The sequence below is a fragment of the Balearica regulorum genome, chromosome 6 (genome assembly GCF_011004875.1).
Source record: "Balearica regulorum gibbericeps isolate bBalReg1 chromosome 6, bBalReg1.pri, whole genome shotgun sequence".
Lineage (NCBI taxonomy): Eukaryota > Metazoa > Chordata > Aves > Gruiformes > Gruidae > Balearica > Balearica regulorum.
The window spans coordinates 41,107,290-41,365,702 of NC_046189.1; the positions used below are offsets into that span (position 1 = coordinate 41,107,290).

At 40.6% G+C, this 258,413-nt stretch overlaps 5 protein-coding genes and 1 long non-coding RNA gene across 52 annotated transcripts; 2 read left to right on the forward strand and 4 right to left on the reverse strand.

Annotated features, from left to right (window-relative positions):
• Positions 1-22,245: 22,245 nt before the first annotated feature.
• Positions 22,246-111,099, reverse strand: RBM43 (RNA binding motif protein 43). 2 transcript variants are annotated; one of them, XM_075757351.1, is made up of 5 exons: positions 111,089-111,099; positions 27,306-27,464; positions 25,230-25,428; positions 24,634-24,728; positions 22,246-24,552 (listed from the first exon to the last, which is right to left on the reverse strand). In XM_075757351.1, exons 2-5 carry the CDS (start codon positions 27,306-27,308, stop codon positions 23,812-23,814), a joined length of 1,038 nt encoding a protein of 345 aa, XP_075613466.1. In that variant the 5' UTR covers positions 27,309-27,464; positions 111,089-111,099; the 3' UTR covers positions 22,246-23,811. The 2 variants fall into 2 exon arrangements, with proteins under 2 accessions (XP_075613466.1, XP_075613465.1); XM_075757350.1 differs by lacking the exon at positions 111,089-111,099 and having other exon boundaries at positions 27,306-27,736.
• NMI (N-myc and STAT interactor) lies at positions 28,085-40,102 on the reverse strand. Of its 2 annotated transcripts, none has more exons than XM_075757297.1 (10): positions 39,970-40,102; positions 38,549-38,599; positions 36,897-36,974; positions 36,437-36,595; positions 34,855-34,962; positions 33,067-33,229; positions 32,356-32,462; positions 32,045-32,240; positions 31,286-31,392; positions 28,085-30,316 (listed from the first exon to the last, which is right to left on the reverse strand). In XM_075757297.1, the coding sequence occupies exons 2-10, from the start codon at positions 38,591-38,593 to the stop codon at positions 30,128-30,130; spliced, it is 1,152 nt and encodes a 383-aa protein (XP_075613412.1). In that variant the 5' UTR covers positions 38,594-38,599; positions 39,970-40,102; the 3' UTR covers positions 28,085-30,127. The 2 variants fall into 2 exon arrangements, with proteins under 2 accessions (XP_075613412.1, XP_075613411.1); XM_075757296.1 differs by lacking the exon at positions 39,970-40,102 and adding an exon at positions 39,766-39,874.
• On the forward strand, positions 39,688-69,367 carry TNFAIP6 (TNF alpha induced protein 6). Of its 5 annotated transcripts, none has more exons than XM_075757303.1 (8): positions 39,706-39,816; positions 41,337-41,448; positions 55,061-57,155; positions 62,825-62,962; positions 64,294-64,455; positions 66,593-66,821; positions 67,903-67,943; positions 69,069-69,367. In XM_075757303.1, the coding sequence occupies exons 3-8, from the start codon at positions 57,062-57,064 to the stop codon at positions 69,230-69,232; spliced, it is 828 nt and encodes a 275-aa protein (XP_075613418.1). In that variant the 5' UTR covers positions 39,706-39,816; positions 41,337-41,448; positions 55,061-57,061; the 3' UTR covers positions 69,233-69,367. The 5 variants fall into 5 exon arrangements, with proteins under 5 accessions (XP_075613417.1, XP_075613418.1, XP_075613415.1 ...); XM_075757300.1 differs by having other exon boundaries at positions 39,714-39,816; positions 55,061-55,232; XM_075757301.1 differs by lacking the exon at positions 39,706-39,816 and adding an exon at positions 40,357-40,456 and having other exon boundaries at positions 55,061-55,232.
• LOC142602404 (uncharacterized) lies at positions 66,817-71,884 on the reverse strand. Its single transcript, XR_012836207.1, has 3 exons — positions 71,742-71,884; positions 68,432-68,569; positions 66,817-68,118 (listed from the first exon to the last, which is right to left on the reverse strand). It is a non-coding gene; the product is annotated as an uncharacterized LOC142602404 (long non-coding RNA).
• Positions 72,123-106,822, forward strand: RIF1 (replication timing regulatory factor 1). 2 transcript variants are annotated; one of them, XM_075757348.1, is made up of 35 exons: positions 72,123-72,363; positions 73,787-73,865; positions 74,555-74,651; positions 77,025-77,155; positions 77,584-77,678; positions 79,593-79,782; positions 82,141-82,233; positions 82,318-82,456; positions 83,794-83,945; positions 84,744-84,864; positions 85,801-85,974; positions 86,226-86,336; positions 86,577-86,639; positions 87,581-87,681; positions 88,088-88,174; positions 89,802-89,875; positions 90,001-90,181; positions 91,200-91,307; positions 91,547-91,696; positions 93,128-93,227; positions 94,272-94,536; positions 96,196-96,238; positions 96,559-96,761; positions 96,948-97,047; positions 97,402-97,545; positions 98,187-98,329; positions 99,130-99,219; positions 99,301-99,355; positions 100,661-103,444; positions 103,964-104,104; positions 104,384-104,461; positions 104,561-104,676; positions 104,997-105,150; positions 105,439-105,547; positions 106,468-106,822. In XM_075757348.1, exons 1-35 carry the CDS (start codon positions 72,257-72,259, stop codon positions 106,686-106,688), a joined length of 6,999 nt encoding a protein of 2,332 aa, XP_075613463.1. In that variant the 5' UTR covers positions 72,123-72,256; the 3' UTR covers positions 106,689-106,822. The 2 variants fall into 2 exon arrangements, with proteins under 2 accessions (XP_075613463.1, XP_075613464.1); XM_075757349.1 differs by lacking the exon at positions 104,384-104,461.
• On the reverse strand, positions 108,474-233,120 carry NEB (nebulin). Of its 40 annotated transcripts, none has more exons than XM_075757305.1 (163): positions 232,996-233,120; positions 232,167-232,271; positions 231,557-231,622; positions 227,188-227,232; positions 224,340-224,543; positions 223,289-223,396; positions 222,164-222,268; positions 221,751-221,855; positions 221,544-221,648; positions 221,148-221,252; positions 219,260-219,364; positions 218,961-219,068; positions 218,082-218,198; positions 217,304-217,405; positions 217,114-217,221; positions 216,915-217,019; positions 216,111-216,209; positions 215,542-215,646; positions 215,337-215,444; positions 214,427-214,738; positions 214,095-214,301; positions 213,343-213,447; positions 212,867-212,974; positions 211,732-212,043; positions 210,332-210,538; positions 209,990-210,094; positions 208,844-208,951; positions 207,645-207,956; positions 205,944-206,150; positions 205,123-205,227; positions 204,851-204,958; positions 204,164-204,475; positions 203,209-203,415; positions 201,570-201,674; positions 200,655-200,762; positions 198,796-199,107; positions 198,449-198,655; positions 197,887-197,991; positions 196,877-196,984; positions 195,753-196,064; positions 195,356-195,559; positions 194,792-194,896; positions 193,888-193,995; positions 193,196-193,507; positions 192,335-192,538; positions 191,880-191,984; positions 191,677-191,784; positions 190,158-190,469; positions 189,296-189,499; positions 188,841-188,945; positions 188,638-188,745; positions 187,119-187,430; positions 186,258-186,461; positions 185,803-185,907; positions 185,600-185,707; positions 184,081-184,392; positions 183,219-183,422; positions 182,764-182,868; positions 182,561-182,668; positions 181,461-181,772; positions 180,817-181,020; positions 180,239-180,343; positions 179,641-179,748; positions 178,403-178,714; positions 177,797-178,000; positions 176,608-176,712; positions 176,322-176,429; positions 175,628-175,939; positions 174,886-175,089; positions 174,597-174,701; positions 174,345-174,452; positions 173,856-174,167; positions 173,123-173,326; positions 172,834-172,938; positions 172,582-172,689; positions 172,093-172,404; positions 171,360-171,563; positions 171,070-171,174; positions 170,818-170,925; positions 169,835-170,146; positions 169,102-169,305; positions 168,813-168,917; positions 168,561-168,668; positions 168,072-168,383; positions 166,934-167,137; positions 166,606-166,710; positions 165,977-166,081; positions 165,573-165,884; positions 165,162-165,266; positions 164,815-164,913; positions 163,568-163,669; positions 163,273-163,380; positions 162,125-162,436; positions 161,886-161,990; positions 161,676-161,780; positions 160,998-161,102; positions 159,903-160,010; positions 159,702-159,815; positions 158,739-158,936; positions 158,329-158,433; positions 157,829-157,933; positions 157,633-157,737; positions 157,050-157,157; positions 156,248-156,361; positions 155,562-155,759; positions 154,925-155,029; positions 154,116-154,220; positions 153,698-153,805; positions 153,309-153,416; positions 152,526-152,633; positions 151,770-151,874; positions 151,574-151,678; positions 151,278-151,376; positions 150,938-151,048; positions 150,662-150,766; positions 149,851-149,955; positions 149,356-149,460; positions 148,127-148,231; positions 147,713-147,817; positions 147,080-147,184; positions 146,489-146,593; positions 144,130-144,234; positions 142,214-142,318; positions 141,947-142,054; positions 140,605-140,709; positions 139,845-139,949; positions 139,619-139,723; positions 138,942-139,046; positions 138,711-138,821; positions 138,114-138,224; positions 137,545-137,646; positions 137,319-137,417; positions 136,582-136,680; positions 133,380-133,490; positions 133,127-133,231; positions 132,230-132,334; positions 130,826-130,930; positions 129,903-130,013; positions 129,331-129,441; positions 127,766-127,879; positions 127,522-127,626; positions 126,964-127,068; positions 126,237-126,341; positions 125,287-125,379; positions 122,832-122,924; positions 121,283-121,375; positions 120,730-120,822; positions 119,373-119,465; positions 118,742-118,834; positions 117,444-117,536; positions 116,545-116,637; positions 115,789-115,881; positions 115,102-115,194; positions 114,516-114,608; positions 113,462-113,554; positions 113,072-113,164; positions 112,699-112,791; positions 112,047-112,154; positions 111,561-111,744; positions 110,996-111,088; positions 110,314-110,463; positions 109,909-110,018; positions 108,474-109,307 (listed from the first exon to the last, which is right to left on the reverse strand). In XM_075757305.1, exons 3-163 carry the CDS (start codon positions 231,587-231,589, stop codon positions 109,134-109,136), a joined length of 22,827 nt encoding a protein of 7,608 aa, XP_075613420.1. In that variant the 5' UTR covers positions 231,590-231,622; positions 232,167-232,271; positions 232,996-233,120; the 3' UTR covers positions 108,474-109,133. The 40 variants fall into 40 exon arrangements, with proteins under 40 accessions (XP_075613420.1, XP_075613419.1, XP_075613430.1 ...); XM_075757304.1 differs by lacking the exon at positions 144,130-144,234 and adding an exon at positions 144,885-144,989; XM_075757315.1 differs by lacking the exon at positions 136,582-136,680.
• Between the last annotated feature and the right edge of the window lie 25,293 nt (positions 233,121-258,413).

Genomic DNA, 258,413 nt, shown 5'->3' on the forward strand with positions numbered 1-258,413 from the left:
CTCCGTGCGGCACAAGAGAGATTTCAAAATTGTAACCATTGAGTTCATAGAAATGGCGGGTTTTAGCCACATGCAAATTGCACTGAAAACCGTAGTGAATTGCGGGTTTCTTTCTTCCCCGAGTCTTCCACCTGTAGATGGCAAATGTCTACTGATACGAGAGCTGCCTGCTCTGCTGGCAAAGCAAACTCTTTGGCATTCAAGCCCGTTAAGAGGGGCTACAGCTTCAGGGCTTCTTTCCTTCCTCCGTATGCTTCTGTGCTCCCCAAGCAATTCGTGCACCCGGAGCCACGTGGCTTTGGAGACACGGCTGCACCCAAGAGGCACTGTGGCACTTCCCTGGGACGCTGCCAGCCGGGACAGGTGGCTGCTCTGACCTACCGTTCGCCGTGGCATCTCCTCCTCAGAAATAAACCAGCAACGCTAGAAGAAACCCCGAAGCGTTGCCACAGTGCACAGCCACCCCGCACCTGCGGTCCCAGGAGCAGCTCGGGCTCCGGGTTTCACCCTCATCTGCAGACCCTCAAATCTGTAACCCCAAACACAGCAAACCCGGTGCCCACGCAAACAGCACTCCCAAATATTCAGATAGTTCATATTCCTATAGCACAAAAGCATTAATTTTTTTAATTTTTTTTTTTTTTTTTTGTGCGACAGCTCGTTTAATCTTTCTTCTTGTCACATCATGTAACTTGTCACCTGAGGGGAACCGCTCTTCTCACTGTATCATGTTCACAGGGAGCAACACCCTTGTGGCACGCCATGCTCTCAGCAGTCAAAAGCTTTGCTTTCGCTCTGGTTTATATCCCCAAAAGCCATTTAATAGTTTGCACATTCCTGCCCATAAAGTTTACCCTTTCGGTAATTTACGGCTTGGCTGGGGCAAGGGCGTTCCAAGTGCCGGAGCTGAACTCGTCGCCGTGCAGAGCCGCAGATGGGAGCGCGCACCGACCTCCCTACCCGCCTGGCATGTGCGCGCTCGGCTGCACGGACAACGTCTCTGCTTCTTCTTGAGCGGAGGAACTCAGGACCTAACCCCCGTTCGAGGGCTATCATCCCAGAAGGAGCTGGGCAGACCACGGTCAAGCCCTGGGTTGGGCTCCCCAATGTCCACTCGTGCTACGACCTCCTGCCACACGTGCTACGCAACCGGGCAGTTGGTTATCTGCCTTTCCAAAGGCATCCCTGTTTCACGCAAATCGCAGCTTATGTGCCAAAATTGTGCGGTAGGGAGGTTGCCTCGTTACTCAGCAACTGCATTTGTACTGAGCAGAGCTTGGGGTGGCAGGCAGCTGCCTGCAAATGCCCGCCGGAAAGGGAACGAGGTCAAGATTTGGAGGAAGCTACTTAAATGGAGAAGCAAGCACCGCTTACCAAGACTAGGTAAACTCCGGCTTATTTGAGTCAAGAAAAATCAGCAGTAAAGTGTTGCAAGAGGAGGAAAATACACTGAAGTTTGCCAGCAGCAAAGCTTTGGGTGGAAACGTGTCGTTTTGGTTTCCCTGTTCTTCGTTGCTCCGACTAGTAGTGAAAGGGAGGGGAATCAATAGCACGGGACACAAGCGGCTGTCGCACGAGTGCCTGGCCCACGCCAGCCAGGGAAGCGTGGAACGGGGCACGGTCCCTGCTCCCCCCCCCCGAGAGCTGCTGACACCACGAGCAGATCTTCTGCTTCATCCTACAAGTAAGAGTGGCATGTTCAAGAGAAAAAAACCCGCTTTTGCAGATTCAGGAATTCAGCTTGCTTTTGCATGTGAAATAAATAAAAAGGCCTTTGAGTGGAGGAAGATCCTGGCCAGGATTTGCTGTTGATTTGCTTTCCCTTTGCAAGCCTTGCTGCTGGTGGCCCCTGTAAATCACATCTCCTGCTCACCGAGCTTACCCCTCCAGGTTACCGCTCTGGAATCACTGGCATCACTTTACAGTTTACAGAATGTTCCCCTTAATTATTAACTACAATATTTACAACCCATCGCTCCAGATTCCCTTTAAAGCTGTTGCTGAGCTCCGAGCCCCTTCCGTGGCTGCCTCATCCTGCTGCCTCCCTCCGCCGAGCAGCTCCCGCGGGCCAACATCTGCAGCAACGTGCTCTGTGCACCCATCACATCAGAGCTAAATTCTTCTCTTTCCCACCTGCTCTTAGCTTTCCAACCCAACCCTGGTCATTTTATGGTTCCTGTTTCTCGCTTTTAAGTAGAAATTACACGCAGTGCCAGCTGCTGCTATTCCTTATGTGGTGATGGACGTGCAAAAACATGAAGGAAGCGCTCTTGATACTGTGGGATTTTTACTCTTAAAGTGCGCTTTTTGAAGTCATAATATTTCAAAGCACATTTATAATATGTTTGCAATATGGGTAAAAAGATTACTTTAGTCTCCTGGAAAATGTAATTTTCCAGTAATTGGTGTTCTCCTACGGTATCTCATATACATGCACTAATCCCTCTCCTCCAGCCTTGCACATATTTTTATCCTATGTTTATGCTGAACTTCCCCAGTAGCTCTGATTTTTAAAATCCCAGCAACTCCTTGTAAAATCAGATTTCCAGAAGGGCAGAGAGCTTCTAATTATCTATAACATGCTCTGAGATTCGGTTCTATGCCCATAGCACAATTTTCAGCTTTTCTACGACTTGCAAAACCGCCAGCTCCCCGCTCCTCAGGTGCAGCAGATTTTCTGAAAACAAGCTAATATTTTCCTAAAAGGTTCCACCTTTGCAATAACAATGGTTTTGGCGGTATTACGTGCGTATACTTGAAAACGATTTTTATTGTAATCGCTATACATCTATTACCTGCGAGGGCAGAAAATCAGAGTAACGTCGTCAGACCTGATGAGATTTCGCTCGTACTTCCAGCGCGGACGCTTGCGACTAATGCATCTCTGCCATCTCCACGCTGAGGAAGAGGCTTTTCTGCTGCTGCTTGAGGTTTTGGTGGGATGTGAGCGATTCCCTGGTCAAACTTCAGTCCTGTCGGGGCCTTTTTCTCCAAGTCTGCGGCAGGAAATGGTAAGCGTCTGCTGAAAATTTAATCGGTTCATCAAGACCTTTGGGTATTGTATTAATAATTAATTCAACATGAGTCAACGTAACTCAGTGTAGTCATGTTTCATGGAATAATAAAATACAGAGATGGTAAAAATCTATTAGCATACCTATATCCTCCCGATGTCTATGCAGGATTGCTCCATACAGGGTATATTTTTCTCCGCTGCATGTTTAATACTCATTTTCCAATACAATGGCTGATCATCATTCTCTGTATGCTATTTTTGACATAAATGAGCAGTTTAATTTCTCTTGCATAAACAAATCTCGGACCTCCTGTATTGTAATATCCGTGTTTTCCCCAGCAGTAAAAACTTCAACGTTAAGCCAAGTTTCTTCTCCTCTCAGCACGGAGCCGGCACACAGCACCCTCACCTCCACGGCACCTGACAGTAAGCACTGCAACACGTTAACACGCTCTGGCAAGAAACTTGGGGACGAAAGAAAGAAGAAGAAGAAAAAAAAAAAAAAAAGACAGCTCAAGGAAATTAGAAGGTTCTGCATCCTATCATGATGGAAAACCATATCAGAAAATATTCCGAAACTCACTGGTGCATCTTCACCCATAGACGAGCTGCCCATCCACCTCGATACTTTAATTTCATACACCACCAGTTTCTAAGTGAACAAATATGAGGATGTTCTGGAGTCCAAACATCCAAGTATATTTTCTTCATATAAATGCTTCACCCCAGCATTGCCATAATATACTGCCGTGCTGAGAGTTAGGGCTGAAAGAGTTTTCTTTTGTTTAAAAGACACTTTCACTCATCCCTGCTCCTCAGCTCCTGCTGTGGGGCTGGGAAGCCAGCGCCGGTGGAGGAATCCCATCCATACACGTCGCCCAGCTATTGCTCCAAAGCAAAGTCTTCAAAGACAATTATCTTCTGCTTTAACCTCCAACAACCTCGGTTCAGGGGGCAGTGCCCAATAAATGAGATTTCCGCTCAATTGTGTAATCACCGTTAATCTTGTTAGAGTGATCCTCAGTTCCATCTGTTCCCTTCCTCTCTTACTTGCACTTTTCCCATTCCTTCCATCTTTCTTCTTCCTTTTAATTTCCTAGGACTTCTCCAAGCACATTTACATTATCTTTTCCTTTTGCTATATTCAGAATTCTCAACACTTTTATTTATTTAAACAAAACTACACTTCAAATGCTTCCAATTTCTGAATCTCTCTCATTTAAGGTCCAACAAAATTGCATTGAAAATGCTGGTTTTTTCCCAAGGTGGCTTCCTATATGTCCATCCTAAATCTCTGCTAAATTTGCAAGAGCTATCTTTTCCTCTGTCCTTTGAACGACTCATTCTTTAGGCTCTAACCCAACAGAGTCCAGATACAGAAACTTTTCCACCCTCTCGAGACCTGTCCTCTCCATTACATTTCCCTCACGTTATGGTTTTCTCTTGGTTTGGCCACTGTTTTGATCTCAGATATATTGAGAGTCTCTATTCATGCTCTTTTTTTCTTTTTTTTTTCTTCCCCCACCTCTCCTGATCTTATGCTAGCATCGATGCTTATGAACAACTCCTTAACAAAAATAGGAAACTCTTCTCAAAAAGAAAAAAAGGGAGCAGAGTTATGCTATGAGCGCTCTTTCGGTTTCAATAGTGTTGATTCAATCGTCTACTGGGATTTTCTCAACTCCAAGAGAAAAAGATGCTTGAAAGGTTAAAAAAAAAAAAAAGACATCTTTAGAGCAGTGTGTGGAACAAAACTGGAAGTTTTGAATCCTCAGATATGTCATTTTTGTGTCAAATCGTAAAAATCCCAGGCATCATCATCTGACAGTATACATGCACATGATTCTATATTTAGCAGCTGGGAGATAAGCTTAATAGCTAGCTTGCGTTTGGCATCAGTAGGTCACGTGGCAGGCGTATGCATGGGACAATGCTCTGCTGCTACACCGTGAACTTCTGTTCCCTGCTTCATTTGTTTTAAAAAAGAAAAAAAAAAAAAACCCAATCATAACTCAGATCTTAACTCCTTCCTTTGAATGCCTATCCTGCAAGTGTTCGAATTCAAGATATTTGGGGTTTTTCTGCTGGCAGCTTTAGGGTTATTCTGTACGAGGGAGCTGGGAGAAAGAGCCTGAGTTACCCTGAAACGCCGTATAAAATATTAACAACTAGCAATATCCTTCTGTCACGAAGACACTGGTACCCAGTTCTCTTATTATTACATTCAGTTCAAAGGATTGCTGGTGAGATCGAAATTGAAATCCCTGTAATGCTTTTCCCTCCTGCTTTTCACGCGGGCAGGAGCAGGAGCCTTGGTCCCTGCGTGTGAGCTTCTCCCCTCGAGGTCAGACCCTTCGGGCGGCTCTTCCACTCCCCGCTCCATCGCTCACTGCGGAGACTCCATTAGATACGGGGAGTAATAAAGCACAATCCCAGAGACATTTTCCTTCCCGTTCTTTTCCTTCCCTCTGTTCTCTTACTTGAATACTAATTTTCCTCAAAATTTTAAAGATATGTTGTTTGTATCTTTCTAGTTTTCTCACACAATGATTTTCCTGGGGAAAAGAAAAAATTAGTGAAGCCTCAGCCGCACGCTCCTGAGACACGCTGATCTGCACGCGTACACTTTCTGCACTGGTTTGTTTCTCACCCAGGCTGTTTCCGTACGATGCGATGATTAGACGTGCCGTCGAGCCGGGCAGGCTTGGGCAGTCGTTGGCTCAACAGTGGACTGGGAAGACGAGAAGTGGGATTTGCTGCTTAAAGCCCTCGTCCTGCCAAGAGCTGAGCAGGAGCTTGTCGTTTGGTTTTGTGCAAGCAGAATACCAACCACAACCAGATAAAAACCCCGGGGAGATGCTGAGGCTGCTGCGTACGTCATCCCCGACCCGCATCCACGCCGGGGTGTATGGGTGCGGGCATACGAGACTGCTCTGCTCTCCGTCTTCTTTGCATCCGCTTTCCCCTTTCCCAGTCCTTGTTACAGGGAGAGGAAAAGCCGCTAACATCCGTGCTACCAAAACAGCATTGCATCCTCCCGACGTACTGCTCTGCACTACACAGATGTGCCGGCTGGCTCATCGCTCTCATTAGGAAGAACACATCGTTAATACCCCCAGAGCTGGCAGGGACAGGATTTCACCCGTAACGCTTCTTGCGTTGAACTCAAGCCATCCAGCAGTGACATATACTATCTTGCAATACAAATTCCTTTTCATTAACTAGGAAGTGGAGGAAAGCCTTAATTAGGATAGCAAATTTCAGAAAAAAGCTTCCACGCAATTCTTCTGTCTCCTGCAAATGTGGATTTAACAAAACCATATAAAACGTACCTCCGCTTTTCATGTGAGGTCCCTTTTGGCAAGAAAACCAAAGGGGGGGAATAAATCTATCTGCGAGGCCGTGTGTGTACCTTGTGTGCTTGGAGCTGGAAGCACACCAGAGCCCTCGGATGGCACAAAATAAGGACAACCGAGGTCGCGGAGAAAAGCCAGGCTGGCACTCCTGGGCACGGTTACGCGCTCCTTGGACCAAGCCAGACGGGGAAACGCCGTGTGCTCCAATTAAGTTTTTTCTCTGTCCCCAAACTGTAAGTCAGAGCATGCCCAGGGTTTTACTTTCTTGCTCCCAATGGTGCATAAACATTGTATTTTGAAGCGTTTTTGGCTTTAACCTTTTTGTTCAGGGGCCTCATAAAGGGAACAAGGTGCAGCGGGGACAAAGACCTGGGTTTGTGCTTTTTCACTCTTCTCTCTCACTTTTAAAGTACATTCCGCTAATGTTTACAACTATTTAGAGAAAAATACTCCATTTGCCCTAAAAGCTGCTTATGGGCTTGTAATGATGAAATAAAAAGCAGAATGATTTCATCCTGGCTATTGATGATGGGCTCAGCCAGGCAGTAAAAAGGTCCCTGCGGTGCACGGGGGGTTGTGCTGAGTTGCAAGCCCACAACGTGTCTGCTGCAGGAGCGGAGGCAACGGTTAAGGCAGCCCTGGAAAAGAAAAGGACCATTTAAACAAGGGATAGATGCGGAAACTTTTGGAGAAGGGGAAGATGAGAGACCCTGAGGTTTAGAAACTGCAGGTGAAATCTGGACCCGAGCATAGGAGCAGCTGGGTGCGGGGCTGGGAAAGGACAATTCCCATCGCTGCCAGTGCTATTGCAAGGGGAAGGGGCAGGGGAGGGAAAATGAGATATAATCCGATGAGAGATGTGATTACATAGATTGCTGAGTTCGCTGACAAATTGGGAAACCCACATGGCCTGATCACTGTATGGCAAAAAAGTAGGACGAATGCGAGCATTGATGCTTTGGAAGGAATTAGAAGATGTGTGGATGAGCATATTATTAAATCTTAAGCAGATACTGGGCTGATTGGAGCAATCCATCTATGTCACAACTGAGCTGGAACACAAGTTCTTGGGACACATTGCCGCAGACACCTTCAAGGACAGCTGGGCAGAGGGACCAGCCGGCTCCGGAAAGCTGCAGAGCAGAAAGTGGTCCCCAAAGACGCTGTGTCCTGACCTCTCATCTCGACGGTTCCCACGGGCTTACGCCACCCTGGGTGTGCCCGCTGAGGCTTCAGCCCCCGAAGGAGCAGCTGTCCCTTGTCCCTAAGGCTCCCTCACGGACAGCACGTGTATTATTTACCCGTTAAATCCACCCGTGTCACACCTCAGAGCAGTTTCTCACAGCACGCAGAGACACCGGCACCCCTGAGAAGTGGGCCTGAGGCACATCCACCACCCCGAGCCGAACCACCAGGACCCCCCCAGACCGTCCTTCGCCCTTTTCCCCCTTCTCTGTTCCTGGCTCGGCTTGTGCGGCCCAGCCAGCGCTAAGGAGAGGCAGGAGCCTTGCCCCAAACCTCCTGCGAGGCTTTGGGGTGCAAGACCTGGCCTCACCATCCCCAGCGGTGTGTGTCCCCCCCTCCCCGATCCCTGTCCCCTCCAAGCCTTTGGGACAGGGCACTCAAAAACTACTCCAAAAATAGACATTTCACCCCATCCCTTCTTAAAACAGCGAGACAAGCTTTTGGAGATGATGAAGCATCTATTTTTGTGTTTGAAGTGAAATGTGGGGCTCAGAGGGACCCTTGCAAAGCCCACATCGTTCAACAGCTGGACTTTAAAAGGCCATCAGCTTCTGAAAAACCCACGCCCAGTCAAAATAAAGGGTTTTTTGAAGGCCACAATGGCAGCCAAACGGCTCTCAGGTCGGCTCATTGTCTGGTTTAAAAGTCGATACTGATAAGGCCCCAATCCCGCAAAGTCCTTAAGCAACGTGCTTTGGGTTAAGCCCTGTTTTGTCAGGGCTGAGTCAGCATTACCGGGAAATTACGTTTTTCTGTCTTCCTAAACTGAGCACTAATGACTATTTCCCATGCCTGCCTCCACAAGCCATAACAAGACCTGAGAGCGCTGAAATTTTGATTTTTTTTTTTTTTTCTTCTTTTCTTCTGTAGATACAAAAGGGTTCAGCCCTTCTTCCGCAAGGCTCCATGGCCAACCGGATCGGGCGGGTTTGAGGGATTACCGCACAGGTCCCACCGATAACTCTTACCTTCAAAACGCAGCGTTGGGAGCGCTCCGTGCTACCTGTCTGGGACCATCTCGGGCAGGGATTTCAGCTCCTTGCTGCCACACCTCCGCAAGAAAAAAAAACTAAAAAAATCTAGCATTTAACAGAATTTATCTGCCTCACAATGCCCCAGGTGGCCTCAGCTCTCGGCCCCACATGTTCGGACCTGAATATCAATCTTAAATCTACCCCAGTCTGAACTGGGAGGACCACCATCTCCAGCAGCGTACTGCTAAGGACGGCCCAAAAAATACCTTCTCAGCAAAATGTCAAGCTTCACCTCTCTCCGATAATACCTGCATACAAAGAAATTACATCAGAAATGACTTCCCTCAATCTCAGTAAAAGCACATTAGGAAAAACTTCCATTTCTAGGAAAAAGGCTTGACAGCTGTGTTGAAATTACCTCTGGTAATTTTAACTGAGTGGAAGCTTTTATATTCGATTGCACCAAAAATGTAAAGCATGTCACTTATTAAGCTTTTATGTCTGATGTTCAGTCTGGTACCTGACGACATCTTTCTAGCAATCTGGAGATCAAGCAGCTAATGTACTTGGAAATGGTAGAATTAGGTATGGTGGAAAGTCATTAAATTTGAAATTAAACCAGCTCTCTTGATTCTTGAGGGTAATCTTAAAAAAAAAAAACACACCTGCCTCTGCAGAAGTCAAAAACCATCTCCCATACTAACTGCCTGAGCTTTCTTGTTCTTCCTTTAATAGCGACAATTAGTTGACTTGAGTATCGCAGCGGCTTCGCTGTGATTAAGGGGGGGAACCTGCAGGCTCCCACAAAAATGAAGCATCAAGTCCTTCTCACCGTTGGCACCAGCCATGGCCCCTGTCTTAGTCTGACCTTTTTTAAGCCTGATTTCAAAGGTTAAAAAAAAAAAATGCCATGCAAGCGGTCTGACGCTCTGGCGAGCCAAGCTATTTTCTACCCAAGGCTTTTTAGCGAGGAAAGTCTAACAGTACATCGTAAGGCCGCTTTTAAGGGGCAATTGCAGGGAGGGACAAACTCTCACTTAGACTAGTCTATTAAAATCCACATAAAAATATACAAAAATAGCTGAAGGGAAAATTCCTGTATAATATTTAGGCCAAATTAAACAGCCTAGAAATCCTTAAAACAGTGTTGCCATGGTTTCGCACACCAGCAGGATGCTCTGCCATCTATACTCCGCGATTCCTCCCTGGCATCTGGGAATCCCAGCCCCAAAAAGGGCAACGGGAGGGACACGGCGAGGCTGGCTCCTGGCCCCGTGGCTCGGCAGAGCGTTCCCCTAGCACACCCGGGCATATCTCTGTGCGTGGCAGCACCAAGCTACCCGTGGAGACTCTGCAGGAGTCTGATGGGTGACCGTACGGCGTTATGGGTGTGGGTGCCACCAGCTCAACCCCCCCCCAGATGCCTCCACCCACCATATGCGCTGGGATCGGCCGTGCTCTGGCATCAGCAAGCGGCGCCTGTGACTTGTAGAGCTCTCAGAAATTGGGGTTCCCACCTTACGGCCGAGCTGAGGCCGCGCTTAGCCGAGCATACGCGTCTCGCGATTCATTAACGTGGTAGTGATCTCTGGGTGAACGTTAGTGGTCTTTGTGCGAGTATAAAACAATGCATCGCTGCCAAACGTCTGGCTGCGGTTAACAGCTTCAACTCTAAAGGTAAGCACCGCAGAGGAAAATATAAATGCGTTATTAAAAAAAAAAAAAAAAACCCTCTCAAAATAAACCTTAAAGAACAATAAAAACAAAACAGTTACAATATAAACACACCCTTTTGTGCCTCTGCTGCAGCACATACCGCAGAACATATGGCGTATAAGATCACCCACGGACCAGCGCTTCCTGTACGAGCTAACGGGAACTGGAGATGGGGAACAGCACGGCGTGCGTCCCTTTACTGCCGCTACCAGGGACCCCTTCTGCGCTTCACGGGGCTCCCGCCCCGATGAGGAGGGCTCTTCTTCTCGTTAGCGGCGCAGGCAATCAGAAGAGATACAACCTGACAAACAGAGGGAAAACAGGCGAGCTGGTTGTATCTGAGCATAACCATGGGACCTGCTGGAAACCCCACTCCTCTGCTGAGGGATGCGATGCCGGCAGCGCACTCCTGTCTTGACGCTGCTGCAGCTGCAGGGGAAATAGCATCTCCCCAGCCCGAGCCATCGCTTGAACCCAAAATGGACATTAACCTTCTGCAGTTATTCAGCACAAAGCCTGCGGCCCCGGTCCGGGTGCCAGCCCTGAGTCTGCAGGGCGTCTGCAGTGCCTTGGTGGGGACGTGCCGCACGCGCATCGGGGTGAGGTGCGGCTGACGGGGTGAAGGCAGTCTCATAAAACCTGCTTTGGTTTGTTTAATGAGCTGCTTGTTGCCAAAGATGAAAGAAAGGAGCTCCAGACCTGGGAAATGCTATTAATGTTGTTTTCTAGCACTTCTTGATGGAAAAAGAGACAGGTTTCTTGGCTTTACACACGAGGTCATGATCACCAGGCTCTGTAAGGCTGTGTATAGGGGGTCCCAAAGCCGTGGGATATCGTGTTGGGAAGCGCACCAGGAACGATACCCAGAGGACAGGGTGTCCCAGGGGTATCCATCCTCCTGCCTCCCACCTGCAAAGTCCTATAGCATCACCGTCCCTGGCGGGGAAGGGGCCGAGAGTCAGAGCCTACTGCCTACATCCTCAGCTGCCATCTAATCCATCAAAAGAATAGTTTTAAAAATGACATTATGGAGCCGAGATGGGCCATCCCCAATGTCCCCACTATTGCCCCAGACCCTACGATGCAGTTCAAACATAAATATCCAAACGTACGACCCCCTACCCTTGCCGAGGGCAGGTGTCCCCCCCTTTATAACCTCAGAACCCCCACGTCCCATTCACAAGGCGAGCAGCAGCTGAAATCCGCACTTAAAAAAGGGCCCCGTACCAGAGCTGTGATGCTCCGGGTCCCCGGGGCTCCAGCCGCTCACCCCAAAATGCCAGGGGGTCTCATGAGCGCCCAGGCAGCCCTTTTCTGCGCGCTCTGGGAGATGAATGAATCCCCCGGACTCCGTGGTACGAGGCGCCGATGCAACGAGCTCTGCGCGGCTTCCACGGGCGCCGCGGAACCGCCGACGGCTGCAGAGGTAATTTAAACGGTGTACATCCGAAGGGTGGTTCGCAGCGAGTACCAGTGGGTAGTAAAATGCTTCTAATTATTCCCACGTCCCTAAGTTTTCACACCTCCATTTTTTTATACTCAATTCCCTTGTTTTCTTTCTGGAGTTCTGTGCTCTTCTTTTTTTTTTTTCAGGCAAAGAAGAGCACAAATATGGCTTGTTACAGAAAAACCGTCACGCGCTGCAATTTGCCTACAAAATCTGCAGATTTTGGGATAGTATATACAGCATACTGGATAAAAACACATTTTCACGAGTGACCATGTCAGACACAGCAGTTCCTTTCCCTAAAAAAAAACCAAGTCTGGTTTGCGAAGTCAGTTTTACTTCTTTGGCTGTAATAGCTCGGGAAAAGTTTTCAAAATCTTTCACTTCTTTTCAATTAATACAATTTTCGCAAAGGATTTTCCAGCTCCGCGAAGTGCCCAAAGCAGAGGCTGCAAGCACGGAGCTGCCCGTGGCCGGGGAACGCTCACGAGCAGGAAAAGTCTGAATGCAAACGTGCAAATTCAGCATTTGGTGAATTTGTCCCCAAATGTCCCCGCGCAGCCGCTCCTGCTCACGCCCAGCCGGCTTCAACACCAGCGAAACACCGTGTCCTGGCTCTCACAACGTTATCGTGAGCCACAACACATCTTCTGCTCTATTAAGGCACCGACTTCGATTCCTGCAAATACCTGAGATTCTCAGCAGTCGTTATTTTCACAATTTTTTTAATCTGCTTCTCGGTGAAAGGGCTGGAAACACGCACCTTCAAAACTCAGCCGGCGGCGAGCTCAGCGCGGAGGGCTCCCACAATCTCAGCGTGGCGTGGGGGGTCTCGCGTCCCGAGCCTCCGGGATGCTTTGGGCTGGCAAAGCGTTAATATTTCTCTGGCCTGAGCTTAGCGCGATATTGTCAATTTTTATTCCGCTATTGAATGCGTAGCCTCAGGCGAGCATTTACCCTCTTTGCCTCAATTTTTCAATCCATAAAATAACAAAGAAATTACAGCACTTTGACAGTTATGAAAACGCATGACATTTATACTCATTTTACGTAATGCTTACTTTTCCAAAAAAAAACGGATGCATTGCCTCAAATTTCATGTTACTGCGCTGGACTATCGCGGAAAGTATCTCCAGAGGCAAAAAAGCAATCGTATAAAGTTCGTGGCAGGTGGGACCAAAACTTCAGAGCGCGAGGCTGCAGCAAACCCCCTGCATCTGAGGGAAACGAAATCCTATTAGACCAGGAACCCAAATGAACGTTATCGCTTCAGCTATTCAAAATTTCCTAAGCCTAAGGTGCCACAAACACATTTGTATGAATGATTTTAGACTAGATAGATGTCTTAATATTTAAGATGTCAGACGGAGTAATATGTAAGTAATTACGTTTTGCCTTTCATTCAGTCTTTGTCAGGGGTACAGACTGATGGCCCTGGAGATTGAAGGCTTCTGTCTAGATAGTGAAAATACTCATTTTTAACACGACGAGCACAGGCTTTCCCTGCCACGCTTTCCCAAAGGGGCCAAAAGTGGGAATGATCTATCCAGCTGTGGCTGAACCTTGTCCAGGAGAACAGCCTCCTCCCTAGGGTAGTCTATACGTTGATGTATGGAGCGTGTACGGCTGGTTTCCTGAGTGGCAGTGAACCGGTGCTGGTACGGAGCAGCCTCGGTGCGTGCCTGATGAGTGCTGTCCATACTAAGAGGAGTTAATATAAAACCTGCCATCACTTAGTGTCTCTGCGTTTGCAAATCTGCCACAAACAGGCAGCCCCGGGTCATATCTCCCCCCAGCCTGGGACACGCAGGGCAGCAAAGCTCAGCGTCTCCCGAACGCCCCCCGGGCAGCAGATTTGCTTGAGCCGAGGGAATTTGGGTCCTCCAGCGTGAAGGCGGTGGGAAAGCAGAGCAGTGGGGAACTACTGATAAACGGACCACGAAACAGAGGCGACGAAGATGATTTTCAGAGAAGTCTCCCAGGGGAGTGAGGCAGGTGGAGGTGCCAGATCAATCCACATCTGAGAAAAATGAAAGCGCAAGAGGTTTCCTGCTTGCCCGAACGTGGCCGAGCCCCGAGGATTCACACAGACCACCTTGCTTTTGGGAAGCCATCTGCACCCCCTTGGGAGGCACATCATTGCACGGCCCGGACCGGCACAAGCCAGCAGCAAGCCGCTGGCCCACGAGACGGGGACACCTTTTCCAAACCCATCTGCCGATCTTCCCTGTGTTTGATACAGCCCTGCGTGGCCTCGCGGGCGGTGCTGGGTGCCCACCGAAGCCCACAGGTCCTGAAAGAGGGGATGAAGTCCCAGCTCCTTTCAGGGTGATGGGAAACGCGGGCTGACCTCAGCAGCAGTCGAGAGTCAGGCGGGAGGGACTTTTGCTCCCACCCTGCTGCTGTCGCCACGCTCCAGTCGTGCCTGTATTTATTGCCTGTTCGCACAACAGCACAAACTCGAGCATCAGTTGGGTGCGGAACGCGAGTCAGCAGCTAGCCGTCAGCAGCGTTACACGGGGACGTGCAAACCAGGTTTACACAGCCCAACGGCAGGACGACCAATACCTGCTCACCGACGCAACCATGAGATGAATGAACGCCACGGGTTTATCTGTTCCCTTTTAGCTGTTGCCAGCCTTGTACGGTTGCGAAGAATCTGCAAAGGCCACTTAGCAGCAATATTTGACAATTCTGCTTTATTTTGCCCTATTAAAGCATGCCAGTTGTTTGCAAAGTAATTTGTGATGTGATGCCACGTGAAGGCAATGAAACCATTTCTCAAACTCCCATGCCCACTCTAGACCTGCAAAAATTAATTCGTCCTGTGAAAAAAAAAAATAAATATGTGTTTCATTGAACTACATGATATAAAAACGTGTTTCTTCCAGAAACTCAGAACCACGCTGCCCTGCTTTGGTTAATTTGCCCCAATTTGCCCTCTCGTGACAGAGCCCATGCCACGTGCCACCGTTACCCGACTGAATTAGCAACAGCTCACAGGAAACATTTAAAAGGAAAAACTTCACAGCGTGATGAGCAGACTTTTGCAAGTTGGCATAATAACAGTAGGAGAAACAAAAACCTCTAAGAAATAATCTAAGCATTATCAAACGTCTTCGGGTCTCACATGCCAGAGCTGCAGCTACAACTGCGCGCAGGCATCGCGTTTTGCTGATCTTGAGGCTCATTAGTGGAAATACAGCTGTTTTCTCCAGGAAATTGTCAGCCTCTTGATGTAACGCTGACTTGGTGGGGGGAAACTGTTTTAATTACCACCTGGAAAGAGACAGCAAGTGTTTACAAGTTGCAATAGGCTCTCCCTTGGGGAAGAACACAGAGCTTTCTTAACTCTTTAGTGCCGTGACCCAGGTATTTATTTAGTTCTGTTTGTATTTGCACAAAGCCCGGGAGCGGTGATGGATGAGCCTTGGGACCGGCTGATCCAGGAGAGGCACAAACGTCGGTTGACGCGAAGCTGAGAACTCAAGAGCTGATGGGCTCATGCCGAGGCGCCGAGCAAACCAAGCGCGGCTCGCTTGCAAGGCCTCTCTCCGGCACGCTCGTTTGTGGCGCTTCAGCTTGGCGGCACTCTCGGCACGCAGCATCGGTCACCCAGCGCAACAGGTCAGGAGCACGGGCACAAACGCCAGGGCAATTGCAGGCTCCAGGCACCTGAAACGCTCAGGAAGCTAAATCGTGTTTCACCTACGGTTGTACATCTGGGATACTTGCCCGGGAGCTGGAAGAGATCTCGCTAGACGTGCAAGGGGTTTTGCTTTATGTCTAAGTCCTGGGAAACTTGGGGGAACGCTAAGCAAGGACACGTGTAAAGCAGCCCATGATCCCAGCACACACACTGTGGGGAGGCTGGACACACCAGGACAGCCTCACGCGCTGACCTCAGTGACGCTGGGTGCGCGTCACGAGCAAGGGCTGGTGCAGGAGAGGCACCGCCAGCCCTTTGGGGCCTTCCTCTGCGTTCCCAACCGGACAGCAGCGCAGGCAGGCAAGCAGGGGCAAAAGACTTGCCTGAAAATAAACAGCAAGAGTTCAGAACTATCTCAAATTTGTCATCGTTGTTCATCGAGAGACTGTGCAGCGAGGGAGGCTGCGGACGCTATCTGCAGAGAGTACGGCACGTCACCTGTTCCACAGTGGGGCACGTCATCCTTCAGAGCAGGCTGCCCGTCCCCAACAGCCGGAAAGTTAGTTCCAGCAACTGACTTAATACTGGGCATCTAAGTCCTGGTAAGATAAATATCATTCTCGAGGATCTCTTGTTTGATTAGGTATTCAAAATGTGATTCCTATGGCAGCACCGCAAGTCTGGAGGCTCTTCAAGGTTACCCACATTAAAAAAACTGAGAACATAACACAAAAAAGCTAAAAATGTAACACAGGCCCCAAATCAGCAAGACTTTAAGTACCTTCTGCGGCTCTGAGGCCGATGACATCGCACACTGAGTTCACCACTGCGAACGTCTGGTACCCAAACAGCTACAGCCCCCGAAGAGGAGGGGGGGTGTGAAAGCTGGCCTGGCTTCTGCGGCATCGCCGCTGCGCGCTCGGGAGAGCCAAGCACGGCTCTGGGGCGGCGCGTGTGCTTTCACAGGAATGCGAAGCGGTGTGGGAAGAAGGAGAGGGAGCCAAGCAGCTGGCTTCAATTAATCATCAGCTCGCTCGGAGGCTGGGAGGATGACTCCGGGGTGGTGAAGATCAGACCTCATTGGCTGCGGAGAGGGACGGAGGGGAGGTGGGTGGCGTGGGCAGGCTGCGATGGGTAGGTACGGTGGGGAGCAGCCATGGGAGGTGCGGGGATAGCTCTGCAATTAGCACCAAGCCGACGACTAGATAGATACAGTTATTTTGGGTTTGACTTCAGGAGAGTTCAGGCGGAGGGTTGACAACTGCGGTTGTTATAAATGCTGTTGTTTTGTGGGTTTTCTTAATCTTTCCATCTTCGAGTTCTCTCTTCTCTTTCTTTCCTTTGTAGCCAATTCACCCTCGTTTGCTTTCGGAGGCTCCGCTAGCAGCGGGATAGCTGATGTAGCCGAACTCTAACAGCTCCACGTCTGAGAAAAATACTCCAGCTGCTACCCAGAACAGCATTTATGCCCCTGTTTTTAAGTGTGGTTTTGGAAGCATAGGTAAAACCGCGTCTGTTTAAGACTGTGCTGCCAGCTCTTGTCCCTTTGGCATCAAAATGAGACCCCAGCCCTGAAGGAAGATCCCTTCTCTATGTAAGTAACACCGCACTGAGAGACTTTACCTACTTTAGAGACTTCCCTAAAGGCCTGTCTCTACCCTATGTAAATAAAATCGCAGCCCCTCCAGGCCTGTCAGTGCTAGGCATTAATGAGCCTGCAAAATCGTTTCTTCTCTCATTTGCTTTGGCAGTGCAGATGCTTAAGTCTCTCAATGTGTTATTCAGAAAGTTTGGAAAATGTAAAGTATGCCTGAGAGAAATGCCAAATCCCTTAACTCGTGGGGGAAGCGCTCATATGACTTGGAGGGGGGAAAAGCGCTCTCGGTGGTGTTTACTGTGTGCATTAAAACTTTCCAGTTGTTAAGAACTGGCTGTATCTGCACAAGAGCTATCTGCTAATAAACAGAAGCACCCAGACGATGGTAAAAATGGTGAGTTTCTGCAAAGCCAGTCCCCACGTGCAGGCCAGGCAGGACACGTCTACTGGCAAGAGCAAGGAGAGATGTTGCTTTTATTACAGTGCTAGGAAAGACTTGACAGAATCCATGCCAAAATGGAAGGGTTTGGGGTTTTGGGTTTGGTTCAGTTTGAAAGCGTGTCCTAACTGAACGTCAAACCCATGGATATGTACCAGCACCACCCACTGTGGTCCTCACCTCCGCAGGATGGGGGTCAGCACGGAGCATCACCCCCAGAGAGCAGAACTGGTGGCTTTCACCTGGTCTTCCTTCCGGTAACTCCCTTCTGTCCCAAGGTAGCGGTAACGGGGCGGGCATCCCCCACGGCTCACGTGCGCACCACGGTGACCTGCCCTGCGTGGTGCCACGCTGTGCTCACCTGGTTCAGAGCTCTGCGGGCTGAAGTAATGATGGTTAACTAGGGATTAACTACAGCGCTGCTCGGGCTTCTGGTCATCTTGGCCATCCGTAATTTCAGTGTGAAATCAGTAGGTGCTCGATTTCTTTACCCATTTATATATAACCTTGACAGAAGGTGATGTAAGAGCACCTCATCTGAGCGATGAAAGGCTGGAAGGGACCGCTCCCAACATCTGCTCCAGGCAAACGTGACCTGAGCTCCGCTTCCACCAGCGAAGGGACAGAGCAGGTCCTGCTCCCGGCATCTCCCCCTTCGCCGGGTGCAGTTGGGCAGGACCCCAGCAGAGACACTGGGATTTCAGCTGCAAAGCATCTGGCTCCCTCTTGTGCTCCCCCTGTTTATGGCAGGAGAAGTCGGATGGGACAAAGTCTGGCTGGGGAGGTGGCCTCTGCTCATCTCCTCCTGTCCAGCCCGAGGAGCAGATCACATCAGTAGCTGTTGGCCAAGACCTGACCTGATGTGGACCATCTCCATGTTCTGGTACCCTGGAGCTTGCCAGGAAATACCAAGCTGTTCCTGGAGCACGGCTAGGGAATAGGGTGTGCGGCTCCATATGCACTACGTGCAGCCTGCTGCTTATAGCTCGATTGGGGATGGGTTGTGACTGTCAGCCGTGGCTTCTACCTTGGAGAAAATCCCCCCTTCTTCTGCGCAATTCAGTCCAAGTGACAGCACTGCCATCTGTACGCACCGCACTCAGCATGCGATGCGTTTCCTCCTCCACGATGTCAGAAATCTAAGGAGTACGAAATGATTTCACCTGTACAAAGACAAGAGAACTTTGTTTTCCCAGTATTTTCTACAGCTTTCTTTTCGGTGAAGCGCTCGGTGTCCCTGATCCTGACCTGCACTGCTCCTGTGACAAAGGTCGTAGCAGTGACGAGTGGGGAAATCCACCTGAGAAACGGCTTTCAAGCAATGCTCCAGCAGCAGCGGCTGCTGCCTTTGGAGGTAGTATTTCTTCTTAACTGAGTCACTTTTAGGAGATTTCTTTGAAGGTCATTAATGGGTGTCAGGAGACAAAGGAAAGCTGTGTCAGGCGAAGCAGAAAAAGGGACTTGTTTTCCAGCAGATGTTCTGCGAATCTCTATAGTTAAGGAAAAACTAAGTACAATCAGACGGGGCTCTGACAATTATGAATTGTTGTGCAGTTTTGACTCAATTTTTCGGTTGTTTGGAGGGTTTTTTAACTCATAATTAAAATTAATGTGGGTTTTTTTTTTTTCTTCTGGCCATGTTGTCAGGTTTTCTTCAGGCAGCCTGCTGCAGAAATCAGGGAGGAGTTCCATCCTCAAATGGTAGGTGAAAATGGTAAAGTACCTACATGTGATTTCACTATGCTCTTAGTTTAAAAGAGAGGGATGGAAAAAGTCCTTTCATCAGTAACTGCAGCAGATCGAAGGGTAGAAGCCTGAAGTACAAGCAATTAGTTGTTTTGAATTAAATCGGATAGAAGCCACGTATCCCGTAAACACCCACCAGCCACACTAAATGCGAGGGAAGAAGTCACCACAGAAATAACGTGCGTTGGAGAAGGAATTTCCCCAGCGTTAGCAGGTCCCTGCTCTACAGCTGCTTTTCTCTTGCACAAGATGTGCAACAAAACGGGAACGTGTGTGTTTGTTTCCGGGAGCCTCCTGAGAGCCGAACCGGAGCCAAGCGAGAGCCGCGGCTCCTCCGGATACACAGACTGCTAAATTCATCTCCTCTCTCCCGGTGGGAGTACGTCCCCATCCGACCCCAGGTACTGAGTCACCGACCACCCTGAGCTCCCCCGCGGCTGATGACTGTTGTTTTCATCTGGGGTTTATGCTTCTGAGTCTCCAGTGTGGCTGGATGAAGACATATGCCTAAAAGTTGTCTTAAAGAATGAGCTTGGTGCTAGTAATGCTATTTATTTTTCCTACACATCACTTTGTGGGGGTTTTTTGGTGGTGGGTTTTTTTTTTTTTTTTAAACAAGACACTTGGCTCCCAAAAGTAGCAAGTACTTCTTCCTTCAGGAAATGTCACTCTGGCATTGCAATCTTTCAGGCGACGTGACAGGTCTTTTGTAGTACGTGCTTTTTTAACAAATGCACAGAGAAAGTTTCAATGCAACTCAAAGGCGGCAGAGGCAGTTTTGATGACAACAGTTAAACCTGCAGGAAGGGCTTTTTTTTCCTAATTTTTTTCCTAATGGAACCTCCTTCCCATAGGAATTGAATAAATCTTTTACATTGCATAATTAGAGGCACAGGTACAATGGGGAGAAAGGAGGCTTTGTCCTCCCTTTGCCACGCCGGCACAGCGCTTTGTGTCAGTGATGGCGAAAGGACTCCAGTAAATCATTAATCCTCCATCTCCAGTCAACAAAGAGATTGCTTTTGCCTCCAAATTGTATATTTTTCTGCTAAGGGGTGTCAAATTGTCCCTCAAATCCTCAGGTTTTCCCCACTGACTGTGGTGGGGTACTGCCAGGGACTGGGCTCAGATTCTCCTGCTAATTGTGACCTTTTATTTTATTTTTTAGGATTCGTCAGTAGGAGTTGTGCCTTAAGTAAAAATTAGGCTTTGTATTTTTACAACGTGAACTGTTATGTATTCCCTTCTGATGAAGGGCAGCAAGCGTTGGCACAGCAGTAAGGACAAATATTTTATTGAGGCCCCGTGAGCAAATTGTCTATTCAAATTAAAAGTGCAAACCTGCCGCTGAGAACACTGAGTCAGCACCACTGGGTGAGATCTAGGAACAACATCTGATACGGTTTCCCAGCTATTTTCCAATATACACAAATACTAAATGCCTTTGTCAAGTGGAGTTTAATAGAGACAGCAGTGCTTTGCTTGCCATAAAAATAACTGTGAGAATGAGAGCTGGCAAGTCTCCTACCAGACCTAGTACTGATTTGTTTTGTTGTACTTGTTTAAGAATTCATGGTAATGACAAAGTCGGACTTTCTTTTTTTTGCTAAACGTCTATTGTTTCCCATGGTATCTGCATCATGAAGGAAGGAACAAATACATGCTTCACTTTTGATGTTATTCTGCTGAAATGCAGTTTGTATTTTTACAGCAAATGCTAATCTGTCCTGCGGATCACAGCTTTTTTCCTGCAACAGAAAGCAGGTTCCTCTGTGGGGTTAAATCTTGGAGTAGCTCAGTCAGTCGCAGGCCGTACATGTCACAGCCTCTCTACTACCACTAGTAAAGACCCTGTGCAGCCCTGCCCTGGCACAGCTACAAGGAACCATCAACGGTGACAAAGGTGGGGTGCTCCTGGCCAATGCTGCTGCAAATCCCCCGCAAAAAAACTAACCCCAGAACGCCTGGAGAGTAACAACAGCTACTATTTACTAATAGTAATTACTAGGCACTCCATAAACACGAAACAACCAAGGCAAAGCTCTTTTTGTCTAAAGAAATGACGTCCTCGGTGTGAGACCAGCGACAGCAGATGGGAGAGCCCCGGGAAACAATGAGACAATGCTGGCTGGCGGGGGGGAACCGGCCCCAGCACTCCTGGCAAAGGGGCGTTTGGCGAGTGAATCCGAAGAGGAGCCGTTACAATCCTGAACCAGGATTCAACAATAAAATTTTATTCAACTGTTAAGTTTTTGAGATTTTCAGGTTTCAACTGAAAATCGTTCAGTTAAAAACGACTTGCTTGCCAGGCGGAGAGACGTGAATGACACCCGTACCAGTGCTGCAGACTGTTCTGTTGTCAAACGTGACTCAAAAAGCGACGCTCAGCCAGCAGTAACCAGTCAGGATTCAAAGTAACACCAGCACCCCAGTCAGGATTCAAACTAACACCGGCACCACCAGTGCTGGTGGTTTACCAGCCTAGCCCTCAACATTTATCAAAGTGAATAGGAAACACTAATGCTATGAATCAGAAAAAAACGAGGCTCTTCAGAAAAGAGAAGGAAACGCCAATCTGGACATTAGAAAAGAGCACTAATTTCATTAAGGGATTATCCTTCGGAGAGGATTTTCTCTTTTACAAGGTTGATAAACTTCCCATCTTTGCTTCAGCTCTGTGGGGAGCACCCAAACCAGCCCAGCGCTGGAGGGCTGGCTGTGCTTCGCGGGGAGCAGAAGCTCTTCCAGGGCCGGACTTGGGGCATCCATGTTCAGCCCCATCTCTGACCCCCTGGGGAACCTGGAACTTGGGAAAGATAAAGCCTTTAAATACTGCACCCCCTCCAACTCAGCAAAGTACTTAAGCTCATAATTTTCCCGCTTTGACAGTGTATTTTAATACACAGCATTGACGCTAGTTTAACGACTTTATCTTTCATTGGCATAACTGCAATGGATAATCAGTCGTGACAAGAAAATGCCTAAAGCATTTCTTAGGCTTTAGGTTTGGGCTTCCGACCAAAAGCCTGGGGGTTGATTTAAAGAACATGGACACAATTATTTTGTATAACTAGTTTCTTTAATGGCATAAAAACGTAAAACTTTTCCTGCACATAAGGCAAGAGAGCCCACACCCTGTATGTTTTGTCAAAGCACTGTGAACACACTGGTAACACAAAATAAAAGCTCTTTTCTAAATTGATCTTATAAAAAGCATATATTAGGATGGGCATTTGGACCTTTGTAATGGATACAGAAAATGTCTACCTTTAGAAAAAAACAAGAAAAAAACCTAAATCATTGTGTTTGTGTGGACTAGCTTTGTCCCTAATTTTACTGAGATGGAATTCCGTAACAAGCCTTCAGTTTTAACTGTAAGCATTTAGCCCCAGGAAGGAAAGTGAAGGGCAAGACAGACATAAACAGCTATCATTCTGATAACTCTTTACAGTTAAAACAATATAGATAAGGATTTTTATTTTTTTAACTATACACATATCAAAATCTGACTATCTCTGGGCATCTGTGCAGTTCCTAACAAAAGGGAAATGTGTCCCAAGGCATTCAACTTAGAACTAAGGTTGACTAAGCCTTCTTTAGATTGTCCAGCTCTTACGAAGGTGGCAGAAACCCCACTGTCTGAACCTCTAGTGCGGGTCTGAAAAACACAACTGGGATGTATTAATAAGGCATAAGGGTGTTTCTGTTCTTAATTACAGCAACTGATCAGTTTTGCACAGAAAAAAAGATTGTTCCTGTTCAGAGTATCTACAACAGGAGATGACTTGGATCAGAAATACTACTCTATGACTGCACCAGGCACAAGGATTGCATAAACAGATTCTGATTCAAAAGTCTAAATGCCCCACGATTTTCATATCAAAACGTTGTGTATCTTTTCATGTCTAAATTACATTCTGTCAAGGATGCTGCGGATGCCGTTACAGCTGGAAAAAAACACATTATCAGTCCTATGAAAACAAACTCGCTTATTTTCTACTGTCAAGAACTTCCAATGCCATCTTCTAAGGACTTTCTCAGGACATGACAAGCCTGTAAATTTAATAAGTACTTCTTCCCCTCAAGTGACAAAGCTCTACCTTCTTCGTGCATCTCAATGACAAGAACTTCCTTCTGCAAATAAAGGCAACAGAAAAAGGCCACCATTCCTGTTCTGAGTGGTCAGCTCCTGGCACGAAGAAACATAACTCAACACAGTATTTCATTTCAGGGTGGCTTGCCCAGCTTTGTCAGTCTGACTTCTTATGCTAATGAGAACTCTTTCAAAAATCCTCTTTTCTCATTGTGTGCCCCCTGACACCAAGACAGAATAAGCATGCATATGCCCAGAATGCAGCCAACAAAAGGAAAAAGGTAGCTGTATCCGGACAAAAAAGGCCTAATTTCTACTGTCTCTAAGCTCACGAGGGATACTGAGATCATGTTTCCTGTTCTGAACTAAATTTGGTATTTGTGGGGAATGGGCTTGTTCACCCTCACGTGCAGACTTCCCAGCCTGTGAACGGGAGAAACGTGACAGATCTCCAGCGACACAGAGGTGCACAGGTTGCACCAGCACAGGCTGTATGAGAAGCACAACGTGTAAAAAGCACGAACACGAACTATCTACGTGGTTCGAAACAGGCTCTGAATCTTATTGCTCACCTCCTTTGTAAATTCAAAAACCTCAGAAGGATTTCCTATAACATCAATGTGAGTATCATAATGAGTGATCAAAACAGAAGGGTAGTGGGGTTTTAGACTTTTACACACACGTTCATATCTCCACTTTTCATCTCCGGTGCGCTCTTCAAAGTAAATCCTTTCTTTACGTAAAGTGTTATGGAGTTTTATAGACTGATTTTCAATTTTCTCTTTGACTCTTAATACCTGTCCAGCATCAGACCTACTTCCAGCATTCTCAATATATACTGTAGTTACATCACCATCAGTGACATCAGAAATTACAACATCACCATTTACTAGGAACATGCTGGGAAAAAAGTACTTCATGTAGTGATACATATCAGTGTCAAGAACAATCACTTGTTTTTCCACATCTGCATTACGAACAAAATTACTCGTCTCCGTGGTAAGTTTGTGTTGCTGTAGCCTCTTCTTTGGTCTCTGATGGGACTTATCTTCTCTTTCGTCCTTCTCTGAAAGGGATTTTGCTTTCAGTAAGAGAAAGTCTCTTAGCAGTGTGATCGCTGGAAACGACCCTTGAACAGAAATATGCCCATTGGATTGCAAAGGACCAAAGCTCAAAGCTACGCTCTTCTTTTTAAGTTCTTGTATCAGATCTTCTAAAACAAATTGATCTTTGAAAATAGACATGTTGAGGACAGATGTGACAGAGCTGAAGACCTAGAATTTTGAATTAGAGAAGTTAAGTAATGGTTAACATAGCAATGGAAGTACAACTAGGTAAATTATGAATGAGCTTACGTTTTCACAGTAACGGGTTACTTTCAGCGGATAGTATCTGGACAACCTCTTGTCTTCTAGTCGATGGTCATCCTTCTTTAGAACACTCTCTACAACTGAAGAGAAAGCCAGATTCACTTGTTGTGCAGTAAGATAATACACCATTGCCAGTCTGATGGCAGAACACTTCACAACTGTTTTTCTCTCGATGCTTCCCCTAACAATTTCCCATACATACACACAGGCGATTCAATATGCTTGCCTAATATTTTATGTATTAGTCAAAATTGTTCTGAGAGAGACAGAAGCTTGTCTTCTTACAACATTAATTGGCAGAGATTTATTCTCAAAGGCCTGACTACAAATAACCTGTTATGCATGGTATAAAGTTATTCCTAAAAACCAACACAAAAAACGCTTTGCACAAAGACTGTTCAGAGCCATGTGTTCACTGAACAGAAATAAAATCCTAAAACTTTGACTAAAAGAGAGGTGTTAGTGTCCCATTTCTATAAAATCCTAGTACCAGTAAACAATTTAAAATCATGTGGTTTAGGGTTGACATTCTAGGGCTAATTCTTTGGGGACAGCTGTATTTAGTATATTAATCTACATACCTTCTTCATCTTCAAAAGTTACGTACGCAACTCCTTTTTTCATTGTTGGATACATTACTTCTTCCACATCTCCCCCATTATTCTTCGACATTTGGAAATGAATCATCAGTATGTCCGTCATGACATCATCGTGCAGAAGGCCATCTGGAATACCAGCGATGACAACCGTCCTTGCCGATTTAGCAGCTTGTCCTGTTGCCTGCGCACAGAGACATGGCACACTGTAAATGCAAGGAGCACTGGTGACCTCTCGTAGAGGTTACCCAGCTTCACCCTGATCGAATGAAAAATTTTAATTGCACATATTGTTCAGTAAGGATTGTCTTTTCTGAGCGGAAGGGTCAGATTCAGACTGTCCTTACTTGCTAAATTCATGAGAGCCAGGATCCAGGGCTGTGCTATGACTCATCCCTCTCCACTGCCTGAATGGATAACCTTGTTAAATTGGAAGAACATAATCCCAGTCATTTGAGACTCGCTGTGCATAAAACAACTAACTACACACATGATTTTCATCAGAGCCAAACCTCCCAATGCTGCAAACATGAAACCCATCCTAAATAGGATTTGCATCCATGTCTGGTTAAGAAAAGCATATTTTCTTTCTATTCCTATGACACAGTGTGTAACATTTCACTCTATCACAGCAAAATTACTGTAGATGGTGGAACACTGAGTAAATTTTGTAACAGTTCATTGACTTTTTGGAAGAAAGAAAATAATTTAGCATGTCTGCACGGCAGCAGCATTCACGGGAACAAACTGTCAGTAACTTCAGAGCGACTGTACTCAAGGTCAGTTACTCCCATCTAAATTCTTTAGACTTCTCTTACAAAGTTTCTTCTGGGCCTGGGGCGCATAAAACATTAGGGCTGGCGCAGAGTTACAAAAGCCTGCAGAATGTGCCGCCGGGGGCGAATGCTTCGTTGACATAGATCCAAAGCCTTGTGGACCACCACCGCAGTGTTTCTGAAGGGAGCGAGGAGACAGATTCAATGCGACTGTGCAACCATGCAAGCTTTTAATTCATAAAGACATGAGGCCTTTTTTTTATCACCCATCAAATTTAAAGAGCCAGGAGCTTTAATTGTATTAGGCAATTATGTTGGTGGTAATGTTCGTGCGAAAGCAAGTTTCTGCACTAATGAGACAACATGAAGAGAATATAAACAAGGTGCTTCCAAGATTGACGAAGTTTTATGTAGGATTTTCTCACGCTTCACACAGCCGATGCAGCCCGTGCACGAGCGGGAGCACTCAGCTGCCAGGCACCATCTCGTACCTTGCCAGCTGGTATTTTGGAGCAAATACTCGTGCATACTACTGGGGTTAGGAAAAAACCCAACAACAAACCACCCATGAACATACAGTTCGCTTGTGCTGAATCACTCCTAAGACAAGCCTGCGTTCAGTGCCGTGCTAGACAGAAATGCGGAGCTGTGGAAGGTGCCGCGGGGACGGGTGGGAAAGGCAGAGGAGTGGCATCGCCGGTCACTGGTGACTGCAGGGCCCTGCGCGTGGCTGGGCCATTTCTTGGCAAACCTGTTACATGGATCTGCGCTGACAAGAGATCGGATAGGAAGACTTACCCATAGACCTCATCGGTTCTCACCGTTATTAAAATAACTAGAATATTAGTACTAGTGAGAGGGAAATCAGACCTGTTGCTACCACTAAGTACCCAGAGGGCGAAGCCAGCAGGCTGCTGGCTGAGCACCGAGTATTTCTTCGGTGCGGGGACCAAGCGAGGGACGGACACGATTCACTCGTTTCCTTCACCTCGCAGTTACTTTCAGCCCCCCGTAGACCTTTAGCAAGCGGCGCAGCAGAAGGCCGCTCTTCCCACCCAACCCGCAGGCCCGGGACGCGCCGCTGTGAGGTGGCTCCGGAGGCGGGAGCGGCCCGTGGGAAGGCCCGGGCACTCCGCCGGCCCCAGCCCTTCCCCGAAACCTCCCGGCGGGCGCCGGCCCTTCCCCTCGGAGGGCCGCTACTTTCCGGGTCCCCGGCCGCACACGGGACGGCGACACTCCCCTCACGGCCCCCCCCCCCCCCCCCCCGCCCGCCGCAGGCACTTGCCATGGCCGCCGTTCCGCCGAGGTGGGGCTTCCGCCGACGTCCGGGTGAGCGGGCAGAGGGCGACTGTCTCCCGAGCACCGCCCGTCCCGGCGCCTTCCCCGCGGCGGGGCACTCGGCGGGGAGCGGTTGGGCTCGGCCTGCCCCGGCCCGGCGGTGAAACTGAAACAGCGGGCCCTGCGTTCCGGAGCCCGGTGAGGGGTGTGGGGGGGGGCTCCTCCGCGCCGCCTCCCGCCCCGCCGCGGTGGGGAAGCTGGAGGAGAAGCAATACCCTGATGTTCCCAATAAGGGGCAGGAGCGCCCCGGCATCCAGCGGCACCCTCGCAAGGCAACGAGCCCTGAGCTGGCGTATCTGGCCTTGCTCGCCCTTATCCCACCTCGCGGTACTCCCTCACGGCGTCCCCTCAGCAGAGGGCTGTACGAGCCAGCTCCCGCCTGGCAAGGCACGGACACGGACACGGCAACCTGAAGGCTGCACTGAACTTGTACAGCTACAGCAGCACCCAAAGGGTCTCAGGCCGGGGCTGACTGACTTGTCCCGGGCCATGGCTGTCTGACTGACTGATCCCACACCGGGGCTGTCTCACTGACTTGTCCCGGGTCATGGCTGGCTGACTTGACTGTTCCCACATCGGGCCTGACTGACTTGTCCCGGGCCATGGCTTGTCCCACCCCAGGGCTGTCCGACTGACTCGACATTCAGGTTTGGAAGCTGCATCTATGGAAATGTAAAGTACTCCTATGTAGTTACAGGTCTAAAAAAGTCACTGCTCTTCTTCCAGCTTCCAAAGATAACTTCAGTACATAGAAAAAAGTGTATTGCCATTTATAGAAACATCACATAAATTCCTTATTCTTGTTTTTCATCATTAAAACTGTTTTTCCAGCCTTTATGTGGCACCACTATTGCTTTAAAATTTAAACAATATAATCAATTAATCAGAGAGAAAACCGAGACATTTACAAATACTGATTGTCTTAAAATGTTACTTAAAATATCATCTTGATTTTATGTACTTAAAACCTGTAGCTTCTCACTACTCCCCCACACTCTGGTACCTTATGAGAATTTTATTTTTTTTCCTTTTTTTAAAGATTTACTTGACAACATTTATCAGCAAGGTACAGTTAAAATTCATGACTTTTTTTTTACCTTCATCAGGTTTTTCCTCTCTTTCTTTTTAAGGTATCTGATCTTAGCAACATTTCAAGACATTTTGTACATGCATAAGTACACAATCTCCATAAATACTCCAATACGACTTTTTTTTTTCTTAGTATTTCATAATAGTCAAGTAATCGATCCATGCCTTTGCATGCACTAAACAGTAAGAGGTGCTACAATCACATGTATCTCACTCAACAGTAAATTCAAAATCAACTGTGGTGCTGACAGCCTTTTAGTTTCCCATATTCAACCATATATTCAACTGCCTATTAACAGTTTCTCTAGAATAATAATACCTGAGATGTATCTCTAGTGCTCCTCTTGCACTAGTTTGGTGCATTGTCCTTTTTCTGCATACTAAGATGTCAAATACCATGAAAACAAGTTATTTTCAATGTTAGACCCAAGCGACTTTGAAGTTCAGATTATTGTTGCCAAACCATTTCAGCCCCCAAGGGCAGCAAATAAAAAGGACCACAGCAGAAAAGGAAAAACATTCCTCCTTGGAAAATAAATTCTTCTCTGACTTTGCACTTCCATTTTATTTCAAAGATCTTTTAGAATGAGAACTGGAAGGATGAACTGGATACAAAAGGGGGACTTTACACGCTGAAAAATTAATTTGCCCTAAGCTCTTAGTTACCTTTTTCCAAGTGACCCCCCTTTGCACACCCTCCCAGAACCAGCAGCCTGGCCACTCACACACAACACAGATACCTCAGACACAGCGTGTACTGTCGGGACTGTTTCCCCAGCATTGTTACAAAGCAATCTGTTCTACATAAAGAATCATCTCAATTCTTACCTGTAATCATAGAATCATTGAATGGTTTGGGTTGGAAGGGACCTCAAAGATCTAGTCATCTATAATATTTTAAAGTAAGCAAAATCATGAACAAAAATGAGGAAAAAAGGTAATTGTAGAAGCAAATATTAAAGCCAAACAATAAACCAGGCTATTAACTGATCAGAAGCTCAGTAGAATTTGCAGCAGATCCTAGAAGTAACAGTCTTTGGACAGCTAAAAGCAGTATTAGTGCTATGGCATTTCTTACAATGTGCAATTTCTTGAGTAAATCTGCGGTGTTTTGCACTCTCCCTTTTCCTATTTTAATGTTATCACTGATTTGATGATACGGATTTTATGAAAGTACAGGATAATTGCTTTTAGGTATTTGCATTACGGTGGCACTCAGCAACCTCAGCAGGCCTGGAGTTCTGTCAGAGCTACCTTCTGAAGCTACGGCACTTTACAAAAGCAGGTCTGTGAAGACACTTTTGATTGGGATTACATATGGCTTTTGTAACAAAAATGTAAGAAGGGATAGATTGATCCCAGTTTGGAGTATGTGACCTATCTAAAATTGGCAAGATACAAAATCTGCAAATTTGCAGAGAGCAATCTGAGATTAAGTTTCAAGTGCTGGTAAAGGCTTTTTCTGTGACTTTGATCAGGAACCTCTGGAATGCCAAGCAGCGAGTTTTACTGAGTTTCTATGCAAAGTCTGTGTTGTTACAGAAATCAGAAAGACAGGTAGTTCCTCTTTTTTCAAGTATAGATTTCAGAACATTAAAGCACAATGTCTGCATAACTTCCTCTGATGAAACAGAAACTCAGAACTTCATGAGTTCAATCTACAATTTCCTATATGGCATTCTAAATGTCCTCCTCAAAACAAACCCATGTTACTCCTTTTGATACATATTTGATTTTCTCTATTTCCCCGCCACTATTACTAGGCTTTTGAAAATGAATTTCAATCATGTCCTGTACACTTTCCTCATCTTCATCCGTCTCTTGAATTCCTTTCAACAGAATGGTCTTCTTAGAAATCCCACAATAGAGCTACGGAGGAAAGAGAAACAAACTTGTGTTAGACATCAGCTATTGCATGTACACCTAAAGGAGCTGACAGATACTGGAAATAAACATATCCTCCATCAGACAGGGCTAGGATCTTTGATTACGTTTTAAGACTTTGGACAGTGTGGTATATTTCTGACACTGGAAACAGCAGGAGTTCCAAACTCTATCCTACACTACTGAGTTCAACAGGCAACGCACCCAGCCTCCTCAACTCGTGCGTCCCACACTCCTTAGTGCACAGGCACACTGGATTTGGGGATCTCCAATGGCTCTAGACAGCATCACTCCATAAAAATCCATGCCAACACATGATACACACCTACAACGAATGCTGCTGTATCTCATAAATGCACACTCTAGTCAATGCTTTAATTATAAAGGCCTGATTATATACACAATACTGACTTGATTACAATCTGTTCACACAAAGTTACAGACAGTTTCAGTGAGAATATGATGAGCAAGCAGACTAGTGTTACAGGAAAAGAAGTCATTATTTGGGTTGAATGAATGAACGAAAAAATTGAATGACCAAATATTTCATAGAACAACAAAGGTCTCTGCTGAGACTATCAACAAGGCCTCTCATTAGGGATGAATATCACAGTGCTTTGTGACTCAGAAAAACGTTGTTGTGGCTACTATTAACCTACTTCACAAACAATTCAGTATTTGCCTCCTGTCTAGCACAGACATTATGGTAAGTAATGATATAATTTGATGAAGGAAAGGCACACATACCCTTTTAAAATAAATTATAGCTTTCCCACTGCAAAACATAAGATCATCAGCAAGGCAGCATATTGCAGACTCAAATTTGCTATTAAGTTTCACAAAGTGCATGACACAAAAGCTTCTGCACTCCTCAGAACTGAAAATTCTGCCCATATCTCGTATTTCCCACATATTTGTTCTATTTATGGCTTAGCCTGGACTAGATTCCTTTACCTGAAACTTTTCCAAGTGTACATCAGTGTGCGGGGACACAGAAACTCTATAGGACCTTCCATTCACAACAAAAGGATATTGAGCACATCTCACAAAGCCATTAGCTGCTGTAATAGAGAATGAGAAAAAGAGGAGTAAGAGTAATATAATCTAAAATACATTTTGTAAGCATATCAAAGAACAGACTAATCTTTCTTGAATGGATTTAGACTCTAATATATGATAGCACACTTGTAGATTTTTCGTATCCATCTTGTAAAAAGTTTATTTGGCATTTCCAAAAAAGCAAAATCGTCAAATACCCACAAAAGCTTCTGAAATAAATCTAAAGCAGCTGCTCTAAATGGATGTGGCTCCACTGATCTTCATAGAATTTCATACAGTTGGGCAATCTGAATGCCTGTCTAACTTCATTGTCATGAAACAAGAGCTAAAATCAAACACATTTTCCTAATTTTCTTTTTGTAATGTGTCTAGCAATGCAAAGAAAAATAGGTTTTTGACAAAGTTAAGAAAGAAAGAAAGCTCACGAACTGTGTATCAGGTCATGTTTGATCATAAAGGAATATGATGAAATACGGCTTTATTTACAGATGTGTGGGTGAACCCACATCTTTTCCTGATCTACTTAACTCTCCATGGGAAGAATTTGCTGCATTCGGTGGTTAAGTTAACACAGAATGCAATATGGAATGGAATGTAACGCGGAATGGACAATATGGCCTGCACATCTAGCTAACAAAATATTACATACTATACCTCCAGGCCTGAGGAACGTAATAACAGCTGTTCTAGACTGCTTGTCATAGTTCACATTTTCTACTTCTCCTCCTCCTCCTTGCTGTTCAGATTTGTAGAAATTCAGCTCTAATTTGTCTCTCATCCAGTCTTCAGGAATGGATAGCTCAGGTATGTCTGAAACGTTGATCTTCTTTCCAGAAATAGTGACACGGAGCTAAAAATAATTTTTTTGTGCACTTTGTGACTGAAAACACCCAAAAAACTGAACCTAAAGCTTTTTAAGTACTGTAAGTTCATATGGTTCATAGTTTCATATTTCAGTTGATTACCTCAAATTTGATTCCCATTTCAAGCGCAAAAGGCTTCACTCTCACATCTGCTATTTTGTTGTCCAGGTTCACAGAATGCTTACCCATTTTTACCAGCCTCTGGGCAACTAAGGAAAATCACAGGTTTTCAGATATGAAAAGCCTTGTTTAATCATTATAAAACCAAAACTATTCCCTTAAGCAAGATCTCCTTTTACATCAAGAAAGGAGAAATAACTAACAGTTAGGCAACCAGATCCCACTATCCATGTCTTAAGGCACATCTACGTCCATAAAATCTCACTCGTTATAGGCAACAGGTAAAATATTATACTATATTTAGAGTAGCATAGAATCTTTATGCTGCCAAATCTTTATGCGTACCCTTAACCAACAGAACTGTTGTCAGAGTGAGGAAAATAATCAGATTCTGCTGTCAAAACATTTTGAATAATCCTTGACAATACTCTGCAAGGTAGAAACATTCCCAATTTCAAACACCAAGTATTGTTTGTGTTAGCTGAGAGCAGTAATCTGGTAATCCAACAAAACCATGCAACATGCTTGCAAGAATTGTTTTCTCCCGATTGGTATCATAATAGTGAAAGGTTCTCTGTGTACTCTTTCTTTGGCTGTTGATTTTGTTTCCCTAAAATATTTATGTAAATCTTTTCCCTTTGGCAATAAAATACATCAGAGATATTAATTTTATATTTAAAATATGCATCATACCTTCTTCATCTTCAAAAGTAAGCAGTGCCTGGTTTTGATTCAGTCTGAATGGGATTTTTGTAGCTGCACTCAAAATACAGTGAGTATTCACATCTGGATAATCATCCTCCGGGTCTTCCATGTGAGTGAACTTCATTTTCACTTCTGCTACCTTTTTTTTAATCTAATATTTTAGAATCAAGATAGGAAAAAAAATATTCCCGTAATTTATTACAGAACAGAAAAATGAACAGCAGTCTTTCCTTGAAGTGCTACATATATTTGGGGGTTTTAAAGTCTAACAGTCAAGCAGATTGAAGTCATGGCTGATAAAACAGGTATAATGCTTCTAGCTAAACTGACTAGTTGTACTTGTCTATTCCTGGGATTTTTGTCAATGAGGTGTTTTGGGTTTTTTTCCCTGTTTTTCCCTTTGATTAACTTTGAACTTAAGCTTGACCTTATACAGTAAAAATTCAACTGAAGTCCACGAGGATTTCCACCTGCAGAAGTAAAATACTTTTGGTATCTAAAATTTGCAAAATGCAAGTATCAGTGTCATTTGCGTTGCCATTTATTTTTGCCTCACTGCATCGCTGCTCTACGGCAATGGGAAGTCTGCTAATAAACAGCTTTGTGTGTTGCCATCTTAGTAAAATGGATATGAATATCCAAGTATTTTATAACTAACTGTTCATGAAAATGTTGGTTAGGAAAGGCTGCTATGATAGACTTGAGGGAGTTTCAGATAACTCTTTCTCCCCCCTTCTGTAACTATTTCCAAAGAAAACCCCGTGTAGAAGAAAACTACTGTTTGTGTCAAGATAAAATAACCAGAGCAATTAAAGCATTCCTGCCACTTATCTTCAAAACTAGCACCTTATCTACGAGCCTGCTTTCTCTCCTGTCCCTCTACTGCCAACGGAAAGAGACACACTCTTCCTAAAGATAATTCGGACACGGGGCGTATGCCCTTGTTCACACTGAATCTCCTCTGTGAGGCGCCTTGCCTTCTCCAATGACTGCATGGGAGGCTGCACTTAATTGATACCTCCTAAAATTAGAAACGCAATTTAGAAAGCTAAAGCTAATATTGTAATATTGTTAACATTAAACAAGGCAATGCTCGGATAAAGTTTCAATCTCTGTATAAACAAAAAATGATCACAATTTTCATTTTACTGTAAGTTCCCCAAGATACTTGGTTTTGTCCCAGTTCAGAATGAAAACAGTTTTTTAAAAGCTGAAATTTCCACAAGGGAAATTCCAATTTCTGAGCACCTCAGAATCTGCAGCAGTTTCACCAAAAGACACTTTAGATCCTGAGTTTATATGTATTTAGCATCATTAATATTTATCTGGCTGCAAATTGAGTTATTTCTGATTTGGAGTAACATGAGAGAGACTATAATCAAGTCAAGCTCAATATAGGCAAAAATAAATGCTACATTTGCCATATAACGGACATACTTCCTTTCTTCCATCCTCTTGCCCAAGAAATAGAAAATTAGAGTACTTGAAAATTACTAATGCTATGTGTATTTTTATTCCAGTGTCTTCCATTTGATAATTTTCTGCTTTTCTTCATTCCTCTCATGTTTTCAGTATCTCACATACTTTTATTTGTTTCCATATCCTTAGCCTTCCTCACACTATCTTGCCAGACAAAATAAGAAAATAAAATGTCAAGCTATATTTTATATTGAAATCAATAGAGGTTCAAATGCTGAACTGGCCCCAGTGGTCTAGAATTGACAAAATAAAAATGTGCCCTTCCAAAGGACAAATTGCAAAGTATTTCAAATTTACCTGACCATCCTGCAAAAGCACTGAACTACCTTCTGCAAGCTCTTCTTTGATCTTTTCAATCTCTCTCTTCAGGTCAGCATTTTCTTGGTTTAGTATGTAGAATTCTCTCTACAGCCCAAAAATTATTAAATGCAAAATTAAACACATAGAAGACAAAAATATATTTCAGCGAAATCTGTAGACTTTAGAACCTGTTTCGACTTTTAATTATTCTACATGGCAGCCATGCACGATACATTTTTTGTAATGCTTTAACTATTCACAAGGTAAATTCACTCATCAAGGAGCAGTTTCAAAGTAAATTACAGTAAGAGGGTTTTTGAAATGAGGCATTAGTGTTTCCAAGCACATACAGTGTACCACAAATTGCACAGCGCTTTCCATAGTTATGTCAGTTCCTTATACATGCAATGTCAGAGCCTATGTCAACACACAAACATTTTATTTTTTGTACCACGTGTGATCTTAGCAACTGTTATTCCCTTTTCTGAAAAGTTTACCAGAGGAGGACAGTTTCTCACACACTGTTACTCTCCCCTCTTTGTACTTCTTCAGCAAGGAAGAGGGAACACCTCTTCTACCTCCCATCCGCTACATTCTTCCTCCACACCAATGAATCCTACGTGGGCATAAAGCCCGTGTAACTAAATCCAGTATTTCCTGGACAGGCAACAGAACAGAGTGAGAAGGAAACACAGCAAATGTAGTCAGCTCCAGTCATCCATAATTAGAAGATGGCTCCTTTATGAGAATAATGAGAATAACAGCTTTTTGAGAATATGAGAATAATGGCTCCTCATTAACCACTCAAGACATTTTGACCAGTTCCCATCAGCTGAAGATAATGTAAAACAAAAGCCAGATGATGATAATGACCTCTTCTGGCTATAAAATCCAAACATTTATGATTGGAGAACCAAACCCAACTTTCAGAAAATCTCACGCCAGCCTGAATATACTTAACCTATTCATTGTATTTTAATAGCTTGTAATATGGAAGCTGTAATTTCTCATCAGTGATTTACAGGCCAAATTAAACTTCACTGAAACTTATCCTATTACTGTATCAACGACTGCACGTGGCACACTGAGGTAATGAAGTTAGTTCTAGAGCCAATTAGTTCTAAAAAGAAGAGCCCTCTTCAAACAGGTTCTGCCTCTTGCCCAGCTCACTGTCACTTAAGAAATACTAATCCCATGGGTGCTGTAATGTCTTATAAGACAGGCTGGGAGTTGACAAAGCAGTGGAATCAACTAATTCAATTTTATCTGCATCACACAAACCTGAAACTCATCTGTTAATGGAGAATCTTGGAAGAGAGAGACTGGTTTTGTCAGCCTTCATCTTCTATACAAAATAGGTAGCAGTTTTGCCTTCACTCTTCCAACATTACCACAAGACTTATTTTATTGCACTGATTCTTAATCTGCCACCGAAAAACTATGTGTAGAACATTCTAGTCATACAGTCGGCAAACTGGTAAAGCCATTTAAACTGAAAAGGAAATATTACTCTTCTCTAATCAATGCCTCCTTCACAATTCCCCAAATACTAACAGCTATGAGTAAGTCTTCTCCGTACCTCATGGGTGTCCCTAAACTTAATCAGGTTCTTATACTGTTTCTCTTGAAAGTCCTTCAGCTTCACCAGCTCCTCCTCTGCTTTAACATACTCTTCATCAGCACTAGATTTACAGAGAAGAAGGTCAGCTTTTGCTTTTTCAGCTTTTTCAACTCTTTCCTGGATAGTAAAAAAGAAAAATATTTTTAATTTTTTTTTCTTTCACAGGAACAAACAAAACCTTAAGTAAGCCCTTTATATTCATTTATTTTTAACACTTTGGATAAATATTTCTCTTAGACTTACAAGTGTAGTTACCACTGAGATCAACACAAGCATGGACCATTGAAGAATAGAAAGCAAGTTAGACAAACATGTTAGAACTGGAGGACAGTTGATTTGGTTATAGAAGGATTGACTAAAGATCTTCCAAGTATCTTTCAGCTAATTTCCACGATTCTATGTGCTTTGTAGAACTTGCCTTCCATTTCTTCAGTTCTTCTTTAAGTCTTTCCATCTCATATTTTGCTGCGTCACGAGAGTCATGGGTTATTAAATTCTAGAGAGAAAAGAAAAGGCACATACAGGTTTTCCCCTCCATTAGGCAGTAACTGAGATACACCAAACAATTCAAATGAGTCTTCAAAATAAAAATAAATAAACCTTCAGCAGCTGGATGAAGAATTTTGCTTTGGTAGCTTTCAATGTATGCCCATTGATGAAAGTCCAATGTATTTTGCCTGTGCGCCCATTTGCTGTTTTTCTCCAATTATGCAGGCAAGATGTGTGGCGAGTCAAACATTTTGAGAGACTGATTATATTTCGTAATTAAATCTTCCTAGAATCTGCATGCCAGAGGACAGCATATGCCAGGTAATTTTTTTTTAAATGCATTTAGACACTTAGGCTAAATAATTGAACTACTTTAATGGCTGGACAGGACAAAAATCTAAGAAATTGGATACTGGTCAGTAATCATTATTTGCTAACTATCGAACTGAAAATATTCACAGGCTAATATTTTGATAAATAATAAAAGCAAGTTCTATGTTCTTCCACAGGGAACTTAGCCCCTCAAACCACAAATGTTTATCTATATGCTCTCTCAGCACTTCCTCTAAGAGAATGTACAGACAATATACAGGCTTAATGAGAAAAAAAAATTTAAAATGGGATGCTTCCAAGCTTAGGGAGATTAGACAATAAAAGTAACATCAAGCAGGAGGAAGGTGAGAAGAGCGCCATTGAATTTAAGTACTTCAGGGCAGAAGTTCACAAGCACGGGGTAAACTACAACTGGAAAAAGACCAAGAAGACAGAAAATCTCTGTTCTGTTTTGTTTCTATGGCTGCAATATTCTGCAGAAAAGAAAAAAAAAATCCAAAGAGACCTGCTGAAACAATCCCTCCCTTTTACTTAAGATTACATAAAACTTGAATGCGAACCATGAAATTTAGGCATGGAAAGGTCTAAATTAGATAATCTTGTCAATTCTCATGGTAATGCTAGGTATTTCCTAAAAACAATAAAATAGAAAATAATTTTTTCCACCACTTGGTCCAGTTTCAAATGCCTATTAAGCAACAGGGAAATCCCCATCTGAGTATAACTTAAAAGTGGAAAAAAATTCCTTTGCTCAAGAGATTGAGTGCAGGAAAGCAGAAGGATGCATGTGCCACAGCTGGAAGCTGATAAGAAAGGATGCCTGGTTTTTACTGAAAAATGATCTAAGACAAGAGTTTTCAACCTGAAAGGAAGAAAAAAATAACAAGGAAAAGACAAGAAATCCCAGGGAAAGTCCCATCCAAACTACCTGCCACACTGCGAGAACTGAATCAAGGGAAGCGCCAAGAGAAAGGAAATTCCCCTAAGAAACCTCCTCAGAGACAGATGTGCAAGCAAGGTAGGACAGGAAGATTCTAACAGAATCTGTAATGCGGACACTTTGGAATGGGACTCGCCCTGTGGAAACAGAAGGCAGGAATGAGGAACGTCCAAAGTATTAAAGGCTGGAAGAAGGTGAGACAAGAAGTTTCAGAAGCACTGTCCTAGCAGTCCAAGCACAAACCTTCATCCAGAGATACTATTGTTAAAAACCAGATTTTTCCAGGCAGCACATCAGGAAATACTTACAAAGCCATTATCTTTTAAAGATAGCGGGAGACTTCTTGAATCCATTGAAATCTGAGGGAACAGGAAAAAAAAAATTACAACATTGTTTGTATTAGGTTTTTCTTTGCAGCAGAATAGAATATCAGAATGGAATCGCAGAAGCTGTGTTGGGCTAAAAGAATTTTTAAATGTAAATGTTGTATCTTTTTATAAGCAAAAGTGGTATATATTGGGTAACTGAAGTCTCCTTCCTTACTAAGCATGAAAGCCAGAGACATATGTGAAGAATTCTACATTGTACAACTTAATTTTTCAGTCCTGCAACTTGGGTACTTACCTTTACATTATTTTTGTACCGTTACACACGTGCTTAACATCCTGTATGCTCTATGCTTAAGAGATATAACCCTTAAACCTGCTTAACACAAACAAAACCACTTCCTTTAGACAGCAGATAATGTACAATCTGGAATCTGTTGCCACAACATTTAGTGCAGACAGATTAAAAGGAATTTAGACAAGTCCATGGGCCACTGCTCCACATACAGGTTCCCAAGCAAATCTCGCCTGTGGACGCTGGGACAGCGCAAGGGTTTTGCACCACGGGCGAGACACTCTCAGCTGTGTCATCTTAACGGTGTCAAGACCCGGGTTGCAGGCAGTCCAGCGTCCTGACCCGGGTGGATGTTTCTGAGGCTCTCACCTGGAAATTCTGAGCTCGGTTTTAACCCAACACCACCATACCTGCTGCATTCAACAAGGAGGCTTGAAACTGAGGCCCGTCTTTGGTTAACGATCCAGGCACCCCTTTCTGGTTTAGCGTTAAGTAACCAAAATTTACCGACTTCTGTACCAATTCCTGATTTAGGAAAGTGAAAGCAGAACTAAAAAACATCGTGACTTGGCTTCTGGACAGGACAGCCCACCCAGCAGCTGAGGCCTGTCTCCTCTGAGCCGCCATGGTCTGGGGCTCCGAGAAGCCGGCGCACGGCCGCGCTCGAAGCTCCTAGCCGCCCGACGACCCGCGCTAGCCCCTCGCCTTCCCGGGCGAGGCCAGGGAGCGCGGCCCCGCCGGCCCCTCCCGTGCGGGGAGGCCGGCCCCAGCCCGGGGTCGCGGGGAAGGCAGCACCCTCTGAGCGCCAGGAAGAGCCCGACGCTCGCTGCCCCGCCAGGGCGAGCACCGGCAGACACCGGCGACCCCCCCCCCGGGCTGAGGACGCGAGCCGGGGCTCACATACCTTAGAGCAGCCGCGGGTTCCTGCGGAGGAACGCTCCTCGCACAGTGACAGGTCCTGCCGGGCTCCCCACAGCCCCTCCGGCCCCCGCCGAGACAACCCCCAGCCGCGACCGAGGCCGCCCGCTTTCGCTTTCGCTTTGCCGCTGGCGGAGGACGGGCTGGCGGGCCTTCCCCCGGCACCACCGCCCGGCCCTGTCACACTTACAGGGTGCCCGGCCCCGGGTCCCCGCGGGCGATGCCGCTTTCTCTTTCTCGAAATTAGGTTGAGGAAGGTGGCACCGTCTTCCGCCTCCTCCTCAGCGGAGGACAGCGCGGCCGGACCTCCCCGCGGCGGCAAGGCGCCCCCCCCGGTCTCCCTTCACCCCCGGGGAGGCGTATGAGCCGGGCGGCGGGGTTACGCGTCCCACCGCCCGTCAGCTCACGCCCTGAGGCATCCCTGGTAAACAGCCCCTGGGCAGCACCTTCAGAAAATGGGAAAATCCCAGAAAAGGTAGGGAGCGGGTGGGCTGGGAAAGGCCGCTCGGTGCTGCACCCTCAGGGAGGGCACGAAGGCCTCAAGGTCAGCCATCACCTCCCCGCCATGTCACCTCCTTTTCACCCATCGCTTAACGTGGCTGGAAGCTTCTGGTTTGGCCTCTGGATTTTTCTGTGAAGTAAAGTGACTGAGACTTGGTGTCCTCAAGCTAATTTTGGTGAATTTGTTTTATGTATTTGCTTGTTATAAACCACATTCTCTGGGATTATGTGTTTGTATTTTAAGGTCATCCTCCTTTGCTGGGCTGTGGAAAAAAGCATAAAACATTAAGTGACTGAAAGACCCTTTGCTGATGGAGATGCCGCATTCAAAAAAAAAAAAAAATTCTGGAAAAAGTCTGGAAAACCAAGCGGCAGGCGGTGGCCACGCAGTCCTTCCCCACCACCTCGGGTCAGGGGATGGGGTGGGGCCCTGGGGCAGGGGGTGGCAGCCATCTGTCATCAAGCAGAGGGCTTCATCCTCCGTCCTGGAGGAACATGGTTGATTTATAAACCCTTCAATATATAGATTAATTAAAATGATCCATGCCAGAATCATCTAGAATTGGGCAACAAAGTCATTGATGGGCAGTCTATGGGCAATGCCAATGTCATTCTCGGGGTAAGTATTTCAGGTCTCTGAGGTTTTTTCAAGTCCTTTGGCTGGCCACAGCACGTGCTTGGTGAGTTGGATTGGAGCACCAATCTGACAACTACCTCCTATCCCCCTCCTCACAAAAAAGCCCCATCTTTGGCCAGATCAGTTCCCAGATCTGTGACCACAACTGCTACTGCCAGCACAGGGAAAGAAGGGGAGGAGAGCTCAGCATGCATGCAAGTCATGAAATGTGGACTGGTGTGAGGTGACTTATGGTTGCAAATATTTGTTGTGTTAGCCAGTGGGCATTCATTTTCTAAAGAGAGTTCTGGGAAGAGCTTCTTTGGGGAATGAAAAGCTTAGATTTCCAGGATGATCAGTTTGAGGAAGAGAAAGCACTGGCTCCTCCTTGAAAGGGAGGGTAAAAGACTTTGGTTACTGAATGATCTTTCTTCATGTAGGTAACTAAAAAGGCTCATGGATCTTGAGAGAGCTGGCATGACTCACTTCGTCGTGCAGAGTACGTTGCTAGGACAGACTGGGCTTCTCGTGATGGGAGCTGTCAGGTGGCAGGTACACTGTGTGTGCGTGCTTAAGCGTGGGTGGACGAAAGAAAAGTACCACACGCATCTTTCACTAATAGCTCTTGGATTCAGGAGCAGACAATGCATGCAAGATTGTAGCCAAGCAGTCGGACACAGCTGATTGAATTCAAGACTTACTATCTGTTTAGATACTCAGGTGCATTGCAGTCGTGAACAAAATTTGGACAGTGTCCGTGTCCTAGGCCAAGAAGAAAGCATATTGCTTGCAGGTTTCCTTTAAAACTAAGCTGACTAATGTTTTAAATGTTACCCTCAAAACTGCAAACAGACTTGTACTCATTGGCCAAAGTATTTTGTATGGCTAGCAGTCAGTCAGCATTGACTGTTAAAGAAATTAATCCTCAAAAATTCAAAATATGCCAAATAGTTGGAGAAAGAATAGAAACTGACTTTGTCACTAAGCAGATGTGGACTTCTACTTTCAGAGAAAAGCAGGAGGAGCTGTATAGCAGCGAAGCACTGCAGTGAAATTGGTCGGGCTCTGCGCATGCACTTGAGGAGGCCTGTGCAAGAGCAGCCAGATCAAAGTTTTCAGAAATTGTGCTTCATTCGCTATACAAAGGGAATCTTGGATTGCACCTTGCTTGGATAGCAATCACCTTGTGCCACTGAATTCAGTGGGAGTTTCACCCATGGGGTAATTATTATGGCAGTTTGAAATATCTGTTTTTTAAGATAAGTGGATGAAACTATGACCTTGTATTTGAGATTTTTTTTATTATTATTTTCTGCCTTGACAATGGATAACTATGTTTACTATTGCTTTATAAACACAAAGTTGGTTACTAATGAGATGAGTAAAAGGGAGAGGTTTAGCTGGAATAGCCAGGGAGGAGGAGGTGATTATGTTATGACCTAAGTACATCAGATTTCAGATTTAAATGTCAGAGTGGCAGGCTGTTCTCCAGTAACCGTGGTCATGTTGGGAAGTCACTGCTGATCTGAAAGAGCCATATTTCTCTAAACTCCAGGGAATGTAGCAACGCCAATCTGTTTACATGGCCTGCTTTGGGATTTTTGCTGAACAGTGTGTTTCTGCTTGTTTGGTGAAGGAAATTTCTTGGAGATACTGAACTGGGCCAAGTTCCTTAACTGAAATGGAGTTGACTTGGAGCTGATATGTTAATTGATTTCTATGTGTTCTGAATTTAAAGTGTTAACTGCATATGAATCAGACTAAAGGGAAAAGCATTGATTTCTCTGAAGAATCTAGTTAAGGGGAAAATCAAGGAGTAAAATATAGCATAGAGTAAAAGAAGCTTTAAAACTCTCAGGATTTTCTCTGAGCAGTCTGCATTGATACCAAACTTGTTCTTCAGGAGTCTGAAAACTCTTGATAAGCCTAGAAATCTAAACTGGGAACTTCAAAAGAAAACTATGACCCTCCTGACAGCATAGGATTAGGACTCATCTACAGCAGGAAGTACTCTGATTAAGCTGGAAGAAGGTTTACAGCTGTAAACTTACCTTTTATTGGTACCAAAACAATTTGACCATACCTCAGCTTCTGGACAGTAACTGTTAAGAATCTCATGGCATTACCTTCAGAGGGAGTGTATTTTGGTTCTTTTACAGTTAGAACAGATCCAAAGAGGGAAGTAAATGGAATGTAGGTGCTTAGATCGTAACTGTTATCATGAAAACCCTGCTCAGTGCCTGTCTGATCCTTGAGGTACTCTGGCTGCAAAGGAGCCTTGTTCTGAATGTTGTCAGTTCTGGGTGCTTTACCTTGATAATGCTCAGAAGCCAGATTCAACCACTGAGGTGTTCTGATGGCACATATGGTATTTTCAGACTCCAACAGAATCGTGTTCCACGACTATCCAGTTTATTTTTTGCTTTCTTTCAAAACCTGGCCAACGGAGGCATAGTAATGCCTTCCCTGCTTATCTTCAAGATTTGCAGAGCCTGGAAAATGGTGCATGCTTTTGTAGACTATTAGTGCCTGGAAAAAATGAAATAAAATTTCAGTTTCTTCTTTAAGGACCTGCTTATACATTCTGCCCACACATTATCACACAAATACATTAATAAATAAGCAGGGTACAATTATGATTCCTGTTTATGAGTGTTTTTTTTCCTGTGTTCTTTGAGAAGTTTTCACATATTCCAAAAGAGAGAACAGAGACTCCATGTTCCAGACCAACCAGTGTCTCATGGTCATAGCACTGTTCCAGAAACTGGGCGAAATTAGTTTGACCGCTCTTCAGTGAACACCGGTGTCCCAGTCCTTTGCACTTTGCCCAGCAGCTAGCCTGCCTAAAGGGAAAGATGATTGCTGTACCACCTCCCATCCCTAGTGATCTCTACTCAGTTATTAGAAAAAAAAACCCTACACACCCCAGGCAAACAGAAATTTCTCCTTTCTATCCTTGGTGCAATGCCAGGCCATGGAGAGGAGAAGATCTGAATCTTACATTTACTGTATTCTTAGTAACTGTAGGTGATATCTTACACAGTGCGCAGACTTCAAAGCAGCATCGAAAATCGCCGTGATGATAGTTCTGGATCTCACTGCTGAGATACCAAAGTCTGTAGTTCATCAAACCTTGATGTCAAAGAGACACCAAGAACGCATGGACGGTGGTGTTGCCAAAGAAGCTGTCCTACCTACCCCTCATTCCCCTATTTCTCCAGTATCCTCAGTGCTTGTGCAGCCACGTGGCAATCTAGACTGGGAAATGAACCAGCTTAAAAGCTAACCCTGAACAAAGTTGGGTTTAGCTGGCTCATTTCTCTAATCCAGTTCATCCAGTGCTCAAAAAACAGCATGCTGTTCCGAGGTGGTGGCATGCAGCAGGGTCAGTGGGCTCAGCGGGAGTGAATAACAACTTATTTCAGTGGTGCTGCCAGCGTTAACATGGCTTAAAGCACTTGCCAAAATACAGCCTCATTGTCTGGTGTGGTACAGGGTGCCTCAGTGCCATGGAGGAGGTTCCAGGTTTTGTTTCAAGGGGCCTGCGTTTTAGGCATCACAAAACTTAGTCCTTTTTTCCAGCAAGGCAAGAGAGAAAAATACACCTGAGAGTAAACATCCAGCACCTTTAGATTTCAAATACCGGCCTCTTATAAATGTACAAGTCCATTTCCAACACAAGCAGAATTATGAAATAAGTACTCTATATCAATCTACATTCTTTACAGGAAGGATTCTGAAATGTGTCCAGCAAGACTTGGAAATGTTTCGGCTTCCCCAAGATGTGTGTCCCAGAACACAGCACTATGAGGCAATGCAGTGATTTAGTAAATAGTCCCAGCACGACCCGCTAGTAAGCAAACAATGAAGAAGAAATCATCTAAGACGCATGTTGTTAGGCTTGAATCACAGTCCAGTTCTTTGGCTATAAATCACTGCATGTTAATGAAACACCGCTTTCAGATAATATTGTTACTCTTTCAGTGAGGATTATTTGTTTATATAGGCAGAATACATGCAGGTCATTTTACACTGAGAAGACCTAAATGAGAGGGAGGGGAGAGTAGGAGAGGGGGTAGAGGAGATGTGCCTGTCAATACTGTTAGTCTGTGCTCTTATTTTATTTGATGAATGAATAGAAATTGTTTGTTTATATTCGATAGGAATAAAAAACGTAGCCTCTGAAAATTCCAAGTGTGTCCCAGGCTATCACATAGACTGTAAGGGAGGGCAAAATGTTTCTTTGGTCTGTCTCTGGCCTGAATGACAGATTCTATAATTGTCCATATGAAAAAAAGATCTTTTCTGTTTCTTGCCAAACTTTGTAGTCAGCAGTATTTCTGAACAAATATTCTGTCGAGATCATCTTTTGGGAAATGTTTAAATAAGTGCCTTAGTCTCTGGAAATGTTTTTTTGAAAGAGATTGCGAGGTTTCCCCCTTTTTTTAATTTCCAAAAATTATTTAATACATACCATGCTTCATGAAAGAAGTGTAAAGCATGTAAGGTGCTTATTGAGTGTAAAGCACAAAAGGCCCTGTCTTGAATAGAAAGCCATGGTACAGCTGAGATAAATTAAAAAGTAAATACATGTAAGTTAAAACATGGTAATTCTTACGTAGAGGATACCTCTGTGAAGTAAAGTAATCCCAGTATTATATAGCTTTCACCTTGACATATTACTGGAAAAACTCAGAAATCTAAATGGAAGGAAGGATCAGAAGGAAGGTCACTTTGCCTGAAAAGCTGTTAATGAGAATTGAATGTATTAGGTTTAGTTTATTAACACCACTGGTTCGGTCAGTTCATCTCAATGTCCAATTCAGACAAATGCTAGGATTTAAGAAATTACGTACTGATATTCCAAGTCTTATCTTCTGTAAGCTTTAACAAGCCTAACCTAACTGGGAAAATTATTAAGTACATAAAAATGAAAAGCTCACATTTTTAGAGAATGCAGCTTCTCTTTCCAACTTCTGCCCCCATCCTTAAGTCTTTTGGCAGAGCCTAAGTTGCAGAATGCTGGATAGACTGCCTGCAGACATTTGCATGTAATTAATTTTCTTTTACCCTTTTTTTATTGAAAGGCCCAATGTGAAGCCAAGGATTGACTAATGGCTATCTCTTACTCTTCTGTGGAAATCCCGCTTCCTTCTCCACAGAGATATCTCCACAGACAAGCCCTCAAGGGCATATATATAAGATTTCATGTTCATGGGTAGGGGGCTTTTCTTCTTTTTCTCCCCCCTCCCCCCCAATAACCCAGGGTTTAATTGTTTTGGATGAACTTCTGTTTCAATTTCTTCCTGTGCTCGTGCACATAAAGCACTCTTTTGAAGATAAAGACGCAACAGCTATTAGCCCAGCTCATTTCCAAATGAAGTGTTACTAACTCTAAGAGCTCTGTTTAGTTTTTGCAGGGTTTTTTTTTAGACACTGTTTTTTATGCCACCGATTCTGACTGAAGATATTTTGCTGTGTCCAGCTTTTAAATAAATGGCTCATATTCCCTGATACTCTGTTTTAGATCTGACAAGTCATCATGGTTACATATTAAATCAACATTAAAAATGTCCAGTGTGATGTTATTCACAGCAGAAGGCAGCCTTCGAATACAGTGTATGAATTTGTATTTTTATTATTTCACCACAGAAAACTCACTAACAGTTTTAGGGAGGAGAAACTGTTCATAAATTTGGGTAAAAAACAGTCATGGCAAGAAAGAAAATGTATTGAAGGAGCTCAAATATTTGTTTTAACTCTTTCAAAATGAAAACATTTGATTTTTCATTTCAGACATTTTGGAAAACAGCCTGTGGTGGTTTAACCTTGTCTGGATGCCGTATTTCATAACTAAATTTTTTTAAAACCTAATGAAAATTAAGTACTTTAAATCAAAGAAAGTAAAAAAAACTTGGCCCAGTCTGTTTCACTAAGAAATCACTTTCTATTTTGAAATGACAACTTTATTCCTTTCTATCTTCTTTGTGTTTGGCCAGCAAATAGAAAATTCATGGGGTTTATTTCTTTACTTGGACTTCTGCACAAAGGTTTCCCAGAAATTACCTTTCCCAGTATGAGTATGCAGGCAGCAACAGTCTTGCATCAAAGCATAGGGTGTTCAACATGCAGCAAAGTTTCGGTAAGATTTGTATCACCCTAGCTTTTGGGGAAAGATGATTCATTCGGCTCTACAGCTTCACTACAGTGCTCTAAATTTGGGATATTAATTTTTTTACTTGATGCAGCTGTTAATATTCAGAGAGGACACGGCATACAGTTTCTGAAATGACAGCCAGCAGTCCTTCTGCTTATACTGCCAGCTTGATAGCTTTTAAAATACTCTGCTAGAGCTGGGCTGGGATTCCTGTAAGATAGCTGGAGCAGTTCTGCAAACAGTTTTCAGTAGGGTAATCCATTGTGGCCATGCTATCAAGGACAGACTTTGATTATTTTTTTTTTTTTCCTGCATGCTGAATTTGTATACTTAAAGATAGTGGATTCTAGACTGAAGATTCATCTCGCTTTTGGCCCAGACACAGATCACAGATTTGTCACTTGAATCAGCTACACTGGTTTGTGATGATAGTGCAAAGTTTTTCTAAAATTATATACTTATGTATATCCATTGTTAAATGCAGAAATTCATATGCCGGTAAGGCACTTTCTGTAGTACTATTTAAAGACTCCTTACACTGAGAAAAGGAATCTTTCTGACTTATTTATTCATTGAAGAACTCCCTTTTTACCTTTTCATGTGCAAGTGGCAAGAAATTCTAATTTTCCATTTCTATTCCCATTTTGATATTTTTTCTGCAGTGCCTGGAGTGCTATTTAGTAATATTGACTGTTGGTTCTTTCTTAGCAAGATAAATATCAAATGAATAACAATCAATCAATTGTATTGTAAATAACAGGGAAATGCAGCAGCAGTTATAATGCTGCTGAAGCTTCAGAATGACTAAGAAAGTTTAACAGCAATTAGCTGCGTTATTTTTACTCATTTTTGACACATTGTATATAATGTTGATTTAAAAGAACTATAGTTCACAGACTTGTTTGTACAATTGAATTAATCTCTCCTGAAAGGGTTTGCCTTGCCTATTTGAATTGTTATTTAGGAGTGAAGTATTCTAATGGCATGCTAGATGGCCCAAGACTGGGAGCTGGCAGAGTAAGATAAGCACAGTCAGAGCATGAAAAACAAGGGCAAATAAATACTGTAAAAATAAAATTTGATAAGTCACAGTCTGCCAAGTATGCGAACAAAGCATAAGGGCACTTTCATAAACACTTAAAGAGGAGGAGGTTGAGACCATAATCATATAAAAATGACTTAATGGAGAGATGTTACTATGGGATAGGATAGTCCAGGTTTTTTTATAATGAAAAAGATGACAAAGAAAATACACCTTAAAAGAAAGAAGTAAAGCAAGAATACCGACTTTATAAAAACACATGTACATCAAAATAATCTGGGAAGGAGACAGTAGCTCACAGCTACGGGAAATAAATAAATATGTAAACCACAGAATGATTAGGAGAGGAAAGTGTGATGTTATCTACAGCAAATAACTTAGTAGTATTGTACGTCAGACTGCAAAAGCTGGGGATTGCCTCTTTTATAAGTCTAGACTGCTAGCAGGTCATTCCGTTAATGAAGAAGCTGATGGTGATTGACAGTGACTACCCAGAGGACAGACTCCAAGCGTTGTCGTTTCAAAAGCAGTAGGAGTAATCCATACCATTATAAAACCATTTCCAGCCAACTTGTGCAACTGGGCATTTCCAGGATTATGACATAATGCCAAGAATATTCGTTAGCACCATACTGAACGCTGTGGCAATGATCAGAGACACCAGCTTGTTACTCTTGAGCTCACAGGATGTGGAGTATGCCCACACATATAAGCAAATCCATAGCCTAACTCTTCCCAGAAGATTAGAAAATGGATGACAGAGATCTAATACGTCATACTAAACAAAATAAAATAAAACACAAAAAAGCTGGTAAAATACTGAGTCACTGTGGCAGTAGGAAAAGGCAGAACAGTGATTTCCTCAGAAGATGAAGCAGACAGCAGGAGGGAGGAAAGAAAATGAATGTGCAGTGGGGTAGGAAATGAGTGTTGCAGACATAAAGGCACATCTTAAGCAATGGCTGCTGAGACTAATCCACTCAGTATGTTATCACCATATTCATCTCTTTGCGTTTCAGGAAGGAATTTAGCATAATATTGCAAAGCAGATTAATGTGTGTGGTTAGCTTTTATGGGACTGGAGGTATTGCTCTTGAGCTAAGGCGGTGACTCTGAGACCAAGGACAGATTCCACCACTCCTGTGCCAGTGCCTGGGATGGTAAGCTAACACTTGGTTTACCAAAGGACATCCCTGTGGAACATGGGGCACGGGTATCCGTGCTTCTGAAGAGGAAAGCAGACCTTAGCCTGTTCTTTGTAAAAAGAGCTGCTGGCGGTGGGGTAATGCTGGAACCCGGGGCCGCAGGAAGGCATTAGACTCAAGGAGTCTGAAGGAAATAGTGGGAGAAAGAGCCTGAAGGGGTAGCACCTAGTGATTCAGGGATTTTCCCTTTGCCCTGGATTCTAGGACCTGCCCCAGACTCTTTATGCCTTTTACACAGCTGTATTTCTGTAGCCACTGGATAAAACGCATGACGCGTTCGGTGGCCTCCAGGTTTTCCAAAGTGCTGAATTTAAGGAGGAGTGATGCAATGCTGGGCTAACACTTCAGTTCCACCCTGGGTCTAATAAATTCCTTTTTTAATCTATCTACCAGGAATATCGATCAGAAACAATGCATTAAGAACGCAGAGCAGGAGACATTTTGATGACCGCTTATAAGGCCAATTTTTCCACTGTATTTAGGTACCTGGCAAGATTTTCGCAAGTATTTGTGCACAAACTCATAGAATTATTTTGCTGCTTGTGAGAATTCACTACCTGCCTGTGTACATCTTAGGGTTTGAAAATAATTTTTAAAATCTAAGATGTTATGAGATGTGCAAAAGAATGGGATTTAAAGTAAAACAGGTGAAAAATAGTGGTCAGATATTCAGCGTGTATGTGCTCTGAATGCCCATTGGAGGCTTACTTAATACAAAGGCTTTTAATTCACACACTTACATTAGATGCTTGGAGTTAGCTAGTGTGAATAGCTGTGCTACGTTGTATGCCAATAAAATAATCATAAACACAGGAGATTAAAACAAGCCCTTATGAATGCTTAGTTATGTTAATTATAAAGAAAAACAATTAAAATAGTAAAGATAAGTGTTTACTTTGTAGGCAATATTCTGTCAATTTTGCAACAACTTATGCAATATCTCCCTGAAAATGTAATGTGAGTAATACAAATTTTTACCATCCTCTTTAATTTAGTTATTAGTTCATTCTGTCCACTTGGTATATTTTAACTGTTGCCAGGACAGGGATCATTCTCACAGTGCCACAAAACTGAGTAGTCAAATAATTAGTGTAGATACATAAACCATCAGAGAGGAAAAACTTTTTTTTTTTTTTCCTTTCTGCAGAAGTAATTATTCACTGCAGCTTATTAACTGTCCTTTGTAGGCATAAATAATTGTCTCTACTATTTCACACATGGGAGGATTTCTTAGAATTATCCATTTTTTAAAGCATATAAGCTTACAGGAATGCCTATTTCCCCAAGCTGCTTGAACACAAAGTCTTTCTTGCAAAAATTGTTTCCATGTGGCTGAATGGTCACCAGTGATTTGACTCTAATCTTACTTTTGCCGATGTAAAAATAGTTAATATACAATGTTTTTTTAAAATTATTGTAATGTAAATACTAGAAGCAAGTTCAATTTCCCAGCAGAGAGGAAAGCTTTTCTGTTTGGCACCGCTGGATAACAGCTTCCAAAACATAGGTTCAATGGTTTCATCTGCTTGAGGATATTTGAACCTACGTAGCTTAGCCACAAAGGGCATGTGCCAGTCAGCAGTCCATAGCTATTCTGGGGTAACTCTCTCAGCGTTTCCCTTTAAAGCTGCTCCACTTTGGATAGAAAACGAAATACTCCTTGTATTCGAGAGGAGGAGAAAAGCATTCTTCTAAGGGTGCTGGAAGAACAAGGCCTGGGTCATGTTTTTTACTACAATGGCTTTTTGATATCAAATATTCAGTGGACAAACCTCAAGTGTCTAAAGTATGGTCCTGAGGAACTAAATTCTGTACATCTGACTGTGCATATATTAATTTTGAAATTGAATATGAATATTTTCACATACACACACACACCCCCAAAAGTGTGACCGTTTGCTTTGCAATGGCTGGAGTTGCAAGTTATTTTTTCTTTTAGGAGTTTCTTGGCAATCTTTGGAGCCTGTTTGTCTTGGCATCCCCCTACCATATTACCCATTCTTCAGTATCGTGTTCTAAAAACTGTGTTTACAACATTTGGTGATGTCTTTATATATCTACGTAGTTTTAAATGTAAACATAGATGAACATCCATGAGACATTTGCAAATTTTATATCTGTATATATTTTTAATTTTGATTGGTTCAACTTTTATTTAGAATTACTGTCACTATAGGACTTCAACAGACAAATATTTTAACTTGGCAAATGTTCAGATTTTTTATAAGTGAATGCATTATACTCTCCTAACATCTGCTCTTAATAATCCCAAATGTTTTTGGTTTGTTCTACTTTCACATGAAGTTTTTTATTTGTTTTTTCTTTAACTAAAGCACATTACACAGAATGGTTAATTCTTATCTCATTGATGTTGCTGATCAAAATGGGCATTGATTTCAATGAGAATTAGACTATAAGACAAAGGAGAGTAAGTTTTAAAATATTTAGTTATAAGACAAAATACTCTCTGAAAGATTAACTTAACATTGACAATAAATAGTAAAATCATTAGCCAAAAAAGTTCTCACGTTATAAAATTCTTCTAAAATTACATCAACTGAAGCATACAGGGGACAGAAAAAGTTAGGAAATTTGATCAGAAATTCCTTCTGTCTTTCCTTTAAGTCCAACAAATGTGTGACAATTTAGAAAAACTGGTTTGTAAATTCATTGGGAAGTGAGTTCCTCGCTAGTTCAAAACATAAATGTAACAGTTTCATCAACTCTTTTCCACAACACACCATTTCTGTAACAGTTTTCAGCTTTAAACAGAAACTTTCAGCTCTAAACCAGAAAGCATACAAGGAAAGAGAGACTAGAAAAGCAAAGTATGTATTCAGGTAGGCCTACCAAATCTCATTGGTGTCTTTTATTTTGGATGCATCTCATACTTAAAACATCTTCTTGTCAATGGCATTTAAAACAAAATAGGTATTTTAAAAACTTGATTTGTTATTTTAAAAGGAAATCTCAGTAATAGCAACTGTCAAACTCAGATTTTGAATAAACCGAAATGTCAGCTGGAAAATATATGACACAATTCTGCGCTGTCTGACACTGCAGAGTCTTTTGTTGGAGTACTATGTTTAGTCTTGGCATGACACTTCAAGAAGGATGCAGGCCACCTGGAAAGAGTACGGGGGAGAGGAACAAGAATGATCAAGAGTCTAGAAAATGTGACCTACAGGACAGATGAAAAGAACAGCCTGTTTATTTTTCAGGAGAGACCTGAAGCAAGATAAAGTAAGAGTTGTAACAGAACTTTCCTGTTACAAAGAGGCAATAAAAAATCTGTTACTTTACTCTGCTGAAGCAAAAAGAAGAAATAGGCTAAAGTTGCAGCAGGAAAGATTTTAGTTAATACAAGATGTTTTGGTTAAAGAAGGTATTTAAAATGTTAGGAAGAGTTAAGCACCAGGAAGCTGTGGAATTGCCACCACTGCAGGTTCATAAGAACAAGCTACACAAGTTCTGCCAGGAATAATTCAGGTGCAATTAATTTCTGCCATGTGGCATATGATTGGGATCTGGTGGTTCTTAAGGTCTCCATGGAGGTCCTGGAGCATGGAACAATCATTCAACTTGTACCTTGACAGCTCAGTTCATGAAAAAAAAAGAGAAGTTTAAAATAAGATTTATTTAAAATGAGGTAAAAATAAGATAGCACTGGAAGGGGCCTTCTTTCAAAGAACATCAAATCCGGGCTCCTGCTCAAATGTCATCTCAAAATAAGTTAGGTTGTCTGTTTGGCTGTTCTAAAACTTCTCTGCCTTTATGGTTTGAAATTGTCTTCTGCTTTTCAGCCTAAATTTAACTCTGTATGGATGGGATGGGATTCTTGTTGGGCTAACTTTTTCCTTTCTTTAGGTTAAATAGCTCTTCTTCCATTCTCAGGCTTCCCACGATGTAAATTCAGTCAGTGTAGTCATATTCCCCCCTTTCACATCACCTATTTTAGTTTTTTATCGTAAGAAAAACTTAGCTTTAGTTGTTTTGCTATCTCTTTCCCAGCACTCCTGTTTCCTACACTTCCCACCAAGTAATTTTTTCTGAATGAGATTGCAGTTTCTTGCAAAAAACCTCCCAATGAAAGGCCTTTCACTGCACGCCTTTCCCTTTAAATACATCATTCTTGGTATCATCCTCAAAGCTATGAACAATATAATTGTAATATATTCTATGTCACCAATAGCAATATATGAATCTTAGAATACAAAAGCCATAAATATTTTCACCGTTTTCATTCATTTATAAATATAAAATGAAAAGTTTAGCTGCTTAGTATTTAAATTAATGCAAAAGAGATTCATGACCCACATACATGGCTGGGGTTTTTTTGTTAAATTCCTTCATCCTCAGTGGTTCATCCATTAAGCTACTGGCTTCTTTTTTCTCTCTATCATTGCAATTAGTCTTATATCGCTGTGAGCTTCACACCACAGTTTGAGAACTACCAAATTAGGTGTTCACTTTGAATGCTAGTCAAAACCACAGAATAACTTTCACACAGTATTTCACAATGTATGTATGGAAAGAGTTAAGGAAAGCCCTCCTTTCCCCCCCAATTTATATAAGATTTGTCTACGATATATTTAAATGTGGAAAACTTGGAAGAAAACTTAAGAAAACACTGTCAGATGAATGTCTCGAAATGCCCATGTGCAGCTGTGGAATATCTTCTTGTTGGTGAGAGGTTCTGCTCAGATCTGCAGATGAAATCCTTCCTTTCCCACTCACTTGGGAGGCAGATGTATAAGACTGAATGTGTTACTTTAGTGACACTGCAAGTCGCACAGACTGACGCCCAGGCTGAATCTGGAGCATATGGCTAATGTTAGTGCAGCACAATAGTGAACATTAAGTTGTTTCCTCAGGTGTCAAAATATTCACCATACCCAATTACTCTTCACTATAAAATATGCGGCGAACCCTGCAGAGCTTTTGTCACTGTCCAACAAAGACGAAGTTTGTTCATTTGAGGGATTAGTCAGGGGATATTATAATAGACACCTGAATCCTGACTTCAGGACTGGATGACCTCTCGTGATCCCTTACAGCCTCAGTTATTCTGTGATTCTGTGGTTCATAAGCCATTGTATTTCTTTGGACTCATTAACAGAGAGCCTTGTTCCTCCCGGGAGGTATACATTCGTTCAAACATTAGACCTTGTATAAATCAAGAGATGCTGTCAGATACTGCCATTATTAGAACTGTGCGCTACTTTATGTCCTTTATTTAAGTTGCTTTTTCTAACTGCGGCCTTTCACCATTAACAGTTAACATCAGTAAAAAATAATAAATTTTTAATTCATTGTTGTATGAGTGTCTTTCTCAAGAATTTCAGCATGGTAGTCTATTATAAATCATCTCCAAGTTGGTATGCACTCTTTGCTTTTATGAGTTAGTCACTATTAACACATTTTTGTGATCTTGTGGGGTTGGCACTTGCCTACCACAGAACAATTCCCTGTGGTGTAGACATCTGGCTCTGATAGAAGATCATTAAGCTATCAACTCACATTGCAATGTCATCCAGAGGAATTTGCACGGAACAGCAGACAGAAAAGGTGCCCTGTGCAGAGAAAGAGACCCACATCATACTTCTTTCAGAAAGAGAAATCTTTATGTCAGTCTAAGAGGATTCTCTTCATCTGAATCAGTAAGTTGTCTTTTTAGACTACCAGTGAATTATATTGCTGTTGAATTTTCAGTTTTCGTTGGTATCCATTGCTCCCCTCATGCCTCTTTATTGTTTCTAGGTTCCCAGAAGATACCATGAATATGTCACAGCTCCCAACCAGCAAACGCTAAGTGCCAGTCCCCTTCAGCTAATGAGAAATGAATGCTCCAGAGCCATGCACTCAGCACTGTCTCCTCCGTTCACCACCATCCCAAAAGTTTACACTGCCATCTTCACGACTCATATCCCAGGTAACCTCGGATACACGTCTTGAATATTAATGTTTAGAAAGGATCAGACTTCTACCAATATGCTTTCACAGAATAATGTTGAATTAGGTCTCGTTCAAAAAGCTTGGACACTTATCTATTGGGCAGTAGAGTAGAAAACAAGTACAAATTAAGCACCAATCCTCAAATCTCGAAAGAAGAAACAGAGTAGGGCTCCTACCTCTATGCAATGAGAGAAGTCTCTAGAGTGCTTTCTTGTTTTGCTGACAGAGGAGCTGTAAAGTGTGGTGGGACAAGCAGTGTGGTGGGACAATCAGTGTGGTAGAGCTGGTGAACAAAGTGCATCCCGCTCTGTGGTAGCTCCCTAGCATGGCACGGAAGAGGACAACAAGCCCCAAATGTCCCAGGCTGGTCAGAGGGAGCCAGCGGGCTGTCAGCAGCTTTCTGGGATACCAGAGTGGAAAGTCCCAGTGCCAGGCCTTAACTGACATCAGAGTGCACGTCAGCTTTGTCAGGAGCAAGAAGACTGTATGTATACATTGTACACCTCGGGCTGCACACCAAAGGTTCACACTCAAGTGGGTAAGGCGTGGGTGTGCACAACAGGAATGTACCTGGAGGTGAACTTTATTGGAAGAACGGGTTTGCTCTCATCAGTGAGTGCTGAAAAGGGAAAGGTGAAAACACTGGTATTTTGGTGGAAGGTGCCTTGCTGCTCTGATGCAGGGCAAAGGCTTGCTCTCCACTCCGAATCCTCACAGCTCTCCCCTTCAGTATCTGCCTGCATTGTAGGTGGGAGGAATGCATGTGTCTGTCTGTGTATACAACGTAGCTAGGCATTCATCACTTTATGTTACGAACATCTTCCTCATCGATACAACAGTCATCTATGTAAAATATTTTTGAGTCCTCCACCCTTTCCTTTTCATTTATTTTAATTCAATTGTGTTCATGGTCATGAACACATCTTTTTCTATAGCTCCTGACTCAGAAGTTACGAATGTTATCAGAACTGGAGAGCAGATCCAATGGCTGCTCAGGAGTGTGCCGCACCAGACCATTTTCCATACTCTCATCTTTCCCCCCTCTACTCTCCCACTCATCCACAAGGAGCAGCTGCAGTATTCACTTTCAGCCAGAAGGGAAGACAAGCAGACAGCTGTCACGCTATGAATCAGATTTTAAACTGTGGTTTGGAGGGGAAGATTTTAGCTTTATTTGCCACTTGCAGAACAAAGAGCATCTGTTTTTGACACTTGCAGTTATATGCTGATCTGGGAGTTTGACTTGCAATTACAGATTCCATGTAGGGAAACTGAATTCAAATAGCCAATGCAAAATATTCTCCTTGCATTTTTTCATTGATTAGGTCACTGTGAAATTAAATTCAAATTATATACGAAAGAACGCAATGTTTAAATGAGAATGAGAGGTAGTACGTGTGATTCTCTTCAGTCCTGTAAATGGTGCGACTAGAAACACTATAAGCAGATAGACTGGTTATTAGCTTTATTGTTTTATGGAATTTGAAGACGAGTGCTGAAGAATGAACAGACTTTGGCTTGAAAAGTGTTCATGTGTGCCGCAGTAGTGAGGGATAGAATGGTTTCTTGGACACACTGGGAATCAAAGGAGCCAAAAGTGAGTCACATGGACGACTGCAGACATCACATTTAATTGTGTAATAATACTACAGCAAGCACAATTGGAGCAGGCTTGCTGACCTCACAGCTGAAAGCACTATTTAAGATCTGGCTACCAGATGTTCCAATAGGATCTAGCCAGCTGCTAGCAGAGGTTACCCTGAGTGTTTTAACAGGGAATATTTACAGCCTAATAGTTCAGAAGAGATGTTTGCACTAATTTTCTTTTCTGCCCTGCTGTGGGACAAGGCTCAAGCATGGGGATTCAAGGACGGAGTGCTGCATAACTCTATTTGGTTAGGTAAGAAATAATTTAATCATGAATGTTTTGCTGCAAAAGTTACTGTGTTTGTCTAACAGTATAAAGATGAGAACCTAGCAGTACAAAAGTGAGCCATGCATTAGTATTAGCAAAATTCTGCATTGCAATTAGTGATTATTTCGTCTGAATAGTGACTCGTTTTGCCCTTATGAGCTTACGATTTTTACTATTTCTCTGAAGTGCAGGGAAAAGTAGCTATGGAATATTTCATCTGAATGTATTTTCCTACAGCATAAGGTAAAGGGAAAACAGTGTTAAATAGTAGTTGCTTCTAACGAAGGAAAACGAGTACGAAAAGAAACATTTTCCAAAGGAATTAATTACTTTCTGCATGAACATACTTCAAATGCCTGGGGTCCTACATATGAAACTAAATGATCTGGAAATAATAGCCATAATATTTCCTAGGTTTCTAGGAAAGTACAGAAATGTATATGTTTTGGCTGTTGGTTTCTTCACATCATTAAACAGTGGAGAGAAGATTCCAAAAGGGCTATAGAAAATGCTGTGGCTTGTACCTCAAGTGGGTTTAAATAGCTCTCAGAGTTCTTTTATAGATCTGTGTAATTATCCAATATGAGAGAAAAACATATTCAGAATACAGTCACATAAAGGATGCCAAAACAAAAACATGCACCGAGTGCTCTGTTTTGTAGATAAATACTTACAAACTCCTTTATCCTCTCTAGAATGTTGCATGTTTCTTTAAGGATTTTAAGGAATTCCTGTAGCCGGTACACATTTCTGTGGTGCTTAGATGTTTCATGAGGGATTGGGGCCACGCTATATTAACTGGTGCAGCAACCACGGGACTCCAGTCCTTTCTCAGAGGACCACGTAAACAGGAACATAAATGAGAAGGAGAAGTGATCTATATGGTTTTCCATTTGACTGCACATTTTTAATGACTTCTCTTTCCTTCTAAACTTGGAACGTGCCTGCTGTGCCCCATAGTTGCTGAAGGTGCACAGGTGGGGAGAGCTCCAAGGGAGGACAGCTTGGCAGCTTCATGCACCACCTCAAGTGGCTGCTATTCAAATAAAAGGATGACAGGGAAGAGCTTTGTGTGAGAAACAAGCAAAGCTTGTATTCTTGGCTGGAATAACAGGAAAGAAACACAGAAGAGAAGCAGGACTGAGGCTGTGCTACGCTCTGATAGAGGGGGGAGAGAGGTTGAATGTGATACAGGCTGTGGTGGGTGTTCTACAGAAGGGATGTGGTCGGAGCAACGAGCAAAGGGGCTTGCTGAGTCTGTTTTTCTGTAGTCCGTACAGGCTGTCCTTGCACAAGTGAACAGGACATGGCGGTGCACAGGTCCTGTCTGTGCTTTAACCATTCTCGCGGTCCCTGGCACAGTTTTGCTCTCAGCCAGCCAGTGGCCTCCTAAGGAGTACTGCAGTGCAGCGCCGGGCCACGGGCTGTCCCTGGATGAGACCAGCCTGATGCTCAGGCACACACCATGACACTTACACTTGAATTTGTGATAACAGTGATCATTTAAGAAGTTTTATGAAGTCAGTTTGAAGGGAAAAAAACCATCTAATTCTGTAAAATGAAGAAAGAGTGTTAACTGGAATGCATAATGAAATTGTGGTTTGCTACAACTTTAGCATTTACCATGAGATAAATAAAAATAAACCATGGGGTAAAAATGGATGGCTTGCTCTAAATAAACAAACACATGCAAAATCTGGAAGTACAGTGTACAGCTTTGAAATAACCACTCTGCTTTCCTATCTCCAGGACTCTGTTGAAGCTCCTTTAGAAATGCACCATCTAGTGTAACTACAGCAACAAAATTATTGAAACCAACCTCAAAGTGCAGTTAATTGAATTACCAATGGAATTCAGTGACATTATATATAAATGAAGAAAAAATTGGCAAAATCGCAGTCATCCAATTTATGCATCTTTGTATTTTTTTTTAAAAAAAGTGCAGCTTGACCAGTAAAACAAGTAACCCCAACCTCATACTCACTGTGCATGAGCATTAAAGCAATAAAATAAATTGAATAAAACCTAGGAATGTGCAGTGACAGCTGAGCTTTTCTTATCTCCTTTTCTTCTGATAAAGCACTATCACGACCAAGTGGAAAATGAAGAGTTTTCCATTTTACCTTTCTTTCTCAACAAATCATTATAAAATCTCCCATTAATGCCAGTCTAGAAATGCTTGTGCCTTTTACCTTTTTTCTTGTTACAAAACATCTTTTGTTTCCTCAGCAAGCATGCACTCCTGCTGCAGCTGGCTGTATCACCTTCCTCTTAATGTCTTTCTCGGGTGAGTGGAATTTCATTGTTGCTCATTTTTGACACAAGCACAACAAACCAAAGGTTTATTGTAAACTCCTGAGAGGATTGGAGCAGTCTTGCCCAAATATGCTCATACGTTTATTTGAGTGCCAGTTCTTAGTGCCACAAAGTAGGTTTCCCAGGACAGCTGCTGCACTCTGTGTTCAGAGTATCATCCCCATTCGCACACTGTGTGTGAGTACGGTTTGGGGGCCATACCTACCCCATTTGGTGGAGTACTCTGAGTATGACCGTGCGCCTTTGCAGAGGCCCATGCCAGTAACTCTGTATGGCCATCCTCTGCTTAGAAGTTAAATATTTCTTTTTATTTAGTATTTAGTGTCATGCATATTGAGGGAACTGTTTTAGGCCAAATTTCGTGCTTGTTGTGTTTGTGCAGAAGAGATTGGCTATGTTTTACCATCTGCTGCTGCTTTGAGCGAGTAGAGGGTCACTGTCCTTGCAGGATCCTGCTGTCTCTGGACTTCAAGGGGAGATTTTAAGAAATGTGAGTTGGAAGAAACATGTCCTGTCAGCCGTGTAATCTGTGATAAGTAAGAACCAAAGAAGAAAAGTAGGTGGAGAAATCCCTGAGAGAATGGTCCCAATATGCAGGTTTTCGGGCAAAGAAAGAACAAACTTTGCTGAAAGCTCTCACTGTTGTCCAGGAAGAGGAGGTTTCAGACAGGTCGGATGAAGAGAGCACCTTCAGGCAGAACCCCCCCAGCAGAGAAGATGCCCAGCCGAGGCTGGGACAGGTCACACTCTGTAGTGCTTGCCCACCATATATGAACGGTACGCATTGACAGTGGTAGGCATGCGCTTGTGCTTGCAAGTAAAAGCACGATTTCATGCAGGTTTAGCTGCACGGCCATGACATCACCTCCATAAAGACTAATAGTAATTCGTGCGTGTGTGTGTTCATGTATGACTGTGAATACATGTACATATGTATATACATATACAGATACATAAACATGTAAATGTATATTAGTAGTTAATAAGTACAATGCTTTGACCTAGGTCTGGTTTTGCTGATGCAGTTTATCTTTCTGCACAGCCTCTAATGCAATTAAGAGGGAGGGGATAAAAATGCCCATGAAAGACCTGGTGAATTAATTAGGATATACTGCTAGGGAATACTGTATCACTGAACTGTGAGCCAGCATCAAATCTCAAAGCTTGGTGGAGTACATGTGTGTGGTCTATCTTTCCAAAGGCTACTTTTGTCGCGTTACAAAGGAGTAACAGAGGTACAGATTGGGGATTGCAGGGTGCCACCACCACAGTGGTGCTGCTGTTGGCAGAGCAGCCCTTGCAGAAAGTGTGAAGAGCAGATCATTCCAGCAATATTCTGAAAAACATGATGCCTGTCCATAGTGACATTTTAACCTCAATAAGTGGGAGTAGGTATCGTTTGAAGGATAAGATTTGAAAACAATATTGCCAGGTAAAAAAGTCAGGAGAACAACTAAAAATGATGTTTTTACTGCCAGCTCCAAGAGTGATGGGTCCGAGCAGTGGCGATTCCCCCGAATCCCTGGTGGTGCATCCAGGGAAGGAACAGGGTGGGCCTGGCAAAGGTGGCTGCCAGAGCGATGGGGACTTTTACCAGCAAACATCACTGAGAATAAGCATTAAGACTGCTCTTGCTTTGGCTGTGACTGGTCACTTTGCAAAGGTGACAAACCTTAGAATTAGCTGCCCCTTGCTCTTTGACTTGGTGTAGGTGGGGCAGCTCAGCGATCCCAAGGACTACAGCCTGTGTTTTTCAGCTCACCTTTCAGTTCTCTTCCTGGTGAGCTGCAGTGATCAACAATGTCAATCCCAGGTTGTCCCTGGAGTGTGCAGGGAGGCTAAATGGTGTGCTGTTTTCTGTAGTACACGGGTTTTCAGTTCATGTGTACAGAATCCAATACAATCATACTGTAAAGAAGCAGTCAGTGCGTTTATCAGTTTAGATATGATAGACTATGGAATGAATGAAAAATAATGCTTCCTACCAAAAATTTTTTAATTAAAATAGAGTATATATTTTTTAATACAGCATACCATTATTCCACAGCTGTTAGTTATTTTGACTCTTCTTTGCAATGGAATGGGCTTCTTTGGAAACATTTTTCCATGGAATATATGTTATCCCATGCCCACACCAGCTACATTCCCAGCGATGTTACAGAAAGCAGCTCTGTCTTCTGAGACTATTGTCAGCAATATCATTTACTTCACTGGGCGTGAGGCCAGTGACTGTGGGTCCAAAAACTACATTGGCAAACATCTTTCTGTATCTAATGAGGGATCTCACCATTGCTAACCACAATCCAGTGGTGACCATGTTTTTTTAAAAAATATCCTAACCTAGCCAAAACTACTGACTCTACGAATGTCCCTAGAAAAGACATTCTTTTTTTTCCCACAGTACAAATGACTACTGTAAAAAATGCTTCCTGTTTTGTGTCTTTTTTCAGCCGTGTTGACTGGTGATAGCTGCAGATAGCCATTTCTCTCAGATTATACTAAATGTAAGAAAGATCTAAACAAAAACAGCATTCAGATTAGCTATGCAGATTGGTTCTGAGACAGATTTCCATATATATGGCATCAGACAAGTGCAACATGAAAAGATTATAAAACTTGTAGTAGTACCAACAGTTTCTAGGTTTCCCTGGAAAGCTGCTTTATATTGTACTCACAACAGCAAGAAAAAAATAATGAAGAAAGTATATGCGTTTTCTGTGCAGCAAAAATGTCAGCCAGCAATTGTTCTTGTCCTGCCCTTTGTGACACAACCTCAGATATTTTTATTTCACATTTTTATTCCCTTTAATTTCTGCCTCTCCTCTATCCAAGTAGCTCTGATTTAACTTCTCTGGAGATTCAAAACAAAGCTCTGATTCATCTTACAAAGGCACTTAAAGTTACATCCAAAAGTATGCTGTGATAGCAATCCAGAAGGAGCTTCCCCTGAGTCAGACAGGATACACGGAACTAGTGATGCTGACACCAGCCGATTGTTCCCATAACTACTGCCTTCTGAGTACTCCTAGGGGAGCCCTTCCCTGTGTTTGTTGATTTTCTGTTGTTCAAAACCTCACCAAGCTCTGACAAGTTCTGTTGTTCAAAACCTCTCCCAAACAAAAACATACCTCTGGGTTGTAAAAACATGCCTTTCAGTTGGGAGGGACGTCTTTTTCCTGCCACTTTGCAAGTGGCACAGCTACTTTTGTTTCTCTTCTCACCTGGACAGTAGCCCAAAGCGCAGGTCTTGGGGAGACTGCGGGAGGTGGTGAGAGTCCCCCGGAAGGTGGGCCAGCTGAGATACACTACTGACATCGGTTATTGCTTTTCTCCTACAGAACGCGCAGCTGGGGTGTATCACAGGGAATCACGCTCTGGGAAGTACCAGCTCACCTATGCAGAAGCAAAAGCAGTGTGTGAATACGAGGGAGGACACCTAGCCACGTATCAGCAGCTGGAGGCGGCAAGAAAAATAGGTTTGAAAAAAATCACAGCTGTTTGCTTTTCACATCGCTCATTCATAATGTTGCCAGTCTTGTATTTTCATGAATGTTGTGAACTCTGGGACTGAGAGACTTGTAAACTCCCTGGATTTTTGCCCAAGTTGCATGCAATTTCCCCCCTCAGCAACAGAGCGTGACTCTGCTACCTACAGAGCTGTCAGGGATAACATCTGCGTACAGCGCTATGCATTCCCCTGAGCTCTGGGTGCAGCACAGTCCCGGAACCAGCAACACCCAGCAGAAAGCCGTCTGGCTGAGCTGGGAAGCAACGGTACATCCCAGCTGCAGCACCTGGGGGCTGCTGGGGGCTGCAGGGAAAGGCGCTTATCTCCAGGGAGCTTCTATAGTAAATGTGCATTGCTATTTTTCATATCGTCAGTCAGGATGTTTTCATAATGTTTATTCCAGCCATATTTGCTCTGAGAGAAAGTGAGTGGTGTGCTTGGAGTGAAAAGTGGAGCCGAGTGAGGGCTCTACTGTATTTCGATTTGATTCCTAATGAGAAATGATTAATTCATTCAGAGCATTCGGAAAACAATGGAAAATATCCTCCACTCTAGAAATTTGCAGGCTATGCCGTTGAGTCAGAAGCTGGCTCTCAGCACCAGCACACTTGTAAAAAGGGTACTTTTGTCTCTTCTGAGTAGCTTCATAGTCTTAGGATGCCACAAATATGTTCCAGTTTGTCTCGGTGAAAACATTGCACTGGTCTCTACCAAACAGTGAATAACATTGCATTCTTTGGCTATTGTTTTTAAGTTCTCAGCCACAGAATGCATTAACAGGATCTTTTTGTTTAGCCAGAAATATTGAGGCATTTCAGGTATTTAAATTTAAATTGAAAGTATTTTAAGTAAATACTTCATTTTCTTAGCTGTCTTCTGTATGTAGTATTTTATTTACTCTCAGAACTTAATGCTGCAAACTCATGATTGAGTAAATTTGTATGACTTCAAAAGGGAAACAAAGAACACGTATAACTCATCATATTATTTGGTTACAAATGCTGGTACAGCACTTAAAACTCACTACCCAGGAAACTATACAGTCCATTGGCATTTGATTTTTGTTTTAAAATGAGGAACCAATAATCATATTGTGGAGAACATAGTGCAATTTTATATTTTGTGTTGAAAGTTATCCTCTCAAAGGACTGTTCTTTCCTGTAGTTTGATTTCTATTAGGCCAATTACAGCCAAGTCATTGATCAGCTTGAGTAAGACTTCACTTACTTGAATAAAAAGCAGAGTTTCTTACCTAGGACTGATTTATCACGTCCAAGTCTCATTTCCTCCCTGTTGCAGGTTTCCATGTGTGTGCTGCTGGCTGGATGGCAAAGGGCAGAGTTGGTTACCCCATAGTAAAAGCTGGAGCCAACTGTGGCTTTGGAAAAACTGGTATTGTTGATTATGGGATTCGCCTCAACAGAAGTGAGAGATGGGATGCCTACTGCTACAACCCTAACGGTGCGTTTAGAAACAACCCATTGCTCTTCGGGTCTAAGATTACAACTACAGGCCATGCTATCTGGCTGTGCAAAGGCACCCAGGCTCTGCATGAGTTAGCTTCAGTACCGTAAATGAGCCTTGCGCCAACCCCCTCTGCTGTTACCCATAGCTGCTCTGGCTTGCTCAGCGCTCAGTGTCTCTGTAAATTGTACCATATAGAACTGCATTGTACCATATAGAACCGGGCCTAAGCAAAGGCTTTTCAAGGAACTAAAACTGTAATGATATGCTATCATTGATTAAAAAGATAAGTAGTATTTCCAATGTGTTGTGCGAATGTCTTGTTTTGTAAAAGAGCGTTTACATTTAGCCTGCATTTTCATTTAAATACATAGGAACCATTTTTCAGATATTTTGCTTGTCAACAGGCTAAATGTACTGTCAACCCTTATTCCTTCTTTCTTGTGCCTGAGATGGAACAACTTTTGAAAATGAATGCCACGTCTGGGAGCGAAACAGCTGACAGATCCAGCTCCCAGCTGTGCCTCGTGTGTGTGTGTGCATGTGTGCAACTAGATGGAGAAAAGTGGATCTCCAGAGCAGATCTGGAGAGATGGTTCCAACATGACTGACAAGACTTCACCAGATCCGGGACATCTCTCCATTCCCCTCCATGCACTACACTGCAGATGACTGAAATATTGAATTGGCTGCTGTTTCAGTTTAACTTGATATCACTTCATATAGCAAGGGAAGACAGAAAAAGTAGGCACCAACAAGAAAAGCGAAGCTTAACTTTGTGCACTGCTTGGCTCTCCTACTACTCCAAGTGTACTACCCTGCCTGGCAGAGCCAAAAGTTGGAGTTGTGACGTCTGTACAGCTGTGCACATTTTGTTTGTGCTCACGGGGCTTGAGCTTGTTTATGTTAGCGGGCAGTTGTTAATCAAATAGCTCTGTGGGGTGGGGGACATTCACAGATGTTCAGCATACAAAGAGAACTGCAAGAGAGACTACTGCATTTGTTATTGCTGGGTGGAAACTGCCAGCCCGCCTTTCCCTTGGTCAGCCTTCTCTCTCCTCTGGGCTGAGAGGTAGTTACTTTCCAAATAATACACTGCTTGATTAGAGGACAAAAGGAAACCAGAACTGCCAACACTCAGCAGACGGCTGGAGTCCCTCATTAAAAGGGTATGTATTCACGCTTGACGGCAGTCTGCTACAAAGCCTGACAAGAGTTGTCTGCTTGCAGGTGGGAGACAAGTAGCCTGGGGAAACTAAGACAAATCTCTGGTTGAATTGAGCCTGGGCTCTTCTCTAGGATGCTAAAGACGTCAAGAGGAACTTGTGGAACTGTTTGCGTGTTTGAAATGTACATCCAACCCAATGATCTGGGGCTGAAAAGTTCAGGGCTCATGGACAATGTACAGGCTAAGAGGGTTAATCGTGCTATCCAGCTTAATGCTTCTAACTCACGTGCCCTGAATCACCCTTAGAATGTACCTTCCTCTCCCCCAGGGCTGAGTTTGGGGAACTACCACAAATCCTGAGCTCAGGCAGTGTGAGGTCCCCAAATTGGTTGGTCCCGCTGTCAGGGAGCTGGTAAAGTTCACGTGGCCACTGATTCAATCCAGAATGAGTGCTTTTCATCCAAAAGGAGATATTCTAAAGGGGGCAAAGAGCTGCAGCGATAACAGGAGTACAATGCAATGTATGTGATCACTAGCTGCTATAAGTTTTCTTGTAGAAGACACACTTTCAAGAGGTTTTTGAAGAAGAAAGGATGAAACTGAATGCCAGGGGGACTTGCAAGTACAGCCGTAAGGCTTACAGTTTGACATAGCCAGAAACCCCAAATGCCTTTTACATGAAACATTTAGCTCTGGCCCAAAGTCCACTAAAGTCAATGAAAGCTTTTCCTCTGAATTCAGTGAGTTTTGGATCATGCCTCTTGTTTCCAAAATATCTGCTCCCAAAAGCTAGAAATGACTGGCATTTCTTGTGAGTGCTGAGTGCTTAAATATATGCAGAGCGCTATGAGGCTGGGTACTCCCATGTGATTTTCGACGGATCTGCTGGGTCCAAGTGCACAAAGATTGAAAACATAGCCATATCCAGAACTTACTTCAATTCTGTTCTTTTTATTTTTCTCTTAGGAAAAGAATGTGGTGGAGTCTTCACAGATTCAAAACATGTTTTTAAGTCACCAGGCTACCCAAATGAGTATGAAAATGAGCAAATTTGCTACTGGCATATTAGAGTAAAGTATGGACAACGTATTCATCTACAGTTTCTCGAGTTTGATGTTGAAGATGACACTGCTTGTATGGCTGATTTCTTGGAAATCTATGATAGCTATGATGACATCAATGGCTTTGTGGGCAGGTAAAGTAATTCCAGCTTTAATATGCAAATAATCAAATGATGTAATTTTTTTCCCCAGAGCATTACATCAGAAGAACACTGGATTACCTTATCCAGTTAGCACCTCTGATGTGCCCATAAGACTTGTAGCAATAGTACCTGACTTAATCTTTCCCAGCAATTTACTGTCATTAACACAGACCTGTAAAGAGTTCCAGAGAACTGCACTTTGCCCTTTTCTGTTTCGTTAAATTACATGAAAAAACGCTGCAAGACTTTTTAGTTAGCCGCTTATCTTAGTTCTCTATTATTTTACAGGAAGAACTCCCAGCAATCTCAAACAGTATTTTGTATTTGCTTTAATTGAAACTAGGGAGGTGGGGTGTTAAACTGTTAGCAGAAATGTACTTAATTTAAGGTACTATTCACTAAGAAGTAAAATATTTTCTAACAATATCAGAACAGAACAAATGTTGTATATCATCTCTCTTACTAGATTTAGTTTCCCTCTTAGCTTAATTTTCACTTTCTTTTCTTCAATTTCACGTTTTTGCTTGTCCTTTAGCACTCATATTTTGGTATGAAGTACCTCAACTTTCCAGAACAAAATATAAACCAGAAAAAGTGATAAAAACCACATCCCAATTCCTGCCACTTTTCACATCCTCTCTTCAAATCCTGTGTAGCAAAGTGAGGATATAGTCCATTTGTTTTGTCTTTACTGATATTTTTAAATGTTTTTGTTGACAATGTTCTTCCTTTCCTAGCCTTGAGCCATTGTTCTTGTCTTTAACACCTTGTTAAATTGCTTTTTTTCTTGTTTTGCATCATTTACTTCCTGCATATATTGAAAAATGTTTCCTGCATTTTTCCCTCCCCTAAACCTTACTATAAGATAATGACAAAAATTCTTCAGGTAATTGCTTTAACATATAGCAGAGAATTACATACACTGAATACCTATAATTAATTTAGCCCCATGAGCCACAGCCCCAAAGGAGAGTACAGCACAAAAGCCACCGTTTGGTGTAGGTCCTCGTGTAGTGGGGCTATGGCATATTTGCCGTGTCATTTAGTCATGACCATTTCTATTTTTTTCCAGGTTTTGTGGAGATGAGTTGCCAGATGATATCATTAGCACAGGTAATATATTTGCAGTTTTTATGACAAAAAAAAAATTGAGCCAAAATCGTCTTTTGTCCCTACTTTCTAGTAATATATGGTAAAGATGTCCAAAGACACAGTCTGCTTCCTGGCCAGCGTATCATAAACTCCTATTCAAAATGACCAGCATGCTCTTTCATCAATGCAGTTGCTTCTAAATAAACATAAAAGAAAAAAAAGTCTAGTTAGAAGATAATCAGGGTGTATCCTGCTGGCCTTACAGAGCTGTTACACCTACATGCGTTAAGGAGTTTTCACACACAGGCACCTTCACACAGCAGGTCTGCAATCAGTAACCCAGCCCTACCTCTCTTCATGCACGCTCTCTTCATGCACCAATTTCTCCCATTTCAAGAGCAAGGATTGCAAGAACACTTCCAAAGCTGCTTGTAGACATTTTTCTGTGTGTGTGTATGTTTAAACAGCCAGTCAAGGTCTGAGTACACGTAAATCAAAGCCACTTTTACCTGTCTATGCTCAAGCGTTGTGAAGTTGCTGTAGCAGAGATGTCACACGAGCTGCCCGTGCAAGGAAGTAGCCGTGTTCCCTGGGGATCGTGGATAGTCTGTGCAGAAACTCACAGTACCGCACTCCAGCCCACAACTCTAATCAGCAGAAAGAGAATAGAAAAGTTGAATTGTGCCATCCCCAGTCTCCCAGTTTACCCGGGCCTGGTGGAGATGAGCAGGTGACACACATGGGAGAGTGATGTAGCAACTTCACCCCTGTGTCACCTAGAGATCCGTGAGGCTCCATGCCAGATGTGTCTCATGCGTGTAGCGTGACATTTCACAGGCAGAGTGAAGCAGAGCAGCATTTTAAAGAACTGGAAATGCTTTGCAGAAAGCACTGGGTACAGCAAAACTTTATCAACCTCTGGGGTCTGCAAAGAAAGTAAACAGTTGAAAATTTGCCTGGTTTTCCATGGGGCTAATGGAACTATAATTGTCCCAGGCCGCAGCTCAGAAGTAGGCAGGCCAGGTAGATTCCTCTAAAGATCTCAGAAGCAAGCAAGAAAGAACGCTTCTTTAAAAATAACTCAGAAATACCACATTTTTATGCCTCCTGAAAACGTAACCTTTGTTTTTCTTTTTCTTGTCCCAGGCAATGTTATGACCTTGAAGTTTTTGACAGATGCCTCAGTGACAGCTGGTGGTTTTCAAATTCGATATATAACTATAGACATGCCTGCAAAGTCAAGTGATGGAAAGAATACAACATCCCAAGGGAAAACAAACTTCTTAGCTGGAAAATTTGGTATCATGTGAGCAGGATAATGAGATACACTCATTAAGAAACATGTTTTAGAATCCAACACAGATACTTGTTTCTTCAGATAAGACATTTTCTTCATATCTTTCTGACTTTTTATTTTCTGCTTTTATATAAGTTTTGTTACAAAAGTATACTAAGAAATAAATTATAAAATGTACTTACAGGAATAATAGAAGACTATTTTTAGAGTACAAGTACTGTAAAAATCTGAAGAATTCATTGTTACCAAAGATTTTAAAATTATTTTTCTATGTAAACTGCTCCCTCTCCTCATTTCTTGCACCAGTTGAAAAAACTTTTTATGTGACCGCTTCAATTATTTTTAAATTTAATATGCTGTTCTCTTCTTCATTCCCACATATTTATTTTTTAGATTGTTGCTTTGTTTCTTCCTGTTCTCTACACATTATTATTTTTTTTAATGAACTCATTTCTCTGAACTCAAAAGGCCTTTAGAGTAAGCTCATTTTTGAGGCACATAAATTCATCTTGTGGATGGCCTAGCAGCCACCCATGTAATCGTCTGAAGTCAGAAGATGGGGAAGCAGCACGAAGAGCACAGAATCAATTATATTGTCACCATAATTTTGTTGTGAGCTGAATCAGAAACAACTCATTGAATTTTGTCAGGGTTTCCTCATCCAGAGAAGAGATGTTCAAGTCCTTTCACTTCTCTGATTTCACTTAGTAAAGAATCAAATGAAAGACTTGGTCATGATAATGAACTGGTGAGATGAAGCATCAGAAGAAATTGCTAACCGAGTACCAGCAAATCTGTTCAGAAGATACTGTTGAGATGCTGTATGTTGTTTACACGGGTTTTAAGACTGTACTATTTTGAATTGATGAACATAATTTCTCCATATGTTTTTTAGTTTCAGTTTAAATTCCTCAGTCTGAAGCAGCATTAAAGCTACCTCTGTTTTAATCGTGTCCTGAGTTTCCAATGAATTCTTTTTATTTCTAGAGACCTTGTCAGGCTTTGAAACATTTTTCTTGATTTAAAGCAGTAAATATGTATTAAGAGTTTCTTTCTTTCACTCTGAATGTTTTCTTGACCCCAGTTCAGTCTAATGCGCACTGAGAATATTCCTGTGAATTATTTTTTTATTTGGAGCATTGTGAATTCCTCAGAAAGAGTTTCGCACAAGAAGAGGAGGATCTTAAGCTAATCAGACCCATCTTTGCTTCATTTATTCTAATTCTCGGTTCTTTACATTTATTTCATCTTTGAGCTTTTATTATTGTAATTTCACTGGAAATATAATCCTGCTTCCTGGCTGTACTGGAGAGCAATGTTGCAGCTAGCACTGCAGCTTCTCTCCCTGTCATTTCTAACACTTTATTCGTATCACTACATTTAATGGGATCAAGCTGCACCTAAAATCTACTGGTGCTTTTTAATCCTGCCACCTGGCGACTGAATGTCGTGGTTTGATCCTGGATGGCAGCTGAGCCCCACGCAGCCGCTTGCTCGCTCCCCCCACTTGGGATGGAGGAGAGAATCGGAAGAGTAAAAGTGGGAGAACTCACGGGCTGAGATAAAGACAGTTTAACAGGTAAAGCAAAAGCCGCGCACAAGCAAAGCAAACCAAGGAATTCATCCCCACTTCCCATGGCAGGCAGGTGCTCAGCCATCCCCAGGAAAGCCGGGCTCCATCACGCCTGACGGTGACTTGGGGAGACAAACGCCATCACTCCAAACGTCCTCCCCTTCCTCCCTCTTCCCCCAGCTTTACACGCTGAGCATGACGTCCTATGGTATGGAATGGGGTCACTGGGGTCAGCTGTCCCGGCTGTGTCCCCCCAGCTCCTTGTGCACCCCCAGCCCACTCGCTGGTGGGGTGTGAGGAGCAGAACAGCCCCTGGCTCTGGGCAAGCTCTGCTCAGCAGGAACGAACACAGCCCTGTGCTGTCAGCCTGGTTTCAGCACAAAGCCAAAACACAGCCCCGTACCAGCTGCTGTGGAGAAAATTAACTCTACCCCAGCCAAACCAGCATGCTGAATAAACCTGTTCACATCCTCCTGTTATGTCATTCCAGTTCTCCAAGATCAGCAAAAGCATTTCTTAATAAGGAAAACACATGAAGAAAACTACTAACATTTTGTTTATGACCTAGACTGTTTATTTTGGTTTCAGGGTTTTTTTTGTTGTCGTTTCTCTAATTAAGAAGCGACAGGTCTTGAACTGATATGGATCAGAACCAAGGGGTGTACAGGAAATAATCTGCCTGTTTGGAGACGCCCGTGGCACCAGCAGGGTGATTCTGTTTGGGGAAGAATTTCTTTCCAGAACAGACACTCCTGCTAACCATCCCCAATGCCACTGTGAAGCCCTGGGAGTGACTAAGACAGACTCAGCCATTACCGTTACTGCTCAGGCCTGTCTCCATCCCTGAGAAATGGGGTTTGTCCCCACTCCAGATTTGCTGCCACTTACATATTTGCTGTAATATGTAATTATTTCATATTACACCCACAAACACGCTGATGTAACTCACACCTTGATCGATCAAGGTAGGTTTCTGTGGAGCTGGAGCTCAAATGTATCCGCTGAGCAGCTCTGGAAGGACTAGAGATTATTTTCCAGCCACAAATAAATGATTTGTGAGGTGAAGGTGCTTCTGGCGGCGCCGAGCGCGCACGGCCGCGGTGCGGCCGCCTGAGGGGACGGACAGCCGCTCTGCTCGCCCCGCCCCCGGCTGCGGGGGGGCGGGGCCGGTCGGGGGGCGGGGCCCGAAAGGCGCGGGAATCGATCCATCGCTCCGCGCTCCGCCGCGCGCGAAGAAAGCGCGTGGCACCGTTCGATATCCTCCGGTTCGGCAACCGGTCCCGCCTCCCCGCTCTCCCATTGGCTGGGCCGGTGCAGCCCGGGCCCGCGCGCCGCCTGTCCCGCGCGCCGCCATCTTAGCCCGGGAGACGGCGCGGGAGGAGCGGCGGCTGGCCTCGGGGCTGGCGGCACTCGGCTGCCCGCCCGCCCGCCGCGCAGGACGCCCGGCCCCCGCCCCGCGGCGCCATGAGCGCTCCCGCCGCCTGCTCCAGCCTGCAGCCCTTGTTGGAGACCCTGGAGGACCCGACCGCCCCGGCGGGGGAGCTCACCGACGCGTACCTCTCTATTGTCAGGTGAGCGCGGGCCGCGGCCGCCTCCTCACGGCTGCGGGGTCGGCGTGAGGGAAGCGGGGAAGCCCGCGCTGCCTGAGGGGACGGCGGCCGCCCTCGGCCTGTGCGGCTCCCCGCTAGCGTGGGGCGGGGGGTGGTCGGTGTGCAGGCCCGACGGGCTTCCCCCCCCCCCCCCCCCGCCGCGTGTGCCCTGGGCCGGGGGCAGCGGAGAGTGAGCCCCGGGAGCGAAGCTTCTGTCCGGCCTGAACTTGGGGCGGCTGGGCAGGGCTGCGGGGCTTGGGGCTGCGTGGCCGCTGGCTGGAGACCGCGGGAAACGTGCGGGCTTGGAGGAGGGGAGGGCGGGAAGGAGGGTGTCTGTCTGCTCATCCGAGAGCTGCTTGTACGTTTCCTGGGGGAACTGCGGAGGTAGGCGAAGGAATGCTAGGAAATAGTAACAACTTTTTTTTCCTAACTGGAGAAAGACTTGTATTTCCGCTTTATGATTGGAAAAGTTAGGTTTTGGTGTGGTTTTTGGGTTTTGGAATGATCCTGCCTTAATTGCATTTCTTTCTGGAAGGACCTCAACCACGAGGTCCTGCTTTTACCTGGATCTTTAGAATTTTTTAGCATAGATATGCAAAGGCATTATCTCTTTCCATCGGTATCTCCCTTAAGTTCCTGTCTTTCTGTTTTGTAGTACCTTTTAAAGTTGTAACTGCTTTTAGATATTGATGATAGTGATCACACTGTAAGGTTTTACAGGCTTCCAGTAATAACTGACAAAAAACCCTGTCCGAACTTAAACGTAGCATTAAACAACAACAGATTTCTCAGGTTGTCTTCTGGATGATTGCACTTAATCAATACTGTTGGTTTTTGCTGTGTGGAACTGATAAGTTAACATTTTATAGGGTAAGTATAGTTTTTCTGTATGGGTGTTTTTCAGACATATGCAGAGTCATCGCTGCTAGTTGTCAAACCAGAATTTTCCTGAAGTGAGGAGCTTGCATCCTAGAACTGCTTTTGAGGAATGTGCTTTTTAAGCTCCTCTATTTCCATGGAAAGTCTGTCTAATTTTCAGCAGTCATTTAGAGTTTGCGTACTAACTTTTAATGTTTTTATAAAAGTTAAAAAAAAATTGAAAGCCCCTAACCTCTTTTTTTTTTTTATGCTCCGTAAGCACAAAATGGGTCATTAGTCACTTTTTCTTAGATACTAGGATGCGTGTACTTTATAACACACTATTTTACTGATGTGTCAGACTAACTATGTGGTGCCTGGCAGTTTTGTTCTTTTCCTTAACTACTTCAGTGTTGTGTTTTAGCTTTCCAGGGAAAGAAATGGTTCTGTACTAGATAATGAATTGAGTATTAGAAGCTTACAGTTATGTCAGTTGTAACATGTTTAACCTGTGAATGTTGCTTGTTTTCCCTTCTGCTTCCTAAAGTCGCCTGACGGGTGAGGAAGGCAAAGAATTCACTGCAGATGTCAGAAGACACTTTCCTCAGCTTTGCAAACTGTTTAAGGTGTGTCTTTTAAATTTTCTACACTTCAGTGAACAAAGACGTTTAGGTGGTCGAGATCAGTGGCCATTGTAAGATTTGAATTTGAATTAATTTAATAAGAATTAAAGCTAGTGATGTAGCAGTACAGGTTTGTCAGCAAAATGTGTCTTCCATGTTATTAGAAATTACTACAGAAAAACTAAAATACAGGATCTTGGATGTGTTCAGGCAGTGTTACGTGGTCAAAAGTGATCTTCCAGCCAGAAAAGATACAGTGTGTTCTGTCTGCCTCTAGAAACATTTCAGGGAATTGGAATATGCAGTAAATGTAAATTTATTTTTTTTTTAAGATTAATGTAAAGACTGTTCTTAGCCATCTTTTTCTTCATCTGTTTTAGATGTTTAAAAACATTTGGAGAGTCAAGTGATAGTACATAACAAGCAAAGAAGTAAAGAACTTGGGATGTTTAGAATTTAACTTCAGTAAAGGTGTCTAAATTACAGAGAATAAAAATGTCTTCAGAACCTCAGATTGTTTTATTGATTCAGAGCATATGTAATCAGGAAAGCTTTACTACATGGGTGAATTTTCATCAAGTGTTTGCTTTTGACAGCTCTTTCTTCATTGAGCAGAAGTGTTGGTATTAAGACAATACTTTACAGCTACTTCTGTAAACTGAGGCTTTATGGGTTGGTTTGGTTTTTTTCAGGCACACATTTCTAGTCAAAGCTCAGAGCTAAGTAATGCAGCATTACAGGCGCTAGGATTCTGCGTTTTTAATTCAAAGAATACATCTGAACTATCTGGTAAGCAAACAAACTTCACTGTGGATGCTGGTAACGTGTGTGTGTGTTTATATCAGAGTTCTTTATTTCTTTGTTAGTGTATATTTTTGACAAAGTGTACAGTTCCCAAGTGGTACAGTGGTTTTGTCTCTGAGCAGTGTGTTCAGTTCACTAATTCCATCTTGTACAAAAAAAAGGTAATGTTTTTTTCATGTCGTTATGCTAGTACTGTTTTACTAACTTCTAGTTTCATTAAATGCTTTGGTAACAGTTACGTATGTAATTAGTTTTGTGGAATTAGTAATCAAAAAAGATGTCCAGGTGGAAAAAGGACTGTTGTGGTTTAACCCCAGCCAGTCAATGAGCACCATGCAGCCGCTCACTTGTCACTTTCCCCCTCCCCAGTGGGATGGGGAGGAGAGTGAAAAAAAAAAAAAAATTGTGGGTGAAGATAAAGACAGTTCAATAAGATAACAGGCAAGAGAAAAATAATATATTAAAACAAGTGATGCACATATACAATTGCTCACCACCTGAGGAAAACCCCCGACGCCCAGTCTGTTTTGGAGCACCAGTCCTGCCTCCCAGCTCACTTCCCCAGTTACATAGAGAGCGTGACGCTATATGGCAGGGAATATCCCTCTGGCCAGTCTGGGTCAGCTGTCCTGGCTGTGCTTTCCCAGCTTCTTGTGCACCTGGCAGGGCCTGGGAAGCTGGAAAGTCCTTGACTCAGTGTAGACACTACAACTACCTAGCAACAACCGAAAGCATCAGTGTGTTATCAACATTATTCTCATACTAAATCCAAAACACAGCACTATACCAGCTACTAGAAAGAAAATTAACTCAATTCCCAGCCAAAAGCAGGGCAAGAACGAAGAACAATTTTGTTTGTAGAATTTGGGTATGTGTAGTAGTGCTTTTCAGTATTTTCCAGTCTTTACCTGGTGATTCCTGGTTGTTACATTAAATCATAGAATTGTTTGCGTTGGAAGAGACGTTTAAAGGTCATCTAGTCCAACCCTGAATATTGTGCTGGTAAATATTTCAAATTAAACTAGTTTAATCCAAAATCTTATGGCCTGTATGCCTAGAAAGTGCTAAATCCCTCTAACAAAATATTTTGCTACTGAGAGCTTGAGGCAATGCAGCAGGGTAAAACCGCTGGATTTTGTTAATAAGGGAGAGCTGATGTCCGAGTTGGCTGGTCCTTGGGAGGTACCTGTGACGCGTTCCAGCGGTCAGGCATATCCCGTTGCAATAGCATGATCGGAAGAAGCTGCTCAGTGTCAACTGCCTGTGTGTGTGTCAGATGGATGGGTGTGTGGTGGTGGACGGTGGTTAAGCTAAGGTTGTCTTTCATGGGCACAGAAGGAAATGTGATTTGGCTGTTACGTGGTGCCTTGATGGTGTTGAAGTCTATAGTGACTCTTCAAATGGTAATAACAAATAGCATACTGTCAATTATTCTTCTGAGAAGTGTTAAATACTCTTGGACAAAGGTTCTGGAATGACCTTTATTGGAGAGAAACTTAAGACTGAAAAAATCATATGTGTGGATGTGCAGAGAGCCATTTTTTTTCAAGTGACTCTGCCATTCTGTTCATTGAAATTGATTCTTTCATTTCTTCTACTGATTTTCCAGTGTGTCCTGCTTTCCTGTTACTCAAACTTCAGCCTGGTTTTCTATGAGAATGAGGCATCTATAATAATGTCTGTGTGGTCCCTTTCCATTCCCCTGTAACTTTTTTTTACCTAGTTGGTAAATTACAGTCAGTTTTGTTAGTGTGTCAAGGTTCAGAAATAACTAAGTCCTGAAAACAGTGGAGAGTTAGGGAGAGAGGACAAAAAGCACGTGTACTCTTGATCATTTACCCACGAAGCCCAAATTTGTAAGAAATCAGGCTTCGTTAGTTTTGAATTTTAAAGGAATACCTGATCTCTCCATCTATCTTCCTAGTTGCATGTAAGTCCTACGTTAGCCTTATTCTTTTTTGTGTAATGAGCTTGCTGTGACCTCAATTACAGTTTTACTGCCCTCTGTAATAATAAAGCCTCTCGTAGACCCTAAAATGAATCTATGTCAGCATAGCAGTGAAGTGGATTAGAGTGCTGCTAAATTCAGTTGAAATCCAAGAAGTTTTGAGTAATTAAATATTTAATTTTTAGCTCTAGTATTTTTACGTAAAATTCTTCTAGCTTTATGGTTTTCTGGTTTCTTATTAAAATATACTACATTAATAGTATTTGCATATTAATACAATTTGAGCTTTTTTTGCTAGTTTATTTTGAGAGAAATTTCCAAAAAGTAATGTTTAAGATACTAAATCATGTCATAAACATTAATAAATCATTGCATAAACAGAATTTGAATGCTGTGCGTTCTGCTTTCAGCAACTGAAATACAAGACTTGCTTTCATTGGTGAACAGCATTGCTGTAAAAACCCCAGACAAAAACACTCGCACTCGGGCACTTTGGGTGATCTCTAAGCAGATGTTTCCTTCTGAAATTGTTAAAAAGGAGGTAAGTTTCGTCACTTTTTTTTGTGTAGCTTGATTTCCTAGGGAGAGGAGGCTTGTGCAATCTCTTGGTCACTTTCCACTCAGTAGATTTTTAATATGAATGTCACTTTCCATCAAATTTGACAGCCAAGTATAGGGCCTGAGTTCTTGGAAAAAATGTAGGGGCAGCTACAGAGGGAAAAGAGCCAAGAAATTATTGCTTCTCTTCAGGGAGAAGCTGCAATGTGAGCAATTCTGTTAGATACCAGTAAAGCAGCACAAGGCAGAAATGTTGTGAACACTCAACATTTGGTCAGAGCTCTAACCTTAAAACTAGACCTAGTGTAATCCAAACACAGGGCACAGTCCTGAGAAATGAAATTTCATGATTCCAGCTCCTCATAGAAATATTTGTATTTAGGTGCTCACTCTGATCTCTTATTTCCTCAGGTGTCCAGTATTATTTCTACCCTGGAAACAATACTTACTAAAGGAGATGTACAGTCTATGGTGGTTGAATATGAGGCACTAAACGTTATTATACGGTATGTGCACTGCAATATTATATTGTTAAAATAGATGCTTAGGATTTTTTTTGGAAACTATTGAAACAAAAAGTGGCAGTAAGTGTTCTAAAGCAAATTTTTTTGAATGCTCTTGAACTGTTCAATATGTTCAAGACTGTTTTCCCCCGGTGTTTTGTGTTACAGTGAACAGAATGAAATGGTGTGAGCTACTATATCTCTGTCTCTTTGCCGGTGGTTCTCCTGAACCGCTTCATTTGTAAAATATTCCATTAATGATAATACAAAAACTGATTCTGATGCAGAAAGTAGTCAATATTCAGATAAACTTTCGTTGCTTTTGTTTTTAATAGCTTATTAGGAATTATTTCCAAAGTCTCAGGTGCACTTTACGAATCATGTTCTTACATTCTAGCTTTTGTTTTCAGAACCTACCTAGTTGAGAAATTCTCAGCCGTTATATGGGGTTTTATTTAAAAATGCCTCCTTGGTGCTTTACAGATTTTTCTGCAGTGTTTCTCATAACACAAGTGAGGGTACGGTTTAATTCCAAAAGTGACTTTTTAGGACCAATACCAAGAATCTGTTGTTTTGGTCAGCAGCGCTGGAATAGTCAAATCTTATCTTTACTTAGCATTAATTTTAATTTTTTAATAGTAAATATGTTGCACTTATATCTTTACTATTATTTAAATATTAAGTATAACTTTTTGTATCTGGTTTGAACTGCAAATCCATTTTAAAGTGAAATAGTTAAGCAGTAATTATTTGCTTATTATATCTCTTCTAGTACATCCATTCTCTGTAGCAGAGCAGATGGATATTATAATTTACATATTATTTGGCTAATTGTACACTAATTCCTCTTTTGCAAATCTGAGATTCAGTAGACAGTTGTTTCTGGAAAATTATACATTTTATTAAATGGTTTCTTTCAGTAACTTTATGTGTGTGTATATAGAAAAATTTTTTTATGTGTGTTTATTAAAAAGAGTGTAGTTATCCTTAAGAGCAAGAGTTGTGCCTGAAAATAATCTTTAAACAGATACTGGGTCTTGGGCTGATTGACAGCAGTGGTAAGACAATGTTCTTGTTCAGAAGTTAGGCTGCTGATGTAATGGAAAACTGTTCTCTTAAGCAGTGCTTGTCCTCTGACCTTCATAAAATTATTTGAAAGGCAGCAGTTTTCCTTAGTACAGCAAACCCTTCGTAAGCTGTAGTAACAGGGATTTGGCACAACCGTGCCAAAGAGGACACTTGGCAAAATTCCATCACTTCTAGAAACAAGCTGGTTCCTACAGGATGGTTTGACTCCCGTTTCTGAAAGTCTTGTTGGCTTCTGTGTGGCGTGGCGTAAGCATACGGAATTGTTCGTCCTACTGTGCTCTAACAGCTTGGTATTAGAAGGATAAAATAAGAACACTTGACTAGACTAATATAGATTGAGTCGGCGCAAACCTGTGCTGCTTCAGGGTTTGAGTTGTTTTTCAAAAGCAGGCATGTATTGTTTTCAGCACACGTGGCCTGTTGGAGCAGGTCTGGACGGCTAAGAACACACAAGGGATGGTTAATATGCAAACTTTGTACTTGGTCACTAATAAGGAAGTGATGGTATGTTCCTTACAGCCTCTCGGTTCAGTTTGTTTGCCCAAACAGTTGTGATAGAATAGAAAGGACAACAGTAAATGTCAGTCTGTTCTGCTTTTGGAGAGGTTGATCTGAAATAACACTTCAACATTGCAGTTTTAAGTGAACTGTCAAAATACAATTGTTTAGAAAAATAAAAAAATAGAGAATGGTTTCATGTACATCATATGTTGAATTAGAGCATTTATTGATGATAAAATATCATCAATATTTTGGTTATCTTTGAGTGTCTGAGCAGTATGTCTGTTGGAGATTTGTAATATCTATATTTGGTTTTTTTGGATCTAGCTTAATGGAGCAAACTCCAGCCCAGATGGGAGAAGAGGCTGTGAGGTGGGCAAAACTGATCATTCCTCTGGTCGTCCACTCAGCCCATAAGGTGCAGTTACGAGGTGCCACTGCGCTGGAGATGGGCATGCCACTGCTCCTCCAGAAACAGCAGGAGGTAGCGGCTGTCACCGAGCACCTAATGACCACAGTGAGTGGAAATGCTCTGCCTTTGTTCTAGAGGCAACAGGAGTGCTCATCGGGGTGGGTGGCTGGGTGGGGTTTTTTTAATTTTATTTACAGTCTGGATAGGGGCAGCAAGAAGTTACTGTGCATGGACGGCAACTTCTTGATGACAGTGTTGACAGAAAAGTTAACGTAACAGCAATGTAAATACAGAACCACTGTAAAAAAAAAAGTTTCTGAAAAGAATCGTTGATCAGGAAAATAACTTTCTTTTTTAAATAACCTTGAAGCACCTGTCTTGATAGCATTAACTCGTATACTATCATTCAACTTTTATTGTCTCTTAGAGACAAATTGCTTACCAAATTAGAATCAGCAGAACTTGTGTGGCAGTAACTCACATTGTCTAGCTTAGCTTCCTACTCAAAACAGGGATAGCTTTGAAGGTATGGCCAGATTGCTCAGGGCCTTGTCCAGCTGAGGTTTGAATATGTTAAAGGATGGAAATTCTACAGCCTGTCTGGGCAGCTTGTTTCCAGTGCTTAACCACCCTCATGGTAAAAAAGTCAGTCCTTTTGCTGAAGTAGGAGTTGCCTTGTTGAAACTTGTGTCTGTGGCCTCCAGTCCTTCCTTTCAGTACTTCTCTGAAGCATCTGGCCTCTTCCTTGTAATCCAGCTATAAGTAGTGGAAAACTGCAATTATATTGTTCCCCCCCCCAAGTTAAACAAGCCTGGCTCTTCTGGCATGAACTCTGTTCCCTAACTACCGTAGTGGTGGCTCTCTGATGGATTCACTCCAGTTTCCCAGTAGCTATGGTACTTCAGTGCCCGAAGTTTGGTACAGTATTCCAGAGGTGATCTGATGAGTGCCGAGTAGAGGGGTCAGTTCTCTTGACTTGCTTCCTGTGCTCTTGCTAGTGCAGTTCAGTATGCAGGAGCACATTCCTGATTGAACGTTACAATTCTTGTCCCTCACCTCTTTTTCTGCAGGGCTGTTCGACAGCCTGTGAGTCCTCAGTGCATCTATCCCCATCTAAAGGACTTTGCTTTTGAATTCTGTAAGGTTTCTGTCAGTCCATTTTTCAAGCTTGTGAAGATCCCTGAGTAGCCTCATACTCCAGCTCATCAACTGATTCTTTCTCCCCCATCATTGATTGTGTTAAATAATATCAGCCCTTGTTGGCCTGTTGTAAATGCCACACATAACCTGGGCTCTGAACTGCTAACCACCAGCCTTTGAGCCTAGCCATCCAGCCACACACCGTGTCATCTAACTAGTTTGTATCTCCCCAGTTGGGCTGCAAGAACACTAGAGGAGACTGTGTCAAAAGCCTCGCTAAAGTTGGAGTGGAGAACATCTGCTGTGCTCCCTGCATCTGCAAAACCAGGCATTTCCTCATAGAAGTCAGTCATATTGGAAAAGCAGGCTCTGCCCATGCTAAAAGTATGCTGGCTGTTCATAAGGACCTTCTTGTTCTTCCATGTGCCTAGAAATGGCTTCCAAGGGAATTCGCTCCGTAATTTTTCCAGGCAGAGGAGTGAGATTGGCTAGCTTGTAATTCCCTGGATCCTCTCTTTTGCTTTTTTTTTTTTTTGAAAGTTGGCATAAAATTTGTTTTGCCCTACTCTGTCATTGGGGATCTCTACCAGTTGCGGTGTCCTCTCCGGAAATAATGTTGTGGCCTCGTTGTGTCATTGGCCTTCTCCTTCAGCATCGTTGGATATGCCTTGTAGAGTTCAATGGATTTGTATGTGTCACGTTTACTTAAGTAGTCCCCAACTCAGTTCTTCTCTACCACGGGTAATACCTATGTGCCCAGCAACAAAGGTCATGGGAGACAGATGTTGGAGGCCTGAGAGTAAAGATGGAGGCAAGACAGGTATTTGAGTACCTCAGCATCTTCCATGTCCATTAAAAGATTCTCTACCCCATTCAGCAACAGCCCCCTTGGTCTTTCTGATGAAGCTTTTCATGTTCCTCTTCACTTCCAGAACTGTAGGCTTATTTATTTTGCCTTACTGTTGAGGTTAAGTATGTTTACCAAAAAACTCAAACAAACAAGGTGGGTTTTAGGGTCACAGTGTATTTTGACTTCAGAGTTAAAAAGACTACAAGTATTTAAGGAAATGGATTGTGATTTGTTGGCTGCCACTCTCAGAATAATGGAAACCAACCATAAACTTCAACTAAGAAGGTAATCGGATGGTAGCGGCATTCGACTGATTTACCAGCAAATGCTATGTGGTGCAGAATTCAATCCTTGTGATCTAGAAATAGCATAATTCCAGGTTGGTTGTGTCTCCAGACATTGGTATGAGTATGTAGTTTTTAGAATACTTTGAATATATTTCTTGTAGAAATTATGTTTGTTTCTGTCTGCAGAAATTAATCTCAGAACTTCAGAAATTGTTTTCTACAAAAAATGAGACTTACGTGTTAAAATTATGGCCCCTGTTTGTCAAATTACTTGGAAAGGTAAGCAGAAAAGCAGTAATGAATCTTTAGGGGAGGAATTTTTGACAACATAAATATCTTGATCTTGAACTTCTTTATCTTCAGACTCTGCATCGTAGTGGCAGTTTTATCAACTCATTGCTGCAACTGGAGGAACTTGGATTTCGTAGTGGCTCACCAGTGGTAAAGAAAATAGCCTTCATTGCATGGAAGAGTCTAATAGATAATTTTGCTCTAAATCCAGGTAGATTAAAAAAAGTTAACCTGAATTGTTTTGACTACTGTCACTTTACATCTGGAACAGAATATTCTGTCTAATAGTGGTCGGTGCCATGGTACATGCCACTGGATATACACATAGTATATCTGTGGTATATACGTAGTGGTGTCTGTGTGTGTATATATACACACACACACGGTGGTCTATACTGTGTGTGTATATACATAAATAAAATTCAAGGTTTTGATTTGTTTTTTTAAAGAAAAGTGACAGTTTGATTAGTAGTTCTATCTTAATTTTTCTGCTAGGAGAAATGAGTAGAATAAAATGAACAAACCTTTGTTTTGTAATGCTTTAATTCATCCAACCAGCAATGAAATAGAGAATACAACGTTCTGTAGATCTTATTTTGGACTGTGTGGATTAATTGGAGAAGAGCAACATTTCAGGATTCTACAAGTGTTAAAGTTGCTTTAAAGGTGTAACTGAGACTTGAACAAGTCTTTTTCAGCCTAGCTGTGTCAAAGCACACTATTTATTTTTTTTACCTTGATTGTGCTTCTCCTTACTGTGTGTCTGGAAGAGAAAGCTAAACGTGGACATTTCTTATTTTAGCTGAATTTAACTTAAATTGTCATTTTAATTTGTTTCTTATCTGGTCATTTGTTCTGACCATTGTTTCCCATAAATTAATTAACAAGAGATTTGCTTCTGTTACAAGATAAAATCCACGGCTCAACTGGCGTTCATTGTGCGTATTCCAGTCCAGCTAATAAGGATTGCACATTGCAGAAGCAGTCTCCGTCAGCAGTTTCTTATGGCTTGCAGGTGGACAGGTTCTGATGCTGCTGAGCTGGCTAAAAGCTTTTCTCTTCTTTGAACACTTGCATGGGCTTAAGCAAACCTCTGTCCAGACATGCTGTGCTATTTTGACTAAAGTGGAAATGAGCATTTGTGGCCTCAGAATACTGTATTTGAGGTCATTCATTCTCATCCAGTGTTAATGCACATACATCTTAAGTGTTTGGGTTTTCTTTTACTGTGGCAGGTAGGACTGTAACATAGTGAGCAGGAGTGAATTTCCTTCTGTTTATGGTGGTATGCAGTAGATTTCATTTTAGTCTTAGTATTGGAAAGAAATACTTGCTATTTCCAGGGTCATTCTAGACAACAATTAGAGCGGTAAAATAGTCTGACAGATCGGTGCATTTGCTATGTATTTTAGTTTTGCAAATTGTTGTTAATTGAATTTTAAGCTAAAATATATTAGGAAAAAAACCTAATGGTTTAAAAATTTATCTTTTTTGTTGTTCTGTGATTTGACTATTTGTGTTGCTTAAATACACCTTTTTATCTTCAAGATATATTGTGCAGTGCTAAAAGGCTGAAATTGCTAATGCAGCCGCTGAGCTCTATCCATGTGAGAACAGAGGCTTTGGCACTGACAAAACTGGAGGTCTGGTGGTATTTACTCATGAGGCTGGGACCTCAGCTGCCTGCAAACTTTGAACAGGTAACACAACTGAAAATAGTCTTAGCATAATCACTTAGCCTATGTTGAGTGTGTGAAGCGAAGTCCCCTCTTTGCTACCATAACTTATTCTATACCTGTTCAGTCCTTCTTCAGGACTTTATTATTAAAATAAAACTGTCTTAAGGAACCAAATCTGATTTGTGTATTTGTGTGCGCTGTGTGTATATGTTAAATACAGTAGGAGCACTTGGGACTGTATGGGCAATCTTTTTAAAGTTCCTAAAGATTTGAGGGTATATCTGTGCGTCACGTGAGCATCTCTGAAAATCTCCAGTGAGTGCACAGCAAGAGTGAGCAGAAAGACATTGTGTGAGGGCCACTTGGTCCTTTCACTGTGCCAGTGTGTGCTTTGGAAAGTGCCGTGGGAAAACATACTGAGAAGATCAGAAAAATATTTAGAAAGATGCACAGAGAAAAATGATCCAGGCGTTTCGTAGCTACTCACATTACAACTGGAATGAACGTAATGTTTCTATTAGGCTCCTGAATTTCATAAAATTAAACTTTAGAATGGGAGTAAAGAAAAAAAATCTACTTTTTTAGATAAGGTACAGTTGCATCGTTCTAAGATGAGTTTTTGTTTAATCTAGCCATTTATAATTTATGTATCAGTATGCACATTTTATACAGCATCTTAAAAACTGTTATAAGTACCCAGAAACTCTGAAACACTGATACTGCGAACAACTGTACAGTCTGTAAGATATTTGAAACATATAGTTCTTTGTGGCTTATGGCTTGTCATACCTATTTTCACTGAGTTTGATATCTTTGCAGGTTTGTGTACCATTAATCCAAAGTACTTTAAGTCTAGATTCTTCTGCTGCATTGCAAGGAACTCCCTCACGTGTAACAGCCAACCAAAGTTTAGCCTCGGCAACCCCTACACATAAATCAGGTATTAAAGTACAAGCCTGTTTCCAGCAACATTCTAGATGCAGCAAGTAATCTGTTCTATTTAATGTGCTAGGTTTTTTCATTTGCAATATGTTATTATTGCAAACAGTAATTCTTCTGCATGTTCGTTAGATAAAATCAGGCTGTTGTAGTCAGTATTTCCAGTTTACAAAATTGAGCTAATCAAATTGTGTTGAGGACCAGTTTTAATGTCCTGAATTGTGTTCTCTTTTGCAAGGGAGCTTTGGTTTGAGACTTAGTTTTTCATGTATACATGCTATTTATATATGCTATTCTCATTTCTATAACATTTTTAGTTACTGCCTGAATAGTAAACCAGTGACATAATACATCAATAATGTTTGTACTCTACCTGTGAAGTCACACCTACTTGAACTTTACATCTAAATGCCTGAGATAAGGAACTGCCTCTTTTTCTTCTCTGTAGGGAAAGCCTAGCATTCACAGCTTGGGTAATTCTAGACTGCTGCAATTAGAAGCCTCAGTTATGTTATGAAAGTGTCCTAGATGTGTACACCTTCCTTTTTTTTTAAAAAAAAAAAGTTCATCTTAGTTCCGTGAGATGGTAACTGAGGTAACTCTTTCATAGCAGTAGAGTTGCTATACAACTAATATATAGTGTAGCATGTAACTTGCTGTATAATCACAGTTTCCATGGAGACTTTTGTTGCCAAAATAAAGTTTGGCACCTGAGATTTTGCAATCTTTGGAAGATATTTATACTTTTAAAATACATGGTTATAACTGTGATGTTAAACCCTATGTAATAGGAGTGTGTGCCAGGTATCTGGCTGTTGGGGTCCCTTTTAGCCAACGTTACTCTGTGATCTGTTCTTTTCATGTTAACTTTGGGATTTGCGGCTGTTGGATCTTTCCTTTCATTTGATTGCAATGTCATTTTTCTCCTCTCTTTTAGGTCCTTACCCGTTTGTCAGTCCAGTCACGCCACGGATGAACTTGAATTCTAGTACAGCAGGCGTGGTGGTGATTCCTTCCATTCAGCTTTTGGGAATTGAAATGCTGCTTCACTTCTTGATGGGACCAGAGGTTTTAGATTTTGCTAAGCAAAACAAACTTGTGCTTAGTTTAGGTATATGACTTGTATTTTTTTTTTTTAAAGTAACTTCATGTAATCTGAAATTGCCAGTTTTGTTGAATTTAAAGATGTCTGTTAGCATGAAATGCTTTAAATGTATAAAACTGTTGTTATCTTCAATATTAAAAGTTGTTTTTATGTTAAAGGCTGCAAGTACACATATATACTTTATTATTTTTAAGGCTTATCTTACCAGTAGACTGCAAAATAACAGATTTACAGAACATGTTTTTTTGTTTTCCTAGAGCCGCTCCAGCATCCACTTATCAGTAGCCCTTCTTTTTTTTCTAAGCATGCCAGCACGCTTATAAACGCAGTTCAGGATGGCTTTATTGCAATTGGAAAAGAAGTTCCTGGTAAGAATCTAGTGGGGAAACTTGATTTCTTATCTGGAAAATAAAGTGGGGGAGGGAAACTGAAGAAAAAATAATCACCTCCTGTAATATTCTAGTCTTGACGTTAAATAGAACTGGTCTGACTTGGTTTGAAAGCTTATGTCAGTTTTAGCTTGCATTGAACACCATTTGTATTTTAACTGAAGTCTTGATTAATGTTTTTTATTACAAATTGAATAAAAAATTTATGCTATCTTGTAGATTGTATGCTGAATGTTATATGGAAGGACATAAATGGATATGTAAAAACAGCTATTGAATCAGGTAAAAAAGTATATTTTTTTATTTGTAATTGCTGACCAGTTAGAGCCTGGTTTTTTGTTGTTGTTGTGGTTTGGGGTTTTTTTGTTTTTTTGTTTTTTAAGACTAGACCTTAAGTAGTATTTGCTTCAATGCTGGCAAAACTTGGTTTTAGGCATCATCAGTATTTGTTTTTGAAGCAACAACTGATGTTTTCCACAATGCCTACGTCTGTGTGACGTTATCATACTGTTCTGATCCAGTGAGGCTTATTAGGGAAGCACAGTAGCCTATGGCTGCAGCTGTATTGCATGTAGCAGTCAGACATAAAAGAGCACTTAAACTGCTTTTCTTGCTGAAGAAATCTTGCAATTTAAAATAAAAAAATAAAATCCTACTTCAGGTCTTTGGTATTGAGAAATTGAGACATTCAGCATATTACTCAAATTAGTATAAAGTCTTTGTTATGCAACTGTGGCTGCCTTTTTTCTTAAATTTTATTCCATAGTAAATATAATGTCTTTTACACATCTGTAAGATGTTTCCTATTATAAAAAAAAAAAGTCCCATTACTCTGTAAAGGCTTTGAAAATCCAGAATATTCTTAATAATGAAGTCTCTTACATTGAAAGATGTAACTGAAAGGCGTAAGAGAAATGAAGTGCATGGCTTGGACGAATGCAAAATTTCACAGCTCTCTTTAGCATGTTGAAGTTAAGGTTTTTTAGTGATACAAAGGTGATTCCATTTTACTAATAAAACTTAAAGAGTTTTTATTTAAACTTTTTGGTTACACTGTTCTTCAGAGCAGAGACTTGGTGTCTGAATCTGTTAAGTATTTGGTATATGCTTATAAAGATACGTGGAGTTTTTTGATCTTACAGTACATTATATTTAAGTTTTAAATGATGGTCAGAGTGATTGTTACTTTGTCCTGCTCTAACTGTAAATATGTTTTATTCTAGGAAATAAGAAAGAAAAGCAAGGGTCAGAAATACTGACTATGTTGCTCCAGGCCTTAAAAAACATTGTTAAATCAAATTCTCTTCCTGTGCAGAAAATACTGGTAAGTTGAGTGGGTTTGTGTTTTAAATCTCACTTTTTTTGCTGGTCTAGATTCTGATTGGTAGCAGCCTTTTGTATCTAACTTACCAGAATGGTCTCTTTAAAAGAGAGAACTTTTTGGTACGAACTGTAAGTTATGCAGTTCTTGTCAGATGACATAGTGTTACTTAAGAGTTTCTGTCTAAAATTTTTTTTCAGATTTATCAGCAATGTTCACAGAATTGGGTACATGGTTCTCCTACCAGAACCTTCTGCTTCAAAGGACAGTTCATTTCGCAATGGATTTTTTTCTTTTTACTAAGGGGAAATAATTGTTACAATTTTGCTTTTACTTGTACTGTTACTTAAAATATTTGAGCCCTCAGGAAAAAAATATTTACAATGTTTTCTTCTTTTCCCCTGTTTAGTCCCTCATTGATATTACTGTTAAGGAATTGCCCCCAAAAGTATTGGGGTCACCAGCTTATCAGGTTGCTGATATGGATCTTTTAAATGTAAGTCTGACTTCATTCCAGAACTTTGTCTTTATTATGCTGAAATGCATTAGGATGTCATTTGCAGAAACGTACAGAGCATTTCATAAGTAGTTAGATCCAGACCTTTCAGGAAACCATGTTTTTCTGTGTTGCAGAATGCAGACTTTGCTTCCAGCCCTCACTTCTGATGAGTAGTTTAACTGTTTATAGCTACAAAGGATATGCTGAAAATACTGTGAGAGGGTTTCTCATGTTCAGGTTATGATTTAAAATAGAGGTCTCAGATACTTTGCGAGGAGACAGCATAGTGAGACTGTGTAGGACTACTTACGTACTAAGACCTGATGTTTTGGGGAAATGTTCTGAAGTTAGTAGAGCGAAGTATTTTAAAGAAAGGTAGAAAGTGTTGTTCCTCAGGAAAAATTAAATGCACAGAAGCAAAGCAGAGAATATCATGCTAGACAGCATTATTTCAGAAAAAGTTCAGAAGTCTTAGAGAACTAAAGCCTGAACTTACTGGCCATAGTCTACTGCAGAACCAGTGGCGGTATTCATTAGTAGTGAGAACTACTCTGTTCTGCTTTGGTCCTACTGAGCCCCAACTGGAGTGCTAGGCTGTGTTCCAAGCACTGCGTTGCAAGGGGGAAGTGGATGATGGTGATCTAGAAAATAACTGCAAAAAATAACCTATGAGAAAAGGCTGAAATGACACTTTCGTGGGTGTCTGTTTTGGGGTAGAGCAGGCTAAGTAGGAGCATGCTACCAGTTAGATTTATTAAAAATTCAGAAGGTTGGTTAGAGACTTAAAATGGAGTGATGATCAGCTCTTCTCCTACATGCACCAGTAGATAGGGGCAACTTGTTTATTTTGCAGCAGTGGAGATAGAGCTTTCTGGCCTATGGAAGTAGCTAAATGTTTACATTGTTAGCCAGGGAGTGCATGGAATGCATTTGGAGGCTTTTAAAAGCAGACAAACGTCTGTGAGAGAAGACCTAAGTGTAATAGAGGAAGCGAATGCTTCAACTCAAGTGAATAGTATAAAACTACCAGAACTGGCTTAAGAGCTTAACTCTAAAAATTCCTCCCAGCTTTTTGCCTGGGTGTTTTGTTTACATTTGGAGGCTTTTTCTGACTTAGTTGCAAGAATCAGAACTTTTTTAATATGGTTGAAGCTTTAATTGGCAGGTATTGAATGCATTTTGTTAAATACTTTAACACTAGAGAACCTGAAATACTTGTGATAGATTTTTAAGAGAGGTTGTCCAAAAGATGTCTTGCTGAAACCTTGAAATAAGCAAATCACAGGTTGCTCCATCGTGTTCCAGGTATCACGATATGCATCGATTGTGTTATCTACACCTACCTTACTGTGGTGCATGTAATTTCGAGGCAGTAATGACTAAAAAGCTGTGAACTATAGTATAATTGGTATTCTGTTGAAGCACCGGGATCTAGCAGAAGCTTAGGTTTCCAGCTTTCCCTCTCATTTTTATTTTCAAGTGTTAGAATTGACAATTTTTGACAGCTTTCAATAATTGCAAATTTCTGGCTCATAGTTAAATAAAGTGTGTAGATACATGAGGCAACTGTTTCATTTGATCAATGTACATATGTTGTTTTGACCTCTGAAATTTCTCTTACAAGGGAACACCAGCTTTGTTCTTAATTCAGCTGCCTTTCCATAATAACCTTTTGGAATGCTGTGTAACAGATGAGAGGTATGTGGTGGTGTTTGTTTATAATTGGCTTCCCATAGTTTAAGACTTTATAGAAGTTTTTTCCTAACTTCATCTGAAAAAAAGTATCTTTTTAACTATTTAACCTATTTAACTTTCTTCCCTAGATTCTTTGTAATTCTAGAAACACTCGTGGGTTATGTTTTGTCTGGGCCTACCTCTCCACTGGCTTTCAGTGAATCTGTGATCTGCATTATTAGTCAGAGTGCAAAGCAAGTGGACAATAAGGAACATCTTTGGAGAATGTGGAGTATCGTTGTTAATCCACTAACCGAATGGATTAATCGGGTACGGTGGCTTTTTTGTTCTCTTCCCCATTCCCGCCTCCCAAGAAAAAACACGGGAAAACTTTGTGCTGATCTTTTATCTTAATGTATTTTTAGGAATTTACATGTCTTGAGCTGATGGTAAAATGACATAAACCTTGGTAGTGTTTGTGAAACTGGAATGTGTGCAGCTTTTTTTTTTTTCCTTAAAAAAAAAAAAAGTCCCTAACTGAAGTATGAGCATTTGCAGTGGAATAGGACGAAGGGCAGCAGTGGAGTAGTGACCCAAAGTGTAGTTTAAAGTGATTCCAGTCGGTAAGAATGATCACTCTTCAACACTGTACTGGACACAGTGTTTGGAATGTTTTTCTCCTTTTAAGATGATAAACATGTTATAGGCTTGAAGCCTTCACTCTTTGGCATAGTCTTGCTGCTACAAAGGCTGGAAACTTGCCCTCCAGAACCTCTTAACTTTTAAATACTAAGAGCTTGTTTCTTTTACGTGGAAATATAATAAATACCAAGTTGGGAAATTCAGGACGTAATTAGAACAGTGTTTCTTACTAGTGTTAGACTTCTTGATCAGAAGTCCTAATGAAAGCTGCATAAACTGGAATATTCAACAGGTTCTGCAGGTTACTTACTAGAAGTACATTGACTGTGATGTAGGAGTTGTTGAACTAATCCTCATTAAACCTAAAAATCGAACAATTTATGGAAAAAGTTTTAGGTGCTTTAAGTAGGTTGCTGTCATTACTTACTGCAACTGAAATAAGTAAAAAATACATACAACATTTTCTAAGTAATTGTTTTTATTCTTGGAATTAAGTTATTTTGGAAGTAAGAAACAGTGCTTTTTATCTCCCTAAATAGAAGGATCAGATTGAACTCTGAAAAAACTGAGAATAGCTAATTTCAAAATGCCACTGGCAATTTAGCTTGCACAGATTTTATGTCTAAAATAGATGTAATTAGAACAGCCTTACTTGTCATCTAAATTTTGCAGCTTCCTTAACCAGAACATTGTTTTCTCACTGCAGACTAATGAAGTAAATCAGGGTGATGCACTGGAACACAACTTCAATGCTGTTTATAGCGCGTTGCTGCTACCAGTATCACATATCTTTCCCATTCAGGAATTTCCACAGGTAACAGCGAATGCATAACATTGATTAGAAACAACGTGGGGTTTATAAAAACTATAAAGTACTATCTGATAATCTTGGAGTAGAGTTTGTTACTAATACATATATACCTTGGACCACTGTTTCAGGGTTGGAATTCTTGAGTTACATAGGTTTTGACAGAAAAAGAAAACTTAAAGCAAGTTTTTTATCTCTATGCACAGACGTTGATATTTATAAACTTTTTCTTTCTGTTGTTAAAGCCAACTATGAAATCCTTGTTGCGCACTTGGTCAGACCTGTACAGAGCATTTGCTCGCTGTGCTGCTTTGGTTGCAACAGCAGAAGAAAACGTATGCTGTGAAGAACTTTGTGCCAAAATAATATCTGGGCTAGAAGGTGAAACTCCAGTAGTGAGTATAAACTAGTGATATTGAACTATATAAATACTTTAGTAGATATATTTTTAAATTAGATGTAAGGAACTATTGTAAACCCTAATGTACTTTCTGTAACTTAAAGTGGTTTGGGTGAGACTTAAAGCGGTGACAAAACACTTTTTACTAACAGGAATGGAATTGATCTAGAAATGGATTGAAAGAAGAGAGTAAAAATAATTGTGAAGCTTAAATATTAAAACAGCAGTTAAGCAGTCTTGGATCTGTCTTTTAACTCTTTAAGTAATAATGGTTTAGTGAATGTCATCACTATGGTAAATGTGATTTGTCCAGTTGAAGTGTGTGTGTGTATATATATAAAGTAACTTCAGGTCAAATTAACAAATACCACAAACTAGGCATTTTGATTAGGAAGGAGGATAGAGTAGCACTGTAGCATTCAGAGGGCATAATTTGCTACTTTCCTGGTACTGTCAAGGCTTTACTTCTAAAGCTTTCTGAAAGAGAAAGATTTTGAAAGAGGAAGCCTTTACACTATCTGTCTTGCCCATTCGCAAGCCCACATCATCATATGGGGAGGTAGAATGTCCGTATGTGTCAGTGTACATCAGCGTTGGAACATAAAATCCTTCCTGCTTAAAGTTCACTTTTTTGAAAAAATACTGTGAAAGGAATAAATAAGAAGCAGATGAGAAAGAAAACTGGAGTTTAGAAAACTTGGAATTTGGAGTATTATGTCATTATCACTTCCTTTGGATGCTGCTGTATCCTGATGATAAACTTCAGTTTTCAAAAATTAATAATTATTAAACAAGTCAAACTTAAACAATTTAGATCTTCAGTATGTAAGTTGTGTTGAAACCAAACTGTTTTTTTGGCCCACAATATCCATGTTCCTTTTAAAAGCAAGGAGGGAGCATTATTTAGAAGAATTTTGTGATGGATTTGGGGGGGGGGGAGATTGACCCATCTCTGTGAGTACTAGGAATCCATCGTGCTTCCTGAATGTTACTGACAACCTCATCGTTAGGCCTACAGTGACTTTTCCCATAAATCAGGCTTTGTACAGTAGCTGAACTTAAGCACACACCGATGTTTGGTAACATGTTTTGCTAGAGAGCTCATACCTTGAACCCATAATACTTTTGGTGCATCTTCTTAGATCTAACACCTTCTTACAGCTGCCTCTTGCTGGTTTTGCTTCTGTAGATAGTACATGTGCTTGTGTCTTGTTTGTATAGGATGGGAAGCCTTGGTCTTCAGCTTGTGTAAATGTGTGTATTTTAAAATGTGATCTTACCTGAATCTTACCTGAAAATGCACGCAAATTTCATCCACTTTTAAATTTAAAAGCTGTTTGTATTGCTGTCCTCAGTGGCCAACGTGGTTTTTTTCTGTCACTGTTGCTCTTTTGGGCTTTACTGATGACTTCTGTTTCCTCCTCAGATGTTTTCAATGATGGATGGTCTCACCCACACTGTATCAGTTATGGTTGACTGCATCAACTTTGCACCATATGGTACTAAATATCAGCCAAAAAATAGATGTAAGAAAATACTTGAATATTGGGGGTTTGTGTCTTTCTTCCAGAGCTGGTTGAAAATTAGAGTTGTTGTTGATGTCAAAGTGATGACTGTAGGATAGTATATGCTATACGTATTATCTAAGCACTGAAGGGATTGACCAAAAAAAAAAAAATCATAAAAAGGAACTAAAAATACTATCCTTTATGCATATTTGAGTATTGGATTTTTTCTGTTTGAGCAGTTGAGTAGTTACTGACAAAAATACATCTGAAATTGATGTAAATGTTGAGGCCACTTTTCAGTTCACTGTGAAACAGTGCTGATTTCTGAAGCTGTATTTGATCTTTTGGCTATGATTTCATCTATGCACGTGAAATCTGCTGCTTTGCTCTGCTCAAACATGATCTGAAGCAGTAATGCTTGATCGTAATCCACAGTCTAATTATGTAATACCTGCATAAAAGGCTTTTGCATGTAAAATGTTCTTTGTTCTGTTGCCTACTCCCATTTACAACTATTAAAGCTGAAGATGTGATTTACAAAATTAAGGTTTTTACAATTTCTCTGCCTCATATGAATTTATTAGAGTAGTGAGACATCGTGTTGGACTGCTGAAAGAATGAAGTGCTTTAATTGGAAGTGTTGGTGAGGAAAAACATGATGGAAACCTCACTTAGAAATAAACAAACTGATTAAACTTGATGCTTCCCCTTCCCTCCTCCTCACCCGTTCAACAGTTTATGCGTATCAGCTGCTATCTCTGGAGTGGTTGCTGTCCTTTTGCAAGTAAGCATTAAAGAGATGTAAAAGCATCATCATTTGTATGAACAACCACAGTTATAAATAAGAGGAATAGGAATCATATCTGTAGTGGTATGCTAAAATTCTGCATTAAAAATGTGTGGCTTCTGTTGGGTTTTAAATTATTTGTATGTAGATAGAGTTTGGGAATCAAAGTTCTATTTCTCATGTAGACAGAAAGTTCCGATCTGTTTTGTTGTAATGCATTTTGGCTAGATAGGAGAAAAAAAAAAATTTTTTTTTCTTTTTTTTTTGAATGTTAGCTCCACAGACACCTACAGACTGGTCTAAGAAGAAAAAGGAACCCCTTGGAAAGCTTGCATCTCTGTTTAAACTCCTGGTGATGTTACTAAACTCTTTCCATGTGTTCAGTTCCAAAGAAATCTGTTCAGAAACATTGGTCTCTGTTGGTCCTTCAATTATTGCTATTCTTCACAACATCATCAGCCACGTTTCATTGCCTTCAGTGATTGGGACTATGTTTGCAATTTTTTCAAAACCCCTGGCAGTGTTTTATGAAAAAACAAAGTGAGTATTTTAAGAACGGTTGGAAAACTGGATTCATTGTATTGCTGCGTATTGGTGAAATTTTGTGTGGTCTGTAGCAAGCAGTGTAAATACAGCTCAGGGTTTTTCAGAGCTTTGGCACTAATTGTTCAACTCCTGCCAAGTCTTTCACCTTCAAGAGCACCATGTATTTTACTAGACTGGGCCTAGCTCATAGGTACTATTTTGTACGGCACCCAAACGCTGCAGAAAGCGTTGGTCTTCTGCTGTTTTCTACAATGGCTGCGTCAGAACTGGGGTGCGGGGACTGCGTGTGTGGTGTCCCTGGGCTGAGGTGGGGGCCAGCAACATCGCTGCACTGGCATGGCCTGGCCCTCCGCCGAGTTCCGGCGAGACTCAAAAAAATGCAGGTGTGAGTAGCAGCCTCCGTTGTAATGCTGGCTTTAGAAATAAAAGCACACCTACCTAGTCGTACGTGAAAGGAAACCTGTAGGACTTCTGAAAGCTTGGTATTTAAAATTCCTGTCTCTGTAGAGTGAATGTGGTGTCATCTCTGCAAGACTAAAGTGTTTGGTTTCCACCTGCTGTTTATTTTCACTGCAGATACTTATTAACAGTAACTTGTTTTCTAGTGGGTGGGAACTGCATAATGTTTTGTAGGAAATAAAATAAGTTGAAGTGCATTAAAATCCTTTAAGTTTTTAAGCAGAGGGAAGTACTGAGAAATACTTGTTCGTTGCGATGCACTTTATCTTTTGCACATAGCTTTCCTTTTATTTTTTTTAATTGTTGTAGCCTTCTCTCCCCAGACGCAATGAGATTATTAGGGGCTTGGTGGGAGGGGGGTGGCAGAGGCTTGTCGCTGAGTTGATGATGCAAGAGATGTACACTTCGCTCAGGATAAAGGCAAGAAGTGGAGTACGGCTTGGAGTGTTTTGGGGGGAGGGAGGATACGATAGGATGCTGCCAGTCCACCCGTAAAGGTTTTCTTGAAGTTTTTACTGAAACCTGAAGCAGGACTAATCTAAAATTCATCAGGAGTCCCTGTCTCAGAGGCAAGAATCCACTCATTCCTGTGTAAGGTTGAGTCGAACGCCACCTCTCTCCATCTCCCATCTCATCTGCCTTTGTTTGAGTGTTGTCTTTCTTAAAATTATTCATTAAAAGGGAGAAGTGAGCAGTGGATATAGGTTTTTAAAGGAAGGCAACCTCTTCAGGTTCTTGAGTTAGTAAATGCAGATTCTCATGCTTTTGAGGATGGTGTACCTAGGGATTTATTTATGTGAAATTACTTCATTTAGGTGGTACTTCAGCTTTTTAATGCAGATATCTATGGGACTTGGGAAATCTGTTTGGGGAGAGGGCTAAGAGCAACACAAAGAAGGCAGTTAGAAGTTACATCGTAAGAAAACCTTTAATTGTAAGTTTGTACTAATTTCTATCGATCTTTGTTAGTTTCTCTTAAAGTTAGTGTATGAGTGGGGGTTAAAGGATAAGCTTCCTTTAAACTATTTACATCAGGTAATTTTTTTAGTTGCCAAATGGGAGGCTTGTTCCACAACATTATGTCATCAAACTGAACTATAACGAGTGTGCAGTGCTTGAGTGTGTGTGTGTGTTAATTCTTGTGCTTGGGATAAATGAGGCAGGAAAATAAAACTTTTTTGTTTGTTTTGGCAGGCTTGCTGATGTATCTAAAGTATACAGTAATCTTAACAACAAGGTAAATTTGCTAGAGAAATAGCTGGGGTTTGGGAAAATGTGTGACACTAGAGTTTTGCCATTCAGCCCGTGTTTTAAAATAAAGTAACAAAGATGGAGACTTAATTTTTAAATGATTTATTTTTTACTGTAATGGTAGCTAAGGGGAGGACCACTAAGCTTAGCTATTAGACTTTGTGTGGTGTGGCATTTAAACTTGTTTATTCAGGCCATACTATTCTATGGGATAATTATGTTTAAAATAATGTATTTAACTTAAATAATGAATATGTGCAATACTTGAATTAAATAAAAAAACCTATCGCTTCTTCCCTCCCTCAGCTTGAAAAACTGCTGGCTGAGATTATCGTGTGTCTGCAGTCTCACTGCACGGGCTCTTACAACAGCGAACTGCTAGAGCAGCTTTCCCCATTGCTCTGTGTGGCGTTTCGGCATAAGAGTAAACAGATCCGCAGCCAGTGTGCCAACTTCTGGAATGCAACCTTTGCTAAGACTGCGTCATTAACATACCCAGAAGAGTTAAAGTAAGCTACATATTTTTTAATATTTATGTATTTTTAAAGGAAGACAATCTCCGGTTATGTACAAATGAATTGATATTGTTCTGGTTACCATTTGTATTCTGCTTTTTGTGCAAGCTGGGATATCTGCTGGTCTTGTTGTGTACTTCCTCCCTCTCCATAAGTTTAAAATTCTGTTTTGTTGAGCAGATCTGTGTTAAGCCAAGTCAAAAAGAAAATTCCGCTCTTGCTGCCTGGTTTTGAAAACATCGAGATAGCTGAAGAGTACAGCGGCCCATTCTCTGATGCGGTAAATATTTTGTTGACCACCAACAGGTGCTTCATTGTGTATGACATCATAAGGTAGTGGGAAGGTCAGTTCTGATTTTTACTGTGATTGGCCTTCACATTTGGGATGATAAACTATGCTGGGTAATCACTATCATAAGACTGAGCTGGTTCTTAACAGTTCATGCATTTTAAATCTTGGCTTCTACTAGCTTCTTTGAAATAATGAGGTTTTTTAAATTGTCCTCTACATAATTTAAAGGAAAATGGGAGTGTGGGGCAATTTAGTTGTAGAACTTAATACATCTCAAGTTGGGTTTGGGAGCTTGGAGGGTTTTTTTCATATAACATGTTCAGTGTATTTCTATTCCAATAGACGGAAAATTCACAGCTGGATGCGAAGATAAGCGGAATGGAAGTAAAGCTGGGTCAAAAACGAGACTCTCTATTGGCACAGACGAGCGAACTAAAAAACGAAGTAAAAGACAAGTCCAGTAATGTGCAAGTAACATCTGCAAAGGTAAGGTGTTTACAGACAGGCGTCGTAGAATGAAATCCATTATAGTCTGCAGCAGAACATCTGGTATACTGCTGTAAATTCTCAGGAAAAATTAAAGCACTTAGTGATCCTGACCTTTTTCTTTCAAAGGTACGCTATATAGCATGCTTTAATTAAATTTTCCTGTTAAAATTCTCCGATAACTTTACAGATTGCTGAGTTGTAAGGGTCACGGAAGGCTGCTTGATGGATGGGAGGAGTGGCAACCAGATTGAAAATTCACACTTCGCTTTGGTTGCAGGTTGTGACTGGCTCAGGTGTTGAGGGGGATCTTGGTTGTGGCAGACTTGTGCTGTGTGCTCCAGTCTGTCACTGCTGTATTCTTAAGGAATCACTGATTGAGGCAGGAACAGTAAATAATAACCGTGCTGAAGCTTCCTCAGGGCACGGCAGAGGGGTGGCAGAGCCTCTCCCAGGTGGTAGTGTTGGGGGAAAAATCACGAAGAAACGTGACACCTGCTGAGGGATTTCTGCCAATGAACTTGCTGAAAGAACTGTGGTTATTTGAGAACTGTTCCATTTAGGATGGCGGTATGTGAACTATGAAAACACTTTCAATTCCTCTATTGTTTCTCATCCAGCTTTTTTTTTCCTTTCTGTAGCTGAAACTAGAATTTTCATCTTTGAAGACTAAAAGTGAGATACTTCTGGAAGAGGAGAAATCTGTGGATTTTGTGTTTATTCCTCTAGAAACGAAAGCAAGAATATTGACAGAACATCAAAAAGAAGTACTTAGGTCAAAGAGGTCTGTAATTCTGTTTTAAACTTCATGTGATACATCATTACATTGAGTATGTCAAATTGACATAACTTCAATTCCTACATCTCAGACTACTATAGGTAATTAAGTCTTACTCTTCCATACAAGTTATAAAGTTTAAAGCTAACAATGAAGAGAAGTCTTATGTCAGCAGCGTATCAGAAATTAGGATGTTCCCAAGACTCACCTTAATTGCAAGGGAATCTTTACATTTTCCTCACTTTTCATGTGGGAAAATTAAATATTTAGAGTATTTTCTGTACATGGGTGGCTACCAGAGCCCTTTACAAAAGCGTGTTCACAGTGGTGCTTGACAGGAACTCGGCTGGATTATATAGTTAGCATGCATCGATGAATTCTTTGCTGAGTGGGATCCCAATCACAGCTCTTTTCCCCAAAAGCATGTTTGAAGTCAAAAAAGATGTAACACAACTGAAAATACTGGCCTTGAAATAAGGAAATAAAGCACAAGGTGCATCTGCTTTGCAGTTCACTCTGCCAGTTGCAGTGTGAGGTTGTAGCAGCCGGTTGCGATATTGTGACTTTCCTGCCCAGAGCAGGGAGCGGAGCGCACGGTCAGGCAGCCTGGTCGGTAGCACTGCCCTGCTTTGTGTGCAGTGGTCCCCGCTTGGATGCGTCTTGTGGTTGGAGCGCTCTGCAGAGTTTGGAAGTTCAGTCTGATCCACACAAGTATCTGCTCTCCCGCTACGAATGCGTTACGCTACCCTGTCCTTATTTTCTTTTTTAAAAAAAAGTCTGATTTACCATTTCTGGATCTGTTTCAGAGTTGGTATTCCTGCCATGTACAACAATTTGGACACATCACAAGACACTACCTTATTTTCTCAGTATACTCAAAGCCAGGAAGATTCTTTGTAAGTAAAGTTGGCCAGTGTATGCGTTAAAGGTGTCCCCCTTTTCTGCTATACTGCTAATTAAAGTAACTTCTATTTTAGGGGAAAACCATCTTTAATAGAAAATGCAAAAGAAGATACTAAAAACAAGCCTCAGGTAATTTCTCATTGTCTAATGGTAATTAAGATATCAGAATTATAACCATACCAGGGATGTTTCCTTCATATTAGTAGCTCTGGTAATTAATGGAAAAACTCTTTGATTACTGGCCATGATGTGGTTTTAAGATTGATTTGGAAACTCTTCAAGCGAAAAAAATGTACCTCCAAATGTATTGGCTCACAGGAATAACTTCCTTTCTCTGCATCAATTAATCTGTAAAACTCTGAGAATATCTTCATTTTCTTGGGCTGTTTTTTTTTTTCCACATCTGAATAATACTGACGTAGGCTCCGTGACTACAGAATACACTGACAGTGTTTGTGGGTTGTATTTCATTCTCATCGCCAGGTTTGCATGTCATACCAGCGCAGCATTCTTTGTGCTGTGTTCTGTTTATATAACTTACACTAGGAAGGGCCAATCATTAAGCATTTTGACATAATTTCAAAATGGGAGCATCTATATAATTAGTTTTAGTGTGGATATATTTGTTCTGTTACACAGCTACAGGTACCATAGGGACTCAGGGATCTGTCGTGTGTATACGCTACCACTGACTAATATTTTATTGGGAGGAAAACAAAGTACCCAAAAGCAGTAGCGCAGACTTGCTGTGACTTCCTGCGGTGCTGCTCTAAGTACTGTTTAATCTCCTAGCTTTGTGTTGGGAATCGTGATGCTGTTGGCTTCTCTTCCGTTAACACCTTTTTCCCGTAGCAGATGCATTTGGCCTGTATCATGTTTTTCTGGAACTCCTTTTGCTTTTAAAAGTGAAAGCGACTTTTTAAAAAATGTCGATTTCTCTATTACTCTAGTGGGCCATGCTTTTAAACCGCTTAGCTATGTTTCCACAGTCTGAACTGCTTTTGGATGAAGCTGTGAGGGCTTGAGGGGGATTAAATAGCAGATTTTGGGGGGGAGAAAGTTGTAAATCCTAAATATAGATCTATTCACTTTTGGAGAGGAGTTGGCTAAACAGCTAGCTTGATCAGCTCTAGTATGAACGGACAGTAGGTAAAATGCAGCAGATTTCCCATAAAAACTGTTTTAGTAGTAGGTTTCTTAATGTCTTCTGCAAAACTTAAATAAAACATTTTTGCAGTTCTTAATATTTTCAGATTAAAAGATAAAAATCCTTGTCTCTTATAACCACTGAAGGACAGATAATAAAATAATTTGAAGGAAGAGTGGTGTGCAAAACCTTGTGGGTGTGGTGTTTTCTGTTCCATCAGAGCTGGTTTTTTAATACTATATTCATAGCAAAACTACAATACTTTGCTGTTCATATTTTTGTGACAGGAAGAAAATGCAGAGAGTGAAGGATGCACCACCAAATCAGATGAAGTCGCAGAGGACTGCAAATCAGATAATCCTCTTGAGAACGCTGCCTGTGTGAGAGAGTCATCTGTTACTCACAGAGTGGAGAGCTCAGCTTTAAACAGTGAGGGAGGGTCAAGAAGGGATACAGCTGAAATCATTCCGGAGGAGCCATCTGCTGGAGAGGGGTTAGAAAAAAGTGCAGTGGAAACCGCTTCAAAGGAGCCCTTAGCAGGGAGTGAAAACACTTCAAATGTCAGCAACAGTTCAACATCAAGTGATATAATTTCTGGGACACCGCAGCCTGCGAGCCGGCGACAGTCTTTTATTACATTGGAGAAATTTGGTAGTTCAGAGAACAGACCCTTCAGCATTTCAGTGTTAAGCAGTTTGTCGGAGACAGCTGCGAGTGCTCCTGTGACAAGTAAACAGGAAAATACAAATGTCTGCAAAGCTAGTGCTAAACCAGAAAAACCTGGAGACGAAAATAAAAAGTCTTCAAAATCCGAGCCTGAACAGCTATTTACTGCGATACGAAGGCTAACGCGCAGGCAGAGTAAGATGGAGCACCAAGGAAATAAGCAGTCCAAGTTGTTAATTGGGTCAGAACGAGAGAAAAGTGCACAAGAGTCTCTTGCCTCCAGCAGTACGGAACATAGTCCGGAACTGTCTTCTACAATAGAAGATGTGGAAAATGTTCTCCTTGCTCAGTCCCAAGCTCTCTATTCTACGGAAGTAGAAATTAAAAAAATTGAAGATACAATAGCAGAAATGGAAAAGGTCCAGGCACTAGATATGGATTCTAAAGAAAATACACCCCCAGAGATGACCGTGCCATCTGACCAGGTAACAGGCGACGATAGTCAGGTTCCACATGGGTCTCCTAATCAGAAAATGCTGAGACGTTCTTCAAGGCGACGGTCAGAAACCGTAGACAGTCCAGCAGGTAGCCAAGATAAGGAAGATGGCCACCAAAAGAGAGACAGACGTAAAGAGGAGGAAAAATCTGGGCAAAAGAAGGTGCCGCAGGCTAAAGATAACATACCTCAAAAGCAGAAAGCAGTTTCTGGGAAAACTACAGAAAGTTCAAATAAAAAAGAAAGCAAGCTACCCGAGAGAGCTGCTGCAGAGGACTTGAGCTCAAAGGAGTCTCCTGCTCCAAGGGGCCTCGATGAGGAAGTGAACAAAAGTGCAAAGTCGGAAGACAACTTGAAGACTGACACAGAAGGTCAAGACTGTAGTTCGAATACAGTCGGTCAGAAGTTGGAACGCCCACGATACCACACAAGAAGAGCTTCCCAGGGATTGCTTTCCAGCATAGAAAATTCAGAGGCTGATGGCTCTGAGACCAAGGAAGAAAGCACAAAGAAGAAAAAATCTGCAAAAGTGAAAAATAGAAGTGATTCTCTGGAGGGTAAATTGAAAGATCTACAGCCAGGAAGCTGTAGCCATGAGGTGTCTTCCCAGGGAAATGAAACAAAGAATCTGTTGGAAACAAATAAAGGTGAACTGAGCTGTGAGGTCAGCACAGATATGGCATTGACATCTGAACCGTGTGACCTGAAAAACCAAGTAACTCCTACAGATGAAGGCAAAGCTGCGGGATCTGCCAGCTCAAAGAGTTCACCTGAGGGCCAGGATGCAAATGTGGAACAACCCAAGAGTGATACGTTGATGGAATCATTCACCAACCCACCTGTATCTGATCAAGATTTGAAAGCAGCAGAGGAAAACAAACATGTTGAGAAGCAAACACACACAGAGGACTGTTGTTCAACTGCTCTGCCTGAATATGTACCTGGAGCAAATGCTTCCAGCGGGGATCTTTCCTCTATGCAAGTACCCGAGTGTCAGCGCAAAAGAAGCAAAAGGCTGAAAAGACTAAGGAACTGTGAGTGCTGTGGTATAAAGTCAAAGCAGCGAGTAACGTCATTCACTGACTCAAAACCAGAGAACACGCCTGAGCTGAGCGAGCCCCCGGCCAGCCCAGCTCAGACGTCTGTCAATACATCGGAGATGTCTGGCAATTCAAATTTTGGTGAGGGCTTGTCCATGGCACCGTGTGCAATGAGTACTCCGTTACATCCTCCGAAGGAACCCAGTGCCTTTATCTTGGAAAGAGAGAGAACGTCTTCAGATAACCTGCAAGGAAATAGCGTAGCAGAGGAGGATCTAGAGAATCCAGAGTGTGTAGCAGGTGAAATTACTGACTTCTTAGTGGAAAGGAAAGAACCTGCTGACGAGACTGACCGAGCCGAGCAGTGTCTGTCTGAGCGTGTTTCTGATGAGCCTGGTGACAGCTCCCTGGCTGCAGGGAGTCAAAGTGAAGGACCAGCCATGGAAAATGAGGAAATAAGTCAGAATGGACAACTGGAGGAGATACCTGAGGCACTGATTGTTGTTAGCAAACCTGAGAAAATACAGATGAACGAGCTAGAAAGCAATCGGGATGATAATGAAGAAGCTGAGAATGCTGTAGGAGGGACTTGCATTATTCAGGATAAAGAGATGAAGGAGGAATTAGTGGAAATAGAAATTACAGTGCCTGAAAACGTGGCCTTAGACAAAGAAAACGCAGTAGAAAATAACAGTGTGGATTCACCTCAAAAGCTGGAAGGTCAGGATTCTTTAGTGTTAGTTAATGAAAGCCCTAATGGTATGCAGGCACGCTGCATGTGGTCTCCTTCAGCTTCTCCATCCACGAGTATTTTAAAGAGAGGTGTAAAAAGAAATCAAGATGATGATTCCCTCTCACCTGCTAATAAGGTAATGTGATGCGATTCATTCTGTGATACAATTCATTCAGTTCGTAACTGGGATGTGTAACCATGTCTGTCGTAAAGGAGTTCCAAATATGTTCAATTATTGACTATTCTTTTTTCATTCTAAGTGATCTTATGCTGAAGCTGCAGGCTGACAGGTTTCTTTCTGCAGTGTCCCAGCACTCGCTTTACGGAGGCTCCGGGTGGGGAGTTTCATTTTCAAAACAGAGCGCCAGGGTCTAATCTGCTGCCTGGGTTGCAGTGCAGCAGATGTTCTGCAGAACCTCGGTACGCACGTTGGGGTCTTACCACTGGATTTGGAGCAGCTTTTTACAAAATGTATTTAATGTTTCCGTTAGTAACAAGGAAGCCGTGGTTTCTGTCCTTGGGAGAAACATCTTCCATGTCGTTCAGGATTTTAATGACTTATTTCAAACTGAGCTATTTTGTCTCCTCAGACTGACTTCACCAGCGTGTGGTGGTTTGAGTTCATTCTATAAAAACTCCTTCTCTCTAAAAACAGATCCGTCGAGTCTCTTTTGCAAACCCAATTTATCAAGAAGGACTGGCAGATGACATAGATAGGAGAAGTCCTGTTGTTAGATCCCATTCTTCTTCACCATCTTCCCGAAGTCTTAAAATTTTATCTAATATCCAGGCTAAGGTAAATTAATTGTTAACGTATTTTCTGTATGTCGTAAGTACTCGTGTTTCTCATTTATCATAGGTAACGTTGCTTCAGTGTATGTTCATAGTAACTTGCAAACAGTTGTAAGAGCAGAGAATCAGTAAGTGTAAGAAACAGTTGTAACTGCTTTAGCCTGACTCATTGTGTTACTCTCTGAAGATTAAACGCACTCTGAGATCTCTACGTAACTAGAATCTTACGGTTAACTGAATTCCTACGATCCTGAGAGAGATTTTTTCCTCTTTTTCTATCCAGCCTATTACCACTCCAACCAAAGGATTTCTGTCCCCAGGATCTCGTAACCCTAAATTTAAGAGCTCAAAGAAGTGTTTAGTAAGAAGTGCTTTGGTTCATGTATCTCTTCTATTTTTTTTTTTCTCCTGTATTCAGTTGTGTGGTAGTTAATTTAATGATTTTCCTGTATTATTCAAGATCACGGAAATGGCAAAGGAATCACTGCCTTGCCCTACAGAATGCGTGTATCCGGCCCTAGTTGGCTGCAAAGCACCAGTTGATGTCATTTTACCTCAGATTACATCAAACATATGGTAAGTGGATTGTGGCTTTTGAAGATCACATTTTAATAGAAACTGAATTCTTACTGAACCTACAACAGAGACATCTTTTGCCACATTTTTAAAAGGAGGGAGGTTGGTTTGGTGGGGAGACACTTATCTATTTTGGAATTATTCAAGTTGTCTTTTCTGGAAGACTATGAAAAGCTTGCACCCAGGAGCAATTTTGGTTTTCCTACACTTAGGCGCATGTGAACTGGCACTCACGTAAGATTTCTTCTGCTCCACCCCGTCAGGCAGAGAGCACGCAAGTTCTCGCGTAACAAACCATTTTTCTTTCTCCCCTGCTTCAGCGCCAGAGGTTTGGGGCAGCTCATTCGAGCAAAGAACATTAAGACAGTGGGTGATCTGAGTACTTTGACAGCATCGGAAATCAAAACTCTTCCCATCCGCTCTCCAAAAGTTTCCAATGTCAAAAAAGCTCTTAGAGGATATCATGAGCAACAGGTAAAGTTTCATTTTAGTACACAAAAAGCCAGTGTTAGCCTAACAAACTGTTAGTGTCTGTCATGAGGAATGATGGGGCTTTTCCCTCCATTAGAAACAGCACTTTGACAGGTAGAGATTACGTTTTAAAGTAACGTGGGAATTCAAGGTACAGAAGACTTGGTTACAATATTATTAACAGGAATAATGATTGTATTTATTATGAGCTAAAAACATGTCCCACCGTGCAATCTTTTTTTTTTCTCTCTCTGAAAATGCATCTCTTGTTCTGTCCCAAAAAATCTTCAGGTAAAGTCTCGAGGATTTGAGGAAATCGTTGCACTTGAAGATGCAGAAAAGCCCGTAAATAACGTAGAGGATAAATCTCTTTCTGTAGATGAAGAAAAACTTGCAACAGGTACCTATTGCTGGCTTTTTGCTTAGGATTGGGGTGTTTCTGCTGTAGTGCTGCTTTCCTTCCCTCCTGATAGGAACACTTGGGGGTTTGGGGATTCTTTTTTTTTTTGAGAGTGAGTGTTAATAGCATTAGATGGGTGTTTGAGTCAGCCACTTCACGAAGCCCTGTAGCAGTGGCTTTTTAAAACTTGTTACGTATTTTGAGGGAAAGATGCTGGTTTTCCCTAGACGAGCTTGCATAAGCATGCGAAGGACAAATTAGGCAGGGCTCTAAATACTAATTTCCTGAATCTTGAGCAGGTATGTCTCCTGAGCCGTGTAATACCGTAGTAACTGCTGTGGTTCTGGGCGCACACAGAAACCAGCAAGATGAAGCAGAGATGGTTAAGCAGTGCCTCATCTGGAGGGGGTGGGATGCAGGGGGACGATTCCCTGGATACCCAGTTTGGATTTGGACGCCTAGATCTTTATTTGAATTCTCCTTTTTGGCATTTGGCCGGATAGTTCAAACAGAGGAATCTGTGTTTGTTCTTCCTACGAGATACTTCAAGCATTTGGTTGATGGGAGAACAAAGAACTTGGGAGTAACTTCTCTTCACCTGTCCAGTTTAAAAGTTGGACTTTCTTGGGATAACATGTCTTGAAGGACACTGACAGTATCTAAATATGATCAAATACTTTAATTTCTGTCCTTAGTTTTATTGTGCAATCGTGATCAAATGTAAGGGAAGTCACCACAAGAAAGGTAGTGTGGTATTCTGAGGGGTGCCTTTGCCACAAGCTCTTATTTTGTGGAACAAATACTTTGTAGACTGCTTAAATGTGTTATTGTGTACAAAAGAAGCTGTAACATTCCTCTGCAACATAACTCTGCTGCAATTTAAACCCAGACTGCACTGCCCTCCTTTCCTTCCTTTTCAGATTTGATGGAACCAGTTGTCCTGAATACAAATGAGCAGCCCACAGCAGATCTCATGTGCCAAATCGATGCACTCGCTGCTCAGCTGACCTCTGAGGATCTTCACAGCTACTCAGGAAGCCAACTTTTTGAGATGCAAGAAAAACTTGTTAGCATGACAAACTGTATCATGAAAAATCTGCAGTCCCGCTGGAAATCACCACCCCATGAAAGTTCTGATTAGTTGCCTATCATTTCTAAGTAAGGAGGATTTTGTTACAACAACTTTCCCCAAAACTTGCTTTACTTACCAGTGAATTATTCCTTAAACTGTGCATTTTGTACTGTAAAAGATTTTTTAACACCTATATGAGCAAAATCTATCGTGGGATTTTTTTCTTTTGCCGTTTGTTCTAAGTCATGGGATTGCCGATTCCCTCAAGAGGTATTTGTATTGCTATGCATATTTCTTTCAGGTAGTGAAAGAAAACTTGATCAAGTTGTGCAATAGCAAAGACTGTGAAACCAAACCACCAGAGTAGTTAAATTATTTTTTCAAATCCGAAGTGTTCTTACTGCTGCGAACTCGTGCTGTGTGGTAGGAGCTGGGTCTGGGCTCTGCTCAGCTGCTGCCCCTGGCTGTTTCCGTTCAGCGCTGACACTGGCAGGCGGCACCTCTCTCCTCAGCACGGTTTGCTGTTGAGATAAGCCGTGCTGAATTCCTTACAGCAGCAACAACCCAGGAACCTGGTGTTTGACAACTGGATGACATCTATTTTTGCGTGTATTTTTGTAAGAATCTTACTAAGCAGCTGACAATGAAATGTACCCTTACAGGCGAAAGACTTTGCAAAACTTCTCAGGCTTTTTCCCATGTTCTTTGTTTGTAGCAGTTCTCCCTCGGTGGAGACGACTTTTTCCTTGGGGAAAGGAATGGATTTGACAAGAGCTCTTTGTATATTATGTACAGACTTACGATGGCAAATGTTGGTTAATAATTTATGACTTTGAGTTTTAATTGCATGGAATGCATTGCTGCTTCTCAGAGACCTTCAGAGAGAGTTCTCGGGTTTTACTCTGGAAATCTGATGTGTGTATATATTGGACTGTAGCTATCAAAATGGACATTTATTGAAAGGAATTGCTGCAGAAGTTTTTAGAACTTACACATGGACAAATAAACCAGAAAATAGTTCCCAGACTTGTTAATGTTGTGGTTTGGGGTTCTCTCTTTCCCTTCAGATCCGCTCAGCCCTCCTTCAGCTTTGCTTTGGATTCACAAGGTTGGGAGGGAACTGGAAAGGTCATCGTTGCTCCTGCCTTGAGGTGGGAACAAGTCGGTCCTCAAGGACCTGGTGGTATCTAGTCAGCGAGACTCTAAATATTCTTTGTCCTCTTCATATATCTTGTGAAGAAAATGAACAGGACAAAGAGATGTCTTGGACCTAGAATGTGAACAGTGCTAGTTATCTGCAGGTTTTTGCAAAATAACAATAATGTTATTTTGGTTTCAACTCTGCCTTCCTAGGCTTGTGCAACTCCTGTGACCTGTGCAGATAAGGATGTCCCTAAGGCATCTCAAAAGGGTGTCAGGCATCTTTGCCAGCACCAAAGGGTGTTAGTTCATCCTGCATCCTGCTTTGAGTTCCCCTTTCAAGCAGGTTGTGCGCACCAGGACATGCTGTGTCTTCCCTTGCAACAAAAGCCCTCCAAGTTAGTGTTGCAGCTCCCTCTACTGTTAACTTGTTTTAAATCTGTAGTCTGTCTTGCACATGGTATGTATGCATGGATTTCTTATTTCCCTCTCTCTTGGAGACTGGCTGGGACCAGATGCTGCAGTAGATGAAGCAGATAACCACTGTGGTCAGGGATGAAATCATCATCCAGTTCAGTCACAGCCCCTCACAGTCTGACTGGTGGTGGCCCTTGCATCCTCTGTTGCCCTCTGACGACTTCTGCTTTCTGAACAAAGCCAGTTTGTTGCAAGATTGATTTTCGCTCTTCAGCGTGAGTGAACAAATGCATTGAATATACTGCAGAAACATCAGCTTTATTTAGTCACTAATTTACAATTAACAGCTTTTGACCCCAGAACAGTTGCATGAAAAACACATGCACAAGAGCTCAGCAAGCAGGAGAGGCTTTTGTGCCCCCAGCTAAACGTTGGTTTGAGATACTAAGCTTAAATGTTGCTTATATGGAAAAGAAATGAATATCTTCAAACATTTAGAATAGTCCAGAAAAATACTGTTGTTATGGGAGAATGAATAAAGTGATCTGTGGTACTCTTAGTCTGAAGTACGTGGACAGAAGTTCAGAGACACTGAACTAGTTAAACTGCTGTGGGATGGAGTGTAACAGTGGAGTGTGTGAAAGCCCACGCACTGGACTTCAAAAAAAAAAACCACAAACACCTTTTTTGACATTGGGAAGAAAGGCAGTTTTTGTGAGCAATGTCTAGTGTGTGTTTACAGGTGGTTTTCAAAAATGTTTTGAAAGGATGTTTCAAGAGTATTTTGCTCTGCAGTTACTTTTTTCTGTTTGCCACCATGGTTCATAAGGCGCTATCAGCATGGAAGACAACAAGGCACTTTGGAAAGAGCATTACAGGCTGTTGTAAGGTGTACACGTGGAGAAGTGCCAGTGTCTGGGCCGTGCAGATGCGTGTTGGGGAAGGGCGTGGTTTGGTTTAGACAGCTTCTACGTAGTTGGCTGGCAGCATGCCGGTCTTGCCGGTTCTCTGGACAGTCCCATACATCCAGCCTTCATCAATTGCTTGTACGTTTACAATCGTGTCACCGTCTTTGAAGGACACCTCATCAGCATCAGCTGCCATATAGTCGTACATGGCTCGGTACGTCTTCTGTTAGTTTTAAGAAAAAGGGGGGGAGGGGTGGGGTAAAAAAAAAACAAAAGAGGGACAGTTACAGCCCTGCTGTTAGCACTGAGAGCTGCTGGTGGGAATCAAAATGTAGGAGCAGGCTCAGAGCAATTGTGTTTTGGCTCATTTCGGTCCTCAAAGTACTGGTGATGGCAGTTATCTGGCTGGTCTTACAAGTCTTCTGGTTTCAGATCACAAAATGTTTGGTTTGAGCAGTATCAGCTCCAGGTAGCTCCAGCCCTAGCTCTAAGGCGTTGCCCCCAGCAGCTCCTGCGGGGAGGTGATGCCACCGTACCCCCTGTCCTATGTCTGCTCTACGACTCGGGAGTAGGAAGAAGTGTTAAAGTTTTCAAGAGCAGGTGGAGGTCTGTCCCACCCCATGCATCCATCACACCTTCAGCCCCGGGGGAGGCATGGTGGCATGTTACTGACTCCGTCCTGCACTAAGATCAGCTGAAGCGTGATGCACGCGCACTGTCAGCTATTGAGCTCTGGGGCTGTGCACCATTGGTAGGCAGCCAGAGCAACTCCTGCAGTGACCTCAGGAGTGGGTGTCTTAATACCGCTGATCAATGTTACTTACGCCAGCAGTAGATGGGTGAGAAGGAACCGATGATACCGTTGTTTGCTGGGTGGCCACTGACGATGACCGTTGCTGGGGCAGCTCTATGGTTTTAGCATGTTTGTAGCCCACTACAAAAGGAAAATAGATTTCATATTGTTTATTAGAGACTTGGCAACAGAGTTAGAGTTATGAATAAAGATCATTCACCGGTCATTAGGTGGGTCAAATCTGCCTTTTACCTACTGAAACACAACTTCACAGCTGTTGGCTACATCTGTAATTCAACATTTTGCAGGTGTACTTCTGCGCTTATTCCTGGCAAAAGGAATTACTGGACACGAGCCCATGAGCAGTATAGCCCTGAGAGATAGCCTGGACACTGTTTGTACTCACCAGGAATAAATGGCGCGTTCGTTCTCCTACCTGTTGCAGTTGTGGTGAAGAAGCCCCCATTGCTGTAGTAGGACAAGTGTTGGTCCACACCGTCCGAGGGTTCGGATTTCTCATCGCCACCACTGAGGCTCAAGGCGCTGGCAGAGCGGGAGTGTTCCCGGCTGCGGCGCTGGGCTTGGACTGCAGGGAGAAAGTGGTGGGAACCAAGTCATGGCTTTGTTTTGTAAGGGGATGTACGTGTTAAAAGTACACGTCTATAAATATAGGTATGCATATGCACAGTATAGGTTGCTTTATATATACACACATACATACTCTGCAAAATACCCAAAGCTGCCTACCACTGTTAGCAACCATGTAGCAGTTGCGCTTATAGGGAGGAGAAAACTCACACAGGCCCTGTGGATGCTAAGCAGAATTGGTGACTGTATTTTACAAAATCAGTGAAAAAAAGTGTGAATTAATCACAGTCTGGTTTTGCAGTTACTTAATGGTAGTGGCCAGGGCTTTTAAAAAGCATTTTGCAGCCACCACGCTGAAATTCTACTGAAAAAGGCAGAGTCATTATAGCCCTGTTGTTTTTAATACAGTGCCTGCACGTGCATTCTTGCACAAGCTGTACTTTAGTATCCCCAAGCCGTCAGTCTTACTGATGGGATTTGCACAAGTATAAAGCCTATTTTGCAGAAAGAGTAGAGCCTGTGGAACAAACCAGAGATCATATGTAAGCTTCTGGACTGGATATTGTCTTCTGCTGGGTCGTAGTCAAAGACTGACCCGGGATTAGTGCGCCACACACGAAGACCTGCAAGAGAAACAGCGTTTTCTGGGGAGAACCTGTAGCTCAAGCAACTTTTAGAGAGCTCAAGCAGCACATGTCTGTCCTCAACAGGAATAAAAGTGTATCAGAAAAGAGCAAGCAGTATTGCATAAATTTGTATTTCTCAAATCTATAGCACAGATTAGGCTTTCTATTTTTAATAAATTTATCTGTATCAGGTAAGCTAAAGTATTTCTCTAATATGCACAGAGGTGAAGTTAAATTTAAATCTAGCATTACGTTATAAAGTTGGGCAGAATGGGAGAGGCAGGCACAGAGGGTTTGCAGCTGCTGTAAGAGAACACTTTCAAAATGGACTTTGACAAAAACATGATCTCCAAGTCACGATAAATTTGCATTGCCAGGGCTAAGCTTAAATAAAACAATTCTCCAAGGTCAGCTTGTGCTTTGTGTAAATGACATACTTGAGCCATGATAAAACCTAGGTCCTGCTCACCTGTGAGATTCTCTTGATCCTGGTCCACGCGCTTTCGCTCCATTTCCACTACTCGCCTTTGAATGCCCCTGTAGCTGATGTCGCTGAAGTCCTGCATGTTCTTTTTCACGCGTTCTGTAATGGGGTCGGTAACTACAGGTGTGAAACTACCTTTGGTTTTCTCAAAATCTTCATGGTATTTCACCTGCAATTCAAAAGGAAATGCTTGGGCTCTGTAGCTTAGACAAATACTTTTTATCCCTGCTTACCTCACATGAGTGTCTAGTAGAGAGGGTGCACTGCTGAACTTTTGCTTTCTCCATCCAAAGCACACTGAGAAAGCCTGTGCCTTTCCTGCAGTCCCTCTTGCCTTTAGCATTTAGTAACCAAACTTGGTCTATGTACATTGTCCTTGAGCTGCCACCCCGGAATGTCTCAAGGACAGGGTAATGGTTGTACTAAAAAAATCACTTGCCAAGCTAAAACTACATCTGTAAGTGCTCTTACTGTAGAGATGTGTTTCTGGGTCTCTCGGACACGCCGCATTTCAGGTGTATCCAGTACATATGCAGCTTTCCCTTGTACTTGTTTTCTGAAACTATCTGAATAAAGAACCTGCGAGGTGAGAAAAAGGAGGTGAGCAAAGGGCACAAAACTACTTCAGCATCATAAGGAATGAGCTGTACTGACAACATGGCAAGGAAAGGGAGGGTTAAAAAAAAAAAAAGCAGCAGCAGCTGTGCTGGTGAATAAATAACATCAAAATGCAAAGCAAAATTCTTTTTCGTAATTGTATGAGACATAGACAGTGCTAGACTTGATCCCAAACATTCCTTATCTAAAACAGCCTTAACTTTTTTAACCTTGTAACGTAACACTGTAATAATGTTCTAGGTAACTTGAAGGCAATGTGTATTAGTTGAAATTCAACTGTTGTTTAAAAACCCCCAAAGAAGTTAATCATCACACAGAAAGGACTACTCAATTGCAGCAGAAAGTAAAAAAGCAATTATTAAAGGATTTAATTTTAGTATGGTTACCTCATAGCTGCAGACTAGGTAGCTAGGTTAACATCTGCACTGTTAATTCAAGGAAGGACTTCAGGGATTGCAATGTTACTTTTTAATGTATTTTCATTTAGTGGCTGACTAGAACATACCGAGCTGATGTTTTCTTGATTGCGTTTAGCTCTCTCCATCTCTGGAGTCATTGGTGTTGGGGTTCCTTTTGCCAGGTGTTCTTTGTACAAAACCTACGGTGTACAAAAAAGGTGTCCACAAATCAGACTGGAATAATTCATAGCTCATTCTGTAAAGAGTGTTATTGTTTAAGCATACTCATCACTGCAGGGGTAGAAAAGATCTTGGGAAATAAAGCATCTAAAAAGTTATTTGCTAGAGCAAAAGGTAAAAATCAAAGGGAAATATGGGCAAAAATAAGGAAAAAAATGGAGAAAATAAGGCTAAATTAGAAGTGGACTGTTTCTTCAGAATGGTTATTTTTAATATAAGGTGGTTGTCTTCTTTCAGTACCGAGCTAATGTGTTCTTGATTGCGTTTGACTCTCTCCATCTCTGGAGTGACCGGTGTGGGGGTTGCCTTCCCTAAGCCTTCTTTGTATACAACCTACAGATCACAAAGTAACTCAAAGTCACAAATGTACAAATTAAAAACTGCAGTGTTACTGGGTTTAGAGTAAACACCATCCATTAGGAAAGAAAAAAAAAAAAAGGTCAGAGGAGAAAATAGTATTAAAAAGTCAATGGACAAAAAAAAAAAATCTTTTAAGCACTAGAATTTTAAGAGACGACTTTCTAAGTAAGTTTGAGGGAAAAAATTAGAGGGTTAAATAAAACCAGGCAGACTTAAGTTATTAAAAAAAAAAGTTCTTTATCATATCCCCTTTACTTCTCCAGACAATACCGAGCTAATGTGTTCTTGATTGCGTTTGACTCTCTCCATCTCTGGAGTGATAGGTGTGGGGGTTGCTCGCCCCAAGTTTTCCTTGTACAACACCTGTGGGATACAGAAGATGTATCCGGTATCTTAAAAACCCCGCAAAATCAACAGGATTTGAACACAAATTGTTACTTTGTTATCAAAGTTCAAAAAAAGTCAGGACTGATTATGATACGCAGCACTGCACAAAAGCCAAACATCTACTGCTGTGAGGCAGGGTAAGAAAAAGAAACTGGAAAAGAAAAGCTTGTTATTTTTCTGGTTAACAAAGAAGGGCTCTATCCAGCTGCAACTACAAGGATGGCTCCATAGGCTCAGGGAAGCTGCCTGTAGCCCTAGAGAACTATTGGAGAAATGTTCTACCTACTGTTTTATCTGTATTTGAAGCAATTTGTGACCCTTTTGGGAGGGAGGAGGGAGTTTTGTTGCCACACTGCCATTGGGCAGCCAAATAAAGAAGGGTGTTGAGTGTGGTGAGTGGTACCACCGCACCATTACACCTACGCATCTCCCCAGTCCATGAGGCCGCCTGAAAGCTCTCCCTGCTGTACTGTTCAGAACAGGAACGGTCTCGTTCCTTTTGTGTCATTCTGTTTCGGGCATCCCAAGTCACCTGTCACAGCACTACAATCTCACATGGGTCAGAGAGCTGGGATTTGTTGGAGTTTCTTGTTTGGTTGGTTTTTCACTAGAAAAACCCCTAAAAAAAAAGCAAAAAAAAAAAAAGCCAATGACAGCTTAAACATTAAGCATAGAGAGATAAACCAGAATACCTTCACCAAGGGATGCTGAACTCTTGATGTTGTCTGGATAGAGCCCACAGCTATACAAACTGAATTGTAGAACAGGCCTAAAAAATCTCTGGATCAGACTGTTAACACTAAAGTAATTTTATTTTAGGAGTGATTAATTTGCAGAAACAAATAAATCTATTTTTTTGAAATCAACTTTCAGGAGGGAGTTAGAATGTTACTTTATTAAAATATTAGCCCAAAGGGGAAAAAAAGAATCTATGTACCGAGCTAATGATTTCTTGATTGCGTTTGACTCTCTCCATCTCTGGAGTGATTGGTGTTGGGGTCACTTTCCCCACATTTTCTTTGTACAAAACCTACAGGATTACAAGGGAGTATCCAAATGTCATTAAAAAGGCACCAGCACCACCAAAAAAACCCCCAACCCACAAAACCAAACCAACATACAATGCAGCTTTTGAACCACTACACTTAGAAAGGGTTAGCTTTGGGGCACGCTCTGTCCCCAAAAGAAGCAACAGTCACTTTGCCATTGAGCTACTAGGAAGCAGAAAGAGACTCTGTACGGAATCAACTCTACATGAAAGCACAATAGTAGTAAGAAAGGGTTAAAAAAATTGCAGAGAAACAATATTCATCCAAAAAAAGGTCAGACCTAGTTCTAGTAAAATCCTGCTTCGGTCAGTGTTAAATAGAAGATATTACGATTTGTTTGTAAGCACAGAGGCAGGAGGTTTATGCTACATGGCAGGTTCATTTTATAGTTAGAAAGCACAGATTACTAAAACTGCTACAGTTAGGTTAAACACTTCATTCCGATCTTTAAGATCTGGTCTCCTGTTAAAGTACCGAGCTAATGATTTCTTGATTGCGTTTGACTCTTTCCATCTCAGGAGTGACAGGTGTTGGGGTTGCTTTCCCTATGTCTTCTTTATACAACACCTATGAGACATAAGAATGAAGCCAGAGAAAGCAACAATAAGTAAAAGGCTACCTGTAGACAAATCTGAAGCCTAAGGCTTTTTTTCTTGTATTTATTTTCTCAGGGTCCTAGGTATTATATATATTTCAAAAGAAGGTACTTTTAGCAATATTCTACTAGAGAAGCAGGGTTTGGCATACTGGCTTTTTAACTACAGGATCACTCGTAATAAATAGTGTAAGTGCGTGCTACAAAAATGTGACCACATAACCACCGTACTGACGGGCTGAGGATGTTATGCATATGTAAATGATAATCTTAAAAAAAAGAAAGAATGTCAGCATTGCAGAGAAAATGAGTGGAGTTTGTTAAGTGTTGGTAGGATTAGAATAGGGCATTAAAATCACTCTTAAACCCCAATAAAAACTGTAACAAGTTAAAGGCGCCACCGTAAACCACCGTAAGACGTGAGTAAGAAGTAATCACTTATGTAAGCTGCTTTAGAGCTGGGGTCGGCATTATTTTGGAACAAGTGTTACAACGTCCATTTATTAAAACTGTTAAAATGTTCTTTTAAACAGAGTTAAAGGGAACTTTTTTTCTTAGCAAAGTACCGAGCTACAGATTTCTTGATTGCGTTTGACCCTCTCCATCTCTGGAGTGATAGGAGTGGGGGTTCCAGTCCCCACGCTCTCTTTGTACAACACCTGTGTAGTAACAAGAAGCATCCAAAAACATAATCACAACTCAATAATAATTACATCCAACATGAAGACAAATCTTTTAGTCTGCTGGAGCTCAATCATCTGTTCTAACGTGCCCTTAAAAGCTTCCCCTGGAAGCGGTGAAGACTGGGATTGCACCCATGAGGGTCTGAAGGCACAGAGGTCTATGGTTCTATCTTAGAGGCTGTGATGAAGCCAACAGGAGTCTCCTATGTCCAATAAATTCTCGTGGTGGAGGGGAGCTTTTAGACTACCACTGAAGCCTGCTGGAAAGTCGGACCCTCCCTCTTCTAGGATAACAATGTTAAAATAGGAAACTGATAAGATGATTACAAAAAACCAACAACCCACCACCAAAAAATCGAACCACAAAAAACCCAACAAAAACTCATCTAAAAGAAAAAGGAAGTTGGAACAGGGAGCAAAATGGTTAAAAATATTTAGGATTTTGTAAATAATTACATCTATGAAGAAGTGGTAGGTCAGTAACACTGGAAACTATAGTACAGTGAAGAAGAAAGGAGGATGTTTTATAAGTTGATTACGTGGAAGTAAAGGAGTGGAATTATTCTTTTTTTTAATAAAGGTTAAAAAGTTCACTCTAAGTGGAGTTAAAGGAAATACTTCTGTTCCTCCACAAAATACCGAGCTAATGTGTTCTTGATTGCGTTTGACTCTCTCAACCTCAGGAGTGACAGGTATTGGGGTTCCTGTCCCCAGATCCTCTTTGTACAACACCTGTGGGGTAACATGGCTATATTAAAGAAATGAAAAAGGAACAAGCAAACAACAGTAACACGCAGCTTGCTGAGAGAACAGACTGAATGGTTTTCAAAGTCACTCTGAGCAAAAGCTTGGAATTAAAGAGAAAAATTAAAATACTCCTAAAAATTATACAGCTAAACACTAGTACTCTGCAATGACTTCTGGCAGGAAGCTGGAACACCTTCTCTCTTTGCTTCTCAGGAGCTAGATAGAAAAACTGTGCAACTGTAGACCGTTAAAGTCTTCCTAAAGGCAGAAAGTCTTAAATACAACACAAAAGGAACAAAGAAATCAATTCTGTTTCATTGACCCATTCCATAAACATCACAGCAGGTTATGCTGACGTGTATTAGAGCACTGTTATACTGAGGTGAGAGCCACAGATTTGGATATCAGGCAATAAATAGTTTAGTTATATATAAAGTAAGTAAAATCAGGGGAAAAAAAAACCCCACCACACAAAACAAAAATAAGGATTGTTGTGACTAAGAAAAGGAAAACAAGGTGTTTTTTTAAGCGCACAAAAATTAAAAAGATAATCAGACTCAAAAGAAAGGTGGAATTAAAAGTTATTATTAAGATGCTGTAATAAAAAAAAGAGGAACAAGAATGATGTAAGTAACAAGTATGGAGGAAAAAAAAAATCCCAAAGGGACCAGGATATTATTTTTTGTGTAAGTAAGTTGATTATAGGGGAACGTGAATATTCATGTGTGTGTGTTACAAGTATTTTAAAATAGATTAAAAGGGAAATTTCTGCTTTTCAAATTAAAAAATACCGAGCTAATGTGTTCTTGATTGCGTTTAACTCTTTCAATCTCAGGAGTGACAGGTGTTGGGGTTCCTGTCCCCAGATCCTCTTTGTACAACACCTGTGGGGTAACATGGCTATATTAAAAAGTGAAAAAGAACAAGCAAACAACAGTATCACACAGCTTGCTTAGAGAACACAAAGAACATGAGCTATTTTCCTGAGATGTCCTGCATAAACATAGGGATTAAAAAAAACCTATAAAAATAAAAATGTAGTTTAAAACTCTGAAGATCAAGTTAAGCACTAATACATGGGTATGACTTCTACCAGAATGTGAGAACCCCTTCCTGACTTGCTTAAGTGCTCTCAAGGTGGACATTTAAAACTGGTGAGTACTTAGAAAATTAAAGTCTGGTATAAATTCTAATGAAGTATATTATTGTCTTTGCACCAGCAGCGAGGTAAACTTTTTCCTGACCATGGTTGAGTCACTGGAGGACCAGGTCCTAACGAGCCTTCCTAAAAGTCTCCCTGCACACACAGCCCTCAACAAAGAGTCATCCATTCCCCGAGTGAAACCCTACTTATTGTCCAGAGTTTATCATCAAAGAATCTAGCGTCCTTATCACAGGAAGGACAGAGAGACACAAGCATAACTAAGGTGTATGTGTGAAAATGGTACTGAAAAATTATAATTACTAGGGCTTTCCTATCTTCTGTGACACTTTCCTCACCCTGAGAAACATCCTAATGCTACTAAATTTTTTCACCCTGCAAACCTGTGCTTCCAACACATCTACAGCAGTTTACACCAGTTGGAGATTTGGGCCAACAGTATTACCTAAAGGAAGAAGGCATAAAATACAATGCAGAACGAATAAAGAAATCAATTCTGTTTCATTTACCCATTCCATAAACATCACAGGAGGTTACACTGGCATGTATCACTGTTATACTGAGGTCAGAGCCACAGATTTGTATCAGGCAATAATTTAGATTTTGTATGTGGTAAAACCAGGGAAAAAACCAACAACGAAGGATTGAAGTGATTAACAAAAGGAAAAACAGATATTAAAGAAGAAAAATATATGTGCAGTGTCAAAAGAAAGATGGAAACATGAGATCGAAAAGTTATCATTAGTAAGACGGTATAATAAAAACAAAGTAAGTAACAATTATGGAGGAAAAATGTCAAAACATGGGGAACAGGATATTCTTTTTTGTGTAAATTGATTACAGGGAAATACAAGAGTATTTTTCGGTGTTAAAATTATTTTAAAATATATTAAAAGGGAAATTGCTGCTTTTCAAATAAAAAAATACCGAGCTAAAGTTTTCTTGATTGCGTTTGACTCTTTCAATCTCAGGAGTGACAGGTGTTGGGGTTCCTGTCCCCAGATCCTCTTTGTACAACACCTATATTGTAACATCGGAGTTTAAAAAATAGTTAAGAACAACAACAAAAAAAAAATACTTAATTTGAAGGAGGTAACACATATAATTTTTATGTCCACCAAATATACTAGAAAGCAGGAAACATTAGGTAGTATAAAACAGTTAACAATTGTGATAAAATCAGAGGAAGTCTTCTGAGAGCTAAAAATACTGCATCCGAATTCTTAGATATGCTTCAACAGAATAATAAAGCATTAAAGGAATGGAATTAAGCAAATTAAAAAAACAGTGGTGTTTTTTTTTTAAATGCAAAACACCTTAAGCTTCACAGGAAAAAAAAAAAGCTTTAAAAATTAAAGGATATGAAACATCAAGTGTTACGATTATTAAAAAAATCTTCTAAAAAAATAAGTACATAAAATATAACTAACAATGACTAAAAAATCTACTATCAGGAAGGGGATGTTTCTATGTTTATAAGTTAATCCGAAAAAGTAGAAAATGTACAGGTGTTAAATAGCTATAGGAAACTTTTTTTTCTCAAATGACAAAAAAATACCGAGCTAAAGATTTCTTGATTGCGTTTGACCCTCTCCATCTCAGGAGTGACAGGTACTGGGGTTCCAATCCCCAGCCCCTCTTTGTACAACACCTGTGTGGCAACAGGGAAGTATTTAAAAAAGAAAAGGAAAAGGAAAAGGAAAAGGAAAAGGAAAAGGAAAAGGAAAAGGAAAAGGAAAAGGAAAAGGAAAAGGAAAAGGAAAAGGAAAAGGAAAAGGAAAAAAGGGAGGAGAAAGAGAGAAGACACGTAATTTAATATAGTGAAACTTCAAAGTATGAAAAATAAAGTCTGTCAGCCTTGTTCAAAGGCGAGCAAAAAAAAAAAAAGTCAATGAAAATACTCAGCTAATATTACTATGAGGTTTGGTGTCATCTCACCTGGGTGCACACAAATGATGCCAGCAAGAACTGCAGGAGTGTTTTGTGCAAAGCATAGCTTGAGCCAAGTTACCTGAAAACTCTTTTGCAAAGGAGTTTCCTTACTTAAACAAAAGATCTTGCATCAGCATCTTTGCCTCTAAGATTTCTAAATAGGCTCACCAGCATAAAGGAGAGCCGTGATGACCTCAGAGACAATTAAATGTAGCAAAACATGTAATAACAATGGCTTCTCTGAACTGTCCTATTAATCTCAGGTCAGGACTGAATTTCGTATCGGTCATGTCTGAATTGGGTCAGAGTGAGTCCAAATTAGTCCTAAGCTGCTCTAATTAACACAGAAATATAGAACAAAATTATGACATAATGGTCATTCGACTGGAATGTGTTAGGAGTAGAAACAATCTGGATAGAAATTCATCACAACAGTAATTTTTCCTTAGATATGCAATTTTTGTCATTTTTTTTCATATTGCGGTGATACAGGGATGCCACCCAGGTTTCTTTACAAAGACCTGTAGGAGATAAGAAAGCATCCAACACAGCAAAACCAGGAAAAGAGACAACACACGCTAGTTGCATTAGATGGCTTTGCTTCAGGAAGTGTTAAGAGTTCATTGTCCATTTGCGGTGCAACCAGTGCGGTGAGTCTGAAGACTGTTAGAAGGATCGACTTTGTTATTGAGGAGGAGAGTGACATCACTCAGATGACTACTATTTCATTGGGAAGAAAATTAAGGTACTGCTCAACTGCTTTAAGTCAATGAGGTTAAATCTCACACCTGAAAGAACTTACTGACAACTAAGTTAGATTGAGTAAAAAATTAAAATATAAGGATACGGACAGGGTTTTAGTGATTTGATTAAGAAAGGTTGTTCAAAGTTCAACAGAGAAATGAAAGAAAAATTTAATATGGAGGAGTTAAAGGGATTTGATTTGCATTTGAAATGGCAGGATTTGTTTTATTTAGCAATACCGAGCTAATGTTCTCTTGATTGCGTTTGACTCTCTCCATCTCTGGAGTGACCGGTGTTGGGATGCCAGTCCCTAAGCCCTCTTTGTATAACACCTGCGAGGTACAAGAAAGTTTCCACAAAAAAAGCACTCAACATAGGCAAAACCATTAAATCTGACTATTTTGTGAGTTATGTTTAGCGTTAGGATCGCTTTTTAATTAATTTCACACTTGTTCTAGAGGCAAACATTAAGGAAGAGGCTAATGGTTGATTATTCTGTAAATATATGACTACAGATACTAGAAGATACAGTGTTAAGAAAAAACAAACAAGGAGAGAAACACTACGTTAATTTCACAACTTCCAGTTTTGGTGCTTAAAAGAAGTGCATGAAAGTTGTAAATCACCAAAAAAAGTTAAAGCACAAAAAGGTGGAATATACATGAGTTATAAATATTGCCAGGGAAAAGACAGGAGCGGGGTGAGATTTTAAACCATTGAAGAAAAACAGATTATATGTTAGGATGTTATGCAAAAATAAGTTGTTATAATTTTTTTAATTTTTTTAAATACCGAGCTAATGTGTTCTTGATTGCGTTTGACTCTCTCTATTTCTGGAGTGACAGGTGTTGGGATACCTGTGCCCAGGTCCTCTTTGTACAACACCTGCAGAACACAAGCACTCAGCAAGGTGAGAAGATCATATTCCTTCCACAACAACTACAGTACATTTGGACAGATAATTTACCTGGTTTACAGGTCAATATGATCTGGTGTTATACATTATATGTAAATACAATTTATTTTACTCAGTAAGCATTTTTTTAAGTAAAGTCACCAGTTCAGCAAAGTACTTAAAGTCTCTGTCGAGGTGCTTGAACACACTGACGTCAATGGAACAGGCCATTACAGTAGGACACAAGTTTAAATATTCTGCTGACCTGGCCTGAAAAGAACGTTTTGCTTTTCATCTTAGTTTAGGAAATGTAATAGTATTACTTTTCACGCAGTCAACATTTCCAGAAGGTGTTTTGGTTTGGTTTGGTTTTTTAACGGTGTTAACAAACGGCCAAACCTTTTATAGACATGTTTAATACAAAAATATTTAGTTGTGGGCTCCATTTGATTTTGATCTCTGTGACTATTTGTTCGGAACACCACTATTTTACTTTGGTTTTGATCTCTAGTAACAAAAACAATTGAGTTTTACGTCTCACTCGACTGCATTTTTCATTAAAGGAGTTGCATAGGACATGCCTGGGTTGATTTAAAATCTAACCACGTAGAAATACATTACAAATGCACTCACAGTTCTTTTTGCAACTAGTAAAATACTTGCAACAAAACAAGCTAACAAAAAAAAAAAAAAGGAAGTATTTCACTGCTTGATGTCATCAAAACAATGAAAAAAAATACAAAAATAGAGCATTTACAGCAAGGGAAAACAAATTATGTAAAAGGTTAGAAAAAATGAACAATCATTTGAGAAAACAACTCAATTGTGCAAAAGTGAGCTGTAAAACATGTCAGAATCATAAACAGCTCAAAAGGGAAACAGTACTTATAAAATCAGGGATGGAAAATCATAAGATACTCATTACATGGGTGTCGCTGCTCCTCAGCGTTGCATAGCAAACATCTGAGACCCCAATAACTACAACACCATGTCTTGCCTCAATTCTGTATGCAGAGATCAAAGTAAAGCAGTAGTGGCTCAAAATGAGAAGAGCATCTTGTAGTTATTAAAATCTGCACTTAACTTGATACGGGAAAAGCTAGTTACTGTTTCCACTTCTGATTGTCACTAGGTTTTGTGACTACAGAAAAGGCTCCAATTATTTTTTTCCATAAAGTTTTCTCATTTTTTTCAGAATAATGAGAAAACATCATCTGGGTATGTTTTGTTTCTAGTTCTGTGTTCAGAAAAAGGGCACAGAAGTAATACAGGGAAGTGGCTGATCATCACGATCACTGCAAAATTCAGATATTTAAACCTGCTGCTGAATACAGGGATTTAAGAGAGCTGTTCTCTTTTCAACAAAAAGTAACCACAAACACAACCAAAGGTTGGAGCTTGAGATCTACATGAGTATATAGGTAAGGAGAAAATATCGGCCATTACCGAACTGATGTGCTTCTGGGTCTCCTTGACACGCTTCACTTCTGGAAGATCAGGAATTGGAGTTCCTTTTCCAATATTCTCCTTGTACTTAATCTACAGAGGCGCAGACATTAGAAAAAAGTAAAAGGACTTACATTAAAGCACAGCTGATGCAGGTATGTGTAACAAGTTACATGAATAAAGAAACATAGGTCCTTTACACTTTACAAACTCATGCAAATCTCAGGTACTAAACGTATTCTGATAGAAGGAAATCATCAAGGAACCATCTGCCACACTTTTACACAGCACTTTAACAATAACTCAGTTCAGGGTAAAAAAACTAGAGTCTTGTTTGAGCCAGAATTTTTCAACTGAAGCTTAACATTTGGGTATCTAACATCTCCCAGGAGCTTAATTTCGGCAAGAACAACCCCTCCTCAATTTGTAACAACTGAACCATTTCAAGGTTTCTTACACAGAGTTCAAAAAACCTGTGATATTAAACATTTAAAATAGTTTCTACAAATCTTAGCCTAACAGCATTGAAATAGGCACCTGGCTTCCTATGTGGATACATAAAGAGCATTACCCTGATCTCGAGGAGATGGAACATTTAAAAGATCTCACTGGCTTTAACATGAGCAGCTTGCTGCTCTTAAAGTATTCCCACCATCTTCACAAGTTTTCTGTTAGAGGGTAACTTCAGCTGTTGAGGAGATGTCACTGAGAATGGCACTTTACTAAAAGGATTTTCTAAAATCAGGTGTAAATACCTTTGAACCCGATACCATTTGGTCTTTCTACCAATCAAAGAAGAATTTTGGATTTGTAAAAATCTATCACATTCAACAAAGGTGTGAGTCATCATACAACATTTTAACAACTGCAATGCTATATGCAGTTCTACTTTAGCATAACAAAAAATAGTATTTTACAAAAACATATTTAACATACAAGTGTTAGTATCTTTTATGCTAAAATGATGTTAGCATTCAAAAACATGAAAAAGATTTAAAAGTTTTGAAAGAAAAGTAATGCATACAATTATGCCAAATTTAGAGTGTAACAATTTTTTATATAATATAAAAGTGTTAGAAGACATGCTTTAGTAAGGCTTTCGAGACTGTTTGCCCTGGCATCCTCACAGACAAGGTAACAAAGTATGGGTTAGGTAAGTGCACGGTGAAGTGGAAAACTGGCCGCATGGCTGGACCCAGAGCATTTTGATCAGTGGCACAAGGGCCAGTTGGAGGCAAGTCACCAGTGGTGTACCCCAGGAGTCATACTGGGACCAGTACTGTTTAACATCCTCATCAGGGACCTGGAGAGTGCATCCTCAGCAAGTTTGCAGATGACACAAAGCTGGGAGTAGTGGCTGATACACCCAAGGTTTGCGATGCCACCCAGAGGGACTTCCACAGGCTGGAGAAATGGGCTGAGAGGTATCTCATGAATTCAGCAGGGGGAAATGCAAAGTCCTGCACCTGGGCAGGAATAACCCCAGGCACCAGCACTGCTGGGGGCTAACTGTTTGGGAAGCAGCTTTGCAGAGAAGTACCTTGGCGACCTGGTGGACAACAAGCTGACCACGAGCCAGCAAAACAGCCTCATGACAAAGGTGGTCAACAGAATCCTCAGCTGCATTAAGAAAGGCATCGCCAGCAAGTCAAGGGAGGTGACGCTTCCCCTTCCTCAGCACTGGTGAGGCCACATCTGGAGTTCTGTGTCCAGTTCTGGGCTTACCAGTACAAGCAAGATATGGATTTACTGGAGCAAGTCCAGTGCAGAACCACAAAAATGAGTAAGAGAAAGGACCATCTTTGATATGAGAAGAGGCTTAGAGAGCTGGGACTCTTCAGCATGGGGAAGAGTAGGCTCAGGGGGACTTAGCAATGTTTACAAACACCCACTGGGAGGGAATGAAGAAGAGGGAGCCACTCTTCTCAGTAGTGCTCAGTGACAGGACAAGAGGTAATAGTCAAAAATTAAACCCCAGAAAATTCAATCTGAACACAGGAAAACTTTTTTTTACTCTAAGGGTGGTCAGACACTGCAAAAGGTTGCCCAGAGAAGTTGTGGAGTCTCCATCCTTTGAGATATTCAAAACTCGACTAGATGTGGTCCTAGGCAACCTGCTCTAGCGGATTCTGTTTGAGCAACGGGGTTGGAGTAGATGATCTCAGGAGGTCACTTCCATCCTGCTTTGATTCTGTGCTAAGTAAACTGTGTTTGGGATGAGATTAAAATGATGGCAAGAGCTTTCATATTGTAGAAATGGATTGTAAGCAACAAATCGAAAGATTACTGTTCAAGTAAAAAGAATAGGCAAAAACTTTTAGAAAGTAACCTTTAGCTGGATGGATTACTGCCAAGCCATTCTTAGCAACACTTAAAGAAATAAGAGAGGAAAAAATATATATTATTTCAAGTTGAATTAGCACTGGTAGAGCATTAAAAATTAATTATTTTGTACCGAGCTAATTGCATCCTGGGTTCGTTTAACTCTCTGCATCTCTGGTGTCTTTTCAATAGTAGTTCCAGTTCCAATATCTTCTTTATATAAAATCTTAATATTTAGAAGGAAGACAACAAGGTTAAGCATACAAAACACAACATTATTTCTTCTAGAGACTGAATATAGGCTCATGACAGCAATTTGTACACAACAGCACAGGCTGAAAGCCAACTCGGAGGATCATCTCCAGTCACTGCCTTATTGCCTATCTGAATGTCTGTCCTACTGCATGAGTGCTGTTTGTGAAAAAAAGGGGCTGACCATTTATATTTAGAGTAATGCATTTTAAGTAGAATAGCAAAACAGTTGTAGACTAATCTTAGGATTGAAGACTGGTATTTGTTCTAGTTTTAATTTGTTCCTTTTGTTCTCATGTGGTTTATTACGTTTTACACAAATTTCTTCTGCTTGGTTACTTACTATGCTAATGGTGCTAGAGGGAAAACGATAAAGGAGACTTTAGGCACTTCATGGTAACACATGAAATGTGAAACAAATCAGTCAGTTCACTTTTCACTAAAAGAAGACAGTTGCAACACAGCAAGAGTACACTACTTACACGGTAACAGGACAAAAGAAAGGTCAATACTAGTAATACCAATTTCAGCCCAGGATTGATTGTTTAACTGTATCACAGCTACGTATAGTTGAAAGAGTGCAATCATGGCACTTCACAAAAAACACTAGGTAAAAAGGGGTAGCCAAAGACAGCTAAATCTACTTAGAATAAAGTGAGTTTTGTTTGAAAAAGTTCCTATACACATTTATGCAGGTCAAGAACATAGGTAAGATAAGAGCCAAATATAATTATTGTTGCATGGTGCTCAGTTACCAGCTGGGGCTAAACCACGACAACATGTTAAACTGTACATTTTTGAATGAGTGCTGAAAACAGAAAGTAACTATACCGAGCTGAAATTCTTCTGGTTTTCTTTCACACGCAGCATTTCTGGTGTGTCTTGTACAACCGTAACTTTTCCTTTACTGTTCTGTAGGTCCCACTGATACTGAAGCTGTTGAAAAGTTAAAGTAAAATGTCAAATGTTGACTCTATGCTATAAAAGCTTACTCACCGAGTTTTCTTTGAAGATGAGAAAAAAAATACTTTCAAGTACACCTTATAAGGAGATCATTTTAACATCACCGTTAGTGACGTGAAGATGTACCACAGTAAAAAGTACTCTCGTTTAAATTAGCGATAGGAGATCCTTAACTAGATTCACTGAAAAATCTTGAAAGGGGCCAGATTGTATCTAAACCAATTACCTCTCCACAATGAAAGTTAAAGATTTCAAGTCAGCTTGTGGAGTTCTGTTACTGACCATACAGTCTTGCAGGCAGTCCCACTGACAACAGACAACTTCGGCAGGTATAATTCTCTATTACTTGCAAAGGAATTGTCAAAGCACTGCAGCAGAACGTTTTTTCAATACAATAACAGAATCGGGTTGGTTCCCTATGTAATGCCTAAGTGGGCTGCTGCATACATAGTGAACCCTCTAACTGAAGATCCTGGAGAATATAAAGGCAGCCTAGTTGGGATTAGAGTGTGATATCAGAACCTTACTAAATGAAAAAAAGTTGAACATTTTTTAATTATTTGGCAGTAACAGCGTTTATTATTTATATACGTACTGTGCTAAAGTTCTTTTGATTCTCACGGACTCTCTGCATTTCTGGTGTGTCTGCTACAGGCACATAGTATGGCATGGTCCTTTCTGCATCTTCCTTATACTTTTTCTGATAGAAAACAGAAAATATATTCCATCGATACAAAAGCAGTAACAAACAACCTGGCATTACTTATTGTTGCATAATGCCCATATTTATGGAAGTGTGAGTACTTCTGTGTCTGATATAAATTCAGATTATGCATCTGTGTAAACTTTATTTTAAACATTAAGTTTTAAGGAGTAGGAAAATTAAGCTAAATCTACTTAGAACAAAATTAGCTTTGGCATTGCAAAAGCAATAGAAATTATTCTTTCATTTTATAAAGTATTAAAATCAATTCATTTCAATATTGAAATGGAATTTCAGAGTAAGAGATGCCCCATCACAGCTCTAGAGAAATTTTTTTTCTGGTGTATCTATCTCCTGAATGTCGTGACAAGTAGTTACTCAGGTGCTCCAAATTAGTATCCACTTCAGGTTCCCACATGAATGATGATTAAATTGCTTCACTCAAGATACCTGGCTCGAAAGGTTCTTGACCTGCTGGGCATGAATAATCTCTGGAGTATCGACAACACTGGTGTAGTTGGCTTTCTCCATCTCTGCCAACTGTTTGTATTTGATCTGTTGGGAAAAGCTCACATTTAGATGCCTTAATCATATCTTGACAACTATTTTAATTTCGTTCAATCAAAAAAAAATGGCTAATAAATTTTCCTTTAAAGAAGACATCAGATGTGATATATGAGATGTTCACACAGACCTGGCTGGCAATGTCAGTGGCATTCTTTGCTCTCACAAAGTCTGGTGTCTCCAAAGCCAGTTCTGTCAGACCTTTTCCTCTGATTTCTAATTCCAAGGCTTTTTTGTACTCTTTCTGCAGATGAAGACAGCAAAGAGATACTTTGTCAATGTTAATGCAATAACTTTAGCAACTTCAGATAGTTTAATGAACACACAACAAAAGAGGAATATTACTAATATAAACTCACAAAAGTAACAAACAGCCCTACTCCAGAAGTAAATGGAGCACACTACAGGCCAGCTGTATTAAGGTCACTCTTCCTTCTCACACCAGTAATTTCAAAGTGTAAGTAAGTAAGTTCCTCTAGGTGATCAGTGATTGGTGCAAAACACTAACTTGTACAGAAGAGAAGCAACAGAGAGTGAGCAGTGTATGAAATGCCTGTGGTAGTGAAGAGTGGTCACAGACGCTTCACACTGAGCATGTCCAAAATATGCAAGGTGTCAGGATTCTCTGTGACATTTTGGGCCTTTGGAATGAATACCCTCCCTAAAAACTCAGTGCCGCAGCAGACACTCTTCCCAATGAGATCTTCCATGAAGGTCTAAAAGATTTGTTTTGTATAGAATGGTACAAGTCAAATCTCTCCATGCCAACTCTGCTGAACTTAGCTGAATATGTCTGTAATATTCTGGTAATAAAACATAGGCTCTTTTAATAATGCAAAACCTCTGCACAACTAAGTACGAAATGCTGTTGCCAATAAGGGTGCTTATCTTAAGAGTATTTTGCTAAGAAGCAAAATCCTAAGTAACACTAAAAAGTTCCTTTTTTCAGCTTTCAGCCTGATGATGTTAAGGCTCTTAAAATAAGAGCTAATCTTATCCTGTGAAAACGATCCCTATGAAGTATTTATTATATCAGTCCACCATGTAAATAAAGTGGCTGGTAGGTTTGCATCCTGGCTGTCTGCTGGCCACCGCTCTCCATCAAAGTGGGGAAGATTGCCTCAGCCATCAGGCCTGGGCAGGGGGAACTGTTCATGAGCATGGCTGGTGTTTCTGACTCACCCATCAAGCACAGTGCATTCAAAAAGAGCTCTCTGCTGCTCAGCACACCTCCCAAAGAAGAAGTATGCCAGTCTGGTTCCCTCATTGAGGTCCCTTTCGGATCTCTCACTTTGCTTCTTGCTTCCTTAGCCTTGGTCCTTAGTTCCTAATCCTTGGTAACCGCTCCTGACCCAAGATACCTAGTTTACAAAACCGACACCTCTGGTTCCTCCACTTAGCCTTGCTGCATCACAATGCTGGTTTAGTCTATCCCTTGACCGATCTGACTGTTGATCACAGCACCTCTTTCCCATCTATATTCCTGACAGTAACTGCAAAGCCAGAAAAGAGCTCGCTTAAAAAGTTCAAGCTCCCAGTTTTATCTTTGGATACCCATACACATTCATTTTTTCTCTCTACTCAAGAGTTTCTAGGGAATGACAAAGCTCATACTAGTGTTACACAACCATAAGCATTTATCAGTTGGAGGCTGTTACATCCATTCAGTTATTTTCCAAATAGTTTTTGACACACCTCGTTCAGGATTTGAGTTGCATTCTTCGCTCTTAACATGTCTGGAGTCTCTTCTAAAGCTGTTAGTCCTTTACCTTTGACACCTTCCTCCAGATCCCTCCTGTACTCTTTCTGCAGAACAAAGAAAATGCAAACTGCAAAGCCAGACTAAAGAGAGTTCTACACTCTACAACTTTGTTGCAAAAATTTAAAAAAAAATAAAAAAAATCCAAAAGCTCCAAAAGAAAAAAGAATTTTTTAAAAACAACAAAGAATATTGTATAGGATTATATAAGAACTACTGCAACAGAATAGAGTGTAGTAATTATTGTTTAAGATAAATTGGAAAGGCACACACATATACACCCCGCTATGGAATAGTTATGCTGACGAATGTCAGAAAGGGACACAGTAAATATGAATACAGTTAACAAAGAATGTCCACGACAAATTAGATCACAATACAAACTATATGTAAACATGCTTAATGTGAATGGTTAGGAAAAAGAAAGTGGTGAAGAAGAAATGCTGCTGAGAATACTTAGTGGAATTATTTAACTTGACAGAGGAAATAAGCACAGAATAACTGCTACCTCGCTTGCTATTTTGGTTGCATATTTGACATGTAATAAGGACGGTGTAATCTCCAAGCCGGTAAGGTTTCTGCCTTTAATGGACTCTTCAAAGTCCTTCTTATATTCTTTCTAATGAGAGTAAGAAGAAAAAAGCAAAATAGCAAATATTTATTACATTATTTTTAATTACAAGAAAAACTACTGGGGGGATGGAGCAGTGGGTTGGTATTAATGTCACAGTGACAACCTGCTACAGTCAGTGCTGTGGGCATGTAAGGGAATAAATCCTGTTTCTACTAACACCCAGGAAACAGCTCATTACTTTGGAAACATAAACTTTTTTTTTCTTCCCCTCCTTACTTGTATATGCAGAGAAAACATTCAATGGAATCACTCAAACATAATGACTAATGGCCTTATACAACTGTTTTTCAGAATGTATAAGCCTTGATCTGTGACAGAACAAGATTATACTTCAAACAAACAGAAAATAACTGCTTGAGGAAATAGAATGACAGGTCAGTGAAGAACACTACGACAGTAGAGACAAACAGGAATTAAATGGGTTTCTCAGATGAAAAGAATAACCAGGGTACTTTCTGTGGACTATAACTGACATGCATACTATACTCCTGTGGCAAAAGTTTAAGTGAAATGTGTTTCATACTAACTTCTAAAGACTTGAAGACTCACTTAAGCTTCATTTACTGATGAAAAATTACAGATAATATACACTCCATCATGACACAGGAAAGCTTCACGATTTTAAAAAGTAGTATTTCACAACTAATATAAAGAAATGTGATATAGCTATAATTTTTCAGTCTATCAGCATGCACAAGATGCAAATATAATTGCCTGTCTAAATCAGTTTGAATTTTTAACCATAAAAAATAAATTTTAAAGTTTTTTTAGTCTACCAGTATTGATTTTAACCATACCTCACTCTGCATGAGCTGAGATTCCTTTGCAGTAAGGTATGTTGGAGTTTCAAAGTCCAACATAGGTTTTCCTTTTTCCTTCTCATACTTTTCTCTGTATTTCACCTGAGAAGGAAATAAAAAAGTTACCCTCCTAAACCAAAGAATTAATTCATTGACTGGTATGTGCCTACTTTGGTCAACAGATCTCTGGTAGAACATGAATGTCTAATAAAGTTTGCTTTCCTGAAATCCATATTATTGATCATAAAATGAATAATCAAAGGTCAGGCTTACAGTAAAATTTGTGTGGCCTAAAATCCTATTGATTTATTTCCTGTTGCAGAGAATAAGCAGTGTCATCTCAGATTTCAAGAATTTACTGATCACAAGAAGGAAGACAGATAGCTGTAAAAATCCATCTCAAAGGCACTCAGACTGCTCATGACCCCAGCTGAGTTCAGCCAGTTACATATTAATGGACTGCTGGAGTGTTAGCGGCAGGGCTTGAAAAGACGCAGTTTAGCGACTTGCTAACTAATTCCGTGCATGAGTGTCCAGGAAGTAAAATGTCCACAAGGATGAAAATATTCTTGCTTCAAGTTATAGTATCCAGCCTTCAGGGCATCAATTTTCAGGCTGCTGCATGAGGTAATGGTCTTTGGCTGAGACAGATCTTGATCTCAAACTGGAGCAACAAGTAGTGACTTTAACTAACTAGAAACTGACTGACAACCATTTTCTTATAGTCCTTTGCTATATAACCTTTTTGCTCTCCCATGCCATGCAGCAGAACAACAATTATGGCCCTTTGCGCTCTAGCAGCAATTCCTCTCTTGTTTTACAGTCAATAAATAGCTGGAATAGAACCTGGAACAGAGAGGATTAGAGACCAAATCAGAGGGTGAATTTCTCTGGAATGATTCACCATTTACTATACTCCAGAGGGAAAAAATGTCAGACATGTTTAATAGCAGCAATAGGTATTGCTTTGGTTAGAGCAATTTTGGATGCAGAAAAAGAATTGCAGAGCTCTCCTCTGTATCATTTGAGGTTAGAATGGATAAAACAGTTGAAAATATACTGTCAATTCTTTCCATTTCCAGTTTCTGTGATTACCAGGTCTTTCGTTCTATAGATTAAATCACCCTGATAAATGTTGTATACTGTGTAAAAAGACACATACACAACAGACATAAGCAACTTTGAGATTACTCTAGAATACAGAAATCATACAGATATTTTGTATGTGTTCTAAACTTGCAAATATGCAAATATTTCTCCTTGACTTGTTTACTCAGATGTGCAGCGTTTAGAAAGCAGCTAGGCACAGAGATTGTTATATACTGGAGAATTTGCTAGGAGGAGTTCGGTGATGGAGACTGGTAGTGAGTGGGGTTAATGCAAAACACATGACCAACTTACGTGGCTCTGTAGTTCTGATGCCTCCCTTAGATGAACCTGTTCAAGATTATCTGGCACCACATGGTAGTGACCCTTACTCTTCTCATACTGCTTCTTGTACTGGTACTGAAGGGAAGGTGTCAAAAATCATCTCAATAAAAAAAAAAATCCCTCAGCAAATTTACTTCTTAGGTCCAATGAAAGCAACACTTCAATGGAATATCAAAGAGAAATTAGAAATACAAAAAGCAAAACAAAACCAAGAAGTTTAATTCCCAGTATCAGCTATCACTTCTAAAGATGTGGGTGAACAGTTATCTTTTTTGACCATTTTGATTTAAACAAAGATTTTTTCAAAACCAGAATTAAAAAAAGAAAAAGAAAAAAGAAAAAGAAAACACAGTGGAGACATGAAAAGGCTTTACCAGGCAATAACATTTTTTGCCTTTTCTCAGTAAAATTATCAAGTATTTTGGTAGGCATAATTCTGTACATCTACAACAGGGGGATGTTAAACATAAACATAAAAGGAAAAAAACAGACAAAACCAAAAATTTAAAATATAGTAAGCAGTAAAGAAAAAAGTTTTAAAAAAAAGACAATAGTATTTGTTAGTGTGATGCAATCAGTTAAAATGTAATAAGGAATCAATCCACTGAAAAGTATTAGAGGATTTGAAATAATAGCAGTTCTACAGCTAATAAAGATTTCGCTTCCCAGAGGACAAATGTGGCAAAGTTGCTGGTTAACTAGGAAATAATCATTAGAAAGGAGAGGAAGAGATCACTACCAGGTGATGTCCCATGAACAATAATGGAGGGAGTAATTGTTACAGAAATAGTTAGCAGAGAATGATTCAGAACAGAATCAATAGTAATGGAAAACCCAAACGGATCTGGGATTAGTTAATGAGCTTACAGCACTGGCGAGTTGGCTTGTACTCAGGACATGGTTCATGATCAGCGATTCAGACATGTCTGTGACAGGCTTATGAAGTTTCTTTAAATCTGCCTTGTATTTCACCTGCAGGTAAGAAAGGACAATCAACATCAGAAAAGGAGACTGCTAATAAAACCTGTGATGTTGAATATATTAATGACATAAAGGAGGTCTTCATTAGAGAAATTTGAAACTTTTAATTTCCCTAGAGGAAAAGCATAAGTAAACATACCTCACTAGCCATGTTGTGGGCGTCTTTCATGGTCTTGTAGATCTTAGCCTCCTTTAAATCATACTTTGGCTTTTTACCCATCTCTTTGGAAAAATTCTCTTTGTATTTCACCTAAATTAAAGAACAACCAGGTATTACAATTGTTCTTGAGTACTCACTTGTTTGGCTGCAGAAGGCAAAGAGACCCTACTTCAATGCTGATGGTCAGCAGACGAATGAAAATGTAGTAACTTGAAGGCATCCACTGGAATAAAGGTTATTTTAAAGATGACCTGACATGGAAAGAAAAATCTACATCTGTATTTACAAAATACCACTTGCAATTTTTCTTTCAGTGCACAGGTTATCTCTCATTGTAAAAATAACATAGTCAAGACAAGTACGTTGACAACATGCAGCTAAATTTTGACCCTTAGACAGGAAGAATTTTTCAGTTGATGGGAACTGTGCATGGATAAAAGATACCCTGTTTCACAAAGAGACAAAATCAGACACAAGCATAAAGAGTATTTCAAAGAACTTTCTACATACTTCTTGGAGAAATATGAGCTTTAAAAACTACCTCAAGACATACAAGCACCAGAGGTGGCAAAATCTGTTTATCACATATTGTGTTCTGTATAGATCAGAGATGAAGAAGGATGTTAATGATCACAAACAGAATAGTGATACAATTAATTACTGGGAATTAGATTATGCAAGAAGCTTAGTAACACTTCCAAACCACATTAGCATCAGCAAGGTAAACCACAGCGATGCAAGCCATAATATTCCAGCAGACCCAGGCTGAAGGCACAGAAATGTTGATAAGAATGAGAGTTTTGCTAATGACTTAAACAGGGGCAAGTCCTTTATCCATCATGACTTGTCCCATCCCACTGCTGCAGGTGCAGCTAAAGGCTAATTCCTCACTATTTCTTGTAAATCTACAAAAGGGATGGTTCCATTAGGAATGTTTTGGGTTTATTACTTTTTTTGCTATGAGAGATGCATAAAATTGTTTCAGAAGAGTTACTGAAGAGTGCAAGAAAAACTCGCAGTATTAAAAATTAAGTTCTGGCTTATCTAAATGGATCCCATAGTTAGTATGTATACTCATCACCATTAGAATAAACATCAGTAGAAAAATTCTGAGGATTTATGTCTTCTCTGTAGTAGTATTCTGACTGGTATGGAAACAAGGGAGGCAATATTTCCTTCTGCTTACCAATCCACATTTCCTTGGAGATATTTTATACTAAATAAGCTAGCAACCCCCATCCCTGGTCTAAAGAACAAGAATTTAACAACTTTCATTAGCCTTTCTGAAAGAATTTGATCTTGTTCAGGACCAAGATAATACTTAGAAAAAAGCATGCAGAAAATATAAGACTGTGGCTAATGAGGGAAAAAGGATTAATGGTTCTTCAGGAAAAAAACTGATTTCCCAAGCAATATTTATGGAAAATTGAAATGAAAGAAAGAAAATACTGAAGAACTGACAGGTAAGTTGAGGAACAGCTGACTCATGCTAAACATTTCGAAATTATGACAATTACAGAAATGTAAACAGATAATTTTATATTAGTAAAAAAAGAAAGATGATTGAATGCAGAATTAAATCACATTCCACAATCATATTTATACTTTGAATTCACTGCCATATTCTTGTCCATGCAGCACCATATGGTTCATGCTGGATAGCACTGTTGCTCTTTTGCTTTCTAAAATATGCCAACATTCAGATAAAACACACAGTGAAACAGGCAAATCCACAGATTATATAGCTGCCATAAGAAAATGAAGAATATTAATTTTTTTTACATACAGGGAATGAGTATTGGTTCTGACCTCATAAAAATTAAAATCTAGCAGAAGTATACTAGAATCTGTTAAGTTTTGCAGGCTATGCAACATATGATCAAGATCAGACCATCATGCCGAAGAGTTCACTTTTTTAAGCCCAGAAGAAATGTAGCTGGAAGATCCATGCAAAATTAAAAGCAAGCATGCCAGACAGGAAGATGAAATCCAACCAACCAGAGGCAAGTGGATAAACAAACTGGACATAAAGCTTTATAAAGGAGAAGTTCATGAGAAGAAATGCCCAAGAGAAAGGTTGAAGATTATGCCAATTATTCTTTGCTCCCTTACAGCCTCTACAAGAGTTAATTTCCTCTCCGGAACAAAATAATCTCATCAAAGCATGTTTATAAGAGGAGAACTGGCTAGTGTTGGAGCAAAGCAGGAAAAGGAGGATCTCATCACTGAATGGTAATAAACATAATTTATTCATTTTTCTTGTAGTTCAGTTGTTGAGTTTAAGAATCCTTAGTTCTACTGAAAAGATGCTTTTTTTTTTCTGACACACACAGTGGCTGACATTCAAACATGCGACAGTTACGTGCAGCAGTCATGGCTAGACATGGAAAAAACACAATGCCCCTTTTTTTTTCATTTGGAAATACATGTGCAAAACTGAAATGGCACAGATCTGTCTGCTGCCACTTCAAAAACTGCTTTGCAGCCATCATTTTTCTATTTTCCAACAGTTTTGTGATGGAAAGAAATATAAGAAATGATGTGCCCTCAAATTACTACAGGGTACGGTCTCAGAGGCTCTGGGACTGATCTAGTCATACACTATGCTTCCATTATGCCATTCCAGCACAATGTAAACAGAATAGTTTAAACGACATTGAAATAGTAGTTTGAAGTTTGAATAGTTAAATAAAGTTCTAGTCTGAATGTTATGCATTATGACTGTTCACTGAAAATTACCAGCACCGTTGTTCGGGTTTGTCATACACACATACTTCTATTTTTCACAGTTTCATGAAAACCAGCTTAAGCTTATATGTCTGGTTTTAGTTTTTTGGGTGAAAAAGGTGAGTTTTCACACTGCATGAGTGCATCAGAAACTTCCATTAAAAACACTGGAAATTCCTAAACTGCTATGAAGGGCATAATAACATTATGTGGTATTTCTGAAACAGATAAATTCCCCACCCACAGAATTCCCATGCACTGTCTTTCCAGAGGTAAAAAAGAAGGTGACATCTAACATCTCACAAGTTTTGCTACATTCAACACCTTTGACACAAAAAGATGGAGTGCAAGTGGTGGATCATAAATCCTTTAACAGGTTGGAATTGTAAGACAATATGCAAGCAAGAGATGCATAAAATGGCATTCCCAGATGTGTCACTTAAAATTCTCTTACATGACTACTTAGCATATTAGCTTTCTTAAAGGTTCTCATCCATGGGGTATCATAAGATGCAGCTCCATGCCCTCTCATATGTTGTTTGAGGTATTCTGCCTATAACGCGTAGCAAGAAAGCAAGATCAGAAATGCAAACAAGTACAGGATTAAAGCATGAAGTGGTGAGAAAGAACCAAGCTGACCTGAGGTCCTGGCAGAAAAAACTGTCACAGAAAATAGCGAGCATGTGCTTCAGACTGGTCAGAGAACATGGCCATTGTATAAAAGTAAGCAAGCTTCTATTAATGTAACATTAACTTCAAAACAGAAGATGCTTTTAAAGGCACAAAGTAGAAAGAAAGTGGCTGAAAGAAACTGAATGTCCACCTCATAAAGGATGGATAATAAGAGTTAGATAAAAGGCTGCTTCTTTTAAAGCCGATACCCAGAAAAGATAAAAAAAAAGAGAACACAGCTAACATTTCAGCCTTAGTATTTACAGGATCTTGTTAGGGCATCATTTTAAGGAGATTCTATACCTCCATTAGTGACATTTGGCAAGTCAGTAGAAAAGTACATTTAACAAAGAAATACCTTGCATTGGGATTTAATTTTTTAACACATTCTATTTGAAAAAAAACCTTATCCCCTAATCTAGAAATAATTTCAGTTATAATATTAGTATCACTCTGGAAGTTAATATCATGTCTCATTTCCCCCACTGCTTCAAAGTTTCACCAACTTTTTATTATTACCTGACTAGTTAGCTTGGACACCTCCTTTGCCAGTTCAATATCTGGACGTCCCAGCATGGTTACACCAATGCCAGCTTCTCCACGCTTTTTATATTCAATCTAACAAAGAAAAAAAAAGAGTCTATTTTAGTAATGATGACATTCCCTTTTAAATGTTTTACTGACATGATTTTTAACGGTAAAATTACTGCTAAAGAATTATACAGAAGATTTTAAAAAAACTTACATCACTAATTAACTTGGCAGCCTGAGTTGCTTTCTTAATATCTGGTCGATCCGCTATAGGTGTGTAGTGGAGCTTTGACTTGGCATCTTTCTTGTATTCAATCTAATCCGTGATGATAGATAAGAGGAAAGAAAATTACTGAGGTTTGTTCATGAGCAATATGCCTAATAAGGACACAGCAATGTCGCTGGGAAAGTGGATGGGATTTTTCAAAAAGTAATTTCAAAAGGAATGGATTTGGGAATCTGACTTTGCAAGTTGTCTACAAACGAAGAAATAAGCATGTGCAATTCTGTCTGTATTTGAAGGAATGAAAAAGTTATTAAATGTGATTCACAGTAGATTAAATGGTACCACGTGATTAAGTAGAAATATGTTTTTCAAAAAGATCCTTTATTTCAGTGCAATTTTACATTTGTCAATATTTGCAGCTTTAGCTTTCAGAATTATACCTGAACATGGAGGCTGGGAGGATCCAGAAGTATCTGAACTTGTGTTTTTGTCAGCTGACTGTGATTGAATTTGCTTACAGAAGCTATTTAATTCGTGAAAATACAAGACAAACTTACTGTACTCTGTTTTTTAGCAACTTCCATGGCATGTTTCACTTCAGGAGGCTCCAACATGATCGAATAATTAGACTTGCCTTTCTCCTTCACAAACTTCTTTTTATAGTTTGTCTGTTAAGAGCAAAAAGGGCCATGAGTGATTTTTTAATTTCACATGGAGGTAAATGCTACTGAAACATGAAAATAAGCTCACTGAAAGTGTTAAGACAGATAAAATGCAGTCTACGCAGTCTCAAAATGTATGGTCCCCAGCTTGTTTGTCATCATTTGCGCTTTAGATAACAAAAGCTTGCTATTTGGAGATAATAATTCATGTTTGAACTGTGTTCTATGAAAAATAAAATCTGAATTCAGGGCACTTGTTAGCACTCCAGCCTGCCGCTCTTCTCCAGAGTATCTCAACAGGCTCCCAACCAAACATGTTTAGCTCTTTCTTAAAGCCTCATTCTAGCAGGAATTAATCTTTTCTGACTCCTTGGGCATTCTACAAAGATTCTAAATGTGTTGCATGTATACTAAAACATGCAACAGTCTAACCAACTATAGGCAGCAGGTAATAATTTGTTATAATAAATTGTTATTACACTAGTTACTTACCTCACTGACATTCTTGGTCACCTCTTTCACATGAGCAGTGTCTCGTGTCTCCGGCAGGGTTGTATAAGACCCATGTGGAAGCTGCTTCTTGCTATGTGCTTTGTATTTGTTCTGAAAGCACAGAATAAAAATAGGTAAGAATTAGCAATGCAAGGTCCGTGTCCCCTGTCCCCCCCACAATATTAAAACAATATGTAGTTAAAATGAGTAAGTAACTGCCCAGGGTTTTACCTCAGATACAAGAGAGCTGACATTCTTAGCCAGGAGGATCTGAGGTGTGTCTGGAACAACAAGGTATGTTCCTCGAGCTTTGTTGTGCTTCTCTTTGTATTTTATCTAGCAGGAAGAAAAGATACCATTTTAAGCAATGTGTATCTTGACTTGTGGCAATTTAAAAAGAAATTACTATAGTTCTGACTGCTTCTTAGTGAAAAAGTTTGCAGACAATCCCATATTTTGATTTTTTCCAAGATATATTCATTCCTGTCTATACATTCCTATAGCTCTTACTTGGAATTTTATTAATATGTTGAATATAGTGTTAGCAAGAATTAAAGATACTTTCTGTTATTCACAAGTTATACCTGCAAGGTTTTTTTGCTGTGTTCTCCAGATAATATTTTCATTTCAATAAAACAAATGCAGAGATATACCAAAGGTCTAGGGTGTTCAGGCCACGTTAACTTTGAATATTTATTTAATCCATGAAGGAGGCCACTGACATTTACAAGAAAAAATTTATTCAGATTTTGCCAATTTGTTAACGAAATAAACAAATGAAATAATGAAGTGAGACTAAGAAGAACTTTTTAAAGCTTCATTCTTAATGCAATCATATTTCCAATAAAGTAGTTTATGTAGTAAGTAAAGTTCTAGTAGAACAAAGAACTAAGTGTTCAAGTACTTACATCACTTGCCAAGATGGCATTATTTAAAGCCAATACTGTGTTTTTATCATCTGTGACAGAGAGTTTGCAACCCTTTAGGAATTCCCGGTCCAGTTTGTATTCATACTGCAGGAAGAAAAAATAAAAGATAAAAGAAGAGAGTCTCAAATCTTCTACTTTTTTTTTTTAATTCTGAAGATCAGAGATGTGGGGAAAGGGAGTATTCAGTGTGTTCTGATTTTTTTACATCACTCTGTTGCAGGGACGACTTGGCTGCTTGAACAAAGTCAGGCCTATCAGCAATCCAGTGCCAATGAGCCTTGGCTGCTTCATATTTCTTCTTATAATCTAGCTGTTTATAGTGAAACAAGAAGAAAAAAGAAGTTAATTGGAAGTTGTGTACTTTATACGACATTCATATTGCAATGATGCAAATTCTCTTTCAATGTCTCTCAGTTAAAGAGAGAAGAGGTAAGAAAGTCCATCTACATCAGATTAGAGCTTTGCTCTGAATCATGTACAACCAGTGGGACTCCATTTACTCTAGTTTTTCCACTGCTGGGTGGAGAAAGGAATATGAATGACTGGAAGGATGTCCTGACTTTGAAGTAGGTGAGTGCTTTCAGTTCCTTGTCTATTGAAGTGGATGTTGGTCCACCGATAATAGCAAACACAGGAGAGCTTCCCATGAAGTGCTTACTTTGTCTACAAGAACATCATCACAGAGAATTTCTGGGACAGTTATGTATCTGTCAGGAAAATAGGGGGACTAGAAGAACAACAGACGTGTGACATACAAGGACCTCGACCTCAAAGACAACTTGCAAGCATAAGCACTTTAGTATGAAATAAATTAAAATATATTTTATTCAAGCATCATAAGAATTAGAGGCAATGTCCAAGCTCAAAAAATTTCAGGGGAACTGAAAATAATTTCCTGTGGTATCCATTGCCAGTCCCAAACACTATCCATAACAGAATTAAAGTATTAATAAAACTGAACTCACATTGCTGTTTAGCTTGTAAGCATGCCTTGGAGTCTTAATATGAACTGAATCTGCTATGACATTGCAGTGAGATTTATTCCTCTCATACATTTCTTTGTATTTCAGCTAATGAAAGACAAACATTAAAAAAGTTTGCAAAGTTAGTATCATCATCAATAAGAAAAGCATCAAAATATCAAAAACATAGTATTAAAAAATTGCTCTTGTCAAGAAAAACATCTTAACAGAAGAAAAAGAAATTATATCAATATGACTTAGTATCAACCATCTGCCTGAAAGAAGAGTCCTCTTCAACAGCAGTTCTCTTTAAACAGAAAATGTAGCAGGTATAACTCATCATGAAGCACAGCCTAAATTTAACAAAATCTACACATGAACAGTAATTCTGCCTATTTCTAGGTTTTTTTGCACTTAATAGAAAGGCTTTAAAGAAACTTATCTTCAGATAGGCACATTCAATGCTTTCTGAAAATTCCTTTAGAGAATCTCAAGTTCAGCACTCAGTTTGGAACCAGAAAAATGTACTTCAATCTACAGATCACTTTTGATCATCTCTGACTCTTAATGATCCACATTAGTATCTGGATATTACGGTTACTTTTTCCTCCTAGAATTACTCATTGTATAGATAATCCATGTAGCATCTGAATGACTTTCACAGTACTTATCCTCACAGTACTGAGTTACAGAAGCGCTTGTATCCTCATGTTATTTAGGGATATCTAAGGAACAATAATACAAAGGTCAGAGAGAAAGCCCAGGGGAGGAGGAGGAGTTCGAACCAGGACTCCCAAATCCTATGACATTATTCTATCCACTTCATCTTCCTTTCTCTCTTTTCTTTTTTAGCCTTCCATTACCCCATAATCAAAACACATATTTATTTTCGATAAGAATATTTACCTTACATATTCACAATATCCATAAAGAAATTAATAAATACAGTAATGTATTAAATACCTTACTCAAGGCTCCACAAAAGCCACTAGCTAATAGAGGAAGAAAACCCAGAAACAAACTCCTCAAATCCATGCTCTATTTAGATATCAGTTCCAGCTCACAGCTTTTATTACTTTTGAGGGCTGCTCTACCCCAGCAAAAATGTTCCAAGAGCTACAGAAGAATATTGCATGAAAAAACTTCCTGAATAATTTATACTCTATTGTGTTTTTTGAAAAAAGCATTAAGTGCCTATGCAGTTTTACCTGCAAACATAACCAATACACTCTAACAAGAAACTATTTTTTACTGCATTACATTTAAGTTAAAAGTATTGCACATCAAAGTAAAAAAAGTCAATTAAGTGTCTTTTTGATACCACAGACATAGATAATTTACTTACATCACTTATTCTGTCCTTGACCTTGCGCACATGCAATAACATAGGTGTATCATGGATTGTAGTATAGCCTTTAGGTTTTGCTTTGTTATATTCCAACTTGTAAATAATCTGAAGATAAAAATTATAGATAATATTATTTCTTGACATTATTGGTGTCAATTGAAAAAAAAGCAAGGAGAGAAACACAGTATAATGGACTACTGATCACACTTCAAAGGCCAGAATTCAGAGAAGGCAGTAGGCTTGAAAGGGACGGACCACACTTACATCACTAATCAGTTTGTTGACTTTTGTAGTCCTTAAATGTTCTGGAGTATCCACAATGGTAGTATACTTGTCTTTCTTCTTTTCATAGTCCTTTTTGTATTCAACCTGGTGATTGGGAAAGAGTGTATGTTAACCACACAAACCAGGACAAAACATCTTCAGGACATATGTTTATATTCACACAAAGTTGCAAAATCCTTCTACCAAAGCCAATGAAAGCTGAACATGCACAAGGAGCTAAACTTTGCAAACCCCTTGTTTGCCCAAGAGGCTGCCTATCTATTTGTGTGATCAATTTTACATTTATTTCACTAAGTGTAAAAGCTTCACTATGCTAAATCTCCAAGATTGAGCTAAAAAAGCAACCTCGGCAGATCAATGACTTTTAAGATTCGTAACTGGACAATATCTCATTTTTAAATATTCATCAAGGAAGAGAAACATAAAACATCTTACACAGTAGAAGATAAAAACATCCACTGAATATATCAGAATGCCAGGCTATTTTAAAGGCTTTGATAACAGAATTTGTATCTCGATAATTTCTTTCTCAAAGATGGTCTTGCCCTACTCAGGACTCTAAACCTGTTTTCACAGAATTCCGTGAGAACAGACTGTACACCAAGAATGAGAATTCATTGTAGACAGCTTGACGGCAGGTGGAAGAGGTTAGGACACATTCTTTAAAAAAGAACTTTCATGCTCTATCTTGCATCAGAAAATAAAACCATGCTTTTGAAACAGGACTACAACAGACAAAATATAAAAAATTATATACAAACGACAAATGAAGTGAACTCAGATGAACATGCAGGTCAGGCAGAGGGCTATTTTTTTTCTTCAAACATACTCAAACTTACCTGGCAAGGAGTTTTTAATGAGATAATAGAAATCCAAGGATAAATTGAACAAAAATGTCTAGTAAAGCCCTTCAGTACCTTATTACTGACGAATTTTATTAACTGTGCTAATAGTAACAAAGAACACCACCCTCGTCCCTCTCATGTAATAGTTTTCTACTGTTGCGTTTCCAGTTTATAATTGAAATGTTATATGCTGGTTTCACCTGGCCCAGTCAGGGATTGTTTTTACCACTGAAAACGGTAAGGTTACTGCTAGCAGCTGTGATTTCACAGCAGAAATAAATATGTATCAGTTATTTAATAAGCCATATTTTCATCCAACTGGTACAACCAAAATCTATATGCTGAAATCCAGATTGAATGAAGGTAGAATATGGAAAGCTAATTGTCCACAATAATATCAGAGTCATTACAGGCTTTCTTTTACATCATCAGAAGTATAAATATGTTAAGGTCTTTATTCTGTATAAACAAATAGCTGAACCATACTCACTTTCTACTTTCTGATTCTTATAAGAACTGGCAAAAGGAGAGAGTATTCTTTCAAATACGCTGTACTACATGACTGCAGGATGACTGCTTTGCTAGCCTTGCTTAAAAGCAAGTCGTGAAAACACAATTTACTACAGACCTGTGCACCTATATCATTTCTAAGAGCACTCAGAAGTGAGACATGACTGTTCTGCATTTAAGGCACAATCTGACACCATTGTCAGGCAGAGCAGTAGATAAATGCTGTAATGTACTCGCCAAATTGCTTCACCGTGTTCATACTGAATTAAGGGACTTGTGTTATGAGGGGTGGTCAGTCCAAGAAATGGTGGCAGAATGAGAATTTGGTTAGGAAAATATCAAGAAGAGCTAACATACAATATCTTAAATGTATGGAAAAATGCTTTTTATGTAAGTAGCACAACGCCAAAACTCTGGAGTCTGATATCTGTAGAAATTTAGAGAACTCCCAAGCATTAAATATTAGAAGTCCAAGCAGCTAATTTTTATATATATATTTGCATATATAATGTTTCCTACAGCAGCAGTTCTTCATATTACCTGACTCCATAAGTATGTGTTGTAGAGTGCTGTCAGCATATCTGGCCTCAGAATTTCATTACATCCGTGTTGCAGGAGCATCTTGGCAAACGATTTATATTTTTTCTGTTCATGCAAATGGCAACGAAGTACAAAAGAGACTTGTGAACACCAGAAACAACAACACAGCTCTAGATCCCAGACACTTGGAGAGTGGAGAGATTTAGGCCAGGTACTATATGTATTCATTCAAATGTGCATACAACTTACATCTATATAATTAAGAATGTCAAGAGTATTTATTATAAGATTTGCATACTATCCCGTTAAGGAAATTGTGGAAATCTTTTTTGGGAGATAAGAGTAAATTATAGATGAAGGTGAGGGCACTCAAAAGCCAAATATGTCACTGTTGCTTGAGTAATGAGTAAGAAGATAATGTTTGTAAAGGTCATTAAAAGAGGTAATAAAAAATAAATGCATGATACAACATGCATTTTTTTTAAAACCTCTCCAATGACTTCAAGAGGCATTAGATTTCTGATGTCAATTGATGCACAATATATGAAAGTACATACAGTAGAGATTAGCTCACTCAAAAAGTAATAATTCTTTTTGGGTGGCAAAACAAAGACTGTCTGATCCACTGAACTAAAACATCACAACATCACAGGTGGAACCTATGATACTGCCAGCTATAGACATTTCACACAGACAGAGGTGCTGTGAGTGAACCAGGCACTTTCTGGCAGCACCAGCTAGTGCTCCTACAGTACCTGACTGCTCAGTGTAGTCCCCCACTTGGCCAGGAGGTTCCTAGGATCATCCACAATAACGCTGTACCTATCTTTGAGCTTCTCATAGGCAGCTTTATATAATTTCTGCTCAGAATAGCATAATACAGTGTAAAAAATTAAGAGAGGGAAGGCACAAAGAGATCATAGTTCTAACCATTGAAACCTCTTTACATGGACTATTTAAAGGCTGGGATTGAAGTTCATATCCAAAAAAGAAAAATACAGTTAAAAAAAAAAACCACAGAGAGAAAATATTTCCAAAGAGAATATGCATTTCTACATTTCCACCGGAAGGCCTAATCTACCAATTCTGGATGCCTGTATTCTGTCCTCTTCAATAAGCCATTTATGACTTACTTTCTTCATGAAAAATAACTGCAGAAGTAACTCTGTATGGAACTAGATTCTTGATTTGAGTACAAAGAGAACACAATGAGATGCAAGGGTAAAATACAATGTTACATTATCATCAGACGTTTTGTAAGCAAAAACTATAATCCCCCATCAGAAAAAACCATCACTTATACAACAGAAGACATTTAGGCAAGTTCATTTCAATGTATGGAGCTCCCACTGCTAAAATTTTACTCATTTATATTTATCATATTAAATTTTTCCTTCTTTGTTCTACCAAACAATAAGCAGACTGAATACTAACAACCTTCCACAATAAATTCTGTTTCACTGCTTATCAAATTGAGTATGAAATGATAGCAATAGTACTGGAATGGTATCTGTTGTGAAACAGTTTTTCTTACTGAGAATAGATAATACCATAACACATTTACTGACAGGTAAACAATGTAACATAGCGTCTTGTGAAAGAGAATACAATACCAGGACGTGAGAGTCTAAATATATGGTGCTTTAATGAAAAGCATCAGGGTCTGGTGTGGTATGCCAACTTTAAGCTGATGAGAATTCACCTAGAGCAGAGTGCTTTTCAATGGGCGCTCTGGTGGGTGTACAGCACTACTCCTAGCAACTCCATTGCTGATTTTGATCTAAAACCCAGGGGCATTCATTATTTCCCTTTGCTACTGTGCAGTGTTTATTGTTTCTTTAGCACTACAGAAGAAAAGTAAGAAAAAGTAAGTAGTAGATGGGGAGAATTCAAGGCAAAATATCTGAAATGAAACAGAACTATGACAACTTCAGACATAATACTATCTTCCTAACACTGATGAAGGTTTTTTTCAGTGTTTCAGGAAAGTAGTTTTGATTATCTCCATACCTTTTTCATGTAACAATCAACAATCAGTGTTACTAAATAAGCAGCATTATTTCAGTTAGCATTATTTACCAGTCAGCAAAGGAGAAGTTTCTTTGCAATGATAAAGTAATGGAACAGGGGTCAGGATATCACTTTTTAGGCATTGCAAACCTGCCCTGTCCCAATACTCAGGCAAGCAATAGGAACAACCTTGTCTTTCATGCTTTTACTCTGACCTTAAGATATCTTTAAGCCTGCATATATTTTGATTTACTTACAACTTCTTAAGGAAGATCAACCTTCAACTCGGTATTAACATACACACACTTACTACTTCAATATGAGACTTGACAGAAATCTTTAAACTTACCCCATCCATCAGCTGAGTTGCGTGTTTAAAATGCTTGTTAATCGGAGAGTCAGCTACATACTGAAAATGAGACTTAGTCTTCTCAAATATCTCCTTGTACTTACACTGGAGAAAAAAACAACACCAAACACAAAAATAACTCCAATGTCAACCCAAAGAAGGCTAAGGCAATGAAAACATGATTTTAGAAACAATTTGCAGAAAAACCATGGTAGAATTATTGCATATGTGTATTTAACATACCTACAAATAAAAACTAGTAGTAAATGTAGTAGTTTGCAGGATGGAACTATCACATTGAAGAGGCAATGGAAATTTCAAGTCTTCATAATTTTAAAGCTAGACTTAGAATCAGCAGAAAAATTACCAGGGAGCTGGTATCTTTGCAAGGAATAGAGGGGATAAGCAAAAGACTATTTTGCCTCTGTTTTATAGTAAGAACTGAAATTTTAGATGCTATATATAAAATTCTACCCTGAGATATTCATATCAATGTCAAGGTCAGAATTGGATTCTCCTGCAAAAAATATATCTACAATATAAACAAATGTAAAAAAACCCAACCATTTAGCAACAGACTGTTTTACTTACCCCACTGTAGAGCACCTTATTCTTTTCTGCCAGAGCAAAACTTGGAGTATCCCATGCATAACAGCCAGTGCCTCTGAGCCATGATAAGTCTTCCTTGTATTTAATCTTTAGAACACAAGTAAAAGGATTCAGTTTTAAGCAGCACCAAGCGGCAGCTTACTGATGCTGACATGACACAAGGTGTCACAAACAGAGCTGGATCCATTATTGTTCCATTATACAATAAGTTACAGTTACTCATACTTTTCTGATGGACTCGGATTACTCACATACCTAATTATCATGAGCTATTGGAGTTCCTGTGTGGATTAAAAACCATTTATTCTTGTATAATTAAGGGGTTATTGTATATGTACAGACATATTGAATTAAAGGTTGTTCTAGGATAACACACAAATCTAAGCAAATGCAACTGAAATTAATTAAGACTGTTCTGCTAATTTCAAAAGGAGAAGGGCTGCAATTTTAGCCATCTGATTTGCTCTGTCATTTCACAGATCTACCAGGTGAAAGTGTAAATCACTTTAAAAATTTCAGCTGACTTCCCTTTCTCAAGAAATAAGACTGGATTTTCATTTTGGAAACCTATTTATAACTTTCAACCTCTCACATCCAGGAACTATTTGAACTCACATCACTAATAGCATCCGTGACCGCACGATGATGGAAATGCTCTGGACGGTCTGGGATTGATCTCCAGATTCCTAACTGGCTCATGTAATTTTCCTTATATTTCACCTACAAAGAAAATTGAAGAATGAAGTAAAGCGTTTGAGAATAAGACACTCCAGACCATGCAGTTTCAAGACATCCCTTTTTCTGAAACATCGGAACTAAAACAGTGGAAATGAGATTTACTTGCATTCATCTTTGTAACACCAAAGGCAATCAAATGTACAATCTTCCAGAGAAGTAAAGAAGTTAATATTAATAGTTGATCATCTTTTTCTAATTATTTGACATGCTTAAAGAGAATGATATCATAAATGGCATATTCTAGGTTATTAAATGACTAACTAATTAGGAATGAAAATTTTGTATACATACACTGCTAACATCATCGGTGACCTTTCGATGATAGACAATATTCAAAGCATCTTTCACTGTGTGGTATTTGCCCTTAGTATTCTCAAAGGTTTCTTTGTAGCGCAACTGGTAAGAAAAATAATATATAAAAGAATATATTGTATTTATCTGTCAGGAATTGTTTAATTAAATTTCCTACCACTTAGGAATGACATCCAGGGATATGGTGCTGTCCAACATGCTAATGTAAGCCCTGAGGAATTTTAAGAAGCTGCAACTGCCTACAATCAATTGCAATTTGACTGACACTTATGGAGAAAATTAGAACGAAAAGGAGCTGGTACATCTAAAGCAACATTTCATCCTATTCACTTTCAGACTGAAAGCTGGGGAAAAAACATCCATGTATCACAGGACTACTCTCTAGAACAGTGAAAGTGCCACTTTTGGCATAAAAAGTCCTACTTATTCTTTCTTGCATGTCCTGATGTAGAAGAAAGCAGGAAGAAAGACTTTCTCAGAGGAGAAATTCAGATGTGCAAAAGAACTGGCAGGATCCTTTGCAGTATTTTAAAATCATTCTTAAGAGAGCAGAAAGACTAATCACTAGAATAAAACACCAGCCCAGCACATACCCTTTCAGGATACAATGTGCAATCTGAAATATATAGCAAAGATCTCACGAATGAGTAGAGTACTCTTAGCAACTGCCTTAAATCACAAATCGCTATTCCAAGGTTGAAGGAAATATCCATTTCCCCTTAATAACTTTACGTGCAGCAACTCAGATAATTTTTCTCTTTAATCTTCTTCTAAATTAAAAAATGAGTGCATTCTCAATGACATGCAAGTTTACTTGTAACATGAAACTGAGATGAAAATATCTGATAAAATGTATTCTATCCTGGCTCCAGTATCAATCACACTCCAGTCTGCACTATTTGGAGATTTCATGTGTAAGCAAATCACTTTACATCTATTTTTCTTTGTTGTAAGAACACACTTCAGTTCAATTGAAAATGAAAATGTACTCCAACAAATGAAAAAACGCATCACAGTGACATCAAGTAAAAACTTAATAATTTGCATAATATCAAATGGAAAGGTACATGCAAATGGGGTGACCTAGTTTATGACCCACACTGAGATATTATATGCTTTGCATGCTTCTTCCCCATTGATCCTTTTTCTGTTCTTTTCATAAAGAAATGAAGAAAAAGCAGCAGTGAAAGTGTTCATGGACTACATACATCGCTGGCATTCAGGTATGCTCTCTTGGCTCTGATCAAGACTGGTGTGTCAGGGACAGGCGTGTATTTGTCCTTCATCTTCTCATACTGGGTTTTATACTTTTTCTACGAGAGACAGCAAAAGAGAAAAGTTATATCTTTAATCTCAGAAGTACACGCTAATCTGGTATTATGTTAACACTCAGGGGTGCTACACTGAGTGCACGAGATCATTCTTGCAAAGCCCTTCTGTCAAAACTTGGGAAACAAGCTCCGCTGGTCAGCTCTTTCTAGGTCTTTCTGGTCTTGCAGTCAGTGTATCTCAGATTATGCAAACACATACTTAGAAACAGGTATCTTATAAAATACTAAAACATATTAAAAGAGTGTACTCTGTTACCACAACTTATAAAGGAAACATGGAACTTAAGCATAAGACACAGAAAACTGAATGAAGGGTAAACAGGTTTGAGCTTTGAAACTATCACTAAAACACTGAACCCCCAAATATCTCACCTCGCTGACCATGTCCTTTACGTGCCTAGCATGTGTGAAGGCTGGAGTCTGACCACCAGCATGATGATGGGGTCTCTCTTTTGTGGCGAGTTCCACGTACAAGTACTGCAGCAATAAGAAAAGAATCAAAAATATACATTTCTAGTAAGTTTTACTTTACCTCTATGAAAAATGTCTGTAAATTCACAGTGTATACATAATCACACAATTTACCCCAGGAAAAAATAATGTGCCCTTTCCTCTTCCATACTATCTCAGTTCATCTTTCTCTATCAGTATGCTGATATTCTGTAACTGCCGGTAACACCCTCACAAACCAAGAAGTCAAATGCATGTGACATTAGCAGTCTCTCCGCCCTACATCCAGACCTAGCTTTAGATAAAAGCATCCATACAGCCTGTTTTTCTCAGGTGAGCATCTCCATTTTGTTCTGCAAATTTAAAATTCCACAAAATTTGTAGCTAATAGGTCAGATAAAGAACTACTATATGAATAAAGAAATGATGATGAATAAAGGTAGATGGATAAAAATATTTATTCCTCTGATGAAATCAGAGTTTCAGAGAATTTGAACAGAACTGTACCAGGGTTCAGTTCTCTATTTCAGATGGACAAAGCTGAACATGTCCATTACAGACACATGGTCAACATGAAAATTCATAGCCACTTAAAACTGAGGAACAATCATTTTAAATGTCCTAGACTTAGGACATCATGGCTTTAAAATGCCCTGGAAAGATTTTGCTGTACTTTAAGAGTAATTTAAGAGGGATCCCCTGATTGTTCTTTTTATCAGTACAAATTTTTCACCTGGCTTTGTATTTTCTGTCCTTGTTTGGCTCTTAAGAAGTCAGGTGTATCAAGGATGGACGTGTATTTTGTCTTCAGCTCCTTGCCTGCAGCTCTGTAAACCAGCTGGAAAAAGACAGGTCCATGAATTATTTCTTCTGTTACATATGTTCCTTTAGCAGCTGAACAATCACAGTTTTGCAATTATAACATCTCATGTATTTCAGAAAAAAACAGTGAAAGGGTCTGAGCGTAATTATAGCTAACAAAGATGTGCAAAAATAATATAGAACTTACTTCACTCAAATGGGTTTTTAGTTCCTGTACCGCTCTGTATCCAGGAGTATCCAATACCACATTATATTTAGCCCACATCTTCTTTGCGGTATCAGTGTATATATAATTAGACTGGAAAAAGAAAAGCAGTATTACTTAGGAAGCTTTTATTATTGTTGGTAGCAAAGAAAACTTTACAGTGTAACCTAACAGTGCTTTGAAACAACTAACTGGCAGCATGGCAAGAAATTCTGTTGTAAATCTTTACTCATTGTCATGTACTTAACTCCTTGGAAGTACATAGCATGCATGTAAATAAATCAATCGTCATCATACATGGTTCTCAGAAGAAAACTCTTACCCAAAGCTTACGCAGCTGACGAGCACGGACCATATCAGGAGTATCATACAGGAAGCAACCCAAGCCCTTCAACCACTTCAGATCCTCTTTGTATTTATTCTATGAGGCAATAAGAAAAAGAAAAATCAAAAGTTAACTTTTGGGATAATTTCATTAATCAGTCCCTAAACACAATTACAAAGCATTTATCTATTACAGAACAGAATGCAAATGACAGAAGCCAAATTCCACTTTCAGTATAAAAGCATTAAGCCTGTTGTATTCAAATACAACGTATCTTAACAGAAGTTGCTTACATCACTTGTGATGTCCCCAACGTGGCGGCAGTGCAACACCTGAGGAGTGTATGGCAAGGAAATCAAGTGTCCCTGCATCTTAAAGAAATCTGACTTGTAGATCAGCTGAAAGACAAAGAAAAAATCGCATTTGACATGCTTGGTCATGCTGACTATGCTAAATCTTTTCGGGTTCTTATGTTAGAAAGACACATACATCACTGACAGCCTCCTGCGTTGCTCTGACTTGACGGATTTCTGGTGTGTCTGGAGTGGTATGAATCTTGTCCTTGTACTTGTGGTATGTTGCCCGATACAACCTCTGTATCAAAGGAGACAGCATTCTACATGTTAAAAAGTTAAAATGGCAAGCAGTTTGGCACAGTGTCAGTACTTCTCTCTTTTTTTTTTTTTTTTCCTGCTAGGTATTGCATAACTACCAGAGAAAAGGGCGCAAACATACTATTTTCTAACTAGGCAAAGATTTTCCACAATTCTTTTTGATAGCAGCATCTCTAATACATGGAGAATCTGAGACGTGTAAATATGGATGTTTAATTTTTATCCTATTAAAGCCAATGACCAAAGAAATGCATACATTTATATAAAACCTGAAATTATCAAGACTCATGCAGATCATCCAGATCATCCAGATACAATAATTTCTATGCAACTTTAATCAAGTGGCAGCAGATCGGTTAATAAAATTATGCTGCAATTGATTTTATATTATGGTAACAGTTTTACAGGATTACAGAAAGGCAGAGTTATCAGGAACCTTAAAAAGCCCTACAGCCCAACTCCAAGCACGGATCAATGATCCCTTGCCATTCTTGATGGATATTTGTCTAAAATGCTCTTAAAAGACTCAAAGAACAGGAATCCTACAACTCTTCCCAGTCAATGTATTCTCATCATTCATATTTTGGGCACTACAAATAAACCTGAAAGCGAATACATATATTTACTGTACCTCATTAATGACTTGATTCACTTTCTTCACATTTTCAAACCCAACATCTTTAGGTCCCAGAGTATAGCCTTTAGCTTTCATGTGTTCATAGGCTTCTTTATATTTCAGCTATAAAGTGGAAAAAGGAACAACAACATATGGAAACAAAATTTGATTGTGATTCTACTTACACTGCAGTTCTGACAGCAATTTATACAGTATAAAGAGTGAGATTTTTAAAGATAAACAAGTGAGATTTGGCTATATCAGAGTTACATACACTAGCCATCATTGTTATTTTTACTTTTATCACGTGGCCCGTGATTAATAATCCTTTAAATTTCTTTTGTATCTAGTAAGGTATTTGCATCTGCCTGAGGAAATTTATATGTTGATAATTCAAAATTCGTAATTCAGATAATTATGGGGTTTGGTAACCTTTAGATTCTGTTAAGGCAAATATTATCAACATTGGGGCTTGAGCACACTAATAAGATTTAACTGAGCTGACCAGCCACACCTTGGATGTCAGGCCTTCCCTGAGCTATGTTGTAAGTGCATCTGTCTTCAGCCCCATCTCCATCCTCACCCTGGGACTTCACCCTGGATGATGGGGTCACTGTCTATGTCATGGTCACCCTCAGTTCCTGGCTCAGGCATCCACATGGAACTACCCCACTCCTGTTGCTCTCTGACAAGCAAATCTGAGAAATAACTGTCTCAAACAGTTGTGTGCTCATACAGGATGGGCATCAAATATTCCCTTGCAACTCATGCTGTGGAAAGACTTAGCACATTACTTACATCACTGCCAATGTACTGGACATGTTTCGCATGCTGAAAGCTGGGGGTATCTGTGGGAAGGCTGTATCCAGTAGGCAGAGCTTTCACACCAGCCCAGCGATACAAATTCTGCAAGAGAAGAGAGAGAGTTTGTGACAACTGTGTGTAATATTTGACAGTATTCATTAGCTGCATATGAAATCTCTTAACTGCAATTGGCAAAAGATTTTCCCCATGTCTGCATTATAATGCACACTTGTAGCTTAAACAAGGACATTTTCCCATTTTTATTTCAGAGCGGTAAAATCTAGCTGCTTTATCTGAAAAGCTAAAGACAGACATAAACTTTTAAAGAATTTGCTTTTTGAAGCAAATCAGAAACTCTGGGGAGCCAAAAGTTTTATACTTACTTCACTCTGTATTTTGTTTGCGTGATACGCCCGCTCCAAATCTACTGTTTTATCAGTAGGAATCATTTTGCCTTTAACATTGTGCATATATTCACCACGATAAACAGCCTGAGAAAAAGAAAAAGCGATTAGAGGAGAGTCATAATTGTCATGTTCTCTCACAGTATGTATTGTTTACATACATATAGGAATTTCTCCTGAAAAACTGGATGAAAGTTTTTTTGATTCAGGCAGTTAATGATTTTAGTGATTGTGTTCTTGTAACTTAATAAAGGCATAGGCAATGCATTGTAGATAACCCATAATGACTAAATGATTAAAATGAAATTATTAAAAAATTATTAAAAGTCACATTTCTAGAACTTGTGGGGCAATGGCATATGCAGTATTGGGGGTGCAAGGTGATACAAACACTTACTTCACTTAAATTCAAGCCACTGAGGACATTCTGGACATAGACAGGAGTGTCCATGACCACAGTGTAGTCATTCTTCATTTTTTCTGCCTTAGATTTGTACTTAATCTGCAGAGAGAAATTTGAGAGCTCTAATTAGAAAGGCTAGTTATCATTAATTGAATTTATCATATATTTACTATATATACTATTTCTTTTATTACTGAACTATTCTATTAGTGAACCAGCATTTAAACAGAATGTGTATCGAAATTATAGCTGAATAAATGAACATGGCACCTTACGAGATAAGAACAGCTGATAAGTTTTACCAAGGAATATTAGGAAATGTCAATACTCATTCATAGAATAGGCATATGTACCATATGATAAATATCCTACATACTTCTGTATCAGAACTTATGAAGGGGCATACATTCTCAAAAACCAGAATGGCTGTTCTCCCATATGAATCCCAAACTAAGGATGTGTCATAAGGTCTTGAGAGAAGAAAAAGAAATTGTAAAATCAACATCAAAATACATTTTTGTTATAGGAATTCTGCATAATTTCAGAATTACAGTTTTAAGTGCTTTTCTGAGAAGACAAGTATTTAAATGTACGCCAATGCTTTCCTGATGGGATGTAACTTGACAATATCTACTTCTAGAGCAGCAAAGTTTAAATAACCAGATATGTTTATTTAATGAGTACTTCAGTAGAGAAGGATATATAACATTTTCCAGATTATATCTGGAGTAGAATAAAGCTACTCCATCCTCTTCATGCAATGGAGTAAAAAAATAAGAAGCAAACCCAGTGTATCCACTCACATCACTGCGAAGATCGTAGGCATGTTTGGCATGGAGAATTTCAGGAGTGTCCCAAATAAAGCAGCCAATGCCTTTCAGCCAGTTAAGATCATCCTTGTATACCACCTAAGGTATCAGAGCAAAGAAGCAATCTGTGAGACTTCCACTAGGATCTAATCCCTTATTGCTAAACCACTCTGAAACACAACTGTCAAATGATGGCACGTAAGGTTTCAGTATTTTGGCTTTTTTTTTTTTTTTTGAGAAAATCAAAATAATTCCTTTGGAATTTAAATTATTTTTCTTCATACCAGGATTTTCTCAAGCTTCCAAAGTTTCCACCCTTTATGCAACCAAACAATAAAGGACAATTTACAGACAGAGATGGCTAACTGGTAGAACTGTAATGTTATGACCCAGCGCCTACACTGATAACACTGAAATTATGCATACTAAGCCACATCTCAACTACATACTTATTTCCAAGTCTTAAGAGACTATGATATAGATGCTGTTTAGCAGTGCATAATACAACGGATTCAAGTGGAAACTTCAGAGTGCTCCAGCTAAGTTTTTGCTAAATCATCTCCTCTAACAGAGTATAAATGCAAGAATCTTTTTGAAAAGTGAGCCATGAACACGTGATTTGTGAACTTACATCACTGACTTGATCGGTTACTTTTCGAACATGGGCATTGATTTGAAGATCTGGTAGACAGATCCATTCATGGAGATGTGTGCGGTAATCAATTTCACTGATTTTCTTCTGTGCATCCTTAGCAGAAATTATGTCTACCATGTCTGGAATAATGTGGACTTTGGCTTTATTCTTTTCATAGACTTCCTTGTACAGACGCTGCAGAGTGAAAGCAGTACATTAATAATGCTGACAAATAGTGTGAAGCATTAACTGTTGATAAATTTGAAGCAAAATTACAGGTATTTTCATGGAACGTTAGTGGGAGAGCAATCACTTTCGCTATGACTACAATTTTCATCTTACCTGCTCTAAAAATAATTTGCAGAACCTTAACAAGGGTGATAAAATATGATTTGTCGAATCTTCATTGTACTCATGTGTTAAAAGGAGGTAGACTATGTAGTACTCTGCTTTACACATAAACATATTACACCAACGGTTTAGCCAAGCAGGCAATTTAACAGTTGAGTCACAAGCTTGAAAAGACATTTGTAAGTGTATTACAGAATTTAGCAAATACTGAACACTGCCAAATGCATGTGGAAATGTGATATCTGAGTGAAGGCATGTGGATTCTTTGAGTAGCCTCTTCTGAGACAAGTATGGTTTTATCAGGAAAACACACATCAGAAAACAACACTTACATCAATATTAAGCTTTCCAACTCTAAGGCACCTTGCTGTATTGGGATCATCCTCAACACCTCTGGGTAGTGTGTACAGTGCTTTAAACTTGTCATATTCTTCTCGGTATTTTACCTAAGCAGATGCAAAGAAAGGCAATAAATAACTGATTCCAATGAGTCAACTGTATTTTTGGAATAAAATTCATCACTAAGCAAACTATTTAGTTGAGTCCAACAAGCAGAGAAAGCCTTTAAAGTGGGATCTGGGTTTTCTATTTTATTTTAAATGGCAAAGAAAGCATATTACAACTATCATGTTCTAAAAATAACAACAGCTGACTAGAAGACTTTAAAAATAAATAGATGTAGAATAAGCTATTTATTTATTGTTCCAGCTCTTTTATTTAAAGATATCCATAGAGAGAGTGATCTCTCATAAGCCTGAGTTTGGTAAAGGATAAGATTATGTCCTTCTATACTTGGTAAAGCATAATTTAAAGACATTTGGTGTTTTTGTTACCTGGATGCTTATGCAATCCAGGCCAAAATAAAACCTAACCAGACATTTTCAAGAAACAGTTTCTATAACTATAAAATGTGACATTTTTTTCCACAAAAAGCAGCAGCAAAGGACTATCTGTTATCCAAATGATTATCACAGAAAACTGATTAGCTACAGATACATATTATATCTAAATTAAAAATAGAAGATAATTTTAAAAAAACCACATTTTTATACCTATAGGATATGTAAGGCATGAAGGATTTCATTGCTAGAATTGATGACCTGATTAAAAAGAGAAAGTATTTTATTCACTTACAGTACTAGCATTATGCTTCAGTTCTTTTGCACGTGCTAGGGATACAGCATCAGAGGGCATTATATAGCCAGTAGCTTTCACCTTTTCCCAGGCTTCCTTGTAGAGATTCTATGGGGAAATAGAAAGTCTCCGTGAGTGGAAAAATTCTTCTCCTGGGTAATAACCAAGGACTAATAGAAATCAAAAGCTCTTCTGTTTTTATTTATATGCTGTAACTATTACTTAATATCAAGAGGCTGTATACTAGTTTAATCTTGACAGTGCACATAAAGGGTGACAAAACTGCCTTCTAACTATTTGTGTCCATTCTCATACAAGGTCTTAATTTTGTTCAGGTGCAATCTTCTTCAGGGAATCCATTTATTAATGCATGTATTTTGACAGGACTGGAACTACAGTTAGGAAATATGCCCTGTGCCTGAAATACAGCATCTTCCCCATACTCAAGCAACGCAGAGGGCTGTCACTGGCTTTGATAAGCTCCACGTTTGGATGTTTATCTTCAGAGTGAACAAACAAAATAAAGCAAAAATCCCACACAGTAACACCTTAAGAGAAAAAAAAAAAGTATAGAAACACTTACATTGCTAAAGAGATGTTTCAAATTTTGAACTCTTTCAGAATCCACTGTTTCAGTCACAGTTGTATACTTGTCCTTAGTTTTGTGGTAATCTTGCTTGTATTTCACCTGTGAGACGACAGACAGATTTAGTTAACTTGTTTCATTGCTCAGAAGGAGCACGGGAAAAAGCCTGAGTAGAAAAAGTGGGGAGACTCACATCACTAGCGTTTACACCACTCTGCACTGCAGTCACATAGAGAGGTGTGTCAGTAACAACACCAAAGTTCTGAAGGTTCTCTTTTCCAGCAGCTGTATATTTTATCTAAGGAAACAAAACAAAACAAGAAAATCACATTAATGCTGAGAGTAACCAGGAAATTCCCTGCCAGCTTTCTTTAAAATCATTTCTGGACAACTGAAGCCCAGGATTACGACCCAGTTAAAACCAACTTCAAAAGTGACAGGCCATATAAAAGAAATACTTAATATATACCCAGCATGAACTAACAAATAACAAAAATTGCACATCGCGGTATAGCATCTAGTAGGCTGAAACTGAAAGAGTGTATTTTAATAGTTTGAACTATATCGGTATTTCTGATGTAATAGGAATTACTTCATTCTGCTCTGGACTAGGACAGGTGTCAGCCCCAGTGAATCATAAACAGAAGAAAAAAGTCTTACAGATATTTACTTATTTGAGGAAAACATCCTTACTTGGCTCTGCAGGTCATATGACTTCTTAGCATGCAGGATTTGTGGAGTATCCCAGACATAACATCCAAGCCCCTTCAGCCAGTTTAAGTCATCTTTATACACCACCTGTGTGGAAGAGAGAGAGATGTAATAAGCTAGGAAGAAATTTGCCCTCTGCTTGAACAAAGTACTACTTGTTTCTTCTCTGTATTCTGTAATTACAATCTATTTGGAAGATTAAATGTAAGCACACAGAAGAATAGCCCATCTCACAGTTTGAATGACTGAATTTTACCCACAGGATTTGCATTGGTTATTAATTTCATATGTAAATACTATGGAAAATATTTGAAAGTATTTTATATTTAATTACCTTGGGAAAATTACATGAAAGGCTACTAAAAAGTCAAACAAATAAATGAAACACATACATCACTCAAAATCTCCTGGGCTTTTCTGGCTTGAATAACATCGTTTTCTTCAGGTGAACAATTCCACTGATGGAAGTAAGTTCGGTATTCAAGATCACTGAGGATATACTGGCACTTCTTGGCTAGCACGTGATTCATCATGTCACTTGGAATATGGACATTCGCTTTGGTGTCTTCGTAATTCTTCCTGTATGCCAACTAAAAAGGGAAGATTGGGGAAAAGGCGAGATGAGAGAACAGAGTTTTTCCACATAATTTTGACTCAAAGAGGCTACAGGTTATAGCATAATCTGAGGCATGCTTTCTGGATTTAGTGGCTAAACTCCCATGGGATTCAATAGGATGAAGTCTTAACTTTAGTATTAATCACCATTTATTCTGATGAGATTCTAGAAGGACAAGAAGGACCTTCTTCACTTACAGATTTAACAGCTGGTGAGAAAATTAACAAGACTTCAAGATAAAAAAAGTCACATGCTACAAACATGTTTTTAATCTAGTTAAATCTCCTTGTCTAAATGAAGACAGAACATTTCAGATTATACTAACTTTATGCCTTGCAGGACATGCTAAATGTGCAGTAGTGATAATAACAAAACAACCAATGTGCATTTACTTTTCCAGTTCTTAAATTCCTATTTCGATTCAAAACAACATCATTTTTTTTGGTAAAGCAAAAGTATCCCAAGTCATGTACTATTTCTTACTGCTCAGATTTTTAAATTGAAACAGAAAAAAGGTTTTTTCCCTATTCTAATATGTCTAATAGCTAAACAAATCCCTTCTTAATCTCCTAAATAATTTCAACTATTTGACCCACATACAAAATAACTATAAGGAAACATAAACACGTTGAAAATACTTTTACCGATGTTTTTAAGCATCACATTATTTATGTTTAAATATATCACACTAAAATAAAGAAAATGGAAAATACCACAGCAAGACTAATTCTCTCCTTACCGCGCTCCTTATTTTCTGGAATGCTAGCGAATGAATGACACTGGGGAAATCACCAATATCCTTCCCAGCCAGGTAATGACCTTTCAGCTTCTCATATATTTCCTTATATTTAAGCTGCAAAATATTCATGTAAAAATTTTAAAGTTCATTCTAACAACATATAGGGGAAAAAAAGAGAAAGAATGGAAAATTCATACTAACCTCACTGTTTATGTAGTTTGCATGCTTTGCTCCAACAAGTGGAATATATTTCTCATCCAAAGTATAGGCAATGGGCTTGCTAATTTCCCAAGCATTTTTATAGAGTTTCTAGACAAACAAAACACATACAGGTTTTGATAAAAAATCCATTATACTTTCCAAGAAACCTGACTCTGCCACTTATAAGCACATGGAATATGAGTGCTTTTACAGAGTAGTTCCTTATTCCATGAATAGTCCCAATAAAGTAAATGAAGAATGTTCATTTTGAACACTTACTCAGTGTGAGTAAGGTGAATGGAAGAAGTGTTCCAATTCAGGAAGGTACCTGAGTACAAATTTGAGCTGATCTCTGGGGTTTTTTTCTATATTTGGAATTCAACATTTCTCATTGGGAGGAGTAATAAAAATATGCAAAATGTAGATATGAACTCTTCTTTAAAAGTGTAGTATTGATAATTTCATAGGCACATGTCTCAATTTTGAGAAAAATCTCAAGTAATGCTATTGTTTATTATAAGAGCATTAACTGTCAGTGGCACTCTTCTAATACATCATGTTTTGTTAAATATTAAATATATTTACCTTCAGACTAAATTATGAAGTGCCTACTTGTAGGAATGAGTAGTCACTTACATTTTAAAAAAATAGAGATTTCCCATTAAAATTAGTGAGGCTACTCAAAAGTAACTGCTTAATAATGTAAATCATCCACAATTTTCCTCTCTTGTAAAAACAATATGTAAACTTCATCAGTAGTCTGGGAAGATATTATTGGATGGAACTATAAAGTGGTTTTGTCACACAAACTCTAGTACTGCTTTTACTACTACTCCTACTGCTGCTGCTATTACTACTTCCAAACACCACACAGCAGTGCTTTAAGATCAGTTTCTTAATTTCATTAAGAAATTACCCTTATCCCAATGATCCAAACTGGGAAAAAACAAAAAACAAAGAGATTAAAGAACTTTCCCAGTGCCACCCAGTAGACTAGTGACAGAAACAGAAATAGAACAGTTTTCTGAAGTCCACTCCACATTCTGTTGCTTTCAAAACAAATTAAAGCTTGGTTAGATATTTATTGAATCTTACATCACTGTATAATAAGGACATGTCTTTGGCGTGGTTCAGCGCAGGAGTATCATCAGACCCAATATACTGGCCTTTCTCAAGGTTAAATGTTTCTTTGTATTTTAGCTACAAAAGAAAACAAACACAATGTTAATTCCACAGGAGAAATAAATCATCCCAATGTCTATTAGTAGCAGACACTAATTTTCTGTTGTTATCATATCTTCAGTAACGTCGTGTAGTACATTCCGATCACTATAGTATACAGGCAAATGTCATCAGTATGTCACACCACAAAATCCACACAGTATTCTAGTGAAATTAAACATACTGATCAGCAAATACAGGTTAGTAGCAACACCAGGAACTCCACTATCACCATACAATCGACTGCTGTTCATCAAGAATCTACTACTAATCTACTAATTTACTCTAAGCAAATCTATGTAAACTCTAAACAAGGGACATACTATATTCTTCTACAGAAAAGTGCAAAATTACTTTGGATAGCAATATTGTGTTGGTCATTTGTATCACTTCTCACTACACTTATTTACCCCGGTAAAAGTCTATTATTATTAATGAAGCATGCATATGCACGCACACACATAACATAAGACTAAACACAGTACAGTTTAGCAAAAGCAGTTGTCATCTAGTGATATAACAGTTTGATTTTAAAAAAAAAAAAGTACGTACATCACTCTGATTGACAGAGTTAATCTTTGCCAGAACAATGTCAGGAGTGTCAACCACGCTGGTATAATTGGAAAAGTTATCAAGGGCTTCTTTCGTATATGCTTTCTACAAAAAGATGAAACATTTTCTTAAAACACTGCACAGTGTTTTCTTAAACACTGCACAATCGCATAACTGCTAAAATATTTTTGCTAAAATATTTTCTCTCACCTTATTTATCAGTTCTTGTGCATTCTTAACTTTCTTATGTTCCACTGAATCCAGAGGAATCCAACCACAGCCACGAAGCCATTCCAAATCAGATTTATAAATATTCTAAATCATAAAAAATAATAAAATGAAAGAAATTATTTAATTCAGGATGACATTTTTCAGTCTTGGATAATACGGACAATATACTTAGACCAAACCAAGTGGCAATTATGTAGTATGTATGTAATATCACTTACATCACTTTGCAGATCATAGGCCTTCCTTGCCTGAATACAGTCATTCTGGTCAGGATGGCACGTCCATTCATGCAGGTAGTGGCGGTAGTCAATATCGCTGACCAACGTCTGACATTCCTTTGCTGCTACAACTGACATCATATCCGGAGGGATGTGAATTTTGGACTTCGTTTTGTGATAGTTTGATTTGTACAATCTGTCATTCTGGATCTCGCCTGCATGCTCAAACCACACCAGTTTGGGATCATCTCTCATACTGGCAACTCCAACATAGTGACCTCTTTGTTTGACATACTCAGCTTTGTATTTAAGCTGATGAAAGAGGAGAGAAATACATATAAAATCAACACTGATTATCTGCTCTGTTTTTAACCTGTAGAGAGCTATGGTTTTGTCAACACAAATAATAGATGAGACAGGGAGCTGTCAAATGCAGTCTTAGGTTTTCAGTACATGACCAGATTAAAATATGACACAAACAGTAATGTTTCTTTGTATAGTCCTTCCATTTCAAAAGATATAATTTTCTAGACAAATATGCCACCATTTTTCAGTATTTCCAACATAAGAGGAAAGCCTTGTTAGAAAATGTTTCCTAATAAATGCATTTAGCCTCAGTTTTGTAACAAATTATTTGAGACTGTCTGAAGAGGGGATGCTTATTTAAGGTATTTACATCATACTGTTGTTATAAAACATATTCAAACTAAGAGTCATGTAATAATTTCAACATCCATTATGCAGAAGTTTAAAATGCAATGTGCATACCATCTTACAGTTTTTCAAGGAGGAAGCCCCCATGATATGCCAAAAAGTGAAATCAGAGCTATGTATTACAATCATAATATCACATCAATTATTTAACATTTATAAAATATAGAAGTCCACCTTAGTTGATTTTGAAAGGACTGTTTCTGGAGAAAGTGAAGGTGGAAAGCAGAATCTGACCTTTCAGCACCGATATCCGTAAAACCCACAATAGCAAAGATGTCTGAATTGTTAGGAGGACAGTGGACTTCATGGTTCATGAAAAGCCTGCTGGATGTTACCCCTAATGGAAAGCTTTCTATGTCTGCTGTGGAATTTGGAAGGCCTTTAACATTTCTAGGCTTCCAAGCACTTGCCTTCCTAACAAGAAAAATTATTACCTCACTTTGGACATCATTTGAGTGTTTGGCATGAGAGATCTGCACAGTGTCAGGAGGTAAGAGGTAACCAGTCGCTTTTTCTTTCTCCCAACTTTCCTTGTATAAACTCTGTGGAAAATAAAAGTGAGGAATTCAACACTACTATAATGATAATTATTACCATATATATGTATCCTAGATTAAAGCGTAAGGGTAATAAATCCTTCCTTTAGAATCTCCTTAATAAGGCTAGTTTTCTAAATTCCTCAAAAGAGTTATTAATGTGAGTAGAAACTGTCAAGGAGAGATTCCATACCTGATTAAGGATTCTGGCTGCCTCTCGGGCCATATCTAGCTGTGGTGTATCTGTTAAAGTATAATTTGACTTGACCTCATTCCATGCTTTGTGGTATTTAATCTAGAAAAGAGAAAGAAATTACTGCCTTGCAGCACCATTACAAAACATAATACCAAACCCCATATTTTATGCATGAAATAATGTATAAAATTCTGAATTTGCAAGGCTGTTAGACCTGACACATTATATATACATCCAAGTGGGTATTTTTTTATAAAGGAAATTATACAAGACAAGAAATTACAAAATTTCTGAGAGAAAATTTTGAAAACTTGTTCCAAGGCAGCTGGATGGACAGGGAAGAATCTTCAGAAGTCAAAGTTATGCTATCTGTTTGGTCTACAGGGATGTACAGCCAACAGCCAAGCAAGAAGTGTTTGAACCAGGGCAATAGATTTTAAGCTTTTAAAGAGCAAATCTCTTTACTCAGCATGATCTCTATGTGAATGCAGCATTCTAGCATCTCCCAACCACAGATATCTCAACGAATCATGTTCCCAAGCACAGGACATGCTCAAATGTGAGTATGTGGTTGCATGGCAGTATGGCCATGGCACTCAATTCAACCGTATCACTGTTAGCGCCATCCTTTTACAAGTGTTCAAGTTAATGTAAGTGTTCAGCTTGGCCTGTTCTGGAACAGAAGCATATAGTAAAAAAAGGAACACAAAGTCATGAACTGTAAGGGAGTCACATCATTTCATGTTCATGGACCAGCTTCTCACAGAGTAGCCTTCAAAAACATATAAAGAATGGCAAGCTGAGAGCACATCAATTTTGCTCATGTTTAGTGGCACACAGTAGTTAACTAAAAAGTGTAAACTCATATTGGCATAAGTGAGAAGGATTAAACGTTATGGCTGCCAGAGTGCAAATGGCTATTTATGTTCATGTTGCCAATGATCACCAATGATATCACCCAAGAGTGATAGAAGGGACTGGTTGCAGAACTAGTACTGGATTTTCACATGTCTAGGAATGATGTTACTCTGCTTGAGGAGCTTCTTCCCTTATAAGTGATGAAGATGAGCTAGTGAAGTCCTGTTCATCTTTATGTCTTACATTCACAGAATTCCCAGAGACTGATTGAGTACTCTTTTGCATTTTTTTTTACAAAGATAAATAATTATTCTTTTAAAGATAAAATCCTACCATATAAATATACAGACCAAGTTAACAGCCTGGAAACATGTGAACAAACTTACGTCACTGAGAATTTCACCACTGTTCTTTGCTGTGATATAATCTACTCTGTCCGCCACTGGAGTAAATGGAAGAGTTTCAACTTTTGTACGGTACTTTCTCTATACAAGAGAAAAGATGAACAGTCAGATTATACTGGAATATTTTATAGATAACACAGCAATTCTGAATGCATAGACAGGACAAGAAAGTTTACATGGAAAGAAAAACTCTCCATACACAGTGAATGCTGTGGAAATACTCCAGTTGTACTTTTTATTTAAAAAAAATATTCATGTATTTAACCATTAAAAATACTTTAAATCACAAATAGCCTTAAGAAAACTGTAGTATTGAAAAACATTTTTACCTCATTCAGGAGATCTCCAGCATGTTTAACATGGTTGATTCCAACTGAATCATTTGGCAACCATCCAATACCCCGTAGCCATTCTAAATCAGATTTGTAAATAGCCTGGGAAAACAAAATAGGGTCCATGCTATTAGCTACAGTTCCCTGTGCAATTCAGCAAGATTCATAAATAATGGCACTTACTTCCACTAGTTAAAAGGAGAGCAGTAATTCCAACATGAGCATTATACCTGAATTTATCACACTTCAAGCTTGGCAATATATAACAGTGGCATATACTTTGCATTCCTAATAAACAGCAAAGCCCATTCACCGAATTCAGCAGAAGATTCCCACTACTCAGAGCTGAAGCAGACTAAGAAGAGACAATACAGTAATAAATTAAGCTAAGTTTTCATGTTAACTTACATCACTCTGAAGATCGTAGGCTTTCCTAGCCTGTATGACATCATTCTGATCTGGAAGACAGATCCACTGATGCAAGTAATGACGGTAATCAACATCACTGACCAAAGACTGGCCATGTTTAGCTGATAGGATAGATAGCATGTCTGCTGGTAGGTGGCATTGTGTCTTCCATTTGGCAAAGTGTTTCTTGTATTCTAGTTCACTCTGAACTTTGCCTATGCCGAGGGCAAACTGCATTTTCGTGTCTGCTTTTGCATTTGGAACTCCAACATAATGTCCTTTCTGCTTCTCGTGATCCAGTTTGTATTTATACTGGGTAAAGAGCAAAGATCACCATTACTAACAGTTATCATGAAATAGCTCTTAAAGTGTGCGAAGAGCTAGATGCCTCTTTTGGCACTTACATCACTAGCAATTTCTCTCGAAGCTTTGGCTGCCTTGATTGGGATTGCATCTGCTCTCAAATCATAACTGATCTTCAACTCATCCCAAGCTTCTTTATACAGTTTCTGAAAAGACAGCAAAATGTCACACATATGCTACATACTCTGGCATTTGCCATTAAAGAAACACATAGTTTACTGCCATTTCTTTGCTGAAATACCGTGACAATTTTTTGTCCATTACTCCTGCTCCTAGCCATAAATACTGCTGCAACACTTACTACCTTTCAAACATGTACAGTACCTGCAACACCAGTTTTGCAACCTATATTGCATAGAAAGGTGTTTGTAAAAGTTTAGAAAATATTTATATGCCTTGGGCTCTCCTCCATTTCAACAAAATATTATCTTGATGGTGTATGATATTAATAATTTTTAAACAGCTGTCTGCAAGCATTTATTTTAAAATGTCTAAGTACTTTAAGAATACTTAGTAGAGGAAGGGAATGCTGCAAGCCTTGTATGAGTACAGACTTCAATGAGATTCACATGACAATCTTCAACTTTGTAAGTAACATCTTAGAATGTTAAAATTCACAGGATACGTGTACTATTTTTTAGAAATGTAGAAAATAGAATGATAAACATACCTGGCTATAATTAACAGCATTAGTCTTGGCTAGGTTGATTTCAGGTGTGTCTGGTGTAACATGGATCATAGTCTTGTCCTTTTCCCAGGCTTCTTTGTATTTTGGCTGTTAAAATAGTTCATTTTGATATTGTAATGATGGAATTTTATTGTCAATAACATAAAATTCCATAAATCTCTCCTGAATTATCATCTCTAAAAAAAAATAAATGTCTAGAAAAGCATTAAACTTGACTTAAAATACCACTGATCAATTTTATATTTTAGCAGTGAAATTTCTCGTTAACCGTTTATAGCCTTGAAACAACTTTAAGAACATTGTAACGTACAATGCTGACTTGTTCGGCATTCACTTTAGCTAGAAGAACGTCTGGAGAATCAACAACACTGGTGTATTTCAGGCTTTTGATAGGTGTACGATAGACATGATCACTCAGGAGATCCTGGGCATGCTTCACTCTCTTAACATCGGGAGAGTCATTAGGCAACCAGCCAATTCCACGGAGCCACTCTAGGTCTGACTTATAGACAGCCTGTATCAGACACGGTCAGAAAAAGAAAACATTGTGTTTAAAAAAACTGTCTTAATTATTTTAAACTATACAGAGCAGTATATGTTCTAGAAAATACATTCAAAAAACTGTGAAGTTAAATATAGAAAAAGCAAGTGAACAGAATTGCCTTTAATGATGACGAGTATTAAGATCTTAAAAGAGTCTTCTTGTCCCATCCAAAATACTCATTCCTCTAGTCATTTCAACAATTTACAAGTCCAAACAAAAAAACATAAGCTGCCCAGCAGGAAATTTGAGAAAAAGAAGGAACAAAAAGGTTATAGAGGTAATGGGGACTAGAGCTAACTGGCATAACTACCAAAGTGGTATCAGGCAATGTTATTTAAGTTTTAATCAAGCAAATCCTTCAGCAAGGAACATGAACCTCACCTCCAAAGCTCGTAATTAGAACAGAGGAAGAGTGACTGATGTTGACTGATAAGCAGCAAAGACAAGTCAGGAAATGAGCTGCACTGACTCCTCCTGCTTTGAAATAAGCCACTAAAACATCTTATCTGCTATCTTAAATAGTTTTCTTGCAATTAAAGAAATTTCCAGTCTGACTCAGATAAACACGAATCATAAAAGCCAACCGATTCCAAAGTAGCAAACAGATACTATTCCATAAGTCCCATCAAAGTAAAAGAGACAAACCCTTCATCCTCTCCAAATAACAATACTCCAAAAGTATATGTAACATAGCAGATACCAGCTAAAGCTTTTATAAAATTTAGAGGTAATGCGAACACTTCTTAAAGGATAAAAAAAGAAAATAATAGGAGTAATACGAAAAACTGAAGAAAACAGCCTAAAGATAAATCATTTGTGACTGTGTAGTATCAAACCATCAAAATAAGACTATTATGGATTAAACAGCAACAGCAGTAACTACCACATCGCTACACAAACGCACATCGCTCTGTAGATCGTAGGCCTTCCTTGCATGGATCACGTCGTTCTGGTCAGGCAGGCAGGTCCACTGGTGAAGGTAGTGGCGGTAGTCAACATCGCTGACTAGCGTCTGGCACTCCTTGGCTGCCTGCACTGACATCGCGTCGACTGGGATGTGGATGTGGGCCTTGGAATCATGGTACGCCTTCCTGTAAAGTCGGTCGTTCTGCAGCAACATGGCACGCGCAGCCCACGACAGTTTGGGATCCTCCTTGGCGGTGCGGCACCCAATGTAGTGGCCTTTCTGCTTCTCGTGCGTTTCTTTGTACTTGTACTAAGGAAAAGCAGAAACAACGTGAGCAGCCACACACTGCTCACCTGGACGTGACTAACGAACAGAAGGCTTGAAGCCTCCTACGCTGTCAAACCTTTCAACTGAACTTGACTCAGTTCTGCTGAACTGGACGCAGGAAGAGACAGACGCAGCAAGCCCAGTAAGAGAAGACTGTACCTCACTAGCAATGTCTCTGGAAGCCTTCGCGTGTTTGATGGGAATGGCATCAGCTCGTATGTCATAGCTTTTCGACTTGGCCTCATCCCAGGCCTTCTGATAATGTTTCTGCAAGGAAAATTAATCACCCTAGTTACACGCAGTCAAGGCTCTCTCATAGCAATGCCTTCTCTTAAAACCCACTCCAGAAGAACCATTGTCATGCTCTGAATTTCATAACGCTTCACATGCATAATGACTTCACTCTCTTACATTGCTGATGTTGACAGCATTGACTTTGGACTGCAGCATTACAGGAGTATCGGAAGGTATGGAAATCTGCGTCTTATCTCTATCCCAGGCTTCACGATACAGATGCTAAGGAGGAAGGAAGCATAATGACATTTCATTATGGGCCGAACACTGAAAAAAACCTCACCAACAGGAATTCTTTGGTAATTCTGATTTGAATTAGTTTCCAATTAGTCATCCCCATGGTAGAAATTCTACCCTCCACCAGGAGGAAAAGAAATGTCATCACATAAATGAAAGGTAAGCTTACATCGCTGATCTGCAAAGCATTGATCTTAGCCTGGACGACGTCTGGCGTGTCAGTAATGCTGGTGAATTTCATGTCCTCCGGCCGCGTGCGGTACAACCTCTCGTTCAGGAGTTCCTGGGCTTTCTTTGCTTTGACCACATCCACAGAACCTTCTGTCAACCAGCCGATGCCTCGCATCCATTCCAGGTCTGACTTGTACACATTCTACAAAAAAACAAGGTTAATGACATTGCAGAGACAACTCTACGTGCAGAGAGGTTTTGTACAAGGCTTTCCCCAAGCTCCTACTTGTACAGTCACACAGCAAGCAGTCAGTGAGACTGTGGCATACCACGTCCTGCCCATACACAGCTAAATCCCTGATTGGCACAGCAACAAAGATACTTTTAAAGATACTTTGCTAGATGCAGACCAGTAGCATAATCTGCAAGCAGTCCACAAGCAAACATTCTACAGCGGAACAAAAAAATGTGGCTTCCTTATGAACTGCCCAGAGTATTTCTGTCCCACAACCTGAAAACACTACTGGTTTGGAAAGAGTCATCCAGATGGATTAAAATAAACATACCGGGACTGACTGAAGGCTCAGGAATGTGCTTTTCAACAGACGTTTGCCCAGTCACTAACAAAGAGACCCTCACACACCTGCCATAAAGCTTTTCTACAGTTACCCTCGCTCACATCACTCTTAAACCGCAACAGCAGTAACTACCACTTCGCTACACAAACGCACATCGCTCTGTAGATCGTAGGCCTTCCTTGCATGGATCACATCGTTCTGGTCAGGCAGGCAGGTCCACTGGTGAAGGTAGTGGCGGTAGTCAACATCGCTGACTAGCGTCTGGCACTCCTTGGCTGCCTGCACTGACATCGCGTCGACTGGGATGTGGATGTGGGCCTTGGAATCATGGTACGCCTTCCTGTAAAGTCGGTCGTTCTGCAGCAACATGGCACGCGCAGCCCACGACAGTTTGGGATCCTCCTTGGCGGTGCGGCACCCAATGTAGTGGCCTTTCTGCTTCTCGTGCGTTTCTTTGTACTTGTACTAAGGAAAAGCAGAAACAACGTGAGCAGCCACACACTGCTCACCTGGACGCGACTAATGAACAGAAGGCTGTAGCCTTCTAAGCTGTCAACCCTTTGATATATTTTCCAGAGGTTCTCTCTCAGCACAGACAAAGCTCTGGTTCACTTAAAAGGCAGGACTCAAGCTCCCAAAAAAGGTATTCTCCGTATCACCCCAATTTTTAAAAAAAAAATCTCTGTTTACAAGTTTTAAATAAAAGCCAATGTAAAACGGTACTGAAGCAGACACCTGTGCTTTCTGTAAGACCACTCTGAGCACCAGCCACATTTCACTTCTTTACAGAGACAACATTTGGTAGTGGTGATTACAGAAACTTTAAGAATTCAGCAGCAACCAAAAGGCAGCCCCTGCCATAATTAGATGTAAAGTGTGCTCTGTGTATGAAAATTCACACTTTGTTACTCAGCACTCTAAGCAATCTCACAAACATCACGTGCTCTTCTTCACAGAGCACTTCCCAATAGACAGCTTCAGGTTGTAGGAAGACAGAAGTGCTTGCAACAGGATTTAAAAAAGCACAGCTGCACAAAAAAGTTCATTGCTTCTAGCTGAACTAAACCTGACTCAGTTCTGCTGAACTGGACGCAGGAAGAGACAGACGCAGCAAGCCCAGTAAGAGAAGACTGTACCTCACTAGCAATGTCTCTGGAAGCCTTCGCGTGTTTGATGGGAATGGCATCAGCTCGTATGTCATAGCTTTTCGACTTGGCCTCATCCCAGGCCTTCTGATAATGTTTCTGCAAGGAAAATTAATCACCCTAGTTACGCGCAGTCAAGGCTCTCTCATAGCAATGCCTTCTCTTAAAACCCACTCCAGAAGAACCATTGTCATGCTCTGAATTTCATAACGCTTCACATGCATAATGACTTCACTCTCTTACATTGCTGATGTTGACAGCATTGACTTTGGACTGCAGCATTACAGGAGTATCGGAAGGTATGGAAATCTGCGTCTTATCTCTATCCCAGGCTTCACGATACAGATGCTAAGGAGGAAGGAAGCATAATGACATTTCATTATGGGCCGAACACTGAAAAAAAACCTCACCAACAGGAATTCTTTGGTAATTCTGATTTGAATTAGTTTCCAATTAGTCATCCCCATGGTAGAAATTCTACCCCCCACCAGGAGGAAAAGAAATGTCATCACATAAATGAAAGGTAAGCTTACATCGCTGATCTGCAAAGCATTGATCTTAGCCTGGACGACGTCTGGCGTGTCAGTAATGCTGGTGAATTTCATGTCCTCCGGCCGCGTGCGGTACAACCTCTCGTTCAGGAGATCCTGGGCTTTCTTTGCTTTGATCACATCCACAGAACCTTCTACCACCCAGCCGATGCCTCGCATCCATTCCAGGTCTGACTTGTACACATTCTACAAAAAAACAAGGTTAATGACATCGCAGAGACAACTCTACGTGCAGAGAGGTTTTGTACAAGGCTTTCCCCAAGCTCTTACTCGTACAGTCACACAGCAAGCAGTCAGTGAGACTGTGGCATACCACGTCCTGCCCATACACAGCTAAATCCCTGGCTGGCACAGCAACAAAGATACTTTTAAAGATACTTTGCTAGATGCAGACCAGTAGCATAATCTGCAAGCAGTCCACAAGCAAACATTCTACAGCGGAACAAAAAAATGTGGCTTCCTTATGAACTGCCCAGAGTATTTCTGTCCCACAACCTGAAAACACTACTGGTTTGGAAAGAATCATCCAGATGGATTAAAATAAACATACCGGGACTGACTGAAGGCTCAGGAACGTGCTTTTCAACAGACATTTGCCCAGTCACTAACAAAGAGACCCTCACACACCTGCCATAAAGCTTTTCTACAGTTACCCTCGCTCACATCACTCTTAAACAGCAACAGCAGTAACTACCACTTCGCTACACAAACGCACATCGCTCTGTAGATCGTAGGCCTTCCTTGCATGGATCACGTCGTTCTGGTCAGGCAGGCAGGTCCACTGGTGAAGGTAGTGGCGGTAGTCAACATCGCTGACTAGCGTCTGGCACTCCTTGGCTGCCTGCACTGACATCGCGTCGACTGGGATGTGGATGTGGGCCTTGGAATCATGGTACGCCTTCCTGTAAAGTCGGTCGTTCTGCAGCAACATGGCACGCGCAGCCCACGACAGTTTGGGATCCTCCTTGGCGGTGCGGCACCCAATGTAGTGGCCTTTCTGCTTCTCGTGCGTTTCTTTGTACTTGTACTAAGGAAAAGCAGAAACAACGTGAGCAGCCACACACTGCTCACCGGGACGTGACTAACGAACAGAAGGCTTGAAGCCTCCTACGCTGTCAAACCTTTCAACTGAACTTGACTCAGTTCTGCTGAACTGGACGCAGGAAGAGACAGACGCAGCAAGCCCAGTAAGAGAAGACTGTACCTCACTAGCAATGTCTCTGGAAGCCTTCGCGTGTTTGATGGGAATGGCATCAGCTCGTATGTCATAGCTTTTCGACTTGGCCTCATCCCAGGCCTTCTGATAATGTTTCTGCAAGGAAAATTAATCACCCTAGTTACACGCAGTCAAGGCTCTCTCATAGCAATGCCTTCTCTTAAAACCCACTCCAGAAGAACCATTGTCATGCTCTGAATTTCATAACGCTTCACATGCATAATGACTTCACTCTCTTACATTGCTGATGTTGACAGCATTGACTTTGGACTGCAGCATTACAGGAGTATCGGAATGTATGGAAATCTGCGTCTTATCTCTATCCCAGGCTTCACGATACAGATGCTAAGGAGGAAGGAAGCATAATGACATTTCATTATGGGCCGAACACTGAAAAAAACCTCACCAACAGGAATTCTTTGGTAATTCTGATTTGAATTAGTTTCCAATTAGTCATCCCCATGGTAGAAATTCTACCCCCCACCAGGAGGAAAAGAAATGTCATCACATAAATGAAAGGTAAGCTTACATCGCTGATCTGCAAAGCATTGATCTTAGCCTGGACGACGTCTGGCGTGTCAGTAATGCTGGTGAATTTCATGTCCTCCGGCCGCGTGCGGTACAACCTCTCGTTCAGGAGATCCTGGGCTTTCTTTGCTTTGATCACATCCACAGAACCTTCTACCACCCAGCCGATGCCTCGCATCCATTCCAGGTCTGACTTGTACACATTCTACAAAAAAACAAGGTTAATGACATTGCAGAGACAACTCTACGTGCAGAGAGGTTTTGTACAAGGCTTTCCCCAAGCTCTTACTTGTACAGTCACACAGCAAGCAGTCAGTGAGACTGTGGCATACCACGTCCTGCCCATACACAGCTAAATCCCTGGCTGGCACAGCAACAAAGATACTTTTAAAGATACTTTGCTAGATGCAGACCAGTAGCATAATCTGCAAGCAGTCCACAAGCAAACATTCTACAGCGGAACAAAAAAATGTGGCTTCCTTATGAACTGCCCAGAGTATTTCTGTCCCACAACCTGAAAACACTACTGGTTTGGAAAGAATCATCCAGATGGATTAAAATAAACATACCGGGACTGACTGAAGGCTCAGGAACGTGCTTTTCAACAGACATTTGCCCAGTCACTAACAAAGAGACCCTCACACACCTGCCATAAAGCTTTTCTACAGTTACCCTCGCTCACATCACTCTTAAACCGCAACAGCAGTAACTACCACTTCGCTACACAAACGCACATCGCTCTGTAGATCGTAGGCCTTCCTTGCATGGATCACGTCGTTCTGGTCAGGCAGGCAGGTCCACTGGTGAAGGTAGTGGCGGTAGTCAACATCGCTGACTAGCGTCTGGCACTCCTTGGCTGCCTGCACTGACATCGCGTCGACTGGGATGTGGATGTGGGCCTTGGAATCATGGTACGCCTTCCTGTAAAGTCGGTCGTTCTGCAGCAACATGGCACGCGCAGCCCACGACAGTTTGGGATCCTCCTTGGCGGTGCGGCACCCAATGTAGTGGCCTTTCTGCTTCTCGTGCGTTTCTTTGTACTTGTACTAAGGAAAAGCAGAAACAACGTGAGCAGCCACACACTGCTCACCTGGACGTGACTAACGAACAGAAGGCTTGAAGCCTCCTACGCTGTCAAACCTTTCAACTGAACTTGACTCAGTTCTGCTGAACTGGACGCAGGAAGAGACAGACGCAGCAAGCCCAGTAAGAGAAGACTGTACCTCACTAGCAATGTCTCTGGAAGCCTTCGCGTGTTTGATGGGAATGGCATCAGCTCGTATGTCATAGCTTTTCGACTTGGCCTCATCCCAGGCCTTCTGATAATGTTTCTGCAAGGAAAATTAATCACCCTAGTTACACGCAGTCAAGGCTCTCTCATAGCAATGCCTTCTCTTAAAACCCACTCCAGAAGAACCATTGTCATGCTCTGAATTTCATAACGCTTCACATGCATAATGACTTCACTCTCTTACATTGCTGATGTTGACAGCATTGACTTTGGACTGCAGCATTACAGGAGTATCGGAAGGTATGGAAATCTGCGTCTTATCTCTATCCCAGGCTTCACGATACAGATGCTAAGGAGGAAGGAAGCATAATGACATTTCATTATGGGCCGAACACTGAAAAAAACCTCACCAACAGGAATTCTTTGGTAATTCTGATTTGAATTAGTTTCCAATTAGTCATCCCCATGGTAGAAATTCTACCCCCCACCAGGAGGAAAAGAAATGTCATCACATAAATGAAAGGTAAGCTTACATCGCTGATCTGCAAAGCATTGATCTTAGCCTGGACGACGTCTGGCGTGTCAGTAATGCTGGTGAATTTCATGTCCTCCGGCCGCGTGCGGTACAACCTCTCGTTCAGGAGTTCCTGGGCTTTCTTTGCTTTGACCACATCCACAGAACCTTCTGTCAACCAGCCGATGCCTCGCATCCATTCCAGGTCTGACTTGTACACATTCTACAAAAAAACAAGGTTAATGACATTGCAGAGACAACTCTACGTGCAGAGAGGTTTTGTACAAGGCTTTCCCCAAGCTCCTACTCGTACAGTCACACAGCAAGCAGTCAGTGAGACTGTGGCATACCACGTCCTGCCCATACACAGCTAAATCCCTGGCTGGCACAGCAACAAAGATACTTTTAAAGATACTTTGCTAGATGCAGACCAGTAGCATAATCTGCAGGCAAATATTCTGCAGCAGATCAAAAAACCATCAGAAACATACGTTATGTTTCCCTTCCATGAGAAGTGCCCAGAGTATTTCTGTCCCACAACCTGAAAACACTACTGGTTTGGAAAGAGTCATCCAGATGGATTAAAATAAACATACCGGGACTGACTGAAGGCTCAGGAATGTGCTTTTCAACAGACGTTTGCCCAGTCACTAACAAAGAGACCCTCACACACCTGCCATAAAGCTTTTCTACAGTTACCCTCGCTCACATCACTCTTAAACAGCAACAGCAGTAACTACCACTTCGCTACACAAACGCACATCGCTCTGTAGATCGTAGGCCTTCTTTGCATGGATCACGTCGTTCTGGTCAGGCAGGCAGGTCCACTGGTGAAGGTAGTGGCGGTAGTCAACATCGCTGACTAGCGTCTGGCACTCCTTGGCTGCCTGCACTGACATCGCGTCGACTGGGATGTGGATGTGGGCCTTGGAATCATGGTACGCCTTCCTGTAAAGTCGGTCGTTCTGCAGCAACATGGCACGCGCAGCCCACGACAGTTTGGGATCCTCCTTGGCGGTGCGGCACCCAATGTAGTGGCCTTTCTGCTTCTCGTGCGTTTCTTTGTACTTGTACTAAGGAATGCAAAAAGAAATGTTAAAAGAAATATGGCATCTGGGATGAATTTCCCATAATTGTATATTGGTACTGATCACAAATATATTTTTTGTGTTATGAAATGTACTCATTTAGAGTTTAGAAATGCCTAACGCATTCTTGCTCCACAGCTTTTGTTTATTTTCATTGTAGTTTATTTTCTAATGTCAGCTTAATGTCAGGATTTCTAATTCAATGTTTCTTTTGGAAATTGTTGCCCATTTTCTTTCTGCAATGAATTCTTTGTTAGTAGGCCTTCAAGATGTATCTAATATACCATGGGGTTTTATGTTTTACATTGCTTATTACTTATCCTTGTTTCTCAAGCTAGCTGGAAAGAAATGTAATGGAAGAACTTACGTCACTCGCAATATCTCTTGATGCCTTTGCGCTTCGGATTGGAATTGCATCAGCTCTCATGTCATAACCCTTCTTTTTGGCGTCTTCCCAGGCTTGTACATAAAGTTTCTACACAAAATAAGACAGAAAATAGATTCCCAATATTCTGAAAGTTGCAATTTCTTAATTTCATAATTTTTTCTTAAAATTTTCATCTATGTATATTTCAGAAGATCTTTATGGTTAAAGAAATGCTTACTTAATTTCTGAATATCCACTACTTTAGTATACATTTAAATATTCTTACATGGCTAACATTAGCTGCATTGGCCTTCGCTAACAAAATTGTTGGTGTATCAGGCATGACATGAATCGATGTTTTGTCTGCATCCCAGGCTTCTGTGTATAAACGCTAGGGGAGAGGAAAACACATTCTATTAAAAAGTTTCTTTACGTGCCTTGACAGAAAGACTGTAATTTTGAAAGCAGTAATCAAAAATACATCCATGATATAAAGGAAAAGTAATTTTGAAGCAGAACAAGATATATAGATATAGATATATATATATAACCAAACTATACACTTGTCCAAAGAAAGTATTTTACAAGCTGCAAGGGGTATTTCTAGCAAGCTTTAAATACCCTGACATAGCAAAGCTTCTCCTTGAACAGCTCAAGAAGGAAACTTTGTCCTTCCTCATTATTTCTCAGGCTAAGTTGGCATAGCAATTGATTGATTTAGGATTGCTGGGAAACTGCTGTAGGAGGAAAACTATACTCATTATTCTGCTGTATCTGTACGAGTTGTTTGATTGATGTTTCTTATTAAAGAGGAGTAGGTACTTTGTGACTTTCATCCTTCAGGTCTGAGATAAATTGCAGAAGCTTCACTTCCAGAGAACATAAGCTATTTCCTCATAACTTGTTCATCACGCAGTATGACATTCAGTCAACAATGCATCAGTACAGCAGCTTCAGTAAAAGCCTCAATATTCTGCTATATCCTATCTTACAGCATGGCCATGGCACCACCACCTCTGGACGTACCCTAACACCTTGCTGGAACATTGTTTCTGCAGATTTCACAGTATTGTCTAAGAGCTGCAAAAAAATTTACCCTGTTCTATCTGAGATGAGTTTTGTATAGTGAGGTAGCATTAACAAAATAGAAAATCATACCAAACAAACATTTAAAAATATAATTTCAGCTGGGATGGAAGAAAGAGGGAAATTCACCAAAATTTTTAGTATTACTCTTGAAAAATATGTGATTTAGGTAATTTTTTCGTGGACATTTTTACTAAGTGTTCAGTTCAGACAGAGCTCTGAGATAAGAGCTTTCCTGTGCAAAGGCTGAATTTGGACATTCATTTTGTCTAAGTCCACAACAAAAAACTTTAATCTTACTGTGTATTTTGTATTTTTCACCTCATGAACAAATTCTATTAGCATGTAATACTAGGTATTTTGAGAAAAAAAACCCCCACAAATCTCACCTTGTTCATTATCTCAGCGTTTTGCTTGGCTAAGACCATGGCCAAAGAATCTGTCACACTAGTAAATTTAATTTGGTCTGCTGGCTGACGATACTTCCTTTCACTCAGGATTTCTCCAGCTTTCTTAGCTTTCTCAACTTCCATGGAACCAATAGGAACCCATCCAATACCTCTTAGCCATTCCAGGTCTGATTTGTAAACCGCCTGAAAAAGTTTGAAAGTTCATTATATGTGTGCAAATGTGATCAAATATTAAAATAACTATAAATAAGCATATGCTAGTCTATACGTATATATTTTTGCATAGTACCAGGATATGCTTTTGAAAACAATCGTTATTTTTGAAGATTTAGTAAAATAAATATTAAATTACAAATGGAATAGAGTTACTGAAGAACTCCACGAATACCAGAGAATACACACAAATCACACCTCCTGCTAAAGACTGAGAAAATAGGATTAAACATAAATTTGGTGATAGAATATTTGCCCTCCATCAATATCTCTGATGCAAGCAACTAAGGCATATTATATATCTTTTAAAAATTATATTGTACAAGATCTAGTATATTTAATGATGTATTACAAATATAATGATTTACTCACATCACTCTGTAGATCATAGGCCTTCTTAGCGTGGATAACATCGTTCTGGTCCGGCAGACAGATCCACTGATGCAGATAGTGGCGGTAATCAATGTCGCTCACCAACTCCTGACATTTCTTGGCCAACACGATCCCCAGCATGTCCACTGGGCTACTGAAGTGTGTCTTTGTCTTCTCAAAGGCTTTCTTGTACTCCCTGTCACTCTGGATCTTGGCTACGTGCATCGACCACATCATCTTCGGATCATCCTCTATGTTACGGGCTCCAATATGGTGGCCAAGCTGCTTGCGATAGCCTTCTTTGTATTTGTACTGAAATAAAGTATATTCATATTCACATGATATATTTATAAATTAATAAATAATTCACACAGTTTAAAATAATAACTAATATTTAATTTCAAGAAAAAGATGATTTAGGTCTTTCTACTGTTTTATTAATTTTCACATAGAAAGGATTTTTATTACAGATATCATTATCTCTGCTTTTTTATATAACTATATCACACTTTCAATTGACTAAACATTTAATGTCACACACTAACAAGTTTGATATTCCCCATTATTTTAGTATTAAGATTAAAATGTAAAGATTAACTTATTTTAAAAGCTTATTACAAAACAGCTTGATGAAGATAGTCTGACAGTCTTAATACTAACAATTTAAATATCAATCCTGATAGAAAAACAAGGAGCATAAAAAACTGTTATCCTTTGTCTCTTAGTGACGTTTCCTTATCCCAGAAGGAAAAGCTATCATAGTCATTGCATTTTTTTTTCCTGTTTTTGTATTCAGACATCTTGAATTTCAATATGGCACTTCAACAGAACTATTTTTTCCTCAGGAAAAGATAACAATTTAGAAGTTTTAGAATTAATTTACTAATACATCTATTTTGGGGACAGATTTTAAAGTACTTCCTCTTTTGAATCAGAAAATGTGACTAACTTTAGCATTGACTCATACACCTTATTGATCATCCTACTTGAACATCCATGGACATTAATGGAACTATTACAGAGGGCACAGAAATAATGCTCATATTATTTTATTTATTAATATGACATATACTTCGTGCATAAAAATCATGGCTATCCATTGCTTTCGTGTACTAAAGGCATGCAGTAGAATCACTGGATTTCAGTATTATCTATTCTATAAACTTAAGGTATTACACTAACACTGTGATTCTTTTCCATTACTAAATCCATACAGACACAATAAAAAAACTGCTTACATCACTGGCGATCTCTCTGGATGCTCTGGCAGCTTGAATAGGAATGGCATCGAAACGCAAATCATGACCCTTCTTCTTCGATTCCTCCAAAGCTAGTTTGTACATTTTCTGTGAGAAAAACATTCACATTCTTGTTTCAAAAAGAAAATTACACTTCAGTTAAGCACGTCTGTGTAATAAAACAAATTAAGTCCCTAAACAATATTGTTAATGTTCAGACAACTTAAATATCTGAGCATAGTGCTATCTTCTCTAGAAAATAAAAAAAAATGCAGATTTCAAAGATCTTGTAATTGTATTGTAGACGCGTGGAAACTGGAAATCATTTAGGAAAGGAATACTCTAAAAATTATATTATTCATTTCCATCCCTTGCTATAGAAATTATGTCTCATTTATGACAGATCATATATTTTAAAAGCCTGACTAGATACCCAGGAAGTAAATTCTAGAAAAAGAACAACTCTGATTTTAGCAGTGCAGTTGACAATTTGTGAAACTAAACAACTCAACAATATGATAATATTAATTAATAAGTCAGAGATGACAAAATTGTACTTGTCAGAAATCCTTTAATTCCACTCTTTATTGTTACTCACCTGACTGTAGTTTAATTGGTTTTGTTTAGCTAGCAGGATCTCAGGTGTGTCAGGCATGACATGAACCATGGTCTTATCTTTATTCCATGCTTCAGTGTATAAACGCTAAGAAAGAATACAGGAAGATATTAATACTGCATTCCAAAATGAGTTAATATCTCATTAATCAGGTAAAACAGAGCAAACTAGGTAAAATTAGGAAATATAGCATGGATAAACAGGTTTGTATTTAATCAGGTAGAGGTACCATTATTAAAAAAAGAATTTATCTGCAGAAATTTAACAACACTTAGAAAACTGCCACATTACTTAAGAATAAGGAATAAACCAAAGCATTATTACTCCTCAGTGCACAGACATGTCAAAGAAAAGATTAAAATGTAATATGCAGAATATCATGACAAAGATGAGTCATACATTACATGGCCTAATAGTTTCAACTCAAATGAAGAAAGCATGCTATCTGAAAATGCATCATCTCTGAACTTCAGCATTATTTGTGATCATTCTATTTTCAGACTGTCTCCAGGGTTCAGGCGGAGACTGATGACATGTTACCTAATCAAATGAAGACTCACCTTATTCATCGTCTCCGCATTCTGCTTGGCTAAGACCATCTCTAGAGAATCAGTGACACTAGTAAACTTGATTGTGTCTGGAGGCTGACGGTATATTTTATCACTCAGGATCTCTCCAGCCTTCTTGGCTTTTTCAACTTCCAAGGAACCAATCGGGACCCAACCAATGCCCCGCAACCATTCAAGGTCAGACTTGTAGCAATTCTATTACAAAAAAAATACACAGGTCATAATAATAATATCAACAACAACAACAACCACCACAACAACAACAACAATAATAATAATGCTGCAATTTATATGGTGCGTCTTTTGACAGTTAAGTAACGTCACTATCAATTTTTAATTCAAATACATTCAAAACCCCAGAGAAAATCTTAGAAAAAATTACTGCATTTCATCTACATTAAGAATGAAACCATTATCCAAGTTTCACAGAATGGCTCAAATTCTGGAATTACAGAAATTAATTTAAATATCAATTAGTTAACATATCCTATTGGAGATGTGAGTTTCAATTAGCCACAAAACGTATAAAGCAGTCTTGAAAATTTGTTTCTACGACATAGCTATGTGATGGCCTGGCCCATGTATGTAAAATATCAATACATTCCTCACCAAAAATTAAACCAAAAAGAGCTTACATCACTCTGTAGATCATAGGCCTTCTTAGCGTGGATAACATCGTTCTGGTCCGGCAGACAGATCCACTGATGCAGATAGTGGCGGTAATCAATGTCGCTCACCAGCTCCTGACATTTCTTGGCCAACACGATCCCCAGCATGTCCACTGGGCTACTGAAGTGTGTCTTTGTCTTCTCAAAGGCTTTCTTGTACTCCCTGTCACTCTGGATCTTGGCTACGTGCATCGACCACATCATCTTCGGATCATCCTCTATGTTACGGGCTCCAATATGGTGGCCAAGCTGCTTGCGATAGCCTTCCTTATACTTGTACTACAGGCAAAAAAAATGTTCAGTGAGTTTTAGTTTAGTATTCTCTATGTCCATAGCAGTCCATGTGGCACAACCTCCAGGGAACTTAGTAATTGAAATCACAGAGACTTTAGAGTGAGAAAGTATTCTGCTGATGAACTGCAGTGTAAAGCTACAAAAGGATTCACACAATATTATCTACCTGATATGACCTTCACATTTTCAAACTCCCTGACCTACATATTAAGAGATACCGCCCTGTAACTGAGAGTAAAAAAATTCTCCAAATTATGGCAGCAATATGAAAGGCCCAAAGTTCAAGAAATATCCCCTACATAAAAAATCAATTAGTGACCTTCAAGTATGACAGCCAAATAAATTCTTGTTCAATCTACTGAGGAGATAAAATGCCAACCACGTCCTGGACTGTATCACCGGCAGCATGACCAGCAGGTTGAGGAGGGGATTTTCCACTTCTGCTCAGCTCTCATGAGGCCCCCCTGCAGTGCTGCGTCCAGCTCGGGGGTCCCCTGGACAAGAAGGACATGGAGCTGTTGGAGAGAGTCCAGAGGAGGCCACAAAAATGACCCAAGGGCTGGAGCACGTCTGATATGGAGACAGGCGGAGAGAGCAGGGACAGCTACAGGCATTCCCTCCAGAAACAACACGTTTACGCACTAGCTGAATGGTAAAGACAGCTAAGAACTGTGTTGCCTCCAGTCACCTAAGGTCGCAAACCCTGGGCTTCAACTACAACCACCTGGACGCTGCCCGAGAGGGTGTGCTGCCACGCGCGGCTGCATACTTACATCACTGGCAATATCTCGGGAAGCTTTAGCAGACTTGATAGGAATGGCATCAGCCCGCATGTCATAGCCCTTTTTCTTCTCTTCCTCCAGCGCAAGCTTGTACAGTTTCTGAAAGAAAAACAAGCATTGCTCTCAAGCATCACTTCTTCCTGGGCCACAGCAGTGTTCACGGATGGACACAGAACCCCACCTCAAACACCTACCTCGCTGAGGTTCGCTTGGTTCTGCTGGGCCAGCAAAATGCCAGGTGTATCCGGCATAATGTGAACACTGGTTTTATCCTTCTCCCAGGCTGATACGTACGAACGCTGAAAAAATTAGTGCAACGTGAAATAAGACCACGCGAGCGCCGGGCAACAAACTCAAGGAGCAAACTAGCTCAGCAAAATGAAGCAAGGGGCCTCTACTTTGCTCCGACTCAGGAACGCCTTTTCTCATCCCAAAACTTTCTGCTGCTTCACTCTTTGCTTTCCCACACTCCACCCAACTGCTGCTCCAACCACACAAAACAGAATTGGATCTAGAAGAAGCAACACAAATCCCCGACGCAAGAGGATGCAGTACCCCCCTTGCAAAACCCAGGCCCTGGAAGCAGAGAGCCCAGAGCCCCGGGAAATGCACTCATTTCCTTCAGGCTGCGCACACAAGGAAAGCTCACTTGGTTCATAATGTCGGAGTTGTGCTTTGCCAGAACCATAGGCATCGAGTCAGGAAGGCTCGTGAATTTGATGGTGTCCGGGTGCTGCCGATACTTCTTGTCACTCAGGATGAGGCCCGCCCTCTTATTCTTCTCATCGTCCAGGGAACCACTTGGGGACCAGCCAATGCCCCTCAGCCACAGGAGGTCGGACTTGTACACATTCTGGAAGGACACGCAAGGACACACAGCAGCTCAGCAACCTCCTTACTCTCCGCAACAACTCCTCCTACCAAGGGAAGCTCGGCCTACCAAAACACATTTCCCCCCGTCAACCTACCAGCCACCACAACAGTGACTCCCATTAGGCTCAGCTCCCCACAACCGGGCTCCCCGTGCCTACAGCCGCACAAGCAGGTGCCAAACAAGCCACAAACCCTCCCTTCCCCATCTTCTGAGTCTCCCCGGGAAAGACCTACCCCATTTGGCAATCTCCAGCTGCCAGGGCCGCAGGAGGAGCCTTATACCTCATCACCTAACGCTCCTCACACCATTCCCCACCGCACACATGCCCCGCCTTTGCCCATGTCGGTCCTCCACAAGAAAATACTTGACTCCGTTGCCCTTCCCCTGCCATACAGAACTCTAGCCACCTGCCACAACCCTCCCACATAATGCTCAAGGCAGGACAGGACTCTTCTGTGACCATAAACGATGACACCACGCAAACTTCATCCTTGCCCCTTCACAACACCAACTCCCAGCAAGCCAGAACGGACACAACACAGCCTCGTTCTCGCAGAATCGCCACACACTTATGCTCCCCACCACAGAACACAGGAGAGACTTCTGGCTTTCACACAGCCGGTAAGGAATAACTTACATCACTCTGAAGGTCGTACACTTTCCTGGCTTGCACAACATCGTTCTGGTCCGGCAGACAGGTCCACCGATGCAGAGAGTGCTTGTAATCAATGTCGCTCACCAACTCCTGACATTTCTTGGCCAACACGATCCCCAGCATGTCCACTGGGCTACTGAAGTGTGTCTTTGTCTTCTCAAAGGCTTTCTTGTACTCCCTGTCACTCTGGATCTTGGCTACGTGCATCGACCACATCATCTTCGGATCATCCTCTATGTTACGGGCTCCAATATGGTGGCCAAGCTGCTTGCGATAGCCTTCCTTATACTTGTACTGCAGGGTTAAAGAAGCTCAGTAAGTTTCAGACCAGCTCTTCTCCCTTCTGGCACTATTCTCTAGCCATGCCTGTGAACAAGCGCTTTGCTAACGGAGCCTGGCAAGATCGCCACGTGAAGAGGTGTCTAAGCGCAGCATATCCCTACTCCGTCCTACAATTCCATCCCACCCCACGCCTACGCTGGGCCACAGGAGGCGCACGGAGCCCCAGATGGCAACTCCAACCACACCAGCTCAGGAACCAGGAGCGATGCATGCCAGCTGACACGGTCTCCACACAACCTAAGCACCCCCACAGAGAGGCCAGCTCAGCAGCTGGGATGCAAAACTCGGGGAAAACCACCAGGCAGCTCCAGCAGGCAACCTGGGCCTCGTCCTGCACAGACCTGTCTGCCCTCACCCACACAGCCCACACCAGCTGACATGCGGCACTGCGCCACACTCGCCCGCACATTGATCAGGAGGCTTATTCTCCCAGCCCCGTGTCCGTCCTCATCTGCCAGCCTACAGCCACTAAGCCTGGGAAAGTCACAAGGGGCAACACGACACTTTTTTCCCCCACCTTTTACTGAAATCCCAAGTAAGACTGAGGAGAGATTGAACTCACCACCTTACAAGAGGGCAACAAACCTGAACTACAGAACCTCACATAAGAGACTACATTCAGCTCCTGCAGAGCTAAGCCCTAAAAAGATACTCTGGGGCACAGTAATGACTAGCCTACAGTGACGGGGCCTGTCCCCTGTCCAGACAGAAACAATAAACGCCTCGGTCGTAGCACAGCACTTGGTGTGGGTTTTCTTTCCTAACGTCCAGCTCTGCAGTGGACCCGCAACAATAAGGGCGTGCAGGTTGGCAGGACTGAGGGCAGCACACCACCTCAAAAATCCACTCTGTGGCACAAGGGGATGCACCCACAAGCCCAGGAGGGATGCTGCTTTGGATTGCATCCATCACACAGCTCCCAGCTACCCTCTCCACACTATCTACACATGCCCTAGCAACAATGCACGCCCATGACAAGAGCAGGGACAGCTACAGGCATTCCCTCCAGAAACAACACGTTTACGCACTAGCTGAATGGTAAAGACAGCTAAGAGCTGTGTTGCCTCCAGTCACCTAAGGTCGCAAACCCTGGGCTTCAACTACAACCACCTGGACGCTGCCCGAGAGGGTGTGCTGCCACGCGCGGCTGCATACTTACATCACTGGCAATATCTCGGGAAGCTTTAGCAGACTTGATAGGAATGGCATCAGCCCGCATGTCATAGCCCTTTTTCTTCTCTTCCTCCAGCGCAAGCTTGTACAGTTTCTGAAAGAAAAACAAGCATTGCTCTCAAGCATCACTTCTTCCTGGGCCACAGCAGTGTTCATGGATGGACACAGAACCCCACCTCAAACACCTACCTCGCTGAGGTTCGCTTGGTTCTGCTGGGCCAGCAAAATGCCAGGTGTATCCGGCATAATGTGAACACTGGTTTTATCCTTCTCCCAGGCTGATACGTACGAACGCTGAAAAAATTAGTGCAACGTGAAATAAGACCACGCGAGCGCCGGGCAACAAACTCAAGGAGCAAACTAGCTCAGCAAAATGAAGCAAGGGGCCTCTACTTTGCTCTGACTCAGGAACGCCTTTTCTCGTCCCAAAACTTTCTGCTGCTTCACTCTTTGCTTTCCCACACTCCACCCAACTGCTGCTCCAACCACACAAAACAGAATTGGATCTAGAAGAAGCAACACAAATCCCCGACGCAAGAGGATGCAGTACCCCCCTTGCAAAACCCAGGCCCTGGAAGCAGAGAGCCCAGAGCCCCGGGAAATGCACTCATTTCCTTCAGGCTGCGCACACAAGGAAAGCTCACTTGGTTCATAATGTCGGAGTTGTGCTTTGCCAGAACCATAGGCATCGAGTCAGGAAGGCTCGTGAATTTGATGGTGTCCGGGTGCTGCCGATACTTCTTGTCACTCAGGATGAGGCTCGCCCTCTTATTCTTCTCATCGTCCAGGGAACCACTTGGGGACCAGCCAATGCCCCTCAGCCACAGGAGGTCGGACTTGTACACATTCTGGAAGGACACGCAAGGACACACAGCAGCTCAGCAACCTCCTTACTCTCCACAACAACTCCTCCTACCAAGGGAAGCTCGGCCTACCAAAACACATTTCCCCCCGTCAACCTACCAGCCACCACAACAGTGACTCCCATTAAGCTCAGCTCCCCACAACCGGGCGCCCCGTGCCTACAGCCGCACAAGCAGGTGCCAAACAAGCCACAAACCCGCCCTCCCCATCTTCTGAGTCTCCCCGGGAAAGACCTACCCCATTTGGCAATCTCCAGCTGCCAGGGCCGCAGGAGGAGCCTTATACCTCATCACCTAACGCTCCTCACACCATTCCCCACCGCACACATGCCCTGCCTTTGCCCATGTCGGTCCTCCACAAGAAAATACTTGACTCCGTTGCCCTTCCCCTGCCATACAGAACTCTAGCCACCTGCCACAACCCTCCCACATAATGCTCAAGGCAGGACAGGACTCTTCTGTGACCATAAACGATGACACCACGCAAACTTCATCCTTGCCCCTTCACAACACCAACTCCCAGCAAGCCAGAACGGACACAACACAGCCTCGTTCTCGCAGAATCGCCACACACTTATGCTCCCCACCACAGAACACAGGAGAGACTTCTGGCTTTCACACAGCCGGTAAGGAATAACTTACATCACTCTGAAGGTCGTACACTTTCCTGGCTTGCACAACATCGTTCTGGTCCGGCAGACAGGTCCACCGATGCAGAGAGTGCTTGTAATCAATGTCGCTCACCAACTCCTGACATTTCTTGGCCAACACGATCCCCAGCATGTCCACTGGGCTACTGAAGTGTGTCTTTGTCTTCTCAAAGGCTTTCTTGTACTCCCTGTCACTCTGGATCTTGGCTACGTGCATCGACCACATCATCTTCGGATCATCCTCTATGTTACGGGCTCCAATATGGTGGCCAAGCTGCTTGCGATAGCCTTCCTTATACTTGTACTGCAGGGTTAAAGAAGCTCAGTAAGTTTCAGACCAGCTCTTCTCCCTTCTGGCACTATTCTCTAGCCCTGCCTGTGAACGAGCGCTTTGCTAACGGAGCCTGGCAAGATCGCCACGTGAAGAGGTGTCTAAGCGCAGCATATCCCTACTCCGTCCTACAATTCCATCCCACCCCACGCCTACGCTGGGCCACAGGAGGCGCACGGAGCCCCAGATGGCAACTCCAACCACACCAGCTCAGGAACCAGGAGCGATGCATGCCAGCTGACACGGTCTCCACACAACCTAAGCACCCCCACAGAGAGGCCAGCTCAGCAGCTGGGATGCAAAACTCGGGGAAAACCACCAGGCAGCTCCAGCAGGCAACCTGGGCCTCGTCCTGCACAGACCTGTCTGCCCTCACCCACACAGCCCACACCAGCTGACATGCGGCACTGCGCCACACTCGCCTGCACATTGATCAGGAGGCTTATTCTCCCAGCCCCGTGTCCGTCCTCATCTGCCAGCCTACAGCCACTAAGCCTGGGAAAGTCACAAGGGGCAACACGACACTTTTTTCCCCCACCTTTTACTGAAATCCCAAGTAAGACTGAGGAGAGATTGAACTCACCACCTTACAAGAGGGCAACAAACCTGAACTACAGAACCTCACATAAGAGACTACATTCAGCTCCTGCAGAGCTAAGCCCTAAAAAGATACTCTGGGGCACAGTAATGACTAGCCTACAGTGACGGGGCCTGTCCCCTGTCCAGACAGAAACAATAAACGCCTCGGTCGTAGCACAGCACTTGGTGTGGGTTTTCTTTCCTAACGTCCAGCTCTGCAGTGGACCCGCAACAATAAGGGCGTGCAGGTTGGCAGGACTGAGGGCAGCACACCACCTCAAAAATCCACTCTGTGGCACAAGGGGATGCACCCACAAGCCCAGGAGGGATGCTGCTTTGGATTGCATCCATCACACAGCTCCCAGCTACCCTCTCCACACTATCTACACATGCCCTAGCAACAATGCACGCCCATGACAAGAGCAGGGACAGCTACAGGCATTCCCTCCAGAAACAACACGTTTACGCACTAGCTGAATGGTAAAGACAGCTAAGAGCTGTGTTGCCTCCAGTCACCTAAGGTCGCAAACCCTGGGCTTCAACTACAACCACCTGGACGCTGCCCGAGAGGGTGTGCTGCCACGCGCGGCTGCATACTTACATCACTGGCAATATCTCGGGAAGCTTTAGCAGACTTGATAGGAATGGCATCAGCCCGCATGTCATAGCCCTTTTTCTTCTCTTCCTCCAGCGCAAGCTTGTACAGTTTCTGAAAGAAAAACAAGCATTGCTCTCAAGCATCACTTCTTCCTGGGCCACAGCAGTGTTCACGGATGGACACAGAACCCCACCTCAAACACCTACCTCGCTGAGGTTCGCTTGGTTCTGCTGGGCCAGCAAAATGCCAGGTGTATCCGGCATAATGTGAACACTGGTTTTATCCTTCTCCCAGGCTGATACGTACGAACGCTGAAAAAATTAGTGCAACGTGAAATAAGACCACGCGAGCGCCGGGCAACAAACTCAAGGAGCAAACTAGCTCAGCAAAATGAAGCAAGGGGCCTCTACTTTGCTCTGACTCAGGAACGCCTTTTCTCGTCCCAAAACTTTCTGCTGCTTCACTCTTTGCTTTCCCACACTCCACCCAACTGCTGCTCCAACCACACAAAACAGAATTGGATCTAGAAGAAGCAACACAAATCCCCGACGCAAGAGGATGCAGTACCCCCCTTGCAAAACCCAGGCCCTGGAAGCAGAGAGCCCAGAGCCCCGGGAAATGCACTCATTTCCTTCAGGCTGCGCACACAAGGAAAGCTCACTTGGTTCATAATGTCGGAGTTGTGCTTTGCCAGAACCATAGGCATCGAGTCAGGAAGGCTCGTGAATTTGATGGTGTCCGGGTGCTGCCGATACTTCTTGTCACTCAGGATGAGGCCCGCCCTCTTATTCTTCTCATCGTCCAGGGAACCACTTGGGGACCAGCCAATGCCCCTCAGCCACAGGAGGTCGGACTTGTACACATTCTGGAAGGACACGCAAGGACACACAGCAGCTCAGCAACCTCCTTACTCCCCGCAACAACTCCTCCTACCAAGGGAAGCTCGGCCTACCAAAACACATTTCCCCCCGTCAACCTACCAGCCACCACAACAGTGACTCCCATTAGGCTCAGCTCCCCACAACCGGGCTCCCCGTGCCTACAGCCGCACAAGCAGGTGCCAAACAAGCCACAAACCCGCCCTTCCCCATCTTCTGAGTCTCCCCGGGAAAGACCTACCCCATTTGGCAATCTCCAGCTGCCAGGGCCGCAGGAGGAGCCTTATACCTCATCACCTAACGCTCCTCACACCATTCCCCACCGCACACATGCCCCGCCTTTGCCCATGTCGGTCCTCCACAAGAAAATACTTGACTCCGTTGCCCTTCCCTTGCCATACAGAACTCTAGCCACCTGCCACAACCCTCCCACATAATGCTCAAGGCAGGACAGGACTCTTCTGTGACCATAAACGATGACACCACGCAAACTTCATCCTTGCCCCTTCACAACACCAACTCCCAGCAAGCCAGAACGGACACAACACAGCCTCGTTCTCGCAGAATCGCCACACACTTATGCTCCCCACCACAGAACACAGGAGAGACTTCTGGCTTTCACACAGCCGGTAAGGAATAACTTACATCACTCTGAAGGTCGTACACTTTCCTGGCTTGCACAACATCGTTCTGGTCCGGCAGACAGGTCCACCGATGCAGAGAGTGCTTGTAATCAATGTCGCTCACCAACTCCTGACATTTCTTGGCCAACACGATCCCCAGCATGTCCACTGGGCTACTGAAGTGTGTCTTTGTCTTCTCAAAGGCTTTCTTGTACTCCCTGTCACTCTGGATCTTGGCTACGTGCATCGACCACATCATCTTCGGATCATCCTCTATGTTACGGGCTCCAATATGGTGGCCAAGCTGCTTGCGATAGCCTTCCTTATACTTGTACTGCAGGGTTAAAGAAGCTCAGTAAGTTTCAGACCAGCTCTTCTCCCTTCTGGCACTATTCTCTAGCCATGCCTGTGAACAAGCGCTTTGCTAACGGAGCCTGGCAAGATCGCCACGTGAAGAGGTGTCTAAGCGCAGCATATCCCTACTCCGTCCTACAATTCCATCCCACCCCACGCCTACGCTGGGCCACAGGAGGCGCACGGAGCCCCAGATGGCAACTCCAACCACACCAGCTCAGGAACCAGGAGCGATGCATGCCAGCTGACACGGTCTCCACACAACCTAAGCACCCCCACAGAGAGGCCAGCTCAGCAGCTGGGATGCAAAACTCGGGGAAAACCACCAGGCAGCTCCAGCAGGCAACCTGGGCCTCGTCCTGCACAGACCTGTCTGCCCTCACCCACACAGCCCACACCAGCTGACATGCGGCACTGCGCCACACTCGCCTGCACATTGATCAGGAGGCTTATTCTCCCAGCCCCGTGTCCGTCCTCATCTGCCAGCCTACAGCCACTAAGCCTGGGAAAGTCACAAGGGGCAACACGACACTTTTTTCCCCCACCTTTTACTGAAATCCCAAGTAAGACTGAGGAGAGATTGAACTCACCACCTTACAAGAGGGCAACAAACCTGAACTACAGAACCTCACATAAGAGACTACATTCAGCTCCTGCAGAGCTAAGCCCTAAAAAGATACTCTGGGGCACAGTAATGACTAGCCTACAGTGACGGGGCCTGTCCCCTGTCCAGACAGAAACAATAAACGCCTCGGTCGTAGCACAGCACTTGGTGTGGGTTTTCTTTCCTAACGTCCAGCTCCGCAGTGTACCCGCAACAATAAGGGCGTGCAGGTTGGCAGGACTGAGGGCAGCACACCACCTCAAAAATCCACTCTGTGGCACAAGGGGATGCACCCACAAGCCCAGGAGGGATGCTGCTTTGGATTGCATCCATCACACAGCTCCCAGCTACCCTCTCCACACTATCTACACATGCCCTAGCAACAATGCACGCCCATGACAAGAGCAGGGACAGCTACAGGCATTCCCTCCAGAAACAACACGTTTACGCACTAGCTGAATGGTAAAGACAGCTAAGAGCTGTGTTGCCTCCAGTCACCTAAGGTCGCAAACCCTGGGCTTCAACTACAACCACCTGGACGCTGCCCGAGAGGGTGTGCTGCCACGCGCGGCTGCATACTTACATCACTGGCAATATCTCGGGAAGCTTTAGCAGACTTGATAGGAATGGCATCAGCCCGCATGTCATAGCCCTTTTTCTTCTCTTCCTCCAGCGCAAGCTTGTACAGTTTCTGAAAGAAAAACAAGCATTGCTCTCAAGCATCACTTCTTCCTGGGCCACAGCAGTGTTCACGGATGGACACAGAACCCCACCTCAAACACCTACCTCGCTGAGGTTCGCTTGGTTCTGCTGGGCCAGCAAAATGCCAGGTGTATCCGGCATAATGTGAACACTGGTTTTATCCTTCTCCCAGGCTGATACGTACGAACGCTGAAAAAATTAGTGCAACGTGAAATAAGACCACGCGAGCGCCGGGCAACAAACTCAAGGAGCAAACTAGCTCAGCAAAATGAAGCAAGGGGCCTCTACTTTGCTCTGACTCAGGAACGCCTTTTCTCGTCCCAAAACTTTCTGCTGCTTCACTCTTTGCTTTCCCACACTCCACCCAACTGCTGCTCCAACCACACAAAACAGAATTGGATCTAGAAGAAGCAACACAAATCCCCGACGCAAGAGGATGCAGTACCCCCCTTGCAAAACCCAGGCCCTGGAAGCAGAGAGCCCAGAGCCCCGGGAAATGCACTCATTTCCTTCAGGCTGCGCACACAAGGAAAGCTCACTTGGTTCATAATGTCGGAGTTGTGCTTTGCCAGAACCATAGGCATCGAGTCAGGAAGGCTCGTGAATTTGATGGTGTCCGGGTGCTGCCGATACTTCTTGTCACTCAGGATGAGGCTCGCCCTCTTATTCTTCTCATCGTCCAGGGAACCACTTGGGGACCAGCCAATGCCCCTCAGCCACAGGAGGTCGGACTTGTACACATTCTGGAAGGACACGCAAGGACACACAGCAGCTCAGCAACCTCCTTACTCTCCGCAACAACTCCTCCTACCAAGGGAAGCTCGGCCTACCAAAACACATTTCCCCCCGTCAACCTACCAGCCGCCACAACAGTGACTCCCATTAGGCTCAGCTCCCCACAACCGGGCGCCCCGTGCCTACAGCCGCACAAGCAGGTGCCAAACAAGCCACAAACCCGCCCTCCCCATCTTCTGAGTCTCCCCGGGAAAGACCTACCCCATTTGGCAATCTCCAGCTGCCAGGGCCGCAGGAGGAGCCTTATACCTCATCACCTAACGCTCCTCACACCATTCCCCACCGCACACATGCCCCGCCTTTGCCCATGTCGGTCCTCCACAAGAAAATACTTGACTCCGTTGCCCTTCCCCTGCCATACAGAACTCTAGCCACCTGCCACAACCCTCCCACATAATGCTCAAGGCAGGACAGGACTCTTCTGTGACCATAAACGATGACACCACGCAAACTTCATCCTTGCCCCTTCACAACACCAACTCCCAGCAAGCCAGAACGGACACAACACAGCCTCGTTCTCGCAGAATCGCCACACACTTATGCTCCCCACCACAGAACACAGGAGAGACTTCTGGCTTTCACACAGCCGGTAAGGAATAACTTACATCACTCTGAAGGTCGTACACTTTCCTGGCTTGCACAACATCGTTCTGGTCCGGCAGACAGGTCCACCGATGCAGAGAGTGCTTGTAATCAATGTCGCTCACCAACTCCTGACATTTCTTGGCCAACACGATCCCCAGCATGTCCACTGGGCTACTGAAGTGTGTCTTTGTCTTCTCAAAGGCTTTCTTGTACTCCCTGTCACTCTGGATCTTGGCTACGTGCATCGACCACATCATCTTCGGATCATCCTCTATGTTACGGGCTCCAATATGGTGGCCAAGCTGCTTTCGGTATGCAGTTTTGTATTGATACTAATTGAATACATAAACAATAATTATCATCTCTTTTCCAGCTGCAATTTGAATTTCTCTGTTGTTAATAGAGTGAATAAAACTTTCATATATTATGTATTTTGGGTTTTTTGAGTATTTTTCCAAAATTTTTGGTGCTTTTATTGCATGTCCAGAAGATATTAGCTGATTTTTTTTATAGTTATATACTATCACATTGTAAATTATTATATTTAGTTGTAATTAACCTTACAGCATTAAGAATTATACAACCTCTGGGGAGGGCAGTAATAGAAGACTGTTAAAATTTTAGACTTCTCCTCTTTTGTAATAAAAATCATTTTTATCCAAAAGTGTGTAACAGCTCTGTGCCCCACCATTATTTAGTCTCTAAGACTTACTTCACTAGCTATGTCTCTGGATGCTTTTGCTGACTTGAGGGGTATAGCATCAGGAGGAAGATCGTAGCCTTTTCTCTTCAGCTCTTCATATCCTAACTTGTAATGTTTCTGTTGGAGAAGGATTCAAAGTAATTATTGCATATAAAGCTCTCTAGAGAGTTTTTCCAGTACTACAACTTTCCTCCTCTGATTATTGAAAATAAAGTATGAGATTCCAAACAGTTTCATTCATGAAATTATACTCCATAGCTTGCTTTTAACAATGCACATTTTGTAACTGGTTATATAGAATATTTAAAAATTACTATCTCTGTGTTTTCTGATTAACTCGTTCAAGATCAAAATTTTCTTTACTTAACATATTAGTCTCAAAGATTCAGAGTCTTCTACAGAGGTGAATAATACAACCCCATGATTCCCTACACCCAATTTCAATTTCAATTTTTGTGTTCTTGAGTTCTTTTTATAGAGCTGCTAACATTTCTTTGCCTTTGCAAGCAGTCTATATTTGTTCCATTATAAGCAGGAATTTTATGTAAATTACATAATCCTATGTAACTCTAAAGAGGCAATTGAATATAATCAGACATCTTAATAGGAATGACAGACTTACTAAAAAGTACTGAACACGTATGTACAATGTTAATATGATCAGAAGGGATGAAAGAGAAGACTGCTAACTTGTGTTGAATATTTTCTTGGTATTTTTTATATTCTAGCAACTCCCACTTTATATTTTAGCAATTCCATTTGGGCTTCCCAGTGCATAACAAATTTCACAGGAAAAGATCACAGGTGTGCTTACAGCTGTTAGAATTGCAGAATTACTCTGCTACATTTTAAACTAAAGCCACAACAGGTAATTCCAAATTCCATAAAAGAAACATTGTAAAGACACACTTACATCACTTGTGTTAATTAAGTTTGACTTAGCCAGCAAAATTTCAGGAGTATCAGGCATAATGTGAACCTGAGTCTTGTCCTTGTCCCAAGCTTCTCTATACAGTATCTGAAGAGAGACACACAAAAAAATACCTTGTCTGATAAAAGGCTCGCATGCATAGCAGTAAATTCAGTTTACCTTTTCTCCACAATAGCAAAGAGGTACTATGCAAGCATGAGCAATGCAAACAATGCAAGATATTAAAGTCAAATAATACAATGACTTCTTACTCAAATACCACTTTTTTTTCTACTTTACATCTAGGAAATGTCAAGGAAACAGTGTTATGACAATACATTTACATACTACACAGTAAAGGGTCTTATTTGCAGTTATTACTGAATAATACAGCACTGAAGACTTTAATCTTCTGAGCAAGGCATAGTACTTGACAACTGAGCAGTAAGGCACCAATCGTAAACATCTGATATTTGTATATTTTAAGCATATGTTCTGATATGGAGATCTTTTTAACAAATGTATTCATCTATTGAATCACATGTTCCGTCTCTAGAGGCAACTTACATCACTTCTGTTTTTGGCATTAGATTTTGCTAAAACGATATCCATGGCATCTGGGATACTTGTGAACTTAATGGTATCTGGGTGCTGCCGGTACTTCTTTTCACTCAGTATTTCAGAAGCTTTCTTGTTCTTTTCAGATTCCAAAGATCCCAAAGGACTCCACCCAAGGCCTCTGAGCCATTGCAGATCTGATTTATACACATTCTGTTAAGGAAAATAATCAAAACCATAGTGGATTATTTCCCTGTTCATTTGCCAAACCCTATCAAAAGGCTAACTGGTATTTTAGCTTCAATCTGATCTATACTGACATCAGAAGAGAGTTATTAAAGCTACTTTACAATAAGCAGTAAGTATCTTACAAAAAAAATAATTATTAAATCCAGAGGAACCTTACATCACTCTGTAGTTCATAGACTCTCTTTGCCTGGGTGACATCATTCTGGTCTGGCAGACAAGTCCAGCGGTGTAGCATCTGTTTGTAGTCTATATCACTAACCAGTTCCTGACATTTCTTAGCCAGAAGGAAGCCTAGCATATCCACAGGCATATTAAACTTTGTCTTCCATTTTTCAAAATCTTTCTTGTACTCCCTCTCACTCTGCATCTTAGCTACTTGCATAGACCACAACATCTTAGGATCATCCTGTAGGCTGCGGAATCCGATGTGATGTCCCTGCTGCTTGCGGTAACCTTCTTTGTACTTGTACTAGAATTATAAAGGTTGCATTACTAAAATTCCAATAAGAAACAGACAATGGTAAAATATATAAGCAAAATATCAATATATTCACTCAGTTCAATGTTTCTCATTACCAATGAAATGAGCAACTTGTTATGGCACCTCATGTAAAGATTTAGTAGCCCCTTGATTAATGTGCATCACTTGGTGTCAGTGAATGCTCTCCCTGGGAATAGAGTCCCTGGAGAGGACGAGTGCATGGCTATAATGGTCTCCTGTGCCATCTGAGTCCTACAGTCACACTGTTCAGAACTCCCAAAGGCTGACACACCAAAATATTTTGATGAATAAAATAATCAGCAATGAAAAATGCAGATGCTTAAGCATTTTAAATATTTCCTAAAGATTAATAAAATCTCTTCCATAAATGCAAGGAGTTGTACTGATATCCAGTTATGACAACAGCAATACATGTGTCGGCACATCTATTTCAGAGCTGTAAAGAGGATTTCTCAGTCTAGGCACTGGGAGCAGCTAATTGGACCAAATCTGCTGCTGCTCTGAAAATGTAAAATCCAAAAGAGCAGACAACTCCTAACTTTGTATGACGAGGCACTTCATGGATGGACCACAATCTCTGGAATTGCCAAGATGGCAGAGCAACCCTTATTAAATTATTTTCTTCACTGACAGAAAAGATCAGGAAAGAGTTTTGTCAGTAATTTTGCTTTTTACTCCAAGTCACACCTTAGCAGAGAGGCGTATCTTGGTCTAGTGTGACTATAGGTTATAGCAACTAGACAAAGTGTATGTCATATTGAATTAGACATGTTGCTTACATCACTTGCAATGTCCCTTGAAGCTTTGGCAGCTTTGACTGAAATGGCTTCAGGTGTGAGGTCATAGCCTTTCTTTATCATTTCCTCCCAGCCAAGCTTGTATAGTTTCTAAAATTGAAAACAGTATTAATTAAAAAGTCTTAGTAATACATATGTCACCTTCTATTTTTATATGCTAATGATCCATATTACCAAATTCTGGTCACCTCAAAGGCTTCAGTTATAAGAGAAGGGCTACTAGAATGGGAACTGAGAAATGGGAAGCTGATAAGCAAGGAACACAAGTCTTTCAAGTCTTAGGCTAGTGACTAAATAGCTTTTCTTTACTGCAGCAGCTTCCTACTGTAGCTTATCTTGGGGATTTGAAACATATCTGGGGAATTTGAAATATATACCTCCGTGATAACTGAAAGCTTTTCAACTGGTGTAAGAAAATTCTAATTAATAAGGCTGTAATGTAGCCATTTAATAGCCAATTCAGTCTGTGCACAGTTGATTTTAAGTACAAGCACTTGCAAGTCAAAGATTTTCCCCTGAGCAATCACGCAAAGCAAAACCCAAGTATTTTATACTGGCACAATCGTCACTTTCTCATATTTAAAAGCTGACAGAAAAGTTAGAATCACTGCATGTATTTCTTTTGCCATATGTTAAGTTAAAAATATGAACACAATGAACTTGTAATTTTACAGTAAGGACTTTTACATGATTTATTTCTATGGTAAGCATAGAGTGTGGACTATGCACATCCAGATTTAAAAAATAGGACTTATATTTTCCATATATTATAATGTAATTTAGGCTGTTACTTTGCTAGCCTGAAGATGGTACTTATTGCTACTCTGAAAATATTACTCACATAAAAATTCTTGCCTCTGTTCGAAATCCCGCATTCTGTTTATTCTAACTTATACAAATTAATTACTTATTTTGAAATGGGAGATACCTTTAAATTTGAAGAAAGTAGGTATTAATGTAAAATGTAATAGGAAGTATTAAAAAAACTCTACCTGACTGTAGTTCGCCTTGTTCTGTTTTGCCTGTAGAATATCTGGTGTATCAGGCATCACATGAACCTGAGTTTTATCCTTCTCCCAAGCTTGAGTATAAGCATGCTATTGAAAAAAGTAACATCAGATATGTTAATATAAATTATAAAGGCTGGCTTTTTCGATATGGATACAGACAGGTAAAAAGATGAAGGTGTTGACTTAAATCTATTTTACTATGTAATGACCTAATCCAGAATCAGCTGAATTAGGATCCAGTCTTGCTTCTAATGAAGTCCAACTACCAAGATTTTCAGGGCCAATAATTCTATACAAGAACGAGAAGAAGAAAAGTTGGAAAGGTAGCAAGGAGTAAAATGAGAAAAGATTTATTTAATCAATGCTATTTATCAGTAACTGAGGATTTCATCAACAAAAAAAATGAAAATAGGGGAACCTGTAAGTGACAGTTGCTTTTCCCAGGGAAACACTGCTACATAAAGGTGGTGACAGAGACTTACAGACTGTTGATTGAGATGGATTATATGTAAAAGTTTGCCTAATTTTGCCTATAAATACTCACTTTGTTCATTATATTTGCATTCTGCTTTGCAAGGACCATGTCCATGGCATCATTCTGTTTTGTAAAGGGGAACATGCTGGGATGCTGGCGATATTTCTGATCACTTGCAATTTCTGTGGCTTTCTTAGATTTCTCCACATCCAGAGAACCAACAGGACTCCAACCGATACCTCTGAACCACTCCTTGTAGTCCTGCTTGTACTCATTCTGCCAAACAGAACACAGAGGAAAGTTTTACAATTTACAAATGGCTTAAATAATTCTGTTGCTTCCAAAACACAGCCATAATGAAAAAAAAACAGCACAAAAAGTCACAGCTGTGAATGACAAAGAAAACAGAAACTTACGTCACTTTGTATCTGATTCATGTTTCTGTACAGTTCTAAACTCATTGCATCTGGTAGAAGCATATATTGGTGAATCAGTCGCTTGTAGTTAGTATTGGTTACACGATCTTGTGCCTCCTTAGCTGCCACAATGCTGAGTGTATCAGAAGGCGTTTGGTAATGGGTCTTGCTCATCTCATAAGCTTTCTTGTATTCACGATCAGACTGCATCTTAGCCACTTGCATATAATGGACAAGTTTGGGATCATCCTGCAGGCTGCGGAAGCCTACAAGTTTGCCCTTGTCTTGTTCATAACCTGATTTGTATTTATACTGTAAAGTGAACAGAGACAGAGACTTTAATTCTATTTCATTTGTTTAATAAGAAATATCTATCTTGTAAGGAAAAAAAACCTCAAACTTAGATTAAAGTAAGATTTTTATTTTGTTAAGAAAACATCACAAAGCGTATAGAGGTGGTGGCTTTATCCACCTACTCAGGGTGTACTCTAAAGCAAAACAGATGTCTATTGTCCCTCTTAAAAGCAGTACATTTAGAATACTTCCTTACATTCTCTTTATTGTAAGAAATTTTCTTACAATAGTTTATTCTGCTCCTGCATAAGGTTCAATGTAACCTGAGGTTCAATTGCTTTCTAATCTCATTACAAATGACACAATGAAAATATGAAACACATTCACAGAAAGCCAGAGGCAAAGGAACACATAAGGCCTGGTTTGCTGAAGACAGTTCTTTGGAAAAAGTGCACTTTTTATTCTTTCACACTATAGTGTAGAGATAGCCATATTAGCTCTAAGAGGAGCTATCGCAAACAGTAGAACCAAGGTACATTAACTGACACAGTTCTCTGTTACTATTTCTATCCTGCTTCCAATATTTGGCTTAGGTAACTATTTTTGTGGTAGTCTGCACCATACTTAGCATACTTGAGTTCATATCTAAAGACTAACCATACAATCAGATCTCTAATCATCACTTCCAATAGGTTCACTTGTTCAAATAGTTACAAAATTCAAGACACTTCCCAAGACCTTTTGCATTTTTTCGCTTAATAAAACCAGTAGTTCAAATTCTTAACCCTTCCTCAATCTCTAATCAACTCTGGACAATGAACTACACAGACCAAGTATCAATTCCTTTTTCCTTCACTGCTTACTGCCTGGAGAGAACTCAGAATGGAAGTATCCTCCCCTCAGACTTAGAGCAGTGGCAGAGCAAACTGACTTTGCATTGGCTCCAACATCCCCTATGTTGTCCAAAAAAAAAGAAAAAAAAAAAAAAAAAAAAAAAAAAAAGGTGGGCTAAATAACATGTCTTTAGGCCCTAACTTCACCCCCCTCTCAGGCTGGATTTGCCCCTGCCACAGCAAATCCCTCATCACTGATACACAAAGAATTTCAGAATGGTCCTGATTCCAGAAGCTTGTATTCTCTGCACCAAGAAATTTAATGGGACTTTCACCAAAGGAACAAAGATAAATGTACCACAGCAGCAGAAATAATTTAAGTCCATATCTGGTTTTTTTCAAGTATTTCTAAGAATGATCTCTGAACATTCTGTCTAAACTACAAATATACAGCATACATTTATAAAGTATCCAAGCACCATCACATTCAGGAATGAACCGCCCTTTTGTTTTTTTGTAAAAGTCCCTCATATATCTCCTTACCTTTCTAATGAAGAAATTGTTCTTTAACCCCACTAGAAAATGTATTAGAATATGTATCAAATATGTCAGAATTATTTACAAGCAAAAGAATAAAGAGACTTCATATAATTGGCATATACAATTGAACTGTGTCAAAAATGAATGTTTTATAATATCTGAAATGGATCATTTTTTCTTTTAAGGACTTACATCACTAGCAATATCCCTAGAAGCTTTGGCAGCTTTAATAGGGATAGCATCAGCTCTGAGATCATATCCTTTCTTCCTAGATTCTTCAAATGAAAGTCTGTACATTTTCTGTGAAAAGAAAGAAAAGAAACATCCTTTAAGAAAGCAAAACACTCCCCTCTTTCTTAAATAAAAGTATTCATTTTGTAACTTGAAACAGAGTCTATTTATATGTTTAACACTCCTTAAACAGTTGTTTAAGGTACTCAGGCATACAGAGAGATGAATTATCCTTCAAAATGAACGCCAATCCTAGTATTCATACATCAATGCAGCTGAACTGCACTATAATCAGTAACAATAATCTATAACAAAGGAGCAAGAAATTGCATTTGTTTCCCACATGCACAAACCATGGTGAAAAGTTACATCTGTAAGGATGTTAGCTTTTAAAAAAACGAGATAAATATGTCTATTTCTGTGCACAATTACAAACAATACTTTCTTTAGTACTTGCAGATTCAACTGGCTACTGAAAAACTGTCTATAGTATCATCTGTTACCGAAAGAATAGGTTCAATCTGCAAGAAAGAATTTTGAATCCAGTACAAAACTTTGTGCATGGGGAAATAAAGTAATAAATACAGTAATAAACATGGATAGTACTCAAACTCTACTATTTGTTAGTAACTATTATATCTTAATGACCTACATGAACACTTCATAGTCTGACTATAAAGACTATGGCTTTTTCTCGGCAACTTTTGGTATTTAATTTTGGGGAAGGAAGCAGGAAAAAGGAAAATTAATGGCTTTTTGTGAAATTACTACAAGTTGGCAAAGTGAGAATTAGGGAGACTTTCGTATCCTACCATCTCACTTATCCCTAATAAAAAAAAAAAAGAGCATTGTCTTAGTCTTACAAACAGTACTCACATCACTTAAATTAAATGCATTAGCTTTTGCTAAAGCAATCTGTGGGATATCTGGTGTGATATGAACTTTCTTTTTGTCTTCTTCCCATGCTTGTTTGTACTTGTGCTGGAAGGATAGAAAAACAAGAGATGTCAACATAAGCAAAAAAATAAATAAAACAATTTAAAGGAATATTTGCAATTCGAAATATAAACTTTCTTTACAATGATGCAACTACTAACATGGTAGGAAGATTTGTCTTTTTATTTTAGCATTTAAAAGCAGTGTGAATCTGGAATAGCTCTTAATTGTGTGAGGCCAAAATAAAAGTGGAAGAAATACCGATCTTGCTAGAGTATTTTATTGCTTGCCTCTTGCCCAGCAGCGTATTCAAGCACATGCAACAGCAGAAAACAATAGGTTTCAAAATGTACTGGGTCTGGCTGGGATGGAGTCAATCTTCTTCATAGCAGCTCAAACGGTGCTGTGGTTTAGGTCCGTGACTAAAATAATGCTGACAGCACACTGATGTTTTAGCTGTTGCTGAACAGTGTTTGCACAGTATCAAGGCCTTCTCTGTTTCTCTCTGCCCCCGTAGTGAATAGACTGGGGGGTGTGCAAGAGGTTGGGAGGGAACATAACCAGGCAGATGACTCAACTAACCAAAGACACACTGCATGCCATATAACGTCATGCTCAGCAAATAAAAAAGGAGAGGAGGGGGTTTAGGGAGGTTCGACGTCATGTGCTCAGGAACTGGATGGGCATCAGTCTACCCATGGGAGGTGGTGAGTGATTGCTTTCCATCACTTGTTTTGTTTTCTTTTTCTCTTCTCCCACTTCTCCTTTGCTTATTAAACATTTTTTATCTTGACCCACAAGTTTTCTTGCTCGTACTCTGCCTTTCTTTTTCCCCCATCCCACCGGGGTGGCAGGGAAGAAGTGAGCATATGGCTGTGTGGTGCTTAACTGCCTACCGGCTTAACCCACAACTCAAAGTCAAGTCAGAATGTATAAAAACCAAATTGTTAGAGGTGGAAGATTATTAGTTTATCTCCTGGAAAAAGAGTATCAGCCGAGAGAGGTAATAGAGCTTTACTTAGAGGAAACAGAGATAAGGAAATTGCGCATGATATTCCAATGGTCCCTGTAACTGCAACACACATGAACTCTAGACATTTCTAAAGAACTCCAATGGATTACATCAGTTCAGCAGAAGAATCAGAAAATAAATAGCTCATTATAAAAGCATTCACATCATGCAGCAATTTCATATTAATGTAACAGGCATCAGATGAAACAGACTATATATTTAAAAGTCTACATCCTATTTCCAAAAGGGATCACTCCACTATTTTTAGCCCTTAGATTTAAACTGCTAAAAGTCTATAATCAGTTATCTTGGGTAAATTTTATTAATAAAATGTGACCCCTAAGTCTGTATTTATACATATTTCTTAGAAATATTAGGGTCATGCTTTGCTTTCAGGTATATCAAAGGTCTATTAAGATGAAACACAATCACAGTCAAGCATATTCATTAGCTGCCAAGATTGATGATTTCCAAAGCTATGCATCCAATAAGATTGACTATTACATCAGGTATAGTTTTTTTAATACTTCTGCAAACTTAAATGAATGTTGATGAATGCTTCCTTACCTCATCCATGATTTTAGCATTATTTAAAGCTAAGACCATGTTCATGGAATCCATAGGAACAGAATACTTCAACTTGTCTGGGTGCTGGCGATACTTCTTTTCACTAACAATTTCCATTGCTTTTTTGTTTTTCTCAGCTTCCAGGGAGCCCAGTGGCATCCACCCAACACCCTTCATACTTTCATCATATTCTGCTCTGTACTGGTTCTGGAGGTAGAAAGAAAAGAAAATAATCAGATGCATGAAAAAGTCTGTAAATCATGACACTTCCTTCTGTGTTTAATGAATGATTTTGAATGCACTTATTCTAGAAAGGTGCAAACTGTATCAAGATGCATTCAAAGTCTATTTAGAAACACGTTTGTTACAGTGGTGCCTGTATTTTTTTACTCCACCTTTTATACAACATTCAAATCCTCCTTACGATATATACAGATTGCTCACATGAGATTTCATGCTAAGGCCCTCTTGAAGAAGGGGAATATCTTGAACCACTATACTGAGAAAAAAAAGCTCTCTAAAGGTTAAACATCCCAGAAACTCTGAGAATATAGCTACTTAGCTGCTTTCCCCTTCTTCTGAAAAGCTAGCTTTTTGGAAGTACAAGAAAAAACTATTAATGAAAAGGGAAGCTTTTCCTGTCTTGGCCTGCACACACCTATTGCTCCCGAAAAGCCTGATGGAACGTGTAAGCAGTAAATATCCATTGTACTTTAAACATAAAATTACTTATTTCTTAGCCCAAATTCTTTAGCAGTAAGTTTAATTTAATATTTCAGAGTCTCAGAAAAATACAATGGCTATCATTGCTGAAGGTCTCATTTAATTTACTACATTTTAGTATAGAACTGAATTAATTTCACTAAGAAAATAGTACGACTTATCTTACAGTATGCTTTCATAAACTAAGCATCATTGTATTTGCAACGCAAATGTTGAAGAATCTCTCACTTACATTACTTTGTATCTGCATCATGTTTTTGGCTAATTCAAGACTCATAGCATCAGGTAAAACATTGTAGGTATGGATCAAGTTTTTGTAGTTTGCATTTGTAGCCACTTCCTGTGCTTTCTTGGCTGCCACGACACTGACCATGTCAACCGGAGTATGGAAATTAGTCTTTGCCTTCTCATAATCTTTTCTGTATTCACGATCAGATTGCATTTTAGCCACCTGCATGAAGTGTACCAGCTTGGGGTCATCTTCAAGGCTGCGGAACCCAATATGTTTTCCTTTCTCTTTTTCGTAGGCTAGTTTGTATTTATACTGACAGCAGGGAAGAGAAAGAACAGCAAAAACTTAAATCAAAAAAATGTACCATTAAGCTCAATTTTACCTCTGAAAACACAGAAAATATTTGCTCTTTTTCATCACGAGATCTCAGGTTTAGTCATTTAAACATACTCAGTCTTACAAAATGGTCCATGAAGCTCAGCAGCTTGCTGAACAAAGAGCAAAAAAGGACAATTCAGTGTTATTCCACTGGAGAGCAAGTACTGCAAAGGTTTATCCCAAGCATGTAATTGAAACCTAGACAACTCAAGATGCTTGAAAAAACACATTTGCACATAACAGAGCACTTTGAAAACATTCTGACTGTCTTTGTAGCTACTCTGGGTAGTATTGCGCAATTAAACTTACATCACTTGCAATGTCTCTGGAGGCTTTGGCTGCTTTTATTGGAATAGCATCTGGCTGCATGTCATAACCTTTCTTCTTTTCTTCCTCCCATCCAGCTTTGTAAAGTTTCTAATTTAAAATGTAAAAGACAACAGGTACTCTTATGATGAAGGCAGAACTACTGAAGTACCCTACCTCTAAATTTAAATATTTTCAAAAAAGACACAAAAATTACATCAGTTTTTGATCTATGCAACAGACACTGAATGCCCACTGTGAGCATGGTAACTCACATTACTCATGGTGATCTGGTTCACTCTAGACTGCAGAATTTCTGGAGTATCTGGCATAACGTGAATGCTGGTCTTCTCTTTGTTCCATTTATCGGTGTAGAGCCTCTGCAATTACAGAGTAATATTCAGCATTGAAAAGGCATTGCACTCATAAGGGCTTGCTTTTGTTTTGCTCATTTGGAATAAATAATATTTTACAGTACAATAAAGTTCCATAAGCACTACAAATAATCTTCACAAATATAAGTGCCTAGTGGCAATATCATATTCCTCCTCTTTCTTTAGTACTTTATATGAGAAATTTGGTATGTCTTGATAACTAATAAATATAGAAACTTAAAATTTTCAGTCTGCTTTAATACAATGCATAAATTATTTTTTTTCACACTTCCTATTCCCGTGGCAAGCATGGAATAAGGATCAGAGGTCTTTCAGATAACTATAGACAAATTTAAAGACCTCCACTTTTCAAGGAAAGTTGTACAAAACTGACGGAATTTCAGGTTTTTTTCAGCTCACTGATTGTGAATACTACTTTCTGCAGAAAAAAAGAGCAAAGATTACCAAAGCACAATAAATCTGGAGAAAACATCTTTAATCACTTACCAAAAGAGAAATCTTTATAAACAGAAAATGAAACTCCCTTAATTAGGAATATAGTCTGAGGCTTCCATCATCTCTTAGTGTCCAGTCTTAACCAAGCAAACCACCATACCCATTTGAAAGTCTCAGGACTTCAGTGTGAATGCACCTGTCCCATAATTTTGCAAGAACAATACCCAGTTTCTGGCTCAGTCATGATCATCTGAACAAATTCTCACCTTATTCATGGTCTTGGCATTTTGCTTAGCTAGCACTTGTTCCATTGCATCCATTGTAATAGAATACTTCAGCTTGTCAGGGTGTTGGCGATACTTCTTTTCACTGAGAATCTCTGTAGCTTTTTTGGCCTTTTCTACATCCAGTGACTGAGCTGGTATCCAGCCAACTCCTTTCAACCAGTTATTAAAGTCTGCTTTGTACACATTCTTTTAAAAAATAAACAAGGAAAAACACAGTGAATGCCCATATACATAAAAACAGGTAAGGCTTTAAAACTTCTCCTTGTCATTTATTTTGAAGGAAAATTTAGACAAGCCTGTTATAAATGCTATTGTTTTTCAAATTCTTAGCATAACATTAACAACTATTTCTGTGTTAGGGATAAAGAAATTCTTTTCATTCAACCAATGTGTAGAACTCATGCTACAAACCAAATGCACAAACCTTACAACAAATTTTGAGTGGTAAATATGAAAATCTGCCAAAAATATAATTTTTTGTAAAAATAGACTTCTTTGTTAATAGACTCAGTTTGCAGTAGAATTAATTCAGAGAAATTCTTTCAACAACTTCTGCTTAATGGCCTGGTTCTGCACAATCTTGAATAGGCACCATTCCTATTTAATCATACTTTAAACATGGTGTTTACAACAGATAAAGGTACAAAAATGCTGTGAAAATAAAACCTGTTCCTGAACTGCAGTGTTAGAAGTAACAGGGACAATACCAGAGTCTGAGAAAACAACCGCATAGTTTCATAGCATGTGTATACAGGGCAAAATTTGTCCTCAAGTATCATGCTTCTCTCCTTGCAAACACCCTGAGTTAGACAGCCAAGAAAGCTCAGCCAACTCAGCAAGGCCAGGTAGAAATGCAACGGGGAAGCAAAAAACTCGAGATAAAAAATTCTGTATTTGAAAAGAACAGCGTCTAAAGGTGAGATGCTCTATCTATTGGCCAAGGGGAACATGCACATTATCCTCTCCAAACAATGCTTAGAATCTGAACACTTTCAATCTCATTATTAACGTTTTGGGGAATTTCAAATTTGTCAGAAAACTGTTAAATAATACAGATTAAACTAAATACTTTCTGGATAAACAAGCAGATCCTAAAGTTACACTAGGGAAAAAGAAATGGAAACGAGTCACAGAACTTAATGGAAACTACCAAGCTTTTGTTTGAATCCTTATCATGAATGGCATATGCATCAGTTGGAGGAAAAAGGCAGGAAGGAAAAGTGAACAAAATAAATAAATCTCAAATCCCTAGGTATAACACAAACATATATGATGCATATTTTCGGCAAACTTAAATAAAATATAGTCAGAATTTAGACTCTGTAAAATCTCTGACACTACAAATAATTATCACTGTAATAACATATTGTAATTACAAATCCACCTACAAAAATATACGAATGACAAAAAACACACGAATGACAAAAACATGTTCATTTGCTGAGAATTAGCCAAATATGTAGAGATAGAAAAAAAGTTGTTACTTGCTCAGGAAGTTCCCTAGAACTTAACAGCTACACACACTTCTGATTATTTTTGGAAAATACAGGGGTCTGGACCACACATTTACATCTCAATCTACTGTTAATCCAATATAGTCCATTTTCTAGCCTTAAAAGGTTAATAGTGTAACACAGTCATTATGAGAAGAAAAAAAAGAGCTGATTACTCATTACATACATCACTCTGAAGCTGCATCACGTTTCTTGATAGCTCCAGATTCAGTGAATCAGGCAATAGTGTATAATTGTGAATTAGTTGCTTATAGCCAGCATTTGTAACCGCTTCTTGGGCTTTCTTGGCAGCCGTCACGCTGAACATATCCAAAGGAGTATGATATCTGGTCTTGGTGACTTCGTAACCCTTCTTGTATTCACGATCTGATTGCATTTTGGCCACATTCATGTAATGAACAAGTTTAGGATCATCCTGCAGGCTACGGTATCCAACCTGTTTGCCTTTATCTTTCTCATATGATTCCTTGTACTTGTACTAGATACAAAGGAAAAGAAAGCCTTACCCACTTCGGAAAGAGACATTTTGACAATTTTAATATTTAACAACTGTGGTTCATTCTATAAACTTATAAATTGTTTTTTCAGACAGCGCAGGATTATTTAGGTCAAAAAAAGAAGAGGATTGCTGGATTTCTCAGCCTGTCTTGACCCCTGGTATAGACCTAAACCTAGATATGCAGTTACATGCCTTCCCTCCCCATTGCCTCTGCCATAGATGTATTTTACTGCCACAGACTTCCAACTACCAGGAACATTCAGCTTTTAATTAAAAGACTAGCATAGTAATATATTATTGAAAAGACCAACTACCAAACAATTAGATATCCCAATATTCAGCTATATGAGGGTGGCACGTTTAAGTGGGGAATGGAAGTAATTTGCAGCCTTTTGCTAAAGTTAATGAATTTATTTCTGTGTTCCAAATTTCCTTTCATAGCTTGTGTCAGACGGCACACCAAGCTTTACTGTTGCCAGTTGACATAGCTGCCTGAAAACAGCCATATTTCTGTCCAGCTCATGAATGCTAGACAAGTAGAAGTACAGGTCTCCAGCAATTTAGAATGCAGTATAGGTAAATTATAACAAAGGAACTTTCAAAGAAGCTGGTGACTACTTGAAGCGCATACAACAAACAGCCCCAGCTCACCAGCACTCACGCACAGTACAATGCATTTCCAAAGAAACAGGGGCTTTTGGAGGTTCACGTAAACATCTGAATTCACTTGTTATTTCACAGTATCAGGAGAGTTTAGCGTCTCTATACCATTATATGTATATAACATATGCTCTATAGCACAGTACGTTACAGAAAGCTGTAACGCAGTAGATGTGTGTATTCCACTCTATGTAAATTATACTTACATCACTAGCAATATTTCGAGAAGCTTTAGCAGCAATAATAGGAATGGCATCTGGTTTCAGATCATATCCTTTGGCAATGGTTTTCTTCCAGTCTGCTTTGTAGTTAGCCTGATAGGGAAAAAAGGTATGAGTTCGCAATGTTACCAGTAGCAATTTTAACAAAGTTGTTTAAGCCCATATTTTTATTATAGTTACAGGAAAAAAAATAATTCCGTTTAGTCTGTGCAATTGCAAGGAAAAATGTACAAAAACTACAGTTATATTATGATAAATAAATCTACTACAAAGATAGAAGAGTCCTTCAAGACAATCACTTCAACTCATGTAGCTAAAACATTAACTCCGTAAGCATTTTTTGCAATTTTGATGTGGAACAACTCTATCAGTGGCATTTTTGCCCTTGCTTAAGCAAAACCCTTCCTCATTTGACTGGGCCTTCAGAAATTTTTTTCCTGCTAGCTTCAAAATCAGGCCTTGTGGTCTTAAGTGACTGAAGAAAGCAGTCTGGCTGATTGTTAGCAATTAACATCTGGACAAACTAATAGTATTTCACAGCTATTAAAGATGTCAGCTTTTACCTCGTTCCTGGAGGCCTGATAATGCCACCAAAAACTTTAATATCACAAAGGCAATAAAATTGATACATCAGTGGAGATCTTTATGGTGTTGGATGGATGCAAGAAGTGATGGAAAGCAGGAAGACGAGTAGCTGAGTGGCAGACCAAGGCATTACTATCTTTCCACTGGATAAGTTAACTTCCCTTGAAAGCCCAGCAGCAGGAAGCAACATACAGACAACCTGTACTGCTTGCCTATGCAATGTGTTTTATATAAATGATGACATAAGTAGATGACGTAAGACTCCAAAACTATAGGAATCTGAATAGTAAGTCATGCTGGTTTTCTCATTCAGTCTATCCAAGTAGTCTGGCAATAAAGCGCTGAAATGTGTTTCTGCTCACGAGTGCTCAGACAGTTTAAAAATTTGCTTAACAAGCACAAAACTCATTGACTTCTAGAAGTAAAAGTTTAGCTGAATTCAGAGCTTGGCCATTTCGATATTCAATATCATAGCATGAATAAATAAAAGTTATTTTTTCTATTAAATAAATATATTCTCGAACAAACTATTGGTTATATGCTCACATCACTCAAATTGAAGGCGTTGACTCTGGCTTGAATAAATTGAGGAACATCAGGATCCAGGGTGTATTTGTGTTTTACTTTTTCACCTTCTTGCTTATATGCTACCTGCAAGGAAAAATACACAAATACTGGTTGACAAATTCCAGGTAGGTAATATTAGTGTTAACGAATAGAGACAATGCAACAATGCTTAATTGTTACCAACAAATTGCAGTTTTACTATTTTCACAGTTTTTAAAATTTAAGGGTTTTTAAATGGAATATCAGACAGTAACATATGAATCATAAATATGGTAAAAAAATCAAATCACTATATTGCACTAATAATGAAAAATTTCTTACATCACTCAGTTGCTTGGTGTTGTGCTGAGCTAAAACCATTGGTATTGAATCTGGTACACTTGTAAATTTGATGGTGTCTGGGTGCTGACGGTATTTCTTTTCATTTAAGGCATCTCCAGCCTTTTTAGCTTTTTCAACATCCAGAGAACCAAGAGGACTCCATCCAATACCCTTGAACCAGCTGTTATACTCTTGTTTGTACGCATTCTGAAGGAGAGAAAGCCAACATGGACCAAGATTTTCCCACAGAACTGCAATAATTCTGTTTAAAACAATAATCACATGGTCTAGCTAGTGTGATCTAGCAGAAAATCTTGAAGGGAACAACATATATTTTTTATGCTTCTCTGCAATTTCATAAGGAAGAAAACGAGCTCTTGTATTTTTGATTCATGATTCATTTCTTATAAACTGTAACATCCCTTCAATATTTACTAACTTTTCTTTTACCCATATGAAAATTTCATCAGCCTTCAATTCTTAATAACTTCTAAACTACCATATTGTGACTGTTTAACATGGTTTAATTTGTTCTCTGTTTCAGCAGACTCTATAAGACTTGCCTTTATACATAGGTCCACAGAGCAGAGGCTGAATTTTTGGGTTTTTTTTCCCTATAGCTCCTCCTACAGTAAAATATGCAGAATTCACAGACTGCAAGTGAAAAATTGATCCTGGCTACAAAATATGCAGAAGGTTATCCCAGATAAACATTCAGACGGGGTTAATGCACAGTCTGAATGCAAGGATATTGGGGACACTCTTTTTTAAGACACTTCAGTGTTCTAACTCTGTGGTCCTCCATAGGGATCCATAAAGAGTCAAATTCCATGGTATACAAAGAGGTGTAGAGTGGAACCATGTATGCCCAGTCAACCGTTTGAAACTGTATCTGCAGGAAGGACCTGGAAGGTCCTAGGAGAGATCTCCCATGCTAGAGATCTCCAGAATATATTTCTAATAATATCAATATTTTTTTCGACTCCTTCATCCTAAGTAGTTAATAATAGTCTAACTACACTATCATATCTATCTCATGTGAAGACAAAGCAAGGCAACTTAAAAGAAGTCTTAAAGAATAAAACAAAATTATATTAGTTGCAAAATAAAGTTTTCTAAGGAAATGTGAAAAAAAAAGTTCACTTGAATTCAGTATTCCAGAAGTCTGCTCTCCACTGATATGCCACCTTCAAAAGCCTGTTGAGTAGAACTCACCTGGAATTTGGCATTTCTAAATGCCACTACCAGCTGATAAAACTTCTAACGATCTTCCCCAGGACATAAGAAAAACAGACTATTCCCATACAGTAGTGGCAATTTTCATTGAAAATAAACACGTATTTCATTTTTCACAGTGTGCAGGAAAACATCCATGAAATTGCAATCATTGAAATACTTACATCACTCTGAATTTGCATCATGTTCTTTGCAAGCTCAACATCCATGGCATCTGGCAGGTAAGTGTAGTGATGGATCAGATTTTTGTAGTGGGCATTAGAAGCCACATCCTGAGACTGTTTAGCAGCCTGGATACTGTACATGTCAGGAGGTGTATGATAGTTAGTCTTGGTCTTCTCATAGTCTTTCTTGTACTCACGCTCAGACTGAATCTTTGCTACATTCATGTAGTGGACAAGCTTAGGGTCATCTTGCAGGCTTCTGAAACCAACCTGTCTTCCTTTAGCCTTTTCATATGCTTCTTTATATTTATACTAGAAACAGAGGAAAGAGATCAAATGTACTGTGGCATGGCTATTGATGTCCACACTAACGGTAAAGAAAAGAAAAGCTCTCATGACTTTCATTGGAAAAAGAAGGTGGAAGCAGTTCAGAAAGATAAACTCTCTTAAATGGCATGCCCAGTGACTGTACCTACACTAGGTTTTCTTGCTCCACAATCTAAGCCTGTACACAACAGGTTACACACACCACAATAACATTTATCAACATTAGCCTTTCTTGTAAGCAAGGGAAAACATTTCCTAAACATTCTTATGTGGAAAGTATATGAAAAATATCACAATAATTGAGACAATCCTTCTCAGTCATTTCAAAGCAACAGCAAACAAATGGAGTATGACTGGACAGCTTTTTCTAGTTATATGAAACCACTGAAACATATCCCACTTTATACAATTTGCACTATAAGACCTTCTGAAACGTGTATAAACCGTAGTCCACTGTATTACCAAAAGCATCCTTAGCAGATATTGTTTCACGGTCTGTAAATAAGTGCTAATGCAGTGTATTTTCTGAAATTTGTCACAGAATGGTTGCAAGAACTACTGATTTCATTTCTTCTGTGAAAAGTGGCTTAAGAAACACAGTGCAATAGCATTTGCCTATCTAAAGCAAACAAGATGAGCATAAATTAAGTTCTACACAAACTAAGCCTTCGGGAAAGACTAAGAATCTCTTTCTCATAATACAGACTCTAGTAAGACTTGTGCAACATAGGAGATCTACCACATGGCCTGTAATGGACAACTTTTTTACTAAATGCACAAGAAAAGCACACCTGGAATAGATACTTACATCACTAGCAATGTCTCTTGAAGCCTTGGCTAAAGTAATTGGAATAGCATCAAGTGACACATTGTTCCCTTTTGCTATTAGATCATGGTAGCCTTGTTTATAATATGCCTGAAAAAGAAAATCCATATTATTCCAGAGAACCTAGTCCTCACATGAACTATATGCAAGTCAAAGCTACTCCTAAGCTACTCCAGGCAATTCTTTAGAAGCAGATGCAGTAGGGATCATATACAACTATCAGTCTTCACTTATAAGAACAGATTTATCTATTAATTTAATTAATTAAATTAATACATGATTAAATGGTATCTGGTTGGAAAGTCAAATGACACCAAGAATGAAAAATTACAGTAATACAAGTTGATTATGTAGAACTGCGTATCAGTGAAAGGAATCTGCAGTATGAGTGTATCTGTAACATATTACTCAAAAAATCATTAACAATGTGTAAAACATGTTGTAAAAAAGTAACTTACATCACTGACGTTAGCTGCATTGTATCTAGCTTGGATAAACTGTGGGACATCTGGGGTAAGAGTATATTTATGTTTAACTTCCTCTCCAGAAGATCTGTACAGTTTCTGTAAAATATATGATACAGAAATAAATCCTTCTTTCCTTGTATAGCTAGCCCCAGCTCACTGTGAATTAACCAAGGGCTTATGTTTGATTTTGCAAATAAACGTACATTGCCACCTATCTCATAAGATCGGGGCTGCACTTTTCATACAGAATTGTTGATCTTATTGATAGACGGAACACATCCTAAAGCTCTCTGCAGTCTTTACTCAGTAAAATTCAGCCCTTTAATGGACGTAAAAAACCGTTTCTGAAAGAGTGGGGTCATAAGGGATGGTAGGAGACTCTAACATAAAACAAAGCTTCCTGGTTTATAATGATGTTGGCTGTGATTCATCAAGCGTTCTGTAATTCATTCATTATTGTAGGTGGTAAAATGTCACTAAACAACTTGAAAATTTCACATTTCTTAAATCAAATGTATTTCAAATATACTTAAAATATAAATGGACAGAATCTGCTGATGTGAACTGGAAGAGCTGTATGATTTAAATAGAGATTTCTCAGGCAAAATCAAAGCACAAAACAACGACAACACAGAGAAACACTGTCAGGCTAATAGTACTTCAACAAATTTTAAAGACAATGCTCAACTCTTCAGTAGATACATTTCTACTTTACTACAGCACCCATTTCTTTCTCTACTTACATCATTGAGTTGAACTGAATTCTGTTTGGCTTGGACCATTACCGGAGAGTCCACCACACTTGTAAATTTAATGGTGTCCGGATGCTGACGATATTTCTTTTCATTCAAGGCATCTCCAGCTTTTTTAGCTTTTTCTACATCTAGCGAGCCAATGGGGATCCAACCAATGCCTTTCATCCAGTTGTTATAATCTGCTTTGTATGCATTCTAATAAAGGAGTGAAAACAATGTTTTAAAAGTTAGAAAATGCAATTCAGGGACCTCTCCTGAGTCTTCACAGTTTTTGCTTAAGGCATCTTAAAAAAATTCTGTTCACATGAGGTTTTACTTACATCACTCTGAATCTCCATCATATTTTTGGTCAGCTCCACATTCATTGCATCTGGTAAGTATGTATAGTGGTGAAGGAGGTTCTTGTAATTAGTATTGCTGGCAATCTCTTGAGCCTTCTTGGCACCGACAACATTGACCATATCCAGTGGAATGTTGTACTTAGTTTTTGTTTTCTCATAATCTTTCTTGTACTCTCGCTCAGACTGCATCTTGGCTACCTTCATATAATGAACGAGTTTGGGATCATCTTGGAGGCTCTTGAAGCCAACAAGTTTACCCTTGGCAAGTTCATAGCCTTTTTTATAGTTAACCTGTTACAATATAATAGAACATGGAAAATATAATCTTAAGTGTGTTAACTTAGCAATAAGTAAATTAAAAGCAAAGGCTATCCCTCACATTTAAGTCATTGACCATACATCTTAATAAAACCAGACATGTATCTCTTTACAATTCACTTCTACACGAAAGAGGAAGAGGAGTCTTAAAATACTAAGGGACTTCCGCGAGGCCATCCCCAAGAATCTACCCAAAACCCAGTGATGTCCTAGAGCCTTTAATCTCATTTATGATCAGGCATATAATTAAAGACGGAGAGGGGTCCATTGCTCATGGAGCTGTCACTACTGACGTTGTCCTCATGATTTTCCTTAACCATACTGGAGCGCAAGTGCCTATTTATTCACAGAGAGTTACATAATGAAACAACCTTTTCTAAATGTAATTATACAAATACATCAGTGAAGCAATGAAACACCAATAAAGATATAACGGTGTTAAATATGTCCAGTAACATGCTCAAAAAAGGCAATAAAGAAGTTATGCTTCAGATATCCTTAATGAACATAATTACAAACATTAAGTAAACTCCTTTGAATTAAACAGTTCCTTTAGGAAGGATGTACTTACATCACTGGCAGCCTGCCTAGCAGCCTTGGCAGCTCGAATAGGTATAGCATCACTTTTTAGATCATATCCCCTTGATTTTAATTCTTCCAATCCTGTTTTGTAATAGTTCTAGAAAAAAAGGTGAATTTTGAATGAACAGTTTCTAGCTAACAGAAATTTCATATTGTAAGTTGAATCAAGAGCTCTGGATTCAAAATATACTCACATCACTAATATTGTAGGCATTAACTTTAGCCTGTATAAACTGGGGCACATCTGGAGGGAGGTGGTACTTGTGAATAATTTCTTCACCTTTGGATCGATACATTATCTGCAAAGAGAAATGAAGAAAGAAATTTAGCAGCCCAATGTTTATACATTGCAAATGCTTATAATGCTGAGTGACACAACCTAAAGATCTCATGTTACCTCACCCACAGAGATGAAATCCTAGTCCTTGCCAAATGAATGGTATAAACCCTACTGACTTAACTGGTGTGAAGAATACATTAAAAATGATGGTCATAAACAAAATTATGAACAGACACACTAAAACTTGACATGAACAGCCGCTTGAAAAACTGAAGAAACCTGGTTTCCAGGTGATCTTCCACTGGAACAGAACTGTGAATACACACAAATTTTTTTTGTGCTTGTGCGCATGTATATGCACAGACATTCACCTACACATTCATTTTAGGAGTTGTCTGAAAACTGGATGATAAAGTGAAGGTGGCCACAGTTCAGAAATTGATAATGTCAGATTGTAGTAACATGTTTTCTAAGTTCACTTACATCACTCAGCTGTTTGCTATTGATCTCAGCTTGCTTCTGTACTGGAGAGTCAGCCACTTGAGTAAATTTGGTTTTATCAGGATGCTTTTTGTAGGTGTGCTGAAGGAAAATAATAAATATATTTGCAGAAAATGTATATAAGCAGAAGTATTTTACAATACTTAGCAATGTAGCATTACTTGGGATAGTTAGCAGTTACAGCATGCATACCGATAAGCACTGTCATGCACAACGGTTCTTGTTACTTTGTAAAATAATGAGAGACCAAATAAATTTTTAAAAGTATTTTTAAAGTATTAATGTAAAATATTTGCAATAGGTATATAAATATAATGTATAGTATATATATAGTATACATTATATTATACACATTATAGCATATCCAAATATATATATCCATATATAACAAATATATATTCAAAGTATTTTCCAAGTACTGATAAAGTAAATAAAATTAGCATTAATACAGTAACTAAAGTACTTTTAAAATATTAATGTAAAAACATGTTGACCTAAGTAGGTAAATGCTTGAGGTTCATTCTTCATTTTGGTATTATTCCTCTCATTTTACGTTTTTACTTGTTAAAAAAAAAAAAGATTTGTGCTATATCTGTCTTGATCACTAGATGTCACAAAAGGCTCTAAAATACAGATGAATAAGGTTTTTAAAAATCACATATGCTAATAAGGCCAAATTCAAAATCATCGAAGTTAACAGGAATCACTGTAAATTTCTACATGCCTCAGAAGCAGATACTCTCTGTGTAAGTAGCTACTTGATAACCACTACTGTCCTGTACTTACATCTTTACACTGCTCTAACTTCTTAATAGCTTCGTACTCTTGAGTGATGGTCTGAGGGAAGTAGCATTTTGTCTTCTCCTCCTCATAATCTGCTTTGTAATTTTTCTAGGAATAAATTCAACATTCAGTAGGAAACCATGATTGAGCCTTCTCTGAAATTAAAGTATGATGGTGAAAACAGAATGATTGCCACACTTACATCACTCTTCATAGCTTCAACTTTCATGCAGTGTGTATGATGTGGGTCCTCAAAGCTGCCCAAATAGTGTCCTAAAATATTCTTTTGATATGCATCCTTATATTTTACCTGGAAAAATAATCACGAGTTGAAAAACAAATGTAATCAAGACTGTCAGTACTGAATGACATAACATAAATCAAATACATACATCGCTAAAATTCTTCAGAATAGTATCAGTCTGGAACTTTGGTGTATCACAGTAGTTCATGCTGGTTCCTTTTGATTGTTCATAGGCTTCTTTGTATAATTTCTGCAAAAGAATATAATGTCAGATAATGCGGTACATTTCACTGCAACTCACTCACAACACATTAAAAATGACAAGAGTAAAACTGTGAAATGATTGCAAAGACAAGCTTTCCCAGAAGACTGAAAAACAGATGGCACATTTTTCCCATTGATTTTTAAAAAACCCTTTTTTTAGTGACTCTCAGGTTTGTAAGGGAAGACAGAAAGGTCTGACTAATGGTTTTTGAACTTCTGACACTGAGAAATATGCAATCTCTTCCCATGCAGATGAAAACAGCAAGAAGAGAGAAATCGAGAAAGTATTACAGTGAGAAACCAGAACACAATATATGTGAATATGCAAAAGTACCACATATCCTATCATTATCAGCATCAGTTGAAGTTCTTTAAAACACTAAGGGAAGGACTGTCATCTTGTGATCCATTTTCCACAGGGACCTAAATGAAGTGTACAGTAATTAGCTATCCTCATACAATGCCACAGCTATTGTTGCACTCCACTATGGAGAAATGACTCCTTATCTATACTGTTCTGGTTGGTGGTATCTCATTACAAATGTCGATCTATAAAACTAAAAATACTAAGAGATCCGAAGGAGAAGCCTTATGTAGAAATAATGAGTTTAGTTTGTTGCACATGACTGAAAATCATCCAGCTGTACTTTGATAATACTTACATCACTCAGCACATTTCCTGCAGCTTTTAATTGCCTCAGCAATGGGTTCTCTGTAGCAGGAAGCACATTATAATCTGCAATAGCTTTGTTCTTTTCATAGTCTGCTCTGTATTTTACCTTTAAAAAATAAAAATAAATCAGTATTAAAATCAGTATTAAAAGCCAAATGCTCGCTAACCTATATTATCTTGAACTTTTCAGGAGAATTTCCCCTGGTTTTTAACTTATGATTCATGATGGCAAAGGACCATGAAAGGCACTCAGATCACAGGAGTCCATTGATGCCGAGATGGGAAGCAGGTCAGAAGATAAGTGAGAACTATTTAGTAGATGTCTCCACCTCTAAGCCCCTCTCCAAATGTTGTAATTTTTCAAATATTAGTTGGCATCTCAGTATAGTCACATTCTTACAATTAAGGACATAAGATTGTCTTCACTGATGCATATACTATTGCAGAAAATGCAGAAAGCAAACAAGTTCTGTATTTTGAACAAAAGATGGGCCAGCACAACACAACTGAGATACACTGAGCAAGGATGAATAAATATGAAAATACCAAGCCAAATTCAGCTAGCTTAAGTTGGTCTCGGTTAACAGTATTGATTTGTTCCAACTAAAAATCAGGCACATAACATAATCAGAACAAACAATGAAGCAAATTCTATTTCACTGAAAGAAAATTCTACTTCATGGGTACTATTGTGGAAGATCATAAGCATGGCTAGGAGTTGTTATAAGCTTCCTAGTGGAATGCACACAAGAATATATCTTTTGCATATCAAAAATATTTTTGACGCTTGACAAAACAGTTTTAGCACCCACTGGTCTGACTTCAGAACTGTGCTCAACCTAAACAAATGAGAGCACGCATAACATACCTTACTGACGTTATTGGAAACTCGTTTATTAGCTTCATATTCTGGAGTTTCAGTCTGCATAAAGTAGATTTGGTCTTTAATGTTTTCAAAGTCTTCCTGGTATTTTCTCTGTTAGGAACACAGACAAACAGACAACAATGTATCATAAGCACTTAGATTATAAAGCAGCCATCCACAAAGTAGCTTGTTTAGGAAAAGAGAACACAAATGGAGCAGGTAAAATTTATCCATATTTTCCATGTTAACATCAACAGAGGATAAAACTGTTCATTTGAAGATTTTCTGAAGAATTCACTTACCGTACTTATATTTTCTGCATTCATTTTCGCAACTGCAACATCATAGCATGGAGTTTGACTCCACTTGCCTTTGATCTTGTTTTTATAGTCCTCATGGTAAATAATCTGTAACGAAACCAAAAATAAAATTTAATCCCCAAGATACAGCTCAATTTTCACTCAACAGATTAAAAGTCTTCTTTTTAAAGTTGCTTCACATTTCACATCTGCCTTATAACCACTTTATCAGTTATTGTCAAAAACACTTTAAATACGATATGGCCTTAGCACTTCAGTAGTCAGTTATTTCTCTTAGTACCTTCCCTGACCAAAAAAAAAAAGGATAAATAGGTGAACTAAGTCCTACTAGAAGCTAGTTATTAATAAGAAATTCTCTTTATGACACATCACTAACATATTCCTTTAGTTCTGTTTTCTCACTGGTCACATAATATTGGGACATAATATTGCCCTTTGGTTAAGCCAGAATTTATTGTCATTGCTGCTGAAACCCACTATAAGCAAACTCTTTTAACATATGGATTGCCTGGTATACATGATTTCTATTAGACTATATTCAAACACATGGAAATCAAGTATCAAGTTCCTATCTGCCTAATAACAAAACATCTTCCCAAGTTTTGACTCAGTGTTCCAAATGCATTTTTAGCCACAGTTGCATTGCTTATCACAAAAAATACAACTTCTCCAATGCCTTTTTAATTGTTACCACATTAATAAAGAACATATATGCCAAAAAGAACCTTAAAAATGTCTATAGTTTATTGCTTTGGAGATACCTATATAGCCTACTATTTTATTCATTTCAAAGAATTATGATACTGATTTTGCTTTTTCCATGTCTAAAATTTTTCTTGATGACAATTTAGCTTTCAAGCTATGGAACAGTAGGATTAAGAACATTTTCTCTAAATGAAATACTACCTTCTTTCACCTCCCAAATGGGTTCATTGCAATATTTTCTTACTGGTTTTGCAATCATAAGTGAATACAATAACTCTCTAATCTTAAACAGCAGATAATTTTCAATACACAGCAATAAAATCATGCATGTCCTCTTCGTAATAGCTAAATTTTGAAGTGAGTTAGAATCCTACTTCCATCTTACAAGATTATGTAACTTAGTTCCAGTTTCTTCAGAAAAAGTTGGTCTTCCTGTATTTCACTACTTCTGCATTCCTTAACTGTGTTTTATTCTAAGTATACCTAAAATTCTTTGACAACGACTGGTGCCAGAGTATTTGTTAATCATGCCACACAGTTACGGAATTTAATGTTGAATATTACTTGTTAATTTGGTGTACGAATCAGGAAACAGTAATCTAAGTTCCAGAGCCATTTCCACTGATTGGCATCCATGAACTTAAGAATGCTTGGGATATGCACGTGTACCATGGTTTGACATGAAATGAGCATTTAGAATGTATTCTGTGCAGTTGACCTAGGCAACTTTTCAGCAAAATGGGGTTATTCCTTGAAAGCAATAACTCATTCCAAAACCAGATATATATTTACATGTTATTTTTTAACTTTAAGAGAACAGCAAAATGGATGTTGTTTACTATTTTCTCCTGTAAACACAGAAAGTGTAAAGCAGGAGACAAATAGGGAGAATAGGAAGCAATGTGTGCATGGTAGAAGCAGAAACGTTTTGTGAAAACTAAATTCACTGACAAGAATAAAGCTTCACCTTTCACCTGAGACTGGACACTATTTTCTCTGAGACACCTGAGGAAAGAAGGAACTGACCTTGGCCACTGAAAATCAAAGGGGTCTTCATATGAGCTCAGGTCTTTTCTTTTGCCTTCGCTTTCTTTAGGTACCTTTTTGCCTCTCTAACTCCAAAAGTGAGGTTTCTATAGAAAGAAGAGCACTGCTTTCTACTCACATCACTTAGCTGCCTTGTCACTTTCTTGGCTTGTTCCACATCAGGTGGATCTGGCAGAGAAGTATATTTAGATTTTCGTTCATCATGCCCTTTTTTGTAGACAATCTGAAGATATGAAAGAAGTAAACATTTACAGTAACTATCAACTGAAGCATCAGAACATTTACTCTTAACTCTAATACCACCATTAACAAAAGTCGTTCTGTCCACAGCTACTGCAGCATAAACTCTTTCAATCAATGTATTCTGGAGGGCTACTGAGAAGTCTCTTGATAAGAGACTTTATTTTCTGTTCCATTATAAAGTTTTTATATCTAGTCAAAGTCCACCATGAAGTCTACCGAGTTACATTGTAACAGTGACCCAACTATCAATCAATCAGGCTCTGATACTCACATCACTCAGAGCCTTTTGAGCCTGTGCCACCCTTCTGAGCTCTGGACTGTCATTGTACGGATAGAATAACGTTTTGTCTCCTTCCCAGTCTTCAGTATAGAGTTTCTAAAAAACAGAAAAATGCCAGAATACTCATTATGAATTAATCTCTGACTTGGAAAGCTTCTTGCACTTCAGCTGCCTAGACCCCTGATTTTTTTTTCTTACCTTACTGAACATTGCTGTGTTTTTTATTGCATTCACAAGCTCTGGAGCATCAGGGGGAAGCAGGTACTTGTCCTTATTCTCCTCCCAGTTCTGTTTATATAATACCTGGAAAGAAAGATCAGCACGTTGGTTATGCCATCATTAGAAAAATATTTATTTTTCTGAATAAACTACATGCTCTAAAGATTTTCCCAAAGCGAAGTCTCAAAATAGTGACATTTGAAGACATCAACTGGAAACATTTAAGATGATATTTATGCTTGTCTTATCAACTTCTCTCCTATCTCCCTCTGTGCTTCTAAAGTGTTCTATAAACATTGCTTTAGTGCCCTGAGCTCAAAACTTTATTCATATCAGTAACCGTATGGTCCACTAATGTTTACAACCCTTCCAGAAAGTCAGAACTCACTCACCTTGCTCACTTGCTGTGACACCTTCTTTGCATGTTCTATATCTTTGGCCTTTTCATCAACATGGCAAATAGTTCTAGCAATTTCACCAGCCATGCGGTATTTAACCTAGATTGAGGCACAACAAAACGCATTTGTTCTTAAGGCAAAAACTGTCAGGTTTTTTTAAAAAGCAGAATAGCGTCATTTTGACACTTACTACTGCAAACACGTAAAATCTGAATTCAATGGAGCATTTAGGACTAGTTGTTCCTTAGAAATGAAGCTTATGGAAACAAACAGATTTTGTGAATTAACTGAGAAAGAAATGCAGCTTTGAGACAGTTTCAAGAGCTGTGAATCCAAGTTAGAAGCAGTGCCCTTCAGTAATCAGAGTTCTTCCTAAAAGTACTTCCACCCTGTATAATGAGATAGAGATTATCTCATGCTATGCAGTATATCTCAATTTCACAGTCCATTGCCATGTAAACACTAGGTGTCGTGCCAGTAACAATATAGCCACATGACCATGGCAAACCAGCAGCTTGGGCACAAAATCATGCTAATGCGGTTATACCACTCCCAGCCTGACAGCAGGCTCAGTCAGCATTAGCGCATGGATTGCTGCATCACGTTCCTCAATATATCCTAAGTCAGGAGTGGAGTAGAATTTAATGCACACTCTTCTCCTGAACACTAGTTAGGTTAGGTGACTACCCTCTCAGCTTTAGCGGTTCCCATTCCTAGGGACTCAACTCTATTTACTGTACAAAGAATTAAGAAGCCTTTGTAGGTGGATTTCAGTTTCCCAAACTGTGAGGTGTATTGTTGAAAGGTAGACTAGAGCTGTTTCAAAGACAGAGAGGATGAGGTAGCTTCCAGAACTAGAGGCACTGCATCAGTGGGACAATTGCACTTGGGCTTGCTTTCAAAGACAGATCACTAAGAGTGGGATTCACACAGAGGGGACAACACATCTTGGAAAATCCCACAGTAAATGACAAGATGTACAGAAGTTCCTTTTGCAACAGTTGGAGAACCTAAGCAAAATCAAAAATCTATTACTTCTTGTCTAACATTTAAAATTGTGACTTAATTTGCTTCTTTACCACTCAATAAATATTTTTTCTCATGACAATTGTTACCTACCTCACTGAGCTGGTCTTGCACTTTCTTGATTCTCCGAATTTCTGGGGTATCAATTGTGGAAGCATATGGCTTTCCTTTTTCTTTTCTAAATTTTTCTTTGTACTTGTTCTGAAAGAAAATAATGACAAATATAATCAAGACATATCCTAAAGTTCTGGCAGAAATGTATGTAGCAAGTATTGATTTATTTATCTTGTTAGTATCAGAATTTGGGGCAGATTCTTCAATAATACAAACTAGTATTACTCAATTACATTTGCAGAGTTACGCTTATTTTACCCAACTGACTTTCTTCCATCTGATCCAATAGAAAAAATCCATTTCTAACTTTAGCCTGGTTTAGATCACCTCTAACTGACTGTATTCTCCTTAGGAGCTTAGTATTGATAAATGTACAGTTATGTGTTTCAGTGACCAAAGATAAGGAAAATATCTGGATGAGGGTAGCAGTCCTAGATCTATGATCTCACATAATCCTTTAACAGTGAACACTGGTAGGTAATATACATTAAAATTTAGGAAAAGAGATCCGATACCATCTACATCTGAGCAGAGTAGCTGTTTTTGACTTTTCGCATCATACAGTATTGGTCTAGTGGACTCTGGTATCCCGTACCAGGCATTTAAGTTGGTGCTTGTTCCTCTATACTGTGCACAAGGGTTCTTCTTGAATATATATAAAGGGACAGAGAAATACACTATTATAAAAAATATTGAGGTTTGCTATTCAATAGACATTAGTCCCTGTTACCTTCCTCCACTCGGATACCCAAGTCAGATAGTGCAGGAGTCCTATTACCTGACATCTCTGACAATCCTCAGCCATCTGCCTCAAGCCACTTTTTGTGCCTAATGATTACCTAACGCACTTGAGCAGGAAACAGACAAGAGAGGGACTATTTCAAAGAAGGAAACTTCCTACTTCAGGCAAATAACACTAATACACGTAATGAAATGAAGTACAGGAAACAAAGGAGTAGTGTGAAGGTTTGCAATAATATCTATTAAATACTGGTGTTCCTCAAGAAATAAAAGACATGGGACAATTTACCTCACTGAATAGGTCCTTCATTTTATTGCTGTGTTGCAGATACGGTGTCAAAAACTTAGATGGGTCCACTTTTGTCCGTATTATCTTCTTTCTGACTGGAGGTGCTGCATCCTCAACAGAAGGTTTTTCATGCTCAACAGTATAGGTGACAGTTTTGGGACCTGTGAAGTCTGTGCTAAAGGTCTCAGTAATCTCAGTGACCACCTGGGAACAAAGAAAAAAATAATTACTTGCTTTACAACTATAAATCATCATTTTATGAGATGCATTTTTCACGTCCCCTATCTAGTAAAGGATGCTCAGTTCTTACCCAGGAACCACCTGCAAGACAGAAAATCAGTGATGCTTTTCCTACTGTGATTGCCCAGTCATACAGATGTATAGGATACTATACATCACCCAATCAAAAAAAACCCACCAAAAACCCCCACAAGGAATTAACTGACTGGCTGATTTCTGTATCAAATTCGTGTAATTATTCTCCAGATGAACTGGCAGAGTGGGGGTCCTGCTGCCTCTGTTCTAGATGCATAACTTCCACTGGCATCAGGGGCGTTCTCAGGTGTGACCACCGGCTACTAAAACCAAAGCATAGAAATGTTCTCAGTGCTGAAGTTGTGTGGAAGACACACGTCACACAGCCAGGGCTCCTAATGATGTCATTGAAAGTTGTGAAAGCAGGTCAAAGGTGCATAGAGTCATTCAAAAAGATTATCTTCTTCTTGCAAAAGGAAAGGAACAGACACAGCGGACAGACAAGACCAAGGCTTTGGGATCTTGTAGTAAGTACACAATGCACCAGCTGACTGAACAAATACCTAGAATCCATCTTTTCTACTAAACTACATTTTGTCATAGCCAGATCACAACCATTGCAAAGACATAGCTGAGATACTTACGTAATCAATTGGTCAAGCATCCATTGGAAACTAATTAATTAATTAAAATGGTTTACATACTTGTTTATGAACATATTCATGCTGTAAGCAATAACTTTAATACTAAGATTCTAATCAAGAGCATTTAATAATTATTACAACTTAAAAATGCCAAAGCCACCTGAATAAGTATATCAATTAGCTGTAAAAATAAGCCTTTAAAAGGGAATGCATGAAGCTCAGATTTCTGATAGCTATTTGCATGAGACAGACTAGAAAATGCACCAAACATTAAACATTAAATTGATAAGTATAAAAAACTTAAATTACAAAAGGTTTATTATATGAACATGAATTGCATTTCACTAATGCTATCTTAAGATGTTATTAGTTACTTCAGCACCGCCACAAGTTTCTCTCTTACAGCTCTTTTCAAATATACAAGTGTTCATCTAAGTTTTGGCACTGAAAGCACTGGAGAGTTTGAAACCTGTCTAGGCAAACACTGAGAACAGCACTGCCTCCTGTTAGTTTTATAACAAAACAATGAGTCTATGTGCTTTTATAAAAACTTGTAATACATTTCTAAAACTTGCAGAGGTTTAATTCTGGAAAGACAGCATTTTGTCAAAAAAAAAAAAAGCTTTTATTTTCATGTGATAACTCAGAGGATCACATGATGTGAATGCATTAGACTGTATTTACAGCTGATGGGAAAAGGTCTAATCACATTAGCTAGAAAGACATTCATACTCATATGCAATTCTTCATTCCACAATACTGTTTTCAAAAACTGATGCAAATCAGACGGAGAAATAGTCAATCATGGTATCGCTCCCTTTAAATCCAGTCTGGCTAGAGATTTTAGAACACCTGATGAATGCAGGGGATGAGTTAATCTTAAAATAGTATGATGGCAGTCTTCTTTCAAAAGTGTAGTCCTAGATTACTTGCTCAGGCAGTATTAATCAAATCATCTTTTATTAAATTAAAAACATAGGAAGACTTTGGGAATAGATGCTTTGTTTGGAAGGAAACAGAGTCACAAAGTGAAACGTTAAGCTTTTGTTTCCGCATAAACCTATGCCATAAAGAATATTTCACTGTAACATAGCAGAGAGTTGGGTTATATCTGTATTACAAGCAGCATTTCAAATTATGCTAATAACTCCTTGGTGACTCAAGTATTTGTTACCAGTGACATGAAAAGCATCTGCAAACCATCACTTTTCAGTGAAATTGCACAAGGTGAAGGGAACAGAATTGATACATGTAAACTGGTTTCAGGCAGAATTTTTTTATATTCCTCTTCATAACAAGGTTAAGTATAACGCATGTATGTGCCTGTTGTTCGTATGTATAAATCTAGTCACATTGACATAGAATCATAGAACAGTTTGGGTTGGAAGGGACCTTAAAGATCATCTAGTTCCAACCCCCCTGCTGCGGGCAGGGACACCCTCCACTAGACCACGTTGCCCAAAGCCTCATCCAGCCTGGTCTTAAACACTTCCAGGGATCCAGGGGCAGCCACAGCTTCTCTGGGCAACCTGTTCCAGTGCCTCACCACCCTCACAGTAAAGAATTTCTTTCTAACATCTAAATCAACCCTCCTTCAGCTTAAACCCATTACCCCTTGTCCTGTCACTACACTCCCTGATGAACAGTCCCTCACCAGCTTTCCCGTAGGCCCCTTCAGGTACTGGTAAGCCGCAATCAGATCTCCCCAGAGCCTTCTTCCTCAATAATTCTGTTCATCCTTAACACTAATGATTGGATTTTGTCAATATGTTACCCAAGTAATTTTCCTGCCTGTGTTGTTATTAACATAACCTGTTGCTTCATTTTGTCAGCTCCTGTGTGAACAGCTTCTGGGTAGGAGCAAATGGAATGCAAAAAGCCACTAATTTAGCATTATGCATTAATTATATGCATATGTACACCACATGCAACTTCACAGGGACCTTTACCTCATGTGGTTCACCCTCCTCAATAATTGTCTCTTCAATGTAGTACTATTTAAAAAAAAAAAAAAGAGAGAGAGAAAAAAGTCATTGTTAGGCCAGATCATACAGAAGAGCAAATTGTAGCTTTTATTAACCTGTTTTAAAAACACACTTCCAGAGAAATAGGACTGTGGTTCATAGGTACCTATGTAGTCACATTTGCATGCTTGGTAATTCTGAATATCTGTTCATTTTGTACTAATGATTGGATTTTTTCCATACATTCCTCAATGAATCATCCTCCGAAGTAATTAATGATCACTATCTAATTTTACCCACAAGAGGGAAGACAATGATGACCACACTAAAAGAAGGAATCAGCATTCAAAAAACCAGGATTTTCCAAGTGTTTGGTAATACACTGAGAGGACTGTAGTAGGTTTCTCTCTCTAAGGCTGCCCTCAGGTTTATTCCTACCTACAGATCCTTGAAGGACACCAATAACTACTGGTCTCCCCTTGTGCACAGCAGCAGTGAACTCATTATAAAAAGCAATGAGTTTGGTCAGCCATGATTTACCCTTGATAAATCAATGTTCACTGCTCCCCAAGACCTTCATGTCTTTCATGTGTTTAGAAATAGCTTCTAAAAGGATTTGTTCCAAAGCCTTCCCAAAGACTGAAGTGAAGACACTTGACCAGTCTGTAGTTCCCTGGATCTTCTTTCTTGCCTTTCTTGAAGATGGGTATGACATCTGTCTTTTTCCAGTCTTCAGGAACGTCCTTGCATCACTATGAGCTTTCAAAGATGATAGCAGCCTTGCAATATCATCAGCCCGTTCTGTCAGTACCCCTGGATCCATCCACTCTGGTCCCATGGAACAACGTACATCCCAGTGGGTTAAGTCATCCCTAACTCCGTCTTCCTCTGCTGTGGCTCCTACTTCACTCCCATGTCTCTGCTAGGAAGCTCAGAGATGTGGAAGCCTTATCAAAGCTGAAGCAACAAAGGCTTTAAGTACCTTGGCATTTTGCCTGTTCCTTGTCACTAGCTTTCCTGCCCACTGAACTGTGGTCCCACACTCTCTTAGCTTACCTTTTGCTGCTGATGGCACCTGCAGAAATCTTTCTTGCTGTTCTTCACTTCCCTTACTGGCTTCAACTCCAGATGAACTTTGCCCATGCATGTAGGAATGGAGTTTATAATGTCTTACGTCTTTATGTTCCTCCCAAGTGGCCAGCTCCTGCTTCCATCTTTGGTATACTTCTTTTTTGTGTGTTTGAGCTCAGTCAGGAGCTCCCTGTTCATCCATCTCAGTCTTGTGCTGTGTTTGACTTCTGTACATTGGACTGAACCATTCCTGTGCTCTGAGAAAACTGTTCTTGAGGATCACCCAGCTCCCCTGGGGCCCTTTGCCCTCCACGGCTGTCTCCCCTGGGATCTTCCCAAGCAGGTCCTTGACCGGACTCAATCTGCTTTTCTGAAGTCTGGGATTGTAATTCTGTTTATCTTGCTCGCTCCTCTCTAGATCTTCAACTCCACAGTGTCATGGTCACTGCAGCCATGGCTGCCCTTGACCTTTGCATCTTCCTTTCTCATTTGTGAGTAGCATGTCCAGCAGACCATCTCTCCTACTTTGTTCATCAATCAACTGCATCAAAAAATTTATCTTCAATACTTTCCAGAAATCTCCTAGGTTACTTATGCCCAGCCATAGGCCCTTCCAGCAGATACTGGGTTGGTTAAAGCCATCCATAAGCACAAGGGCTGTGCCTGTGAGGCTTTCTCCAGTTGCCTAAAGAGGTTCCCAGAGCGCTATATCTACTCTGATGTGGCAGATCTGCAGGTGGGAGCACAAACCTTCCTCCTGTTGCCGGAAACCATGAGCTTCCTGCATTCTCCACCCTGATGGGCCCCCTCCATCACCTATTTAACCAGGGTCTCCAACTGGCAATCCTTCCTTGCCACGTGTGGCTCTGCCTCTTGCTTTTAATGAAGGTACTGTCAATGTCGTCTTCACCTTCCATGATGGTGCAAAGCCTGCTCACCTCTTCCTTCAGCAACCTGCACTGCAACTGAGCGACCTGACCAGAACACATCTCCCACTTGAGAGGCAACAAGGGCTACGTCCCTTCCTGCAGCGCTTTGTGGGCTTCGCTCCCCCGCTGGCAGCTTGCCTTTCCCCACAGCGGCCGGGAGCCGACGGCGCCATAAGTAGCTCCCACCAGAGCCGCTCCGCCAACACAGTTCCCGCAGCTGCCGAGGCCATCTCTGAGGCGTCGCTCGGGGGAACGCAGCAAATGGCGGCCACGCAGCAACTGGCTGCCGCACGATGGCGCCCTCTCGCCAGGGCCTCACCGCCCCCAGGCTCTGCCCTCCCGCTCCCCTTGCGGCTTAATGAAGAAAAACGTTTAAAGGTGTTGCTCCATCCGCTGTAGTAAACAGCAGCTATTTTATTCAGAAGGTGCTTAATTTGCCACTGAATTCCAAAAAGGAAAAAATGTAAAATGCAGGTTTTATCTTTGAAAATCTCCCCAGCGATGATTTGCTCAAGGTCACATGCCAAAACGGTGTGAACAGAAAGCCCTTTGAATCAAGCCCTAAACAAATTTTGATTAAAAATTAAACCCTTTTCCCAGAGTTGTTCCTCAAAGTTAGATTCACATAACTAGCCCATACTTTTCAACCTGTCTCATATTCGGCTGTTTTGAGGCAATTTCTGCTCACTGGCCCTACACCGAGTTTGAACCATCTTCCACAAAGCCCTGAGTAACTCAGCAGCGAAGGTTTGTGTCATTCACTGTGGTTTTTGGCATGTCACAAATGGCTACAATGTCCAGTGCAGGCTAATAACTCTGGAGAAAGAAAAAATAGTATCTTAAAATCCTCAACGTTCTCTCAGCCACTCATTATTCAGCAATAATTTTCTACTCTTTTGGGAGATGAGTATCTGACAGAACTCTCATGGGTTTAAAATAAGTGATTCATATAAAAGTGGAATTCTAGTTAAGAAAACTCTGGAAAGGCTTAAGCTGCCTTAAAATTGTAGCAGATGCTATTGTTCCTGTTTTATTTAACTTCTCGCTACGAATATCTTGAGGGAAGCTACTAAAGCAGCACTATCTCGGTCCGTCCTAGGAATGTGTTTACAGGAAGGTGGTCATTGAAAATTAAAAATGAAGGAGGAAACAGAGCTGTGTAGACAAAAAGCCCAACATACCATAACTCCACCACCAACAAATACACATTGACAGCAAATAAATATACATTTTGTTACAGAGAGCACATAATGCTCAGGAACCATAAAGGCAATTACAAGTAACATGGTAATAGGAAACTTAATGAAGGGCTGGCATCTTTATAACGAGGTGGTACAATGTCTTTAAAATGGACTTTATGAACAGTAATGCTTATTTTCCAAAACACGTCTGACTAATTCAACTGGCAAACCATTTGACTTGACTTCATTCACTATTTGAAATGCATAAAGTCGGCAGTCAGGGCTCAATGCTGTCAGACTGCCTGATATCAACAGCCCGTTGAATATGGCGTGGAGACAATGAGTTGTGGGATGTCTACATTTGTACTGTCTTCTTTTCCTCAAACCAACACTGAGCAATTTGTTATAATCACATATTTCATACCACATAGTTTCATTTCAGAATAGTATTAATGCAACAGATAAGACCACACCATTCGTTAGCCTCGTATACTCTTTCAATAGTGAAGTTGTTATTTCAATGACACTTGGTCATAATAGTAAGCTGCAGGTTCTCCAGTTCTTGGGATTTCTTTTAATCAAATTGCTGAGACTAAATAATTAGGCATATAAATATGAGTTGAAATGACCTATCAGCAAATTAATCCCTGATGCAAATCCACAGACACCTACAGGTTTCAGTCTAGCTCCATCTCTGCAGCTTCTAAGGCTCAATTAGTTAACAGTACCTTGGTGGCACAAAACTGCTGCATTTCTCCATTGCAGTGGGCACAGAGGTGAGGCTAGAAAGTGGCTTCCAAAGTCATCCTCTCTAGCATGGATTGGATGACAGAGGGCAAGCCAGGAAGGAAAAGAGATGGCCCACTGCATCTATAATTATGCAGAAGAGTAATCACAAAACCTCGCGACAGGGGCGAGGGATGGTTATAATCCTTATTTAAACAGAGAAACTATGACAGGAACCAGAGAGATTTTGCCCCACTGCGCAACTATTTTTTTGTTGTTGTTTTTTACTAATTAAATCATTTAACAGATATCTATCCATACCCTAATCTTCAGAGGGCAAACAGCAAGCAAATATCTATGCTCATGAGCAACATCTCATTGAAGTGATTAATAGATTCATTCACAAGGCAGAAAACAAATATTTGTACTCTCTGAGTTTCTTCTTACCTCCACAACTTCCTCATATTCTTCTTCCTCCATTTTGAGGGTATTCTTCTGTCTCTCCCCCACTCACTGGTCATGCAACAAATGAAAGTGTGAATACACAGTATTAGCCCAAGACTGAAAGTGCTATGAAAAGCTACTAGTCAAGTTCATAAAGTGCCTGGGTCACGGTTAGTAACTAGTCAGATTATTATGATATTGTTGGCTAATCAGTGAAGAAACTTGAACAACAGAGAGAACTAAAGTTGGGATCTGGCATTACTTTGTTTCTGACTGTTATGGGAAAGCATTGGATTAAGTTTCAAACATACTGATATAAATTACAACTTTGGCCAAATACTTTATTCTAGTAGTTGTAACATCAATACCGGAATTCAATGAAAATAACAAATAAACAAAAAAAATAGAGGAAGAGATTTCTTGAAGTATGATTTGATTATTTTCATTACAACAAAAGTATTTGAAGAACTTTTCTCTGTGAGTATTCTATACTGTTTCATTACATTATTCAAGCTCCTGTTTGAATGGGAACTTTATCTGTATATTCTACTATATTCATTCACAAGTAAAAGCATAATATAGAAAAAGATTGTAAATATTTTTTTTAAGTGACCTTAGGTTAATGAGGCAATTTCTGTCTTCCCAGCATTAGCCTATACAGATGCTCTGGGGGTTTTTTTTCAGTTCTTGTGGCTTTTTTCTCTCTATTTCTTCAGACCTGGAAAATAGGAAAATCCATACAGTTGGCTGAATTACAAAGTACAGATTACTGTCAAAACCTTTAAAGGAATTAATTAACACAATGATTTTGCTATGAGGCAAAGCTACAATTTTCCACCAGAGACTACAGCCCTGTTTCTAATGTTGGTAGGGGATGAGGCTTTGGAACAGCTGTTCCTGAGTCCAAAGATATTTGCCATGTAAGCTAATAGTACCAAATGACGGGGTGGTTTTGTTTAGCTGGCTAAACTGCAATTCCTTCTGAGGCAAGTGAAGTCTAGTAATGCAGGTTAAATATAGGAACATAGAATACTGTCCCTTTTTAGTTCCAATGTGTTGAGAAAAATTACCAAAAAAAAAAAAAAAAATCAATTTGTTAAGCCAGAATGTTAACTATGAAAATAAATTAAGAATAACTCAATTAATAAGCAGTATGTTGTGTGAAAAAGGAGGCCAAAGTTTATGAATAAACCCAAGAAGTAGGGATTGCATATAAGGGTACGACCTATACAAATTGTCACTATTATAACCTTCAGCTGTGCTTCCAAAACACAAGTCCAGGTCCTTTCCTCATACTGCAATTTGCCACTAGTCAGCCAGACAGAAAATCTGACTTCCATGGACAAAGCACGACTACTACTCCCAAAAAACTACAGAATCAGGAAACAACTGAAGATCCTATTCTAAGGAAAAGCAGTCAAATGGGTTGAAAATGTTCTTACCAGCAACATCTAGTAAATATCCTTAGGAGCAAAGCCTCTCCAGTCTTCCCTCCTGACCAGCACTGGGTGAGAGCGAGCCTGGTGCTTCGGCTCCTAATTACGCATGTGGCTAGCACAGCCAATCTGGCTCCAGCCCGCTCAAGTTTCAGCCCTAAATATACTTGGTGACCCCGGAGGAGGCCACCTGTTCTCGGCAACATGAAGGAAAAGGGAGCTGGGTGCTTCTGTGCTCCCGAGGAAACCCAAAACACACCAGAGCTTGACTGAACTTCACCAGCTCTCTGCTGAAATGGATCCCTAGGCAAACCCAAGGAAGAACTCAAATGGTAAAAATATGCACATTTGCTTCTTTCAGCGTTGATAATAACAATGAATTTGAATTGACAGAGACAATTTCATTCCTATATTGTACCTGAGTCAAAACTATCCAAATTCAAGAATCTCTGAACTTCAGAGAAAGGAGAGAGGAATCTGGACTTCAAGCTAAATTTTTAGTATAAGTCTGTCTTTAATTTCATCCCTCAAGTATACCTAAAGTGCTTTATCAATTTAACTTGATGCAAATCACATGTCAATAGTTTTATCACTTCTTATGAAATGTTACATAGCTGAAGACATGGACCCAAGAACATGTAAAAACTGAGTACTTCCAAGGAAAAACTTGCAAGAAACCAAATTAACAGCCAATATGTCTGATGAAGAAAGACTAAGAATACATGATAAACAGATTAAGCGACAGGGGAGCAATTCTAATGCACAAAGTATTTTGGAAGGTCAAGAATTGTATGATGTGTGGAGTGGAATCATGCTGATGATAACAGATGTGACCTCTTAGGTTATCTAGTCGACTCACATTATAGGATTGGCTTTAGTTCTTCAAGGAGGTGCATTTAAAAACCAATACCAACAATGATCTCTCTTCATATACTATATCACATAATTCAATAAATGATTGTCAGGAGCCCTTGCGGGATATCTTCTTGTTCCTTAACTCTTTCCAGAACTTAATATTTATATCCAGATGAAATATCATATCTCATTCACTATTGCCAAGTATTTTATACTCTGCACAGAGATGTAGATCCTTCCCTGTCTCCTTTAGGCAAGCTATAGGCTTTCAATTACTTAGCGTTTTGCTTTACTAGGCAATCCTTCCCCTTTTAATCTTATTTCTGTTTATTTAAAAGTCCTTCAGTTTCTTAACATCTTTTGAAGATGCCTGGAAATGAATATAGCATGCTGATAGAGTCTCATGAGAGCAATGTCAGCTTAACCTTCTGCTCTCCAATCCAGATCCTGTGTGCGTACATTCCAGAAATAACTCACAGACTCATTTTTCTCTGAAGTACTGCTTTTCAGTTGATTGGATGCATAATGTGACATCTACATAAGTGATGACAAACCTTTATGTAGCGGAGGGCCAATTTTTTTTTTTTTTTATTATTAAACATGTAATTCATTATTGTCATTTCCAGCTCAAATCTCTGCTGACGCCAAAATTAGCACCATGGCCGGTAAGTCACCATCCCCCTTCTTGGTTCTTTTCAGCAAGTCTGGGTTCATGGCCTCTTTTCAGACTTAACAGTTGTACTTTGCCTTGCTCTTCAAGTGAATAGCATTCCCCCATAGTCACTGCTACAATATTGGATATTGTTATGCCTTGTTCCAATACACCTGATATAAATCAGGTTTACTATATCAACATAAGCTTGTATCCCTCTGTCCTGATGGTTATTCTGACAAAATTAGAAAGCCTTTTCAAACAGGATGCAATTTTCTGTGCAGTTCTCTTGTAAATTCCTGTAATCTCTCCCATCGTGATATACTCTGCAGCTCCTAGGTGACTAGAACATCACCTTCAGATTCTTTTACAGTGCTGTTCAATCTAGCTTATTTAGAAAGACACTAAACTAGGCCAAATTATGTCCAGGATGCAAATACCACTTTTTCTGCTACTGAAATGCAGCTGTCTTTGATGTGAAACACGGCAGATCTTTACCAACAGACAGTTCAGGGCTGGAAACGAAGCATAGAATAACCCATCAAAATTACAGAAGGGGGTTAAGCAGCAAAAGTGCTATTGCTGAAATGAAAATTTGGACAGAACATAAATCTTATGTTCTGACACCAGAACGTGAAGAGGGGAGGAGCGTGCTCTTAAGTCACCTACGGCTGCCAACAAATCTTTCAGTTCTTACATTTGCTGGTTTGCTCCTTCAGCTCCAAATCTCAGGGAACAGCTCTGACCAAACTATCATTACTCGTTTAATTTTTGGTTAGAACTGAAAAAGAATGACAAACCACCCCACTATATTTTCTGTGATTGCTACTCAAGTCCACAATTGGCTTTTATTGGTGAAAGTTTAGTGTTCATTTGCTTAAGTGCTTTTCTCTACATACAACACATACCAATAAATGGATCTTTACACACCTGCCTATATATTTAAATAAGTAGGTATTTGTATGTTTATATATAATACCTAAACACATGCACACATATCTTCAGATATGTCTACATTGGTCTTCACTGTGGAAATAAAGTACTATGCTCATTGTCATTTCATATCATTCACTTCCCAGGACTGTTAAAACGTCACTGATATACATTCATATCGAAATACCAGCACGTATTGCGTGCTGAAGTAGAACATGCATGAGGTAAATGGAATACTAATGGTTAATTTTCCTGTAATAATTTTTTAATAATTGCTTTATTGTGAAAATTTGTGTCTGTGATTCAGATCTCAAGTCATTGTTTGCTGGAATATTCTGACAATACCCACTTGACTTTCTGGAGGGCAAATGTTTCAAAGCCATTAGGAAAATTCTGCTGTAGGTGATGGCCTGGCAGTTCTGATACAGGTTAGCGCACCAGATTGGTTTATCCACGGTACATAAATATGCATATGTTCAGCAGTTTTGAACTAAAAAGACAGAATGATGCAAGATGACTAAGGTAGAGGAAGATGTTGTTTTCAATTTAAATGGCCCAAAACTTTAAAGCAGAAAATATTTTCTTGTACTTAATTTTTTAAAATATTAAGTTCAATCACTCCTACTGACCAAACAGTAACCACTCGGGGCAGGGTGGAAGCAAGGAAATAGCACGCGACCTTCTCCAGATTTATTTAGAAGCTATATAATACAAGAACTATGAAATCGCAGCCTACGTAGACTCACTCCCCTAACCCACATTGCATTCACATACAAAACCTCACTGCTTTTTTCTAGAACTGCATTTGGTTTGTTTTGGGAGGCAGTCTTCCACGTATGAAAAATATGTAAGCTAATCCTGGAGCCTGAGCAATATAGAGGACAAAATACAGAGGATCAGTATGTAAGGACGAAAGGGTGGCCACACTGTAACCCTCTTACCCCAAAAGACAGAACCGGCACAGAAATTCTAGTTTTCTACAACCTCCCCTCCAGTTACTGACATTTGTACATTGTCTTGATCATTCATTCCCTGGTATTTCTTTTATGGTGCATCACTCCCTAGATCCTAGGCAGTACATAGTGAACTGCAAGTGTGGGGTTACTTCTTGAAGACGATGACTTCAAGACTCAAGAGACTTTCTATCCATCCTTGCATCTGTTTGACTGAAAATTACACAGGAAATCTGTTGTGCCAGAGATTACACGGGCTTCTCTGTGTCTTGCCCTTTGTGTGGGTAAACTTAATGACATCATGGATGCTATATTTAACCTCCTGAGGTAATCAGTAGACCACCTGGACTTAACAGGCATTGTACCATTGAAAAAGGGCATATTTTAATACATATTTGTGCCCTTGCATCTATTTTTTAACTACCATTATGAAGTTACTTTTCATTCTTTTCACCATTCCATTCTGCTTACCAGATTTTGCACAGGAAAGCTGGAAAATAAAATCTCGTACTTCAGCGTGTAGAGGGCTCTCACCTAAGCTAATCATGTGTCCAGAATTTTCCTTTAGAGTGCAGTTTCCATCAAAAGCCTAAAAATGCTCTGGAGAATATAAGATGTGAAATGCTATTGCTTATGATATACAATCTGCAAGATGCTAATATTCAACCTAAAAAATGCTGTAACAATCAAGAAGCCTTAAACATGAAAGCCATTTAGTCTGGGAGGAAAGCGTTAACTGAAGAACACAACATAAGCTTCAGAGCCCTAAAAATAAAGTAATTCTTGTTAGCTAAGCTGTTACCAGCCTCTGTCAGGAGGCCCACAAGCTATATTTGTATTTGCACTTCAGGGATCCAAATGATAGAGGAAACAGGTGTAGAAAATGTGAGTTGTAGAAACTCCACTAATAATGAAAAAGGGAGTGAATAAGAGAGGTAGGTAAGGGTTTTCCCTGACCATGCTGTTCTTACAAGGGCTTACAGCATTTATTTTACCTTCCTAAGGAGGCGGGGAACAAACCATGACCTATTAGAAGCTGCAGTAATCACATCAAGACACAAGTACATGTGCTACCAGTGCCAGCGCAATGTAAAGACACCGATGCCGGCATGAACATTGTAGTAGACTGTTTTCTTGTGTTTTTCCCCAAAGAGCATTTATCATATTGAGACCCTGTACAGACTTGACTACACATGGTTTCTAGATCCCAAGTGGGCTTGATGATGAAGTCAGGTGCAAAAGTACTGATCCAGGACTGAAACAGCTAAGGGGGCGTTCTCCCAATTTAGGGAATCTCAGTGGATTTGACTTGCTACAGTGTTAGAAGCATTTTTGGGAACTCAATACTGAATCTATATGTGACTTCAGTTGGCACTGTAGCATCGATTGAGCAAGGAAATATCTGCACTTTGACTACATGCCATACATCTCTGCAAGTTCTGTAACTGTCACGCAGCCTAGTAACTAAGACATGGCTTTAAGTGTACAAGCAAAGAACAAGGCATGCTCTTCTAGGGCTACGGTCTTTATTTCTCAGTATTGGCCTTATTTTTCTTCCTATTCGTTACCATGTGGTAAAAGTGGCATATCATTTTAGAAGTATGGAAAAGCCACTTCACAAGAACTTCAGCTATATTCAAGGGAAGGAAAAGCCTGCAGAAGTAAGTTGAACTTGTGCTTATTTAATGGTCCAACTAAGCTTTCTCTTTGTAAGCTGCAGGTGCAAAATCAACAGATGAGGATATGAAACATAAACGTGTTTCTCTTTTTAAAAAATTCAAGTGCCGTCTATAATGCACACATGCGCAAACATCTCTCTCATAATTGTTTTGAAACTACTAGGAAGATTTATTAGCATGTGAAACTGTGAGGCATGTGAGGCATGAGTGGAAGCCTGACCGTTCAAAATCTGATAAAGGCCTCCAAAATGAATGGGATTTTGATGTCGTGCTGACAGAGGTGGCTATGAGAATAGAGGCTGGTTTAGAAGTACTTTATCTGGGGCAGAGGCAGCGTCCACAGCAGCAGTCAGCCAGGCTGACTGTTGGAACAGCTCACCTACCTGTTGGAACAGCTTACCTACAGAATGGTTGAACTGCGAGATCTGCAGCCCAGGACCTCTGCAGTGGAGGGAGGCAAGTTTTGCTGATGTATAGAAATATTGTGGCTAGCGGGGGGAAAAAAAAATTACTGAAAAATATGAAGGGCTTGGTTAGACAAATGCAAGCAATTGCCTTAGAATTTTTTATATATATATATATGCATTTCTCTGAGACATCCCTTTGCAGTACGACAGTTGGCAGTACATTAAGCCAACCTTTTTTCTTCTGCACGAAACAGGCCAGGAGCACATGCATTGTCAGTGATTGAGCCTTGGCTTAGGAATGAAAATTTCCATCCGACAGGGAATTTAACTGTTTAAACTACAGATAATCCTTGGCACTGACGAGTTGCGTAGCACTCGCAGTCTGTGCATGGTAGACCTCTAGCCCCGAGACAGTGAACCATTAGCAGTGAGTCACTGCACAAGGGCTATAAACCATCTACAGCTGCAACGATCAGTTGGGCCTGATCAGTTGCCCCACGTCTGTGTCCCGATGTCCCAAAGCTCTGAGGCGTTTGAGAACCTGAACATGACGATGTTATAGACTCACTGTTTTGTGATGATTCCCGAAGACAGCAGGCAAGTCAGTATCTAATGATGAATGGTTTCCTAGTTCATTAATAGCTGACTAATTAACTCACTGGCAATATGAAAAAATACAAACTGAAAAAAAGCACCTTCCCTTGATCCTGTTCTCTGGAATCAGAAATGCTAGAATCAACACCTATATATTTATAAAAGTAATAAGGTCCTTTTTTTTTAATACCACAGATACATTTTCTTATTAGGTTAACCAGCCAACTGGGACAGATATTTGCAAACATTATTTTTTTTAAATCGAAGTACCATACAATTGTGTTGGTTTTAGGAAAGGATGCGTGTTCTAACAAGATGAACTTCACTTTTTACTTTGGTGCTGCTTATCCTCTTTCTTAAAGTATTAATAGAAAATATTAGCTCATAACAAATAATATACTCAGAGGCAATGCAATCAAAATGCCATGAGTAAATCATCTACAGTGTCTTGTTTTCATGTGTATTTTTTGACACTGACAGGTTAATACAGGGTGAGTAGCAGCACAAGTTAGTAGCTGTATGGTAGGCAAACCAACCACTTAGTATATTGCCATGAGTCAAAAAGACTTTGCTGGAAGAGGAGGAAAGAAGGGAATATTGGTATAAAACTAAAATTAATTACATGTTTCCTGATGTTTCTGGACAGAGAAGGAACTGTCATCTCACTGATCAAATTCTTTGGTTAGGAAATCTGTCTACATCACAAGCTTCTGTTTACTACCCCCCTTCAGAAACACACACCCCCCTCCGTGAAATTGCAATCACTGCTTTTTTCTGACAGGTCCGAGCAAATAAAATAAAACCCAAATAAACGTTAACCCCATACTTCTTCAGATAAAATATTATTTCAGCTCCCAGGGAAACACATATCCATGGACGTGTTGTTTGCTTGCTGCAGGTGTAGCTCCTCAAAGCCATACAACAACTACCATTCTCACTATTTGCTCACTTTGTCCGTTCATGCAAATCTCCCATGGTCAGCTCTGTTAGTGTCCAACCGGGATATTTCAAACATTGAATCAAGAGAGGATTCAAAGCATATGTGGGAACGACCCAAACAAACCCAGTCTGAAAAGAATATGAACAAGACGCCAAATATTTGTTGGGTTTTTTTCACGATGAGATATCATGAAGCAAATAGAAATTGGATGAACTAATGCATCTCAACCTAACTCTCCAACTAGTTGTAGAAACTCAGAAAAATAGTATAAGATTTAAAAAAACTCCAAAACACTGAAGTTATAAAGTCACGGTGTAAAAGATACCATATATTGCCACACGATATCTACCCATAATTAACAGTCAGCAGCAGCCTTGTTTTGATTTTTTTTTTTTCCAACTGAATCTGGTCATGAAGGGTAGTCCTCCTCACATGACAGCATCTGTCACAGCCTCCACTGTTCTTTACTTAGGTCTTAGTCTTCTTAGACTCTTAAAACATTTATCAAGAAGATGATGTCAAACTGCCTAATTTACCTCTCCTACTGATGTTCCCAAGACAGCAACAGGGCTTTTCACATAGGCACTAAACAGAAAGAAGATACACTGAAGGAAGATTTCTGCAAGAGTACAAAACCAACTCTGACTGTTTTGATCAGATTTCCCAACATGAGCTTATTGGGGTAAACTTAGATACAGCACGCAACTCTTTCAACTGTAACTCAAAATTTAAGGATATGAATTGAAGTTAGTATAAACTAGGAAAGGAAGGGGAGGTTCTTTTCAAATCTTTTCTTTTTCCTTCTATTTATAAGATGAATAAACTTATATATTTTTAGAACAGAGGTACAAATATCAGCTGTAAATGCCAGTGAAAAGCCATGACTGGCAGCCAGAATTGCAGTTCTTATCCTGTCTCCAACACTTGTCTCTTGGGGCAAGCCCCTGCCTTACTACTGTGCGGTCAAGATAACACAGATCGTCTATCTTTTGACAAATTTTTTTCATTGTTATTACCATTGTTGCAAATCGTTACCTTACAGCAACGGTGAGAGTTGCAGGTGTTATCTTATAAGCAAATTGATCTATAATTTAGAGCCACAGACACCCAGTAAACAGGTGCAAAGGAAAAGTGGTGCAGTGACAGAGAGGTCTAGTCTGCAGGGACAGAGATTTTCTGGAGTCAGGCAGGCGAGTGATCAGCAAGTAATGCCTATCCCCTTAAAGCACTTGGTGTGAAAATGGTAGGAGGAGGACTACACTACATCACACTTTTTTGGTGCCCACTGCTTCTTTGCATTGATGGTCCTTTTTCTTTCACTCCTTAAGGTGGGTTATGGTTGCACTTACAGACTACTAGAATGGTTTCAGTTGGAAGGGACCTCAAAGCCCACCTAGTTCCAACCCCCTGCCATGGGCAGGGACACCCTCCACTAGCCCAGGTTGCCCAAAGCCCCATCCAACCTGGCCTTGACCACTGCCAGGGAGCCAGGGGCAGCCACAGCTTCTCTGGGCACCCTGTGCCAGGGCCTCAGCACCCTCACAGGGAAGGATTGCTGCCTCCCATCCCATCTCCATCTCCCCTCCTGCAGCTTCAGGCCATTCCCCCTTGGCCTGTCACTCCCTGCCCTTGTCACCAGTCCCTCTCCAGCTTTCCTGGAGCCTCTTCAGGGACTGGAAGGGGCTCTAAGGTCTCCCCAGAGCCTTCTCTTCTCCAGGCTGAACAACCCCAACTCCCTCAGCCTGAGGTCTCCATAGCAGAGGTGCTCCAGCCCTTGGATCATCTCCGTGGCCTCCTCTGGACTCGCTCCAACAGCTCCATGTCCTTCTTGTCCTGGGGACCCCCGAGCTGGACGCAGCACTGCAGGGGGGTCTCACCAGAGCAGAGTAGAGGGGCAGAATCCCCTCCCTCAACCTGCTGGTCACGCTGCTGGACATGCAGCCCAGGACATGGTTGGCTTTCTGGGCTGCAAGTGCACATTGCTGGCTCATGCTGAGCTTCTTGTCCCCCAACACTCCCAAGTCCTTCTCCTCAGGGCTGCTGTCCATCCATTCTCTGCCCAGCCTGCAGCTGTGCTTGGGATTGCCCCGACCCACGTGCAGGACCTTGCACTTGGCCTTGTTGAACTTCATGCAGTTTGCATAGGCCCACCTCTCCAGCCTGTCCAGGTCCCTCTGGATGGCATCCCTTCCCTCCAGCACGTCACCACACAGCTTGGTGTCGTCGGCAAACTTGCTGAGGGTGCACTCAATCCCACTGTCCATGTTGCCAACAAAGATGTTAAACAGCTCTTGTCCCAGTACTGAACCCTGAGGAGCACCACTCATCACTGATCTCCACTTGAGCATCCACTAATGCTGAAGGGAGAAATATAATTTCTTCTCAGTGGTCTACCCGAGGTGCATGCACAAGAATTATCGCACCTCAGAAGTCAAAATGCTGCTGGCCATTATGACATCATCCAGTTTCGTCAAAACCTGCCAATTTAATTTTGCCTTGACTTTTCAAACCTATCTATAAGTTTCAATGTACATGTGTTCTTCCCCCAGCTTCTCACTGAACACAGCAGAGCCTTACAGTGAATTTAGATGCACAGTTGTTGTGGTTTCTTATGGAACTGAACTGAAACAATTTATTGAGAAATCATAAGCTAGTCCAGGTTCACTTATATCCCAGTGCACATTCAAATCATTTATTAAGTCTTTACGCTAAGTCTATTATTTCTAACAAAGCTTGGCAGCAGCCAAGTTTCACGTGGCTTTGAACAGCATTGCCAACTTTCCACATCACCCCAACAGCAACAGATAAATCGGTGGATAAACATAGCAATAACATAAAGGCATTCCCTGTCGTAAATCACTTGCGATGAAGGGACAGAGCTGAACACACTCCTTGCCTGCTGCAAAAACTGTGATCAGTCCCTTAATTCTGAATCACCTCTGCTGCCTTTTTCAGTTCAACAATTGCACTGATATTACTGAAAGATGTTCATGCCCCATGTGAGAACAGAAGGAATAAGTCAAATATTTAGTACTTAGGCCGCAATACCTTTTTTCACTGAGGACGTGCTTTCTTCCAAAAAGGGAACAAACTATTAATAGAAAGGTCTGATTGAGATAACAGTCCTTTTAACTTTTTTTTTTCCCTTGGGCAAAAGAAGAAAATTGCTACTGTCAACCTTCCTTGTGGCATCTCGCCATTCTAAGGGTTTTTCAAATTCATGCAGGGTTCAATTGTAAAGCTTCTAGCAAAGTGGTGTCACGCACTGCCACTTGATTGCTCTCCTTCTGAACCCCTCTGTCTCCCCTATATTACAAAATAATTCCCACAGCAAATGGTAAAGCAAACATGCAATTCAGAAGAGACATGGGCTTCTAAAAGAATTGTCCGAGGCAAGATCACAAAAGCTGCTATAAAAGAAGGTCAGATTTAGATCAAAGCTCAATGAGTATACTCAAGAAATACCACAATAACTAAATCTCCCAATCAATACACAATTCATGTGTCTGTAGTCTTCTTGACCTGAAGGATGCCAAGTAACGGGCTAAAGCGCACGTCTAAATTTCGGCGTTACGGACTGTAGCAAACAGTAACCTGTGTCTGAGAGCTGGTTTTTGAAATTGTTCTCTTTTACTCTGCTCATTTAAATAGAACCTATTTATATGAAAGGTTACCAATACCTCCAACTGTAAAGCGAGGGGGAAGATTGCAACATGCTTAGCATTCCTAACCTACATTGCTGAAGTGGTATCTCATATCCTGAAATACAATCTGCAGTAGTCCATAAAATATTAAGACCACTCGCTAGTTGTGGCCAGTAATACTTTGCAGCAGCAGTTCCCAGTGGCAGAATGCTCCGTGAAAGGTCATTAACACAACACAAAGGTCATTAACACAACAGCCACCATGAGAAATTCTTCTCTGCACTATTATTAACAGTGCTAACCAGCCTTAAGGAATCTGCCGAAGCTCCTATTGCTCAGCTCTGCAGTGGCACTAGACCATGAGATAACCACTTCATTACTGAAGTCAATAAAATGACATTTAATTGCAATAAGGAATGATACCATCACAAATAATATCCTCTAACTCATTTGGCATTATGCCATTCTGTCCTAAGTGCAGTATCCTCCGTGGTATAATTGGCAGAAGCTCAGGAGCTAACATAAACTTCCGCAAACTGAAGTCCTCCCATTGTTGCTCCCTCGGTGACATAAACGGGGATCTTACCCGAACAACTCACACCAAAGACAGGACAAAAAGAAACAACCAGGAAAGTACAAATTATAAACCTGAAATGCAGTCCTTGGGAAATGATGTCTTTTTTTCACCCTTACGTTACACAGCATTTTCAGCACTGGGTATCACGCCACCAGGATAAAATCTCCAAGCCCTTAACTCACGTTGAGGTTAGCCACGGTCCTTCTGCTCGTCCCCACGCCAAAAGGGCCGTAGGTGCCCTCTGAGCCCCCCAGTCCCTCCCCACTCACACACACACGTGGATTATGGTCTCACTTAATCTTGTGTGTGGATCTTTTTACATTGCCTCATTCATCTGTCAAAAATGACTCAGGCTCGTTGGTGCGTTTTTTCTCTACAATAAGGGAGCAAGGGGGAGGAAAACTTTATTCGTTAAATAGTTTTCATTTCAATGAGTCTGGCAGGCTTTCAGCTCATTTCCTTGAAAATGATTCCATGGGAGGCTAAACTCCTGATGACTTCATGGGTCTTTTTATAAAGCAACATAATGACGGCGGATGGACAGAAACAGCTGCAGAATTACCCTGGCTATGGCAAAGATGCCCCGAGCGAGGTGGCCTTCAGCAAGTCAACTGCCCCCGGGGCTGCCGGGCTGCTGCCTTGGAACCAGCAGCGACGGGATGCTAAGCGTGTGCTTGTCGTGGCAGGGCACGCTAGCATCGGCGCGACACGCTGGTTTCCAGGGAAGGAGACAACTTACCTTGGATTTGGGAATGTCTTGTGATAGATCTTGCTGTGCTTGGGCACATTCTCAGTGTTTGCTCGTTAGGGTTACTGAAGGATGGGATGGTTTAATGCAGGCGTTCACAATCTGAAAATTAAGCGTAATGATCTAACACGGGTATGGGGTTACATCAAGTTCAAACGCTTTCATTGCGGCACATCATCTTTGGGTTTAGTTGGTGCATGCTCCTCTTTCATCAGATCGCAAAGATGATGAATAAAAGCCAATTTACCAGGTCACTGGAAAGCAAACAACTCCGGGACAGTTGCTGCCGTTCGCTCAGCGGGGCGCAGGCGGCTCGGCAGCCCCCTCCTGCCCGTCCTGAGGCTCGCAGCCAGCCCTGCGCTGGACTCGGCCCGCAGCACCTCGAGAGTGGTGGAAATACACCGTCAAGAGTATCTCGCTGAGATGTACAGGAGAGATTCAAAAGCGATCTGACTCTTGCAGAAGTGTTTTTAATCCACAGATTTCTGAGCAACAAACACAAAGCAAATATTTTTGTTTGTTTAGTTTGTTGGATGTTTTTTGGCTTTGGCACTGAAAAGCAAGTAAATCATTTTCAGGTTTGAATGGAGTCGTTCCTGCAATGAAATTGTCTGTTGAAAGCTAGCAAAACCCGTCTGTTTATAAACAACTCATCTCCTCCACCATTTAAAAATACCAGAAAACATTTTGATTTCAAATTTACTAAGGAAAGACTTTTTTAAAAAAAGCAGAAACAAGATAGACTAAAGCAAGACTAACGACAGACTTTCAGGAGCGAAGTGCCTTCAGGATCTCCATCAGACTGCACACAGTGACGTACGCCTTCCAGCGCCGCCTCTGTTATTAGCCCTAGTTTTAAAAGGTATTTATCTAATTGCCAGTGAAATCCAGTGGAGTTAAGCAGCTACTTATCATTAGTGACCTGGCCCCCAAACGCCTAACTCCCGCATTGGCTACTTATTTTAGCACTATAATCTTTACCCTTTGGTGGTGATGATGGTTTAAGGTGTTTCTCTCCTGGGCTGCTTGTGGACACCGAAGGCAATTCCCTGTTCTCTCCATGTGCCAGCACAACTGCCCGCGGGTTTCGTGCTAGACCTGGCTGCTGAAATGATTCAGGTGACGGATGCTGCGGTGAGCTGAGCCAGACAGAAGAGGTTCCTGGCGATAACTGAGGGCAGGGGCACAAGTGGGGAGCAGCCGGGCGCAGAGGAAGCATCACAGGGACGGCAGGAGACCAGTGAAACCCCCGTGAAATTGCTGTGTGACTGTCTTCGATAAAAGCTCATCCAAAGATTTGAAAACTAACTTGAGTAAAGGGTTACTGGTCTTTGAAACAGATCATTAAATTACTCTGTGACATTGTCAGCATTTATTTGGGCTAAGAAGTGACCGAGTTTTTAGCAGTACATTCAAGTGATGATTTAAAGGAAAGATGATAGTCTGCAAAAACATGACTGGCACAGGAGAGACCCGACAGGGATAACTCTGTTTTTCTAATACTGAGCCAGCTGAAATCCATTAGGCTCCAGCTCTAGAGTGAAACCCAGGAGCTTTTAAAATCAGTTACAAAAACTCCAGCGTGAGCAGAATTTCCACTCGGATGCTTACAGAAAGATGAAAAGCTGAAAATGCAGCTGAACCAAAGAGCAAGCCCATGCAACTCAAAGGTTAAGTTTTAATAGATTAAGACAGGAGTTTGGCAAAGTTATTTGTGCTTTAACTTTCATTGATGTAAAATCAGAATAAACTGGTCATATATATGAATACTTGAAGGACTAAAAAACTAGTTTTGCTTAATGTCAAGCTGAGTAAATTTGAAATTCAGCATATGTTATAATCTTTACTCCAGACAATAAAAATATTGGTTGCTACAGCTGCTTCCCTAAGACAACAGCTCTAAAAGCATCATTTTCTAAGGAAGACCAGTAAGCAGCGGCTTTATGGTCTTTAAAGTAGTCTGGTCATAGAAACACCCTATTTCTGTGAAGCTACAGCCTCAAATCCTGGCAGAGGTTCAAAGCAACTCTTCCTTTAGGCGCAGATGAAGTTGAGCACCGCACAGCCCACGTTCCCAGGCAGATCTGGGGAGCTCTGTAGGACAGAGCTGCTCCCGCAGCAAGGGGCTGGCAGGAACCTCACCAAGTTTAACGAAAGCAAACACGATGTCCTGCCCGGGGCGGTGCAGGGGCAGAGACGCGGAGCTGGGCTGGGGCACGGGGCAATGCCCCAGGGTGGGCACTAGCGAGAGACCTGCACCTCCCTCCATCGGTGGAGGGCAGGGGCCACATCCTGCCTGAGCGGCTGAAATTTCAAGTTTTTCAGACTCAGAAGCAGGAAAAAACCACGTCACTGTCCTCCAGGAGCAGGAAAATCCACAGGAAGAGGCACAACCCTGCAGTACCAGCGATGCGTTCGGTTCCTTGGGAAAAACCTCAGGGAGCAATAAATTGCAGAGCAAATAAAATACTTGCTCAAGAGAAGCGGTCACCTCCTCTCCCAAGCTGCTGCAGCGCTTCCCTCGTTACAGAGGTTAATAAATCACGTTGTATGCATAGGGAAGGTGCACAGTGAGGATGAAAGTGTTCGTTCCTTACCTACCCCTTGATGGAGGGAACGAATGCAGCGCGGGGCTGCCAGGAGCCTCTTCACTCGCCGTCGTAGCACTGCTGAACTCCTCTGCCCCACTGCTTGCAAAAGAGGGTCCGCAGTGTTCTCCTTCAGAAGTCAGTGGTGAGCTAAAAACGTCACGTTAAAACATCTATTATTTTTAACATTTGTCCCATATTTAATAGTTGATGCTTCCAGTTGTTGCTCTTCTACTGCAGCTGCAACTACTTCCCCCTCGCCCAGGTCCTTGCAACCTGCTGTTCCTTCCATGATATCTCTGATGGTGAAGGAGGTGGGTTGTTTTTAAACTCCATGAGTTTATGCATCATGTTTCCTTTTAATAATGGACCGATGATTCAGCCTACCCATCAATTCAACCCAAAAAAATAAGATCCAGCCTAATAGCAATGACTGCAGCGAAGACCTAGATTTATGGATTTGTTGCATGGCTTAAACTTAGCAAGACTTTTTTAGTGCAGGTGATAGGCACGTTGAGACAAATTTGATTTGTTGTTGGTTTTTTTTAAAGGTAGAATCTTAAGACTCCTAATCCATTGCTTCTTGTTTGTTTTCATGCTGTGTTGCCTACAGAGAAGATTCCTGAGCCTGGTGTCCTGCAGAAGGTGGGGCCGAGGCAGCAGCCGTCTGTGGCAGTGGGCTCTCCCACCCATGGCACGCAGGCAGCCACCATGTCAGCTGTGACGCAGCGTTACAGCTTTTGTCTCACGATTTCGTCTCACGTTTAATGGAGAACTCAGCCTTTGACTCCAGTTCCAGAGCAGTCAGCTCGAACGTGCACCTCACGCACAGCAACACCTCACAATAAAACCCGCAGCGACGCTCGGCTCCATCAGGTTTTTTGCTTTCTACTTAATTGCAGTTTGCAGCAGACTTAGCAGTAGGAGTTTGCTAAAACCTAAATCCTCTGAACAATGTAGTGGTACAAGAAACTTACTGCTGCCAAGATATTGAAGTATTAACCCTTATGATAAAGGCCACCTTCATATTTAATGACACAAGGCCATTAAAACCACATTAAATCCACATCAGCCCTAGTCCTGATCCACAGGGCTGGGACAGGACGAAGCCCGAGGAGCACGTGCTGAGGCACAGCAACACACAAGCTGCTGCTGGGAGAAGCCCCGTGCAGGGTGCAAGGGGTGGCGTGTCAGGAAGCGATCGGGGAGGGCTCTGGGACGAGTCTGGGTTCGGTTTAAATAGAGAATCAAACACCAAGGTTTTATGGTGGATTCAGTCAAAACACTGTATTATTTGGAGCTCCATTTTGGAGACAATTCTCACTCTGTCCCTGGTTTGGTCACAAGAATTGAGTCACAGTTTAGTGACATTGTATTAGTGTGTCTTTGCATGGTGAGAACTGACCGAACCATTCAAGACACAGATGTCCATCACCTGCAGCTGCATCACCCCTTAAACACCACCCCCAGCCTAAACCGGGGTGCCCAGGGCTTTCCTAGGGACACGGACAGGCGCAGCCCTCCCGAGCCAAGCATCAGCGAGTTTTCCTCCCAGCATCGCCCGGCCTCCGCCTTGGGGACCAGCTGCTCCGGACTTCCCGACGGCAGGACCGGACTCTGCGCTTTGTTGTACCACTCACAACACACCACTGTTATCCCAGACGCTTTCTGCTTTTCCCTCTGAAGGACCCAGTTACTAAGGAAACCAGCAGCATTTGCCCAAGCGAGGCTTAGTAACAGCTAAGCGCAAAGGAAAATAAGTTTATACGTGCCACAGTTTGGGAAATCAGGCAGTTTATGTGACACATCCTACCCACACAGATGGCATGATTCAAAACTGCATCTCCTGTAATCTGGTCCTATTTTTCCCCCATTCTCTCCTGCGTAAGAGGGGATCTGTTCAGACAGGCTCACACACAAGGGCGCAGAGCGACAACCTGGCAGCTCGGGAACACGCGCACCCCCTGGCAGCGCCGGGGGGGGTCTGAACCCCCGGGGCCCCCGGCCAAGGCACGCCGTGCGGCTCCCGGAGTCTCGGGGTCAGCTCCCTGCTGCAACACGGCTCCACGCACAGCGGGACAAGCAGCAGCCACGAGTGATGCTGCCCCACGTCCATGGTTTCTCGGGAGTCCTCCGTCCCTCACCCCCCGCCCCACATTAGTCACTGCAAACCTCACCTAAACGACAGGGCTTGTCCCAAGACTTTTTCCTTCATTCCACCAGATTCACATGAATGTTTTATTCTGCCTAGGAACCCTGAGATGGACAGACCTGAAGCAGATGGAGGTATTTGGCTGGGTGAAGGTAAGCCTACCTCAGGACTTTTAAAATAAAACCAAGGTTTTGAAATTTCAGACCTACACAGGATTTCCTTCCCCTCCCAATACGCCATCCAGCTTCATGCTTTGGGTTCCTCGCTACTGGTGGCTGAATTAACGCAAGTATTCGGACCTTGTTTCTGCTGAAGTCAATGGTGATCTGTACCATGCCAATGACTTCAGCCCATGCTCTTTAACCCCCCCTACATTAATTACAGCCTCTGCCAGGTCCCCAGTTTGCCACTGCTGGTTTCAGCTGTTACCATTACTCGTTGTAGGCTAATAAATAGGACATTGCCATAAAAAAGCCACAGGTTTTCTATGCACCCAACAGTGCAGTCTCAGAACTTGTCTGGTCACAGGGAACACTGACCCTCCCAGCATCTCCAGCACTTTCCGTCCCACCTCCATCCTCCCTCTTCCTGCTCCTCACCACCTATTTCTACCCCTTGCCAGTGCCAAAACAAGCTGTTTGAGCTGTCTGAACACACCAATTTAGCTATAAGCTATTTAGAATGTTACAAATAAAAGTAGTTCTATGACAATTAGGTCCCCAAGCCCCACACAAGCATTTGTGGTGCTGCAAGGGAGGGAGAGGGGAAGGTGATTTCTTTTGGAGGCAGCACAGGCTTAAAGGGTTTGATCACCTTTGATACAGCAAAATTCTCTTTTTTTAAAAAAAAAAAAAAAAAAAAGCTTTTAGTTTTAAGTATTTGCTAATAAAAAGGAGGATCCTGCCCCCATCTGGCCTCCCTGGAAGGAAGCAGCCCAAGGTGGAGCCGGAGCAAGAAATCCCTTGCAGCGGCTTCAAGGGGAGAGCTGGGCAGGATGCGAACGCTGGCTCCCGAGCCACTCGCCGTGCTCAGAAACGGGTAATAATTCAGGTTTTGGATCAAGGTTTGACTGGCAGAAAAGTGGAGATAATTATAATCCTTCTGGAGCGGCTCCAGCCATGCGATCGTTCGTTTGTGGGGTGCAGATGGGTCCAACTGTGCCGTGCGAATGGGAATATATAGGCCTCGCCATCTGCTGCCGATGTGAGAAGGGAACCACAGTCCCCTCAGTAAATCTGTGCCCACTGCCAAAAACCAGAAAAACAATAGTTTTATTTGCTTTGCCTCTATAAATCTCTACCACATCACATATTCTGTATTACACTTCCAGGCAGAAACCGCTTTCGAAAAAAATTACTCAGCCTCTCTGAGCCACCTCTCCCTGAGGGCTGCGAGGTGGAAGGGGGAAGAGAAACCCATCGGTCAAAAACCAGAGAGACCTCTGGCTTTCAGAAAAACAGAAATAAGGTTTAATTTTAAATCTCGATTTAGCTGAAGCCCAGATACCCTTCAAATGCCTTCCCCTTCTCCCTGCCCCAGCCACCTCTGTCCTGTACCTCACACTCCTTTGCTGGGCTCGTGAAAATACAGTAACTGTGGCTGCTGGCCGTACACAAAATTCCCACCTAAGAATGGGATTTTCCCACCTTACCTCAGCTAAGAGCTACCTAACTTACCAATACGCACATTTTTTGCGCTATCCCAGGATTCTCCTTAAGTGTACCAGGAAAGGTAAGAATTGATGGTCTAAACACACGGTGGAAAAATTGCTCTGCCTGGCTTCAGGCCGCTCTTGTCCATAGGACGGCGAAAAGGGGCTTGAGTTTAGCTTTAAAGAATAGTCCACACAACTCATCAAAGTAGGGTTTGGCTATGGCAGTTTATCAGCATACGGGTCATTAAAGGATTCTTAGTACAAGAGATCCAGAGAGCGAGAGACTCTGGGATTCACCGACCGCGACTGGACTTGGCTTCCTGCTGCCAGAACCAGAAAAAACCCCAAGCAGATCTTGTATCAAAACTGACCAGATCAGACCGCTTTATCTCCATGTCTTACATATATTAAAAAAGGAAAACAAAAGGGGCAACTTCAAAAATCAGTTACTCAAAACCTGCATGTCTAGGTTTCTGTCTGCAGCAGATGAAAAGCTTCAGAGCTAGTGACTAATGCATTTGGTGTAAAATCAGTTGGTTTAACCACTTTGTCTCCTGCATAAATAAGCACATGTTCAGCAGAGAGTAAGGGTGCGGAGGAGGAAGGTACCTGGAGAGCTGAGGTCCTGTAAAAGAGGGTCTTGGTGGTCTTATCAACTCACTCTGCACAGCAGGCAAACGGTTACCAATGAGAAACCTCACCCCACACAGTGAAAGACCCTCCAGGACCCATCAACGCGCGCAGGAACCGCGCTACGGGCTCCTTCACGGCCTCTTGCACACCGCGAGCTGTGAACAAGCGCAGGCACGATACAAGGATGGGTGACAACTGATCGCTTTAGTAATGCACAGCAGTTTTGATTTCTCTCTTACGCACCTGGCTGACATACCAAGAGCTGCTCTGTGGAGAGAGAAAATTCATGGTTGAAAAGTGTGCTTTGGAAAGCAGCTTTCCCTTATTCTGGTAACACGTTCTGAAGAAACTCCTCATTCTCCTCACTTTGTTTCTGGAGGCACGTTTTACAAAATTCTGGGTGAAAGAAAATATTGAAAATTCATCCGAACTTTGTCCATCAAGTAACGTTCAAGGCTTTCCTTCATTTATCAGCTAGCCTATTCACTGCAGCGTAAATAGTACAGCGCCTTTGGCATCTTGCAGCAAGGGATTCGATACACTGATACAAACATGCTGCTTCTACGAACATGCTACCATGAACGGCAACCTGTACTCAAATACGTTGTCAAATATATTTAAAGCATTAAAAAAAAATAAATAAGCACTTCTCAACCAACAAAGCAATCGGATTATTTGTTGCTTAATATGCCGTATACAACTGAGTATTTTCTAAAAGCACAAGAAAATCTGTATTGCAACAGTAAGAGAAGAGTTGCTGACTTGCGGAGCCTCACGTGGTGCAAACTCACTGCTCCTCGGGCCAGCATCGCACCAGGATGAGACCAAACCTACGCCCAAGTGGCTACCCACGGGCTTTGAAACACTGCCCAGGTACTACTGCCAGCAGCAGCAGCTACACTGGCAAAACATATTATGCTGAACACATTCCAAATTATTAAAACAGATATAGCACCTTGAAAAAAAAAAAAGTTGTCAAGCTTACTCTGAAAATGATACAGTGAGTCTAAAATGAAGAAGTTATCTGGCCAACTTAATACAAACAGTTAGGTTTATTAGTTGTTTACACAGCTCTAATAGACATCCATTAATTCATGGTTCAGTTATACATACAGGTAATAACGAGGTGTCTGTTAGGGTTCAACAGTACAAGGACCTCAGAAGCAAGTCTTCAACAGTACCAGCATTTATACTAAATCTTTATTTATGTACAAAAAATCTAGACAATTTTCATTGTTACTATTCCGTGACCTGCATCTCTTTGCATGACCCCAATAGTTTGCCTACATGGATATATACATGTATGTATATATTTGGAAAAAACAAACAAACCAACCCCTTCCAATTCTGAAGAGTCAGAGGCAAAAACCAAGACAGAACAAAAAAGTTAATAACCAGAATTAACTATGAAGACGTTAACTATTCTGTAGTTTTGCATCTAATTAAAGAGCCATATTCAGAGAGAATAAATCAACGTAGACTGTGCAACAAAAGAGTAGCGACACGACCTGTAATTTTCAAAGTGGTAATAGGATAAAAAAAAATGCTACATTATGTTATAATTTAAAGCAATTAAAGAGAACACAGCAGTCTTTAGCTTTCATACAGTTGAGAAAAAAAGCCAAAGAGTAACAGCCTTTTCTGTTAAAAAGTCTATTTACAGTTTCATACACCAGATGTAAATGACAAAGCCAAGGCTCATTTCAGCAGGTCTGTTCTACTCACGGTAGATGCATCTGTTGGATATAAAACGCTCGGAGTTTAGCCGTGACAAACATTCTTTGTGTGTGCGCAGATAAGAAGAATAAAGGAATTGAATGTTAAAAACGTACCAGAATAAAAACCTTCGGAAATACTTATTTTGTGTGGGTTTTATGGACCAGTGTGGTGATCTACAGCCTAAGATTAGATGGCACCAAGGGGATGCGAGGCAGGCAATGGACCGTGGCCCGAGTAACGAACAGTTCAGAGGAACCTTATACCAAGCCAGACTAAAATAAGTATCTGATAGCTGTGTCTGGTGGTTTTTTGGTAAAAAAAAAAATAAATCAACCTATATTTAATTGGATGAAAAGAAAAACCAGAGCAGTTTTCAGAAGAGTCGTAGCAAGGTCAAGGAATAGCAGAGTTAAGAGGAAGAGAAAGAAGAGGGACGCAGCCCAAGAGTGGGCACAGCTTGGAGGGTAGCTCACCCTTCCTTTGCCCTCCAGCCAAACACGCACGGAGGAGGAGGAAGACAGTAGCGTGCAGCAAGGAGGAGCTGGAGACAAAGCCCACCTGGATGGGAAGAGCGTGTCGCAAAGGAGAAGGCCTTCACCTAGACACACAGTGAAAATCAGAGGCAGAAGGATGAGGAGTGTGGGAAAGCATTTTGCCATTGTTACACCATCATAATAGAGGGGTGGATGCATTTACTTCTTCCTCAAAACTCAGTTGACATCATCTGCGCATGCATTACTTAACGGAAAAGTTATTCTACAAGATTACCACACGGCTAGAAACATTGCACAGTTAGAAACAGAGCAACGAGTCCAAAACGAACACACATGGAGCAGGACTGCTGGGGTTGCAGAGCTGACCAGCAACGTACCTTCAGCGCAGTAACATGGTAATTTTATTTTTAACCCCGCTCTGGTTTCATTTCTTTTGCTTTCTAAGAGGTTTGCTGTAACCCCTCACCGCTCCAAGGCTGCAAATAACGGCATGCGCAATGTGAATACGCAGGAGCGGTGCACCACTGGAATTCAGCATTTTCTACAGGAAAAGAGCAGTTCACCGTTAATTTGAATTTCCATTCTGTTTCAAACCAGCCAGCGCAGACTCATTCCCAAACTCGTCTCAAACGCCTATCTCCCAAAACAAACCCTGTCATCACAGACCAGCGCATTTCACCCCAGTAACACCCAGACAACCCCACAAACTAGGTCAGAAATGATACCTTTGCTTGAAAAGTTTCACCACAACATGTACACACAAAAGATTTAATGCCAACACTAAAATTTTGATGAGTGCTTTCATCTTAAAATAGTAGTTTTTTTCAAGAATTAGCAATTCTGAAGTTACCTATGAATGTGTACATATGGTGGTACACAGCTCCCTCCCAACTCCAGATCAAATTTGTGTTTCACCTCTTCCAGAAGAATTAAAAAGACTGGATGAGTTCCCTTCAACTAAATGAAAATCAGATTTTAAAAGCCAGGAAAGACAGAAAGAGGTAAAGGGGAAACAATTCATGGAATGTTCAGATAAAATTTCAGGAAAAGTTACTTAATAGAATCATAAATTATTATAGTAAGTAGCTTTATAAAAAGTTTTAGCTAAATGACTTTAATAAACATGCTTAAATTTCAGACACAGAAGTGCTGAAGCCAGGAAATGCCAGCCCTCAAAAGTCTCTGTATTAATTTGAAGAAATAATTTTGGATGCACTGGAATGAAATTTTATTGCAGTATCAGTGTTAGCCACATACTTTATGCATTTCTTTCAGAAAGACGACAAACTTTTTAGAAAGAGAAGTACAAAATACAAGTGATCAAAAGAAATATGACCCTTGGTCGTATGATTAATGTGTGTACATACGGACTTTGCATTCGTAAAAACCAGACAGTAACACACTCTAACGTAACCCCAGCATTAGTATACTAATCAGAGACGTTTACACTCAAGGAATCACAGGGTTAGTGTTGGAGGTTAAATGACAAGCCAGTGTTTGGTGCAGCCTGAGGACAAAGCCGGTTTCTTCCAACCCTGCTCCCCGCAGCGCCAGAAAGGCAGACCGGGACCTCGAGCAGCTCGTTCGGGCCGAGCGCAGGACTGCGGCTGCAGGATTAAAGGTTTTGAGAAAGAACATAGCAAGAACAGTTGATGACACGTTGAAAACATTCAAGAAAGCATAATACAGACACAGTTACTGTTCCTCTAGCACATACTACCAATTCGTCAGGTCATTAGCCATAGGAGTGCTCAGGCTTTCCAACCTGAGGTTCTCTTTATTTTCTTTTTTGCTCTTTGAACCTCTCTGCAGGAGAACACGCCTGTCCTTGGCCACCTCTTCCACCCTCCATAGTGTTTGATGCAGGAAGTATTTGGACAAGAGTAACACTGAGCTGCTGCTTTACAATGATTTATATCTTCCAGGTAAAGCAGCACTTTCTATCTCAATTCAGTAGCAGCCAAGTTTTCTGAACGTACAGATAGTAAAAGCTTAAAACCCACCACCCAACCTGTGTCCTTCCTCACAAGAGATGTGGCTTAAAAGGCCAGGGGTGGTACATGACTATGAGCCTGTGGTGAACAAAGGCGGCTACTGGATGTGAAGAACATTTTCAAAACAAGTTTCTGTACAATATAAAAATTAACCAGTAAAATCCTAGTAAGGCAAGAATATAATTTCTGCTTATGATTCTAAAGCACATTGTAAAAAAGTTACAGTGGCAACCCCTTAGATTTTCTTTTTTGTACATTTAATATATTCACTGCAACAATTCTATTCAAGTCACATTTGTGTTTATAATACATATCACACCTATATGCAAAGAGGTTTTTCATTCTTTCCTGACATCAAAATCATTCTTGTCCTGTAATGCTCAACGATGCACCAAGTAAAGGCTTAATATTACATTCATTTCAATTAGCTGAAAGCTCTTTTGCTGACACAATTAGTCTGACACTTGCAAAGTTCACATTTTACTAGCCGATTAAAAAGGAACTACTTACATGAGGATGCTTACAAGGCCAAGTATTCTGAAGTTATTTAAAGAGAGTTCCTTGAAAAGAATTCCAGCTAACCAATCTGATACAAGGACAAAGTTAATATTGCCCTTCTCAAAGCATCTGGCTATGTGATGTCTGGTACATGGGAAAGTGCTTGGAATGCAGAGGATAGAAAGGATTGTAACAAATAAATTTATCATAAATCATGTTAAAACCAGTGTGTAGGGAGGAGAAGAAACACTCATTTACACACACTTAGATGCTTTTATAGAAATATATCTATTTTAAGGAAATGGAAATTGTAGCATAGGAAGAAAAAAAAAAGTTAGTTTTAGGCACTTGAGCTGCATAGACTGTAGAAGGCGCCCATCAGATACGATGTTTAACATTCACACGTGCACACCTACACCTAGGAACACACTATATAATGCACAGGAAAACAGCTATTAAGCCTCCCTGAAAAAAAAAAAATTACAAAAATGAAACTAGGTAGATCCTGTTTACATTTTCCAAATTCTATATTCCACCTTTCCTCACAATTAAAAACCTGCATAATTTTCAGATCACAGAGGCAGCATATTATAGAGATGATTTAGCAAGTTTATTGTCTGCTAAACCAAAATAAACATTTTAAGTATTAGCTTACTGTTATATTTTTTGCTAGTAAAACAGCATTCTGCAGCATAAACCAAAATAACCATTTTTAAAGACCCCTTCCTTTTTCTGTGTAATATCCCAAGAAAGAATTTCACAAAAAACAAAGGCAAAGTAATCTTAAGCTTTAGCTGAGAGCCAAGGCAACACAACACACAGAGGGTGAAAACACAAAAACAATATAAATCCAGGTCATGGCCCATGTTAAGACAATCACTTCCAAACAATAACCCAGTGAAGTTGAAAGCAGCATTGATGCAAAGTTAACTTGCTTTTCTATGAACAGCTGTGAGAAAAATGTGGTTTATCCTACAGGGAAAAGAAAAAACAAGCTGTAAACAAGAAGCACGTACACAAAGGGTTTGTGTGTTCAACAGTGTGTCTGCCCTTCTCCAGCTCTACTAGGTGGCTAAAGGTAAAAACATTCCTAGCTTTACACAACAGGCAAGGCATGTAGGAAAGAGCTGCCACAGCCACGACACTACCATGAGGGTCTATACTTGCACATTCTTCTAATCTTCATCTCAGTAGTGTCTGAGCACACACACACTTGTCGTGATGAAGGACCTTCAGGCAGACAAACTTTCCTACAAAAGCTTCCCCTGCACTGTCTGGATGACACTATTCCACTTTCGCTACACTTTGCTGCACCTAAAAGCACGATCACACCAACCACACAAGGGGAGAATTTGGAATCGCCACCTCTCTTTACAACGGGGTGACAAAGAGTTGCCCAGCTACTACAAAATCCATCATCCTCATACAGACTGAAAATCCAGCGTTTAAAATGAAGGTGCATCTTCCTTTCATTCCTAAGCGCCAGTCAAGAATGGCAGGCGATGCGTAAGTAAGTGTTGGCCACCACCGAATTCTAGCTACTGAAGAGCACATCTGCCCTCTAAAATACCATGGGATCACAAACCAGAAAACTCATCGCTATACGTGACATGAGACACGTAGTAGTGTAGGTGGGTTAAAACTGGATTGTTCACCATCCAACACAGAGACAACAATTTAATTTTTGGATTATAAACTCTTCAGGGCACA

Excerpts from the sequence above, each read along its gene's own strand:
- RBM43 (XM_075757350.1), bottom strand. The coding sequence starts at position 27,611 with ATGCCGGGGCGCTCCTGCCCCTTATTGGGAACATCAGGGTATTGCTTC. Across the intron at positions 24,729-25,229 it reads AACTTTTGAAGATGAAGAAG|TTGTAGAGAGTGTTCTAAAG; the intron begins GTATGTAGATTA and ends CTTTCTCTTCAG. Across the intron at positions 24,553-24,633 it reads TAACCCGTTACTGTGAAAAC|GTCTTCAGCTCTGTCACATC; the intron begins GTAAGCTCATTC and ends TCAAAATTCTAG.
- NMI (XM_075757297.1), bottom strand. The coding sequence starts at position 38,593 with ATGGATTCAAGAAGTCTCCCGCTATCTTTAAAAGATAATGGCTTT. Across the intron at positions 32,241-32,355 it reads AAATGGGAATCAAATTTGAG|CTCCGTGTCACTATTTCTGG; the intron begins GTAATCAACTGA and ends AATTATTTTTAG. Across the intron at positions 30,317-31,285 it reads TACACTTGGAAAAGTTTCAG|CTCTATTGTGGGATTTCTAA; the intron begins GTAAAGGAATCT and ends TTTCCTCCGTAG.
- TNFAIP6 (XM_075757299.1), top strand. The coding sequence starts at position 40,141 with ATGAGCCGGGCGGCGGGGTTACGCGTCCCACCGCCCGTCAGCTCACGC. Across the intron at positions 62,963-64,293 it reads GGAGGCGGCAAGAAAAATAG|GTTTCCATGTGTGTGCTGCT; the intron begins GTTTGAAAAAAA and ends TCCCTGTTGCAG. Across the intron at positions 67,944-69,068 it reads AGATGATATCATTAGCACAG|GCAATGTTATGACCTTGAAG; the intron begins GTAATATATTTG and ends TTCTTGTCCCAG.
- RIF1 (XM_075757348.1), top strand. The coding sequence starts at position 72,257 with ATGAGCGCTCCCGCCGCCTGCTCCAGCCTGCAGCCCTTGTTGGAGACC. Across the intron at positions 83,946-84,743 it reads TGCCTGCAAACTTTGAACAG|GTTTGTGTACCATTAATCCA; the intron begins GTAACACAACTG and ends ATATCTTTGCAG. Across the intron at positions 96,239-96,558 it reads ACAGTAATCTTAACAACAAG|CTTGAAAAACTGCTGGCTGA; the intron begins GTAAATTTGCTA and ends TCCCTCCCTCAG.
- NEB (XM_075757305.1), bottom strand. The coding sequence starts at position 231,589 with ATGGAGGAAGAAGAATATGAGGAAGTTGTGGAG. Across the intron at positions 188,946-189,295 it reads ACTCCGACATTATGAACCAA|CGTTCGTACGTATCAGCCTG; the intron begins GTGAGCTTTCCT and ends TAATTTTTTCAG. Across the intron at positions 171,175-171,359 it reads ATGCTTTGCAGATCAGCGAT|CATCTGTATCGTGAAGCCTG; the intron begins GTAAGCTTACCT and ends CTTCCTCCTTAG.